The 288,358-nt window shown below is 42.0% G+C and overlaps 6 protein-coding genes across 19 annotated transcripts; 2 read left to right on the top strand and 4 right to left on the bottom strand.

The window, feature by feature from the left end:
• Positions 1 to 55,927: 55,927 nt before the first annotated feature.
• Positions 55,928 to 73,600, top strand: LOC149323328 (DNA repair protein complementing XP-A cells homolog). 5 transcript variants are annotated; one of them, XM_089488779.1, is made up of 9 exons: positions 55,928 to 56,048; positions 59,251 to 59,317; positions 61,310 to 61,433; positions 62,995 to 63,105; positions 63,633 to 63,699; positions 65,380 to 65,485; positions 67,001 to 67,166; positions 68,713 to 68,830; positions 73,370 to 73,600. In XM_089488779.1, exons 3-9 carry the CDS (start codon positions 61,332 to 61,334, stop codon positions 73,516 to 73,518), a joined length of 819 nt encoding a protein of 272 aa, XP_089344905.1. In that variant the 5' UTR covers positions 55,928 to 56,048; positions 59,251 to 59,317; positions 61,310 to 61,331; the 3' UTR covers positions 73,519 to 73,600. The 5 variants fall into 5 exon arrangements, with proteins under 5 accessions (XP_089344905.1, XP_089344902.1, XP_089344904.1 ...); XM_089488776.1 differs by lacking the exon at positions 55,928 to 56,048 and adding an exon at positions 56,097 to 56,323; XM_089488778.1 differs by lacking the exon at positions 55,928 to 56,048 and adding an exon at positions 57,500 to 57,936.
• A 3,055-nt stretch (positions 73,601 to 76,655) lies between these two features.
• On the bottom strand, positions 76,656 to 110,416 carry LOC149323327 (nuclear cap-binding protein subunit 1). Of its 2 annotated transcripts, XM_089488772.1 has the most exons (23): positions 110,058 to 110,416; positions 105,861 to 105,949; positions 104,262 to 104,362; positions 103,274 to 103,430; positions 102,457 to 102,564; positions 99,079 to 99,200; positions 97,133 to 97,202; positions 95,587 to 95,802; positions 94,618 to 94,715; positions 91,556 to 91,619; positions 90,589 to 90,699; positions 90,226 to 90,290; positions 87,483 to 87,545; positions 86,949 to 87,023; positions 85,744 to 85,847; positions 84,073 to 84,195; positions 83,460 to 83,562; positions 82,569 to 82,662; positions 81,966 to 82,069; positions 80,673 to 80,787; positions 80,048 to 80,197; positions 79,465 to 79,578; positions 76,656 to 77,321 (listed from the first exon to the last, which is right to left on the bottom strand). In XM_089488772.1, exons 1-23 carry the CDS (start codon positions 110,089 to 110,091, stop codon positions 77,208 to 77,210), a joined length of 2,394 nt encoding a protein of 797 aa, XP_089344898.1. In that variant the 5' UTR covers positions 110,092 to 110,416; the 3' UTR covers positions 76,656 to 77,207. The 2 variants fall into 2 exon arrangements, with proteins under 2 accessions (XP_089344898.1, XP_089344899.1); XM_089488773.1 differs by lacking the exons at positions 105,861 to 105,949; positions 110,058 to 110,416 and having other exon boundaries at positions 104,233 to 104,318.
• A 3,537-nt stretch (positions 110,417 to 113,953) lies between these two features.
• On the top strand, positions 113,954 to 143,141 carry LOC149323326 (thiosulfate sulfurtransferase/rhodanese-like domain-containing protein 2). The gene is made up of 10 exons (XM_089488765.1): positions 113,954 to 114,029; positions 120,936 to 121,144; positions 122,850 to 123,178; positions 123,336 to 123,444; positions 124,067 to 124,192; positions 130,963 to 131,068; positions 134,398 to 134,516; positions 136,388 to 136,546; positions 139,455 to 139,593; positions 140,895 to 143,141. The coding sequence occupies exons 2-10, from the start codon at positions 120,953 to 120,955 to the stop codon at positions 141,122 to 141,124; spliced, it is 1,509 nt and encodes a 502-aa protein (XP_089344891.1). The 5' UTR covers positions 113,954 to 114,029; positions 120,936 to 120,952; the 3' UTR covers positions 141,125 to 143,141.
• A 2,911-nt stretch (positions 143,142 to 146,052) lies between these two features.
• Positions 146,053 to 197,085, bottom strand: TMOD1 (tropomodulin 1). Of its 6 annotated transcripts, none has more exons than XM_089488767.1 (11): positions 196,947 to 197,085; positions 193,773 to 193,815; positions 182,131 to 182,295; positions 179,457 to 179,613; positions 170,857 to 170,976; positions 163,465 to 163,554; positions 155,561 to 155,688; positions 153,837 to 153,944; positions 151,958 to 152,101; positions 150,967 to 151,111; positions 146,053 to 146,646 (listed from the first exon to the last, which is right to left on the bottom strand). In XM_089488767.1, the coding sequence occupies exons 3-11, from the start codon at positions 182,248 to 182,250 to the stop codon at positions 146,582 to 146,584; spliced, it is 1,077 nt and encodes a 358-aa protein (XP_089344893.1). In that variant the 5' UTR covers positions 182,251 to 182,295; positions 193,773 to 193,815; positions 196,947 to 197,085; the 3' UTR covers positions 146,053 to 146,581. The 6 variants fall into 6 exon arrangements, with proteins under 6 accessions (XP_089344893.1, XP_089344894.1, XP_089344895.1 ...); XM_089488768.1 differs by lacking the exon at positions 193,773 to 193,815 and adding an exon at positions 189,035 to 189,070; XM_089488769.1 differs by lacking the exon at positions 193,773 to 193,815 and adding an exon at positions 148,045 to 148,109.
• A 5,342-nt stretch (positions 197,086 to 202,427) lies between these two features.
• On the bottom strand, positions 202,428 to 251,579 carry TDRD7 (tudor domain containing 7). Of its 4 annotated transcripts, none has more exons than XM_089488764.1 (17): positions 251,447 to 251,579; positions 239,211 to 239,423; positions 238,000 to 238,141; positions 237,248 to 237,452; positions 223,956 to 224,041; positions 223,507 to 223,724; positions 221,408 to 221,973; positions 215,007 to 215,193; positions 214,100 to 214,211; positions 212,375 to 212,577; positions 212,128 to 212,262; positions 211,201 to 211,284; positions 210,043 to 210,177; positions 209,798 to 209,908; positions 207,304 to 207,785; positions 205,110 to 205,270; positions 202,428 to 202,753 (listed from the first exon to the last, which is right to left on the bottom strand). In XM_089488764.1, the coding sequence occupies exons 2-17, from the start codon at positions 239,415 to 239,417 to the stop codon at positions 202,533 to 202,535; spliced, it is 3,255 nt and encodes a 1,084-aa protein (XP_089344890.1). In that variant the 5' UTR covers positions 239,418 to 239,423; positions 251,447 to 251,579; the 3' UTR covers positions 202,428 to 202,532. The 4 variants fall into 4 exon arrangements, with proteins under 4 accessions (XP_089344890.1, XP_089344887.1, XP_089344888.1 ...); XM_089488761.1 differs by lacking the exon at positions 251,447 to 251,579 and adding an exon at positions 247,502 to 247,651; XM_089488762.1 differs by lacking the exon at positions 251,447 to 251,579 and adding an exon at positions 247,534 to 247,651.
• An 18,815-nt stretch (positions 251,580 to 270,394) lies between these two features.
• LOC149323323 (perilipin-3-like) lies at positions 270,395 to 278,565 on the bottom strand. The gene is made up of 7 exons (XM_089539467.1): positions 278,497 to 278,565; positions 276,458 to 276,653; positions 275,483 to 275,565; positions 274,296 to 274,518; positions 272,482 to 272,687; positions 271,161 to 271,298; positions 270,395 to 270,748 (listed from the first exon to the last, which is right to left on the bottom strand). The coding sequence occupies exons 1-7, from the start codon at positions 278,557 to 278,559 to the stop codon at positions 270,395 to 270,397; spliced, it is 1,263 nt and encodes a 420-aa protein (XP_089395593.1). The 5' UTR covers positions 278,560 to 278,565.
• Positions 278,566 to 288,358: the final 9,793 nt, after the last annotated feature.

The raw sequence follows: 288,358 nt of genomic DNA, 5'->3' as shown, positions 1-288,358 counted from the left end.
TGACGTCTGAAGCCTAGGTGCTTGATTGACAGCTTGCAGACACAAATGGGAACGGGGAGCAAGTTAATCCACTTTAAAATAAAGCAGTTTAAAATAAATGGGAACGAAAACAGGGTCTAAATGAATCGAGGTAATTTGCCCCTTTTCGTAATGGAAACGATGGAAAAAATTAGAATTATTCCCAGAACATAATCCGAATCACAATCGCGTCAATATAATCCGTTTCATCTGCCAAGTGGGAACGTGTCCAGAGTTGAAAGAGCTAAAGAAGGGTGCAGTGAAAGGGCACAAGCTGATAGTGGGAATAAAAGGAAAGAGAGAATGAGCTGCATAAATGGTAGAGTTCAATATGCAAGGAAGGGGTACATTGTTAGGGCACAGGGTGAGGCGAGAGAGTATGAGGGAAGTGAGAGTGAGCAGTGTAAGCAATAGTATGCAAGAAGAGAGGGAGGGACATATAACAAAGATATGGTGAGAGAGGAAACGGTGCAAGCAGCAGAATGCAAAAATCATGGGAGGAGTGTATTGCAATGGTGCAAAAAGAGAAAGGTTACTCAAAAAGGGTACTGCCCGGGGATGGACCTGTGCAGTAGAATCCATCCCTGTGCATTTCCTAGCACAGGAATAAAAGCCAGTACACGGATCTCCTTAGACTAATGTGATTGTGGCACTTTACACGCCTGATATGATAAAGTCCTCAGTTATAGTGCTATGTGAAGGCTTTCATGGCTGGCATCCATAGTTTTTTGTGGGTTTTTCGGGCTATGTGGCCATGTTCTAGAAGAGTTTCTTCCTGACATTTCACCAGCTAGGGTTCCATTTTAACTCTTGTGATTGCATCCTATAGAACTCTGGACTTTATAGCTTGGAGAGGCACTGTAGTTCTCCACTGAGAAATCTAAGTACCCCTTCCTAAATGACAAACCCTGGGATTCCATAGGATGCCACCAAGACAGTTAAAGTGGACTTATAGCCACTTTATAAGGTGGACTATCATTGTGTAGTGTGGAAGAACTCTTTTGCAATAAATCCAATGGGATGTAATCTGATCTGCCCTTAAAAATAACTAATTTCATTTGGTCCAAGTTTTTGCTGACTGCAGCCCAGTTCATCAGATGCATGGAGTGTTGCCTCAGTTGGCAAATACTTGTACACACAGTTGATACAGGAAGATATACATTGGGCCCTTGTTATCCACTAGGATTTGGTTCCAGGACCCCCTGTGGATAACAGAATGTTTCAGGACTTTATCACACTTGAACAGTGGAATTACAGCAGGATAGTAGAATTCGTGGCTGCACCTTATCACAAGACGCTGTATCTGTCCAGCAGAAGCTCTGTGTAATCCATCAGTTGCTGGAGCACTCTTTCTCATTGACAGGCAAAACCTGTCAATGTCTCTCAATTTGCTTTGCCACTCTTGACGCACATGTGAGAAGTTCCTCTCAAACCCGTTCTGATATTTGGGCAGTCACATGGCACACGTGGCCATGATTTTGCTCCTCTCCCCTCTCCTTCTTGCTATCCCCCCCCCCCCATTCCTTTTCTTTAATTAATTAATTTAATGGATTGCCATGATTGTGCAACTATGCTAAAATTAAAAATAAAAATAAATACAGACTGAAAGGCATGCTGGGAAGGGAATAGGTGGGACTAGGGAGGCCATCGTGAGGAAGGGAGAGGATGGGAGAGAAGCAGCACTGTTGCACTTTTGAAGAGCTGTGAAATAACTACTGTCCTGTACCCGGTATGTTTGCATTTCCTAGACTAATGTGATTGTGGTGCCTTACAGGCCTGGTGTGACAAAGTCCCTGGTAAGAATCATTGGCTGGTCTAACTATGTTTTGTACCTAGGTTGGGAAAGGGTTGCCATCTTCTTCATTGCTTCAGGCAACAAAGTGGCCACCCTGGGGAAAATGTCCTTCAATTGTCAGATGTTTAGGTGACATGAGGTAAGTATATCGGTGATTTGCTGAATAATAAAAAGTCTCTAAGCTAAACATACCCAGCCCTCACAGTCAGTCCTCAAAAGGCTTGGTTTCGAGTTGTTGTTGTGTGCCTTCAAGTTGTTTTCAACTGATGGTTACCCTATGGTCAACCTATTAAGGGGTTTCCTTCCCATGATTTCTCCAGACAAGGTTTGCCATTGCCTTCTCCTGAGGCTGAGAGCGTGTGACCTGCCTTAGGTCACCACCAGTGGGTTTCATGGCCGAGCGGGGAATTGAACCCAGGTGTCCACATAGTGGTTTGAGTGTTGGACTACAACTCTGGAGATCAAGGTTTGATTCCCTGCTCTGCCATAGAAGCCCACTGGTTGACCTTGGGTGAGTCACACAATCTCAGCCCCAGAAAACTCCGTGATAGGTTCACCTTAAGGTCACCATAAGTCAAAAAATGACTTGGAGGCACGCAAACAGTTGTTTGGTCTCTGTTGCCTAATATTTATGAAAATGCAGGCAACGTTATGTGCCTTTCACAAAATTACAAAACCACTACAAGAAAAGATTTCAGGAAAAGAATGCACAACACCCCATTAATTATGAATACCCTTCATGCAACACTAGGAAAGTCTCTCCCAAGGAGCATCACCTTCCCATGGCAACGCCATTCCTCTAGCAATGCCTCTGGTATGAAGTAAGACTTGTTCCCTGTACTTAGAAGAGGAGGGATTGTGGTAACATAATCCCTTCATAATAATACTTTTCAATACTCCTTTTGCAATTAGCAATTTGTAAGGCTCTAATTTAGGAGCTGAAGTCATGGAAATAATGAATTGGAATCCATTTCATGAAATTCCATCAAATCTTGAAGATGTGTTTGAAGTTCCAACAGACAAAAAGATCTTTATGTTGGAGAAGGAAAGCCTAGTTTAGGCCTGTCTGCTCAACCTCTGGCCACCACCGCCACGCTAGTGAATATTGTCTTTGTTGTTGTTGTTGTTGTGTGTCTCAAAGTCATTTTTGAGTTGCAGCATCGCCAAGGCGAACTTATCATTGGGTTTTCTTGGCAAGTTTTTCAGAGGGGGTTTGCCATTGCCTCCCCATTTAGCAACCATGTACTGTAGTCAACAAAATAGGAGACTGGGGAAAAATGCGATCGGGGCAAATGTAGTGGGAACCACGCTTCACTGTTGAATTGATCCATCGATTCGGATCATAAACTGCTTTTTTTGCAAGTGAGAATGGGGCCCAGGATTCCTTGTTATGCCTACTATGTGGCAGTGAGGTTGGCGGGGTGGGTGGGATGCTGTTATGCTTCTATTGTTTTAATCCTTTCCGTGCTACCAGGCAGAGTTTTTCCAAGTAGTGAGAAGTCTATTGGAATCAGGGTCAAAGAGTCCAGATTGGAGGCTTTGCTTGCCTCCTGTGATAAATTTGCTGGGCACTTTAAAGAGAAGGTAACCCATATTTACTCAGAATGTGACACAACAGTTATTGCAGAGTCTGAGAACTTGTCCAGTGTTCCAGCATGTCTGTTTTCTTGGGATCAGTTTCAGATGTTGTGGTCTAATCATATGGCCAAGAGCCTTCAGTCTGTCTGTCCCATGACAAGTAAGCCTGACCATTTCCCATCTTGGCCAATGAGATATACAGAGGTGGATGGATAGGCTGGGGCATGGGGTGGTAAATGCCATTCCTAATCTAGGCTCTCTAGGGAAAGTCATTACAGTCTGAATAGTGGCAGCCTGTAATCATGTATCTACTGGACAAATGGATTCTTCAGTGGGTGGAATGGAAGGCCTCAAATAACAATGTTCTATCTCTAGACTGTAAAGTTCCTACCTGCCTATACTCCACATCCAGGCCAAGATCCTGCCCGCCATAAAATTATGCTGGAGTGATCAGATCTTGCCACTGCACAACTGATCAGCAGTGGAAAGTGCTGCCATATAAGCTGCCATTATACAACCATCAATCCAGCTCCCTACCAATGTCCAAGGGCTGCACTTGTGAAAACTCCTAAACAGTATAACTGTTTGTGAAGTGGTTTTTACATTGGTGCAATAGGGCTTGCATAATCCTGACTAGGGACTTTTATCACATGGAGGCAAATTGGTTAAATCCCACGCAGAAGCACTGGCATCAATGAGAAATAACGCAACCTTAATCCGAACGCAAAGTCGGCAAAACACTCTTGCGGAAGTTCCTGAAAGTAAAAAGGAATGGGTTTGGATTAATGTCGTGTTATTTCTCATTGACACAAATGTCATCTGAAAAACTACCCATTTTTGTGGGTTATTTCTCATTTCTGTTCGGGTTAACCTGAATTGGGGATTTTTCATTTTACATCAAGTTTCTGCACGTGATCCATCCCATGTGATAAACTCCATCAGGTAGACAGAATCCTTATTACAAGATTTCTTCAGAGGAGGTTTATTACAGTCATAGGCCAGCACAAACTATATCAGGGGAGGTTTCAGTTCACCCTCGCTTAAAGAGGGCCTGGACTCAGAGGTGTATGAAAAGAACAACTACTAATATCATATTTTTGGCCAAGGTGCTTGAGTACACTATCATGCCTTTGTGAGATGCTTTTCCATTTCAAAAGGTGGTGTTTTGATCTCCCCCTGGCCAAGGAAATTGTCAAGGAAATGCCAATTTATTAAAAAAGTAGTGGGGTTAATTGGTGGGTTGTGGAGCAGAATTTGAAGAGCATTGCACAACTGAGCCCTTTGCTTTGCAGCTGGCAGAAGAATGTTTCATCTTTGAATTTATGATTTTGCAAGAAAGGGGGGGAAAACCTTTCTTATCCCATTATCCATTGTTTCACCCAATGGGAATTTTGTCACATATATACACACATATATATATATACACACATACACACTCTCTGGATGCCTTGCCTTCTGAAGAATGGAGGAAGTGAATTGTTGTTGATGACTCAGTTTATGACCTTCCCCAGCACAAGTTTAGAAACGCCATCCTTGCCCAATAAGCAGCTCGCACCAGGTTGTGGTGGGGTTATGTCAATTTTTCTCTTTTCAAAACCTGGCTCTTGTCAGTTAGATTTCTTCCATTGGAGGGGGGGAACCAAGACTGTAGCCACCACAAACAGGACTATGGGGAGAGGGGCTGTATGAAAATTCGGCCTCTTCCATGGAATTTTCCTTCATTCCCAAATTTCTAGCTTGCATAAAGTGTTGTTGTTGTGCGCCTTCAAATTGTTTTTGACTTATGGCGACCCTAAGGCAGCCCTCTCATGGGGTTTTCTTGACAATATTTATCCAGATAGGGAAATCCTCTGGGTGATCTGGGAAAGTCACATGCTCTCAGCCTCAGAGGAAGGTGACAGCAAACTTCATCTGAAGAAATCTTGTCCCCGTAAAATAAAAATAAAAAATCCTAGGATAGGGTCACCATATGTCACAGTCGACTTGAAGGCACATAACAACAAATTCAGGATTTTATGGTGTTCTTGTTATTGTGTGGTACTGTTGCCAGGTTTTCAAAACAGTAAAGAGCGAGAGTTGAAATTAATGACATGCAGGGTTAACTATTTGGAAAGAGCTATTCACAAGTTTGTGTTCTGCCTAAATACCAAATGAAAGTATTGATTTCAGTTAACTGAGGCATGTGCTTCTCTGTAAAACTAATACATTGTCCACAGTCATAAATGATATAATGCACACATTTTCTGTCTTTATAAAGGTTGCACATCCCCAAATGTGGGATCTTTGGCATCTTGTTCAGTCTACAGTTGTCCCTCCATATTTCGCTAGGATTAGGGGCACAAGACCCCCGTGAATATGGGAAAATCGCAAATAACAAAAACACTGTTTTTACCTGAGAGGACACATCTCTAGGAACCTCTGGGTCCTCCAGTGCAACTCTGTGGTCAATGTCCAACATACACTGACCGTAAAATTGCACTGGAGCAGCTACAAAGGCCTAGTAGAGAATTCTCTCTAGGAATCTCTAGGTCTTTCAGTGCAAATTTTAGTTAAAGTTGACCACAGAGTTGCATCCGTGAATAATCAAATCCGCAAATATCAAAGTCGCAAATATGGAGGGATGACTGTATATAAAAAGAAAAGCTTTCCAACCCTCAAATGGTCATCTTGTGCATAGGACTAAATTGTTATTCATGGAACTATAAGATCACAATATTGGTTTTGGACAAACGTCTGTATTTGGGGAGCTGGCTCATTTTAAAACATTCATGCTCACATGGTGTTTCAGATAACTAAGTTCTGGTTTCAAAGTTTGCTGGATGGATTTATAATTTTGTTGTTGTTGTTGTTGTTGTTGTTGCTGTGTGCCTTCAAGGCATTTCTGACTTATAGTGACCCCAAAGTGAACCTATCATGGGGTTTTCTTAGCAAGATTTCTTCAGAGGAGGTTTGCCATTGCCTTCCCCTGAGGCTGAGAGAGTGGGACTTGCCCAATTATGATGAAAAAATAAAGTGATCATTTAAACCGATAGCTGCATTTTCTCTCTCTCTCCCTACATACCTTTTGCTAACAAGGTGACAGTATTTTGAGCTTTATAAAATAGCATTAGTTTCTGCTCAAAGAAAACAAAAGATCACAAAGATAATGGAACAATCAATTAAAGGGAAATGTTTTAGATTCCATTTGAATACCAGTCTTTAAACATTGTGTCTACAAATGGTAAGCACCACCTAATAATACATGAAGTATGTACACATGTTGTAGTTCTTTTTAATATGTTACGTGAAAATGTCTTACAAAGGAAAATCTTTGAATTTTTGAATTGTGGTGAATTCTTTAGAACAGCACACTTAAGACTTTACCACATGGAGAAAATCAGGGGAAAGGGGGAAGTGGAGATTTGCCCGTGAAAATTGTGCAGTCGCAGTGAAGATTTTCACACAACGTTGCTTTTAAGAAGACTTATCCCAGCAATAAACACCTAATAACCAGCAGCAAATCATTCACAGGATTTCCCCATGAATGATTTGTTGCTGATTATTACCTGTTTATTCCTGGGATAAGTCTTTTTTAATTGGGATGGATGTGAAAATCTTCACTGCGATTGGGCGATTTTCAAGGGCTAATGTCTGTTTAAACCTACGCTTCTCTCCCCCCCCGCCCATTTGAGAAAGTCCTTAAGTTATTGACATAATCTGTCCATTTGTAAAGATGTAGTAACTAGAAAGAAACCAGTGTGGTGTAGTGGTTTGTGTGTTGGACAAATGTCCTCTGAATGAATTTGGATGAAGAAAACAACAACAACATATGACAGGGCTGCTGTACGTCAAAGTTGGCTGGAAATAACTATAAGAAAACAAGAAGTAACTATAAAAGAAATGTTTCTTTATACCATATTAATCCAGTTTCAGAAAATAACTCATTCTACACCTGAATGAGTTAGCGAAGTTATGTGCACGTGTGCATGGAGAAAAGGGCAGAATCAATTTCTACTACCACTACATATAGTGATGGCCATCAACTTGGACATCTTTAAAAGGGGATTTGCTAAATTAATGGAAAGTACTGTTGGCATGGTGTAGTGGTTTGAGCATTGGACTGTGACTCTGGAGACCAGGGTTCGAATCCTTGCTTAACCATGGAAACTCACTGGGTGACCTTGGGCAAGTCACAGTCTCTCAGCCTCAGAAGAAGGCGAAGGCACCCCCCCCACCCTGAACAAATTCTGCCAAGAAAACCCTGTGATGGGGGTTCGCCTTACAGTTGCCATAAATCAGAAATGACTTGAAAGCACACAACAACTGTCATCATTTCTTACTAGTTACGGTGGCTGTATATTATTGGGGCATCACAGTGGTGCAAGCTATTGCTATTTGTAGGCTTCCCATAGGTATCTCATTGCCCTCTATGGAAAGAGGTTGCTTGATCATTCAGATATTTGGCTTTATCTAGGCAGGACTTGTAAAGCTAAGCATTTTCCTGGGCCCTGAAGACTGAGGTCGTTATCACACGGGGGAAATTGGGGGAAATTGGAAGATCAATACAGTGTGATCCCGGATACAATCGTGCAGATTCATGTTATTGCGTGAGAGGTTATCACACGTAATTAAAGTCAATACTAGGTCAGTTTCAACCCAGTCCAGGGTCAACCGAGAGATGTGTAAATTCGGGGAAATACAGAATTTACAAATCCTGTTCCATTCCAAAGTTGCATACAATTCAAATTTGACAGGTATGGAACGCATGTCTCGGTCACCCTTGGATTGCCTTCGAATCAGACTGCTACTATCCCAAGTTCCTTTGCTGGCTGCAATTTTTCCTCCCTCCCTCCCTCCGGTTGTGGGGGGCTTTTCTCTCCTCTTGGAGTTCTGGATCTGTTTTGGGGATGAAGCAGCCCTCTCTCCCCACAGAGACACACACACACTGCCTCCCTCCTCCTCTCAGCCCTTTACAGCTCTTTCCCTTTGCAAACTCATCCTCTCCAACTGGAGGGAAGGGATTGGCCAGAGCTCGCTCTTTCTCTCTCGCAACCTTGTCAAAGGGTTTTTTTGGCAGGTTTATTCAGATGGGGTTTGGCATTGCCATTTTCTGAGGAGGCTGAGAGAGTGTGACTTGCACCAGGTCACCCAGTGGAATTCGATCCCTGCTTTCTAGAGTCATAGTCCAATACTCAAACCAAGTACAAGGTTGCTTTCAACTGGTTTTGAATTGGTGAATTGCCTAAAAAACGTGAAATAAGCTTTAATGAATGCACAAATAAAGTGAATTGCATAAATAACATGACATAAAGGATAATGAATGCACAAATAACATGAATTGTATAAATAACGTGAAATAAAGGGTAATGAATGAACAAATAACGTGAAACAAGGCAAAACCACGGGAACCATAGGCAAGCCCCGGGGGAATTGTAAAAAGGTCATGATCCGATTCTGTCCTCACTGCGCATGTGCAGGGATGCTAATTCGAATTCTAGACTACGAAGGGTATGTACTCATATGATAATTTCTTTTGCATTCGTGCTACTTTGGCTTTGAGATGGGCGCTGTGTTCTTCTGTGCGTTTGATAACCATCTGTGTAATAGCGTTTATTTTCGAATTGGCCCTACTTTCTTTTCTTTCGAAATTGAGAGACATTCCTCCCATGTGATAACGTCCTGAGAAAAGAACCACTGCCACAACAGATTGGCTACTTTTCTCACCTAAACAGACTGGCGGAAGATTGAGAGAATTACTGGTTATGGATACCCTACTTCTTGCAGGATAAGGGGGCCAGCTGAGTGTACCCTATCATAAGGCTTCCAAAATGCTGGAATTGGTATTGTATGCTCTTCTTTTCCATGTGGCATCCGTGCTCTCCCAGCTACCATTCCCCATCTGGAAACAGACTTTCCTGGATCTGAATTTTCTGCCGATTTCTGTCTCCCAAGAATGAGTGAGGCTTCTGGCTAGATAGTTGTTGTTAGTACTCTAGTGGCTACCTTTCAAAAGATTCTTTCAAACATATGTATGAATCATTCAATTCCCTGTAATGCAGCTTAAGCCTGGGATGCTTTTCCCCTCCTGCCCAGCCTTGGACAGGTTACTACTGAGCGTTCACATGAATTATTTCCTTCTTCCAACCCACCCAGTGTAATTGAAAGAGTGAGAAAGAAAGGGGGAGGGGGAGAGAGAGCATTTTTTGGCTGTTAAGGCTTTTGTAAATATTTTTTTAGCGCTTGCATACAGGCAGCCCTTGGTGTGTTGTAAACGCATTGGAGGATTAGCCCTAAGAGGGTCAGAACATCTCCAGCATTGCTGGAAGATGTGTGGTGATTATGTGTAAAAATGGATCAACTCCTGAGAACTGTTTGCTCTGAATGAGTCACATATCATCTCTTTGACATCAGTGAACAATGGAAGGAAATGTAGAAAATGGAGCCACCCACGGAGTAATGGCTTGTCTGGTTGTGTACAGGATCTCAAATAAGTGTCATGTAATTCAAATAACATTGGTTCTTGGGATTTTTTTTTTGCATTTTGTGTTGCCCATGCTTGAGAGGCAGAGACCACATGCTGGTGTCACATTTGTGCTGAGAACACATGTCAACGGTATTTTATTATGACAGCAGCACTGGGTCGGTATGCTACTGAGCTCACCAGTAATGGCCAACTAATGGCTTAGGAGCCAAGTCTAGCACTTGAGGCACCTTATTCTAGTCCAGTAGTTTCCAAACTTTGGTCCTACAGGTGTTTTGGACTTCAACTTCCAGAAGCCCCAGCGAGCTTGGCCAACAGTCAGGAATTCTGGAAGCCGAAGTCCAAAATATCTGGAGAACCAAAATCTGGGAACCACTGTTCTAGCTTCCGGTAGTCCTAACAAATGCTGATCAAAGTATGATGAAAAATGGATCCACGGTTTCAATAATGAAGAAAATAAGACCATCCACCCCATTTTTAAAGTTCTCTAACCCAAGACACATAAGCAGAGTAAATACTAACACCAAGGAATGGAAGAAAGTAGAATGAAATCTCCTGGTACAGCCTTTCTCTGTCTGGTGTCCTTCAGATGTTTTGGACTAAACATGACCAGGGTAAGGGATGGCATGACTTGTATTTTAATACATGTTGACAACATGTTGAGGAAGGCAGGACCAGTAGCTCTTTTGGGTGATTTGCATTAGCTCAACAAGGAATTATCACCAAGTGTTAAGCGTTAAGTGTGACAGCAAGCAATTTTAACAACAAATTGCTGAAATAAACACACAGGTTCACACTGGGAGGACTTAGCCTTGAGCCCAGAGGCTTAGGTTTCTACAGTGGGCCGGAGAGCTTTTGCAACTGCACCAGCTGTGCCCATTCCTAGAGATGGTGAGACCTGCCTTATGTTCCTTTCACGCTACACAATTGTAGTGCTATAATCCCATTTTAACTGCTGTGGTTCCATTCTGTGGAATCCTAGGTTTTGCAGTTTAGGAAGGGGTACTTAGAATTTTCAGCCAAAGAGTTCTAGTCCCCGAAAATATCCTTAAAATGGCCTTTATAGAGTATGGAGGACATTTCCACTACATTTGGAGGTGCCCTGAGACCTGAGGGGTAAAAAAAAAGTTGTTAATTTTTTCCAAATAATATTGCCTGAAAATGGGGTGTGGAGGGGGTTTCCACCACAGTTGCCCCCCTTCAGGCCAATGTAGGCCCAGGAGAGGCTTTTTGAAACAGAAATAGGAAGGGACATTAGCTTACTTTCTATTGTTAAAAAAGGCTTCCCTCTTAGGAGCCCTGGTGGCGCAGTGGTTAAATGCCTGTACTGCAGCCATTCACTCAAAACCACAAGGTTGCGAGTTCAAGACCAGCAAAAGGGCCCAAGCTCGACTCAGGCTTGCATCCTTCCGAGGAGGTCGCTAAAATCAGTACCCAGACTGTTGGGGGCAAATTAGCTTACTTGCTAATTAGCTTACTTGCTGTTCACCGCTATGATCTTTGGAATAGCGGTATATAAATAAAACAAATTATTATTATTATTATTATTATTAGGCCTAAAATGGGAAGGCCCAAATATATGGTAAAAATGTGTGTGCACACATGCCTTCAAGTTGCCTGTTGACTTATGGCGACCCCATGAATTTTGTCAGATTTTCTTAGGCAAAGTGGTTTTGTCACTTCCTTCCTCTGAAATATGGCCTACAGCATATAACCATCTATAATCGATCCACCTGGGAGAGGTGGGAAAATACAATTATTATTATTATTATTATTATTATTATTATTATTATTATACCCTCAGAAGACATCTGGGAAGTGGCATCATTGGGGGGTGTGTGCAGAGGGAATAGAGAGCACAGGGTGACACCCGTGAATGGGGTGTCACGACCTGGTGGAGCAGTATACCTGGAGAGACTGGCACAGCTACTGGGCGGGTGAGACAGGGTGCTTTCCTACTTGCCCAGCAGCCACACAGGACCCTAAATGGGACCTCTGAAGGCTGCAATACTGCCCCCTCAGTAGTGGCGGCTGCTGGGATGTGTGCAGCTACTCTGGACCCTGAAGATCTTTCAAGGGGGCTGAAGCAATCTGGACTGGCAGGCAACCAGTGGAGGGAAAGCAAGGCAGTTTGCACCCACACACATACTGGGTGACACCAACCTCAGAGACGCACTGCTTCTGGGGGCAAAAAGTAAATTGGGAGGGCAGCAGGAGATACGATGGGGCTATGCCCATTCGCTTCCGAGCGCAATACAAGGTGTTGGTTATTACCTATAAAGCCCTACATGGCTTGGGCCCGAGTTACTTGAGGGACCGCATCTCCCCATATAATCCGCCCCGCACACTCAGAACAACCGGGAAGAACCTGTTGGAGGTTCCATCTTCCAAATATGTCTCCACATCCCAGACGGCTTTTTCAGTGGCAGCCCCACGGATTTGGAACAGTTTCCCTGAGGAGCTCCGTCTCATGCCCCCCCTAGAAACATTTAAAAAGAGGCTTAAAACCTTTCTTTTTTGCCAAGCCTTCCCCACCCCCCGAGGAATGAAGTTGAGCGCTCTTGATGCCATCGATTCTCTGCCTTACCCTATGAATGATTGTATTTGTATAATTGTATTACTTGGTTTTATCTATTTTTATGAGATGTTTTTAATAGTTTATAGTCTGTAAACCGTTTTGATCTAGGGAAAAACGGTATACAAATAAAATTTATTATTATTATATTATTATTATTATTATTATTATGGCTCTCCAAGATCTCCAGCGGGGGCCTTCCACAGTTGCCTGCCCCTGATATATATAAAGATGGTTCAGATGAAGATGATGATCATTATTATAGAAATAGCTGAAAGGTAACCAGGAGTGGCCTATTAATGGAAAGAACCATGGACCCATCTTATTTCTGGTACTGAAAACAAAGTGCTAGGCATAGGCTCAGACTGTGATTGGGGACACCCTGTTCTTTATTCAGAAGTCAATGTGTTTCTTTTGCAGCATCCTATGGCTGGTATATCTTCAGATTATAGCAAAAATAAATAAATAAATAAATAAATAAAACAAAAACCCAAAGTAGATCCAGCACAGGGCTAAAGTCTGCCTGCCTCCCTGCTGCTTTAAAGCATCTGAAAGCATTAAATGGGAGACCATTTACATTTTCTGGCTACCTTCCTTTTCTTTATTGTTATTTCTTCTCATCCCCACCTGTCCCTCAAAGCCCTTAACTGTAACAACACTGCTATGGTCTGCCACACTCAGGTGCCTTAACTTAAGTGTTGTCAGCAATAATGGTTCCTTACCAAGCCAGTCATTACTCCCCTTCAGGCATCTCTGAATGGCGGGGCTGCATCTTGTGCAGCCCTTAGGTAGCTATGGGACTTCCCTGTGTGCCTGCTCTGAACACTTCAGGATAAAAAAGAATGTCAATAGTTACAGGATTCTTGAGTGGTGACACAGTTTGAGTTCCAGTTTTGTCAGCCGAGAGCTTAGTATGTGGGAGTGTACAGCACTTAGCCTGGCCTTTCTCTTAACCTGTTCATCCCAAAGTTTACATTGGCTGCCCTCAGGACATCTTTGCTTTACTGAGATATTCAAAATGAACATATGTGAAGATCCAGAAACAGCTGCTTACAGAATCTGTTCTCTCACAAGGAGAGAGTTGTGACATCTTTGAGACTTTTTAAATAATCTATTAAAATATTTTTGGTATTCATATTGCAATACCAAGGCAGAATACAAATCTGTAATTTTTAAAAAGTCCCATTATAATAAACAATAAAAAATTATACAACATAATCAAAAGTGAGAAAAGTAGGAAAGACATGAAACAGATAACTCTGTTACTCAAAGAACAGGTGGGGGGACTGGGGGTTCCCCATCAATTGTCACATCATTTCAAATGTTGGGAAAATTAGCTTTTGCAAGAGGCTAGGGGAACCTTTGGACCATGTGCATTGGTTTATACCAGTACTAACTGACTACAGATCTTGGGTGAATTAAGATGGTTTTATTTAGAAAAATGCAGAGTGCACTCACACACACAAGATAGCAATTCACACAGACATTATATATAGAGCTAACGGAAATAGAAATATGGAATGGAGACAGCAGAGTGTTTAGAGGGTTGCAGTGGGATTATAATTACTTGTCTGATGAGAAGACCTTGGAAAGCTGGAGTGGCTTAGACTGGAATGTCAGAGAGCAACACAGAACATACACAGAGTATATACACAGAGAGTGTATGCCAGCTGTGTGCTCGGAGGTTAGGTTTTGGAACCATATTTATACCTGAAAAGTAGGCCCAATCAATGGGCTATCTAGTGAGGTAGCAAAGGCTGAATTCTTGTTCCAGGAATTGACAATGGGGTTTCAGGCTGGATGATGGTGTTAATTTGAACAAAACCAGTGTAACAAAACCAGTGATTGAATCAGGATATCCCCAAGATGGATGGACAGGGAAGTTTGGTTGGGGACACAACATGGGGTAGGTAGAGAGATTGCTTTACTGCTTTGCATGTGAAGAGATCCTTCGTCTGGAGTTTCAAGAGGAAAGGCAGATTACTTGGGGGAAGGAAGGAACACTTTAGAGTTGATTGCTTTGTTTACCTGGATGTCCACATGCCTCAAGAATACTTTTCTCTTTCCCTGGGAATCATACCTAATGTTCCTGATGTTGACATTGATCTGTCAAAAACATGCTATCTCCGGATATGAGATATGAAAATATGATGATCCCAAAATACAGATGGGGTATGCAGGGGTGCTTAACAACTGGCATCAACCAGCTTTATAAGCCAGTTTAGTGTTCCTGAGCAAAAAAGTTTTGAACCGATGCCAAAATAAATGTAATAATGGTGCCAAACTCCATGAGAAGTGGGAGAGCCACAACAGAAAAGGTGTTACTCTTTTGTCATATATGGCACCAACAATGGTTGGAAAACTCTGCTCTTTCCCTGGTGATATTAAAGTATATGTTTTAATTAAATATTTACACTTGTTCACACTGAGCATGAAGGAGCAATCCAACAAAACTGGAAAGCATGTTTCCCCTAAACATGCTCTTTAACAGAGAGAAACAGAGGCTGACATCTTGTTAGTATCATATGCAGATGTGTACCTATGGCTGCATGCGTCGATGCAGAGGTTGGCATTCTCTTCCCCCCTATACATGAACCAAAGCTCCCCAGATCTGCCAAGCATTCCTGCAATCTCCTCACAGCCATTCTGTGTCTGATACAGAACAGGAGGGATTGCAGAAGTGTCTGACTATACTGCTTTAGCTAGACACAAAATGGTTGCTTTGAGACCTCTGGAGGAAACCCAGTGGATCTTAGCAGATGGTGTCATCATTTTGTGTTTGGTTAGTGGGATATAGCCAGATTTTCTCCAGTCTCCTTCCACTCTCCACCATGCATGGAATGGCCATGGGGAGGATGCTACACGGCTCTACAATAGAGGCATTTGTATGTATTTAACACCTTCATAATCAATTTCAGTAATCTGAGGAAGCAGACTTGCCATTCTTCCTTCTGTTTCTTTTTTTTTCTTTTCAACAGATGCCTTCAACATTTCATTGCTTGAGTGCCCTCAATTAGAGCTAAACTAGATGTGCAGGTGACTTGCAGGTTATTAAAAAACACAAATGGCATCTCAGAAAGGGAGGTGTATGCGATTATCACATTCACACACCATAAGCATGGAGGGGGGAAATTACTTGTTTTCTGCCCTCCTTTGGTCCAGAGGAAAAACCCTTCTTTGAAGCTGGGAGGAAATCCCCCAAGGCTGCCAAACCTCAAGGCAAAGCACCTCTCCTGTGCTGTCCATACATGTCTGCCTGTGACTCTCACAGCTTGAGTTTATCTCAGGTACGTTCACTTGAGTATGTCTAAACAAGTACTGGTGGGGAAATAAATGGTGCTGAGTTCCTTGGAGAAACAAATTGTGGTCTTCAGCCATTTTGAAGTTGGGTGATGATTCATGCTTCTTTCTGCAGAGTTCCTCAAAAGCCTAGCTCAGTGATGGCGAACCTATGGTACGCGTGCCAGAGGTGGCACTCAGAGCCCTCTCTGTGGGCACATGTGCCATCGCCCCAGCACAGAGTTTGCCAGAGTTTGTTACTAGAAAGCCAGAGGGACATGGCACTTTGCAATTAATAAGTGGGTTTTGGGTTGCAGTTTGGGCACTCGGCTTCTAAAAGGTTCACCATCGCTGGCCTAGCTGATCAATAGGAAAAGGGAAAGAGGAAAGGAGAAGAATTGGACCTCAAGAGGTGACATTTACCTTGTGTGCCAGTCCAGAGTATTCACTTGAAGACATGCTGAACACTAGGTGTTAGGGGAAAGCTGTGCTTCAGTTCTAGTTCTTTGAAAAGGGATATTGAGAAGCTGGAGTGTGTCCAGAGAAGGACAACCAAAATGGTGAAAGGTCTGGAAACCATGAAGCCCCATGAGAAGCCATTTAGGGAGCTGGTTTAGTTTGGAGAAGAGTAGGTTATGAGGTGATATGAAACCCCTGTTTAAATGTTTGAAGGGATGTCATACTGAAGACAGATCAAGCTTGTTTTTTGCTGCTCCAGAAACTAGGACATGGAACAATGAATGCAAAATACAGGAAAAGAGATTCCACCAAAACATTAGAAGGAACTTCCATTCTGACAATAAGAGCTGTTCAACAGTGGAATACACTCCATCAGAGTGTGGTGGAGTCTCCTTCTTTGGAGGCTTTTCAACAGAGGCTAGGTGGCCATCTTTTGGGAGTGCTTTGTGTATTCCTGCATGGCAGAATGGGGTTGGGGTAGATGGCCCCTGGGGGTCTCTTCCAACTCTATGATTCTATGTCACAAAGACAGTGTGCATAATAAAGGATCCATTCACATTGTACAGTTATAGTATTACAGTTCCACTTTAATTGCAAAGACATCTTATAGAATCTTAGCATTTGTAGTTTGATGATGCACTAGAGCTCTCTAGTTGAGAAATTTTAAATACGTCTTAAACTGTACTTCCTAAGATTTCACAGGATGGAGCCTTGGCCATTGAAACAGAATCATAATGCTATGACTATGTAATATTAATGGGCCCCAAATTTCCGTCAGTTCCAAATTTATGTGAAGTCAAAACATTGCTACTCAAAATATATAAGAACTTTCTTTCCCTGCGACAACCTTAGCTAATGTGATATTACGGTGGCCAAATGCAAAAAAAGACAGAGGTGTTGTGCCATTATTAGTGTTTAGAGGCAGGAAGAAGGGAGTAGCAGATACAGCAGCACAACTATTAAAAGGTTCAGGAACTTTGGAGATTATCGCACTGTGTTCTGAGAACGTTCCTATCATCACGTGATGAGAACGTTCCTGGAACAGATATTACTGCATTAGTAAACTAGAACGTGATCAGAACGTGATCAGAACTGCATTTTACCGCACAGCGATTCCTGAAACCGTTCCGAGAACATATTCCACCAAGGCCGCCTCCGTCTCCTGATTGGCTGAAAGAATGACAGGCAGGGAGGCAGGGAAGCAGGCAGGCGAGCGACTGCAGTGAGGGAAGGGGTGTGTGTGAGAGAGAGAGGGGGGAAAGGAGGAGGGAGGGAAGGGAGGGAAGAAGGAGGGATCGGGAGGAAGGCAGGGAGAAAGAGAAATGGGGAGAGATGAGCCTTGCAAGTTACATCCCAAACCTCCTTTGCAAGGCTGGGAAGAAGGAGGAGCTCCATGCAGGTCTCTTCAAGCCGAAGGAAAGCAAGTTGCCAGGGAGGGGACTGGGCCAAGGGCAGAGCCCCGGCAGCCATAGCAGCTCTTTAAACCGGTTAGAAAAGAAGAGTCCTCTGCTGTCATCCCAATTCCCCATTTTGGCTGCTTGTCAGCCTTTTGCCTCCTGTGTGTGTGCGCATGTAATGTGTGCCTTCATAGAATCATAGAGTTGGAAGAGACCACAAGGGCCATCCAGTCCAACCCCATTCTGCCATGCAGGAAATCACAATCAAAGCATCCCCAACAGATGGCCATCCAGCCTCTGCTTAAAGACCTCCAAGGAAGGAGACTCCACCACACTCTGAGGAAAGAGTGTGTTCCACTGTCGAACAGCCCTTACTCTCAGGAAGTTCCTCCTAATATTGAAGTGGGATCTCTTTTCCTGGAGCTTGCATCCATTGCTCCGGGTCCTAGTCTCTGGAGCAGCAGAAAACAAGCTTGCTCCCTCATCAATGTGACATCCCCTCAAATATTTAAACAGGGCTATCATAGCACCTCTTAATCTTCTCTTCTCCAGGCTAAACATCCCCAGCTCCTTAAGTCGTTCCTTGTAGGGCATGGTTTCCAGACCTTTCACCATTTTAGTCGCCCTCCTTTGGACACGCTCCTTTTTGAATTGTGGTGCCCAGAACTGGACACAATATTCCAGGTGGGGCCTGTGAGCTTCCCTCCCCGCTTTAATTCTTGTCTGGCTCTTTGCTATGGAATTCTGGGAGTTGTTTGCTTGCTTTTGTGTGTTGCTCCAAACAGAGGAGCTTTTGTGGGTTCCTTCCTGGAGGGAAGGAGGAGAAGGTCCTGGGCATCCCTGCCATCCTTGCCTCCTGCAGGCTGCCAGCACAGGAGCCCCGCTGGACATGACACTAGAGGCCCCCGCAGAAGCAGCCAGACCCTCTCCCTCTTGCTCTCTGCTCTGGCCCCCCTGTTTCCCTCTCTCTTTCTCTCTCTTTCCCTTCTTTCCTCTTCTCTCACTTGTCCCAACTTTCCTCCCTTCCCTCCCTCCTTCTTTCCCCCCTCACACACACACACCTTCCCTCACTGCAGTCGCTCGCCTGCCTGCCTCCCTCCCTGCCTGTCATTCTTTCAGCCAATCAGGAGACGGAGGAATGAGAGAACGGATTTGAGAACGGATAAGAATATCGCACACACTTCTGTTGGAACGTTCTCATCACGTTTCAGCTCTCTGGGAACACATTCAAATCTGTACCCTCCTGGAACACATTTGGAACACATTTAAACGTTCTGAGAACCCGATTGGAACACATACGTGTGGTATACTCAAATGCGTTCCGTTCTCATCACGTGATGAGAACGGTCTCAGAACGCAGTGCGATAATCTCCTTTGTCTTCTTCTGCATCTGGCCACCCAATGTAAATTCATGCAAGTCCTTAGTTATACAGAAATTGCCATTAAAAGGTGTCAGATGTTGAAGAGCTTTGTGTTTTATTATGCTACAGTTTTAGTCAGAAGAGTGTTAAATAAGTTATCACCATTATCTGACCAATGTAAAGTGGTAGGAAAAATAAGGTAGGAAAAAGTAGGTTACATACATCGTAGTATGCAAGGAAGGCATCTTCTCCTGAGTAAGGAGAGGGCAAGACAGAGATAATGGTGGCTCCTTCTCTCAGGGACAACAGGCAAGGTGTGCTCATGGGTAAACAGGAAATGGACATGCATTACTAGAAGGTCTCAGCATGCGAAGTTGCTATATCCCAACACAATTTGAAGTTAAGTGAAATCCTGATCCAAACACATACTAGTCTTATTTGCCATCATTTGAGGGCTGTTCACTGCTTTACTGGCAGTTCTACAGTACCTTTCTTTTCCTGGGGCCTTATTGCCCAAGAAAACAAAGTGGAAACGGAGCAGGAGAGTAGCACCTTTTCTGTGCCTTACCAAATGATGGAGTAGTGCTTAAGTTCTCTTCCTGCATGAGATGGTTGCAAAAGTCCATTTTTTGTTGAACTGATTCTTCCATCTAGGGAAAAAAAGTGCTTTTACAACTGTCTCCCACAGGAGAAGAAATGCAGCACTGCAACACTATGCAGTAAGGCATGAAGAAAAAACGTTACTCTCTGCCCCATTTCTGCTTTGTTTTCTCTTGCAACAAGGCTCTTGTTTAAGCTTGGCCTTCTTGGCTATGTGATCCCAGTCAATATAGGATCATATGGGCGTTTATCAGATGGGTCTTTGCAGCTTAGATCCGGGGCTTTTGCAGATCGGGCGATTCGCATTCATGTGATAATGAGAATGTATTTTCATACCTGGTTGCTGTTCCGTTGCCCTTCCGAACTGACGGGGAATCGAATCGAAGGAAGTCACGTGATGTGGATTCAGGCAAAACGGAGTGAATGCAAATTATATTTCGACACCAGTGCATACCATGGGGGATTCAACGATTCGAATCCTTGCGCATACCCAGTGGGGCTCTGAAGGCATCCTGAACCTTTGCACTTCCGGGGTGAAGAAGGGAGCCTGGCTCCACTTTCACGGGAATGACAGCTTCCCCTTTCTTCCTCCCTTCTATTTCCCCATCCCTGGCAGCCAAATTCAAAGCGTCCTCCGTGTCAGAGCCCCCCATTCATTTCATCCACCTCTACATCTATCCTCTTGTCCAGGGGTCAGCAACCTCCGGCCCGCGGGCCGGATGCAGCCCACGGAGGCCTTTCGGCTGGCCCCTGCCTGCCACTGCCACCGCCGATTGCGGCTTTTCCCGGCTCCCAGGCGGCGCCATTTTGTTTTTCAAAATGGCGGTGAAGTCTCCCGCGACCTTCCCCACCATTTTGAAAAACAAAATGATGGCAGCCTAGAGGCAAAGTCTCGCGTGACCACAAGAAAGGTTGCGCGAGACTTCGTCGCCATTGGCGGCAGTCTCTGGGAGGCCCGCTGCAGCCGCCTGAGCCCTCGAACAGTGCTCCGACGGCGGCAGTGGGCCTCTGGGAGGCCCGATGCCGTTGCCGGGGCCCTCCGAGAGGGCTCTGGCGGCAGCAGCGACCCTCTAGCCCGATGCCGTTGCCGGAGCCCTCTTGGAGGGCCCCAGCGATGGCAAAAGGGCCGGCAAAGAGGAGGAGGCCTCCAGCGCTGGCAGCCCCCGCCGGCTTTTTTGCCGGCCTCCGACGGGGCCTGGGGCCGGCAAAGAGGAGGAGGCCTGGCCCCTGGGGGGTGGAAGCTCCACCCCCAGCATGAGGCTCCACCCCCAAAGGGTGGAAGCTCCACCCCCGGCATGCAGCCCCACCCCCAGAGGGTGGAAGCTCCACCCCCCAGCTTCGCCCCCCCCCCCAGTTGTCTGAGGGACAGCAACCCGGCCCCCGGCTCAAAAAGGTTGCCTACCCCTGCTCTTGTCATTCTCCTCATCTATTTCAGCTACATATATCTACATCCATCCTCTTGTCATTCTCCTCATCTATTCCATCTACATCTCTCCTTCCTTTTGTAGCAGTTGCCTTCTCTTAGGTTGCATCCACACTGGGGAGATAATCCAGTTTAACTCCAGTTTAACTATCCTGGCTCAGTGCTGTGGAATTCTGGGAGTTCCATCTCTCCCTCCAGCCTTATGTTTCATTTCATTCACATCTATAATCTGGATTTAAATCCCTTTCCTCTGCATCTGCATTAGTAAATAATCTATTTCAAAAACATTAATATACATCCTTATAGAGATCTTGTTGCACCTCGGAGACTAAATACATCTGAGGAAGAAGACTTTAGGAAAGCTCATGCTGCCAACTTCTTTCTTTCAAATAATAATAATAATAATAATAATAATAGAATTCAAAGACATATTTTGGAGCACCTAGATGCATCTGAGGAAGTGTTGCAAGAGGCAGCAGTGGAGGACGACCAGGGTTTGACCCCTTGCTTGGGTGTAAAAAAGCCCCACTGGGCAAGTCACACTCTCTCAGCCTCAGAGGATGGCAAAATCAAACCCTCTCTGACTAGGGTTGCCATAAATCCGGAAATGACTTGAGCGCAGACTAGAGGTGTGAAGGCCCATGAAAAGAACTAGGATAAAGACCATTTTTGGCTCTGGTTTTCCTGAATCATGATAAAATAAAATATTCCATAATTGATTTTCTACCTTTTTCAAACCCCCCCCCCCCCCATTTACAATTTCCCCCAGATTTTTGCCCTACAGTTGACACACAACGCATGCACACATCACTACCACCAACAACAAAGAAGCTGTGTGTGTATTGTGTGTGTGTGTGAGAGAGAGAGAGAGAGAGAGGGATGGAGAGAGAGCGCTCGCTGGCCAGGCTGCTCTGCAGAAGGTGCAGCGGGGAAGGATAGGGAAGGAGAGAGAGAGCTCCAATGGAGCGATGATCGCTCCCAGACCCTGTTGCCCTGAAAGAGAAAAGGGCCACCGGAAGCAAATGAGGCAAAATTCCACCAGGGCATCATGGGAGATTTGCAACCTGGGGGTCTTGCAATGGTGTTCAGGAGCACAAGCAAATTGGGATTCCACACCAGACCAATTCGCAGTGAGTTTGAACCGAGCCCCAATGCGAATCACGTCAATCCACTTATTTAGCGAACTCGCCAAAATTCGCCAAAATGAGGAGCCAGTAAGGATTCAGTTTGGAAGTCCCACGGAAACCCCACGGAAGGGGCTCACATTTAAAGCAACCAGGTATGAAAATACATTCTCGTTATCACGTGAATGTGAATCGCCCGATCCACAGACGCTCCGGATCTGAGCTGCAAAGACCCCATCTGATAAACGCCATAGTCTTTTTGGTGACCAGAGCTCTCCTTGGAAGATCCTTGCCTTTGGTTTGGATTTAGCTTTGATTTCCCAGAATTTTTGGTAGAGGTGTCTTGTTCTTCCCCTTTTGTTGTTGACTTCATTGTGCTTTTTTGTCTGTCATCAATCGTTTCTTCCTTTTTGGAAACTGTTAGTGTCTTCTTGCATTGATCCTTAATTATGTTCTTGACTTTTGTCCATAGTTCTTCTGGTTCCTGGTCAATTATACTTGATTGTGCAGATCTGTTTTTTACATTGTCAGTTAATTCAACTGAGATGTTGTTCAGGTCATATTTTGATATAATGCTGGTTTTTGCTTTCTTCTTCCATTTAACTCGGATTTTCGTCATAAGCAATTCATGGTCTGTGTAACAATCAGCATCTGGTCTGGTTTTGGCAATGAGACTAAAGTTCCCCCACCTTTTGCTTCCAGCTACGTAGTCTGTCTGGTTTTTGTAGTGGCCATCTTGTGATGTCCACATGTATAGTCTCCTATCTGGTTGTATGAAGCAGGTATTTGCAATTAATAGTTTATTGGCCTCACAAAATTCTATCAGATGCTAGCGTCGCCACAAGTCAGAAATGACTTGAAGGCACATAACATCAACAACAATAAAGGGAGAGATAGGGATCATCTTGTTGCCCAACCTCTTATTGCCTCTCCTCCAATTTGCAAGCACATGCATACACATGCACTACTGGAAATCCAACTTAAAATATGTAGAAGAGATGTAGAAGAAAAGGCTGGCAGACTAGAAAGTATGTGTTCATGTGCCTCCAAGTCACCTGTTGACATATGGCAACCCCATGAATTTCACTGCATTCTTAGGCAAGGAGTACTCAGAGGTGTTTTTATCAGTTCTTTCCTTTGAAATACAGCCTACAGTACCTGGTATTCATTAGAAGTCTCCCATCCAAACACTAAGAAAATACAGTATCAGAGTTTATTTATTTATTTATTTTTAAACCCCTCTTGGTAAAAACAAAGTGGAAGGGGAACTGAAATGTAGTGGAATTATAAGTGCATTGTCCGAATCTCAGGAACAAAAGTGGTAACTACAGAAGTAAAACCATGATTACTCTAGGTAAACATTAGGATCACTTTGTTTGTTTGTTTGTTTTTTATTACTTTTATTAATTAAAATATATTCAAACAAACACATCACAAAATTTGACATCACGTATTTACATCAATACACAGAGACACAGTTACTAAGGCCCTATACAGACAGCCAAAATAAAGCTGCTTCGAGTCACTTTGGAGGTATTATGGCCTGTTACAGACTGCCAAAATAAAGCTGCTTTGGGTCTCTTTGGAGGTATGCTATTTAAATGATGCATGGGTCCTAAGAGTCCGGAGGTCGCGCCAAAGCCACACTCCATTCCTAAGCACTGGAGGGCAGCTTTGGTGCAGCTTCCGGATTCTTAGGATGCATGCATCATTTAAACAGCATACCTCCAAAGAGACCCGAAGCAGCTTTATTTTGGCAGTCTGTAACAGGCCACGGTGTTTCAATGATGCATGCGTCCTAAGAGTCTCGAAGCTACACCAAAGCTGCACTCCAGTCCTTTGGACTGGAGCGTGTCTTTGGTGCGGCTTATGGACTCTTAGGATGCATGTATCATTTAAACAGCATACCTCCAAAGTGACTCGAAGCAGCTTTATTTTGGCTGTCTGTAACAGGCCATTAACATCCATTAAACACGTACACCTACATTACAGACACATTAAACCACCTAAATCACAATTACTAAAAAAAAAAGACACTTCCCATCCTTTAAACTGTATATCTCTGTTTTTTTACTGTACTTTCTAATATTAAACAAAGCAAAAGTACCTTACAGTTTGCCGGTAATTCCACAGATCACCACTTTTTCTTGTTTATGGAATTAATATTTCCACTCAATTCTGCTTACATTTCCGTTAGTGAAACTCAATACACATTACTATTTACTATTATTATCTCCTATATAGATCATTATATTTGTATCTCCTTTAAAACCGCTATCATTGCTGACAAATTGCTTTCTCTAACCCAAACATCATATATTGTCTTTCATATAACCACAAGATTATTTCCTTCTTCTGTAACTTCCAATTCAATCACTACTCATATTCTGTAACCTTCCTGCTTACTCAGTAAGTCTCAAGTTTTCTTCTTGATTCCTTCTAGATAATTCAGAACTTGTGCCCAGTCACTCTCCCATTTGTCTATTGAGGCCATGTCATATTGAGTTTATCTATTGAGGCCATGTCATATAATTTTAGATACCAGTCTGATATATTTAAGCTTTGTAATTCTTCCAATTTTCCACTATAGTCATTCTAGCCACCGTAATCATATAAAAAAATTCTTTCTCACATTTCCATTCGCATTCTGTTTCTTTGTCCATTATTCCTAATAACAAAAGGGTTGGGTCAAATTTTAGTTTTATAGATAGAATCCCCTCAATTTCTTTATGAATTTGGCTCCAAAATTTTTTAACCATCCACAATCCCACCACATGTGTTTAAAAGTTCCTATGGATTTTTTACAGTTCCAGCACAATGTCTTACTATTTTTATAGATTTTACTCAGTTTTTCCGGAATGAGATACCAACAATATTGGATCTTATAATAGTTTTCCTTGACATCCGAACTCAAGGTATATTTTAATCTTGTCTTCCAATTTTTTCCCCATTCACTTAGAAATATAGGTTTGCCTAAATCCAGCGCCCAGTTTATCATAAATTGTTTGATTGTTTCATCTTCCAATTCTAATTGTAATAAAAGTTTATAAATTTTGGAAATGGTATGGTCTGATTCTTTACTTAATAGTTTCCCAAATTGTGACTCCTCCTTTTCTATCTGATATAGGCCTGTTACAGACTGCCAAAATAAAGCTGCTTCGGGTCTCTTTGGAGGTATGCTATTTAAATGATGCATGGGTCCTAAGAGTCTGGAGGTCGCGCCAAAGCCACACTCCATTCCTAAGCACTGGAGTGCAGCTTTGGTGCAGCTTCCGGATTCTTAGGATGCATGCATCATTTAAACAGCATACCTCCAAAGAGACCCGAAGCAGCTTTATTTTGGCAGTCTGTAACAGGCCACGGTGTTTCAATGATGCATGCGTCCTAAGAGTCTCGAAGCTACACCAAAGCTGCATTCCAGTCCTTTGGACTGGAGCGTGTCTTTGGTGCGGCTTATGGACTCTTAGGATGCATGTATCATTTAAACAGCATACCTCCAAAGTGACTCGAAGCAGCTTTATTTTGGCTGTCTGTAACAAGCCATTAACATCCATTAAACACGTACACCTACATTACAGACACATTAAACCACCTAAATCACAATTACTAAAAAAAAAAGACACTTCCCATCCTTTAAACTGTATATCTCTGTTTTTTTACTGTACTTTCTAATATTAAACAAAGCAAAAGTACCTTACAGTTTGCCGGTAATTCCACAGATCACCACTTTTTCTTGTTTATGGAATTAATATTTCCACTCAATTCTGCTTACATTTCCGTTAGTGAAACTCAATACACATTACTATTTACTATTATTATCTCCTATATAGATCATTATATTTGTATCTCCTTTAAAACCGCTATCATTGCTGACAAATTGCTTTCTCTAACCCAAACATCATATATTGTCTTTCATATAACCACAAGATTATTTCCTTCTTCTGTAACTTCCAATTCAATCACTACTCATATTCTGTAACCTTCCTGCTTACTCAGTAAGTCTCAAGTTTTCTTCTTGATTCCTTCTAGATAATTCAGAACTTGTGCCCAGTCACTCTCCCATTTGTCTATTGAGGCCATGTCATATTGAGTTTATCTATTGAGGCCATGTCATATAATTTTAGATACCAGTCTGATATATTTAAGCTTTGTAATTCTTCCAATTTTCCACTATAGTCATTCTAGCCACCGTAATCATATAAAAAAATTCTTTCTCACATTTCCATTCGCATCCTGTTTCTTTGTCCATTATTCCTAATAACAAAAGGGTTGGGTCAAATTTTAGTTTTATAGATAGAATCCCCTCAATTTCTTTATGAATTTGGCTCCAAAATTTTTTAACCATCCACAATCCCACCACATGTGTTTAAAAGTTCCTATGGATTTTTTACAGTTCCAGCACAATGTCTTACTATTTTTATAGATTTTACTCAGTTTTTCCGGAGTGAGATACCAACAATATTGGATCTTATAATAGTTTTCCTTGACATCCGAACTCAAGGTATATTTTAATCTTGTCTTCCAATTTTTCCCCCATTCACTTAGAAATATAGGTTTGCCTAAATCCAGCGCCCAGTTTATCATAAATTGTTTGATTGTTTCATCTTCCAATTCTAATTGTAATAAAAGTTTATAAATTTTGGAAATGGTATGGTCTGATTCTTTACTTAATAGTTTCCCAAATTGTGACTCCTCCTTTTCTATCTGATATAGGCCTGTTACAGACTGCCAAAATAAAGCTGCTTCGGGTCTCTTTGGAGGTATGCTATTTAAATGATGCATGGGTCCTAAGAATTCAGAAGCTGCACCAAAGCTGCACCAAAGCTGCACTCTGGTGCTTAGGAATGGAGTGTGGCTTTGGCGCAACCTCTGGACTCTTAGGACCCATGCATCATTTAAATAGCATACCTCCAAAGAGACCCAAAGCAGCCTTATTTTGGCAGTCTGTAACAGGCCATAGTTTCATGTCCATTTTAAATCTTTCTGTAATTTGTCTATATAAATACCAATTGCAATTATGGCCTTCATCTACCAATTCTTCCATTGTTTTTAATTTGGTGAGCCCACTCTGTTTTATCAATAAATCATTATATAAGATCCATTAGGATCATTTTCTATTGGTGCAAATATTTCTCTTTCCATTGCTTGATCTCCTTTGAATCTATGTCTTGAAAACAATAGCTGCGTCTACTTGTTGGCTGCCATCTTGCTTCTGACACAGTAGAAATATATAGGCAACTATAGATGCATTTAATTCCAGAGAAAGTATTGGGTTAATTCAAACTGACCTTGGGAATGGGAATGAACAGTAGTCATTTTGGAGCGCCCAGGAAATACTTGAAAATGAGGAAAATGTTTTATGGACATCAGTGAAACAAGACTGGTTGCACGAAACCTGGGGCGTCCGGAGACTCATTTTTCCCACGGGGGAATTCATCCAGACTGGCCAAACTATAGCAAGAAATGTTGCTAAAACATTAGTGAAATCAGTTTCTAAAATGATGTATGAGACTGGATCAGGGGGAAGGGGGAAGGGAAAGAAAGTTGGGATATGAAGTCGAAGGCTTTCACGGCCGACATCCTTGTTATTTTTTTTTTGTGGGTTTTTCGGGCTATGTGGCCATGTTCTAGAAGAGTTTCTTCCTGACGTTTCGCCAGCATCTGTGGCTGGCATCTTCAGAATTATGCCATCCACAGATGCTGGTGAAACATCAGGAAGAAACTCTTCTAGAACATGGCCACATAGCCTGAAAAACCCACAAAAAACTAAAGTTGGGATATTTCAGGAAAGAGGCTGGATGTGAACTCATCATGATATGAAAAGAATTGGGAAGTGTCAAAACTTCCTGAGATTTTCTTTTTACCCAGCTGGAGGCACTCAAATTGCTTGCTAGATACATGTCTCATTCATGATTGCTTCTTTGCAAGACATTTGTTGCAAGTAAGTTGCTGACTCTATACTGTGCACTATAATTCAAAGTGGTGGTCCCAGTTCCAGTTCCAGAGCTATTGGCTGTTGGTCCCTAGTGAGTTTCCTGGAAATAAAGAAATACGTAGTTACAATCACTGGGCATATGGGGGGGGGAGGGATCCTGCTGGTCTGGCCCTGCACACCAGACAGCTTAAAGAGCAATGTCTGCAAATCCCTTGTCCTTTGCAGTTGTTCTGCCAGTCTCTGTGTGTGCATCTTATTGGTTACATTTTGTTGTTAACTGCCCTTGAGTCAACCCTGACTCATGGTGACCTTATCGATGAAACATCTCCAAGCCCCCCTGTCCTCTGCTCAGGTCCTGCAAAGTCATACCTGTAACCTCCTTGACTGAGCCTATCCAGTTTGTGTGCAGTCTTCCTCTATTTCTACTTCCCTCCACTCTTCCTAGATTATTTTCTTTTCTGGTGAGTCATGCCTTCTCATTATGTGACCAAAGTATAACAGTCTCTGTGTGATCATCTTGGCTTCCAAGGAGGTTTCAGTCTTGATCTGTTCAAAGACCTATTGCTTTCTCTTTTTAGTCATCCACTGTATCCTCAGCACTCTTCTCCATTGCCATGTCTCAAATGAGTTGAATCTCTTCCTATCTGCTTTCTTCACTGTCCAGCTTGCACATCCATACATGGTGATGGAGAATACCATGAGAATACCATGGCTTGGATGAATTTAACTTTAGTGATCAGTTCATTTTTACACTTTAGGATTTTTTCTAGTTCTTTCATGGCTGCCTTTCCGATTTCTAGTCTTCTATTTTTTGGCTGCAGTCTTCATTTTGATCGACGTTTGATCCAAGGTATGGGAACTCTTTTACTATTTTGATTTCTTCATTGTGTAGGCCATAAAAAAAAAAAAAATCACCATCGCCACCACCCCACATTGAAAAATGAGAAGCAAAGAGAAAATTAATACACCAGAGTGGACCAGATATACTTAAATGGCAGTCTAATTGATATAATAAAAGAAAAGTCAGGTGCTGTGGCAGACAGTTGAAGAATCCTGTTGTTCAGAGGTTAGGCAACCTCTTTCCATCTCATACCAACATGGCTGTAAGTCATAAGAGGAAGTCGCAGGCACCACCCAAGAGTCTTGCCAATACAAGTACTCAACGCTAGAAACAAATGCATGGGAAATCCTCAAGTCAAATTCTAGGCTGGTTCATCTATTACTGAACTTGGCTGAGACATGCCTGATGTGTGACACATGATAAAGAAACCCAAGTGTTCCATTCATTCTTAAACCTCCATCCCAGAGGACGAAAATGAATCCTGTCATGTACAGAAACTCAGTGGTGAAATCTGCTCCATTGTATCCACCAGAGTCAGAAAAGTTCATGCATTGTTGATCAGATGAAAGGTATATGTAGCACACAGGAAATGCCCAGACAATTCTTAGCAAACACAACTCGGTCCATCCGAAAAAGGGAGCTTTAATGCCTTCCATTATCTCTGGACAAAGAGAATCATGGAGAGTGATGGGAACTATCAGACTGCTACGGCCAAACTCTCCAGCTCTCTCTGTAGCTTGGGTGTTCCTTTCCATAAGACTGTCACAAAGCACTTCAGGTGAGTAATCCTCTAAAATACCCGTGGCAGACACCCAGCCAAAGAAGCACCCTCCTTCCCATCACTTTGAATGAGTTGGATCGGTTTCAAGGCCTTTTGCTTAATCCCTTAGGTGCTTCACAGTCTCCAGTCCCTGCCTGTTGCCAGAGGCGTCTGAATGGGGTGTGATTCTGCAACCCACCCACAGGTCCACCTTGCCTTGGCTCATGGAGAAATCCTGTGGCCACTGTGAGGGCAAGCAGAGTTCAGCACAGAACAGCAGGTAAGAGATGTCTGGGTATTAAAAGTGACTTTTCTGTAAAATGAAAGTCAGTGCTCCTCCAACAAGTGGAGCAAATGTTGTTGTAGTTCTTGTGCTTTCAGTATTAAAGAAAATCTCCAAGAACTACAGCAACAAATACCACAAAGTTCACCTTATCTGGAGAAAGTCCTGATTTGCATGATAGAGTGCTATAGTGCAAAAGTGGTACCCTTGGTATCCACTGAGGTTTGGTTCCAGGACCCCCTTGGATTCCAAAATCCTTGGATGCTCAAGTCCCATTATATACAATGGCATACTGAAATAGTGTCCCTTACATAAAATAGCAAAATCAAGATTTGATTTCTGGAATTTATATTTTTTAGGAATAGTTTCAAGCTGTGAATAGTTGAATCTGTGGATAGAAAATCCATGGATAAGGAGGTCTCACGGTATTTCTGTTGTCCCCCCTCTATTTTTTGGTAATTCCTGGCACCAGCTGCAATATTTAGCCCCATCCTCATGGGTTTATTTGCAAGACATCATTTCTCTTGAAAGTTTTCATTATGTGGCTTTTAAAAAATAATAATAATACTATGCTGTGTCAGTGCACTTTTGTACTGCATGATCACACTAAAAAAAAATTTTTTTTAATTGGATAGGAGAAAATTTGCCGTTCCATCCATAAGAACATCTAATTGAACTATGCTCTTGTTTTAAAAAACCTTTAGAGGAACCCTAGCTCCGATCTAAGAAATTGCTCGAAACAGCCCCAGAAGTAATGGAGCAAGCAGACCTGGAGGCGACAACTAACAAAATCCAAGTGCTGTATTGCAAGAACTCACATTTCTTTAGACTAGTCTAGAAGAGCTCTCAATCTAGAGTTACTTGGTGGTTTTAATCCAGTAGTGATGCATTGCCGCTATTGTTTCAGTTCTCATTTGTTTAAAAATTATGCAGCATTGTGTTGATTTTATTACTACACCCAAGGTCCTCAGTCATAGGGAGCATCTACACTGTAGAAATAATGAAGTCTGTCACCTGAATATTGGGATTTATAGTTTCAGAAGGTCTTTAGCCTTCTCTGCCAAACAGTGCTGGTGCCTCACAAAACTACAAATCCCAAGATTATCCCAAGATTATGTAAAATGAAGCCATGGCACTTAAAGTGGTGTCAAACTACATTATTTTTACAGTATAGGGGCACCCAAAGGTCTGGCTGGTTATTTCAAATTGACAAATCCACTTCAGCCTTCCTAACTGCTGTAGATCCCAAACATTTTCACCATTCCTTTGCCTCATTCCTTTTCATTTTGCCTTCCTCTGGGCTTTTTCTTGTTCTTTTGTTTCTTTCTGGAAAGCTGCCTACTCTTCCAGTCTTCCAAAACTTTCCTCTGCATCTACCTGAGATCATAGTTTGTTATAGGCCAGGGATTTTTGGTTGGCCAAAAATACAGAAAAACATAGAAAATTATAATAACACCCATTCAATAGCACGAACACCAAAAAGCTGTTACAGGCCAGGAATTTTTGGATGCCTAGTTTTATGGCCTGAGAATGAGCCAATAAAGTTCAACAGAATACAGAATGTAACCTATTTTAATCTATAGTATATAGTATATAAAATATAATACAGGAAACCAGACATATTAGAATCTGTGTGTGTCTCAGTGGGAACAGACATGGCCGAAAATAAACTACAGTGGACCCTTGTTATACGCTGGGGTTTGGTTCCAAGATCACCCGTGGATAACAAAATCAGTGTATGCTCAAGTCCCATTCAATATAATGACATAGCAAAATGGTGTCCCTTATTAAAAAATGGAAAATGTAGCTTTGATAATGGAAAGGGGATGGAAACATCAGTATGCCATACTTTCATCGCTAGGAGAGCAGACTTCTGTCCCTTGAAGCAGCAGCTGCCCAATAAAACAAGAATATCCTATTTTCTATCTTATATGATGTCTTCTACTTTTTTCATGTAAAAAACCTACTTTTGTATGTCTAGTATCCAACTTAAATAAAAAGAACAAATCACAAAAAAATCACAAAACAAGAATTGGGGGACATTTATGATTGTCGTCATGATCACTTTACTTTAAATAAACTATACTTTAAATAAACTATACTATACTTTAAATAAACAGCATTACATACATGTATTGCGGATGTGTAACTCTAGATTATACATCTGTAACGGCGATACTAAATTCCAGCCCAAGTGTTTAGGGACTTTAACATCACAGTTTATATCATCTCCTTTAAATCAATAACAAACAACCTACCATCTTTTCTTAGCCACTCACTTGCATAGCTGGACATGTGAAAAACCTCTGTCACCCCAGTCAGTTACACAATCTTGACCGTTGTTTAGGTACTATTCATTCCCTTGGGCTTTTATTTTGCAGTGACACAAATCTGTTCTGATTCCGTTCTGACTTTGAATGCTGTGTAAGCTATCTGAATAGCATGAATTAGTCCTAACAAATGCAAAGTAAGGACTGTGGATTTTAACAGACTAAAACTGTATTTAGTGTAAACACAGATATAAAGAATACAGCTAAGTATCTGCACTCAGCAAAGCTCATGGCACTAAGATGCCATTTTTTAAATAAACAGTGTTACATACACAGTGCTTGTCTAAGAGTCTAGCTACACAAGGAATTTAACTGCATCAAAAAGTTGGCTTTGCCTACAGGGAATACTGTAGGCTACTTGGAAGGCATATTAGAGCTAGTGGTTATTTTTGCTTATTTTTGATCTGTGCACACCATGTATATACATGTGTCTGTCTCTCTGTCTGTCTGTCTGTCTGTCTTCAAATCTATCAATTTATGGCCACCCCAATGGATTTCATAGGGTTTTCCTAGGTGAGCAGTGCTTAGCAGTGGGCAGCTATTGCCTCCCTCTGAAATGCAGTCTCCAGCACCCAGTATATCTTGGCAGTCCTCCATCCAAGTACAGTGAGCCCTTGGTATCCACTGGGGTTTGTTCCAGGACCTCCCATGGATACCAAAATCTGTGGATATTCAAGGATACCAAAATCTGTGGATATTCAAGTCCCATTATATATCATGGCAAAATGGTGTCCCTTATATAAAATGGCAAAATCAAGGTTTGCATTTTGGAATTTTAAAAAATATTGTCCAGCCGTGGATGCTTGAATCTGTGGATAAAAAATCAGTTGATATGGAGGGCTGACTGTATATAATGGGCCCTTGGAATTCGCTGGGGTTTGGTTCCAGGACCCCTGTGGATACTAGGTTCCATGGACTCAGAAATCCCATTATATACAATGGGGTATATAAAAATGACAAAATCAAGGTTTGCCTTTTGGAATTTATTTTTTAAAATATATTTCCAAGACATGGATGGTTCAATCCATGGATATAGAATCTGTGAATATCAAAGGCCAGCTATACAAACAAGCCCAATTCTACTTGGCTTCCCAAACCAGCTGTCCTAATTTAGCAGGGACAGTCACAATTAGTCCTCTGTCATCCCACTTTTTCAGTTGCTTTTAAAATGTCCCAGTTTTTCTCTCTCCCTCCCACTTTTCCATGTTGTCCTCAGTTCACTTCAATCGCTGCAAACTGAACTCAAGATGCAAAAGTAGTATGTGCACAATAGACTCAGCTGTGCAAGAGGGAAAGGCAAATCTTGCCTTTTTGGTAACTTCAGTCTGCTGTCACACTGCAGAATTAATGCAGTTTGACACCGCTTTTACTGTCATGGCTCCATCCTATGGAATCCTGGGAGATGTAGTTTGTTGTGGCACCAGAGCTCTCTGGCAGAGAAGGCTGAATGTCTCACAAAACTACAAATCCCAGAATTTCATGGCATTGAACCATAGCAGTTAAAACATTGTCAAACTGCATTAATTCTGCAATGTAGATGCAGCCCCAGTGAAAAGCCACTTGCTGCAGCCTCTCCAAGCTTGCGTGATATTCCACATTGGGAACTTTTGTCATTCTGACCACACTCTGATGTTGCTTGGCTATACATGCCTTAGTTTTCATCTGTAAAATGTTGGAGGTCCCATGGAAGGCTAATTCAGCATCCAGTCTTTGCTTTCCTTTGCTATATAATGTTACATGAGTTGGCTGCACTTTTTGATAGTCTACTCTTTTTCTAACATCCCTGTGATACATCAATAGGATTTAAATTTCAAAAGCAAGATTGTGTTCTCAAGATATCATTCCTGTGTATTATAATGACAGGAAATTGATGATGTGATTAATTTAAATGTTGAGGAGTGAGCAAGCTTGTTTTCTGCTGCTCCAGAGAACAGAACCCGGAACAATGGATGCAAGCTGCAGGAAAAGAGATTCCACCTCAACATTAGGAGGAACTTCCTGACAGTAAGGGCTGTTCGACAGTGGAACACACTCCCTCGGAGTGTAGTGGAGTCTCCGTCCTTGGAGGTCTTTAAGCAGAGACTGAATGGCCGTCTGTCGGGGATGCTTTGATTTGGATTTCCTGCATGGCAGAAAGGGGTTGGACTGGAGGGCCCTAGTGGTCTCTTACAACTCTACGATTCTATGATTCTATGATTTTTAAAATGACTAATATATATAAAGATATCATTCCTTTAACTAATGGGGTGGGGTGGTGGTGGAATGAAAACTGAGCCATTGCACTTAATTTTGGACTACGTTGATTACAGAGTTGGGCTGGGATATTCTGCAAACTGAAATTACATTCCAGGGATTAAAAAATAAAACCAGTCTGATCAAATGCATGCAACAGAAGGCAGCGTTCCAAACCAATGCACTTATTTGGAGTCAGTCAGACTTCACTGAGTACACAAAAACGTGTATCTTACATTTCAACAGCTGAAACTAGCAGGTTAGAGAAAAATGTAGGTGCAGCCCTTTCCTCCCAACAGTTCTCTCTAATTAAATCCCCCCGCCAAATCTCACAGACAAGTCTAACTAATCTCTCTTAAACCAGTCAGTACCTGCATTTTTGAAGAACTTTGGATCCGGTGAGTTGCCATTTTCACACTTCTCTGCGTGTGTAAAATTAAACTTGTTCATGGATTCAAGGACCATAGTTTATTAAATAGTCTCATCGCTTAATCCACAAAGCAGTGAAACCCGCAACATGTGTAATGTGCATTTTGGTTGTTCCCATAAAGGTATCATTGTTTTGTGGATTTTGGATAATACTGTACTTTGCTATATGGCATGCCAAAACGGCTACCTCTGGATATATCATCTCTTAATGTTATGGCATGTAAAAAGAAATGCCTCTTTTTAGAAAGACAAATACAGTAGACCAAAATGGTTCATGTCCTACCTCATAGTTTTAAAAGCCATGGCTGAGATCCTGTATTGGGATACACAGCTATAAGAACAGCGATCCGTCATGATACCTACATCTTCCGATACTCTCCAAACAAACCTACCATAGATGACAGGCAACATTGTCAATAAAGGGATTTCCAAGGCTATGGGAAGCAAGCTACTTGTCTGGCTTCTTTGGTTAATGTTGTAAGCCGCTTTGATTGTCTTAACAAAAAGTGGGATAGAAATAAAAGTTTAATTTTATTATTGATTTGGTTCACTTCGAGGGGCACTTTTAGTCATTGCGCTGCTGAAAATGTGAATACATTCAGTCCTCTGTATCCATGGATTTTTCTATCCATGGATTCAAGCATCATGAAAATATTTTAAATATATATTTAATAGGATAAAAGAATTTTGGGAGGAAACAATTCAAAAAATATTGAAAATACAATTTCAAAAAAACAAAAACCAGAGCTCTACCTGTTGAATATGACATCAATTTTAAAAAAGGGAGATGAGAAAAAAATACTGACAAGTTATACTATATATGATAACAACAGCAAGGTTAATAATAGCAAGAAAATGGAAGTCAGATGAACCACTAAATATAGATGATTGGTTCCAAAAACTAGATAAAACAAGAGAAATTGACAGATATAATTAATATGAGGGTAATAAACAAAGTTGAATAAGAATGTCTCCCAATAGTTAAATATTGGGAGAAAATAGGGGAATGGATAGATATTTAATTCAATAAGAGGAGAAAGAACGAAAATAAAGAAATGTATGGAAAATAATAAAGGGAAAGAGAAGAAACAAATGGAAAATTAAAGTCAATTAAATAAGATTGAAGATAAACAAACAAAAAATTGTTGTGAAATCAGATCTTAGAAGAGTAGTGGGGAAAGGGAATGTATTATATTGAGAGAAAAAATAGAGAAAATAGGGAGGGAATAAGAAGAGATTAGTAACGAACAAGAGGAGAATATAGAGAATATAGCATGAGGACAAAAACATGGGAAACAGAAGGACAAAGAAGAACCATATAGAAGACAGAGAAGTTTGGAAGTACAAAGAAAGAAGAAAAAGAAGCAATTATAAAAATGTAAGAAATTCTTTAATGTATTTTTAAATAAAAATTGTTTAATAAAGATATATACCAAAAAAAAAAGAAGAAAATATTGTAAATATATATAAATTCTAAAAAGCAAACCTTGATCTTGCCATTTTATATAAGGGACACCATTTTACTACACCACTATATTTCATGGGACTTGAGCATCCACGGATTTTGGTATCCACGGGGGTCCAGGAACCAAATCCCAGTGGATACCAAGGGCCCACTGTATGTAAAATTACATAATAGTGATAATGTTACAGTTTTAAAACATTGTAATTGTGGAACAGGATGCCAACACGTATCAACAAAATATTTTAAAACCTATTTTTAAAACAAATCATTATTGTTTACCTGGTATTTCTTTTTTAGTGTTCAAAGCAAACAGTTTGCTTTGGCATGGACAATTTCAGTTGAGGTTACAGTTTTAAAACATTGTAAAAATTGTGGAACAGGATGCCAGCACATATCAATAAGATATTTTTTTAAAAGCTTCATTAATACTAATCATTATTGTTTACTTGGTGTTTTTTTTTTTAGTGTTCAAAATAAACCATTTGCATTAGCAGGGGTAGCTGTGTTAACCTCAAATTCCATATTGCAGTAGTATATTCATATTAGACCAATCAAATACAGTGCTACCTCGGGTTACGAAATTAATTCGTTCCGCGGCGCCGTTCGTAACCCGATACATTTCGCAACCCGAAAAGGCTTTCCGTTAGCGCTGGAAAGCCGCTAGCCGCGCTTCGCATTTAAATTTCGCGCCGAAATGAATTTCGTAACCCGAAAAATCTTTCGTTACCCGGAACAGTTTTTTCCAATCTAACTTTTTCGTAACCCAGAAATTTCGTAACGCGATCAATTCGTATCCCGGGGTACCACTGTACATATCAACTGTATATATGTGCTTACTGTAATGCTTAAAATAATTCTTTAAGGCAGATCAATACTATTATCATCCTGTTACTGCTGATCAAGGCTTTTGGCTGAGAGGGAATGATTTGCCTAAAGCCACTTAGTGGATTCATAGCACAGATTAAATTCAAGGGACTAATTCATAGTTCACTCTCATGCAAATCAAACCTAGGTGTGCTTACTAAGAAGCAAATTCTGTTAAGTACAAAGAATCTCTCTTCAGAGTAACTATGCAGAGGATTGCAGTTTTATATTGCAGTACTGAACATACTTATCTGGAGTAAGGATCAAATTCGAGGTTAAAGAGAGGGAGCATTCCTTATGATTAACCTGTTTCTATTCCCACAGTGGAATTTTGTCAGAGATACATGCTTCAGAAATCAGACTTGCAAATTCACCTCATCTTTACTTTCCAATGACTGATTCGAAAACAAAGCATGGTAAATGCAAGACACATCAATGGGGAAAATCACATCCTTTGACAAACAGATGTCTTTCATCACTTAGCAGGGATTGGTGCTGCTGGTGCTGTCAGATGCATCGGCACCATACAATCAGCACAAGACTTTCGGCTCGAAATCCATGGCTCCACTCAGCAAAATGAGGAGGAGAAGGCCAAAATATGCCAGGGCTGGCTTGCCACATTATGAAATAAGTGAAATAATACATATTATCATTTAAGGAGAAATAAAATTATCTATTCCAGAGTTAAAATTATGTACTTCCCCAATGGGTGAGGTCAGAGTACGAAAGATGTATGTATTATGGAGTTCATTGGCACAAGATGCAAAGCCTATTACATCTTTGTTAATCACATATATTGCTTTCAAAACAGAAATAAATCCATGGAGGATCAATTTATCAAATGGCTGTTAGTCATGAAAGCTTAATGGAACCTCCATATTCAGAGATAGTATACCTCCAAATAAAAGCACGAAAGGGCTGTTGCCCTTCCTTCCTTGCCTGTAATAGGCACAACGGGGGGGGGAAAAGAATGCCTGGATTAGTTGCAGCTTTCAAGAAATGTTGACTGCACAACAAAAAGAAACCTACTTTTGCTAGTAGAGCATGTAATTTCAGGTGCCCTTCTGTTTCCTGCTTAACTTCTTGGGTGGTTTAACATTGGTCTCTAGAGTAGTTGTCATTCATAGGCCTGTTACAGACTGCCAAAATAAAGCTGCTTCGGGTCTCTTTGGAGGTATACTGTTTAAATGATGCATGCATCCTAAGAATCCGGAAGCTGCACCAAAGCTGCACTCCAGTGCTTAGGAATGGACTGTGGCTTTGGTGTGACCTCTGGACTCTTAGGACCCATGCATCATTTAAATAGCATACCTCCAAAGAGACCTGAAGCAGCTTTATTTTGGCAGTCTGTAACAGGCCATAATGTCCCTGGACTGTAAAGAGATGTCCTTTGCAGGTTAAACTGTGTCTTGATTTTACAACTGAAAAATACACATTGTGTTTACATATCAAGGTTGCATCTTGGTTCATATTAGCAGTTCATAAAATAATACTGATAATGTTAATGATAATTCAGTTATTTCTTACCTTTTTCATAATAGAGGTTGAATATCCCTTATCTGAAATGCTTGGGAATAGAAGTGATCCATATTTTGGATGTTTAATTTTTTTTGAATGCCTGCGTTTGCATATACATAATAAGAGACTGAGGATTTGTGAAATGGCAAGAGTTCTGCAATGTATTCCTGCCATTTCAAAGATCGCCATGTCTCTCTCCAGCCTTGTATATATGGTATGGGTATGTATTATGCTACTTAAGTTGTAGCTCAAAAACTTTTGGATTTTGGAGTACGTCAGATTTTGGAATTCTGGTTAAGATATACTCAACTTGTATTGGGAATTGGGGGCCTCATTCACACTGGCGGCATTGCTTTGGAACCAACTGGTCAAATTCAGGGGGCTCCCTCCCGAATCTCTCCAGAAGCAAGTGCTGACTACCAATCAGGGGCATTTTAACACGAATGCCCTCTTGGAGAATTCGGGTTTAAGGTGAAGGTGCCTGGCTGTCAATCAAAGTTAGTTCCGTGATGGTCATAGGTGATGTTTCCAGCACTGATAGGGGCATCAGAAGTGTGTTTTCCACCCCTCCTTTTTTTTAAAGGACCAGGCACCACTTGTCAAATTTAAAAATCTCTGGTGTGTATGTGTGTGTGTTGTGGACATTTGGGTCAGTGTTGTAGGTTATGATCTGCCCTTGGCCCCATTTTCAACCCCAAAATGAAAGCTAGTGCCATCTCTGTAGCCTGTATCCCACTCCCTTGGCACCCCAGAATGCCTCATACACAGGTAACAACAACAACAACAACAACAACAACAACAACAACAACAACAACAATAACATTAATTCCTCACCTCAGAATGCCAGAAAAGGATGCTTTTTTTTTTTTTTGGCTTTCCCTAGGCTACCCCTGAATTCCTTAGAGACAGTAGCAAAAGCTGTATCAATTTGCCAATTTGCCTAATTGGAAAGAGAAGCATTACATTCAAATTGCAACATCCATTCGCATTGCAGCAGTCATTCCAAAGGAAAAAGTAGGCTTCCCCTGAATTCCTTAGAGACAGTAGCAAAAGCTGTATCAGTTTGCCAAGTTGCAACATTACATTCGAATTGTAACATTCATTCGCATTGCAGCAGTCATTCCAAAGGAAAAAATATGCGCATAGACAGAGAAAAATAATTTAAAAAAATAAAATCCTAAGGAAAAAGGTATCTGCTGGACAGCAGAGGCTTCCCTTGCTGTAGCGCCCTGACCTGCCCTGAATTGACCCCGTCAGTCACCCCCTTTTTGCCTCCTGTCACCCTTTGCATCCAGATCCCCCTTTTTCCTTGGGCTCTTTCCTCCTCCCCCTCCCCTCGGATGAGGGGAGGGAATGCTCTGACCTCTGCCCGCCCTCTGACCTTAATCCCTCCCTGAATTTGCCCCTTTGCTAATTATTTCGTCTCAAAGATTACCACTATTCGCTCTGAGATTGTCCCTCCCAATTCTTCTTCTGCTCATAATCTTCTTTCGCCCTCACCTAAATTTTTTTCTGTGTTTCCTCCTGCTTCTTTGGATGAACTCTCTACACTTCTGTACTCTCGCAAATCTGCAACCTGTTCTCTTGATCCAATTCCTACTCGTCTTCTAATCTCTATCGCTCCCTCTTTTCTGCCCTCGCTTCTCCATATCTTCAATCTCTCTCTCTCTACAGGCTCCTTCCCGTCGAACTTCAAACATGCTCTCATTTCCCCAATTCTGAAATGACCCCTCCTCTTTGTCTAGCTATCGTCCGATTTCTCTTCTTCCCTTTCTTTCTAAAGTTTTGGAACGGGTTGTTTATTCTCGCTGTCTTGAGTTTCTTGAAGCCAACTCAATCCTTGATCCCTTTCAGTCTGGTTTCCGCCCAAGGCATTCTACAGAGACAGCTCTCACTAACATCTCCAATGACCTTTTACAGGCCAAGGCTAATGGCCTTTACTCTGTTCTCATCCTTCTCAATTTGTCTGCAGCCTTTGACACTGTTGATCACTGTCTCCTAGTTGACATACTCTCTGACTTTGGGTTCTCAGACTCTGTTCTCGACTGGTTTAGATCTTATTTGTCTGGCAGATCTTTTGCAGTGGTTGCAGGTGGTCAGACTTCTTCTCCTGTTCCCTTATCTGTTGGAGTTCCCCAGGGCTCTGTTCTGGGTCCCCTTCTGTTTTCTCTCTACACACTCTCCTTAGGTAAACTCATTAGCTCTTTTGGTTTTTCCTACCATCTGTATGCCAATGACACCCAGTTTTATCTTTCCACCCCTGACCTTTCTCCAAGGCTTGAACAGCAAGTTTCGTCTTGTCTTGCAGCTGTCTCGCAGTGGATACGCCATCGGCGTTTGAAGCTCAACATGTCCACGACGGAGCTTCTTGTCTTTCCTCCTAAGCCCACCCTTCAACACTCCTTTTCTGTCTCTGTGGACAACATTTCTATTCAACCAGTCCAGCAAGCCCACAGTCTTGGTTTTATCTTTGATTCTTCTGTCGTGTATCCCTCAGATCCAGACCACAGCCAAGGCTTGTAGATTCTTTTTGTACAATATTGCCAAAATCCGACCATATCTCTCCGCCTCTACTGTCAAGATCCTGGTCCATGCCCTAGTGATCTCACGACTTGATTACTGTAACGTCCTCCTGGCTGGGCTTCCTCTTTCTCACCTCCATCCTTTAATCTCTGTTCAGCGTTCAGCTGCACGCATTATCACTTCCACCCACTGCTCTGACCACATCTCTCATGTGTTGGCATCCCTTCACTGGCTCCCCCTCCCTTTCCGCATTCAGTATAAGCTCCTGCTGTCGATGTTTAAAGCCCTCCATGGACTGGCCCCTCCTTACTTATCAGACCTTCTTTCTCCTCACCTTCCCACCAGGGCCCTCCGTTCTGGTAGTCAAGGCCTGCTGTCCCAGCCCAGGATTTCCTCTGCCCCATCTCGGATTCGCCCCTTTTCACTCGCTGCCCCTCACTCCTGGAACCTTCTTCCCCCACAAGCAAGAGCCATCTCTTCTTTAACCAGCTTCAAAACGGAGCTGAAGACCATCCTGTTCAGGGCAGCGTTCCCTGGCATTGCATAATTGTCACTTGCTATTTGATGTTCTTTTGTCATGTGTTTTATTGAATAATTTCCTGTATTGCTATGTATTTTATATGTATTATCCTACTAGAGAGGCCTCTTCCCCACCACCACTGTGTCGTGTCTTTTTAGATTGTAAGCCTGAGGGCAGGGAACCGTCCAATTAAAAAGATTGTATGTACAGCGCTGTGTAAATTTACAGCGCTTTATAAATAAAGGTTAATAATAATAATAATAATTTGTACCTAGTCTGGAAACTCCAACTAGTTCAGAATATGGCAACTAGATTAATTACGGGTATGTCTAGGAGTGATCAGATTACACTGATTTTAAAAGCACCTCACTGGCTGCCAATTAGTTTCTGGGCAAAGTACAAAGTTTTGGTTATTACCTTTAAAGGCCTACATGGTTTGGGTCCAGATTACCTACAGAATTGCCTTCTCCCATACAATCTGCCCTGTACACTTAGGTCCTCTGGGAAATGTTTGCTCCAACCAGACAGGTCTAGACTGGCAACAGTTTCCCAAAGGACTTTTTCTTCTGCTGTCCCCAGATTGTGGAACGACCTGCCAGAGGAGATACGGAAGCTGAAAACTAACTGCATTTAAAACAGCATTAAAGACATATCTCTTCCAGCAGGCCTATCCAGTTAATTTTAAATCATGACTTTTTAATCTGTATATGAACTCTTATGACTTAATTGTTTGTATTTTAACTGTGGGTTTATGTGTTTTTGATTGTGTTTTGTATTTTAACATGATGTACCCCGCCTTGAACCTAGAGAAGAGGTGGGAAAGGAAGAACGTTTTTTGTTGTTGTTACTATTGGACCAAAATATGGCAGAAGTGGGCCCCATGGTCCCTTGAGGACTGGGAGGGTCCTGTTAGAAACTCCTTTCATAATTCCCATCTCCTATTGCAATTTTATGGCAATTTAGAGGCCAAACTTTGAGCACTGTGTTAAATGAAGGCTTTTCATCATGCCCCAAATAAAAAGAAGACATTTTAAAAAATCTACCTATGTGAATGTATAACACAGCTGTGGGAATGGTACAGTTATTTGCCACCTCATGGCTACAGGGCTGGATGATAATTATAACTAGACAGATTAATTTTACAGGGTTCCTATACAAATTACTGAAATAACATGCAGGAAGCACCTGGAGCACTTGCATTGCATTGGATAGGTACAATTAATATTACACATTATTACTATTTTTGATGCATTATATGCCACTCATTACCTAATCATTTCTAGTGAATGGCATCAGTGAGCAGACAATATTTACTTAGTCCCTGTAGAAATGGTTTACATTAAACATCTTGTCTTCTGTAAAGGATCTAATGAGAACAACTGGGATATCTTCTTCTGTCATTAGCAGTCAATTTAGAAACATCATGTCTTCTAATCTGGCTTTAGTAAAATCCTGAAGAATCTCTGCATCCATTTGCTTAATAAGCTAAAGCTCCAGTCAAACTAAATGGACAAGCACAAACTTACAACCCTGCACCCCTCTTTTGAGTTCCTAGCACACCTCATTCTTTTCTTTTAAAAATGGTGTTTGTTCAAAATCTGGACCTTCAAAGGTGGGCCAGAGAGGCACTATCAAAATTATGTCCAAAAAGAAAAAAAGAAAAAGTGTATGTCTTGTTTTCCTGGCCTTTCCATTAAGGCAGTGCTTTATTTTTTATTTTTTGGACTTTTCACTTAATCTGCAGCAAAGACCCACAAATGCTTTGCAACACGCTGAGAGGTTAATGTCAAGCAGTGATTCCCAAATTGTGGGGTGGGACGCATTCTGGGAGTTGCGGTGGGAACAGCTGAGATGTCTTTCCATGCAACTTAAGCTGCTATCTTGGAAGCATCAACTAGAATGAAGAAGCCCCCTGCAGTATTTTGACCCCATCTCACTTTCATAAAATATGGGCAGTGGCATCATCCTAATAGCCAGAGTAAGAGCACACAAAGGCGTTCCTGATGCTATTCATGCTAAAACTGACAGGCACAGAAGATCTGAAAGCTAAGATCTATACCCCGAATGACAGACCTGAAGGAAGGTGTAAGGCATGGGGTGGGGTATAGGATGGATAGTAACTGGGCTATTATGGTGCTGGTGGACCTTGCCTCACCATTTTCCTGGAATCTGGTTGCAAAAATAAAAGTACCTCCGGTTGCTCAAAGAACAGGTGGAGGGACAAGAATGTGGGGGTCCCCACCAACTGTCAACAACACTTCAAATGTTGGGGAAATTAGCTTTGGAAGAGACCTGAGTAACCTTTGGACCATTTGTACAAGTGTATACCAGTACTGAGGAGGCCTCCAGGTTTTGGGTGAATTAAGAAGGTTTTATTTAGAAGAATGCAAAGTGCATTCACATAAACACATGATAGTAATTCAAACAGATACAGACACAGAGCTAACCTAAATGGAATTATGAAAAGGGGATAGCTGTGTTTTAGGGGTTTGCAGTGAGGTTATATTTAACCATCCAAAGAGAAGACCTTGAAAAGCTGGCTGAGGATGACACAGAACATACACAGAGTATGGGTGTGTATGTAGGCTGGGCTGTGTGCCATCTGTGTGACCAGAGGTTAGATTTTGAAACCATATTTATATCTTAAAACTAGCCGCAAGCAATCTGCTATCCAACCTGGTAATAAAGGCTGTACGACTTGTCCCAGGAATCAACAATGAGATTCTGGAGTGGTTGATGGCTTTAATTTTAGTGCAACAAAACCAATGACTGGATTGGGATAGCCCTGAGAGAGATGGATGGGAAGGTTTGGCTGGGGACACAATAGGGGTTAGGCAGAGAGGTTGGCTTACTGTTTTGGGTGCAAAGAGATCCTTTGTCTCAGGTTCTGAGAGGAAATGCAGAATACCTGGGGAAAAGAAGGAACACCTTACAGTTGATGGTTTTGTTTACCTGGATGTTCACAGGCCTTGGAGAAAACTTTCCTTTTTTCCTGGAAATCTGACCTACTGTTTCTGAAAGCTCATCCATCTCTCAAAAACATGCTATCTCCAGATATGAAATATGAAAATATGAGAACCCCAAAATACAGTGTGGGGCATGCAGGAACGCTTAACATTTCCCGTCTTTTAATGTAAGGGTGCTTACTGAGGTTTTTACTGTATCATCACACTGGACTTTATCACACGTGAGGAATTTCTCTTAATTTCAAATGAAAAGAAAGTAGGGCTAGAACGCATTCATGTGAATTCACTGGTTTAGCAAATGTACGTGAATGCGAATTGCATTCGAACTGGCTTCCCATTGCCCGAAAATAGCATGCCATTGCCCAAATTTGCGAGTGGTAGTCTATCACGCAATAACGTGAAACCCCATGATTGTGCTCGGACTGACTTCCCATTGCCTGAATTTGCATGTAGTGGGTTATCATGCAATAACATTAAACCCCATGATTGCGTTCAGATTGCCATTGGATTATATTCTGATAAACTCCACAGGCTCATTCAGTAGGTCTTGACTTCATTCTTTTCCATTTGCAGGTCCCTGATCACTTCCAATTTTTTATTCATGCTTTTTTTTCTTTATCAGAGAAAATACAGGAAGGAGAAGGAGATGGAACAACAACACAATAGTTTTCAATTGTGAGCAGACTGGAAAGATCCAAAGAGCAGATTGAGTTTCTGACTTTTATCTGAGGGGAAACATAGTCCACTGGAAAGGTCTTCTTATCGAAAGGGAGGGAAACATTGCTTAAAATTTGTTATTTTTCATAAATATATGTGGCTGTGTAATATCAGCCAACAACACAAATCTCTACCCTCAAGGAACTTTCATTTTACATTTCAGCAGAAGACACGAAAGAAAGAAAGAAAGAAAGAAAGAAAGAAAGAAAGAAAGCGAAAGGAACAGAATGAGAAAGATAACAAAGAAGTGAAAGTGAGGAGGTATGGAAGAAGTAAGTACAGTAAATGATGAGCAAATGAATGAGAGAGAAGAAATATAGCCTGTCAAGTTATTAATCACTTCACTAAAAACAGTTAATCATGATTTTTTTTGGCGTTTGTTTTCCATGATGGCTGGATTGATTAGTTTGTTCCCCAAAGAAGATGTACTGCAACTAAACGGGTACAGTGTGCTGAACAATCATGTCATCATTGACCTGGTCTTTAAAAGTCAGGTAATTACATTTTTTCTGGTTGTGTACACACATCTTTTGCAATGAATGGTGCTGAAATGATGGCAGCCTCCAAGGGGACCACCCAGAGTCAAGAGAAGGAATGCTTTCACACAGCTGACAGCCACTGGGCTGGCGTTTTTTTTCCATGTTCTTTTCAATCTGTCAGTCATAACACAATAGATTCCTGTATTGGTGGCAGAGTTCAGTTTTCTGCTTAATCATGCTGATGACAAAAAAAAAAACCCATACATCAAAATCAGGGGAGGAGCATTTTTCCAAGGAGTACATGAATGGGATGAGATTAGCTGGTTACTAATTTGTTCTCTGAAGCTAGCCCACAGCTGTACCTTTCAGAATAACAAGCAAAGGCCAAACTTCAGCAAATGAACAAACCACTGGTGAAAGTTGTGCACTTGACAGTGTTGATGTATCAGAATGGCCAGAAGATATAAACAGGATTGCTAGCTCTGACACTTTTCTCAGCCTATTTCCATGTCTTTTAGGCACAGTTCCTGCACTGAATTGTTCCTTGCAAAGCCTGAGAGGTTGCTTCATAGAATCATAGTCTCTTCCAACTCTACAATTCTATATGGACAAAGTGCAAAAGCAGTTTGCATTTACTTGATTTAGCAAAAGCAGGTCCTAAACACACTGCAGAAATAATCCAGTTTGAGACTGCTTTAACTGCCCTGGTTCGTTGCTAGGGAATCCTGTTTATTGTGGTGCCAGAGCTCTCAGACAGAGAAGGCTAAATGTCTCATAAAACTATAATTCCCAGAATTCCCTAGCACTGAGCCAGGAGAGTTAAAGCGGTCTCAGACTAAATAATTTGTGGAGTGTGTTTTGGACCTAAGTTAACTCAGCAGGAGACAGAAGAGAGAGGGAGAAATTGTATTCTTCCCAGTAGGCTCAGGCAAAAGCAAACTGCTGCAGCCTCTCCTAGCATTTGTATTATTTCTCATTAATAATGTTTGCCACATATGGTCCACTTTTCATTTGTGAAACCTTGGAGGTTATCTAACTTTTAAGAGTAATTATTTGCAGCTATAGTTTCAAGCCATTTCAGCATAAGCTGCCTCTTCAAGTAGGTGATCTTTCTGCTCCAGGATTTAGCTTTGTCCTCCTTTGCAGTTATGCCTGCTAGCCACCCTGTTTCTTCTGCTCTCTCTCCCCATGAGAATGAGGTTGTGATCTGGGGTGCCTTTCCCATGAATTTCTAGGCTCTGGAAAAGTGTAACCCTCTTCCACCAAAGGCTGGGTCCTGGCCATGTGCTGGTACACATGTGCTAGGCCCAGGGTGAACAGTTGTCATATATGAAAAGGAGGACAATCGTCACAAAATGGAGGACATTCGTGAAAAAAGCAGAACATTATCAAATAAAAGCAAAAATACTCCTAGAAATTTAAATTAATAGAATCATAGACTCATGGATGACACTACAAGGGCCATCCAGTCCAACCCCCTCCCATGCAGGAATACACCATCAAAGCACCCCTGACAAATGGCCATCCAGCTTCTGTTTAAAAACAGAGAAGGAGACTCCGCTACATTCTGAGGAAGGAGTGTGTTCCTGTTACCAAGTTTGGTTCTAATAAAATTTTGGGTACATGCGGTCTGTGCTATGACCCCTGACTGACCTCTGAAAGGACCCAAAAGCGAGGAGACCACGTAGGCAACTCGCCTTGCAAAGGCAGAGTCCCTAGGGAAAAAATGGAATTGGAAAATTTCCTCTGGAAGTTTGGGAGTCGCCAAACCAGAATCAGCCCTGCTTACCCAAGTAAGACAGTAGACTTGGCCTCACACCTGATGAGCCAGTGATCAGCTTAAACAAACAAAAAAACAAACAAGCTTCATTTATATACTGCTTCATACCGCCTAAGCAGTGTCTTAGTGGTTTACAACTGTAAGCTAATTTGCCCCCAACAAACTGGTTACTCATTTTAGTGACCTCGTAAGGATGCAAGCCTGAGTCAAGCTTGAGCCCTTTTTCTGGTCTTGAACTCGCAACCTTGTGGTTTTGAGTGGCTGCAGTACAGGCATTTAACCAATGCGCCACCAGGGCTCCTAAACGACTCAGTAATCAAGTCGGATGCCCCTCCGAATTGTGTCCAGACCTAAATTCATTGTGCAACACATTACTTGCTCTTGACTTAACAAAGCCCAAGCAATCAAAATCTTTGTCTAGCAAGTCTCCCTAGCCTCCAGCTACGTTTCGCCCTATAAAAACCCTGGGTTTTTGGATCCTCCTTGTGCTATCACCAGGTTGAAAGCTGGTCCACGCCAGTTTGAACTCTGATCTTAGCTCCTGCAGCCCTCTTCCCCCGTGATCCGTGGATGTGATCCACTATCCATCCAAGCTTCATCAGACTTCCTGGAGAAGACTTCTAAGGTAGTATTCCCTAGTGGTGCCTCTCTTTCTCAAACCTCTCTCCCGAACTCACCCATCCCCTGCTGTAGCATTGAATATATGTGTGTTTTGCTGTGTGGTTTTCCCTGTGCTTTAATAAATGTACCCTTTTAATTGGACCTAGTTGGTATCAGCGTCTCTTTCTCTTGGGGCTTGCTGGCGACCTCTGGTATACACTGTTGGGACCTGATTCCGGCACGTGGTGTTGTTAGGGCCACCTCTCAGCTATATTTGAGCTAATTAAAATTCCCCTAAGCGAGAGACTTCCTAACATTCCACTGTCGAACAGCCCTTATTGTCAGGAAGTTCCTCCTAATGTTGAGGTGGAATCTCTTCTCCTGTAGCTTGCATCCATTGTTCCGCATCCTGTTCTTTGGAGCAGTAGAAAACAAGCTTGCTCCAGCCTCAGCATAACACCACTTCAAATACTTAAACAAGGCTGTCATATTGCCTCTTAACCATCTCTTCTCCAGGCTAAACACACCCAGCTCCTTCTCTCCTCATAGGGCTTCATAGTTTGCAGACCCTTCACCATTTTGGTTGCCTTCCTCTGGAAACACTCCAACTTGACAATTACCTTCTTGAATTGTGGTGCCCAGAACTAGACATAAGCTCTGACTAAAGCAGAACAGAGTGGCACTATTACTTCCCACGATAAGACACTATACTGTACTTCTATTGATCCAGCCTAGAATCACGTTGGCTTTTTTAGCTGCCGCATCACACTGTTGACTCATGTTCAACTTGTGGTCCACTACTCCTACTAGGACTCCTAGATGCCTTTCACATGTAGACTTGTTAAACCAAGTATCCCCCATCCTATATCTATGTATTTCATTTTTTCTGCCTAAGTGTAGTACCTTACATTTCTCCCTGTTGAAATTCATTTTGTTAGTTCTGGCCCAGCTTTCTAATCTACTAAGGTCATTTTGAATTTTGATCCTCTCCTCTAAAGTATTATGCTTCTTAGCCATGCTCACAATGGAGGGCATTTTGGAATTCATCCTGGACAGAAGGCCAAAATGGAGGACATGTCCTGGAAAAGGAGGACATCTGGTCACCCTGGCTAAGCCATGGAGGAGGAAGTTTTTAAACAGTTAAAGCATGGAATGCATCTGTTTCAGTATATGTGTGGCATTTTGTTAACATGCCCAAAGATTTCTGATACATACGGAGCTTGAAAGGTGATCTTTGGCAGCAGTAAGACATTCTGACTCATAGGTGAAATCATAGGTTTCACCTGTTGGTAAGAAAGTGTGGGGAACGCTTTGGTGGCAAAAATAGCAAAAAGAATATGTGAATGAAAGCGAGAGAAAGAATTCCAGGTTTTACCTGAATCAACCCCGTCACTTTCTTGTCTGGAGATGTTTGTGTACCTAATAAAAAAAAAAGATCACAGTCAGTTACAGTAATAATGACAAACCACACAAGGGTTATTTTGAAAAATCACATCCTTCATTTTCCCTCAGTCTTCTTGAGATAACTACAAAAAATAACAAACATGCATTAAGATTGCCTGCTGGGGGAAAGTGGCAAATTTTGTCCTTATATATTTGCACTTCAGCTCTACTCACCTATCTTGAGCTTTTGGCGGGTTACAGACCACCGAAAAGTGGCGGTCTGCTGCCACCGCCGGTTGCAGTGTCCGGGAACCGCAGCAGCCAAACGGCGCAGTTCCCGGACGCTGCAAAGAAGGAGCGCGATTCCTGCGCCCTGGAAGAGACGCCGCAAGTGCCGAAGTGCGCACTCGCGGCGTCATTTCTGGGGTGCGAGATGCAGATGCAGCACGTCCGCTACGTCAAGATGGCGGCGGCCGTGTGGAACGGCCGCCGCCATTTCGTACGGACTCAGTCCGTACTAGGGTTAGGGGCATCTGGAAGAGACGCCCCTTTCTAACCCTAGTACATGCTGAGCACGTACTTTCCTGCCCGTTTGTAACAGGTCTTTGATTTCTCGGGTAGCAGCTTTCAGCACTTTATGTGCAAACTTACTTTTCAGCCTATCAGCCAAGTTCACAGACAATAGTAGGGAAGTGTTAAATGAAGCAGAAAGACAGCTTAAACTATATATAAAACTATATTGGTGTCAATAGAGTTTCAAATTTGTTTCGCAGTTTACATTGTATAGAGTTAAAAGAGGGATTTCTTTCTGGGAGGGTTGTAAGGTCTCTGTGTGCTTGCTGAAGTCTTCAGAAATTGCTGGAGGTCTTTCAAGTGAGGAGACAAATTCCAGGTGAAAGAAATATATATAGGTTTCAATATTGGACTGGGACTCTGGAGACCAGAGTTCAATTCCCACCTCGTCTATGAAATCCATTGGGTGGCCTTAGGCAAGTCACAAACTCTCAGCCTCAGGGGAAGGCAATAGCAAACTTTCTCTGAATAAATCTTGCCAAGATAACCCGATGATACAGTCACCTTAGGGTCACCATAAGTCAGAAGAGATTTGAAGGCACACATCATCAAGAATATGTGTGCATGTATATATATGTGTGTATATATATTCTTGATATGTGCCTTCAAGTATATGGTGACTTTATAGTTTGGGCATTCATATAGTTTGGACGTCATAGTATGGTCCCCCTCTCAGCTGGCACCAGTCTGCTGCTGCATTGCAGAATTAATGCAGTTTGACGCCGTGTTAACAGTCATGGCTCCATGCTATGGAATCCTAGGATTTGTAGTTTGTTGTGGCCCCAGAGCTCTTTGATGGAGAATATTTCACAAAACCGCAGACCCAAGAATTCTATAGCATGGAGCCATGGCAATTAAAGTGCTGTCAAACCACATCAATTCTGCATTGTAGATGCAGCCCAAGGCTCCCTGGCTCAAACTAAAATTGTTGTAACTTATATGTTGTACTTGCACACTACTGAGAAACCAAAAGGTCAGAAGTAAGAGGAGGGGAATAGGGAAAGAACCTATTGTGCCACTAAGGGAGAGGGAGAGGACTACCAGCATTGTGATTCCTAAGTCCTTCTTGTGGGGTGGGGGCAGTTAAAAGGTAAGTAACCTTTAAGATGTGAAGTGGAAGGTTTTAATGGCTGGTATCCATAGTTTTTTGTGGGTTTTTCAGGCTATGTAGCCATGCTCTAGAAGAGTTTATTCCTGATGTTTCGCCAGCATCTGTGGCTGGCGTCAGTTAAAATTGGAATAGATTTTATTTTATTTAGGTATGCCATCTGTTCCTGTTGCTGCTGTTGTTGTGTGCCTTCTCATTTCCAATTTATGGCAGCCATTTCATAGGGTTTTTTGGCACATTTTGTTCAGAGGGGGTTTGCCATTGCCATCCACTGAAGTTTAGAGAGTATTACTTGCCCAGGGTCACCCAGTGGTTTTAAATGGCTAAGCCGGGATCTGAATCTTGGTTTGTCTGCATATAGAAAAAATAAATGTAGGGAGAAAGGAAAGAATAGCAAAGGACTAAAGGACCACCATATTTTGAAATACTGCTAGTGAAATAGAAGTACAGAACATCTGGCCATAGCCACTAGCTGACTTCCATCCTGTTTAACCTTCTGTTCAGGTGCTGACTGTTGATGGTCAGCCTCTTATCTTATGGTTCTTTATTTTTAAACCAGGAGGTTTTTAAATTAATAGAGTAGCTTCATACAAAGGACGGGACTATCAGCTTTACAGCAGTCACATTACCACCACAGGGAATGGTACCACAACAAACTCCAAATCCCAGAATTCTATAACATTGAGCCAGGGCAGTTCAAGTGGTGTCAATCTGGATTATTTCTGCAGTGCAGATGCAGCCACAGTGTTACTAATAATTATCACAACCTTGCAAGACAGTCAAGTATGATTATCTCCAGTACAGTCTAATCCACGTACTGTGGATTATTGGGAATGATAAACTATATATTCCCTTGAAATCCATGGGATAATCTATGATTACATTCATATGTAATCTTTGTAAATTCTATTGATTCAGTGGGTCTGCTCCAAATGAGAATAATTTAGATTTTGGTTCAGGAAATAAATGCCATTGAGGTGAATGGGGGGTAAATGACCTTTCATTCAACAACTCTGGATTTTTTTTATTATCAGTGGCCTGTTACAGACTGCCAAAATAAACCTGCTTCGGGTCTCTTTGGAGATATGCTGTTTAAATGATGCATGCACCCTAAGAATCCAGAAGCTGCACCAAAGCTGCACTCCAGTGCTTAGGAATGGAGTGTGGCTTTGGCGCAACCTCCGGACTCTTAGGACCCATGCATCATTTAAATAGCATACCTCCAAAGAGACCCGAAGCAGCTTTATTTTGGCAGTCTGTAACAGGCCACTAATACCACTCTGTTAGTACATGAATATCATGCCCGGTGTATTTAAGCAACACTGTGTGGTTACAAGGATGAATTGCACTAGTGCATTTGGTCTTTCTACTTTCTCTTCACTCTATTTGAAATTCTGCTTTTTAAGGGGGGACGGACCTATTCCCAATATCCAGATCCTCTCTTTTACACATCAAACAAGAGCAGATTAAAAACTTTTCTTACATACAATGGCCACCCAAACCCATTCATGTTTACTTTGAAACAAGTCCTGCTGAATTGAATGGGACCCAAGCCAAGGAAATATTCAGAGGATTATAGCCTACAATTCTGCAGTACTTAGCATTATGCCAGGGGAGTGACTATATATTTTATGTAAACTGATCTCCTTGTATAAAGAAGTCTAACAATCCACAATGCTTTTAGCGCACCCTGCTGTCTGTAGTAAACAGTACTACACATTTTGGTTTCTTTGCCTTTAGAGTTTATATAATGGCATTCTCATTACAAGAGAGATTGTTTGAAGATGCAAAGATCAAGATTTTATAATGAAAGAGATTGGGCACTAACCACCCCATGCCAAACAGACAGCCGTAGTAAAGGTTTCTGCTCTAACTTACTTTACTTTGTGAGAAAGAAAATCTATTTTGCTTGAGTTTTTGCATGAATATTGGACTGTGACTCTGGAGACTGGGGTTCGAATCCCCACTTGGTCATGGAAACACGCTGGGTGACCCTGGGCAAGTCATGCTCTCTCAGCCTCAGAGGATGGCAATGGCAACCCCCCCTGAAGAAACTTGCCAAGAAAATCCCATGAGGCTTGCCATAAGTCGGGAAAGGCTTGAAGATACAGCAACATCAAATGCAAGCCAATAAGAAAGGCAGTGTGGCATAGTGGTTTCAGTGTTGGACTATGACTCTGGAGACCAGGATTCAGTTCCCAGCTCAGTCATGGAAATCCATTGAGAGACCTTGGTCAAGTCACACTCTCTCAGCCTCAGGATAAGAAAATATCAAACCTCCTCTGAACAAATCTTTGCAAGAACTCCCCATTATAGGTTTGCCTTAGAATCGCCATAAGTCAGAAAAGACTTGAAGGCACACAAAAACAACAATGCAAGTCAATAGTGCAGGGAGCTTCTACGTACGATTGAACAGTGGATTTTACCTCGGTGAAGAGGTGATATGATAGCCCTGTATAAGTATTTGAAGGGGTGTCGTATTGAGGATGGAGCAAGCTTGTTTTCTGATGCTCCAGAGAATAGGACCCAGAGCAATGGATGCCTCAACATTAAGAATTTCCTGACAGTAAAAGCTGTTTGACAGTGGAACACACTCCCTTGAAGTGTGGTGGGGTCTCCTCCTTTGGAAGTCTTTAAACAGAGGCTGGATGGCCATCTGTCGGGGATGCTTTGATTGAGAGTTCCTGCATGGCAGAATGGGGTTGGATTGGATGGCTCTTGTGGTCTCTTCCAACTCTATGATTTTATGATTCTATGACCTTTTCTGCAATCTTTGTGGAGTTTTGCACAAGGAACATTTGAATGGGAATCCAAACCCCGCTTCAGATATACTTACAGTATTAAGTGGACAAACATGCATACTTACAGTATTAAGTGGACAAGCATAACTATTGTAAACTGCTATTATGTCGGCATGGCTTTGTAATTTGCAATAAAAGACTCCACTCTACGTTCACCGTATGCCGCTCTCTCATGCTGCAATCCAGGGTGACCAGACGTCCTCCTTTTCCAGGATCTGGCCTCCATTTCAACCTTCTGTTCAAGAGGAATTTCAAAATGTCTTCCATTTTGAGCAGGACTGAAGATCATGAATTTATATTTATAATACTGTTTTTAGCTTTTATTTTGTGTACAGCCTACATTTTTCTTGAATGCCCTACAGTTTATGGTGCCTTGTCCTCCTTGGATGTTAGCACAGCTGGTCACTCTGGCTGCAATGGACACTTTGCTGAGAAACATCATCTCATCTCCTGGCTGACCCACAGGTTGCTATAAGGATGCAATACCACTACAGCACATTGCAGGGTTGTTCCAAACCCCGAGTTTAATTTCAGCTTGAGCCCCAACTTGGAATATTAAGGTCCAAAAAACACTGCAGAAATAATCCAGTTTGAGATTGCCTTAACTGCCCTGGCTCAATGCTAGGGAATTCTGGGAATGGTAGTTTTGTGATACATTTAGCCTTTTCTGTCAGAGAGCTCTGGTGCCACAGAAAACTACAATTCCCAGGATTCCCTAGTACTAAACCAGAACGGTTAAAGTGATCTCAAACTGGATTATTTCTGCAGTGTGTTTTGTTCCTAAAACAGAAAACCTTCAATGAACAGGAGGGGGTGTTGTACTGTTTTATAATGTACAGTTTTTAAGGGCTTTTTATCTTTTTTAAACTGGGTAACAAGTTGTTTTAATACTGTAATAATATTATTATATTTTAATGCTCTCTTGTGTATGTTTTTAATTGTAGTGTCATTCAAATTGTAAGCTGCTCTCAGAGTCCTAATTTTGGAGGGAAAGTGGAATATTATTGCTATTATTATTATTATTATTTTACTTAAGAAAAGTAATAATAAAGTATCATGTATAATATAAAACAAAGTATTAATAATACTTTATAATTAATACTACTAATAAAGTATCAATTAATATTAAAAGTATTAGTAATTATTTTATTAATAATTAACAATAATTAATAATAATTATAATAATGTGTAATAATAATATGCATTATACTTTAATAATAATAAATCTTGAATCCTAATTTTGGAGGGAAAGTGAGATATTATTATTATATTACTTAATAATAAAGTAATAATAAACAATAATGTATAAAATATAATATTACATTAATAATTGACTATAAATAAGACTTACTAATACTTTATTAATAATTAACAATAAATAATAGTTTGTTTGAATAATTATTATAATGTATTATTAATAACAATATACAGTATGCTTCAATAATAATAATAATAACTATTATTATTATTATTATTATTTATAACAATCAGGGTAAACTACACTGCACAGCCATCTTAAGCCTCTTATCCCATTCAAAGCAATGGCCCTGGAAAGCTGGAACATGGAAATAATGGTATTTTGTTGACATTTGTATTGTCTTGGTAATGTTGGGGGATTAATTTTTGTATAAAATGTAATGTTTTCACACAAAGTGTGTGGCATAAGCTTAACAACTTTCACTTCCGCCCGGGAGCGGTGCCTTCATTGCCCACTTCCGGTATACATCCAAAGATGGCGTCTGTCCGCCATATTAAGAAAGGATCCCGTCTGTAGAACTTTGTGGTGACAGCCGCTGGGCCTCCTCGCCTCAACATGGAGGGGGCCGGCTCTGCTGCTGACGCATGCGCACACGGATTCAGGAAGACGACGCTGTAAGTAGTCCTATTCGCGGTACCTGGAGGGGCTTCATTTGTCAACCTCCCCCTTTTTTTACAAATGGAACGCGCCGGGGCCGAGCTTGAGAGCGTCGGAGGGCGGGCGAGGAGGGCCGTACCATGTGCGCGCGCGGGGGGCACAACTAAGGCTGAGCCTGGGACTGCAGTGGGGTGGTCAGCAGTCTCGGCAGTATCTGTATCCGCCCTGCATAAATATCCAGTTTGAGCCTGATTTAACTGACATGGCTCCATGCACTGGAATTCTGGGAATGGTATTTCTACTTTAGTACTATATATAGTATTCTATATATATAGTATTCTATATATATAGAATATAACTACACACACACACATATATACACTCTATTATATACTATGTACTACCATTCCCAGACATGGCTCCATGCTGTGGAATTCTGGGAATGGTAGTTCTACTATGGTACTATATATATATATATATATATATATATAGAGAGAGAGAGAGAGAGAGAGAGAGTACACCTTCTGCCCAAGAGGAATTGTAGCACTAACATTCCCAGAATTCCATAACATGGAGCCATGTCAGTTAAATCAGTCTCAGACCGGATTATTTATGCAGTGCAGATGTTAGTCTGGTAGTTAAGTCAGAAACTACTGTACTTTGAACTAAAAAGCTATTAAAAGGAGGAAGAGAGGAGAAGCAAAAAATAAATAAATGTGGCAGCACCTTTTCAGACTAACAGGTTTTTATTTTAGCATGAGCTTTTGTGGATAATATAAACCCTCTTCTTCTTCAGGTGCAAAACAGAGCCTTGAGTGTTGGGCTATATGACTCTGGAGACCAGGGTTCGAATCCTGGCTTGGGCATGTGACTTTGGATGAGTCACACTCTCTCAGCCTCAGAGGAAGGCCAAAGCAAGACGCCTCTGGACAAATCTTGCCAAGATAGTTCTGCCTTTGATGTAGTTGTGTGCCTCCAAGTAGTTTCTGACTTATGGCCAGTCTATCATGGGATTTTTCTTGGCAAGGTTTGTTCAGAGGAGGTTTGTCATTGCCATCCACTTAGGCTGAGAGACTGTGACGTGCCCAAGGTCATCCAGTGGGTTTCCATGGCTGAATGGGGATTTGAACCCTGACCTCCAAAGTCATAATCAAACCATTACACCACACTAGAGGTCTCTGATAGTGAAGGCTAAATATCCCGCAAAACTTCAAATCCCGGAATCCTTATTATGACCATCCAAAGGCAAAGTTATCATACAATTTTCTTGGCAAGATTTGTTCAGAGGAGATTTGCCATTGCCATCCCTTGAGGCTTCTCTTTGCCTCTGCCTTAGGTTTGCAATACGTTGGCAACAACTTGTAGGAACACAACAACAACAGTATACAGAATGATACTGCATCAGCGTGAAGATGTGGGTTTATATCCACAAAAGCTCATGTTAAAAGGTGATGTCACATGCCTTCTTTTTTCTCCTACTCTCCCTTATTTTTATGCTGAGTTTCCCTGGATATCATTCTAAACCAGTGTTATCCAAACTTTGCATCTCCAGATATTCTGGGTTTCAACTCCCAGAATTCCTGTTCAACCTGTCTGGGGAATCTGGGAGCTGAAGTCCAAAACACCTGGAGGACCAAAGTTTGGGAACCACTGATTAATACGTACCCTTTTGTGAAGCAGAATCCCAATGTTTGTCACTCTGTAGCCCAAACTAATTTGCCAGAGTGGTAGCAATGTTAGCCCATTGCAGCAAAAACTCTGAAGAGTTGTGATATGTCTAAAGATTAATGGGTTTATTGCGGCGCAAGTTTTTGTATACTTTATTGGATACCTGAAATATTACATTTATATATGAGAATGCTGCATATTACCTCTGTAAAAGGGAAGGCACAATGATCCAGGAAGGTTTGTGAATCAGTAACAAATAGTATACGCATTTTTGTTGCTTCCTGAGTAATAGATAACTATTTAAACACCAGTTACATTCCATTTCTGTTTTACGGTTTTTATAAGAAACCAAAGTGCAGAAAAATTCAGCCCACTCTTAAATCTGTTGTCTATGATGACTTTGAAATTAGGGGACCAAGGTTAGAGACAAGAGAAGGGACTAGGGTTAGTATAGGAGAGAAAGTATAGTTAGAGTGGTATGTGTTGAAGGTGAGAGCAAATGCTGGAAGGAAAGAGCAAGTGTTAGAAGGTAAGAGGAGGAAATAGATAAGGAAGATTGGATAGGTAGTAAATAAGAGGTAAGAAGATAGCAAGAAGAAATAACAGAGGGGATAAAGTTAGAAACTGTCAAGAATGAGAAAGTGAGATGGTAGAGGGATAGGGAGAGTAGTAGATAGGTAGGAGAAAGCTGGAGATTGGAGTAGATTCAAGAAGTTAATCAGAGTGGGGAGGACAGTATATTGAAGATGGAAGATAGAAAAGTATGGTAGATGGGGAATAAAGTAAGAATTCCCTGGATAGAAACATGAAGTGTTAATTATCAATCAGGTTTCAATAAGATAATTTAGGATTACCATATTATGTTATATTGTGATACAAAGGCACTGATTGTTTAATTGTTGTCTTGTTTGTTTAAATCTGAATGAATGTATTGGAATTTATTAATAAATAAAATTAAAAAAAAAGAAATTAGGGACTACATACAAGAACATTTGTATGGTTTCAGTAACAGGGTAAAGCACATGCTTATATTTCTCTGTCAGAAAATGTTTTCTCCTTGTTTGTTTTATGTTAAATAACAGGATATTACTTAGACAGTGTGTTCTAAATCTTACTAAAGTTGTTACATATTTTAATTATGTCATCCAAATTTTAATTCTCATTAAACCATTTATTATTAATTAAACCAACCATTTTCAAAAAAATAATATTAATATCTCCATTCTTATTTCTATTCTTTTTCAAAATATACTATTCATAATTCCACTGAAACTTAACTATTAATTTACCACTAATTAACTTATCACTATAATTAAGTGCACCCCATCCGCAGAGCCTATTATCCTCATGTTATTCTGCCTTTCAAAATTGTAACTCTTCATGTAGAAGTAAACCACTTTCCTTTTTTATTAACACCTTTTCTACAAATACGTTCCATATTGTGTTAAAATCACTCCTTTTCATTATTACTTTTTTGATCTTGATTCCTCATGTTAATTTATCATTAATCGCCATTTGCCATACTTCTTTATACCAATCTTCTATTTGCAGATCTCCCTGAATTTTCCATTTTCCTGCAAAGTCCTCTCAAGGCATATCACAAGGGAACAAAAAGAAGGTTAGTAAGAAGTCTTTGTCCATTTTTAGAAACAAAGGCCCCATACAGACAGGCCAAAATAAAGCTGCTTCGAGTCACTTTGGAGGTATGCTGTTTATATAATGCATGCGTACTAAGAGTCCAGAAGCTGCACCAAAGCCACAATCCAGTCCTAAGCACTGGAGCGCAGCTTTGGCCCAGCTTCCGGACTCTTAGTATGCATGCATCATTTAAACAGCATATCTCCAAAGTGACTCAAAGCAGCTTTATTTTGGCCTGTCTGTATGAGGCCAATGTCAATTTCTTTGAGATCTAGCTTGTATGATAGAGCAAGTATCATTTGTTGCACTGCACAGTGTAGCCTCTGGAGCTCTGAAAGAGCTTGAAACTGTCTAGAGGGACCCTCTGAGCTCAGCCATGTGCTATCCTTTTGGACAGTGCCTGACCATTTCAGCTTCTGCTATCCATGTATAGAGTTTGGGATTTTTAGGGGGTGGGGGGATTAGAACGGGGAAATAGAAATAGTAAAAGAGTTCTCATATCTGGGAATCAAACCGTTCAGAATGGGAACTGCAATCAAGAAATTAGAAGAAGCCTATGAATGGGGAGGGCAGCTATGAAAGAACTAGAAAAAAAGCCGAAATAGCAGATATCCAACTGAGCACAAAAGTGACAGTCTTGCAAGCTACTATATTCCCTATCACCATGTACAGATGTGGAAGCTGGACAGTGAAAAAGCGGATAAGAGAAAAAAATCAATTTATGGTATTTGAGATGTTGTGCTGGAGAAGAGTGCTGAGGATTCCATGGACAACTAAAAAGACAAACAAATGGGTCCTAGAGCAGATCAAGCCAGAAAGCTCCCTGGAAGCCAGGATGACAAAACTTAGGCTGTCGTACTTTGGACACACCATGAGAAGGCAAGAATAATTAAAAAGGACAATAATGCTAGGAAGGGTGGAGGGATGTGGAAAGGAAGGAAAACCACTCAGTAGTTCCCAGACTTTGGTCCTTCAGATGTTTCAGACTTCAGTTCCCAGAATTCCTGACTGTTAACAAAACTGTTTGGGGCTTCTGGAAGCTGAAGCCCAATACACCTAGAGGACAAAAGTTTGGGAATCAGTGTGGTAGATGGATGGAATCTTTTAAGGAGGTCACAGGTATGAATTTGCGGGACCTAAGCAGAGCAGTGGAGGTCAGGATGTCTTGGAGATGTCTCATCCACAGAGTCGCTGTGAGTCAAGATTGACTCAAGGGTGGTTAACAACAACAAAGAGTACCCAGAATTCCTAGTGATCATGGTGGCTGAGGGAGTCTTGTAGTCCAAAAAAGCAATACAGTGGGCCCTTGGTATCCGCTGGGGTTTAGTTCCAAGACCCACTGTGGTTTACAAAATCCATGGATGCTCAAGTCCCATTAAATACAATGACATAGCAAAATGAGTGGAGGCGCAACAGCATCCAGGCCCCACAGCTGAGGAAGAGAGAGAGAGACACGCCGGGAGGGAAGGTATAAAAATCCCCCTCCCCACCGCAAACACCAGAAGCGGAGGCGCAGCAGCAACCAGGCCCCACAGCTGAGGAAGAGAGAGAAAGAGAGCAACAACAACTCAGGCGTGGAAAAGAGGTAGAGAAGCTGCAAAGCTAATGCTAATTAGGAGACAGACTGGATGGGGGAGTGCAAACCAATAGACTCTAAATGAACTCTAATGGTCCAATCCACGCCATTAGTGAGTAGAGAACAATCTCTCAATTCTTAACGCTCTTTTATTTTAGAGGACATAGCAAAATGGTGTCCCTTATATAAAATGGCAAAATCAAGGTTTGCTAGTTGAAATTTATATATTTCAAAAATATTTCTACCGGTGGATGCTTGAATCCATGGATAAAATTCCATGAATATGGTGGACTGACTGTATTTCCAAGCTGACAGAACATCTCTAAGTCTAGCTGGAAGCCAGTCATCCCTTTAGCTGTAGCTCTGATGACCATTTGCTCCTCTTTATATTTCTAGATTTCTGGCTCTGGATTTGCTCATGGAAACAACATCTGCTCCTGAGGGGGAGAACCCCCCACTCTCTGCAGCCATGAGGGCGAAGATTGAGCGGAATCGCCAGCGGGCATTGATGCTGAGGCAGGCAAGGCTGGCTACCAGGCCCTACCCTTCTGCCGGGGAAGGTGTGCTTTCCTCTCCAGTATAGTACATGGGGCTGCCCTGAGATGACAGGATGAGGTGCAGGTAGTTTGTGACAGCTGTTGTGTGGGGACAAGTAAGGGAAGGAGTAGCTGATATGGTGACACAAATGGATTTTTCTGTACTGGGCCTGTTTATGAAAACTCCATAGCTGAAATCTGTTGTACATCCAACTTATAAATGCATTTTTGGAAGGAAAAAAAGATAAATACAGATTATTCACATGGTGAAAATAATTCCAGTAGAATCTAGGTTGAATCTTTGTTGTTCACGTGCATTTTGAATGCATCCAATTAAGTTTTTTGATGGTGGAGCTGCCAAAAAGCATGGGATAATAAATCTGTTTCCCCCCCCCCCCAAGTTTTCCTAAAATATTTGCATTGTCGGCTGTGTGAATAAGTGATGCAAATAGACCTGGGATAAAACTCTATATGTATTGAACATGTTTCAAATACATCTGCATCATCGAATCCATTTTTATTTGAGTGTTGACGTGTATGAGCAGCAGAACTCACAGAGATGCACATAGATGCCATTCCGATTAAGAAAAAATAGTGTGAACAACAAAACCGAAATATGTGATGAGATCATTTACAAAGTCTGCTAAGAAAAACAATGTATGAATAACCCCATAGATTACAGGCTCCAGTTAGATGCCGCTTGAACTGCCATGGCTCCATGCTATGGAATTCTGGGAATGGTAGTTTGTTGTGGCACCAGAGCTCTACAAACTACATTCCCAGAGCCATGGCAGTTAAAGCGGTCTCAGACCAGATTATTTCTGCAGTGTGGATGCAGCCATAGAGGAAAAGAAGACATGCATTTAAGCATGTTCCCTTTCTAACTCTCATTACTAAAGTAGCAAGTGTTGATGCCTGTTCACTTCCAACAGTAGCTTCCCAGATGATGGGATTTTTTTATTCCAATCTGACTGAGCCTTTACAGTTTTACAGCACAGCACAAATCTTTGGGGGGTTTCCAGTAGCGTCTGCATTTGTTTCCCCAGGCTGAAATAATCCTTGATGCAGAAAATCCAGATTCACTTATCAAATGTTATTCTAAGGTCTTCAGGGGGCAAAGCCTCAGCTTGTGGTATTTATCTGTCCTTCCTATTTGCTATCACTTCACAGTGAGATTGCTGACTTCTTAAAAAGAGAAAGGAGTGAGATGAAGTGAGGTAGCATATCAATCTTAGCAGGCAATTTGGGGCCCATCACACTCTCAGCATGGCCTACCTCACTGGATTTACAAAAGAAAGTGCATTGTCTTGAGCTCATTGGTGGAAAAGCAGGATATTATGTGGCCAATAAATAAATATATCTGGATTAGAAGTCCTGTTTTTGAAATGGATGCCCCTTTCACTGTTGAATTTGTGTTAACCTCTGAGCCATAGTAGACATACAATTTATTTAATATATTTTGTTAAACCGTTTGAGGTACTAAGAGTCCATCTGTTTTTCCTATGCAAGTCTGTATTTAAAATTTTGACTTTCCCCTTTTCTTAGGCAATTCTAAAGTTAAAGCTCCCCCAAAGATCATTGATACAGGGGGAGGATTTTTTCTTGAAGAGGAGGAAGAAGAAGAGCGCAGAGTGGAGAAAATCGTGCATCCCCCTGGTAAATTCTGGTGAATTTTTAAGAAATTACTGTGACTGGCTGCTTTTAATGAGTCGATGGAACTGAGTAAAAGCAGCAATCCTTTTGCATTCTTTTTTGCTGATTACCTGTTGGTAGGGCTTGCGCATTAGCTTGAGGTATCCTCTCATATCAAAATAGGTGTTTGGGATTATTTCAGCTGACACTGCTGGGCATTTTTGTGTGATACGCATGCACACACATGCACATAACACATACAGACCCCAGGTGCCAGATGTCTGGTGCCCTTCCTCACCCAACATATCACAGTCAAGACTACAGTGCAAAGGGGATTTGGATGGAGATGCTCGTTGGCATGCATTATTGTTCCTCATAGTTTGAGTTTAACATCTTCTGCCTGTATCTGTTTTTGCTTAGTGGTATAGCTTTATGTAAGGGCAACTGGAAAAAACTCTTCCAGTTAAACCTCTAGAGCTGATAGCTGTGGATGTTGTTATGTTAGGAATTTAAAAGTACATCATTGTACAGTTAATGGCCCTTCTTGTCAGCAACAGAAGAAAAGAATGCTGGATTCAGGCCTGTGGAATTGGGAGAAGCCAAGTCACCTGATAGAAGGTAGGCCACCTCTAGATAAGAGTGAAATTAATGTGTGACAGGAGAATGTCCTGAGAGCCAGCATGGTGTAGTGGTTTGAGCATTGGACTATGAATGGAGATCAGGATTCAAATCCCAGTTCGGCCATGAAATCTCATGGGGGGACCTTAGGCTGTCTCAGCCTCAGAGAAAGGCAAAGGCAGGCCCCCCTGAAGAAATCTTGCCAACAAAACCCTGTGATAGGTTTGTCTTAGGGTCACCATAATTTGGAAATGACTGGAAGGCACACAACAACAAGGGGAAGGTCCTCCATTGCTATGGTGTTACTTCCAAGGTACTTGTCATCTCTAGGGAATGGTGAGGAAGATTAAGAAGACAGGTGACCTTCATGGCTTACTTACTTGTCATTCACAGTTTTCCCCACTTTTGAGGATGGAAACTTTTCTGAAGTTCGTATTCTTTCACTATTTATATCTTCTCCCCAAATGCTGAGGGAAATAACACAAATAATACAAAGAAATACATAGTGTTTTCTTTTGTCCACTTGCTCACTTCCTCCAGTGTCGGCAGACATTCTGAAGGTCCTTCATGCTAGTTCTCATTACATAGTATCTTATGCTTTATGTTTCTTTAAAGAAAATCATGTAATTAAATATGTAAACAAACATCAGGATAACATCAACTCTGAATGAGACATTACCCTTGCATCCTAGATAATTATGTTGTCATTAATCTGATGAAATTGTCTTAGGCTTCATCAGAACTTGGGGGGGGGGAGACTTCAGTTGAGTATTAGAATATTGGCTTCCAGGAAAGCAAAACTGAATAGCTGCATCTGCACTGCAAAATGACCCAGTTTGACACCACTTTAACTGCTATGGCTCAGTGCTATAGAATTCTAGCAATTATAGAATTCTAGCAATTCCCAAGATGTTGTAACCCGCCTTGATCTCAAGGAAAGGCGGGCTATAAATAAACGATTTATTTATTATTTATAGTTTTGTGAGTTTTGTGCCCCAACAAACTATAGTACCCAGAATTCTATAGCAGTGACCTATAGCAATTAAAGTGGTGTCAAACTGGATTATTTCTGCAGTGTGGATGCAGCCCTAGATACAGAACTCTTTTGGGTATGCAGACCCCTTGTCACCCTGCTGTGAAGAATTTGCATGATACTTGACAGAAAAAAACCACAGAGACTTGCTGTTGCTATAGTTGGTACAGGTTGAGTGAATGTAACCTTGGTTCCTGAACAAATATTTCATATCTTTCAATTTGTGCAGCTTGAGACAAGATCTCTGGAGAAGTGAGAGCTGCGACATGTATATTGGACCTATGTCCTTCCTGGCTCACAAAAGCAGCCAGAGATGGATTGACTCTGTGTGTAAGGGCAGTAGTGAATGCTAAAAGAGGCAGAACCCTACCATACTGAGAACTACTAGGAGAGCGTTTTGTAGTCCGTTGGCAATGGTGAAATTATTCTTTTCGGAACTGCAAAGTAGCAGAACAGAACAGGCAGTGTTTGGCTTTGTTAGCAATACTTCTAAACACTATAACAATCAAATTTGGAATTTGGAATTTGAAATTCCTAGATTGTAAAGCTGAAGATCAGATCTTTCCCATTTCCATTTTTACCTTGTTCTTGATACATTATCTTGAATATACATATCAGCTTAAACATACTTCTCTTTGTGTTCATAGGGGCTGTATTAGAATTTGATTACCTCATTTGTGAAGAGTGTGATAAAGAATTCATGGACTCCTACCTCATGAACCACTTTGACCTAGCAACATGCGATAATTGCAGGTATAGTAAATAAAGAAGGGGGAAGCATATTAAGAACTTTCTTTAAAAATGTGTTAAATTATTTTCAACTTGATATAAAAACAAGTGCTATTTAATAAAGTTAGTTTTAGCAAGGTAGAGCCAATGTGGTGTAGTGGTTTGAACACTGAACTATGACTGGAGACCAGGGTTTAATTCCCAGCTTGGCCATGAAACCCACTGGGTGAGATCTTGGGTAAATCGCATGCTCTCAGTCTCAGGGGAAGGCAGTGGCAAACCCTTCTGAACAAATTTTGCCATGAAAACCCTGTGATAGGTTTGCCTTTGGGTCACCATATATCAGGAATGATTTGAAGGCACTCAACAACAAAAACAACAACAATGTGAAAATGAAGAAACATGTGGAATTGTCATGTTTTAGTTCAGTGATTCCCAAACTATACCCTTTAAGAGATTTTGGACTTCAGCTCCCAGAAACCTCAGCCATGTTGGCCAATAGTCTGGGATTCTGGGAGCTGAGGTCTAAACTCCCTTAAAGAGCACAGTTTGGGGACCACTGTAGCTGAACAAAAGGGGTTCAGAATGTTTTAAGTTATTTTGTACATTGTGGACATATTTTATATACTGCAAACACACAATCAAGTGTTAAAACATACCTAAGCAAGGGAAAATAATCCAAATCACCTATGTTATTATACCAGGAATAGCAATAATTCAGATGTTGTCAGGCTACCATTCCTAATCATTAGTTGTGCTGGCTGTGGCTGGTGGGACAAGAGTTTTAGCATCATCTGGATGGACATGATTCAGAACCTTGAAAAGTGATTGCGGCTACTGTCCCTATTTCAACTTACTTGAGAGCAAATCTCTTTAAACTCAGTTAAACTCAATGGGATTTATTTCTTAGCTTGAAATGCTGAACTCACTTGCAAGAGAGAGAGCATATTTGAAGTTAGTGCTACTTTTCAGTCAATACACAAATGGTCAAACATGTTGTTCCTTGTCCTCATTTCATGCAAATACTGTCTTTTGCAACAGTAGTTGTTTAGCACATACACGCAAGCAGCATTCTTCTCTGTCCAATAGGATGGGACATGACCTAGCTCAGATTGAAAATCTGATTGATTTTAGTGGGAGATTTAAGTACATGTTCAAACCATGCACTGAATTAAGTTAGACTTTAACAACACAGTCCTGTGGATGCATACTTGAAGTCATTCCTCTGTGTCCAGTCTTGTTTATGCCCAGTGTGTCCAGGATTGCAGCCAAAATCACTGACTGGATTATGTCCACTTGTGTTTCTGCTCTGATGTAATTTTTGAAAAGTGATGGCATGAAGTGCTTTCTGGCATAAATAATAATGGCATTCAGAATTTATCTATGGCTGTCAGAGATTACTCTGTGATCTTACACACACTTAACTCATGATAAAACCCCACAGGGCAAAGGATTTAGCTATTGTGGTGGAACACATATGGCTAGATACAGATCATACACAATATGTTTGTTTCATTTTGGAGTGCTATCTTGTTTCAGAGATGTGGAAGATAAACATAAACTCATAACAAGGACTGAAGCTAAGGAAGAATACCTTCTGAAAGACTGTGATTTAGATAAACGAGAACCAGTGCTCAGATTCATTTTGAAGAAGAATCCTCATAATCCACGTTGGGGTGACATGAAGCTTTATTTGAAGCTGCAGGTATTGAAGCTGGTTCATCAAATTGTTCTCCACCAAGTATGGGGAAAGTGCAGCCCATGTGCCTCACTTTTGGAGCCCTGAAGCACCCCAAAAAGCCCCTCAATGCTTGTTAAAAAAAGTTTAAAATTCCCCCACTGATTTTTGGCTGGTTTTCCAACCAAAATTGGCTAAAATAATCCCCAGATGGCTGCAAATGTGGTGGTTTATTTCTGTTCAAAAGCACTACTAATCTCCAAAACCATGGGGAGGGGGCCCTTAAAAATGCTGAAAATCAGCCAAAATGACAGTTGAAAGTAACATGACATCCCTTCTGATGTGCCTGACTTATATATAAGTATATACAGTAATACTATCTAATTCCATATTTTTTGTCAATAGTGACATAAATATTCTAAATGTAAGAGAGAACAGTTGAAGGTGTTAGCAAATAACTAATACTATCTAATTCCTTTTTTGTTTTTTGTTACTAGCATTATTTTTGCAGTGACTGAAATGTACTGTATCATCCATGCTATATACTCAATTGACAGTGTATCTTGTAGTATCACTTCTACATTCAAGGAGAAAATCCAGAAGTGCAGTCTTGCCATGGCTCAGATCCCACATGGGACGTGGAATGTCAGTCCTGCCTATGCAGTTAGATGTCTTCTCCTGACCTCCATTCTGGCAGCTATCAAACCCTGGAAGATGCCTGTTCTGGTGCTACTGCTGCTTGCCAGACAGGAAGGAGGCAATTCAGACCATCAGGGGTCCAAAACACACTGCAGAAATAATCCGGTTTTAACTGCCCTGGCTCAGTGCTAGGGAATCCTGGGAATTGTAATTTATTGTGGCACCAGAGCTCTCTGATAGAGAAGGCTAAACATCTCACAAAATTACAGTTCCTAGGATTCCATAACACTGAAACAGGGTGTTAAAGCCATCTCCAACTGGATTATTTCTGCAGTGTGTTTTGGACCAAGAAGCTAGTCTCAGCTCTGTACAGAAAAGAAATAAGGGTGTGCTCAAAGATGTAGTGCACACTCATTTCTCTTTCCCTAGGAGCTCAGAGCAGCTGCATCTTCATTGTCTGAACTGCCTCCTCCCTCCCCTTCTGTCCTTATTGATAAGCTACAGCAAACCTTTCTGACACTTAACATGCTGTCCAGGGTGGGTGCTTGGATGGAGAACAAATGGATCCTATTCAGAAAGAGACCTATATACATGTAAGCCACACTCACCATATCTATATGTTACTAACAGGGTTCTACCCTGTATCTCTAGTACAGCATTACATTTGTATAGAATGAGTGGGCAGAGGAATTGATGATGGAATCTGCCAATGATTCCTTTGTTCTATTTATTACAAGATTCCAAAAACTAGAATGGGTGGATGCAGAATCCAGTTTTCCCAGTGGGTCTTTTTAGACATTAGCCTCACAAATATCAGTCCACTGAAATTTATATCAAAGCACATTGAAGCACAAGACCACAGCAAAGAAGTCTGCATCACAAAGTGAAAGGTCAATTTTTTTAGTAACTTAAAATGTATCTCCATATTTTGCAGATTATCAAACGTTCCCTTGAAATTTGGGGAAGCGAAGAAGCATTAGAAGAAGCTAAAGAAAGCCGCCAAGACAACAGAGAGAAGATGAAACAGAAGAAGTTTGATAAAAAAGTTAAAGGTGCGTAGTAAAGCATCCTTTTTACAGTCCTCTACCTCAAATCTATCAATGGAGTTTATCACATGGGAGGAATTACTCTTAATTTCGAATGAAAAGAAAGTGGGACCAGAACGCATTCACGTGAATTTGCTAGTTTATCGGATTTATGTGAATTTGAATTGTGTTCAAACTGACTTCCCATTGCTCAAAAATAGCTTGCCATTGCCCGAAATTGCGTGTGATCACCTCTCACTCAATAACGTGAAACCCCATGATTGCGTTCAGACTGACTTCCCACTGCCAGAAATTGTGTGTGGTAGTCTATCATGCAATAACGTTAAACCCATGATTGTGTTCGGATTGCCATTGGATTATACTTCCAATTTCCCTTGTCTGATAAACTCCAATGAAAAAGCAGAGTCTAGTACTTTAGTTTCTGGCACAGTAAATTGGTACTTGGGCCCATGAACAAGTGGGTGGAGATGGTTCCATCTGTGGTACAGACTGAACATTTTTAAAAATACTAACCTGTTGATAGTTAAGATGATTTATTTTTGGGACTTGTTATGTCTGTTTTGAAATAGTATCAGTTGATGGCCATTTTGAGATGTTTCAAGTTTTTCATGTTAATTAATTTCTCATGTTAATTAATTAGGTTGACAGGTAGGTTCCTGGCCATTTTGTGCATATGTTTCTTCTGATAGCTTTTATAAAAAACAAAATGATTAGCTGAAGCTGAAAAGCAACAGTTCTTAGAATTTGTGTAGAATAGTTAGATTCATTTTTAATGTCTAGACCCCATTTGATGTGACCATATTATTCCTAGGTGGTTATTGTTGTTGTGTGCCTTCAAGTCATTCCTGACTTATGGCAACCCTAAGGAGACCCTATTGTGGGGTTATCTTGGCAAGATATGTTCAGAGATTTGTTCACCATTGCCTTTCCCCAAGGCTGAGAAAGTGTGACTTGCCAAAGGTCACTTACTGGGTTTCTATGGCAGAGCTGGGATTCAAACCCTGGTCTCCAGAGTCCTAGTCCAATACTCAAACCATTGCGCCATGCTAGCTCTCCAACGTAGCCGAAACATTATCTACATATGTTCTAAAAGCACGTTGGACTACAAGGTAGTCAAAGATTGTGGTTCTTTTTAACCCCTTCTGCTTGTTTGTACACTCTTATTAATCTAAAATATATTTAGATGTTACATTTCTTTGGAAGTGTGACTAACAGTTATAGACACAGTGAAATGCTCTTCCTCTAACATGCTTCCAGAACTTAGTGTCATGCACCTAAATTGTCTGGCATTAGATGTAGGATAGAGAACTCTAGCTTGGGCATGGAAACCCATTGGATGACCTTGGGCAACTCACACTCTCTCAGCCTTAGATGATGGCCATGGCAAATGCTTTATGTGAAGAAACTTGCCAAGAAAACTCTATGACAGGGTTGCCGTAAGTCAGAAATGACTTGAAGGTATGCAACACCAAAGAGAATAGGAAATCATCATTACAAAATTTAACACATCTGCTTCAGAGGTGACAGGAGTACAGTCATCTTTTAAAATGGTGCCATCACACATCTGAGCTGGATTTGACCTGGATAAGGGATGAGGCTTAGCTAGAATTGCCTCACATTGAGATGGTACCAAGCTCCGTTGGTGCCATTTGGGGCTTTAAAATGGCTTGAATAAAGTCATTATAGACAATGTAAAAATCTGGGAGCCTGATATAGGTATTACAGTGGCCTAAATCCACTGCAAATGGTGACTAGAGTTGTATATCTTCAAGTCATTTCTGATTTATGGTGACCTTAAGGAGAGTGCAGGTTTTCTTGGCAAAATTTGAGTGAAAGGGGTTTGCTCTTGCTTTTCTCTGAAACTGTGGCCCGTTACAGACAAGCTAGAAAGTACGCGCAGAGCGCGTACTAGGGTTAGAAAGGGGCGGAGCTTCCACACCCCCAACCCTAGTGCGCGCTCTGCACGCACAAAATGGCAGCGGCCATTCCACACGGCCGCCGCCATGAGGACGTCACGGCCGCACCGTCTCTATACGGGGCGGCGCGGACGTGACGTCCTCGCTCCGTGCCAGGGCGCTTAGTTTGCCCTTAGCGCGGAGCAGGAAGGAGCTCCATTTCGGAGCTCCTTCCTGGTTTGGTCCGCTGGGCGCAGCCTTCACACGGCTGCGCCGAGCGGACCAAAGGAGAAAGGGGCCAAGCAGCCCCTATCACCTCCTCCCCGCCACCGCGGGGTGTCCTTGGGGCTTGGAAGCCCCAGGGACACCCCTTTTCAGGCTGCAGGGAAGGGGCCTTTTGCTGCTTCCCCACAGCCCGAAAATCGGCGGATCGGGGCCTCAGCGGCTGCCGCTCTAGACACTGAGGCCCCGATACAACGGGGAAAGGGGCGGGTGCAGCCCGCCCCAAACAGGCGGTTTGTAACCCGCCTGAGAGAATATGACACCCAGCAGGTTTCCTTGGCCATGTGCAGATTCAAACCTGGACTTCCGGAGCTGTTTCCCAATGCTCAAAACACTACAACACACTGCTTTTCTTCTGGCTTTCTTGTTGTTGTTGTTAACGGCCCTCGAGTCAAGTTTAACTCATGGCAACTCTGTGGATGAGACATGTCCATATGCCCCTATCTTCAATGTCTCTGCTGAGGTCCTGCAGGCCCAGGCCTATGTCCTCCCTGATCGAATCTAACCACCTGGCATGTGGTCTTCCTTTCTTTCTACTGCCTTCCATCTTTCCTCACATCATTCTTTTCTAATGATTCATTTTTCATAATAATAATGTGGCCATGGTACAATTTAGTACAGTCTCAGTTTAGTCATTTTGCTTCCAGAGAGTTCTGGCTTGATCTGTTCTAAAACCCATTTGTTTTGTTCTTGGCCATCCATGATATTCTTAGTACTTTCCTTCATCACATCTCAAATAAGTTTATTTTCTTATTGGCTTTTTTTTTAACTGTCCAGCTCTCACATTCACAAATGGTGATGGGGAATACAATGATTGGATGATCCTCACTTTTCTGTTCATAGTTATGTCTTTACACTTTATAGTCTTGTCCAGTTCTTTCATAACTGCTCTTCCCAATCCTAGTCTTCTTCTGATTTCTTGACTGCAGTTTCCGTTCTGATCAATTTTTGAGCCAAGTTATAGGAACTCTTTGACTATTTCATTTTTCTCATTAAGGTGAATTCTGGTAGATCTTCCATGGACATTAATTTTGGTGTTTGTTTTTGTAACTCTCAGCATTGATCCAACCTTGGCACTTTCCTACTTGACCTTCTTAAGTAATGGCTCCAGGTTTTTGTTTCAGCTAGTAATATTGTGTTATCTGTGTATCTTAGGTTAACATTCCTTCCTCCAATCTTCTCTCCTCCTTCCTCTAAATTGAAGCCTGCTCTACATATACTTTCTGCATATAGTGTGCCCTTGCCTTGCGCAAGGGATTTGTTCCAGACCCCACTTCATAAGGCAAGTTCTGCGTGTGCTTGAGCCCCATTGAAACTAATGGGACTTGTGCATGCGGCGTGCCCTATTTCCTCTTTGTCACGTGGCTTTCAGCCTAAGCTGAAAGCAGTGTATAGCACGCCCACGTATGACACAGGGACTCTGTAGTTTGAACAGATAGGATAATAGTATGCAGCCTTGCCCGACCCCTTTGCCAGTTGGGAACCATTCTATTTCTTGTATTCTGTTCGGATGGCAGCCTCTTGTTTTGAATACAGGTTACGCATCTGGACAGTCAGATGTTGTGGCACTCCTATTCCTCTAAGAGAAAGCTTTTCATGATCTTTGCTGTAGTCAATAAACATTTCTTCCTCCAAACATTCCTTTTTGTAGTCAATAAAGCATATGCAATTTTCTTTTGGATTTACCTGGTGCACTCCATTATCCAACTTACATTTGCAATGTGACCCCCTAGTACCTCTTCCTTTCCTGAATCCAGCTTGTACTTCACATTCCATATACATTGCCCTTTGCTGCAGAATTCTGAACACGACTTTGCTTGCATGGGAAATTAGTGCAATGGTTCTGTAATTACCACAGTCTTTTATGTTTCCTTTCTTGTAAATAGGAATATATATTGATTGCTTCCAATCTGTTGGCCACACTTTGTTTTCCATATTTGTTGGCAGATTTTAGTTAAAATTAAGCTCGACCCTGTCTCTTTGGATTGTAGCAGTTCTCTCCTGACTAGAGTATGTCAATTGAATAAGGCTAACAATTGGATTTTGGTCAGTGTCTTCAAGTATCTTATTATGCCAAAATGTAAAAAGCAACATTCATTACAATGTGAAAATCAACAACAGGGGAGGCATCAAATACACACTGAAGCAACTGTTCCTTCTACCCCAGCAATGTATGCCTCCAAATTAAATTTTACTTTGGGTTTCTATAATTCAGTTTGAAAGTTCTACTTAACGAATAAAGGGATTGTTTCAATACAGCGTTCAAGATTTTGCCTCAATGTACATTTGTACAGCAGTAAGATCTAGCTAGGAGAATAATGTTTGGATTTTTCTGATTAACAAACATTTTTGCTTTTTTTTGTACTAGAACTACGTCGAGCAGTAAGGAGCAGCGTCTGGAAAAAAGACACAAGTATCCATCAACATGAATATGGAGCTGAAGAAAAGATAGATGATGATCTGTACAAAAAAACCTGTACCACATGTGGGCATGAGCTAACGTATGAAAAAATGTAATACTCTTGATTTTACATGAAATACACTTTTTGTAATGTTAAATTTTTGTATCCAGTAAAATAAATCGTATCAGTTTCTTCAAGACTTTTTACTCACTCCATAGTCATCATCCAGAAATACTGTACTATGTTCACTTTAGAAATTTTTTAAAGGCTATTGAATAATAATTGCTAGCAGCCTTAATGTAAGCTTCGTTGTTTCCGACTTATGGCAATCCTAAGGCAAACCTATCATGGGGTTTTATTGGCAAGATTTATTCAGAGGTTTGCCACTGCCTTCACCTGGGGCTGAGAGTATCTGACTGAGTTTGCAAGATCTGAGCTGGGGCTGTTTGTGACTGGTACTCTTGGTGGTCTCTAATTCACAGTGGCCATAAATCAAACCTCTGTGTTAGAATCATGCAGTTGGAAGAGACTACAGGGACCATCCAGTCCAACTCCGTGCCATGCAGGAACTCGCAATCAAGGCACCCCCACAGACAACCAGCTAGCCTCTGTTTAAAGACCTTCAAAAAGAACACTCCATCACCCTCGGAGGGAATGCGTTCCATTACAGAACAGCTCTTACTGTCCGGAAGTTCCTACTAATGTTCAGTTGGAACTGGAATCTCTTTTCCTGTAGCTTACATCCATAGTTCAGTGTCCTATTCTCTGGAGCAGAAGAAAACAAGCTTCCTCCATCCTCAATATGACACCGTTTCAAATACTTAGACAGGGCTATCATATCACCTTTTAGCCTTCTCTTCTCCAGACTAAACATACCCAACTCCCTAAGTTGCTCCTCCCAAGGCATGGTTTCCAGACCCTTCACCATTTTAGCTGCCATTCTTTGGACTTGCTCCAGCTTGTCAACATCCTTTTTGAATTGTGGTGCCCAGAAATAGACACAATGTTCCAGGTGAGGCCTGAACAAAGCATTATACAGTGGTACTATTACCTCCCTCAGTCTAGACACTAAACGTCTATTGATGCAGCCTAGAATCACATTGGCCTTTTTAGCGGCTGCATCACACTGTTAGCTCATGTTCAACTTGTGGTCTACTAGGACTCCCAGGTCCCTTTCACATGTAATCTTGTTATGCCAAGTATCCCCCATCCTATATCGTGTTTCTTTTTTTCAGCCTAAGTGTGGTACCTTATTATTAATATTTATTTAGTGCTGTAGATTTGCACACCTTACATTTCTCCCTGTTGAAATTCATTTTGTTAGTTCTGGCCCAGCTTTCTATCTCTTGAGGTCATTTTGAATTTTGATCCTCTCCTCGTGGGTATTAGCTCCTCCTCCTAATTTGGTGTCATCTGCAAATTTGATAAGCATGTGTTGTATGCCTTCAAGTAATTTCCAACTCACAATGAATCTATTACAGGACCACAGCCAAGGCTTGTAGATTCTTTTTGTACAATATTGCCAAAATCCGACCATATCTCTCCGCCTCTACTGCCAAGATCCTGGTCCATGCCCTAGTGATCTCACGACTTGATTACTGTAACGTCCTCCTGGCTGGGCTTCCTCTTTCTCACCTCCGTCCTTTAATCTCTGTTCAGCGTTCAGCTGCACGTATTATCACTTCCACCCACTGCTCTGACCACATCTCTCATGTGTTGGCATCCCTTCACTGGCTCCCTCTCCCTTTCCGCATTCAGTATAAGCTCCTGCTGTCGACATTTAAAGCCCTCCATGAACTGGCCCCTCCTTACTTATCAGACCTTCTTTCTCCTCACCTTCCCACCAGGGCCCTCCGTTCTGCTAGTCAAGGTATACTGTCTCAGCCCAGGATTTCCTCTGCCCCATCCCGGATTCGCCCCTTTTCACTTGCTGCCCCTCACTCCTGGAACCTTCTTCCCCCACAAGCAAGAGCCATCACTTCTTTAACCAGCTTCAAAACGGAATTGAAAACCATCCTGTTCAGAGAAGCCTTCCCAGGCATTGCATAATTGTCGCTTAATATTTGATGTTCTTTTGGTGCCTGTTTATCAAACCATTTCCTGTATTGCTATGTACTGTATATGCATTATCCTACTTGAGAGTATGTATTTTCCCTGGAAAATGATTAACCATCCATTATGAAGCCAAGCCCTCCCTCCAGTTCATCTGCCTTGGTCCAGGCCTCGGAGGTAGAGAGGAACTGCTGGACCTCTTACCCTTTTCCTCCACCACTCCCTTCTCCTTCTGTGTCATGTCTTTTTAGATTGTAAGCCCGAGGGCAGGGAACCGTCTAACTAAAAAGATTGCATGTACAGCGCTGTGTAAATTTACAGCGCTTCATAAATAAAGGTTAATAATAATAATAATAACTTTCTTGATAAAATCTGTTCAGTGGAGGTTTGCCTTCCTCTGAGGCTGATAGTGTGGCTTGTCCAAGGTCACCAGTCTCCATTCCTAGTCCATCACCCAAACCACTATACCATGCTGGCTCTTAATCAAAGCTGACTTGATAGTAAATAAGAACAGAACAAACACCTGTACAACAGTACCAGAAGCCCGAGTTCTTCCTTTAAGATAAGTCTCCATGACAAGGATAATCATTAGTGAAGTATGTCTAAAATAGATTAATAGAGAACACAAAGAAACTACTAAATCTGAGTTCCTCAGACTCCACCCTGGAGTCTGTTGGCATGAAAACAAGTATGTGGGAATTAATACTGGTGGGAAGCATGGTCTGTTATGGCTTTGGTAAAAATACCTGCAAAGGCACCTCTAAACCAGCACCGGCTCAATGTGACAACTTTTAGGAAAGGCATAGCAGTCCTGATATGTTTTCTCTCTGTGATCTGTTGAAAATGAATGCAGCAAACCATGCCATTCTAATGTTCTTGGTAAGATTAATGAGCTAAAAAAAAGCAAGAATTTGCTTCCTATCTAGTTCATTGCTTTCTACTTTTTTCCAGAAAGCTGACTCCTAGTAAGTAGAACAGGGTATACTTCAAAAGTTTTGACTACCAGCCTCTGACAAGTATGTGAATTCCTCAGTTCAATTGTTGCTATGCCTTAAAAAATCAAATCCTCAGCCCCCTTCCTCAAATTTCATTTTGAGAATACAAATGAAGCACTTTGATACCTCAAAAAGTAAGCAACTAGTATGCATTATCAATATTTCTTTTAGGACACTTTTGATCCCAATAAGCACATTAGGCACATTTAAAAAACATAGTTTGATTGTATTTCAGCCATGTTTCATACAACCATGAAAATTAATTTTGATAACAAACATATACTCTAAGCTACTCTGTAGTCCTGCCCATTTAGCGTTTCACATGTCCTATGCTTCTGTTCCTTGAGGAACTTGTTACCTCTTTGAAAGCTGCTCCACAGTCTGATCCAAAGTCAAGAGACTTTCCACATGTTATGGAAGTGTCAAGCAAAGGTAACAAATTCTATTATTCCTATTTATTTTTATACAAATGACTGGGGAGGGACAAAACAAATGCTATGATGGAGTCAACATTCAACCCTTTTCAAAATTAGAAATGCACACATTATTCCATTTCAATCATTTAGCAATCATAACTAGAGTAAGGCCCCTACTGCCAAAATGTCACCCCATTTGAGTACTGTATAGCTTATCTAAGGAAAGCACGGTAAGTTCATTTCCAAATTTAAAAGTTCTTTTTTCTCCTCCCTTGTCAAATTTCCCCCATTTTTTCATTTTAAAAAGATAAAGTCAATTAAGTCCTGTACAAAAGAGTCACTCAAGCCTGCAGTGCACAGAACTGCTGAAATACAGCCAATATGTGATGATCCAATTCTGCTGTAAACAAAAGGTTCTCCAAGGTCACCATGTACTGTTGGATGATCTGATGATGCTGCAGAGAGAAAGAAGCAAATTAGTTACTCATTTTATTGACCCTGATTTGGCATAATGCCTACATTTTGCACTAGATTGGCAGACACCCCTTTTATATGTCATCTGCAGCTGAGAAATACTAACTAGCTTCCCATGTGAGCATTGGGGATTACAAATTTAATGAGCTGTGCAGCTTTAATGATAAAGGCTACTAAAATGAAGCAACAAACAGGTTTAAAACAAACAAGCTGTGTTGTTTTAACAAATGAATCCATGAGAAACAACTGTCTGCCATAAGATGGCATACATGATGTTCTCTAAGGTAACTGTTCTTTGGTCCAAAACACACTGCAGAATCAATCCAGTTCGAGACTGCTTTAACTGCCCTGGCTCAATGCTGAAGAATCCTGGGAACTATAGTTTTGTGATACATTTAGCCTTCTCTGTCAGAGAGAGCTCTGGTACCACACTAAACTATAATTCCCAGGAATCCCTAGCACTGAGCCAGAGCAGTTAAAGTGGTCTCAAACTGGATTATTTTTGCAGTGTGTTTTGGATCTTTGAAAATGTTTCATTTAATTAATATACATATTCTAAGTAAAGGACACTCAGGCCTGTTACAGACAGCCAAAATAAAGCTGCTTCGAGTCACAGTGGAGGTATGGTGTTTCAATGATGCATGCGTCCTAAGAGTCCAGAAGCCACACCAAAGCCACGCTCCAGTCCTTAGGGCTGGAGCGTGGCTTTGGTGCAACATCTGGACTCTTAGGGCGCATGCATCATTGAAACACCATACCTCCACTGTGACTCAAGGCAGCTTTATTTTGGCTGTCTGTAACAGGCCACAGCCAGGAAAGCTACCCACCTTATCGAAAAAAATGAGGTGCAGAGAAAGTCTTACGATGATAAACTAGGAGTCTGAGGGCAGGATCATGCTGAAGAATGCAGGTTTGGTCCCAAGTCATTTAGGGTTACAACTAGTACAAGTTGAGTATCCTTTACCCAAAATGCTTGGGACCTCAGTGTTTCAGAGTTGGGATTTTTTAAATTTTTATTTTTGAATACACTGGTAGTACTGTACCTGCAAGGCTGGAGAGAGACAAGAAGATCTGTGAAATGGTGGGAGGCACTTGGGATTGATTCCCACCATTTCACAGATCCTCAGTCTCTCTCCAGCTTCAAATCTTTTTGCTGCTAGCTACCCACTTCCATGTTTGAGGCTGCAGCACTCCTGCTTTTTCATCTCCCTCATATCTCAGTCATTCACTAGTTAGTGTTGTATATGAGATGTGAGGCTGCAGAGCAGCTGATGGGCTGAAGGATAAATGAGCAGGAGAGCCACAGCCACTGCCTTGAAGGCAGAAGCGGGAGGCCAGCAGCAAGAGGATTTGAGATTTCCAAAGTAGAGATGCTCAAACTGTACTTTGAATTAAGATTAGAAACAGATCAATTGCAATGTAACTGTTTAAGCAAGTTCTGGTTTGTTACTGAATTTCTATTAACAGAACTTTCTTTGTACTTTTAAGAGACAATATCACATACAAAACATTGCTACAGTCAAGCTGAGAGGTTACTAGAGCACAGACAGCTGCGGCCAGGCTTTGTGCAAAAGGGAGCAGTTGGCAAATCAGCCTTCATTGATAAGAAAGACAGATGGAAGACAACAAGGTGATCCAAGTGAGCCATTTGTGGGTTCCTCTCCTGTAGTTGCACAAAGTGCAACTTTTATGGATTATGCAAAACAGAGTCAGTTTTTTCTAAAGTATACATATACGCAGAATTTCAGTATAGTATGACCTATTTATCCACAGGGACGGTACCAGTGGTTTCACTTATTCATGACAAAAAATATACACCGGTATATTCCCCAGACATCCTCTATAGTCAACTTCAGCTAGATATACAGAGTGCACTATTATTGGTGATTTTCGCTTCACAATAAGTCTAGGAATATATTCCCTGCAGATACGGGGATGTCTCTTAGCATCAACAATCAACTATATTTATAAATATTTTAGAGATTGTCTAGTGACAACTGCCTGTTGTGCCTGAGAACTCAAGGTAGTGCTTTGGAACATACATTGCTAGTGAATGATTAAACAGATCAGTTTGTGCAATTACTTTCTGGTGAACACATGACTTTTGACAGCTCAGCGACTCACCTGCAAGAAGATCTGCTCCAGTCTCTCTATACAGTTCTTGTACCAAGGTGTCATTACATCAATCTCTCCTGTTTCACATCGCACTAGATGCTCTGTCAGAATCATGATGAAACGCTGGGAAAGAACAAGTTGAAACAATTGGCTTAACAGCAACTTTTAAGTACAAAAAAATTAATCTCCACAAACAAGACAGACTCTATATTAACCCAGAAGAGAAAGAAGCAAAAGTTATTTCTTGTTCACGCAACTCATCATGGTTAAATACAGAACAGCACAACTGTTGAATCTAACTTTTCGTATCATATTTGCAAATGCACAGAATTCCTATTATACTATAATATAAAGGCTGTAATGCATACTCAGTCTTGGGACCTCCAGATGTTTTAGACTTCAACTCCCAGAAGCCTCAGCAAACTATGTCAATGGTCAAGGATTCTGAGAAATGAAGTGAAATCTGGACGATCCAAGGCTGAAAACCACTGCTTTAGAGTTTGGTAAGCAGATATTCATGCCTCCCTCTCAGAATTCAATCAGTCTTCTATTACCTTGTTTTCTATTAGTCCCTGAATATTTTAATTTTTACCTGGAATATTACAAGGAAGAGGTTTTTTTGTTCACTTTGAGCTGATTCAACTTTTTCTTGCAGGCGTTCTATCTGTTCTTCGAGAGGCCCATCTTCCCTGTCGATGCTTCTTCGGTCATCATCATCATCATCATCATCATCACTGTCCCTCTACATTGAAAGTTCAAATTTTGTTCAAAATTCAAAATTAGAGTCATCGGGATTCTGGAAACTAATTAGAGGCCTGAATTTACTTTCCCCCAAAAAATTAACATGTAAAACAAAAGCTGTACATCCTGCAAAGAGAACAGTCTCACAATGGACTTGTGAAATTAAATTCCAGAAGTTTGTAGCTTTAACAAAAAAAAGGAATGAGCAAATTTAATGAAGATAGCTAAATCTTAACAAACCTAAAGGGAACCTCTACATTCAAAGGAAATATATCTCTAAATACCATATGCTAAGGAACAGAAGATGGCTGTAACCACCATTATGATCTAAGAGGGATCTCCAGCTGACCAAATTGACAAACAAGATGCTGCATGTCACTTGACACAAAAGAACAATTCTTGTATTATTAATGCAAGTGAGAGATAATTTCAAGAAACATTTATTTCAATAGGCCATGAGAAAAAAATCAACTCACACGCTTGTGTTGTTTGGCTAATCTTGCTTTGGATTCTTCTAGCTCCTTTTGGATCATAACCACATGCTTGTTCATCTTACGAATAGTTGAGTGTAAGATTTCCCAGATATAAAACCTAGGAGAAAAAGAAGCAGAAGTTACTTCTTATGCACACAACATCCTTTTGTTTCAAACATCAGGCCAACAGACATTGAACATATGTATGTACTCTTGTGAAGCTGGGCATAAACTCCAACATACAGGATACTGTGGCTACGAATAAGCAATTTGCACAATTACTAGATCTCTCTTACTAGCAGGTTTAAGATGCACTTCATATGTGATGTTTTCAGATATGTTTATCCAGAAATATCATGCAGTAAACCTTTGTGCACAGCCATGAGTATACTATAGGTACATCTGACACGAGTTGCGACTGGCTGTGTCTTCTTGTCCACCACACATGCTGAGGTAAACCAAGGTTGCTCAGATGCACAAGGATATATAGGTCCTATTCCCTTTTATAAATAGAAGACACTGGATAAAAGGGATTTTAAAAACCATAACTGTAAAACAACAACAACAACACAAACAACTTTCTTCATTCAAGTTTCAAAAAGGCTAGGTAAAAGATTGCTTAGTCAGTACAAACAAGACAATGGCATAGAGCCAATGATGGCACTATGCTGGCAGGACATTTCACCCTGCCAGACTTACACTGACTCTCCGTGAAACATATTTGTTATTGTCTAATATTTCAAGCACTAAAGCAGGGATGGGCAAAGAGCTGGGGGGGGGGGACATAATGGCTCCCTGCTGGACCATGGAATTGCATCTCCCCCCCTGCTGTACCTCCCTCTCCTCTCTGGAATTATTTTTAAAATCTTCAAACACTTTGCTATACTCTAAGAGTGGGAAGCAAAGTTCCCGCCTTTATTTAAACTGGAGGTGAACTGGAGTTGATTTCTGGTTCACTTCCTTGGTGAATAAAGCCCTCTGTTAGGCCTGAAATAACAAAGGGAAGGAAAACATAGCAAAATGTTTTGAATAGGAACATTTTTTTTAATGAGGAAATGGGGGCTGCTCCCCACAACAACTCCATATTGGCCCATCTTCCCAATTTCCACACTAAATCTTATGCTATAATAAATTTGTAAATATTTAAGGTGCCTTTGAATCTTTGCTGCTTTTGCTGAAAGACTAACACAGCTCAGGAATAATCTTGCCAGCATTTTCAAACTTTTGTCAGTTACTTTCAAACTGCAAAGTTTTTCTTTAGAAAAGGGTTGGATTGGGTGATTTATATTTAATTACCTTGTGAAATCATGAGCCAGCTCTGAAGAGAAAATCCAATTTGCCACTGCAGCACAATCCACAATCTGTGTGCGAATCATCTTATCCACCAGTACAGCAATCATCTATGTTATGAAGGAAATGGCATTTCATCAAAATGAAGTGCTTGTTTGTTACGGAGATCAAGAACAGTGGAGGCAAACTGCCTATGCAAGACAAGACACAGCACCATCTCATGGCCCCACTGCTTCCTTCCTTGAACTATCTTACAGTGTTGACAGTTCAGAAGATACTATCTTCCTCCTAAATGTTATTCACTATACAACACTTTGTATTCTGAATAAAAACCAGAGGCACAATCCAGCTCCTTGCAACCCAAAATCTTTATTTTTGGAAAGTATTAAAATGAGAAAACTTTGCCTTGAAGTGTATGCTAGAAAGTGAGACACAGGTTTTTCAAGGATTTAGAGCCTTGTTTAGCAGTATATCTAAATCCCAATGGGACCTAAATATATATATGCATCAGAAGAAAACATTTTGGTTTTCTTGTCTATAGTGAATGGGTGCAGGACAGCATGTTCCTTTTGAGTGAGTGAAGAAAGAAGGAACCCTATAAATTCTCACCTGTGGATGATTCTTCCATACTTCATACATAACTCTGAGGACATGAAGCTTCCCTTCATCACTCTCTGCCAGTGTTTTGAAAACTTCACGAAATCTTATTGGAACAGAAAAACAGCAATCAAGGGCTGTTAAGATGTAAAGAAAATTGTCCTGTCTTTTTTTGGCCCAGCTGTGAGATTCAACAGCTGACTGCTAAGCAGTGTTGGACCATACTGTTGAACAGCAAGACTGGGGAGAGAGGAGCAGAATAGTGCAGTTTTCCAAGATCATTTTGTCCTCTCCATTTTTATAGAGTACAGAAGATCCCCTTTTGGAAAAGGAGGTGACAACAACTGTGTGCTTTGTCAATATTCAGAAAAAACTCACAGACAGTTTCTGCTGACAGTCAGAAAGAGGATCTGGGGACATCCATCTCCTAATCTAAAGCATCTCCTTCAAAGCTTACCAGATGACCACAGGTAAAATGAGACAACACAATAGTGCCATCATATCAATGACCCAGAGTGCTGTACTAAAGCACATTCTCCCGCTATTTTTATTTTGTTACATTTCAATTCTGCATTTCCACTAAAAATGGTATTCAATGGACTGAAGAACACTTTAATGATATCTTAAGAAGCTGCTGGTGAGCCATAAGGATGGGAAGAACCATAGGATCATAGGTCATATGAGACCCCAAGCTACCAGTTGCCTGCATGAACTGCATGTTGGAGAAAAAGAGGTTACATGGTTTTAAAAAATGGATACTAGAATTTTGTAAATTTCTTGAGATTTGTGCCTGTGTCTCAATTTCTTCCTGCTTGTTAAAAGTTAGAAAACCATTAAAATTCGTTATATGAACAGAAGCAATCTATTTTACAGAAACATAGGCAATCTCATGGCCATACTTACTTTCCCAGAGCACTGAAGGAGTGGCTCAGTGACTTTGCAGCTAAATGCAGTAGTGTCTGGACAAATACTTCTATTTTTAATGGATTGAAGGAAAACCCTTCATCTGAGGGGGGAAAAAAGCAAATTATATTTAAATGTATTTCCAGTAAAGACTTTAATTCAAGTCTGTGTAGGGTTGAGTATCTTTCTGCCTCTCTTAAAAACAATTCAGTACATGTCTACATTAACTAACCTATGACTGAATGCATCAATAGGTTTCATAATTAATTTTTCTTGACTCCAATTTTAAATTCCACGAAGAACAAATAAAAGTCATTTCCCCCAAACATCAATATGTTTGCACTATACAATACATAACTACTGATGTTAAATATCTACTGCCTGGAGATTCCCTATTATATGAACACAATCACTCCGATACGCTATTTTGATACTTGCAAGACCAAAGGGGAAAAAAACTACTGTACTGGAAATCTACAGAGGCATAGCTTAATCCTACTTTTTGCTGGATCATTTAAAGGTGCAATTCAAATCAATCAATATTGGTAGGATACAAGGAACCAGAAATGTGGAAGAAAGGACTACAATGTGCTAGGTATGAAAAGCTTTGTACCATCGTCGTCGTCCTGATTAGGATTGGGCACATCTTTCAAAATAGTGAAGATTTCATCATTGCTTGCTTTATTTTTAATGGCAATGTTTAGACACAGTGCAACATTATATCCTGGAAGAGACTCTGCAAAAAAAGGGAGAAGCAATTATCCTCACAAAAAATCATGGCTAAATTGCCCTTAAGCTCCTTTCTTTTTGAACTGCACAAAGATTTCAAAGACACCATACCAATAAAACTAATTTCCAAATCATAATCGGCCCTCCTTTCTTCCACCAATCTAGATTTTATTTTTAAAAGTTATAAGAACTCACACAGCACCTTTGCACAACTGTCAGTTTTCTGGCACAGCAGATTGCTAGATCTCCCAAATTCCTTGAACTCCGCAAAGTGTAAACACGGGCTCATGGATTCTGCAGGAAGCTGACAAAGGTAGTGGTCTTGAAAGACCTTTTACACCGATGAGTAAAATATATGTGGCCAAGAACTTTATTATTTATTAGGAGTTGCTTTTAAGTGTTTTTGGCTTTTTCAAAGAGTAACCCTAAATATAATAAAACCGAACTATTCGTAGTGTTTCATGGCTGGGTGTCACATCTGCTACAGATGGATTAAACATCTGGATTCAGAGAAGTTATCTGCTTCTTCCCTTGACAGCAATATAGTTGCATTTCAAACTGTAACGAATACAAGTATACCTCAGTTAATGAAGTCAATGTGTTCCTAGGCATTACTTTTACTGAAAATTTAGTACTAAAGGCAGAAATAACATGGAAAGAAGAGGAATAGGTTCCTACACCACAAAAAAGAAGAGTAGTTCAACATGTTTCAGCCAACTCCTTACTAAAAACGGACAACATGCACATGTGAAATTAAACAACCTGCTCAGGGAAGTGTCACATAATTAAAGGAAAACATTTTGAACCTCCTAGAGATCACTTGAAGGCTTCTTCCAAAATGCATTGAAGGATGGTTTTATTTTTCTTCTACCAGACTCCATGAGCTGGCTAAAACTAAAGACCTATTTTATTAACATGCTGGTGATACCTGGTGAGGCAGGCTTAAATGCTCTCCTCTTTTCTTTCTCAGTAAGGAATTTTGGAAGCAGCTGCTGTTTACCTTGCCTATTGTAGACAAGGATACATTCTTACAGTAAGTTGGCTAGAGTGGAATCTCTTTGGCTGCATCTGCACTACAGAAATAATCCAATTTTGACACCACTTTAACTTCCATGGCTCAATGCTATGGAATTCTAGGAATTGTAGTTTGTTATGGCACCAGAGCTGACAGAAAAGGTTAATGTCCTGCAAAAGTACAGTTCCCAGAATTCTATAGCATTGAACCATGGCATTTAAAGTGGTGTCAAATTGGATTATTGCTGCATTGTGGATACAGCCTTTCTCTGCTTAACCTATGGTTACTGTGAACACAGAGTTGCAGCCCCATACTGAAAGTCTGTGTTACTTTAGCCTTCCTTCAAGATCTTCCCAATGCTGATACTACTAAAAAATTCCATCTAGAGAGAGGATGATGAAAAAGGGTCCGGGTAGGCATAAAAACTTTGTATAACTTCATCAGAAGCTTTGTTAACTGAGGTATACCTGTATCTCAGAAAACAACTATCCTAGTTGTTGTTTTTAAAGAAAAGAAATTATTCCACAATCATATACATACTGTTACTTTCATCTCCATATTTATAAATACATGTTGGATTTGCAGGAGTAAGGACTGAAAAAGTAGCAGGGACAATATCTACAATTCGCTGATGATAGGAAAGCCTGAAAAAAAGCAAGATTTGGCAGAAAGTGGTCAAGTGATACTTTTAGCATGATATAATACTAGAAGCATAACCACATCAAGCATTTTATAAACTCCATCCCAAGCTTTGGATAAAGCACAGATTTCAAATTTAGACAACAAAATGATTGATCAACAAAAGTTAAAAATGGATAAACTTGGTCTGTATCTGTGCATCTGCCAGTATTCTACAGAATGGATGCAGAATGTGCTGCTCAGTAAAAGATTCAATGGCAGGGGGAGCATGTTCATAGTCCTAATAGTTGTAAAGATACGCTTTAAAGGTAGGGACAGCAATACCTGCTCAATCTCAAGATGTCAGATTTTCAATGGTGAAAATGCAGTTTCAGTGTCCTGCATGAACAAAGTACTACACAACAGTGTTGTTTTTTTGGGGGGGAGGGGTAAGGAGTATTGGCCAATAAATAAATAAATAAATAAATAATAAAAAGTGTATGTTTCCAAGTAGGATGGATTTTTTTCTCCTCGAAATGTGTAATGCACAGTTTAATTTTATTAGCAGAGAGTTCAGAAAGCTTTGGTATCAACTTGATTTACTGTAACGGTAGCCCCAAATTCATTGCGCTAGCTTAAAAGTATAACTTCACCCATGACTGCTTCTAAGTTCCTGAAACAGACAGCAATACTATGATATGTTAAAAGAAACACCCGAACTAAGAGGTGCATATTTTCAATTTAAAGGTGGCTATCAAAAGGGAAAGGAAATATCCCCTTTTATTAACCGCTCCTCCTTCTCCACCAGAATTCTTCTCTAACATGGGACTTTTTCTGGCAGAGCATTAGAATCCAGCAGAAGAATGTATGGAGGAGCAGCCGTCCATCTACTCTGCAGAACTAAGAAACTCTCCAGAGCCCTGTTTTCTAACTCCATGGGAAGAAAAGGGAATTCTGTTGGCACTGACATTGAAGTGGCAGTGTGATTTCAGTCAGGGCTGATTGTTTATATAGAATATTTATTTACAATCCTTATGGTCTTACAGTCCTTATGGTCAGCAAACGCATTAAGTTGGAATTACCTTTTTCTTGAATTTTATCATTTGCAATTCAGAGACTTCACTCACCTCATACATTTTTCCAATACTTCTCTTACAAACTTGGGTCTGGGCTTATCAAGATTCTCAGAAAGACAGTCTGACCTATCATTTAACAACAAAGTTATGCAACTGTTGTTACTCAGGAAAAACAAATATGGAGGCTATTTTTCTAATATGTGTTAATATGTACTACAATGCTTCCCTTGCTATCTGAGCCCGGACAACAGAATCAGAGCCAGGACAACAGAAAATTAATACGGGATTATGGTTTATAACTGTGGCATTAGAATCCCCCCCCCCCCCCCAAAAAAAAAAAACATTTTAACATGTATTTGTGGGATATCTATATTCTTAATTTCACAAGCAAGCAAGAATGTAAGTTTTGTAATGTGGCTAAGTTGCAATGTTTTCTGGGGAAATTACTTCAAAAACAATTATGTTCTTTAAAAATAAATAAATAAATAAATAAATAAAAGCAATAAAATGATGTTAAATTGAAACAAACAGTATATACAAGAGTACATATAAAATCAATTAAAGATATAGAAGAGAAATACTTACCAATCTTCCCAGCTCCAACGGAACTGAAAATTACTCAGATGGTGAGAAAACCAATTAATGAACCTTCATGGGGGAAAAAAAAGTTTCAGTAACTCCTCCTTCTCAGAATCATAATAATTCCCTGTAACACTGCAAGTAATGTGACAATCTATCTGTGGAAACAGATTCATAGCAACAGTGCTTGCAAAGTTTGAGAGAATAAACAACTTTCGCCAATTAAGAAAGACCCAGTAATGATTAGCACTTTATTTCTAGATCTCAAATTCTCACTGACATAATGATGGTACTTTTGATAATGAATTGAGGTTTGCCATTGGAGTACTAATTATGTATTTGCGTGGGTGGGAGAAGCTTCACATAATAGATCTGGAAGTGATATGTAATAAACATTACAGCATGCACAGTCAAAAATACAATGCAAAGTCTGATTGAATTATGTCAATAAGGCTCCAGGGAAGACCTATAAATATTACCATAATCCAAGTATATGCAACAGCCACAGAGGCAAAAGTAGAAGGGATTATATAAAGAGTCCAGAAAGAAACTGGACAACATAGCAACAAAAGATTTCAGGGCCTGTTACAGACTGCCAAAATAAAGCTGCTTCGGGTCTCTTTGGAGGTATGCTGTTTAAATGATGCGTGGGTCCTAAGAATCCGGAAGCTGCACCAAAGCTGCACTCTAGTCCTTAGGACTGGAGCGTGGCTTTGGTGCGACCTCTGGACTCTTAGGATGCATGCATCGTTTAAACAGCATACTTCCAAAGAGACCCGAAGCAGCTTTATTTTGGCAGTCTGTAACAGGCCCAAGTTTATCATAGCAGACTGGAAAGATGGCAACAAAGAAGAATCCAAAACAGTAGGAAGATTTGGACAAGGTAAAAGAAATGCAGGAGAGTGACTGACTGAATTTTGTGAGGATAATAATTTATTAATTTATGCAAACAGCTTCTTCATACAACCAGAGAAGAGACTGCAGACATGGATATCGCCAGATAGTAAATACAAAAACCAGACAGACTATATAATTGGGAGCACAAGTTGGAGCAGCTCTGCTCTTGTGGCAAAAACTAGACCAGGAGCTGACTGTGGTACAGATCATGAACTACTTATATCGTAAATAATAGTAAAGCTGAAGAACAAAACAAAAACAGTCATCATACCAAAATATCTTAACATTATCTCAATAATGTCTCAACAGACTTTATAGATAAAGTAAGGAATAGATTTATGCTATTAAGCATAATCAACTGATAACTAGAAGTATGGTCAGAAGCCAGGGACATAATCAAGGAAGAATGCAAGAAGACACTTCTGATAACAAAACAAAATTTTAATAAAAGAAAAAAGAAGAAAAAGTCAAAAAAGGAAAAAAAGGGAAAACACAATGGATAACAGAAGAAATGCTTCAAACAGTAAAGGAAAGAAGCAAAACAAAAGGGAAATAGGAACAAAATCAGAACCATGCATGCAACTGTTCAATGACTAATGCTCAAGGATAAAGAGGACTACTATAATAATCAATGAAGCGAAACAAAAGACAGTAACAAAAAAGTCATCTCTTCCACAGGATATGACAACTCAAAGGGAAATTCAAACAAGAGGGCACGATGCTCTATGCTAAGAGGAACATACTACAAGACCAAGTAGAAATAAAAAATGAATGACACATGGAACAAGGATGCATATGAAAATGGACCCCAAATTCTAGAAAGTGAGGTGGAAGCTGCAATAAGAGAAATTGGGAAGAATAAAGCACTAGGAATAGATGCTATTCCAACTGAACTGATGCAATTCATACAGACAGTATCAACTCCAATGTTAATGAAAATATTCCAACAAATATGGAAAACAAAAGAGTGGCCAACACACTGGAAACATTCAGTATTCATTCCCCCCCCCCCCCACACACACACGGCTTTGCTTGCATGGGCTTGCATGCTTTTGCTCAAAAGGCTGCAGCAACTATAAGATCATGGCATTAATTTCCCATGCAAGCAAAACCATGCTCAAAATTATACAGCACATACTCCAATCATATATGTAGAGAGAAATATCAAAGGTGCAAGTGGGGCTCAGGAAATGAGGATGCACTAGGGACCACATAGCAAACATACAATAGTTAATGGAACACACCAATGAATTCGAGAAGAAAATCAGCATGTGCTTTATAGACTGTAACAAAGACTTTGACAGTGTAGACCATGAAAAGCTATGAATGCTCTGGAGTGCCACTACATTTGATAGTCTTGATGAGGTCTTAGGACAAGAGGATAGTGTTAGAACAGAATATGGAGAAAGAGAATGGTTTCCAAACGACAAAGGGGTCAAGACATGGTTGTATTTTATCTCCCTACTTGTTCAACTTATATGCAAAAAATATAATACGAAGGGCAGGTTTAGACTTATAAGGAGAAGTGAAGATAGCAGGAAGGAATATCAAGATCTAAGATATGCAGATGACATCATACTAGTAGTGGCTTGAATCTGCAGAACCTAAGTAGAGCAGTGGAGCATAAGGAAGAATTGGAGATGTCTCATCCATGGGGTCACTATGGGTAAGGGTTGACTTGAGGGCAGTTAACAACAACAATGCACTTTTTGTATAATACCCACTTGTATGAATCACAGAGACTACAAAGAAGCAGCAACTTTGACAGCTAAATGTAAATTAGGTTCAAGTAAAATAAAGAAAGCTGTGGCACAAATTCCTCAAAAAACTAGGCATTACTGTATTTACTTACCTATCTATACAGGTAGTGTTCATGGTATCCAAGCGCATGTATAGCATTTCTGTTGCTTGTGCAAGCTGTAAGTTTTCACTTAAGGTTTACAATGATTTAAATATTAAATATGCTCCTTTTAGGCAAAAAGGTAAAGCAGCATCTTACTTGGGTTACTTTTGATGTGTATAATAATAGTTTCTTATTGTTACCTGATAAACTAGAGTAGCTACAGATGCAGAAGTGTGCAGTTACAACATTAACTTCAGAGATTACTCAGAGTATCTGAATCTGCAATCAACAGTTTTGTAATACATGTGGAAACACTGAACAGTACATGCATTCTTCCAAACCGGTATAAAAGTCTTTCAGAAGAAAGGATACAACTTGAGGCAAAGAGCCAGGCTGGAGTTTACAAAGTTCAATTAGAAGTGTGGTGTACATTACTTCAGTATGTGGTGGAACAGGAAGTTGAAACAGCTCAGCAAAGACTACCTGTGGAAAAGAAATGACAAGGGTATACTGAACTTTATACTGTCTTGCTTGTATTCCATTGATGTAACAGGTATTGTAATCAGAGGTTAGTAACAGGCAATGTTTAACACAGGTCCTGTCGTATAATAGTACCTATTATAGTTTTAACCCTACAAATGGCCACATCCTTTTGTGAAACAGCTACTGATAACACTTTATACGCAACCTTTCATATTACAGACAAATGCAGAGCTACTTCTTTGACTGCAGCTCTCGGAATCTCACAACCAGCCTAGCCATGCTGCCTGCTGCTGATAAAGTTCATACAAATAAGGTATACAGGCAAAAGTTTGCATCACTTTTCCAATCTTATTCCTAGAAGTCAGGATGAGACACGACACCATGCTCATGGTAACACGTCAATGAGCAAGTCACTGCTACTTGACAATAAGATTATACACACTAGGCTGAAATCAATTACATGCCAGAAGAGCAAAAATCTCACCCCACGCAAATTATGCTGGATTGCCTTCCATCTCTTACACATGATTCAGCATGGCCTTCTCTGACTTAAATCCTCCTTAAAAACACACAGTATTGCCAAGAGGGCAACTGGACAACAAAAAAGGAATAAAAAGAATAAGGCAAAATGCTAATGTAGACAACTTGTCTACATGATGGCTAAGGAGGAACACTTGCACAAGGCGGTACTAGATACCAGGATTGCAGAGATTCAAAACAAAACAAAACAAAACAAAAAAGGAGATCCTTTTATACAATGCAACTTGCACATGCATAATGACACAACTGGATCCCTGGCCAAATGATAAGAAATGAAACCATTATATAGGTACAAATTGCTAAGTAAAATACTTACCTCAACTATGTGGTAGTTCAAAGGGATTTTGTTATTTCCTGGATAGCTCAATAACTGGGCAGCACTAGAGAAAAAGACAGGCCCAGTGACTGTGGTACATGATTAGAAATTTAAATACATAAATCAAGCTGAGAATCAAGAAGAAACTTTTGCCCTACGACATATTTATATGTGTGTGTCAACTGCTTGAATGTAGGAAGCACTAAGCTGACATTTCTAAATGCAGGAGTTATACACAGTATTGTACACACTGATCTATCATAGCATTCCAAGCTTAGACATGATTCAAAGTATTTACATGTCCTTCCTGAAATTAAAAACAGCAAAAGGGGTGCAATATTTGGAAATAACTTATTAATTAACTTTCTAAATTTATTAACTTACTGAGTTTTTCTAGCAATTTCCATTAGCGCACTAGAGTCCTCAGTTAACAGTGAAGTTAAAAATAGGATTTAGTGAATTTAGTCATTAGAATTCATTAAGGTGGGTGTCTCTCCCACTGTCAGATTCAAAAAAAGAACACCTGCTGCCCCAGCAGAAGTATCAGGGTTGGAGTGTGACTTTCTTGTTAGGCAGGCTTATCTCAAGCACAGGAGGAAGGGGGAAAGAGAGGAGGCAGTGGGGGTGAGAAAAAGAAATAACTACCTGTAGCCTAGGGCACAAGAAAAGAAACCATCAAAAATTGGAAACCTTTTTTTAAAGGGGTATCTTGGAATAAAACGAAGCTGGGAAGAGTAACTCATTTGGAGATCAAAGCCCTCAAGAGGTAGATCCTTTCAGAATGTTAGAGCTTTTAGATCTGAAAAGCAGGTATCTGCAAGACACACATGGGTCTGTATGGAAGTCAAGTGTTTTGAGTCTTTCTGGGGGCAGGTGGAGGGTACATTGCAACTCTCTTCATTAAATTCTCCTCCTCCTCCTTTACTGATTGGACTAAGTGTTTTGAGTCTTTCTGGGGGCAGGTGGAGGGTACATTGCAACTCTCTTCATTAAATTCTCCTCCTCCTCCTTTACTGATTGGACTAGTTCCCTCCATACTTTTCCCTTCCCTTCCCACCCCCTTCCATTTTTTTATTTACCCCTCCATTTTTCCTTCCTCCTTTTTCTTCCCTAGACCTTTTAATTATACAATTTATGTGTAAATGTAGGTGAAGAGTATAGTAAGCTTGTTCGATACTGAAAATGCCATAAATTGAATTTTGGATTTCTGAGTGAGTGAGTTAGAGCCCCCTCTATCTCTCATTCATATATTCATCAGTTCCCCAGGTAGAAAGAAAGGAGGTTGGCAATGCTGACACACAAATAAATGATGCTTTAAACTTCTTTCTTAAACATAGGAAGAACATGGAGGAAGATTGATTATAATTATCATAGGTGTGTGTGTGAAAAATTACTATTTTCTATTTCTTCTCCTGATCTTGGAGGAAGGTCTGTTCAGTGGGGAAAGGTGGTGAAACCTGCAGCCCAATTGTTTCTTTTCACAGCAAAGCTTTTTCCTGTCAATCAGCTGAGTTGCAAATAAGAGGAGAAGAAACCATGATAAAGCCTAAGTCCGCTCTCAAACTGCTGTTTTCTGGCTGTTTTGGTGGTCCCCCCTCCTCACCTGTGCTAGAAAAGGTCCTGAAAGAGTGAGTCCTTTAGAGAACTACAACTTCAAAACTTTCTTCTCTACTTGCTTGGACAGGGAATGGTTCTGAAGACATACAGCTCATTGACCCCTTACTTCCAGAGTACAGATATATTGGGACTACACTTACTGATGTGATCCCACCTTGATCCACAGGGAGAGGTGGGAAATATAAATAAACTATTTATTATTATTATTTATTAAATTTCCATTAACTCAAAAATTGAATTCAATATATCCAACAGAACAAAGAAATTGATAGACAAGTAGAAGGGCTGCATGGTGACACAATTATTCTGTGAATTTACTGCAATGATACAATTTGTTATAGAACAGTTCTTACAGCAAACAAAGCAGCCCAATGTCACCTCTCAAGAAATACTTCTTCTCTTCCAGAGATACCCAAGTCTTGCATTTAAACACTACTGAAATGTACATACTCCATTTTTTTCAGTTAAGGTTTCCTAACTGTACCTTTGTTAAGTAGTCTACACAAAAACACAACTGATGAGCACAACTTTCCCATCACAGCCTTAACTAGTCTTTTGGAAATCTGTGGCCAAAAGGAACCTGCTTGAAGGCTTCTGTACCATTACCATTCTGTACCATTGGGAACTATGATCCCAGTTCCTGAGGTGAGGCGCCTCTCTACTGCAATTGTTTTCACCTGTAGCTGACTTTTTTACTTTGAGAAAGTATTTTACTTTGAGCCTTTCTTCATGATAAAGGCCTTGCTGGTAGGGATCTTTCACGATTGGTTTTATAACAGTTATTTTTTGCATGCAGAAGGCTTATATTTCTCAGATAGCAGAGTTTAATAATATCTGCCAACTCCAAATAGGTGATAAAACTGGAAAAAGGCCAATATCAATATAGTGGTTGTGTGGAGACACCAGAGTGCTATGATGAAATGTATTTTTATATCTGTACTGAACTGATGATAAAAAGTATATGGTACAGTCAAAAGAAACTAGATGTACAGCTGGCCCTCCTTATCCACATATTTTTTTATCGACAGATTCAAGCATCTACAGCTTGAAAATATTTTTTTAAAAAGTACAAATTCCAAATATCAACCCTTGATTTTCCATTTTATATTAGAGACACCATTTTTCCTTTCAATTACGTATATTTAATGGGACTTGAGCATCCACGGATTTTGTTATGCACAGCGGATCCTGGAACCAAACCCTAGCAGATAACAAGGACCCACTATACATGCAAGTGGAGGATTTCTTTTCATATTAGCAGATGGCTGAAGAGACCAGCTCCTTTTTAAACAGATCAATGAATTGTCTTTGGTCACTGAGGCTATTTTCATCTTATATGCACGACCCTCTTTAGATGAGGGCCAACCCCCTCAGAAACCAGATAGAAACTTAATGCCCTTTTCTTCTTCCAAGGCATGACTTACATAAAGCCAAAGACTTCTTACCATGTCATTCTCTCCTTCCAGTGTGATTTGATGATGCAGTGCAGATTTTCTTCTATTACAAACCTCTCAACAGAATGACTACCAGGCATAACAGGTCCCTAATAAAGGATTTGAGACACAATGTGTTAGCTGTTTGGCCTAGAGGCAAATTATAATGACTGACATAGTTTTTTCACATTCCTGACAATATAACTTTATCAACAATGCTAATACCATGCAATTTATTCCTTATGGAAGTCTAACATAAATCATTTGCAATATGTCAGAAATGTTTGTCCCAGAGTTTTTATGTTGTTAAAACACATATCATAATCGAAAATACTGTGCTACAAGCTCCATTCAATCAGACTTGTTTCTTTTCCTCTTTAAAATACCTTCCTGTGCCAGAAGAAAAACTAGATGAACTAAAATTAACAAGTCTTCAAAAGCATGCAAGCAAAACACACACACACACAAATAATATGCAACGGTAGGGAGATTATTGAAAGGTGAAAAGTCACCAGAGTAATGCAAATCTCTGCATGAGATTATCCTAAACAGCTATTTCAATCTTAGGCAGTTTTAAACACTCCCATCCAAACCAAAGGCCTGTTACAGACTGCCAAAATAAAGCTGCTTCGTGTCTCTTTGGAGGTATGCTATTTAAATGATGCATGGGTCCTAAGAGTCTGGAGGTCGCGCCAAAGCCACACTCCATTCCTAAGCACTGGAGTGCAACTTTGGTGCAGCTTCTGGATTCTTAGGATGCATGCATCTTTTAAACAGCATACCTCCAAAGAGACCCGAAGCAGCTTTGTTTTGGCAGTCTGTAACAGGCCAAAGTTTCAGACAAGAGATCAATACTGGAAATGCAGCAAATTATTAAGACTTTTAATAAGACATTTATTGCTGAGAGGATCACTAAGAATTCCACACAAATTTTCCCTTGGCACTTAAAAAGAGAAATCACCATTTCCACTTATCACTTACCTCGGGATCATCAGTGTAATCAAACATCCTGAAGATAACTCTTGGCATTGGATAAATGGAAGCTTCAGTGTGGGGTGGCGGAGTGAAGGGAGGCAGGTTGTGTTGCAGTGCTTCACAGAGCACGTTATCAAAAGCCAAGTATGGTCTTCTGATATGCCTTTCTTGCCAGCGATCTTTTTTGAGCTTCTGAATCTGAGCCCAAAGGCAATCCAAGTACTGAAAAATAAAAACTAGTCATTTACCTTTTCCAGATTTTTTCATACAGGAGATCCGCACCTCCCTCTCATGTCCCTTAGCTTCTAACAGACTGGTGTGCTTTAACACATGTGACCTATGTACTCCATTTTCTGATTTGCAGATGAACTCCTACCCTCCTCTGCCCTAAGTGTCTCTGCCAATTTCCTGACAAACCCTACAACTAGTTTATGATTTGAGTTTCTCACTTAACAGCTGGCAATGCCACATGGTCAATCCTATCTGCAACCCAAGGAAACAACTAGGAAGCCACTGTGCTATCTAAATAAATCATGGAGATAAAGATACTATGGCACTGTACAAACTGGTGGATACAACGTCCCCGTCATGTGCTAGGGGCTGGTCGAGGATGCACCGTCCATATTGGCCTCAACCCTAGCACGAGACGAGGGCGTAATCATGGCGGTCTCCCATCCACATGGGGGGCCGCCATGATTACATCACATGCGTGCCACGTGTGACACCCTTGTGCCACTGCAGGGCGCCTTTTCAGCGGCGCTGGAAGGAGCTCTGAAATGGAGCTCCTTTTGCCGTGGGTATTGCTGGCGCAGCACCAGCGATACAGAAGAGAAAGGGGCCAAGTGGCCCCTTTCTCTCTTTCCCTGCCGCTGTTGGGGTGTCCTTGGGGCATGAAGCCCCAAGGACACTCCTTTCCAGGCCATGGGGAAGCGGCTTTTTGCCGCTTCCCCGAGGCCTGGAAAAGCGGCGGATCAGGGCCTTTGGGGCTGCCGCTGTGGCTGCTCAGGTCCTGATCCGTTGGGGAAAGGGCCGGGTGCAGGCCGCCCCAAAGGGGCGGTCTGTATCCCACCAATGAAACTATTTTTGAGGTGGTGGTGGTGTTATAACGATGAAGATAATTTGGTTATTGAAGAATTTTAGTGACTTCTTACCTTGATAGTCAGAAAGGAAAAGAACCTGGGGGTACTTTTCACACTAAATGAACAGTAGCAATTCCAAACTCAATTTTTAAAAAATCATAGTTCCAGTGTAGTGCAGTGGTTTAAGCACTGGACTAGAACTTTGAAGACCAGGGTTCAAATTCCAGCCCAACCATGGAAACACACTGAGTGAGCTTGGGTAAGTCACACTTTCTCAGCCTCAGTGGAAGGCAATGGCAAAATTCCTTTGAATAAATCTTGCCAGGAAAATCCCATGCCATAAACTGAAGGTGACTTGAGGCGACATTTTTTTTTAATCACATGGCAGCCCTGGAAAATTAAAAATTCATACAAACTTGCTCTTCAGATGTGTGTGTGGTGGTATACATTCCAATAAACAGAACTTTATCTACCTCTTCTTGTGGATGCGGTTTATCAGCAGACCAAACTTGTAGCATGGGTGCATGTATCTTCTGACGCCGTCTGGCAAAAGAGAACACGTTGTATCAACCAGTGATTCTTCAAGCTGTGTTAGAGCTCTAAAATATCGTGTTATTTTTTTAAACACAATGATACTGTGTCAAGTTTACTCAAACACAATATTCAAAACAGTGCTATGTGTCTCCCTAAAAAAGGCATGGCTAGCAGCTAAGGTTGGCATGCACTTTAATGCAACCCAACTCCACAATCAGCATTATGGGATTTATCTGAAAGACTGCTGGAGCAGTCTGCATTTGGTCTTTGATTCTACATGAGAGATACTTCTCTTTTTAGAAAAGGTCCCCGAGTTAAAAGGGTAAGACTGCAAGACAACATTATCTTTTAATACAATGTCACCAATGAAGTCATAATAAAGCCCTAAGGCACAATCCAGTATAAAGCACTTCCATATAAGCTCAAAAAAACAGGATCTCAGCAAGAATATTTTAGTAGCATTCTTATGCAGCTCCTGTTTAATGGAACCTTTTTAATGGGAGAACTTCCTGCTGGAGTATGCCCTTAGCTTTCTTGCAGTGCAGTCATGTGGCTTACAAAACATTCAGATGACTACAACAGCCCACAGTTTTAACACCAGCTCTTTGCAAAACACAATATCCAACTGCCTAAGGAGGTGCCAAGGTCTGTTTCTTTAGATGATTTCAAAAAGAGGCTGGTGAGCTACCTGCTGAGGATGATTTAACTGTCAACCTTGGGCAAGTCACAATATCTCAGCCTCAATGGCAAACCTCTTCTGAACAAATCTTGCCAAGAAAACCCCATGACAGGCCCAGCATAAGTCAGAAACAACTTGAAGGCACACATCACATACGCTTGCACTGAGCAGGGGATGGCAAATGAAGCTTCTTCCAATTCTATGACCTGCAAATCAGAGTCAGCCCTGGGAATCCATTTCCCTCCCTTCTCTGTACCCTTATTTACCTTAACTAAAGTTATATATAATGTACACTGATGCAAACAAAGATTAATGCCCAACTAGAATCCCTCACACCTATCAATGGCGGGAGCACCTTTGAATCCAAACATCAGCTTTATTCTTTGGTTTATGAGGGATCCTGGTTAACACTAACCAGTGTTCATGAACTAACACAAAATAATAGCTAACATAAACAAGAAAATGAGGAATTCCAACCAAAAAGGTGAAAAGGAAGGCTATTTCCTGAGTTGCAAAATTACTGCTTTTCAGATAACAAGAAGCTTGCCTGACAGTTAAAGACTTGAAGTGCCTACCATATTTTCTGGCATATAAGACAACTGGGCGTATAAGACAACCCCCAACTTTTCCAGTTAAAATATAGAGTTTGGGATATACTCGCCGTATAAGACTACCCCTCTTCCAACGCAAACCAAATAAAAATTTAAAAAACATCAGATTTGATTTCAATATGGTAATTTTAATTAAAATGCTTATGACATTCCGGTTACTTAGCAGGAAAACTTGTTGTATACAAAGCCTGCTTGGATTGGTCAGCCCACCCTGCCTGCCCAGCCCTCCCTGTCTCCAAGACTATCAGAGCGGTACTGCAAACACGGCTCTTTTTTCCATACCCCGGGCGTGCCAGAAGCCTGCAGCTTGCTCCGCTCTTCAGTTACATATACAACAACTGCAGATTCTCCACTCCGGCTCAGAAGTTTCAGCACCTGCCCTATAAGATCACACCCGGCGTATGAGACGACCCCCGACTTTTGAGAAGATTTTCCTGGGTTAAAAAGTAGTCTTATACGCCAGAAAATACAGTATATTATTGTTGTATTTAATAATCAGGGAGCGATACCATTATACAACTTGAGGATACTAGAAAGTGTTTTCTCCTCTTTTAACACCTAATGAAGAAGGCTGTATTTTCTCTAGTTGTCTTACTTCAAATAGTTTTCAACACTGGACAAGATGCGGTCCATCTCAGCATCCTTCTTCTCATACAATTCCTTGCCCACCCAAGGTAAGGATGACAGGAATGCATACACATACCAGTCACACCGCACCTGTAGCAAACAAAAATGGGAACATTCCATAAAAATAAAAGGAGTTTTTCAGATTTCTTGAAAATATAAGAAAAGATGTGTCAGATGGTATGATGGTAAGAATCTAATATGAAGATCTATTTGATAAAATGCTTCAAGGACAAATTTTCAAAAATGGACAATGGTCAAATTTGCTTATTTCCATAAAATGGTGTTCAAACATTCATACAGTAGCATGTGTCCAGATTTCTACACAAAACCATTCAGGAAAGACAGTGTAATTCAGACAACTTCTCTTTAACTTGCTGATGATCCAAAACACACTTCAGAAATAATACAGCTTGAGACTGCTTTAACTGGCCTATCTCAGTGCTAGGGGAATCCTGGGAAATGTAGTTTATTGTGGCACCAGAGCGCTCTGACAGAGGTGGTTAAATGTCTCACAAAAGTACAGTTACCAAAATTCCCTAGCACTGAATCAGGACAGGCAAAGTGGTCTCAAACCATTACCAAACTGCATTAGATTCATGCCATCTAGTCTTTTTAGGACTAACAATTGGATTTAGGCCATAAGCACTTATTCTGGTACTATTCAAATTTTTCATGATTTTTCTTCTAATAGTTCTTAAGGATGAATTCTCATTTTCCAGAATCACTACAATCTCTGGGTTGGCAAATGCCCCATTTTGCTAGTCATTACCATCAACCATAATGCTTAAGATATCTGATAACCTAACATTTTATGATATTGTTTATTTCACTATACTGCCTCTTGTTTTCTTCCAGTGAGGGTGTTCCCTGAGTAGAACTTCATTTATGCGAACCCTGGAAACAAGGGAAGGCATCATTCAGTTAGCACATCTGCTTTGCAAGCAAAGGTTGCAAGTGGAACTCCTGACATCTTTAGACACAACTGTAAAAGATTTCTGTATGAAACCCTAGAAGGCTGTAGCCAGTTAATGGAGACAAGACTACATGGACAATGGTTAACCTATTCTAAAGACCAGGAATCTACCAAAGGTAAATTTTCACTCTAATTAAGTAAAGATGCTTTGATTTTAATCAGTAGTTTCTTATCCTCACCAGAGAAGAAACTGTTTAAAAAAAAAACACATTCCCACTACTGCACAACTGTATTTTTAAGGCTAATCATTCTCAGTAATAGTTACTTCAGAATTTCTATCTCATCTAGTCTGAGTACTGTATAGCAGCCCCAGTTCCATTAAATAGCATACTATGATTTCTGCTATTGTTTTTCTTCTTAAAATAAAGGGGTGAAAACAATTGTATCAAGGTCCTGCAGTCTTATGGTACAATATGAAAGGCAACTGAGAGCCTTTTCCCCTCAAACTGATCACATGTACAATATGACTGCCACTACTAATTTTTGTGTTGTTATGATTAACTGCTTTCTGTACTTCCACCGTTTTTATGGTCATTAACTGCCTTTGAGTCAACTTTGACTCATGCCAACTCGGTGGATGAGACGTCTCCAAATCCCTCAATCTCCTCAATCTCTCTGCTACGGTCCTGCAGACCCAAGTCCATGTCTTCCCTGATCAAGTCTAACCAACTGGCATGTGGTCTTCCTCTCTACTGCTTTCCACCTTTCTTCACATCACTGTCTTTTCTAATTGTTCATTTTTCCTCATGATGTGGCCAAAGTACGACAGACTCAGTTTACTCATCTTGATGTCCAGAGACAGTTCTGGCTTGATCTGTTCTAAAGCACATTTGTTGTCTTCTTGGCCATCCATGGTATTCTCATTACTCTTCTCCTGTACCATATCTCAAATGAGTTTATTTTCTTTCTATTGGCTTTTTTCACTGTCCAGCTCTAACTACCGTACATGGTGATGGGAAATACAATGGCTTGGACTATCTTCCTTTTAGTGTTTAGAGTTATGTCTTTATACTTTATGATCTTGTCTAGTTTTTCCATAGATGCTGTTCCCATTTCTAGTCTTCTGATTTCTTGCCTGCAATCTTCGTTCTGATCAGTATTGAGTCAAGGTATTTAAATTCGGACTATTTCAAATTTGGGGTGAATTCTTGCAGGTCTCCATGGTCATTAATTTTGTGTTTTTTGTTTGTTTGTTTTATTGTTCAGCATTAAACAAATCTTGGCACTTTCCTCCTTGACCTTCTTAAGTAAATGTTTGAGGTCTTTGTTTCAGCTACTAATATTATATCATCTGCACATCTTAGCCTGTTAAATGTTCCTTGCTCATATCTTCACTCCTCTTGAAACTAACCCTGCAGTACGTACAATGTTTTCTATGTACAGGTTGAATAGAAAGGATGATATGCCTGCAGCCTTGTCTGACCCCTTTGCTGACTGGGAACCATTCTGTTTCTCTGTATTCTGTACTAATGGCAGCCTGTTGTTCTGAGTACAGGACAATCAGGTGTTGTGGCACTCCCATTCCTTAGTGCAGTCGTCCCCAAACTGTGCTCTTTAAGGAATTTTGGATGTCAACTCCGAGAATTCCAGACTATTGGCCAACATGGGTGGGGCTTCTGGGAGCTGAAGTTCAAAAATCTCTTAAAGGGCAGTTTGGAGACCACTGTCTTAGTGCAAACCATAGCTTTTCATGATCTGTGGAGTCAAAGGCTTTGCTGTACTCTATAATAAAGCACATGTAGATTTTCTTATGGGATTTCCTGGTGTGCTCCATTTCCAAAGTATGTTCGCAGAATGATCCCTTGTGCTTCTTCCTTTCCTGAATTCAGCCTGCATCTCAGGGATTTCATGCTCCATATGGTAGGAGTCTTTGCTGAAAAATTTTGAGCATGACTTTGCTTGCATGGGACATTAGTGCAATGGTTCTGTAATTGCTGCAACCTTTTCTGTCTCCTGTTTTATGAATAGCCATATATACTGATCACTTCTAATGTGTGGGCCACTGCTTTGTTTTCCATTTTTGTTGGTAGATTTTAGTTAAAACAAAGCTTGATCTTGTCTCATATAGACCAAAGCATAGTTAAAATAAGTTCCCTTATTTTATATTATTCCCTTACCTTTTCAGAATATTTCAAGAGACTTTGCAAATTAAGTAGGATCATTCTAGTACCTAACACAACAATCAGTCTCCTATGTCAGCTTGCCCTATTTTAGCAGCTTCATATCCCTTATTGGAGGCAACTCAGCCCTATTAGATACGGATGCCCTGCCCTTCTGGAAACATGATAGAAAACTTTTGATTACATTGGGGCATTGCCTTTGGGGAGGAATGGGGAATAGGTACTTTGAGGCCAATTCATTTATGAAACTTACCTGAGGTATGTCTTCTTCCTGAGTCACACCAACAAAATTCTCAAACATGGCTACCATCGAAGGTGCAGCTATTACATGGCAATTCACAAGATCAGAGAGAAAACGGACCTGAGGGAAAGAGGAAATAAATCAGAGTTTAAAAGGGTAAAAAAACAACAACTAATCTCTAATCAAATCCAAGTAAGCAATGGATGCTAGTTTGGGCTCATTTCCCCATAGAACAGATAAGAAACTGCAGGATCTCTCCCCATTTCAGAGACCTACTTAGTTCAGAGTTTCTTCAGGACTATGGTTTGAGGTAAACTGGCTATTGAAGGCACTTTCCTTTAAAGCTAGTTTCTCACTTCATCCAACCCCCACCCCCCCACCCTCCCTGGACTGCATACTTGTATCTTTTTTTAAAGGTCAAGATACAATGGGCCCTCATTATTTGCTGGGGTTTGGTTCCAGGACCCTTCCCCCATGGATATCAAAATCTGTGGATGTTGAATTCCCATTAAATACAGTGGCATAGTAAAATGGTGTCCCTTCTATAAAATAGCAAAATCAAGGTTTGTTTTTTGGGAATTTATATTTTTATGAATGTTTCAAGCTGTGTATGGTTGAATCCATTGATAAAGAATCTGTTGGTACAACCGGCTTTGTACAGGTTAGAATGAAATTACAAGCAATAGGCAAATGGAAAAAGTTTGGGTAAGTGCATAAAAAGATCAGATGAGATTTAGTTTTCTACAATAAACACTCATGATAAATCATGAAGATGCACTAGAAACCAAAGGATGTCAAATAACTATAAGAAGACTGGAAAACAACTTACTAAATATACAGCCTCATTATACATGTTGACTTTCAAGCATTCTTTGAGCTGACGTATCATGGCTTCTACAAACTCTCCACCAAAATTGTAGTTGCTGGCATTCAGCAAGCCGACTAATGTTGTATAAACTGTCAGTTTTTCTGGTAACAAGCGTGCACTATTTTTTATTAGAGAAAAAAACAAGATGTTAGTACAATGGCTGAGATATGAATATTTACCCATATGCACATCATATTCAAACATTAGGTAGGATGTGCATGTACTTTCACCTCAAGTACTGTTGTATTGATAGTAAAGTGAGAATCAGCTCTACTGTAACCATGTGTTACTTCTGAAATTTCCACTGAAAATTTAAAGTAAAGTAGATATAATTATGCAACATGTAGACTATGATAATAATTTTCCATTCTGCAATTTTCTATTCCACTAACCCTAGTTAGTTTAGCTTGAGTAAAGAGACAGAGCATCTCTGCACAACAAGAAACTGGATGAAAGGAAAAGAGGGTCATAAATGAAGCAAGGTTGTGACACTTTCCAAGAACATTCATGGCTATCTCCTCATAACATGAGACTGTAAAGCATGTTTTAGTTTATCATTGCAGTGATTCCTATATGGCCATATAATCAGCAATTGCACTCTGAAAAGCATGTGTCCAAAATGCAGTGGCCTGGACCAAGAGCAGTTCTATCACACTGTTCTTCTTCGCACCCATAACCCAAATAAATAACCTCAAAAGACCAGGAAAGCTGTACACTGTGTAATTTTAATAATATCTATGTGCTCCCCCTCTACTTCTGACTATCAATCTTATGCATATTCCATATCAATCTCTGCTGCCTCAAATAGAGTGTCATTTTACTCAGTTTGCTAATTTCCACATTACATTTTTGTCCAACTTCAATATCTAACTAAAGAAAATCCTTGTTAGAATGCAGAAATGTAGGTAATACATTATCACCTGGATTAATAAATCTTTTGCATACATACACTGTACAAAGGATTCTTAGTATCTTGCTTTTATAGTTTGGTAGATCTGCCTCCAAGACTCCAGCAAGGCATTCCAAGTTACTCTCCAAAGAGGAAACGCTCTAACATACAAAAAGAAAAAAGAAATGTATAATCTTCTCATGTGACATCACCAAAATGTTTCTCAGTAAAATACAAAACCCTTTCAATATTGTGTAAAACACAAAACCCCTTCGATATAGTGTATTAGTGTAAAAGAAGATAACTGACTGTAATCCAGCAGTGCTTTCAGCCAGATGGCTCTTAGCATAGTAAATCAATAGTAAAGTGAGAATCAGCTCTATCTGTACTGAAGTGTTAATTCTCTTCAGCAATTTAATCTTTCTTTAATAGAATTCCTGTAGCTAGAGAAAAGATGGAAGAAGGTGCAAGAGAATATGTGAGGAAAGACAATGTGATCTGAGATCTCCATGAATAAATCAGCATAACTGGAGGAGAAAAGGCTCACTGGGAACCATCCCCAGGCAGTCTGGAACGTGTTTTAGGGAGAGGCTAAATTTCCTGATTACCAAGCACTGAGAAATGTACATTAAACTGAACTTCAATCATGCAGTAAGTTCCAGATTCAGACCCAAGAGATGAGCAGAAGGACACAGCATTAGGCAACTTCCTCCTCATTCCTACACAAATACTTTCCATCCTTAAATATGCACTGCAGCTATGTTAATATGATTAATGCCAGAGAACAACTTTTATTGAGGGTTCAAAACCTGAAGTCATTCACAATCTTAATCTGAGTTCCTCTATAGTAACACTAACAGTAAGTGCTGAAAGGACTGTAGCTACACTGAAAATAGGAAGCTATCAATATACTCGACTTGGAAAGTTACAGAAGTACAATCTTTAATAAAAAGAAAATAATTTGTAAGGCAGGGGCGGGCAAAGATCAAGCGGTGCAGACTTGCCCCGAAAAAGCTTTCTAAGGCCCATGAAATCATCAGAATGGATAACTGATGGACAATATAGGAAGAAATAGGCTGCTATTTTCTTTTTCAGTTCAGAAACATATTTCTGACAGTAAAGGCTGTTCGATAGTGGAACACACTCCCTCGGAGTGTAGTGGAATCTCCTCCCTTGAGGTCTTTAAGCAGAGGCTGGATGGCCACCTCTTGGAGATGCTTTGATTGAGAGTTCCTGCATGGCAGGGGGTTGGATTGGATGGCCCTTGTGGTCTCTTCCAACTCTATGATTCTATGGCCTGTTACAGACTGCCAAAATAAAGCTGCTTCAGGTCTCTTTGGAGGTATGCTCTTTAAATGATGCATGGGTCCTAAGAGTCCGGAGGTCGCACCAAAGCCACACTCCATTCCTAAGGACTGGAGTGCAGCTTTGGTGCAGCTTCTGGATTCTTAGGACCCATGCATCATTTAAATAGCATACCTCCAAAGAGACCCGAAGCAGCTTTATTTTGGCAGTCTGTAACAGGCCTATGATTCTAATATACTGGAACAAGAGTGAAAGTTTGTCCCACAGAACAGAACCCTATATTTGTTAACTCTGACAACTGCATACACACACACACACAAGAAATTTCAGTATTAAAGTGTTAGTCCATCATACCTTTTCTCCTACTCCACATATTAAAGATTCCAGACGCTCTTCAATATTTAGTGTTTCAGATGTCCTTCTTCTCTTGTGTGGCTGCCTCCCTTTTTCAATGAGATAAAGCAAATAATAAATCAGGTCACACAGTTTTTCATGTTCTCAGATAAAATCTTGAACACTAATACAGAAGCTGTTCAAGACACAGTGATAACTAAGTCGTAAAGCACCCCATTTAAAAAATGTGCACATCAAATTCCAGCAATTCATAACAGAATATCATATTGCATTGATACAATGAACCCTATGCATTCACTAGGACAACTATTTTATTCATAGCACCCTTAAGCTTCTGCAACAATTCTGAAGCTATCACTTATATATTTGTCTAGTAAAAAGACACAAGAGTAAATCCTTTGTTAAAAATTGAAAAAAACATTTCCACTATTATAGGCTACTATCGCTTAAAATACAAGAGAAAGCATAGCAAAATTGTATTGCTTATAAAAATGACATTTATTGCCACAGTAATACAAACCAGCATCATGTTACAAGATCAATTTGTAATTCCAAAACAGAGCCAAGAAAAAAAAAATTCACAGGTAAAGGGAATTACAAAGTAATGGAAGCAGATTTATGTAGCCCTTTTACTCCATTAAGATACATATGTTTGAGAATCAACACAACAATGGCACACCACACACATACACACAATATACCATGTACAATATAAAAACTGCATGGCTATATAATAATTTCTTCCTAATTTTGGAGAATAATATTGGTGCATTTTAGTCTTGCTTGTAGGGAAGGCAATCCTTCAATAGTTTGGTGAAATTCTGAGCAGTGGTTCAATAGTTATTATGTTTTCCCTGCTCTATTAAAGCCTATTGCAGCAACTGCTTGCAAACGTACCTTGTACATGCTCACCTGCATTCAGAAACTAGAATGAAGCCAATATGTCAATGTTTTCAGAGGGATTCTGTGTTGTGTAGTGTAGGTTAAGTTAGTGAATTCCACGTGTGTTGCCATTTCCTTAAGTTCTGGAATGTGACCTCATGAGGTCACTATTCGTTCATACACAGATTTTGTTACCACCAAAAACTCAGGCTCTTTTTGGTATTAAAAAGCCAGATAAAGAACCATAATATTCTTATGTCAACCACTGCTTCCAAATTTGGTATCTAAAAAAGGGAACTGCTAATCGCTCTAAAATTGCCCTACATTTGATAAACTCCTATAACTTATGTGGTCTACAGATTATTCTCCAGAAGTCTTCCCCACATTCATCTATCCACCATGCTCCCACATATAATCTTGAATATAGCAGCAGGTAACATCCCTTCTCTGGTTTGCTTCCTCCTAGCAAACCAAAGATAAGAACCCAGGGCTTGTTCTTTGCCCACTTCTGGAAGCCTAGCTGTTAATGGCTTTTCAAGCCACAGGCTAACATCCAAAACAACCTTTCAGAAAAAGTACACAAATTTATTTTTCCCCACACTTGCTGCAACTTCTCTGGGACAACCAAAATTGCATCACTTGGAATTTATGGTCTGGCAACTAGATGCTCACTGTTTATCAATGATATTGCCTTTAAACATGATTGGCCATCTTCACTACAAACTACGGTATTACAATTTCTCTCTCTCTTCATCAAAGGGATAAAGGAACTGATGACAGACACCATACATCCTGAGCAACTTCTGAAGAGGCACAGGCTGCACACCCCTCCCTTATTTATTTATATGTTTATAGAAGATTTATACTCTCAGAGCAGTTTATAGATTGTTAATTTTTCCTTGCCTGCAGGTTTACAATCTAAAAAGACATGATACAATAAACAGAAGGGAATGGCAGTGGGTAAGGGGATCAAGTCCAGCAGACACTGCCAGGTCTTCTCTCCCTCCAAGGCCAGGGTGGGAGCAGTTAAGATGGAGGGAGGGCCTCTGCCTCTGGGACTTATGAGATGTGGCAGCAATCAGGATCCTCCAACATCTGGTCAAGATGCAGCCAAGAGGTTCCTCAACCTGTGGGGACATGCCTCTACTGTTGTTTCCAACAAGTGTTTAGCTATTTAAATTTCCACTCCACACTGCTTCTGTGCATCCCTCTTGGAAAATGGCATTTGTGTGTGTGTGTGTGTGTGTGTTGGTACAGAAGGGTGAGAGCTGACCCATGCCTCTCCATTTCTGATTCCCAAAATAGACAGCACTGAGTCACTCAGGCCAGCACTTTGAGGAGTTGCATATGGTCACTACTGAACCCTGGTCAAAGATGTACATCCTGGCCCATGTTTGGTACCCCACGTCTTACTAGAAACAGATTCACAGCGAGAGGCACTGAGAGGTTGGGCACAACTGAGTGATTTTCACACAAAAGGTCCCACTCCCAAAAAGGATTGTCATTTCCACTCAAGACGAACAACCAAGGTAGGAACTCTTTGTTGTCGTTGTCAGTTGCCTTTGAGTCAACGTTGACCCATGGCGATCCCATGAATGAGAGGCCTCCAAGTCATCCTCTCCTCAACCGCACTGCTCAGCTCCTGCAGATTCGTGGTTGTATTTTTCTTGATAAGAGTCAATCGTTCTGGAATATGGGGCCTGTACAGACAGGCCAAAACAAAGCTGCTTCGGGTAAGCCGTTTAAATGTCACATGTAACTTATGAGTCGGGAAGCCGTGCCAAAGCCACACTCCAATCCTTAGGACCGAAGCGTGGTACTGGCACGGCTTATGGCCTCTTATCATTTAAACAGCATACCTCCAAAGTGACCCGAAGCAGCTTTATTTTGGCCTATCTGTATGGGCTTACGGGCTTCCTCTTTTCTTACTGCCCTCAACTTTACCAAGCATTACAGTCTTTTCTAGCGAGTCCTTTCTTCTCGTGGTGTGACCAAAATACAACAACCTCAGTTTAGTCATGTTTGCTTCTAGGGATACTCTGAAGCCTGATTTTCTCAAGGACCTATCCACTGGCCTTTTTAATGGTCCATATTACTCCCAGATCTCTTCTCCAGCAGCACATCTCAAGCGAGTTGGTTTCTCTTCCTATCCACTTTCTTCACTGTCCAACTCTTACAATGAGAAATACAATGGCCTGTTACAGACTGCCAAAATAAAGCTGCTTCGGGTCTCTTTGGAGGTATGCTGTTTAAATGATGCATGGGTCCTAAGAATCCAGAAGCTGCACCAAAGCTGCACTCCAGTGCTTAGGAATGGAGTGTGCCTTTGGCACGACCTCCGGACTCTTAGGACCCATGCATCATTTAAATAGCATACCTCCAAAGAGACCCAAAGCAGCTTTATTTTGGCAGTCTGTAACAGGCCAATGGCTTCTACAATTCTAACATTGCTGTTCAGCTATATATCTTTAGACTTGAGGATCTTGTCTGGTTCCTTTGCAGCTGCCCTTCCAAGTCCTAGCCTTCTGCTGGTTTCTTGACTGCTGTCTCTGCTCTGATTGAGTCCAAGTATGGAGCGAAGACACACATGCGAGCGCAGAAGTTAAACTTGTCAAAGGGTTGTCCTACCTTGGATCAATCCTTGACCAGAATGGAGACTGCAGCTGAGAAATCAGAATGGGAAGAGCAGCTATGCTAGAACTAGGAAAGACCTCAAAGTGTAAAGATACACAACGGAGCTCGCAAGTTAAGAGTTGTTTGAGCCACTTATTCTTCATCGCCATGTTCGGATCCAAGAGCCGGGCAGTGAAAAAGGCCAGTGGAAGTAAAGCAAAGGTATTTGCGATGTGGTTCTGGGGAAGAGTGCTGAGGATCCCATGGATGGCCACAAGGACAACGCAATGAACAGATGGAGCCAGATATCTCCTTGGAAGCCAAGACGCTGAGGTTGCGGATGAGGATGGCTGCGTCGTGAGAAGGCGAGACTGGCTGCAAAAGACAACAATGCCATGAAAGGTGGAGGGAAGCAGGGAGAGAGGGAGACTCCATCTTAGGGAGGCCATGGGCCTGGATTTAAGGATCTAAGCAGAGCTGCGGAGGTGGGCTCTCCTTCACGGGGTCTGACTTGAGGGCAGTTAACAACAACAACAACAACAACAACAGGCACCAAAGATACACAAAGGCACAGGAATTGGGGGAGGGGTGGGTCCTGCTGTCAGTGCTGTGCCTGCAGGTGGACACGTGTACGACGTGTGAATGGGGCGAGGGAGGCACGTGAAGGAGAAGCGGCCCCAAGGGAGCCTCCCTCTCACTCACCGTCGTTGTCGTCGCTGTGCCTCCTCCGCGACATGGTTCCCCTTCAGGCTCCTCGACTAAGAGGAAGAAGCGGGAGCGAGCGAGCGGGCGCGCGCGCGGAGGGAGGGGATAGAACGTTGGCGAGGTAGCAAGAACGCGCTTGCGGCGGGTAATAAGAGGGAAGGAGCGCGCGCCCAACTGCCGCTTCCCTCGCGCGCCGGGCTCCAGAACTCCTCCGGCGACGCTTCAAACCGCCCACGGCGAGAGAGACACAGACCAGACAGAGCGCGCGCTAGACGGAGCGCTGTTCTGACTGCGCATGCGCTCGCCCTCACGGCCCGCCTGACAGACTTCTTTCCATCCAGCTCTTTGCAAGGCTACTTCCGGCCGAGCCGGAGCGCTGTTGCGACTGAGCATGCGCTCGCCCTCACGGCCCGCCTGACAGACTTCTTTCCTTCAAGGCTACTTCCGGTCGAGCCGGAGCGCTATTGCGACTGCGCATGCGCTCGCCCTCACGGCCTGGCAGGCTTCTTTCCTTCCAGCTCTTTGCAAGGCTACTTCCGGCCGAGCCGGAGCGCTGTTGTGACTGCGCATGCGCTCGCCCTCACGGCCCACCTGACAGACTTCTTTCCTTCAAGCTCTTTGCAAGGCTACTTCCGGCCGAGCCGGAGCGCTGTTGCGACTGCGCATGCGCTCGCCCTCACGGCCTGGCAGGCTTCTTTCCTTCCAGCTCTTTGCAAGGCTACTTCCGGCCGAGCCGGAGCGCCGTTGTGACTGCGCATGCGCTCGCCTGCCTCTCTCGCTCTACGTCTTTCCTTCCGGCTCTCTTTGTAAGGCTACTTCCGGCCGCTCGTACATAGAACCCTCCCCCCGTTTTAGTCTCTCTGTGGAACATAGATGGGTGAAGGAGGGTGTTTAGTTGTGACTGCGCATGCGCTCGCCGGCCTGTACTGCCTCTCTCGCTATACGACTTTCCTTCCGGCTCTGTTTGCAAGGCTATTTCCGGTCGCTTGGTGCCTAGTAGACACACCAATAGTAAAGCACTTCCGGAGCAAAGCCTTGCCCTCCCCCCAAGACTATAAGGGATCCTCTACAAGTTAATGTCCTTTATTGGAAACGAAGAGAATATTTCAAAGGGGGAAAAACCCATTTTCGGCGGAAGGGGACTTTGGAGTCTCGTTTTCTGCGTCCTCAGTGGAAGAATAATCTAGTTTGAGACCGCTTTAACTGCTCTGGCTCAATGCTATGGAATTCTGGAATTTGTAGTTTCGTGAGACATTGAGCCTTCTCTGAGAGAACGCTCTGGTGCCACGGCAAACTACAAATCCCAGGAGGCCATGGCAGTTAGTCAAACTGGGTTAATTCTGCAGTGCGGATGCACCCAAAGTTACGCATCTTTGTGGCCACCTCCGTTACAATCCTCCTTAAAGAAACCCAAAATCTTACAGGCGCTGTTTGATGTATATATTCATATATATATATATATATATATGATGGCCTGACCGCAAAGGAGGACAGGACACCGCAGAATGGAGGACATTAAAGAAAAGTGCAAGACATTCCAAAATAAAAGCTCAAAACCACTCATAGAAATGTAAATTCATGCTTCTTAGTCATGCTCAAAATGGAGGAGCTTTTGGAATTCCTCCTGGAGAGAAGGTGGAAATGTAGGACATGTCCTGGAAAAGGAGGACCTCTGGGCACCCTGGTCTTGCTCTTCCCAAACTTAAAGGAACCCAGAATCGTACAGAGCTCTTTCATATATATATATATATATATAAACACGCACATACATATACACACACATACATACACACATATATATATAGGCACACATCATGTATGAACTATATAAACGAATGTGGTGAGGATCCTCTTGGTCTTTTCCTGCTCATATGTCTGTCTATGAAACCCAAAATCTTGCACCTTGATGCAGGTTGTAGGGATTTTCAAAAGGGGAAATATATATTCAAATACATATAGTCATCTACCACCAATAAAGCTTCTTTTTATAGCAGTAACTTGTGTCAGTATTCAGTACCAAACGAAGCCTTGGAGGGGCCTAGAATTACATTCAGTTCCAGGACCGAACACCAACTTCATAGTATTTTGCTGTTTAATTAATTATTTTGCTTAATTTTTCATTGACGTGAAATATCAGTGCCGGATTAATATAATGGGTCGGGATTGATTGCCCACAATACGAATTTTATAAGAAGCAAAATGGATCATTAAGAAACACACAGCGTGATTTGTGGGTGAACGTTATCCAATGCCATGATTTAACTGTTAAGCCCAAACACAAAGTCCTTAGTTTGAAGACGAATCAAACCAAAACATACAACCCACATTATTCCCCATCGCCATGAATGGATGTGAGAGCTGGACAGTGAAGAAAGTGGATAAGAAGAAAATGAACCCATTTGAGATGAGGTGCTGGAGATGAGGTTGGGGATACTGTCGACAGCCAAAATAAATGAACAAATGGGCCCTAGAATAGTTTATTTGTGTATTTTTCAGGCTATATGGCTGTGTCCTGGAAGAATTTATTCCTGATGGTTGGCCTGCATCTGTGGCTGGCATCTTCAGAGAACGGTGGCATGGAGACTATGGATGCCAGCTGTGAAAGCCTTCGACTTCACCTTGGTCCTAGAATAGATCAAGCCTGAAATGCCCCTACAAGCCAAGATTACTAAATTGGGGTTGTTGCACTTTGACACATCATAAGAAGACAAAACTAATGCTGGATGAATCTACAAGACTGAGGCAGACATGCAGAAGATAGAGGGTCTTCTTGGAGATGTCTCCTCCACAGGGTTGCCATGAGTCAATTCTAATGAATAAAGATATACAGTCAGCCCTCCATATCCATGGATTTTTTTTTTTATCCATGGAGTCAAGCATCCACAGATTAAAAATATTTTTAAAATATATATTTCAAAAGCAGACCTTGATTTTGCCATTTTATTATGTCGTTGTCTTCAATACGACTTTAGCACCCATGGATTTTGGTATCCATAAGGGGGCCTGGAACCAAAGCCCAGCTGATAATGAAGGGCCACTGTTTAACTGAAAGCTAAAGTTAGAATCATCCAAGCCATTGTATTCCCCATCGCCATGTATGGATGTGAGGGCCGGACAGTGAAGAAAGCAGTCAGGAAGAAAATCAATTCATCTGAGATTTGGTGCTGCAGAAGAGTGCTGAGGATCCCCTGGACAGCCAAAAAGACAAACAAATGGGTCCTTGAACAGAACAAGCCTGAAATCTCCCTAGAAGCCAAGATTATCAAATTGAGTCTGTTGTACAGTCGGCCCTCCTGATCCATGGATTTTTTTATCCATGGATTAAAGCATTCACGGCTTGAAAATATTTTTTAAAAAGTATAAATTCCAAATAGTAAACCTTGATTTTGCCATTTTACACAAGGGACACCATTTTGCTATGCCATTGTATTTAATGGGACTTGAGCATCCACAGATTTGGGTATCCACAGGGCGGAGTGGGGTCTTGGAAGCAAACTGCAGCGGATAACAAGGGCTCAATGTACTTTGGTCACATCTTGAGAAGGGATGACTCACTGGAAAAGACAATAATGCTAGGAAAGGCAGAAGGGAGCAGAAAGAGTGGAAGACCATAAGCCAGATGAATGGACTCAGGGAGGTGGATCTCCAAGCAGAGCAATAGAGGAGAGGGAGTCTTGGAGATGTCTCGTCCATGGGGTTGCCATGAGTCAGAGTTGACATGAGGGCAGCTAACAACAACGGAGAAATCTTGAACCTCAGCCTGGCTCTTTCCTTGGGAAAAGGCTGTGAAATTGCCAACAGTCCCTCCAGTGCAGCCTTCCCAAGGAGGAGCCTGGGCTGGAGGCTGGCAGGAGGGGGCAGAGGCATGCTTTCCCTTTGCAGGAAGAGTCAGTACATTCAGCTGCCAGCCAAGGAGGAGGAAGAGGAAGAGGAGGATCAGAGCAAGCTGGTGGGCAAAGGGAGCTCCAGGTAAAAGGCAGCAGCACCAGTAGCACTAGGACAAGGAAGGGAGGCAGACTGTGGCCAAAATCTATAGCCAAGCAGGGTGAAGGGGTCAGGGAGCAGGATCTGGAGGGGGAACTGAGCTGGCTGGGTCCTCCTTGGCTCTAAGGGCAGCCCATGGGATTAAGTGAGGGGTCAGGTGGCATCCAGGAGAAAGGGGGCCTTAGGCTTGGCTCCCAGATAGATGTCAGGACTGGAACTCAGGCCACATCCTGGAGTGAACTCCACTTCCCTTCCTCCCTTTCAGGAAGGAAGGCTTTGGAAACAGTGTATCCAAGGGGAGGATACAGTCCATGGATCCTGTTGGGCTGTGGCCACAGTGCAGAAACAATCCCATTTGGCACCACTTTCACTGCCATGGCTCCATGCTATGAAATCCTGGGATTAGTAGTTTAGTGAGGTATTTGGCCTTCCCTGTCAGAAGGGTCTGGTGTCGTCATCCCCCACCAGACTACAAGTCCCAGAATTCCAAAGCATAGAGCTATGGGTGTTAAAGCAATGTCAAACTGGAGTGTTTGCAGTTTTCGTTACCTTTGTGTCCCAAGGACGTCCCACTTCTAATTTTTATTCTCACAATGACCCTGTGAGGTAGGTGAGGCTGAGCAAAAAAGACTAGCATAAGGTTTTATAGAGAGCCGGCATGGTGTAGTGGTTTGAGTGTTGGACTATAACTTTGGAGACCAGGGTCCAATTCCCAGCTGGGCAATGAAACCCACTGGGTGACCTTGGGCAAGTCACACGCTCTCAGTTTTGACTTAGGGTCGCCATATGTCAGAAATGGCACACAACAGCCACACAACAGCCACCTACACACAAGTTTCATGGCTGAGTAGCTCAGGCCTTTGCAGTCCTTCCTAGACCAGCATTGTGAAGCCATGACACACGCTAACTCTACACAAGTCTTCTCCAACAACCGATCCAAACTATATTTACAGTAGCATAAACACATCAACAACACAATCTAAAACCTAAACACACAACTATACAATGGCTTCCTTTCCTCATCCTTCTGGTTTTAATCCTAATTTAAGTATTCTTCCCTTACATCATTAAGTCCTGAAAATGTTGTCTCCAGTTTTCTTTTCAGCTATCTTATCCTTCAAATACAATGATCTAATTATTCATGTTCTTGTTCTCTGTCTTGAAGTTTCTCCTTAAGCAGTCATCTAAAAATTTAACTGCTGGCTTACCCAATTTTCTTTCCAAAACTGTATCGCTTCCCTCCAATCTTCTTCTAGTTTGGGTATCTTTCCGTCCTTAGTCTTAATTGTTAATTTATCTAAACTTAACATTTCATGTAATTTTGACAACCTATCATCAACAGTGGGAAATAATGGTGGACATTTTGGTAATATTGCCTCATCCTGTATACAAAGCACTCATGCAGTCTTGTTGGACTCCATCTTTGAGCATCTCTTGTCATGAACTGCTTACAAGGCCCGATGAGTAGCCCAACATCATCTGGTAATTTTCAGGGTTTCAGAGCTATTTTAAAAAGGTAAAGATTCTGCTGATGGACCCTGGAGTCCAGGGGTAGGCAACCTTTTTGAGCCGGGGGCCGGGTTGCTGTCCCTCAGACAACTGGGGGGCCAAAGCCAGGGGGGAGCTTCCACCCTCTGGGGCGGAGCTTCCACCCTCCAGGAGCAGGGCTTTCTGTGCTCCCTTTCCCAACCTCCAGCTGTCTGACAGACATATAGAAGTGGGGGGGGGGATTGGGAGAGGGGGTGACAGGCGTGCCTGCTCCTCCTGCCCTTCCTTGGCCCCCAGTTGCCTCAGAGACAGCTGGGGACCACTAAGGGCCCGTGAGGGGCAGGAGCAACAGGCGCGCTGCCCCTGCTCCTTTCCTCGGGGCTTTGCCAGGCCTGAGGTGTCCTCCGAAGGACACCTCAGGTCTGCCGAAGCCCCGTGGGAAGGAGGAGGCAGCGTGTACCCGCCCTCTCCTCCTCGGCCCCTTCCTTCGGCTGAACGGGCTACAAGGGGCCCTTTCGGCCGAAGGGGAGGGAGGCCGAAGGGAAGGGCTTGGGCACCCGTCCCAGGCCATTCCCTTCGGCTGAAACCACGGAGCCCTGGTGGCGTAGTGGTTAAATGCCTGTACTGCAGCCATTCACTCAAAACCACAAGGTTGCAAGTTCAAGACCAGCAAAAGGGCCCAAGTTCGACTCAGGCTTGCATCCTTCCGAGGTCGCTAAAATGAGTACCCAGACTGTTGGGGGCAAATTAGCTTACTTGCTAATTAGCTTACTTGCTGTTCACCGCTATGATCTTTGGAATAGCGGTATATACAGTGGAACCTCGCCATAGGCGGGCGCGCCATACGTGGCCTTGAGCATATGCACTCAAGCAGCGGCGCGCGCGCGGGGCGGAAGGGGTGGCGCGTCCCATTCAGTTGGATGGGCGCATGCGCCCGTTGCGCCGCGCGTGCCCCCATTGCGCTGCCCGCGCGCCCATTGCGCCCCGCAGACCTCCGCGCCGCCGTGCACAAGCCCCATTGTTTACAATGGGGCTTGAGCATAGGCGGAAATCGCCATATGCGGCGGGATCCGGAACGGATCCCCCGCGTATGGCGAGGTTCCACTGTAAATAAAACAAATTATTATTATTATTATTATTATTATTAAAGCAGACCTTTTAGCATTAAAAGCACCGAAAATACACAGAAATGCACTTTGGAAAGTCACACTGTCTCAGCTTCATAAAGAGTGAGTGCATGTCTCAGAAACTGACTGATATCATCATCATCATCATCACCACCACCACCACTATCATTGTTAAAGCAGACCTTTTAGCATTAAAAGCACCGAAAATACACAGAAATGCACTTTGGAAAGTTACACTGTCTCACCTTCCGAAAGAGTCTTCTTCTTCTTCCTCCTCCTCCTCCTGCTCCTTCCTTCCTCCGTTCTCCTGCTCCTTCTTCCTCCTCCTTCTTCCTCCTCCTCCTTCGTCCTCCTTCCTTCCTCCCTCCTCCTCCTCCTTCTTCCTCCTCCTCTTCCTCCTTCATCCTCCTTCCTTCCTCCCTCCTCCTCCTGCTCCTTCCTTCCTCCCTCCTCCTCCTCCTTTTTCCTCCTCCCTCTTCCTCCTTCTTCCTTCCTTCCTCCCTCCTCCTCCTGCTAATTCCTTCCTCCCTCCTCCTCCTCCTTCTTCCTCCTCCTTCTTCTTCCTCCTCTTCCTCCTCCTTCCTTCTTTCCTTCCTTCCTTCCTCCCTCCTCCTCCTTCCTTCCTCCCTTCTCCTGCTCCTTCTTCCTCCTCCGTCTTCCTCCTCCTCTTCCTCCTTCCTTCCTTCCTCCCTCCCTCCTCCTCCTCCTTCTTCCTCCTCCTCTTCCTCCTTCCTTCCTCCCTCCCTCCTCCTCCTCCTTCTTCCTCCTCCTCTTCCTCCTTCCTTCCTCCCTCCCTCCTCCTCCTCCTTCTTCCTCCTCCTCTTCCTCCTTCCTCCTCCTTCCTTCCTCCCTCCTCCTGCTCCTTCCTTCCTCCCTCCTCCTCCTCCTTTTTCCTCCTCCCTCTTCTTCCTCCTTCCTTCTTTCCTTCCTTCCTCCTCCTCCTCCTTCCTCCTCCTTCTTCCTCCTCTTCTTCCTTCCTCCCTCCTCCTCCTGCTCCTCCCTCCCTCCCTCCCTCCTCCTCTTCCCCCTCGGGAAGGGCAGCCACGGGTAGGGCGGGAAGGAGGAGGAGGACCCCCGCCCTTTCATTCCCTCCCCACAGCTGTCGCAGCCATGGGAAGGGAGGGAAAGGGGAGGCCCGATGCGGCCACCGGAGCCCTCCAACAGGGCTCCTGCGAGCGCACCGGGCCTCCCGGACGCCCGATGTGGCCGGTGGAGCCCTCCAACAGGGCTCCTGCGAGCGCACCGGGCCTCCTGGACACCCGATGCGGCCGGTGGAGCCTTCCAACAGGGCTCCTGCGAGCACACTGGGCCTCCTGGAGGCCCGATGTGGCCAGAGGAGCCCTCCAACAGGGCTGCGGCGAGCACATGAGGCCTCCTGGAGGCCCGCCGCGGCTGCCAGAGCCCTGTTGGAGGGCTCCAGGGGCCGCACCGGGCCTCCTAGAGGCCCGCTGCCATTTTTTCAAAATGGCGGTGAAGTCTCATGTGACCTTTCCCGTTGTGCCCTGTGACGGGAAAGGTCACGTGAGACTTCGGCTGCCATTTCGGAAAAAATGGCACCCGGAGCGGCGAGGAAGCGGGGCGGCAATCGGCGGCAGGACTGTGCGGGGGCCGGCCGAAAGGCCTCCGTGGGCCGCATCCAGCCCGCGGGCCGGAGGTTGCCGACCCCTGCTGGAGTCCATCTGAGCTTATATCTATTCAGCTATGGAAGGGATTGCCATTTATGTTAGATTTAGGAGAATATCACACTAGAGCCAATTACACAACAATCATGCTATTGGAAGATAATGGAAGCATAGTTCTATAGTGATCTGTAGTTCCACACAGTTGCACAATTGTGCTATAACAACAAAATAAAAGCAAAACAAAAACACAGTCATGTTCCCCATACAAAAGCCGATTGTGTTGCTGTATCGTTAGTATATCATGACTGGATGTTTCACACATGCGTCATTATTGCACTACTGCGCATGTCCAAAAAATAGGGTACCATCCCAAGCAGAATAATATTTCTATATTTAAAAACATGATATATATCCAATTCAAACAAAATAGTGCCCTATATCTCAACATAAGGCAAAAATCTACTCCAAAAATGATCTTAGCAATGAGAGTGAATTGCCTGTGCCAAAGTGCAGTTGGGAAAAGCTCCTCGACAGTACTCCTCAATAGCGCAAATGCATTCTTATTAGTTTCCACACCTTTGCAATAGCATGAATGAAATAATAATAATAATAAAATTTATTTATGTTTCTCCGCCTCTCCCAGTGGATCGAAGCGGGGTTACAGACTAAGTAAAAGCACCTCAAACTTTAATTAAAGGCAGCTAAAAACAATAAAATATCCAACACCAGACAAATGCTATTGGTAAATCATTCACGGGGTTTCCCTGTTAATAAGGGAAGAGAAGAGAAAGGTTTTTGTCACCTTTTTAAAAGCCTCGAGCGAGGATAATTGGCGAATCTCTTCCAGCAGGCCATTCCAAGTTTCTGGAGGTCCTTTTCTGTCACCGCTCCAAAAACTTGGAATGACCTGCTGGAAGAGATTCGCCAATTATCCTCGCTCGAGGCTTTTAAAAAGGCGACAAAAACCTTTCTCTTCCAGCAGGCCTTCGACTGATAATGTCCAGAACCACTTGAATCCCCCTTTTATTATTTTTCTTATTTGTGATTTGTTTTTAACTTCGATGTATTGTTATGTACTTTTTAAACTTTTTTTACTGTTTAATTTTATAGTTGGGAGGGAGGGTTGGGTCGGGGTTTTGGGGGGCTTGTTGTTTTTATTGTTGTATATTATATTTTCTTTGTTGTTACCCGCCTCGATCCTCAATCAGGAAGAGGCAGGATATAAATATATATTTATTATTATTATTATTATTATTATTATTATTATTAAGGAGTTACAGCACAGTTCCAGGTTATTCATGGATGAAAGTGACACTGTGTGTAAATTTTTGCGTTATCACACTATAATGATGGCAGCATTCCTTTTTTCTCCTTTCTTATAACCCCATGTGTTAATCTCCTTAGAGCAAAACATGTTTCCACTCTTTAGCAGAAGGGAGAACAACATAAGGTCTCGATCAATGGATGTGAAATAATACCGTAGAATATATTATATGGAAAACAAAACTTAATAGTTATAATATCTGAATAATCCTTACAAAAACATGTAAGGTAGCCAATTTGATTGCCCCTTAATTTTGTTACAGTGTGTTATGTACAGTGAAGTATGTTTAAGTGTTACAGTAACCGAGTTGAAGGTCTGTTAATGTCACACTAGGTGTGAAGGCGAATATGTATTCACTATTATGAATCCATGTTATTTCCCACAATAGGATTTCCTCAGATGCGTGCCCTAGCAATTTCATTTACAAATTAAGCCTGTGTTTACTTTCTAATCACAAAATAAAACACACTAAATTCAAGCTAGAATTTAGTCTGATCAAGTAAAATCACATGTGGTTAAGGAAAATCACATGCAATGACAAGCAGACATCTTTTGCACCTCTGCAAAAAAGGGATAGTGTTGGTGAGACTGAATTTTAGAGTGCTAGTCATTCAAAATGTCTTCTATTGGAGAAGACAGAGGTTAGTATAAAAAGGAAGCTTAGGGTGCATACATCACCCACAAGATGAGCCCAACGTCTTCACCACTGACATGACACATATTCATGCAAGTTATCTGAATATGAATTCAGTCTTGCTCTCCTTTCTTCCCTGCTTCAGGTGAAGTTTCCATTTTTCCATTTTTCAGTGTGCCCAAATGTCCTAACTGCAAAGAGGGACAAGGCACCACAAAATGTAGAACGTTCAAGAAAAATGTAAGACGTTACAAAATAAAAGCTAAAAACACTCATATAAATATAAATATAAATTCAGGCTTCTTAGTCATATTCAAAATGGAGGACATTTTGAATTCCTCCTGAACAGAAGGTTGAAATGTAGGGCATGTCCTGGAAAAGGAGGACCTCTGGTCACCCTGAGTATGTCATATCATGGTTCCAATGTTACTCTGGGAAGAAATAGGTACATTTTTGGGCCAGTGATGCAGACTATGTGCCGGATTAGTGGTGTTGCTGTAAAGCAGGATTAGGGAACTGTGGTCCTTCAGATGGTTTTGGACCACAACTGCCATAATCCCTCACTGTTGTTGTAGGCAGTTGCCCATCCCTGTGCTAAAATGACATGCCTTGTTTCACCTTTCATTTCTATAGCATTTACTTTCACTGTTGGTCCTCTCTTTCCATAAATTCATATTTTGGATTCCTCTTTCCTAGGTCACAGAGAAAAACCTATGCCTGGCTGCTGTGACATAGCGATGACCTCCTCTTTGTCACTGTCCAATAGAGAAGATGCAGGAGAACTTTGCACTGTAACATTTGTGGACCGAGAACTGAAAGAACATGCTCCTTTTCCACCCAAGGGCCACCTGAAAGCTGAATTAGATGCCAGCACCAGAAAGAAATATACATCTGCAAAGAGGAAGGTAATTGATTTGTCATGCGATAACATTTACAATTAGATCTCCAGGCCTGGACTATCTTCTCTGGTCCATGGGACTCGGGGAGGAAACTCAGAGCAAGAGCACTGTCTTGATGTCAGGTGTGTGTGTGTGTGTGTGTGTGTATTTGCATGTTCCTCATTACTTATACTTGGTGTATTTTTTAATTGTAATGGTGCAGTCTGTGCAACTGTGGTTGATGCTTATTATGTCATACTTAATGGTATCCCCAGGGGTTGCCCCTTGTACCAACACCAGGACTGACCCCCTGTGACATTACAAGGGGGTTGTCATTAGATTTCTGCATTTGGCCCTCCAGTCTTGGGGCCTGGGATAGTCATGACCTGGTAGCCCTATTTGCAACTATCTATAGTCAGGCCTCTGTATCCACAGATTTTTTTTTTATCCATAAATTCAACCCTCCACAGCTTGAAAATATTCAATAAATCATATCAATAATAATATAAATTTGAAAAGCAAACCTTGTTTTTGCCATGTTATACAGGGGACACCATTTTACATTGTCATTGTATTTAACAGGACTTGAAAACAAATAAAAACCCCAGTATTTGGGATGACAGTCTCATTAACAAATGTTGTAAAGCCAGTTGAGAAACTGGACTCTCTGTCTCCATTGTAAAGCAGCAGCAGGGGATGAGCTTACAGGGAGGACAGAGAAAGGCTGTGAACAGGACTGTCCAAAAGAGTTATGAGGCTTAGGACAGATAAAATGCTGTGGGTCCATGTATATCAAGGGGTTGGGGGGAACAGGGAGATTCATGAGGAGGGTGGCCCAGTCAGGTCAGGGTCCAAGATACAGAGGACATTGAGGAATGAGGCCCTTGATTTTTCATGCCCCATGGTAAATACACTGGGCCCTTATTATCTGCTGGGGTTTGGTTCCTGGACTCCCTTATATACATTGGCAAAATCAAGGTTTGCTTTCTGGAATTTATATATTTTCCAAAAAATGTCAAGCTGTGAAAGATTGATTCAGTTGATAAAGAATTCATGGATATGGAGTGGGCTCAAACTGTGGGGTCAAACAGACAGGCCAAAATAAAGCTGTTTTGGGTCACTTTGGAGGTATGCTGTTTAAATGACACACACATCTTAAGAGGCCAGAAGCTGTGCCAAAGCTGCGCTCCAGTCCTTTGGACTGGAGCATGCCTTTGGCACGGCTTCTGGCCTCTTAGGACTCATGCAGCATTTAAACAGCATACATCCAAAGTGACCCAAAGCAACTTTATTTTGGCCTGTCTGTTTGGGCCCTTCAGCTCCATTTTCTCCTCCTGATGTGGGAATATTGAACATTCTTTGGCATTATTTTCCTCTGCTTCATCCTTTAAACCCATTTTTATATGCCCCTATGTTTTATCCTTGACTTATCCACAGGTCGTATCAATATCCATAATTTTGGCCCCAACACCTGCCCTCGACTTGTAAATGAGGTTGACTTATAGTCGAGTATATCCAGTAATAACTAAATAAAAATGTTGGCTGACTGTGGAGGGTATTTATTGGGAGCCCATATGACACCAACCCAGTAACTCCTCATCCCCACCATCCGTCCCAGTGGTGGAAACGCTTCTGTCGTTGTTGCTTTAAAATTGTGATTTTGTACATGGGAGCTGAAGCATCAGCCTACAAACCAATGTATGCCTCCAGTTGTCTTGTGTCATCCTTGCAGGCATTTGCTCTCTTTGTTAAAGCCAAGGAAGTGGTTGCTGACACTTGCTGCCCCATGTCTGCTTGCCAAGGAGTGATTTCCTGGAGATGCTGCCAACAGAACTTCAAAGACCTGACTGGCATTCACAGGCATGTCGCTGTCCACCATTCAGGTGATGTGGGGAAGCAAATGCTGGTGATCTTAAAGCCTATGGCAGGCAGCAGCAATGTCACACGCAGCTCAGTGTCTGTGGATGAAATGCCTAGGCCCAACAGGCTTCCGTATCACAACCAGGATATGTTTCAGAAGCTCCCAGATACCAGCCACATTGATGCTAATGAAATGACAAGGTAAGGTATTATTTTTTTTTAAAAAAGAACCACAACAGCCATGACCCAAGAGGGTAGCAGCACTTGCAACACTGTGAACTGCTCAAGTCAGGTATGGCCAATGGTGAAAGACATCGCTTTTCTTACGTAAGCTTCTTTCCTGTGTTGTCGACAACAGTGAGGTTGGGCAAGTTCTGCTTTACTATTGTTACTGCGAGGTGGCAGATCCTGGGGGACTCTGCGCATGGCAGAAGGCTTTATGTCAACACCTGCATCTCACTGGCAAGGTAAGCCATTTAGCACTCTGCCCAATGAACAGCTGCAACAGCTTGACTCTCTTCAAAGGACTCTGAAAAGACTGGCCAGAGCCATCCCCACCAGCAGGCTTGGGCATGTGCAGTCCCATATGTATTCAGACTTCACATGGAACCTTAAGGAGAAGTGGTTTTCTTTTCAATGAATAAGTCATTTGCTTCAGAAATGAAGTCCACAACCAATGTGTCAGTCAATAACTCTGCCAGAAACAGAGCTTGGAAAAGTTACTTTTGTGGACCCACAGTTCAAGATTCTGTAGACTTGCAGCTCAAAAAGTAACATTACCAAATTCTGACCAGAAAAATGGTAGAAGCTGCACCAGGTGTTCCCAGAAGAGTTTTTAAAAAACCCTGGGAAGAGTTTTTAAAAACAACAACCATCTTCTCCTTAAACTCCTTGAGCAATTTCCCACAGCTGTGTTTTACACAAAATTGTGTACAGTGTGCAGTTTGGCCATAAGGCCAAGATCTAACGGACAGTTTATTAAGAATAAGTTGTGCTGAAATCAGCTGGTCTTACTTTTGGGTAGCATTGTGCAGGCCACACATCTACTGAAAATTTCTGCTTTGCTTTGCTTTGTTTCTACTTTACCAGGTTCGGATAGCTTCTGAAGGAATTAATGGAACAGTTGGTGGAAGTAAGGTAGCGACTAACCTTTACATGGACGCAATGCTATCTCATCCCCTCTTTAAAGGCACTTTGGTGAGAGAAGATTTCAAGGTAAGAGTCCAACAGTAATCTGGTTTTGTTATAGTATTTAGTAACTCCCATTCTTAATCCCACAGTGTTTTTTTTTTCTGTCCCACAAATTCTTGACTAGTGAGCTTCTGCATTTCACATGGTTGCATGGCAGAGGGACAGGGAATCTTTTCTTTATCTCAGGAGCTGAATTCCAGTTGGATAAGGACACTGAGACCCACATTCCAACAGTATGTAAGGGCCAGATGTGAGTCTGAGCAATCTTGACATTTCCCCACCAAGCCTACAAAGCACAGCTCAGTTCTGTGCAGTGGTATCATATGGAGGGTGCAGGGGTTGCAAAACGCACCATGTGACACCTTAAAGGGGGGGGGGTGACACCACTGTTCCTCAGACATCTGCATTTTGGCAGAAATGGGCTGTGGCATTCACCGGTATCTCTTTAAAATGTTGAAGAGATTATGTGAATGGGGTGAGGCTCAGTGGGAGGAGAAATGAGAAGCCCCAGGTTTTTTTTTAAAAAAAAATGATTTTAAATTGTTTAAAATGTTAATTTTTTTTAAATTCTTTAAATATATCACATTTTACCAAATTTTCACATTAACCAAATGAAATTATGTATATGTAAACAGATTTATTCTGTGTGAATGATATCATAATTTAATTTTGCTTGCTGTTTACGTCACAATATTAGCATTACATGCAGTGATATATGTGGATTATGATTTATGAGTAACATTGGTGCAAAAAACATTCCTAAGGATTCGGTATGGTGTGGTATGGGAGAAGGTCAATGGGGGAATGATACCATGAGTTACTACACTGGGTGACACTAACCCTAGTGATGCCACTGGTTCTGTGCATTTTTAACGGGAGGCATAAGCCTTCAGATTTCTGAAAGCTGAATTAGATTAGCCACTGAACAAACTGAGGAAAAATGGGGTCCAAATTAATTATTGTGGTTTCCAATATATAAACATTGAGAATACTCTGGAACGTGAGGCCCAGTGATAGTCAGCAAGATGGCTGCTGCTAACTACTAGCTAACTTCAACATGCTACTCAGCAGGAAAGTAAATAGCAGTTAATAACTCATCTTCTCCTCTTTTGTGTGTGTGGTATTGTAAAGCATATATATAAATCAGCTTCTGCCTTTGGTTTTCTGAGGCTGGCTAAGAGGTCCATAATTCGATTCTCTCCAAATGATAGCAATAATATTGTTAAAAACAGTCCGGCCAGAGGGAGGAGAAGGAGAGGAGCTGCTTGGCAGCCATTTTGAGACCGTGTGCTTGAGACCGTGTGCTCGTTGCTGAAGGGGCGGAGCTTCTGTGAGTCACATCTGTGAGTCACAAGGGGGCGGAGCTAGCAGACTAGCTTTATATACCAGCTTCCAGAGCCTTCCAGAACAGTCCGGCCAGAGAGGGGAGAAGGAGAGGAGCTGCTTGGCAGCCATTTTGAGACCGTGTGCTCGTTGCTGAAGGGGCGGAGCTTCTGTGAGTCACATCTTTTTCATTTTCTTTAACTCAACAACTCTGCTCAAGTGGCATCAGGTTAGAATCAGATATTGAAACAGAACCTTCCCTTTAAGTGTAAGATAGCAGCCAGTACTTACCTTTAAAGAAGTATTCCCAGTAGATTGACTGTTATATTTATTACTAAAGACTTTGCAGTATGGACAACGAGGGATCTGCCGCAGTCACCTGCAACTCTTGTGGGATGTTTCTCTTCTTGCCTACAGAAGTGGAGAACTTCACATGCACCAAGTGCAAGTTGGTAGCACTCTTGGAGGAGAAAGTGCAGCAGCTGGAGTCCAGAGTAGCTACACTTCAGCATATTAGGGAACAAGAGGATTTCCTGGACTCAATAGAACTAACCATCTTGGATGAGTACCACGCAGAGGAAGATGCTAGGGTGGAAGAGGTCACTTGCCAAACAGAGGAGGCAGACAGCTGGAGGAATGTCACAAAGAGAAGTAAGCCAAGAAGGAATTGTTCGGGGAGCTTGCAGCTAGAAAATCGATTCGAAGCTCTTTCCCTTATCAAGGAGGATGAAGAAGAGCAGCATGGACAGACTTCAGGGACAGAGCAGGGGAGCCCGAGAGTCCCACCCGAGGGAACAGTCGCTGCTAAGCCTCGGAGGAGGCGTGTGGTCGTAGTGGGGGACTCCTTGCTGAGAGGTACAGAAGCAGTGATTTGTAGGCCTGACAAGATGTCTCGAGAGGTGTGTTGTCTTCCAGGTGCAAAGATCTGTGATGTGACAGAGAGGCTGACAAGACTGGTCAAGCCTACTGACCAATACCCCTTCCTTTTGGTCCACGTGGGAACTAATGATACTGCAAGACACAGCATTCAGAACATCAAAAGGGATTACGAGGCGCTTGGTAGGAAGCTGAAAGGAATGGATGTACAGGTTGTCATCTCGTCTCTTCTGCCAGTTGAAGGGCATGGTCCAGGAAGGAAGAGGAAAATAGCAGATGTGAACAACTGGCTTCGCAGATGGTGCCGCCGAGAAGGATTTGGATTCTTCGATCATGGGCTGCGGTTCCATGAGGAGGGACTTCTTGCAACAGACGGGTTGCATCTCACGCCAGTTGGAAGAAATGTTTTTGCCAACAGTCTCAAGAACTTGATCAGGAGAGCTTTAAACTGAGTTCCGAGGGGAAGGGAGACAATATTAAGGAAGGCGAAAGGGATGGCGAAAATAGTCAAACTGACATAGAGGAAACAAGGCAAACAGTGCAAGGACCCAGCAGTGGGAGGCAAAAAAAGTTGCACAGGCAGCAAGTAAAAGGGAACCATGGTCTGCGATGTCTCTACACTAATGCACAGAGCATGGGAAATAAGCAAGATGAACTCGAACTCCTAGTACAACAAAGCAAATATGATATAATAGGCATCACTGAAACCTGGTGGGATGAGTCTCATGATTGGAATGTGGAAATAGAGGGGTATAACCTTATTAAGAGAAATAGGCCAAACAGGAAAGGAGGAGGAATAGCACTATATGTCAGAGATATTTACACCAGTGAAGAGATCCTGGACATCAATCATGGAAGCCAGGTGGAGAGCATCTGGATAAGAATCAAAGGGGAGGGAAACAACAAGGGTGTTACGGTGGGAGTCTACTACAGACCCCCAAGTCAGACTGGGGAATTGGATGATATCTTTCTAGAACAGATGACCACACAGTCAGAAAAGAGAGATGTAGTAGTGATGGGCGACATCAACTATCCTGATATTTGCTGGAAGTCAAACTCAGCAAAATCCTCAAGGTCTAGCAAATTCCTCACTTGCCTGGAAGACAATTTCATGGTCCAAAAGGTGGAAGAGGCAACAAGGGGGTCAGCTATTTTAGATCTGATCCTAACCAACAAGGATGACTTGGTTAATGGGGTGCAAGTGGTGGGATCATTAGGTGGAAGTGACCATGTTCTCCTGGAGTTTGTAATACAGTGGAAAGGAGAAGCCAGGCAGAGTCAGACACACATCCTAGACTTTAGGAGAGCGGATTTCAGTAAACTTAGAGAAGTATTGAGGGTGATTCCATGGTCAGAAATACTAAAAGATAAAGGAGTTCAGGACGGATGGGACTTTCTCAAAAGGGAGATACTGAAGGCACAATTTCAAACAGTTCCAGTGAGAAAGAAAAACGGGAGGTGTCTCAAGAAACCAGGATGGATGACTAAGGAACTTTCAAGTGAGCTAAGTTTGAAACGGAACATGTATAAGAAATGGAAAAGGGGAAATCACGAAAAAGGAATTCAAAGAAATAGCAGGCATGTGTAGGGGTAAAGTCAGAAAAGCTAAAGCGCAGAATGAACTCAGGCTTGCTAGAGAGGTTAAGAACAATAAAAAGGGCTTTTTTGGATATGTCCGCAGCAAGAGCAAGAAGAAGGAAACGGTAGGGCCACTGCGTGGAGAAGATGGCAAAATGCTAACAGAAGACAGAGAAAAGGCTGAATTACTCAACACCTTCTTTGCCTCAGTCTTCTCAGAAAAGGCAAAGGGTGCTCAACCTGAGGATAATGGAGCAGAGGACAGAATAGGGGAATTTCAGCACAGAATAAGTAAAGAGATAGTAGAGGAACACCTTGTTAATCTAAATGAATTTAAGTCTCCGGGACCAGATGAACTCCATCCAAGGGTATTAAAAGAACTGGCAAAAGTAATATCGGAGCCATTGGCAATCATATTTGAAAACTCCTGGAGAACAGGAGAGATCCCAGCAGACTGGCGAAGGGTAAACGTTGTCCCCATCTTCAAAAAGGGGAAAAAAGAGGATCCCAACAATTATCGTCCAGTTAGTCTGATATCAGTTCTAGGAAAGATTCTGGAGCAGATCATTAAACAGAGAGTCTGTGAACATCTAGAAGGCAATGCCATAATCACAAAAAGTCAACATGGGTTTCAGAGAAACAAGTCATGCCAGACAAATCTAATCTCTTTCTTTGATAAAATTACCAGCTTGGTAGATGAAGGGAATGCTGTGGATATAGTATATCTTGATTTCAGTAAGGCCTTTGACAAAGTTTCCCATGACATTCTTGCAAACAAGCTTGTAAAATGTGGGCTAGACAAAGGAACTGTTAAATGGATCTGTAATTGGTTGACCGGCCGAACCCAAAGGGTGCTCAACAATGGCTCCTTTTTATCCTGGAGAGAAGTGACCAGTGGGGTCCCACAGGGCTCTGTCCTGGGCCCAGTGCTATTCAACATCTTTATCAATGACCTGGATGACAGGATTGGGAGCATACTTATCAAATTTGCAGATGACACCAAATTAGGGGGAATAGCTAAAGCCCAGAGGACAGGATCAAGATTCAAAATGACCTGAATAGACTAGAAAGCTGTGCCAAAGCTAACAAAATGAAATTCAACACAGAGAAATGTAAGGTATTGCACTTAGGGCAGAAAAATAAAATGCACAGATATAGGATGGGTGACACCTGGCTGAATGAAACTACGTGTGAAAGGGATCTAGGAGTCCAAGTAGACCACAAGTTGAACATGAGTGAACAGTGTGATGCGGCAGCTAAAAAGGCCAATGCTATTTTAGGCTGCATCAATAGAAGTATAGTGTCTAGATCAAGAGAAGTAATAGTGCCACTGTATTCTGCTTTGGTCAGGCCCCACCTAGAATATTGTGTCCAGTTCTGGGCGCCACAATTCAGAAAGGACATTGAGAAACTGGAGCGTGTCCAAAGGAGGGCGACAAAAATGGTGAAGGGTCTGGAAACCATGCCCTATGAGGAACGACTTAGGGAGCTGGGGATGTTTAGCCTGGAGAAAAGAAGGTTAAGAGGTGATATGATAGCCCTGTTTAAATATTTGAAAGGATGTCATATTGAGGAGGGAGCAAGCTTGTTTTCTGCTGCTCCAGAGAACAGGACCTGGAACAATGGATGCAAGCTACAGGAAAAGAGATTCCACCTGAACATTAGGAGGAACTTCCTGACAGTAAGGGCTGTTCGGCAGTGGAATGCACTTCCTCGGAAGGTGATAGAGTCTCCTTCCTTGGAGGTCTTTAAACAGAGGCTGGATGGCCATCTGTCAGGGATGCTTTGATTTGGATTTCCTGCATGGCAGGGGGTTGGACTGGATGGCCCTAGTGGTCTCTTCCAACTCTACAATTCTATGATTCTATGATTCTATGATAAATGCTATATTAATATTTGAACAGTGCTGCAGGCTTCCTTGGGCTTCATACTGGGAGAATATTAGGATATTAAATAAATAAATAAATATTGCATACATGCAAAGGTAAACTCTGTTCTAATATTTGGAGAATATCTGGAATGCATGTTCTTGCATAGAAGGATATGCTGTAATTCTTCTCTGTACATGCTGGAATTTTCAAGTTTCACTTTGTATTATCATTGGCTGTGCTGCATGTGCTTTTTGAAAGCCTTATCTGTGAAGGAACAAGTCCCAGAGTGACAGTGAATTGAGCTGCAAAGCAGAGCTCAGGTCCATACAAAAGCTTCTGGGGCTGCAAAACTCATTACAGTTCAATGCTTTCCATTCACTAAATATTCTCCTGCCTTCAGTCCCTGATCAAAGATTGCAAGCAGGATGAAACACTGCTGTGCGTTATATTTGGCTCATGGGCCAGACATTTGGATTGGACGGTGCCTGGAACGTCACTGGATACAAATAACACAACGCAATACCTGAATAATTTAAAATCCTCCATCTTTTAGTCTTCTTGCTGTCCTCAGTTGGGGGTCTGTTTGACTATTTGTAGTATTGCATATGTGGAATGTGTTTCCCCAGGGAAACTCCAAATTGGATGGCATTTCAAAACCAGATAATAACTTTAAAAACTTGTCCAATTTGCCATCGCCTTCCTGTAGCAGCTTTTAAACAATTGCTTGATGGTTTTATTTGGATCTGATAATGCCTGAATTTCTGTTGCTTCGATAAGTTTTTTTTAAGTTATGTGTGCTATTCTAGGTGGTTTTAAAGAGATCTAAATTAATTTTCTTTAAAAAAATTTTTTTTGCCCTTTTATTAAAAAAATCTTTGCCTTGTTATCAGTGGTCCAAAGGTTTTGAAAAAACAAAACCCTGCCAAACACCATTCAGGAAAATTACTTCCAAACCTGCTTGACAGAAACAAAAAAAGGATGGATATATATATATATACACACCTCAAACCATCTTCAGCTCTCTGGTGAAAAAACATTAAATCAATTTTTTGTCTCTCTCCGATTAAGAGTCTTTTTATTTGCACTTTTTTTGTTTTAATCTTTGGTAGCTTTTTCTTTTCTCCCCCTTTTCTTCACACTTCTCAGACCAGTAAAGGAGGAGCTCACTGTTTCCCAGACCTTCGAATTGGTGTCTTTGAAGAAATAGTACCCATGGGCATCAACCCGGAGAAAGTCTCTTACAAAGAAACGGGTAAGGAGAGCGATTGTTGTTGACTTTTCAATAAGAATGAGGAATGCTTTTTTTCTCCATTATGAGAGTGATCTGTTTGGGAATAGGAATACATGTTGTCAGTGATTGGAGCCAAAAAGCTAAAGTAGGCAGAGCCACACACACACATATATACATACACACAGTTTTATACACCAGTGACAAATTGCTATTGCCAAAGGTTTGAACGGCACTTACAACTCAGAAGTGGTCTTGTAAAGTTAGGCCAAGGACTGCATGTAATCCCATTGGTGTCAATTTCAAACTTCTGTTTTAAAGGAAATTAGAACTGAATGGGCAGGGACTCCACACTATAAACAAAATGGCAGATGTTTACTTATTTTATAAATAGCGCCCTTACATAAAATGGGACTTCCTACTGAGTGATCAAGAGTCGCCCTTATTTGAAGTAATGTTTTGATGCACATAATTCTTGCTAAGATGTTGTTTCCCCAAGTGACCTCCTTATGGTTGGGGGAATTTCTGTCCTGGCTGTAATGTGTTCAAGCTGTTCTGGACAGTTTTTCTTAGCTATCCTTGAGTCGACCCCGACTTGTGGCAATGTAGAACTCCCTGTGGATGAGATATCTCCAAGACCCACTCTCCTTCACTGCTCTTCTCATGTCTTGTAAATTCATGCCTGTGACCTATCTAATTGAGTCCATCCATCTAGTGTGAAGCCTTCCTCTCTTTCTTTTCTCTCTACCTCTCCTAGCATTATTGTCTTTTTCAATGATTCATGCCCTCTGATGATGTGGCCAAAGTATGACAGCCTCAAGTTGGTTTTCGTGGCTTCCAGGGAGAGTTCTACAGTGCCCATATTTAACACACACTAAGGTTAATGTAGAACAAGTGAGCATATGGAACTCTTCCATCATGGTTTTTCGAAAGGCTCCCTCTATACTCTTGCCAGGAACTGCCAGGAAAAATTTGAAACAGAACCTGTTCTTTTTTTTAATGTGCTTATTGACTTCAGTGGGGCTTTCTTCTGAGTTACTGTAGATATATATGGGTTTAGAAAGATTCACAATGGTCTAGTTTGAACTGTAGCTGAAATGAACACTAGACCCAATGCTACTACTTCATCCTTCCCTTCCTATTGTGCCACAAGTTTGATGTGAAAAGGCCCGTTTGTATAAACCTAAAAATCCCTGTTACATCTAAACCATGACTTCTTGTCCATGAACAGACTCATAAAATTTGCCGGGATGTGATCCTGGTTCGATTTCCTAGTTTGCTAATTGACATTAAATCAGAATTCTGCAGTCTGACTGTAACAAAATTTCGGACACATTCCACGATGTTGGGCACAAAGCCAACCCAAGATGGGACGAAGGGAAGGGGTCCTAGGTCTCAGAGCTCATTTGTGGTTTTTTAAACCATCATAAACCTAGAACTGTCACCTAGGCTGCATCTGCACTGCTGAAACAATATGGCTTGACACCACTTTTACTGCCATGGCCCCATGCTATAGAATTCTGGGGAATATACTGTAGTTTGTTGCAGCACCAGAGCAAAGCTCTGAATGCCATAGCATGGGGCCATGGTAGTTAAAGTGGTGTCAAACTGGATTATTTTGGCAATGCGGATACACCCTCAAACTGTGTCAGTGTTATGACAGAGCTCCAGAAGGCTCTCCCAAATGTTTTGACTGGAAAAAGAATTGCTATACAGGGACCCTGGTGACAGAGACTCCTTGCTAGTCAATTTAAACTTTGTGCACATTTTAAACAATAAGAACAAAATGCTTAAGAGATATATGGGGAGCACTATGCTTTCCTTGAGGCAAATGTCCCTGGGAGATCCCTAGGCTTCCAGCTGAAACTAGAATGAGAAGCAAGAGCATGAAAATGGATCCTGCTAAGAATAGAAATGATAACTCATTTTTCATATTACTTTGTGAATATTTTATTTATATAAATAAAATATGCCATGCCCTGACCAGTTCACAGTGGAAGAGATGGCACTTACCGTATATACTCATGTATAAGTCGACCTCATGTATAAGTCGAGGGCAGTTTTTGGATCCAAAATCATGGATTTTGATATGACCCGTGGATAAGTCGAGAGGCAAACACTGGAGGATGTTACAAAAGATCTAAAGGGGGGGGGGGGGGAACAAAGCACCACTTCCCTCCCTATATCTCACTCTCTGGACCTCTCCCAAGCATCAGTCTCGGCATGGAAAAGGGGAAACAAACCTCAGTGCGCGTGCACACACACACACACACACACACACACACACACACTCTTCCCCTTACCAAAAGCATCTCCAAGGCACATGGCTTGCGAAAAGGAAGACAGACCCCACTGTGTATCTGCTTGTCACTCCCAGGACTCCAAGGTTCAGGGCTTTCAGAAATAGAGGACAGGGCTTTCTCTCTCTCTCTGCTTTTCACCCCCAAGACTCATGGCTTTCAGAAATAGAGGACAGGGCTTTCTCTCTCTCTCTCTCTCTCTCCTTACCCCCAAGACTTCCAGGCAAAACGGGGAACAAGCCTGGGCGTACTTTCTTTGTGTTTCTTCTCTCAAGCAGCAGCTAGTTAGGTCTGGCTCCGCAGGAAGACTGAGAGCCTGGGAAACAGACACACACAGACACAGACACACAGACACAGACACACACACACACACACACACACAGACACACACACACACACACACACACACACACACACACACACACACAGGGAGAGAGGAGGAGAGGAGAGCCGGCGCCGGGGCTTCAAACAAGGAGCCGTTACAAGGCTACAGAGAAAGATGGGCACTTCTTCTTTCACAAAATTTATTAGCATTAACTCATTGACCCTTCCATAAGTCTACCCAGGATTTTGGAGTTCATTTTGGGGCATACATTTTTCGACTTATAGTCGAGTATATACGGTAAATGCCTTTTCTAGTACATTTATATCAAGTAACTAATAGACATGATGTGCTGGTGAGAGATCCCTTGAGATTGGAGGCTTTGTTGTGGGCTGTGGATTGGATTGCATCCATAAACATATGTACACTTACTCTGTCTTTACAACACACTGACTTTCAGCACCAATTTGTATTGCATATATGTGCAATAATGGGAAACTGCAGCCACTTCTAGCTCATCTGTCCACATCTACAAACTATGTGCATTTTATGCACAGTACTTTTTCACATCCAGCTGTGAAACATTACAAATACAAACATGTAAAGCCAAAAGTAGCCTCCTATTTTGAACCAGGCCTTCATAAACATGGGAGAAAAATGGGCAATTGAGTGAGAACTCAAGGGTTTCCATTTCTTTTAGGACCCTCTAAATGATTGTTATCTCTTTGTAGGCATTCATTTGACTCCAAAGGAGTTTCATGTAGAAGTGGAAAAATACCTCTCTCGGCGTAATGAAGGGCAGGCAGACACCATTTTGCTGGACTGCAGGAACTTCTATGAAAGCAAAATAGTAAGTGGTTTTGAACTGACTCTTCTAGGGATATGAAAAGATGTCAGGTGCAGATTTTCTTTTGGTACAGGAGTACACATGGCAAGTACACATGTACAGAACACATTTATTTTAATGTATAGTTATTATTATATTGTTGTTGATGTATGCTTTTAAAAATATTAAGATATTTAAAATTGTACCACACAGGTATTGTAAAGTAAAGAGTGGTGTAAAAATATGTTTCATGCATACCTACACACATTGTAGAAGTCCAAATGTCTTTTCCTTTGGAGCACATATAGTGGCTTTCAGACGTGTCTGAACTAGAACTCTATTAATTATTATTATTATTATTATTTGCATTTATATCCCAGCTTTCCTCCTGTGAGCTGAAGGTAGCTTCCTTGATTTCCCCCACAGCCAACTTTATCTTCACAATAACTCTGTGAGATAGGTTGAAAAGAAGGTGATTGGCACAAGGACACCTAGTAAGTTTCATGGCTCAATGGGAACTTGGACCTGGTTCTCCTAAGTCCAACACTCAGCTCCTCTACACTGCATAGGTACTCTGCCTTGTGGTTGTTTTGTTGTAGTTTTTGAGATTATCAAAACATTAAGTCGCAAGGCATACAATTAAAATGATGCATAGCTGCCATGCTGTTGCAGTTGCAGTTGTTTGTAGTTGTATCTCCATGAGATTTTAGAACTGCCTTCTCCAATCTGACATCCTCTTCACAATAACCATAATCCCAAGTCAGCAAAACCATTAGCTGTGTCAGCTAGGGTTGATGGGAATTGGTGTCCTACTGTTGGACCACCAGTTCGGGAAGGTTGTTCTTGAAGATGTAGGGTAATTTAAGTTTTCTAAGGCTTCAACCTTTGGTAAAGAAACAAAAATATTTAAATATCAGAAATATCAATGCCAAGCCTGTCAAGGTCTAGCTTTAAATCAGCAGAGTAACAGAAATGTGGCCTTGTCTAACTATGCTTCCCTAAGAACTGAGATTAAGTCCAAAAACAACAAAAATAGCTTGTAGTTCAAACAAAAGTTTACGAATGGCTTTATATACATATTTACATAGAAGCTATATCCTAATCTAGCTAGTGAATAGGTCAGGTAAAAGAAATCTTTGGTGCGTTACAGATGCGCTGAAGGGGCGTGCTAGGGTTAGGAAGGGGCGTATTAGGGTTGAAAAGGGGTGTCACTTCCGGATGCCCCACAACCCTAGTACGGACTGAGTCCGTACAAAATGGAGGCGCCCATCCACACAGGGGGTGCCATTTTGACGTCACAGACGCATAGCGTCCAGACGTCATGCAGTGGAAGTGACACCGCGAGTGCGTGACTAGCACCTCGCGGCGCCACTTCCGGGGCGCAGAAAGAAGCGCCATTTCAGCGCTTCTTTCTTGCTGCGTCCGGGAACCACGCGGTTTGGCCGCTGCGGTTCCCGGACGCAGCAACCGGCGGTGGCGGCGGCAGACCGTCCGTTTTGGGCGGTCTGTAACACGCCTTTATCTCACCATCTTTCCAAAGAAAGTTGAAAGAGGAAGAAGATGGAAAACCCAATAGTTCAAGAGAAAATCTTTGTGAAAGTGTGAAAGCCCCTAAAAGGGGGAGTGACCTAAATCACATGGTTAGTTTGAATGAGAGAGAGAGAGAAGTTTGCATGCAGGAAATCCCTATCTGTCTAAGGAGGGGGAAAGAGAATACAAAAATCTTCCAACCAAAGAAGACTAGTGGCTTAATTTTGGGAGACACATAGGGGTCAATTATGCAAAATAATCTTGTAGCATCTTTGAGACTAACTGAAAGAAAGAAGCTGGTAGCATGAGCTTTTGTATTCTTGAGCCTACTTCCTCAGATGCAGTGCTTCTTTCCTTTCCTTTAGGGACATTTCCAGGGTTGTTTGGCTCCAGACATCAGGAAATTCAGCTACTTTCCCATCTATGTCGATGAGAACCTTGACCTTTTTAGGGGCAAGCGAGTCCTGATGTATTGCACAGGAGGAATCCGTTGTGAGCGGGGATCAGCCTACCTCAGATCCAAGGTGAGCAGTCTCTGGGGAAAGGATAGTTGGGATACTCTAAATACTATGGAACACAACTGGAGCAGCAAAGCCTTTGTAAGGCATTCGTAACTTTGTTAGTTGGATTTACAGTTTCAAAAGTTTAAGAAGAAAATGGAACAATTAGACCACGGTGATAAACAATGGATTGCCACAAATTAGCATATATAAATTTGCATCAAATACTTGAAATGATTATTGTTCTGAAGGCATGGACAGGAGAGTGTTTATTCTAACCATTGTGCTTCACAGCCAGAGGAACTATTATCAGCACCCTGAATAATGCAATACAACTTAGATCATAGCCCAGGCAGCATATATTCTGCATGCAGTACATTCAGCGCACAGACAATGTATCCAGAAAAAATCTAGATGGACCAAACAATTGTTGGTTTTGCTGCCTAATTTTATGGAGAGTATATGCTGTAGTGGCTTGAGTGATGGATTATAACTCTGTAAACCAGGCTTTGAATCCCCGCTTATTCATAGAAACCTACTAGGTGACCTTGGGCAAGTCATCACTGAGACTGAGAAAAAGAAGTTTCTATTGTAAGCTTTCATGGCCTCCAGTCAAATTGTATCTGATGAAGTAGACTGGAGTCCATGAAACCTTGTACTAGAAATTTTTTCCAGTTAGTTTCAAAGGTGCTAAGGGATTCCTTTGTACCTTTGTATTTTATGTTTTTAAGGAAACTGTTGAGAGACGGCCACCTATATTTGTCTTCTACAGCAGCAACAACAAAATATCCTGAGACATCTGAGAGACCAACAGATATCTTGGCGTTTAAGCTATTCTGGGGAAGAGCTTACTTATCAGATATAGGAAGTGGTTACTTAAATGATTTTTTTAAAAAAAGTCTGAACTGAAAATAAAACAGGAGAAAAAGATATATTTTTTATGAAATGAGGTGCAAAAGACTAAGCGAAGCAAAGGACAGCACTAGGTGTGTCACCATGCAATGAGAAACCAAGGATGGGTCTTCTGGCTTCTTGAAGACTTAAGACATTAGCCTTAGTGGGCTGCAAGCCACTCAGTTTTATGCTTCATCAGATGCACTGAATATGGCTTCAGTAGACAGATCTCATGAGGACAGGGGGAGGCAAAATGTTAAATGGAGGAGATCCCAGCACATGACTATAAATATTTGCCTACTGGGGATACACTCTTTGCATCTGATGAAGGGAGTTGCAGTAAAACTGAATAAACCGAATAAAACTGAGTCCAGTTTGGTCTAGGTGTCTTCAGTTGCTGGTCCATATTATAAAAGCCTTTGTCCCATGGTTGTTTCCCCATGAGGCAGCAGCTTTCCTACCATGATCGGAGTGAGGGAGCAGAAGTACAGAAGTTTGACTGAGAGGGTAGAGAGATGTAACAAGAGTAGAGTTGTTGTGGAAATGCTCTGTCTGTTCCAACAGATATGTGCCCCTTCCTAGGGTACCTTTCCCCTTTCTTCATCAGCCTCTAAAAACAATAACAAAAAAACAAACAAACCCTTAGGTCCTCAAGTTTTCTCCAGGGATATTGAACATCTGCAGTTCACAAAGCAGTTTTGCTCTCTCCCCCCTGCTTTTCCTTCCTCCTAAGGAAAGAGATTGATTAGCCAACAAGCAAATAAATGTACATGTGATGCTTTTTTAAAAAATGTGCATAGCTTGGCCTTAGTGGTGGTGGAAGGGAGGAGAGAAAGACTGATAGAGGAACTAGCATTCATTCATCTGGTCTGTCTGATGCAGATTGCCAGTCCGAAGAAAGACAGGGGAATACTGGAGATGAAGAAGCTTTTATAACTTCTTGCTAAATAGTTCATCTTTTACATTTGGAAGATGTTTTTCCCCCTCTTAAATCAGAAGCAGCTGTTGAAGCCATCAGCAGACAAAACAACATAGTGCTTTTTATTTCCCATGTTATCTGCGATTTGGCAAGCCTCCCCCAGAGCTAAGGTTCTTTAAGGTTTGGAGATTAACTGTGTCCTCTCAAGATAGTTCACTAAGCTTGGAGGCAGTGGCCTTGCTTCTTCCAAGATATTATTCCTGCTGTTGTAACCTGAGCAATTTGTCTTCAATCTAGTACAGAATTGAGACTGAGATCACTCTTAAAGAAAGAAAAAGAAAGGCAGACTTTTTAGTTTTTATGTGTAGATGAAAATGCATTTGAGAACAGGCCACAAATACCTGGAAAAGACTCCTTTATTCAAGGAAAGGGAAATCTCTATTTTGCCTGGCTACTGCCTAACTCCTCCTTCATGATCTGAATGAAAGAGTCATAGCCCTTTTATCATTTGTGCAGCTTCTGTCTGAGAAACTGCTGCTCTACCACTGTTATAGTATGTGGAAGACATATTTGCACCCTGTTGAGGAAAACATGTGGCATCACTTGTTCATCACAAGTAAAATGAACTCAGGGTCAACCTCTGTCCTCACTGCTGCCTTAGCTACAAAACATTTCTACTGAGAAAAATGCTCTGTTTGTGGTGCTACATTAAATGTGTGACTGCTAATGAATACAGGATGCCAGCTCCCCAGTCTCTCTGGAACATGCAGGAGAATTTATCCATGATCTGAACAGAAAAGCCTCTGCTTCCTCATGTCTCCTGACAGCCAGTTCTGTAGAGAACAAGGAAATTCTGACATTTGTGGTGGAAACTAAAAGGAAGGAGGAATTAGGCAAATGTGTGGCATTATTGATAGAAGTCATGCATTCAGCATAATCTCTGACTTGGCCCCATTTGGGATATTATTTTCTTCTAAACTTTCAAACCCCTGTTATATCAAAATGGTTTCTGTTCCCTTCAGAAAACAAAGTGCAGGTAAATGATAGCCAAGTCAGTTGCAGACTGTTGAACTCTTTGTGCCCAGCATGTCAGATATTCTCCAGATCTCCTTGTAACAGGACATATGCAAAGGAGTGTATCATCTCAAGGGTGGCATCCACAAGTACCTGGAAGAATTTCCTGATGGGTTTTACCGGGGGAAGCTCTTTGTCTTTGATGAACGCTACACCATCCCCTCCAATGGTGATGTGATTTCAGGTGGGTAATTCCTCCTCTCCTTTCTGTACACTTGTTACCTGTATCTTCAAAGCTATTTGTTTGTAAATTGTATCTTAGGAACTACTCAGTGCTTCCTTACACATCCAGCTATTATGGCCATTTGCCTAGTGAAATCTCAGAAATCCAAGAGGGGGCTTTATAAGATTTCTTGGGAGTGGTGTGCACCTCAACCATCTCTGTGACAAAGGCAGACTACATTTTACAAAATAATCATTATCATTAAAGCTAAAGAATTTTTCTTTTTGAAAATGCATAATTTAAGATTCTCACAGAACTGGGGTTATTTTTCTTTCGAGTGCAAAATAGACACAGACACATTTTTAGCTTGATGAAATATTTTGCAATTCACTCTAATGGAAAGTACAGTCGTCCCTCCCTGTTCGTGGACTTGGTATCTGTGGTCTTGATTACTCATGGATGGCAAGCAGGGAGGGGAAAATGCTGTGTGTCTCCACAGTGCACACGCAGGAGTGCACAGCCATTGAAATCAATGAGATCCCAATACTGGCAATTTGTCTGATTCCCAGGGGTCCAGAATGTGGTATTATGGATGCACATGAGGTTGCTAGGTCTCCAAGAGTGACCCCAAATACCTCTCTGATGATCTTCATCATTCCTGTGTGTTGCTTGGCCCAAAGAGAGAAACCCCTGCTTTTTCTCCAGATTCTCCACATTAGGAGGGAATGCAGAGACAAGTGTGGGGTTTGGAAAGTCTCTTGCTTCTTTGTGACTGAGGGGAACAAATAATTGTTTGCATGGGGAAGTGAGGAGTATCTTGATTCAAACTTAAGTGTCTTTGGTGGCCTCCAAATATGTTGGACTCCAGGTTCCAGACAGTACAACCAATGAAGGTGGTTAGTTGTCCAACAATCTGGAAGCTGCTAGGTTTGGGAAGTCTGCTTGAAACTGGTGAAATAACCTTGCTCCTTCCACCTGAGTGTCTCCATAGCACAGGGGAAAGACTGGGCACAGCTCAGTCTCATAATCCTTTCTGCACGCCACCCAGGGAAAGGCAAGGTCAATGGCCATAGCAGATACAGTTGGCCCTCTATATCCACAGATTCTTCACTCACGGATTTAACTATCCATGGTTTGAAAATATTCCAAAAATACATAAATTTCCAAAAGCAAACATTGCTTTTGCCATTGCATATAAGATCCATCATACTATGCCAATGTATTTAATGGGATTTTAGCATTCATGGAGACAAATCCCAGTGAATACTAATGGCCCACTATAATAGTTGCTCATAGTAGATGTAATCTTGCTTCCCTCCTAGCTTGCCGCTACTGTGGGATGCTCTGGGACCAATATCGACTGTGCTCCACCCAGCCCTGCCACCAACTTGTTCTGACATGCCTGGAGTGCCAACTGAAAGGCTTCACAGCCTGCTGCCCACTGTGTCAGGAAAAAGGCTTTGTACTAGCTACAACTTCTTCTAGACAAGGATTCAAGGAAGAATGTGAGTGCACGGGGACACGGCAACGAATTCCAGTGGAGCGTGTTTAACAAAGAGCCCCAGAGCTAGATTCTCTCTTTATGGATATCCACTTGCCCCACACCTTGCCACAATTCCCAGATACAGTTTAGTGGAATTTGGGGCACCCAGGTCCAATAGGCAGCTTAGCCAACTTTCAATTCAGGCTGTAGTCAGAGATTTATTGCTAGGCTAACTTACTCTTAGAAGCAAATTACTGGTACTTGCAAAGCAAAAAAAATAAAATTAAAATTAAAACTCGGATGGTGCTACACAACTGGTTCCTCATGTGAGATGATCACCCCTTTCCTTGCAACTTGATGTGGCGTATGGACAGCAAGTACTACTACTGTTCTTCGGAGCAAGGGCAGGGTTGCAATGCAATAAGACAATTAATTGTCATAAAGAATTTAGGGCAGGGGGCAGAAAAATAGCACAAAAAGTACAGCTAAACTGTCACTTGTATGCACTTTGAGAAACCACACTGGGCCTTCTGTTAAATATGGACCGTGCAGCGAGTTACACACTTTGTATGGAGGCTGTGAGCTACCTGCAGGCTTCTCTGTTTTTTTCCTATCCAAAATGTGCATTCAGGGAAGGCAACAGGTCTGGCTCTGAGTATTTGTGGAGTGTCCTCTACATCTGGGAAGAGATTTGCAGCTCCTGTAAGTGTAGCATTTTCTCACTTCCCTGATCCACCAGCCTGGCTCCCAAATGCTAGGAAGTCAGCAAGAGGGGCAGCAAAAAATGTGTGCTAGGCTAGCATTGATGGGGACTGAACAGCTCTTGTACTTTGCTGTATACTAGTACTACCTATGGTAGGAAAAATATAAATAATTCTAAGTGGCCCTTAGTGTGGGTTGAAAATTGGAAACTACAGAAGGGTTCAGTGGCTTGTAGGCTGAATCCAGAGTCTGTGAAGTTTATACTAGTAGTCGAGTGATGAACTTGATCTTGGAAAATGTAGGTGCAAATACCTCCTGCTCCTCTAGACATGCCTCTCACTCTCAGTGATCCATCTTTTAAATAGAGCAATAACAGTCGCAATACTAACCTCGCTTGTAAGGCCATTGTAATAGCAAAACTAATACAAAGTGTGAAGGAAAAAGTAATTAGAATTTAAAAATTAATTAGAATTTTAAAAAATAGTTAGAATGAAAACCCTATGATTAAGTGGGTTGACAAAAAATTTGCAAGATGACCAGTGGAAAAAAAACGTAAATATACTTTAATACTAGACTTAAACCAAGTAATATTAAGTAATAATGGGCTTGGGATCAGAGGTTTGGTATCTGTTGTCAATGTCTGCTTGATAGCCATGTTTCACAGAAGGCTTTCAAGAATGGAGTCGGAAGAAAAGGGCCAAGTCACTGCTTTCTATCCCCAGAGGAGCTATCTGGCCAATCCTCTTGGTACAGATGCTATTCCCTTCTGGGGTGCAGCTGGGTGGAGAGAGTGGATGGAAGCATCACTCGGGGACTTCTTGTGCCTGGCCCTGATAGTAAACACAAGCATACAAATAAAGCAGACCCAATGATGGGAAGAAATGTAGTGATCCCATGCAGGTAAGACAGCTGGTACAGTAGTTTATTATTTTGCAGAAATACCAAGATCTTGAGGTGTAGATATACAGCTGGAGAAAAACTGGGTTTTTCTCTCCCTATTTCCCCTCTCTCCTCATACTGTTCATCGTGTGTAGTATTTCACTTCTGGAAAACACATTTGGCAGTTTTTGGGCACTGTTTCAAAACCATGCAAAACCAGATGGAGCAGAAATGACAATGTGACAATAGACGCAATAGGGAGGAAAGCTTTAACAAAGCAACTTGCAGGTGGAAAATCTTTTTTGGCTCTGCTGATCTCTAAGGCGTGCAGACAGATATCCCTTCCTCTAAACTCTTTTTGTAGACCCAGCCAGCCAGTTCAAGTACTGTATTCAATAGCCTGGCAAGGCAGCTGTCTCATTCCACTCACCCACCCCTCTATGCACTCACATTGTCTCTGGCTGCTTCCTCACTGCAGAAATAATCTGTTTTGACACTGCTTTTAACCACCACGTATCCATGCTATGGAATTCTGGGAATGGTAGTTTGTTGTGGCACCAGAGCAGAGCTCTGGTGCCATACCAAACTACAATTCCCAGAATTCCATAGCATGGATACGTGGTGGTTAAAAGCAGTGTCAAACTGGATTATTTCTGCAGTGAGGATGCACCCTCTGTCTTTATGGCAGTAGCAGCAGCTGCTGCTTTGTATTTGAGCAGAGGGTAGAAAAGGCACCCTTAATGTCTTATGTTTTTCTAAATTGAATTTCAGTTCATTTTCAAATTTAATTTCATTTCAAGTTTCATTTTCATTTTCCTTCCCCTCTGTCCTGCTAACTCCTTGCTAGCTGTACAGCACCCCACAAGAAGGATCACATAGGTAGCTAACTATGTGCCACTTCTACCCTTCCCATTGCTCATACTGAGTCAGTTCATGTTCATGTTTGATAACAATTATGTTACTGTGAAAAACAGTGAATTACAGTCCCAACCTTTACAGGCAAAAAGGTAATCCTATTCCAGCTTGTTACTGTTAAAAGTAGTCTCTTCCAAGCTATGAGCATGACTTCACAATCCAGACTTCATTCTTGCCCTTTAGGGAAAGGCAACTGGCATCTATGACCAGACAAAAATATGACTGACCTGAACTTGGTGAGGATGCGTTCAGACTATCTCAATAGTGCTAAGATGTTACATATCCTTATGTTTTGACATGTATATACAGCTGCTATTAACCACATTTCCAAATTTTTGTTTACTCATTTAGCGATGAAAGAATGTGCAAACAAGAAACAGTCAAATGTGGCAGCTTCAGGTACTAATATAGATCCCTTCTGTCCAACTCATTACCAAGTGTGTGCTTGGAAATGAAATAAGATAATAAAAGGATATATCCATTCTCACAAAGCAGCAAAGATCACCCTTGCTAATTACACTTCTGTGCTAAATTTAAGATTGTGCTTGCAATGTCCATCGACTGGAGAGGCTGCTGGATTCCCAGTGGTTGTTGACTGGGCTTTATGACTGGGCTTTGCCCTTTGCCACAAATAGGAGAAACAGATTGATGCAAAAGTGTTAAGAGCCATGCAAATCATTACAGCATTAAAAAAGAAATAGCTTCTTTTTTACTAATATATATAGATGGTAGAATCCAGATTTTTTTGCTCTAGAAATTTGATTTGTGGTGGAACAAAGTATGCATAGCCCTGGACTAGACTAGACTAAAATGTACCCATGGGAAGGTGACAGCTCAATATACAGACAAAGGTGAGGCTTTATGACTGTAAACATATAATCTATGCAACTTGATGTTGCTGAATCTTGCACCTCCTTACATCTGTATGCAAAAACTTTGATTCTTTGCTCTCTAACTGGAAGGACATTTTAAGCAGCAGCTAGCAGTCATTTCAGTGGCAGAGCAAACATTGCGTGCTTTGCTTTGCATTAGAGGATTTGATGTTGGTTTTGTATGGGGCACATCATAGTTTCACAAAGAACAGCCTGGTATTCAGATTTCTTACACGTTAAGGTTCTTATAAGTGACATTTTATTGAGGCATCATTTACAAGCAGCACAACATTAGGAGACTGGGTTCAGCACATTAGGCACTGCTGCAAAGTAATCTACAATCCTTTTAAACTGGCTGCCCAGGGTCCCATGTCATGTATGGATATTGTCCAACAACAGCACAAAAGGATTGCATCCACTGACTATAAGGCAACCTTGATAGTATCTACTGATGTCATGAAAATGGAAAGAGAACACCAACTCTTTCCTAAGATGCCTAACCTTCCCTTCCTGGCACTCTTCTGCTCTCTTTGTGGGGGAAGCTGATTCAAGAGATGTTTATTAGGACAGGCAATGTTGCATCCAAACAGATCATATCTTGCCCCAAAAAGACTCTCTTGTCTCAGGTTAGCATAGTCTTTTAAATTCATGCTGACCTTTAAGGAGGTTGGAGGCAGCACAGGTTTGAAATTTAGCCTCCAAATGGGCCAGCTAGTGAATGCACAGTGCAGTATGCAAGATGCCTTTGAGGAAGTGTATGTAGAGAAATCTTTTAGCACCTTTGAGATTAACTGAAAGAAAGAAATTGACAACACGAGTTTTTGTAGACTTAAGTCTACTTCTTCAGGTCCAACTGCATCTCAAGAAGTAGACTTAAATCTATGAAAGCTCATGCTGCTGCCAACTTTTCTTTACTTAGTCTCAAACGTACTTCAAGGTCTCTGATTCTACAGACTAAGAGGGCTGTATCTTTGAATTCTATCACTTTGATGAAGATCTAGTCCACATAAATATCCAAAGGAGGGAGCCTACAGTTCATTCTTGTCCAGATATGGACCCTGTACCCCACTCAATTCACTATGGGTAGAATGGAGTGAGACAAAGAGCTTCTGCTTAGATGGAGCTCTCAGGCACCAGACTCTGCAGCATTCTGCAAAAGAGCCATTTATTCAAGGGGACAGCCATTAGGAGTCTACCCATTTGGAAATCTGTACCAACAGTAGGGGCAATTCTTAAAAAGAGAATGGACAAATAAAGCAGTCAACCACAACAAACCCAAGAGTGTAGAAGCTAGAAACTATTTGGTGCATGTGATCAGATGATTTAAGTGAACATCTGCAAATTCATTTTTTTAAAGGTTTGAAAATGTTCACCTTCAGTGAAAAAGAAACAGCAAATATTCCATTCCTGTGGTTTCCCTTCTTCTTGTGATGATTGCTTAAGAAAAGAGTGGCCCTAACATTCCTTCTCTTGGTTGGGTGTGCAGATGCTTTTACAATGGGATTGTAATTTACAGCTGGGGATGTTGTTAGCTGACTTAAGTTCACATGTCCTTAAATCAATGGTGTACTTTGGGATGGTAGAAATGCTGTCAGACTAGAAGCTTCTTTCAAATTCTTGTCATCAAGTCAAAAATAAAGTATATTTTTAAACATTTCTGAAAATTTGCAGAATACCATTCTTCTTGTTAACTATGTCACACTACACACACAGAAATCCATACTGAAATTAGGCTGCAATCTAATTCAAGCAACCTTTATGCTATGATGTATTGTGTTATAATCCAGAACTTGCATCATATGGTTAACAGGCTCAAACTCTGGATTACTCTAAAGGGATGGGAATGTGTGGTCCTTTAGAAACTGTTGGGCTGCAATCGTCTTCATTCTTCACCATTGACTTGGCTAGGGCTGCTGGTTACTGAAACCCAACAGCATTTGAAAGGACACACATTCCCACCTATGCTCTCAAAGAGAAAAAAAGTCATTATTCACACATTGATTCTAAAGATCTTTGCCTACATCACTAGTTTTCAACCTTTTAGTGCACAATGATGTCATATGAAAAAACAGGCATCAAAAATTCACTGCACAGTTGCTCTGCCACGAGACTTTGCAATCTGGTGCCAACTCACTAACACCTTCTCCGTAGTCCACAACTACACCCCAGTCCGGCACTTGGGAAAGATGGGCCCATTCAGGTCTGCAAGCCTCCTCTTCCTCACTGAAAAAGAACAGAAAATACAGCTGAAGTAACATAGTTGCTATCTGTTTACACTCTGCAGCTGTTCCATACATATTCTAAATATTTCACAACAGCACTTATCACTCTGGACAAAAAGTAGAATAAGGCCCTGTGCAGACTGACAGTTTGGGCCAGGGTGGGGGCAGACTTGGGCCTTAATGTCTCCAGGGTAGCATCATGCTGTGCACTGCACTGCATGGTATGCAGCATCATGGCCATTTCTGGTGCTGTGTGTGTACGATGTAGTGCTGTAAAGTCATGGCTTTCATGGAAAGGAAGTCATGGAAAGGCCAGATCAGGGCCGCAGTGTGCGGTTGCCACAGCCCTAATCTGGGTGTAAAAGGGGCAGCTGGAGGCCTGCACAGCCCCTAAATTATACATGAGCTACGATAATAGATCCCTGAATTTCTCTATTTCCTAGATATTATTCAATCTCAACATTTCATACATCTTTATAAAAAGATGTGAGCAATCTTAACTCCTTCAAACAAATGCCTTTAAAACAAGGATGGACAAAATGTGGCCAAAGGACTCCACATGCCCCACAGTGCTATTTTTGTGGGCCACAGCATTCCCCAGGGGTCAATTATTTTGTTGTTCTTGAATACCTTTAAGTCATTTCTGACTCATGGGGACCCTATCATGGGATTTTATAGGAAACATTTGTTCAGAGGAAGTTTGCCACTGCCTTCCTCTGAGGCTAAGAGCATGAAACTCGCCCAAAGTCAGCCTGTGGGTTTAATGGCCGTATGGGAAACTGAATCCTGGTCTCCAGAGTCATAGTCCAACACTCAGACTACTACATCACACTAAAAAGATATACATTTTTAAATGATTTGCCCTCAAATGCTGTCTCTGGGGCATTTTGCCATGTTTTGGGGGCCCTGAACCAATAAAGACTCAGGAAAGGCCTTTTTCTGAAACTGGAAGTGAACCAGAAGAGACCTCTGCTCACTTCCTTTGTTCAAAAGGTGTCTCCAGGCCATCTTCATGTTCATGGTATTTACCCTGCCAGGTAAGTAATTCTCCTGACCTGAAATCATGGGCGACCTTTTCCCAATGTTCTAGCCCACTAATCGTCTTGCAAAGAGTTTTTAGTCACCCAAACAAATAAGCAAAGGGTTTTCAGTCACCCAAACAAATAAGCAAATGGGAAGAAAAGAGCAAGAAAAGGATGAAAAAGTTGACACAGTGGTATTTTCTTCCATTATGGAAGCTGAAGTTATTGCTAAAGAATAAAAGACTTCTGCAGCAAAGACATGAAAAGAAACTGAAAGAAATAGTCAAAACCAAGTGAGACAGCGAAAAGGGTCTGCTAGTTCAAGCCTGGAAAGAAAAGATAAGTGATCGCCAAGAGTAAGGGGGGAAAGTCTATACTTATACATCCTCCAGTTCCAAGGCTGATGTGTTATGCCAGAGGCCATCGCACCGATGAATACGAGCTGCAAATAAGAACCCAGTCAGATATATTCAGTATGGCATTGCAACCCAGGAGGTAAGCTAGTAGCAGTTTGCAGGCAAGTGACAACTGTTCCCTGTCATAAAAACTTAGCTGTGAACCTTTAGTTGGTGACAACTTTCTTCCCTGCATGGCTGGAATGTTCCAGGGTTTAACACCAGCCAGACAATAAGGGAAGGTTTGTTGCCACAACTGCTACATAATATTGATATTGTAATAGGTATTTATACTGTATATTGTTAATAAGCAGACAGTGGGCCCTTGGTATCCGCTGGGGTTTGGTTACAGAACCACTTGTGGATACCAAAATCACATAATGGTTTCTGTCCAGCCCTCTAGGAGTCTGAAGGAAACGGTTTCTCCATCAAATTAGACTCTGAAGCAATATGGATGCTCAAGTCCCATTAAATACAATAGCATAGTAAAATGTTGTCCCTTATTGAAAATGGCAAAACCAAGGTTTGCTTTTGGGAATTTATATCTTCTTTTGAATATTTTCCAGCCATGGATGGATGAATCCACGAAAAAAGAATCCATGAATACAGAGGACTGACTGTACAGTTGGCCTTCTACATTTGCAGCTTTGACTTTTGCAGATTTTGATTATTTGCAGTTTTGATTAATATGTAATCTCTAGGAATCTCTGTCCTCCAGCACAATTCTGCTGGAAACTGAACATAGAGTTGTGCTGGAGAAGAAGTTCCTAGAGAAAACACTTCTCTAGGCATTTTTAGCTACTCCAACATGATTCTATGATCAGCTTCTGGCAGATGTTGACCACAGAGTTGCAGGGGAAGACCTGGTAAATTCCTAGAGGGGTGTTCTCTTCAGTAAATAGCATAATGTTTTTTTATTTGCAATTTCCCCACATTCACGAGGGTCCTTCACCCCTAACCCCAGTGAATGTAGAGGGACTGATGTATTTTGAAAGAGTCATTCTCCACAGTCAACACCAGTGGCTGTTCAGTTTTATAATTCCTTAAGACAGCCCACCATCTGCGCTAGCAACTGTACATTTTCGATATGTATTGCATGTCCTTTGAATACAGATGCCACTAGGTTCAATCCTAAGCAATCCTCTAAAGCTGGGGTCGCAAATTTGTGGTCTACAGGGGGAGGGAGTCGATGAATGGGATTCAGGAGGACTTGAATTGGGCACACAAAAATATTTTTTTATTTAATTTTGTTCCTGTTACTTTGAATGCTGTGTTTTAAATGCACTTTCTGAGCAGGGGGTCTATAGGTTTTATCTGAGTCTCAAAGAAATCTATGATCTTCCCCCCAAAATGTGAGGAGCCACTGCTTCGAGTCTCATTTGATGGAGAAAATGTTTCCTTGAGACCCCTAGAGGGCTGAACTGAAAACATTATGTGATTCCTTGGGTACATCTACACTGTAGGGAAAAAAACAATTTAGCACCACTTTTCACTGCCATGGCTCCAGCCTACAGAATCTTGGGATTTGTAGTTTTACAAGGTATCTAGCCTTCCCTGACAAAGAGTGCTGGTGGCTCAAAAAACTACAAAATCTCAGGATTCTGTTGGATGGAACTATGACAGCTAAAGTGGTGCCAAGCTGCATTTTTCTAAAGTGTTGAGGCACCCATTGTGAACATGTTTAGCAATGTTAAAAATCAACCTCACCTTTCAGGTCCTGAAGCGGTAGCAGGGATGGGAAATGAAGATGTCAAACAAGACTTTAAAAGTTTGATATTTTAACAATTAAACTATTTGCAGCAACAATCTCTTGTGCCCTATCTATATGGACTGGATACTCTAGGGGCAGGCCAGAATATCCTGGCACCGGAGCTGGCCAATTCCCACCACCACCACCATTATCTGGCCTTCCATTCCCAGGCCAGGCTTTCTGTCTGCATGAGTGTCCCACTGAGCCACCCAATGCATCTGCTGTTACTGCAGATCATTTGCTTCTGAAGTCAACATGAGGCACACAGTGACAATCACATGTCTGGGTGCCTCGTTCTGACCTCAAGAGTGAGCGACTGGCAATAGCAATTGACATACCAGGCAGCTCAGCAAGAACAGAGGGCTCTGGATCTCCCCAGAAAATCCAGAATAACGGGCAAGTTTAAAAAATTCATTTTAAGGGTGTTGTACCCCAGCTCTGGTGCTGAATGTGCCGGACATCGGTGAGACTGTTTACGCCAATACCAAGGTTTGGGCTGTGCTTCATCTGAATAGGATGCTGACAAAATTTGGGGGGGGGGGATTTTGGTCTGTGCAGACGAAGTCTAGATTGCAACATATTCCAAAGCAGCTGGCTTCAAAGTGGTATTTTTAGTGCAGCCCGAGACAGCTGTCTAGTTATCTAGCTATCTTTTGTTCCTCATGCTTCTGCTCATGTTCCTTCCTACTACCTCTCACATATATAGTCACATATATATAATATCCACAGATTCTTTCCACAGATTCAAGCATTCATAGATTGAATATATTTTAGAAATATATAAATTCCCAAAAGCAAACCTTGATTTTGCCATTTTCTATAAGGAACACCATTTTACTATGCCATTGTATATAATGAGACTTGAGCATCTACAGATTTTGGTATCCACAGGGGGTCCTGGAATCAAATCCCAGCAGATACTCCAGTTCTCAAAATTAAGCAACCACTGAGAGATCCCTAAAATATTAGACACTTGCCCTCCCATCAACCAAATTGCAATAGATACAAGACAAATTTAACTTTGCTGTAGAAACAATATGCAAACACTTTATTTCCTGTGCAGGGAAATCCTGGGGCAGGGGATGAATTTATGACCCTCCTTCTGTGAATCCATGCTTCTCAGGATGCACACCCAGCTCGAAGAACTCACTCACCAAGATCATTGTTGTTCATCATGGCATTTGATGCACGAAGCCTGGGGCCTTGCTGCGTGAAGTGATACCCAAACTTCAAGAGAGATGTATTCTTTTCTAACATACTTGCAATCTCCATTTCTACCTTGTTACCTAGGAGCTGGCTCTTAAAAGAAATAAAAAGACAGGCAGCATATCAGTTATTTCAGGTTTTATTTCCCCATCTAGCTTCCTTGCATATTAAGATGATAAAAATCTCCACTTGCATTTGCCACTGAGAGCACATCCAGAATGATTTTAAAAAGACCAGAAAGTAACAGATTTTGTTCCTGTTCTTTCTGATTTTATTTTGGAGAACCATACCCACTTGATTTATTCTAGAATATTTTCTGTCAGTTTCCAGTATGATTGGAGACTTTTTATACCAGTTCCCCTGGTCAGTTGGTTTTAACCCAGCATAAAATTGGAAAGAAAAGGAACTATATCCAGGACATTTCACTTAGTCAGGACATACACTTGCCTCTCTGGGATGACACCAAGAAATTCTCCATCCCAGGTTTGCACTTAGAAAATCCAAGAATTCCAAGAAGAAAGACCATGAATTTATGGATCAGTCTATGAACACCCACACTGCAGCTCAAAACAACAGCAATATTAAAATAAACAACCTGCCTGAAACACCAGGTGAGGAACAAGACTGACAGCTGGGCTTAATATCTGATTTACCAATGTATACATGTCTAATTTCATTGTGAAGTTATGTTAATCGCATGGCTCAGGGTCACAGTGTGAGTTCTCCTTTTATGCTGATTCTCTTCATCTGAAGAATCTGTTTAACCCTTAACCTAAACAGTAGCATACAGCCTAGAAAATGCTTGCCCACTTTTGTCCAGTTCTTCCAATGCAACTTTTTTCAAGATGATTTGCCTCCTCTGAACATAAAACAGAATACAATTTTATATTATTTTCATTTTGTATCTGCATAAGAGAATTGGAATAAAGTTTTGGTTACCTGGTTGTCAATTTTGAGCTCAATTAGTGTTGTGTTGCACTGAAGGGCTTCTATCAAGGCGAGGATTCCTGATCCAGAAATGAAATTTGATTCCACATTTAAGGTCTTCAATACACAGTTGACTTTTAACATTTCTGCCAGTGCCTTCCATAGTCAGAGAAAGGTGGATGCAGAGAAAAGTATTATCATTATCTATCATCATCACCACCACCACCAAAAAGCTTTAATAGTGTCATAACTATGTAAGAATTGTGTTGCTGACTGATATCAGGCCAAAGAGCAATCAGACCAAAAAGCCATTTTCTTGCTACTGTAAGATTAGCCCAAATATCTGGTAACTGAAGAAATATGCCACCTGATTATGGACATTCATTCTATCTTTCACAGGTAATATAGTGCTATGAGCAGATTGAAAAGATTCCAGTACAGAAGCAATCTTGTCCCCAGAGGTATTGACTAGCCAAGACAAGCTTTCATGTTGACATTTGTTGTTGTTGTTGTTATGTGCTTCCAAGTCGTTTCCAACTGATGACAATTCCAAGGCAACCCTATCATTGGGTTTTCTTGGCACATTTCTTCAGAGGGAGTTGCCACAGCCACCCTCTGAGGCCGAGAAAGTATGACTTGCCCAAAGTCACCCAATGGGTTTCATGGCTCTGGTCTCCAGAGTTGTAGTCCAACACTCAAACTACTATACCACACTGTCTCTCCTACTGACATAGTCTCAACATTTCACAGATGAAAACTGAGACACATGTGGCCAAGCAACATCATTGGTCAAGATGGAAAAATTATTTGATGAGAAACAACACACAAGCTAGGACAGACTGCAGCAGTTTGCTTTTGCCTGAGTCTTCTGGGAGAGGCAAGATTTTGCCCCCTTCTCTCTTCTTCACTCTCTGAGTTAATTGAATGCAAACTACTTCTGCACTTTGCAGCAACTGAAGTAAGCTAAGGACAAAGGAAGAAAGGGGGAGGAGGTGAGAAAAACTGAGATATTTTAAAAGCAGCTGAAAAAGTGGGACCACAGAGGATTAATTGAGACTGTCCCTGGGGAATCAGGACAGTTAGAGGATATATACTGGGCCATTATAATTTATAATGGCACTCAAAAAATCCACATACAGACAAATTAACTTATCACACTGCTGAAAAAAAAAGCATCTTACTGCTGCAGAATTCAGGCTTCATTCGGCCTGTACCCTGGTGTTATCGTGCGGCTCCTGACTTTGAAAAATGACTGCCAAAGCGAGTTCAGAGACCAGCATTGAAGCCTCGCTGTACCAAGATGGCAGTTTGGGGGAGAAAAGCCACGTGATAACACCAGGGTACAGCCCAAATGAAGCTTGATTCGGCAGCAGCAAGACACTTTTTTCAGGGTTGATCTCCAAATATACAACCTCTCCCCATACTCAGTTTCAAATAGTTTGAGATGAAACAATTAATGTGCAAGAGAAAGATCGGATATCTGTACTCACAACAGGCCAAATTTAGCATGCTTGTTGCCAAACCCACTTCTTCACATGAGACCCATAAAAGACTGATATATTATTATTTGAATAGAGATAATTTCCCCTATTATCCACTGTTGCCCCTTGCACATTCCCCTTCTTTCTTTAGACCATAAATATGCCAATGCCCAAATTAAAAAGTTCAGTCCCAACCACTGTTACTCAGAAGCAATCATGCCTGTTTCAGTTGGACTTAACTTCTATGAAAAGTATGTCTAAACCTTCTTTTCAGTAAGGAAAAAGAGAATCCTTCATACAAGATGTGCACTTGGACAAGTACTTCATTCTAGCAAATCATCTTTAAAGGAAACAGTCCCATTAAAAGCTTCCTTGAGCAGATTAGCCAGGGTAAGCTGTCTAACACTTACATAAGCGACAGGGTCATTGCTTCTTGTTCCTACTATGCTGAACTTTTTCACATAGCTGTTGTTCTTCAGAGCCTCAGCATATGCTTTTAATGTTGGTATTGGGATGTCCTTCAAAAGAAAAACACACAGACCATCTCTATGTGTACTGGTTTGCTGGTGTGAAACTACAAATGCCAAGGAAAGCAGTTTCCAACCCTGTGTTTACCTTGAAATATTTCAACCCTTTCTCTACATGCTGTAAAGTGATCTTCGTCCGAAAGTCCCTTCCACTTAGGGTTGCCATAAGTGAAGACCTCCAAACTGGGACAAATGTAGGACAACATATCAAAATGTAGGACTTTTTTTTTTTAAAGCCCTACATTTTGATATGTAGGCCTCACCGGGGCCCGGGAGGGAGCATCTCCGCGGCTGGAGCTCGGACCGCAGAGAGCCCTCCCAGGCCTCAGCGAGGCCTTGGAGGACCCCGCAGCCGGAGCTCCAACCATGGAGCCGCCTCCAAGGCCTCGCTGGAGCCCGGGAGGGAGCGTCTCCGTGGCCGGAGCTCGGACCACGGAGAGCCCTCCCAGGCCTCAGCGAGGCCTTGGAGGACCCCGCGGCCACAAAGAAGGCGCGCGCGGGGGCAGAGGTAGCCACAGGCGGGGCAGTCCCGGTTTTGGCGCGAAACCGGCCTGGGCCGGCACCGCCAAAAGCGGGATTGCCCCACCTACAGGCAGGATATGGCATCCCTACTTCCACTGCAAGTGGCCTCTGAAATTATTTAATTTATTTAAGGGATTTATATCCTGCCTTCCTCCCAAAATGGGATTCAAAGAGGGTTATAAATCCGTTAAATAAATAAAATATTTATTTTTGAAAGGAGGGTAATGGCAGCACCAGGCAAAAATGGGTGTGGGAGTGAGGGCAAGAAGACAGAAGAGAAGCTTTTCTTCATGTTAAAATTTTGAAAGAAATTATGGTGTTTGTTTCATACTTAACAGGTTTCCTTTCTTTCTTTCATAGGATTAACTCTTATGAAAAGCTGTTTAGGACTGCAGTTATACTTTAATATTTGAATTTATGATTGAATTTTAATTGCAAACAAAAATTATTTAATTTCCTTTCTTTCAAGTAATCCCAGGGATCCAACAACATAAGTTGGGGGAAACTGACTTATTTAGAGGACTCACCACCATCTCACCGCAGTGCTGCCTGATGTGGCTGGTGGGAGAAAAGTACCTTTGAAAACAACCTTCAGGGACATTTTTACTGAATAACTGGTGAGTGGGAGAAGACTTAAACACTCTTCTGCCTTCTAAATTCTCCAGTAAAGTACTTGTTCTCCAACTACCCCAAAGTTGGGTTATTCTCAGCAAACACTGATTTGGAAACATGTATTTGCAGAGATAAAATGTAGATACTACACCAATTTTGTTTGTTTGTTTTTTAAAAAATAAAAGATTATTAGTGATAATCACTATATTATCAGGGAGATAATTTATATTATATAAATTATATAAAAAGTGATAATAAGCAGTATTATAAACAGGGAAATAATAGGCACAATTAAGTCATAAAATGTTAGGTATCCAACGGTGGTATAGACCCTTAGGTAACTTTTAGGAATCAAGTAAGCCTGAAAGTAATTGTTATGACTTTTTTGGGAAAGAAAAATGTGATTGGCTATATCAAAAAAATGCCTCTTCTTGCTATTCCATGCAAGATCATAAATCGGAAGTGATTTATACCTTAATATTATTGAGATTGACTTCCTCAAGGTCTGGATCATTGTTTTTCACTCTTTCCAATGTTTCTTCTACGTCTGTTGAATTTGGTTCATCTGGAACGGGTTTATATTGCGTAGGCTTAATTATACCTGCATGAAAGTAGGATAAATGATGTATTAGTCAAAGGCCTATAGTTCCCCTTCCTGTGAGCAGTTGCCCCGGTGGTCCAGTGAGTAAAGAGTTAGTTACTGATTCCCAGGGCTCCCGTTTGGTCTCACCCCAACAGCTTCTGGTCACTGGCAACGACATCATTTTCAGTACGTTTCATTTTGTTTGGGGAAGAATAGGAAGAAGAAACATATGGACCACAAATAGGCCTATCTTTGGTCATGTGCAGAAAATCAGTCTTTCCAGTAGCACTATTCCCAACCCAGCCTTGGTAATTCACGATTGCAACTGTGTTTCCCTAACCCAGCTTCCCCAACCTGGTTCCATTCCATGTTGGACTACATCTCCCATTACCTGCAGCCATCATAGCCATGGTGGAGGTTACAGTCTAATGCAGCTCAGAGTCACCAGGGTGGATAAGGCTGCCTTAGCTTCATACAAACCCATAAAGTGTACCCCTGTATGTACAATGCTTTTCACCTCATTTCTTAACAGCCTTATCTTGAAAGATGGTTTGTGTCACACACATTTTGACTATTTTTTTTAAAAAAATCTTAAAACGTAAGTTGGAAAAGTTTCATTTTTGGATGAACACTTCCAAATTCAGTTTGTAAACTCTGTGAATAGTAGTCCAAAAAAGTACCTTTTCCAAAATCCAAGCTTTATATTTCTCAATTTTAAAAAAAAGAAAAATGTGAATTCCAAGCTGTAGTTAGCTGCCTTCAGTTTGACTGACTGACTGACTGACTAAATAAATAAATAAATAAATAAATGATTTATTTCTAGCCCACCCCATCACGGAGACTTCAAGTCATGGTGATCTCATGAATAAGACACTTCCAAGTCACCCTATCATAAACATGTTGGGAAATTTCAGCATTCTCTTCTCCTCTCTCTTTGCTATTTAGAGCAAGTGAGGTTTAGGTAGTAAAGGCATTTCCTGCATGAGAAACTCTTCCTCTTCCAATGAGAAACCTCTTGTAATTAGCTACCCTTGAGTTAACTTTGACTCATGGTGACCTTCTGGATGAGACGTCTCCAAGTCCCCCTGTCCTCAATCTCTCTGCTCAGGTCCTGCAAGCCTAGGCCCCTGTCTTTCTTGATTAAGTCCAACCAGCTGCCATGGGGTCTTCCTCTCTTTCTACTGCCTTCCACATTTTCTAGCATCATTGTCTTTTGAAATGATTTATTTTCCGTCATGATGTGGTCAAAGTATGACAGTCTGAATATCATCTTGGCCTCCAGAGAGTTCCAGCTTGATCTGTTCTAGAACCCATTTGTTTGTCTTCTTGACTGTCCACAGTATCAATTGTATGGTCATAAAGACCCTATGCAACAAAACAACCAAACCATGTGATCCAGGTCACTTCCTTTAGGAAATTACTCACATAAAAAATTCTTCTGTCCTTGGAAGTCCCCTACACCTCTCCTTGAAAGTGAAGCTTTCTTCTTTAACCTGATCTATTCATTAGCTAGTTAGGATGTAAGCTCCCCATGCAATGTAAATGAAGCCATTAGTTAACTTTTCACTAATTGCAAGCTACTTGTCTTGGTGTTTTTATAAGTCAGTTTCAGTTCTCATTTCTCAGATTGGAGCCCTTTTTCCCCTTGTACTCTGAAAATGAAAGCGAATCTCTAACAGGTTTAGCTTTGATATTTTTGATATTTAAATATTTTGTTTACTATACAAAGGCTGAAGGCTTATGAGATTTGAATTGCCCAACACAACAGCCCTGCTCAAGTCTTGGCAACTCACAGGCTTAGCTTCCTTTATTTATTCTTCTATCCATATAGAATGTGGTCTTTCTCTTTAGAAATACCACCACAGCTTTAGATACCAGGATCTTGTCTAGTTCCTTTACAGATGCCCTTTCAAGTTGGAGTCTTCTGATTTGACTGGAGTCTCCATTTTTATTAATGACTGGGCCAAGCTATGGAAAATCTTGAAATATTTCAACAGCTTGATTCTCTACTTTAAAGTCATATAAATCATCTTCGGTCATTATTTATGTTTTCATAATGTTCAACTGTAAATCTGCCTTTGCACTTTCTTCCTTGACTTTCTTCAGGAATTGTTCCAAATCTTTGCTATTTTTTGCTAGTAGTATGGTGTCACCTGCATATTTTAAACTATTGATGTTCCTTCCTCCAGGTTTAATCCTGCTTAATTAATGTATGATATGTTCTGCATACAAGTTAAACTAGATAAAATGCAACCTTGCCTGACCCCCTTGCCAATTGGAAACCATTCCATTTCTCTATACTCTATCAGTAGCTTCCTGTCCTGAGTAGATTTAGTCCACAGAACAATCAAATATTGTAGCCCCCAGTTTTTCTTTATTTATACACAATGGCTTTGCTATAATCTATAAAGCACAGATTGATTTTCTTTTGAAATTCATGCTGTGCCCCATTAATCAATGTATATTTGCAATATGATCACCAGTGCCTCTTCCTTTCCAGAACCCAGCTTGGACATCTGGTATTTCTTGCTCCATATATGTAAAAGTCTTTGCTGTTGAGTTTTGAGTATCACTTTGCTTGCATGGGAAATTAATGCAATGGTCTTCTAGTTGCTGTAATCCTTGCTGCCCCCTTTTCTTGGGGACCGAAATGTATATTGAACGTTTCCAACTGTGGGCCATTGTTTTCCATATTTACTGACATATTTTAGTTAGAACTAGAGTGGATGCTGTCTCTGTAGCCTGTAGCTCTACTGATATGCCATCTGTTGCTGGTGATTTGTTTCTCCCAAGTGTTCTGAGTACAGCTTCCACTTCACTTTTTAAAACTGGAGGTTTGTCTTCATATGGTTCTTCTTTGAACGAATCTCTCACTCTTTAATCTCTTTTATATAGTTCTTCTATTTGTTGTTCCCAACATCTTTTTTTTCATATAGTGTGTTCCCCTGCTGTTCATAGAACATCCCCACTCTTGGTTTTAATTCTCCTTCTATTTCTCAGATCTTCTAGAAGAGATCTCTTGTTCTTCTTTTGTTGTTATCATCTATTTGTCTGCATTATTATAGTAGTTCCCATTGTCCCTGCACACAAATCGCTGAACAGTTGCCTTCAGGGTTCTGACTCTATTTCTGTTACATTTTACTTTCTATCTGTCCTTAACTGCTTGTAGAATTTCATTGAGCCCTCTCTTTCTTTTTGGCTATAGATAGTGCCTTTTTGCATTCATTCATGACAACATCCTTGACTTGAGTCTGGAGTTCTTCTGGTTCCCAGTCAATTAGGGTTAATGGTGCAAATCTATTTTTCATATTATCTTTAAATTCTACAGGGATGTTCCTCATGTTGTATTTTGGCATGATGGTTTGTTTGGTATTCTGTAGCTTTAGACTAATTTTTTTTATATTTGTATTTCATAGTCTGTGGCGCATTACAGACCACCCCTTTGGGGCGGCCTGTAGGCATGCCTTTCTCTGGTGTATCGGGGCCTCAGCTGCCAGACCGGCAGCCTCTGAGGCCCCGATCTGCCGCTTTGCAGGTTGCGGGGAAGCGGCAAAAGGCCGCTTCCTCGCAGCCTGGAAAGGGGTGTCCTTGGGGCTTCAAGGCCCAAGGACACCCCGTGGCGGTGGGGAGGAGGAGAAAGGAGCCGCTTGGCCCCTTTCTCCCTTGCATTGCTGGGCGCAGCTGTCTGAAGGCTGCGCCCAGCGACGCAAACCAGGAAGGAGCTCCGAAATGGAGCTCCTTCTTGCTCTGCGCAAAGGGTGCATTAAGCACCCTCGCGTGGAGCGATGGCGTCACGTCCGCGCCGCCTCGTTTGGAGGCGGTGCATTCGTGACACCATTGTGGTGACGGCTGTGTGGAACAGCCGCCGCCATTTTGTACGGACTCAGTCCATACTAGGGTTAGGGGGGTGCGGAAGCACTGCCCCTTCCTAACCCTAGTACGTACTGAATACATACTTTATGGCAGTCTGTAACCCGCCTGTGTCACAGTCTGCTTCTCATCTTCTTTTTGCAGACACAATTGCGCTTCTCTGTCTTCTGCTTCCAATTATGTAATCTATTTGATTTCTCTATTGGCATCAGGTGATGTGTCCACGTATACAGTTGCTTCTTGGGTTGATTGAAGAATGTGTTTGCAGTGAACAAACGATTGGCCTTGCAGTAGCTCTTCTGCTTCATTTCTTTATCCTAGTCCAAATTTTCTTATAACCTCTGATTTTGCTGTTTCCTACTTTTGCATTCCAATGGTCTGTTATTAAGAAGAAGTCCTATTTTGGTGTGTCATCAGTTTCCTCCTGGACTCTTTCAGGGTTTGTTTTTTTCTGCCTCTGTAGTTGGAGCATAAGCTTGGATTAGCTTCATATTTACCAGTTCTGAGCAAGGTCAAGGTGTAGGCAGTGCCCTGTAACTCTAAGTAGGTTTGGAAGACACTGATTGTTTAGAATAGATCTAATTATTTAGATCTCTTTCAGTCTGGCTTCCAGCTTCCTAGGGTTGAGGCAGAAATTGTCTTTGTTGCATCCTGGGTGACTTATACTAAGGAAAAAAATGGGGCTTTTAACCCCATTGTTTTGTTGTTGTTTTTGTTTTCAGACCACTGAAAACAACCTGGTATCCCTCCAAATTCTCTGTCTAGGATGGAACTTGGAGGCATGGTGTTGAATGGTTCCAGTTCCTCCTGAGAGGAAAGACCCAAATGGTTGTGCTGGAGGACTTATGTTTTACCCTTTAGCCACTTAATACAAGGTTCCTTCTTGCTTTTCAATATCTATATCAAGAAGCCAGTGAAAGTTATCCATAGGTTTAGGTTAAGGCATCACAATATGCAAGTCTATCTTTTTGTTCCTCTAATTCTGGAGCTGAATCCCTGGACAGATGCCTGGGGACAGTATTGCAATGGATGAGGGCTAAAAAGATGAAAATTAATCTGAACGAGACAGAAATAACGGAAGATGGCAGATTCAAAAATCTAGATGATGATGATTATTATTATTATTATTATTATTATTATTATTAAGCTTTATTTATATAGCACTGTAGATTTACACAGTGCTGTACATACAAACAATAAAATAAATGTTTCTATCTTAATTTGGATGGGCCCATAGTCCCTCTGAAGGGCCAGATTGCCATCCCTCCCTCTTTGATAGCAGCAGCACAAAGTGTTTGGGAAGAGGCCCAACACATCTGCAGTACTGAGCTGCCAGAGCTGTTTTCATTTAATAATCAGCCTCTGCAGATCAAGCAAACAGCAAACACTCTTCAGCTGTTGGAAGCAATGTCTGTTACTCTTTGTGGAAGGTGCCCATGTCAGCTTGGAAATTCAGCCTTTTTTTCTCTAAACCTCTAACTGGATCTCAGCAACTCTTCTGCACATCTTCCTATCTGACTTGATTTTATCAACTTTCTTAGATCCTTAAGCATTGGATTGTTAATGGCTCACATTACCTGTGCCTTCTGTCTACACAAAGTAGTTTACAACACAGGTATGCAGTCTGTAAGTGCCTTGACATCAGATCTGTCTGTGGAAGTGGAGGTGGCATCACTTATCGTGACTGCTTTTTGGTAGCCATGAAAAGCAAACCTAGCCACAGTGGTTATGTCCAGATTAGATTGTTGCAGTGCATTCTACATGGGGATCTCCTTGAAGATAGTTTTAGAAACTGTCATGGTTATAGAATGTGGTAAATGTGGGTAGTAAACCCAAGCACCCACTTCAAAGCAAACAGATAGAAAAAAACAGCTAGTAAAATATTTTCAACTATATATTAAAGTATCATACTGGAGTGTATAAAGGACATACTGTGATAAATTTCTGAAAACAACCATGAGATATCTAGCTACAGAATGTGGAAGCCAGAACATACGTGGTACCCAGGTACTCATAACATATTATATCTATTCAAAATAATTCACACTGAGCCCATACAGACACGCCAAAATAAAGCTGCTTCAGGTCACTTTGAAGGTATGCTGTTTAAATGCTGCATGCGTCCTAAGAGGCCGGAAGCTGCGCCAAAGCCACACTCCAGTCCTAAGGACTGGAGTGCAGCTTTGGCACAGCTTCTGGCCTCTTAAGATGTGTCATTTAAACAGCATATCTCTAAAGTGACCCGAAGCAGCTTTATTTTGGCCTGTGTGTATGGGACCACTGACTGCCTTTTTAGTTGTGAGGTCACCTGAAGAAGCTGGACTCTAAAGCCCCCAAACGGCTAGGCCATGTTATCTGAAAAGCTGTCTACTTCTTATATGTCTACTACTCATATAAAGGAGCCCTGGTAGACGAAGTGATTAATTGCTGGTCCTGTAGCCACCACATTTTAAGTTCAATTCTAAAGGAGGGCTCCATCCTTTTTGTAGGTCGCTAACATGAGTATCCAGCTTGTTGGGGGCAATTGTTTTACACACTGTAAACCACTTGGGGAGTGCTAGTTCACTGATGAGTGGTACAGAAATGTACTTGCTCTTGCTAGTGTTATATGGACGTTCCCAAACATTATGATTAGCATTGGAAGCCATATTCTCTGGCCCTCATCCATCACAGCAATTAAGCATTATGCTGGCAGCTATTCAGAGAGTGTGAGTGGTGAAGTGGCTGATCTAAGGGAGATCAGAGTTCAAAACCCTGACTCAGCCATGGAAATCCATTAAGTGACCCTGAGCAGGTCTCTCTCTCATCCTCAGAAGGCAACCGTGACAAAGGCAGGTTCCACACCTCCAAAAAGTATGTGCTTGGCACGTACTAGGGTTAGGAAAGGGCGTCCTTTCCAGACACCCCTAACCCTAGTACGTGCCGAGCACATACAAAATGGTGGCGCCTATTCTACATGGGCGCCACCATTTTGACGTAGCGGACGCTTAGCATCCGCATGTCTCGGCACCATTATGACGCCACAAGTGTGCCAATGGCACTTTGCGGCATCATAATGGCGCCGCAAAAAGAAGCCGCTTCTTGCGGCTTCTTTTTGCTGCGCGGAGGAGCCACGTGGTTTGTCTGCTGCGGTTCCTTCATGCAGCAAACACCGGCGCCGGCAGACCACCCTTTTGGGCGGTCTGTAAAGCGCCAAAGCCCTCTGAACAAATCTTACCAAAAAAACCCAATGACAGAGTTGCTACAGGGTTGCTATAAGTTGGAAATGACTTGAATGCACACAACTACTGGCAGCTATAAAGGATGACCCTGTCTCAATGGTGGCATCACAACTTTGGAACTTCCTTCTTAGGGAGGTATCTCTAAGTACATCATGGCTGACTTTAAAACAACACATTTATTTCAGTCTATACTTGATGCCTAAAAATCCTTACTGTTGCTACTGCCTGCATCTGTATGTTTAATTGTCATGTGTTTTGATGTTTTTCAAATTATACAAGCTGCCTTATGAGGGCAATGCAACCTGAAAGGGGAGTCTTTTAAATAATGGCAAAGAAAAAGCCACAAGCAAAATTTTGTGTAAAGATGCAATATCTCTGAGTGAGAGAGGAAAACATTTACTCGGGAATAGATCTGCTGATATGGAGTCCTTTCCTGTCAACATATATGATGTTCTTTTGCTAACCATTTCTTTAGAGAGAAGTTTGCTTTTCCATAATTAAGACTAAAGAAAGGATCATGTAAACCACTCACCAGTGAATCTTCCTGGAATTTGATAAAAATACATGGGCTTTTCAGGGCACATCAAAGAATAGTTGCTAGTGTGAACTCACTAAATGCAATATCTGTGTTCAGCAAGCACGAGTAAGATTGCACCAGTTTGCTCAAGTCTTCAGAATCTGTGAGGCTGTAAATCTTACTTACTATCCAATCCTTCTTTGTTGACTATGGTTGTGCTTCCAAGTGCTTCATAATATTGTTGATTACTCATCAGGGTATGCATGCCAAGAATAGCTACATGAGAGAGAAGATAATAAAACAAAATACGCTGAGCAAAGTTACAGATTTTCCTTTCTTGGGAAAGTAAAATTTGGCCAAGACACACAGCAGCCTAAAAAAAGGCTTGAAATAGCACAAATAAATGGTTTTGTTTGGTTTGTATTTTGAAGTCAAGGGGTTGAGGCAGAGCATAATTCAAGATGGCCCAGAATGATGGGTGAAGCTCAACACAGCTCACATGACAACATCAGATGTGAGCACATGTTTTTCCATAACCACGTGGATTGCATGAAAACAACTTTCAAGTAGCACCTTACCACATCATAGCATCCTTCTGGACCATTTCTCCATTCAGTGACCCAGTTGTCTATGTATGCTGACAAAGGTTAAAGAGAATTTTACTGCAGTTGCTTAGAAATCTGGTAAAACCAATGATGGAAGTAGTAAAATTCTTCACACCATTTGACAAGACCCATGTGAGCTACCCACAGAATTTGTAAGGCCCTGACAAAAATGTTTAAGAAGCCTCTTTACTCTCCAAATAAATGAACAGCTGGAGTTTCTTATTTGGTTTTAAATTTAGTCTACGTTCTCACACCGTCACTCTATGAAGTGCATTTAGAAGCACATAGAAACATAAATAAAGCCATATCCATCCTCAGAGGTAAATGATCTGGCATCATGCAGCAACACTGTACAAATGTAAACCTGACAGCAGTTTAGAAATGATATTTGCGCCATGACTGTAGTGTGATCTTAACTCAAATAACGTATTACCTCTGCACTTTTTAGTCAATTAGTTACGCACACATTGTAATAGGTACTGTCTTGGAAGAGGTGTTCACTCAGGTACTGTATAAGAGGCAATAGGGGGATACTTTTACTGTGTAAGAGAGTGCCTGCGAACCATTTTTTTCTATGTGCATTTAAATGGACATTAAGAGGGGTGCAATTAAGCAGAGATAGCTTTTGAACTGACTGAACTAGTTTTTTAATCAATCTTTTTTTACTTGATTGACATTATAATTCATAACATGCATCCTAGGGACTTCTAAAAAAGCATGGGTAAGCATGTGCTTTAAACATGGTAGGCCTAAGTTCTATACATGCAATTATCTACATGTGAAAATTCTTTAATGACCATTCAATTAGAGGTTCAGGCAAAAATGAGAAGCACACAAAACTTAAGACCATCTTTGCTGACACTACAATTTAATTCCTGACTTAAATTGCCCAAGAGTAGAATGAAGCCAGCATTACATGCCACCAATATGGAGTTCTCCCTAAATGGACCCATTTGAGGGCACATGGGTGGAAACAGTCTTTACGAATCATGCAGGATTGTTATCACTCATGGTTTGTTTTTATGTCTGAGAGTCAGTCATAGGACAATAAATCTAGAACCTCACATGCTCTTGGCTCTAACACAGCAAGCTACATCATACACTAGTCCTATGCTTTGTCCCTCACTGTGACACCGAATCTTGGTGTCAGGATCCATCTGTGCCTAGAGACCCAACTCTTGTTTGACAGCTTGAACCTCCCCTGTTTCAGCCCTACTTGGGAAAAGGAAACTAGCAATAACACCTACTCCAGAGAAATGTCCTTGTGAGGCCTGTAGAAGACCTGAAGTAGCAATACATATTCAGTTAGGGTCTGTTGGCTGCAGGTGACCAGATGTCCTAACTGCAAAGGAGGACATGGCACCGTGAAATGTAAGATATTCAAGGAAAGTGTAGGACATTCCAAAAAAAAGCTAAAAAGACACATATAAACGTAAATTCATGCTTCTCACTCATGCTCAAAAAGGAGGACATTGTGGAATTCCTCCTGGACAGAAAGTTAAAATGTAGCACATGTCCTGGAAAAGGAGGTTGTCTGGTTACTCTATCCATGGGGAGCCCTGGTGGCACAGTGGTTAAATGCTGGTACTGCAGCCACAAGGTTGTGAGTTTGATCCCAGGCAGAGCTCCAAGGGTGATTCAGCCTTCCATCCTTTCATAACTTGGTAAACTGAGTACCCAGCTTGTTGGGGGCAATTGGCTTACAAATTGTACAAATTGTAAACTGCTTAAAGAGTGCTGAGTTCACTAACAGGTGGTACAGTAATAGTGCCAATGTATTCTGCTTTGGCCAGGCCCCACCTGGAATATTGTGTCCAGTTCTGGGCGCCACAATTCAAAAAGGATGTTGAGAAACTGGAGCGTGTCCAAAAGAGGGCGACTAAAATGAAGAGTCTGAAAACCATGCCCTATGAGGAACAACTTAGGGATCTGGGGATGTTTAGTCTGGAGAAGAGAAGGTTAAGAGGTGATATGATAGCCCTGTTTAAATATTTGAAAGAATGTCAAGCAAGCTTGTTCTCTACTGCTCCAGAGCCTAGGACCTGGAGCAATGGATGCAAGCTACAGGAAAGGAGATTCCACCTCAACATTAGGAGGAATTTCCTGACAGTAAGGGCTGTTCAACAGTGGAACACACTCCTTCCTCGGAGTGTGGTGGAGTCTCCTTCTTTGGAGGTCTTTAAGCAGAGGCTGGACGGCCATCTGTCAGGTATGCTTTGATTGTGATTTCCTGCATAGCAGGGGGTTGAACTGGATGGCCCTCTTCCAACTCTATGATTCTAGGAATGTAAATGCTATTGTTATTGCTATGGAGACAGTTCCAAGTACAGAACCCTGCTCCTTCTGGACTGCTCACTGCCTATATGCTTGACCCACTACTATACGCTCAGCAGAATGAAGTGCAAATGAAGTGACAGACTGGAGATGGTGCAACTTTACACATGATGTGGGAAATATTCCTACTGAATATGCCCTGCAATCAGATGGAGTCACCCAGAAGTGCGTTTTATGTTGCTGGACTTTCCAAAAGTGAATTTAATGTCAACTTTTAATATTGCTTTGTATTGCCAGCAATAAGAAGCTAGTAAGAAAGAGAGAAGGCATGTGCACCTGCGCATGCATATGCCAGAGGTAGGGAGAAGAAGGACCACCTGGCTTTACTTTCCATCTTGTTTTTCTTTCGTGGGTATGCCTGAGAGCTAGCAGTTTCTAGTATAAACACCTAAATGTTCACAACCAAATATTCAGCCACGAAAAGAACCAACATGAACCTTATCTTTAAAACATTTTGCTGAAAATATACCTTTTTTTTGGGGGGGGGGGGGTGGAACTAGGCAAATTATTTCCTTTTCATTGTGATTTCATTTTCACCACCAGTGGCTCTCAAATATGCCTACCTTCAGTAATTTCCCCCCAATTCATTTTATCTTCTGAAACCCAAATATGTTCACTAAGGAATCTGTGAACCCTGCAGATCTTTACCATACAATTCTGCCTTCATTCTCAGCTTGCAGTAGATATCAGCCAGGGCTGTCAGACCTGGTTGCTGGTCCTCCCAAACAGCAAACGTACTTAAGAAGGCTCTCTTATGGCTTTAGGGCAAGCCAGGTAACAGTAGACAAGCTGTTTTTCAGAGAAGCTTGTCTCCAGTAACTGATATTTTCAGTTAACTTAGAATCTTTGATAGGTTTCCAAGGCTTTCAAAGAATACCTCTGGAAAACCATTGGAAAAATTGTATCAAGAAATAGGAATGCTGACAATTTCTGGAAAGGGAGTCACTAATTTAAATCAAGCTGAGCCTTTGCCTCTTTTTTCAAAGAATATGAAGCCTCCTCTTCCAAATAGTATCTAAGCTCTTCCCTTAATCAAAGGTTCCCATGTTCCAATATGACTCCAGGACAAGAATAAAATCCTTTCAGAATAACCACTCTCTTGAAAAGGTATGTTCAGTATGGAATACTGTCATCTAATAGGTACAGTATGCACTATTCTAAATTAAAATTGGAATACTGGTCAAATAACAGAAGTTGTACTTTTACAATGGGTTAAGTGTGTGAATTACACATTTGGTGGGCTACACTGACATTGGTTATCAGCAGAATCCATGTTCCTGGCATCCATTTAATTAAAATAAAGACAGTCTAGAGCAAAACTTATGCAGAGATGCAACCAGCAACCTCATGTGAAGGCAATTAATTCTACTCTCTCTGCATCGGAAATAACTGCAGATCCTAACCAGGTCCAGTTCAAAGAAACAGGAATACTGTCCATCCCAGTAAGTGACAAGGATATACAGAGCAGTATATCATGCAATTATATTGGAGACATCCTCCTCTATGGATGAGATGGGACCTTTTGTTTATTTCTTAATGTAAACTAGTAGTTGTTTCATGCAACCTCAGAATTAAAGCAACACTGCACAGGTGTATGTTTCTGAGAGAGGAGGGGCACACTATTCCTTCTCTTTCCGGAACCTTCTATTACTGTTTTTGATGGTGTTCAGAATTACTTTTGAGCATGCATCTCAGGATGGTATGTGAAGCATTAGACCAGGAGCATGTGCTGGCTGAACACCAGCCTACAATTTCGAGCACAAACTGAAACCCCTGCTGGATATTTAGTCATGAGCAGAGTGGCAAAGAGGACTTCAGTTTGCCAGATTACATCTGATGAGGAGCGTACATAAGTGAGTAAGGAGATTATCACACGCCTCTTTTTGCCTGATCCAGGCATGGGCTGGGCATGGACTTAAATGGATCTTATTGTACGCCTCTGTGCCCAACTTGGCCGCATCATGTACCTAATCTGGACTGCTGGCATATTTTTCGAAGAACGATACTTTCCAGTGCAATAAAATCTGTTTAAACCAGTGCCCAGCCTGTGCCTGGATCGGGCAAAAAGAGGCACGTGATAATCTCCTAAATAAGAAGTCCTGACCCCAGTTCACAATCCAGACAGCTTTTGTGAATACAAAATGATCAAGCAGCAAAACATTTTTGGGCAACAGGACAGCGCAGCAGGCCTAATGCACTTTGCATTCCTAAAACAGGACCAGGATGAGGTCACAAGTGTGGTTCTCTTACAGTGCCTCTGCGACTTCTAATGTGATGGATGATGTCATGGGAATATGGAACAGACAGCAGGCTGGAAAAAACAGACATAGTTTAAGCAGGAGGGGTAGGTTATGTGATAAGAAAAGGGAAAAAGATACAGTGAAATGGTGGTTAATGTGCAATGATGGAAGCCAAAACAATTTGCACTAGATCCTCCCTGCTTTAGGCTCATGCTAGAGACAATAGTGAAAATAGTAATCATATGTCATCCCACAGCTTCATTACTCTGAAGCAGGATGTAACAATGCTCCATGTTTATATAATATATTATATACACTACTGCTGTTGCTGCAGGAGGGAATGCAGGGTGCTGTGATCATATCATAATGCATGCAAGAAGAACTGGGTATTCTGGAAGGGGAGGGGGAGGTAGAAGTGCAGGCATCATGCAGCTATCATCATCATCATCATCTCTAATTTGGGCCTTAAATAATCTGTTGTCAGACAATAATACAGTAAACCCCATTAAGAAAAGAAAGTATGTCAATCAGGAGCAGAAGCCATGGCGAGTACGGGTCCCAGGCGGGGAAGAAAAGCCTCCCTGAGGGGAAGATTCCTTTCCCGCTTGGGCTCCGCCGCCGCCGCCACAGCAAGGACAGGGCCCAGGCGGGGAAGGAAAGCCTCCCTCAGGGGAAGATTCCTGGCCTGCTTGGGCTCTGCCGCCGCCGCTGCGGCGAGGACAAGGCCCAGTTGGGGGAAGGAAAGCCTGCCTGAGGGGAAGATTCCTTCCCCGTTTGGGCTCTGCCACGGCAAGGACGGGGCCCAGATGGGGAAGGAAAGCCTCCCCTCAGCGAGGCTCCTTTTCAAATGTAGGACACAAAAAGTGTCCTACATTTGAAAATTTTGTCCTACATTTGTCCCGGTTTGGAGGTCCTCACTTATGTCAACCCTAAGCCCACGGAGGCGGCAGGCCACTTCCGCGGGCTCCTTCTTGGCCCATGCAGCCCCAGGCCTCTCTCTCCAGAGAGAGAGGCCTGGGGCCGCAAGGGCCGTGGGGGAGCCCGCGGAGGCAGTCTGCCCAAGCCCTTCCCTTCGGCTGAAAGGGCCCCTTGGAGCCCTTTCGGCCGAAGGGAAGAGCCAAAGGGAAGGGCCTGGGACGGGTGCCCAAGGCCTTCCCTTCGCCCTCCCTCCCCTTTGGCCGAAAGGGCCCCTTGGAGCCCGTTCGGCCGAAGGAAGGGACTGAGGAGGAGAGGGCGGGCACACGCCTCCTCCTCCCCGCGGGGCTTCGGTGGAAGCTCCGCCCCCAGAGGGTGGAAGCTCCACCCCGGCATGTGGCTCTGCCCCCGGAAGGGTGGAAGCTCCACCCCCGGCACGCGGTCCCACCCCTGGAGGGTGGAAGCTCCCCCCCGGCTTCGGCCCCCCAGTTGACTGAGGGACAGCAACCTGGCCCCTGGCTCAAAAAGGTTGCCTACCCCTGGTTATAACATTGATGGTGGACCTCATTATATGATCTATTTTTTTTAAAAAAAAACCAATATTTCAATTACTGCTAAAACACTAATGTGTGCTAAGTTTTGATATGTATTATATGTTTTCTTTTTCTTAAATTGTGCTTTGTATTTTAACATGTTGTATCCAGCCTCGAGCCTTTGAGGAGAAGTGGGAAAGAAATAAAATTTATTTTTATTATTGTTATTGATGATCAAGTTGTTTCAGTCTTCTGAACAAAAAAGAGTAGTTCTATCTCCTTTATGTTTATCTTAGAAAGTTGGGCTTTTGGTAGGCTCAGAAAAGGCAGAAGAGCCAAAGGAAAAATACAGAATGACAGTAATTGGACAACAGTATCAAGTGGATAAAAAAGAGTCAGCAAAGAATGGTTTCTAGTTGGATTTCAAATAGATGGAGTCCTGTTATTATTAGCACAGCATCACTAGGGTTGGCATCACTTGATGTAGTAACTCACAGTGTCATCTGTACCACTGACCTCTTCCTATACCACACCATATAGAATCCTTAGTCATGTTTTTTGTACTAATGTAATTAACAAATTGTAATTCCCATATATCGCTGAATGCAATGACAACAGTTGTGACATAAACTAGTAAAATTGAAATTATTATTATTATTATTATTTCAAAGAAATTTTTAAAATAATATAGATTTATTTTTTTAATTATCCTTTCTCCTCACACTGAGCCTTGCCTCACTCACACCATCTCTTTAGTGTTTCAAAGGGACGCAAGTGAACTCCACAGCCCATTTCCGCTAAAAGACAGATGTTTGAGGAGCGGTGGTGTAACACCCTCTTAGGGAGTCATCTGGTGTGGCCCACACACCCTGCACCCTGGTTATTTTCATGTAAAATACTGTGTGTTACAAAAAGAAATACAAAAAATGTCCCTAGATTTTTGTATTTTACCTGCAATGTCACAGAGTTCAGCGTCTGAGGCATTTGCTAGTGCTTCCTCCAGTTCTGGTTCCAGAGTTACACTTTCCAAAACAGGATCAATTGCTTTTTGCTTGGGAACCCAGACTTTTCCTAGAAAATAAATACAGTGGTATCAGTTCATTCCTCCAGGCTGATAATCATTACAATGAGTACTAAAATTCTTTGTTGGTGATAGCAAAGCCCTGCTCATTTAGTAGGATGTATAGGATTGGAAAGAAAAACAAGTACACACCACTAGTAAAGTGAAATTTTACTTACACATAATTATACATTTTCTTTGGCACTAATTTAGCAAAAACTTAGGTGATAGCATTGTATGTAAACACTAACATCCTAAGGGCTAAATAAGATGTCATTTTAATTGTATGGTGAGCAACCACAACTGGTTGGAAAATACCAGGTTGCAGTGGAGGATTTTTCACATGGTAGACAGGGTTTAACTTTTTCCTCCCCAGCCAATTAAAAACAGTGGCAGGGAATGAAAAGTCCTCATTGATGCCAGTGGGAGATTTCTTCCCTAATGCTTACATGCCATGCTGGGGATGGTCGTGTGAGTGATTTTGATATTAGTTCCTAAGGCAAAAGACTTGAAACTCTGGTAAAAGGAAAGATATTTGTACAATTGCAGTTGCTAGGGCTGCAATATTATCCATAATTCTGGAATTACAGTGCCAGGAACCAGTTTAGTCATCTGTTGTTAACAGTGGCGTCACTTGGGTTAGCATCACCTGGTGTGATAACTCATGGTGTCACCCCCTCCATTAACCGCCGTCATACTATACCATATTGAATCTTTAGTAATATTTATGTACTAATGTTACTCATAAATCGTAATTCCTATATATAACTGAATGTAATGGCAATAATTGTGACATAAACAAGTAGCAAAATTAAAATTAAACCTTTAAATTACAGTGTCATGCAGACAGCCTAAATCAGGGGTAGGCAACCTTTTTGAGCCGGGGGCCGGGTTGCTGTCCCTCAGACAACTGGGGGGCCGAAGCCAAAAAATAAATAATTAAATAATTTTTTTAAAAAATTAAATATTTAAATAAACCAGGACAAATGTAGGACAAAATTTTCAAATGGAAGACACTTTTAAAAAAAATATGGAGGACACGCGAAAAAATTTGCTGATTTTTTAAAAAATGTTAATATAAATGCATGTTTCTGAGGCTTCTATAGACAATTGCCCCCCAAAGGCCCCGGTGGCAATCGGCAGCAGGACCAGGCTGGGGCCGGTCCCAAGGCCTTGCCGGGCCGCATCCGGCCCGCGGGCCGCAGGTTGCCTACCCCTGGCCTAAATGTATTTACATGTACATAGTTTCATGTGGTTGAAGTGAAAATTTGGTAAGATAATAATAATAATATTTTTCTATATATATATATATATATATATATATAATATTTTTCTAATAATATATTTCTATACCGCTTTTCCACATTGATCAAAGCGGTGCACAAAACAGAAGAATACAACAATACAAAACAAAATCACAATGTATACATAACGGTAAAACTATATAAAAAATTACAAATACAATTTAAAAACTATTAAACCAAATCAAAGCCAGCTGAGCTGATGATCCATGATGCAAAATACATATTGGGGGGGGGGGGAATCACATGATATCAAAGCACATGGGGAAAGGCTTGATGGAAGAAAAAGGTCTTTCTAAGTTTCTTTTTAAAGAGATCTAGAGAGGTGATGGAGCGGAGCTCATCGGGAAGGGTATTCCAAATTTTTGGGGCTGAGATAGAAAAGGCCTTTGCGAGGTCAACGCATATTTCGCAGTCGGAACCCTCAACAGATTCTTCCTGGCTGACCTGAGTGTGCAAGGCAGATTATATGGGGAGAGGCGGTCCTCCAAGTAACCTGGGCCCAAGCCATTTAGGGCTTTATAGGTAATTACCAACACCTTGTATTGCGCCCGGAAGCGAATAGGCAGCCAATGGAGATCTTGTAAGATGGGTGTTATGTGGTCAGCCCTAGAACAACCAGCGACCAATCTCGCAGCCATATTCTGCACTAATTGAAGCTTCCGGGTTTGGTATAAGGGTTGCCCCATGTAGAGCGCATTACAGAAATACAATCGAGAGGTTACCAGAGCATGTACCACGGTTTCAAGGTCCCCCCGGCCCAGGTAGGGTCGCAGCTGGCGTATCAGCCGAAGCTGATAACAGGCGCCTCTGACCGTCGCATGCACTTGAGATGTCAATTGGAGCGATGAGTCCAGGAGCACCCCCAAGCTGCGAATAGAGTCCTTCAGGGGGAGCGTGACCCCATTTAGGACAGGTGGGAAAATTTCACTACCCGGGCCCAGGGAGCTTATCACTAGTACTTCCATTTTCTCTGGATTCAGACTGAGTTTGTTTTCCCTCATCCAGCCCATTACCGACTCCAAGCAGGCATTTAGAGGAGAAATGCCATCCCTAGTCACTGCATCAGTCGGAGACACAGAGAAACATATCTGGGTGTCATTGGCATATTGATAACACCGCGCCCAATGTCTCTGGATGATCTTGCCCAGCGGTTTCATGTAAATGTTAAATAGCATGGGGGACAAAATCATTCCTTGAGGGACACCAGATGTAAGTTCCCTCTTGTCGGAGCGACAGTCCCCCAGCTTCACCATCTGGAATCTACCCGAGAGGTAGGAACGGAACCAGTGGAGCACAGTGCCCCCGATACCCAACTCCCTCAGGCGTTCCAGGATATCATGGTCGATGGTATCGAAAGCCGCTGAGATGTCCAAAAGCACTAACAGGGACACGCTTCCCCTGTCCATGCCCAGATGGAGATCATCGACTAAGGCGACCATGGCATGTGATGTTTATTAAGAAAATGTTAAAAGAATTCATTTTTAAAAACTATTTTTAAATTTAAAATTAATTTTTTAAAAAAATCTGAGGCCTTTCTCTTTCCCCTGAGCCTCCTTCTCCTGTTCCTTCTCCTCTTTCCCCTTCCTCCCCCTCCACTACCTGTTTAAGTTGTATGCCAAAAATATCATATATTAGACTCAGAGGAAGAAGGCATGAAAACTGAACATCAACAATTGAAGATATGCATGTGACAGCATACTACTAGCAGAAAATAGCAAAGACTTGGAATGATTTCTGAAGAAAATAAAGGAAGAAAGTGCAAAGGCAGGTGTACAGCTGAACATTAAGAAAACAAAAATAATGATTACAGATTATTTACATGACTTTATAGCAGAGAATGAAGATGTTGGAATAGATTTTCCATAGCTTGGCTCCATCATTAATCAGAATGCAGGCTGCAGTCAGAAGACTAGGACTTGGAAGGGCAGCTATAAAGGAACTAGACAACATCCTGACGTGTAAAGCTATGTTGTTGAATATTAGTTAGGATTGTCCATGCCATGCTAGTTTCCATTTCTATGTACGGTTGTGAAAGCTGAACAGTAAAGAAAGCTGATAGGAAGAAAATCAACTCATTTGAAATGTGGTGCTGGGGAAGAGTTCTGTGGATACTGTGAACTGCTAAAAAGATAAATGGGTTGTAGAGGAAATCTTAGACTTGAAGATTTCTCATTCATTGAGTCACCATAAGTTGAAGTCAACTTGACAGAAGTTGAGAACAAATGTTAAGCAATAGTACTAAATCCTCTGAGTGGAACAGCCTGGTGGTGGAAATGCTACAATTCTCTAAAAGTTTTTTTTTTCTTTGACAAAAAGGTGGAAGGCAGGAACCATTAGGGACCAACATCCTCCCCAGCTTGCTCATAGTTGAAGAAAGGTGTGCATTGTTTCCTTCTTTGAGGAAAATCTGTTTAGAAATCAGGGTGAAGTGAGTATTCTTGGGAAGCCTTGACTACTACTTGCAAGCTGTCATGTGCTCTAGCTTGCAATGTTTTCCAGGTTCCAGTGAAAAAATCTCTCTGTTGCTGCCACTCTGCTCCCATAGGTCAGGGCAGACGTGGAGATGGAACATGAAACTCCACCAACTCTGCCAGCTCTGAGGAAGACTCATACGCACAGCAGTTCTCTGCTTCCTCCAGGCTTCCCAGCAAGCATTTCCTGAGCCCCAAAAGAAGCATGGCAGCTCAGGATTGTCCTCCTTCAACTGACAAGCAGGCAATGGCTGATATCAAGCAACTTTTGATCTGCTTTGGAGCTCATGATGAAACGGAAAGAAGTTTGCTCTCCAATAGGGAATGCATGCCAGTCCTAATTTGCCTGTTTCCTACCTACTATCAGAGTGATTGGTAGGAATAACCCATCCAAACTGCTCCCCCCTGCAACACCATATGCAGGGTGTCCCTTCTACTATGACAATTGTCTCCTGCTCTTCCCCATAGTTTTAGCTTTCAGCTGGAGGCCTGGTCCTTTCAGCAGCATTCCTGAATCTTTCCTCGTGTTTTCTTTGGAAAACTGTCTCAAATCCTTATTTTTATAGAGTTATAAGAAAACAAACAACTGTTATGTTTACAATATTGGGCTACAACTTTGCATGGACAATATCTGCAGCCTGTAATAACACCGACTCTTAATTCCTATGTGGACTTACATACAGAGCTGATAACTAGTTCTGTACTTTTAATTCAACCCCTCCGTCTGCTGCCAGTGACATGAAGAATATTCTAACTGAATGGTTAGAAGATTTTTAAGCACTGGAGTGACTTAAAATAGTGATTGGACTGTATAGTCAGTGTTTGCTACACTGTAGCATTTACATGATTCTCTAAGATGTTTGCCAAGGGAACATGAAATCCTACATTCCCACGGTCTTAGTGAAATTTTCAAATTAAGCACACATGTATGCACACAAACAAAAATAAGGGAATTGTCAAATAGTCCAGAAATATCACTCACTACACTAGAAGAATATATGCAATATAGAGTGGTGGTGGTGTTTGGAGAAAAAGGTTTGCATTTTGAGTAATATTCCCTTTGGTCATTTTCCCCAAAGGAGGAAAGTTAGTGGAAGTTTGTTTTTTGAAGGATGTGGATCAAAATTGAAAGGGTGGAAATCTAAGCTGTGTTATAAGGAAGAAGAAAAGAGGCACCTCTTTAAACAACTAAGTAGGAGTTGCCTGCAAAAGAGATAGCACACTCATTGCTCCAGGCATGGAATGTGACACTGGACTATTTTTGTCCTTGCTGCCCATGCAATGCAGAATGAAAAGGGGGACAAAGACCATGTTGTCCCAAAAGCAGCTTGGAGGTTGAGCTTGGCTAAATTTAGGCCTCACAAAGAAGCAACTGCTTGGTGGGCTGTCCTCTGAGATGAAAGTGAGTCCTTAATGGAACAGCCCTCTCCATTTACTTTACATTTAAAAAGAAATATTTTGACTGCCTCCCAAAAGGAGAAGGCTTTACAATAGCCTAGTAAAACAGGTTATAGAACAACAGTTCACTTTCAAAAATTTCAACAACAAGTAATATATTCTAACTAATATATTCTAATTGGCCCTCCACATTTGCAGCTTTGACTTTTGTGGATTTGATTAATATGTTCTGTCTAGGAATGTCTAGGCCCTCCAGTGCAACACTGCCAGATGCTGACCACAGAATCACACTGGAGGACTTAGAGACTTCTAGAGAAAAGACTTCTCTAGCCAATTGTAGGTCCTCCAGTGCAATTCTGTGACCAGCTTCTGCTGGATGTTGACCAGACAGTAGTGTTGGAAGACCTAGAGATTCTCTCAGGTTAAAAAAAAACGTGACTTTTTGTGTGTTTTTTTTCACTTTCAAAGGGATCCCCAGTGAATGTGGAGGGCCCACCGAATATTCTAACCCACTAGCTGGAGGAATTCAAAGAGACAGCCGTGTTAGTCTGTAGAATCAGTATGTAGAGAGATCTTGCAGCACCTTTTAGACTAACTGAAAGAAAGATGCACTCGCATCATACACAGGCACACCATACGCAGCTTTCAGCTTACGTTGAAGCTGAACACCGGAAGAAGCAATGGCGCACGTGCATGTGGTACATGCATTGTGCTGTACCATGTGCATGAACCCCATGTTTTTCAATGGGGCTCGAGCACATGCGGTATTTCCCTTACGTGGGGGGGGGGGGGGTTGTGAACGGATCCCTGCATAAGGAAAGGGCCGAATGTACTTTAAGATTAAATTCATAAGCATTAATCTTTTAAACATCAAACTGGGTGTATGTCTCACTGAACTCAAGGAAGAGCCTGTCTGCGCTGGCCAGGATACTTTGGAGTCAGTTTGGACTATCCTGGCCCTGGAGCTGCCTGACCTCTCTGCATTACTCAGGCCCTCTGTTTTGATGCTGGGTGGCTGCCTGCACACATGTACTGCTGTGCTGCATGGTGCAGCTGCCACGGAAGAGAATTATTCACTCTTGAGGTAAGAATAAAGCACCCGGCACTGATTAAAATGAACTCAGCATCTTCTTTAACTCACCACAAATTTCAAGCTGAATATTAAAATGCTGGAGGGTCACCTCTGTACGGGGAGCCTAAGGCTTCCCGTTAACGGTCCACTGCTTGCTCTACAGGCTCCTTTCCCCTGTTTTCAGTCTGCGTCATTTCTGGAGCCGACTTACTTCTGTCTCCAGTGCTGGGGGTAAAAGTATGAGCCCTCCGTCGAGCCCCCTCTGATCCCTCAATATTTAGAGGGAATTTCAAGATTCCAAAGATCCCCTTGGAGTCCTGACTCCCGCCACAGATCAGAATGGCCCCCAGAGCTAGAAGGAGTCTGTTCGGCGAGGCACCATTTCCAGCCGTAAGTCAGATCCTTTTTTTTAAACAACATTTTAAGTGTGGTATATGCCAACAAATATTTTTTTTAAAAATGGCCAAGAGACTGAACATGATCAATATACATCCCCATCCACACACACACAAGACACATAAAAGACTGCAGTAACTATAGAACCATAGTATTAATTTCCCATGCAAGCAAAATAATGCTCAACATTTCACAGCACAGACGAAGATATCTTCACATATGAAGAGGTGCAAGTGGGATTTAGAAAAGGAAGAGGAACTAGGGACCACATTGCAAACAAATGGTGGATAATGGAGAGCACCAAAGAACTCCAGAAGAAAATCAGCATGTGCTTTATAGATTATAGCAAAGCCTTTGACTGCATAAATCATGAAAAGCCCTCCCTTCATCCTCCATCTTGAGGGAGAGAGAGGCAGACTAGCTCCAAGAGGCCTGCCTGGAAGAAGACAAGCCCTCCCTTCATCCACCATCTTGAGGGAGAGAGGGGCAGACTAGCTCCAAGAAGCCAAGCCCTCCCTCCAGTCCATCTGCCTTGGTCCAGGCCTTGGAGATAGAGAAGACTGCTGGATCTCATCCCCTTCCCCACCACCACTCCCTTCTCCTTTTTATGTCTTTTTAGATTGTAAGCCTGAGTGCAGGGAACCGTCTAATTAAAAAGATTGTATGTACAGCGCTGTGTAAATTTACAGCGCTTTATAAATAAAGGTTAATAATAATAAATAATAAAAGCTATGGAATGCTCTTAAAGAAATGGGAGTGTCACTACATTTGAATGTTGATAACACACTTAATGGAGGCAGAATGCCACCCACTAATCTGTCCCGCAGCCTGACACTATATACTCCATAAGCCACACTTATTTGTTAGGACACACTTTTAAAAAAAACAACAAAGTAAGGAAAAATTGGTCTTTCCTGGAAACTACACAGTAAAAAGTGAGTGTTTCTAGGTTGCTTTAAAGCCTAAAAGAAGTTCTTTCACTGTGAAATCAGTCATACCTTGTGTGTATGAGGTGCGTATGGATTTTGCTTTCTAGTATGAATCTGGTCTGGGATAGCTGTCCTGTCTCTATCAAATGTCGCATCAAAACAATAGTTTCTCTGTTGCTGCTAAGCTGGGTTGGAGGGCAAAGTAAGCACACAGGTAGAACCATGGGTCATGTACACTGACTTGCACACCAGAAAACTGAAGGTCAGGGGGTGATTCTTCTAGAGTGTGCATGTTTGTGTATGTTGGTGGGGTTAACCTGGGTGCCTCTGGAGCTCCAGAGGTCACTTCTGGCCATTTAATCTGTTAATACTGATTTTACTTGTATGCTGACCTAGATCTTGTGATAAAGGTAAGATCTGTCTTGTGAGCTGCCTTGGGTCCCTTTCTGGGAGAGAGGAAGCATAGAAATGAAATAAGTAAATAAATAAATGATTTTAAATAACTCATCAACCTACTGTGCTTCCAGGTTTTGTTGTGTTGTTTCACTCAAATAATGTTTCAGAGAATCCAGATATCAGTTTCGAACTGTAAACCACATTTTCATACACACACAGACACACATCCATTAAGAAATAAAAGGCTGCTGGTGGTTCTGATGATGATGGAAGTGATGAAGAAAAAAAGTTTATTTATATGCTGTCTTTTCCCCAAAATTGGGCCACAAATCTGCTTGCAAAGATTCAAACAAATGAAGATAAGGTCACATACAGATCTCTCAGTAAAAACTTACACAACATACGAAGGACTACATAATGCCCTTTGACAGGTATAGTTGGGAATCCTCTGTCTAGGAGACAAAAATGGCACAACAGACATCCTCCAAACTCAAGAACACTAAATATAGGAGTAGTCTCTCCTACCTCTTTTCTCGCCTGTGAAAGGAACCAGGTCTTCTCGGTCTTTGATATCAATCGCCTGCTTTTCCAAGTGAGCCAGAAGATCATCTCTTTTGAAGGGGCCAGTTGGAGTTTTCTTTGTTTGATCTCTCTGTCTCATTCCTGCAGGCAGTAAGGCATTCTAGATTTTTTAAAACAGGAAAAATACAAGCACCGTGATCGTTGTCTTTCTTCTTAAATGAGATCTAACTGAACTGCCAAAGCACAAGAGAAGTACATATAGCACAATCAAGCACATGCTTTGCAAGCTGAAGGTCCCACTGTAGTCTACATCATCTCAAGGTATATTTATTATGGGGAATCCACCCACTCTGCATTTGAAATTACGGTATTACTCAGTTTTTCATAGTCAAACTTGTTCTTTTTTAGGCCTGCCTTGTAACAACATTTCAAAACTTACTGTCTTAGTAAAATAAAATTACAGTATGCCATTGATTACCTGAAGGGAGAAGTGACCTGTGTAGGAGGCAGTTGGCTTGAGGTTAAATTCCTTTCATTTTCCTCTTCCTATGATTAAAACTGCCTTTTACACAGAATTCTTTAAATTTTTCAAAAAGGAATGTGTTATAAAAAGTACTGATGGGCACCTATATACTTGGGAAAACAACAATTTCCTCTACTTCTTCAGCATACCAATTGCCATGAAGTAAGAAAAAGTAGGAGGATGGATCTTCAAGAGGTAGTGTGGAGGAGGAAGCTTGTTCCTTCATTTCTCTTTCCTCTCCTTCAGCCCAGCAGGCAGGGACTTAGCCTACTGTCATCACAGCTGCAACCTCAGCTGTCCATCCTCTGTTCAGCTACTGCCAGGACTCTTTGTTTGTCTGACTGCCATGCATCCTATCTCTCTGGCTCTCTACTTTCAAGAGAGCCAGACACCATCCAATCCACTGAGATTTTGGGAGCTACAGTCTAACAAAGTACAGTCGGCCCTCCATATCCAGATTTTTTATCCACAGATTCAACCATCCATGGATTGAAAATATTCCATACGCAAACCTTGATTTTGCCATTTTATAAAAGGGGCACCATTTTACTACACCACTGTATTTAATGGGACTTGAGCATCCATAGATTTTGGTATCCTTGGAGGGTCCTGAAACCAAATCCAAGTGGATATCAAGGGCCCACTGTAATGTTTCCAAACACAAACCAGGATACATGCTTTATAACACGAGGGAAGTGGATGACTGAATTTCCAAAAGTCATGATGGCTGAGGGATTCTGGGCATTGTACTGCAAAGTAGTATCCTGCCCAAGCTTTGAGTTAGAGGAGTAAGTGTGGAAAAGTGCACCTAGGCAAGAGACAGTAGATGGGTTGCTGATCTATGGGCTGGGCAGAAGCAGCATGACAGCTACTGCTGTAGAGAACAGCTGTCAATAATCCCCTTTTTGCATAGTTCTCATTTTCATTTTACAAAAAGCAAGAGGAACTTACAAACATTTCCTTTCGGAAGGACACATCCCTGGATTTTGCATAGGCTGAGAACTGCCCTGGATAACAGTTGGGGAAGCGGGCATCTTTACTTAAAAGTTTCTGTCCATTTGGAGACAGAAAATAATGCTCCCTGGTGAAACTGACCATCTGGTTGAAGCAGGAAGTCAGATAAACTAGGGAGTAAAGTCTTTTCCAATCATAATAGATCTTTCATGCATGATGCTCCCCACTACCCTCCACCAATAGGGTACCCAGAGAGTGTAAAAATGGGTATCCTTAAAAGTTATTTTGTATTTTTTCTTCATTGGTGCAGTCAAATGCCAGTCCAACTTTTAAAAATGAATACAAACAAATGGCCAAATAAATCAAATGTATCCGACCAATGCTAGCAGATTTCATGCATATGCAATGGTGTAGCATAATCCAGTATGTCAGAAATCAAGTGTTGGAAGCAATTCAGACAATTACAGGAGATCATTTTTCCCAAGACTCTGCCATTGTTGGAAAGGCAGTGAGGAATGACAACAAGGCCTTGCTGAGTAACTTTTTGGCAGGAGGACAAGTGCTAATTGCTAAACACTGGAGTTGGGTTGGGAAGCAAAGCTGCCAACTTTAGATGAATTATGCAGGAAAACAGCATGGCATGCTAATGATGAACCTTTCACTAATTTTAAGTGTAGACAGATTGGGATAAGAGCTTGAGTAAAGGACATCTTTGGACTACAACTCCCAGAATCCCACAATCAGCACAGTCATGGTTGATGCAATTAAATAATTCCATCTAAGACAGAAGGAGGGAAAGGCAAGGTGTTCTGTAACAGCTCATACCCACTGGGAAACAGTTAACCATGAATCTTGATAATATTGTGCAGTGGTTATTTACTAGCCTTGAAGCCTGATATCCAGTCAAACACTTCTAGAGTCTCCTTCTTTTGAGGTTTTTAAACAGAGGCTGAATAACCAACTGTTAGGAGTGATTTGATTGTATATTCCTGCATGGCAGAATTAGGTTGGAATGGAAAGTTCTTGTGGTCCCTTTCAATTCTATGATTGTGTGATTCTAGAAGATAACAAGAACAGCACAAAGGTACAGGTTCTCACTGTGTCATTCAAAAAAGGAAGTTCCCCAAGCATTGGTTAAGATTAAGAGCCACTGAAAAGCTGTACCACACCTTTTAAAAGCTGTTTTTTAAAATCACTTACATCTGGATCTAGGTCGACTAGTTCATCCTCTAACAGCTTGATCTCTTCTTCCGTCAGTGCTCCCAGAATCTGGTCTTCATCCAAATCTCGGTACTTCTCTAGTCCTTGTCTGTATGACATCCTGCAGAACTTTTAATGCTAAAATCTCTCTTCAGAATAAATTACCTTTTTTTTAAAGAGAAGAAAAGCAGAGAAAAATTAAAATTTGCATTTCATACCTGGCTCAGTTGTCAGAACTGGATCAGTGAATAAAAAATGCCAAATACTGCACTGAAATAGATATACAAGCTTTTTTAAAACTTAAAAGTGATTCGGTACTGACAATGTTAAATATATGTCTAAGCCACAAATGGCAAATGTAAGGGGGAAAGCACTGCATGATTGAAAATTTTATAAAATACAAGTATTATTATTTGTAGTACAGTATTATTTTCGCGGTAAATAATATTCCAGAGGTTCATTTCCTCTGAATGAAACAGCACTAGAGACTTACAGTTTCTTTGTGATACCTGTTTCATTCAATCGATAATCAGAGTATTTGCTATTATTAACTCGTGACTCATGGCGACCCTGTGGATGTGACATCTTCAACCCCCCCTGCCTCCATTGCTCTGCTCATATCATGTAAATTCAGATCTCCTATTTAATTGAGTCTATCTATCTGGTGTGAGGTCTGCCCCTTTTTCTATGATCTTCCACCCTCCCTAGCATTATTATCTAATGAACTGTGCCTTCTTATGATGTGCCCAAAGTACAACAGCCTTAAATTAATCATCCTGGCTTCCAGGGAGAATTCAGGCCTGACCTGCACAAGGACTCATTTGTTTGTCTTTTTGGCTATCCAGCACTCTTCTCCAACACCACATTTCAAATGAGTTGATTTTCTTCCTGTCCACTTTCTTTATTGTCCAGCTCTCACATCTGTACATGGTGATGGGAAATACAATGGCTTGGGCAGTTCTAGCAGAGCATACTTGAAGCAAACGATTCCAGCTAATGCCAGCAAGCAAACTCTTCCCCCATTCCTTGCCATTGCCATTTTGAACTAAACACTGCTTTTGGGTTTCTCCCCACTCCTCTGAACTGGATGTCTGTCATTTTTTTCAGGCTCAGATGGACTTCTCATTCAAGAACCTGGGATTATGAACTGTGAAGAAACTGTCACCTCTTACTAGCCCTCATTTATAAACTACTGTCCTGAGCAGTTCAAAAGGGGGCTTCTCTTAGCAGGGATATTACTATTGGGGGAAATATCACAGTGGTTAAATGCCATTCTGCATCCACAACATTTAAGTTCGATCCTAGAAGAGGGTTCGAAGGTTCACTCTGCCCTCCATCCTTTCGTAGGTCAGTAAAATGAGTACTCAGCTTGTTGGGGGCAATTGGCTAACAGATTGTAAATCACTTAGGGAGTGCTAGTTCACTTATAAGCTGTATAGGAATGTACTTGCTATTGCTATTGCTGTCTGGAAGTATAGTTTGTTCCCTCAGTGCTGCTCCACCCTTGCAACATTATCGATGCACTATTTCAATTGTTTTGTTTTCTTTTTTGGGGCAATGCAGAGGGAGGGGAGGACAAGAACCAAACTGTCATTGGTAATTGCAGGTTGCTCAGAAGCCAAGTATCACAGATGCACAGGGATGATGCAGGCATACTTGGATATCATCTGATGCCTGCAAGATCAGTTGTTGGCATCCAGGAGTGAATGAGCCATTACAGATTAACACCTCAGGTAAAACTGTTCTGGAGTAAGGTGAGGAAGATAAATAAGTGGCAGGGCAACAGAAGATTCCCTCCTCTAATGGTGCTCCTGTTAAAATTACCACATATAGGTCATAAGATACTACTACCACCATTCTCAATCTTCCTTGTTTTAAATAAAGAGAAACTTGTTGTTGTATGCTTTTAAGCATTTTCTGATTTATGGCAACTGTAATACAAACCTATCACAGGAGTTTCTGGGCTAGCTTCGTTCAGAGGGAGTTTGTCTGTACCTTTCTTTTGGCTGCATCTACATTGTAGACATAAACCAATTTGACACCACTTTAACTGCCATGGAAATGCTACGTAAATCCTGGGGACTGCACTTTTGGGAGACACTTAGCTTTCCCTGTCAGAGTGCTCTGGTGCCACAGCAAACTACAGTTCTCAGAATTTCATAGCATTGAGCCATGGAAGTTAAAGTAGTGTCAAACTGGATCATTTCTGCAGTGTGCATGCAGTCTTTGAAGCTGAGAAAGTCTGACTTGCCCAAAGTCATCCAGTGGGTCTCCATGGCCGAGCAGGAATTTGAACCCAACTCTTCAAAATCCTAGTACTATGCTCAAACCACTATACTACACTGACTCTCTAAAGAGAAACTTAAGACACATCAAAATATGTCAAAATTTAAAATAAAAACAATATAACATAAAATATACCTCCCTAAGAACAACAATTGACAGGAATAACCAATGGGCATCACACTGGTTTTTTTAATTGGCCAATTATATCCTGTCAAATGCTTGAGAGAGTGTTTATGGGAAATGCCTCAGTGATGACAGCTTTTCAGCTGTGGAACATGCTGACTTCAGAAGCTGTGAAATCTTCTACCTCTGACATTTTCAGAAACAAATTATACAGATAGACCAGGGATATTTGGAGTGTAAGAATATCCTGTCTTGGGCTGAGTGGCTGGATTCAGTCCAGTCCAATATCCAATACCTATGATTCAATCATTGGACTCTTCAGCTGGCAGGACCATTTCCAGCTCAATTCCTGAAAGAGCAGAGTGCTGGGAACACTTTATATTAGCCCCCTAAAGTTTCTAGGAAACAATTCAAGGTACCATTTTTGATGGCGATCTGCTGGACCTCCAAGACAATTACGCAAATGACCCCGTTCACCTGATAAAAGCAAGCAAATATTGGGAGGCTGACAAGATTGTATCACATGTCTAACTTCACTTGCAAACTGAATATCTTGCCATTTCCTAATTTGTCTTATGCAAAATAAAAATAGTATAATTAAAAACAAAACAAAACCCAACAACACAAAAATTCGAAGAGCTAAATCCAGTTGCCGGTCCCAACAAGAACAGGCCCACCAAATCAACTGGACTTCCAAAGTGTTAATGTATTAAGTTCTTAATGATTTGATATGCCTAAGTACTGGACTAAGCACTAGATCTAGCTCTGTATGTTTTCAAGATTATGATGCATAGTAGTATTCCCAAATGGGAATGAATCCTTAAGAGGAGCCCAATTTGGTTAAGACCAAAAGTTGATCTAGGCCACAATTTTGACTCCAAAGGTGATCAGCTAGATGCCTCTAGGAAACTTACAAACAGGGTAATGGCTTTTCCTTGTCCCTAACACATGTACACATGAGATATAGTGCCTCTGTATGTTCCAGGGTAATAACCACTAACAAGCCTATTCTGCATAAATTTGTCCACTTTACTGTAAGCCACCTGAACTCTAGGCCACCAATACATTAACCTAATGCTCATTAATCTCTGAAGAAATGCCTACCTGTCTTGTTGTCTCCTTAAATATTTATTTAAAACATTTATATCCTAGTTCATGTCTTGTTTTATTATGAGGAAGTGGGATCTGATGTCTCAGATAACTGAAATCTCCATATCTATTTGAAATGTTATCTCTGAGGTTTGAAGTTGAACCCTCCTGTAAAACCCTGCTGGGATAGGCCAGAAGATGCTTGGCTCTGTGAAGTCATAATCTCATATCCTCTTACATTTCTTCCTGAAAGGATAGCATTTGCTTTGGGCCAAGGAAAGGAGAGTGTTAACTACTAATGCTAAAGTGCCATCAGGGCAGGACTTTGGGGCAGAAATGAGGGCCTTAGTCACTAAAATGAGCAGAAGGGCTACCAAAATACAGCAGAGTTTACTTAACAGATTTTGAAGTGAATGACAGATAATCCTCTAAAGAAGTAGGAGTCCCATAAGCCCATTACCGCTAGAGTATAAAAGCGTTTGACTGCATCAGTGATGCCAGGAAGGCAGCACTGTGTAGTCTCACTTATATAGGGTTAGGCAAGAGGCTCAGCTTTTTCAGAGCCCCTTATCAGAGGGCAGCTGCTCCTCACTCAATTATGGGAGTAATATCAAGAGACCTCTTCCATAAGATCTGTGAATTCAAAGGGAAATTTAAGGATGGGCATGCTCTATGATCAGAAGAGGAACACACTACATGATCAAGATAAAATAAAAAAGACAATGGAAGCAATACACAGAAGAGCTATATAAAAGAAACAAAAAATGGATGACACATGGAATGAAGAATCATATGAAGACGAACCCCACATTTTAGAAAGTGAAGTGAAAGTGGCACTCAGAGAAATCACCAGGAACAGACAACATCTCATTTGAACTGCTTCAAACCACACAAACACAATCCATTCCAGTATTAACTCAAAATGTCAACAAATATGAAAAACAAAACAGTGACCAACAAACTGGAAACGATCAATATGCAACCCAATCCACAATAAAGGAGATCCAAAATACTGCAACAAGTATAAGACCATAGCATTAATTTCCCACATAAGCAAAATTATGCTCAAAATTCTGCAAGATAGACTCCAATCATAAAGGAGAGAGAAGTCCCAGAGGTGCAAGCGAGGTTCAGGAAAGGAAAAGGCACTGGGGACCACACTGCAAACATACAATGGATAATGGAGCGCTCCAGAAGAAAATCAGCCTACATAGATCATAAAAAGCTATGGAATCCTCTTAAAGAAATGGGAGTACCACAACATTTGATAGTCCTGATGAGAAATCTGTACTTAGGGCAAGAAGTTACTGTAAGAACAGAATACAGAGAAATAGAATGGCTCCCAGTTGGCACAGGGATCAGGCAAGGCTGCATTTTATTATCCTATCTGGTCAACTTCTATGCAGAAAATATCATACGAAGAGCAGGCTTAGAATCAGTGGGAGAAAGGGTGAAGAAATGATGAAGAAACATCAGCAATCTAAAATATGCCAATGACACCATACTACTAGTAGAAAGCATCACAGACTTGGAACAATTACTAAAGAAAGTCAAAGAAGAATGTGCAAACCTAAAGAAAACTAAAACAATGACCATGGAGGATTTACACAAATTCTACCTAGATAACAAGGAAACCAAACTAGATAAAGATTTCCCATACCTTGGATCAAACACTGATCAGAACAGAGACTGTAGCCAAGAAATCAGAAGAAGATTAGGAATAGGAAGAGCAGCTAAAATGGCACCAGACAAAATCCTAAAGACCAAAGATATACAGTGAACACTAAAATCAGAATTTTCCAAGCCATTTGTGACAAGAGTTGCTAACAGACCTGGCTTTCTAGCAGCTAATCACAGTTTTGGAGGACTGTGAAGGTGAGCTGTGCAGGGCAACTGGAATGTATAAAGTCAGAGATGTGGGTTGCTTAGTTTGGTTGGTCTGGAGAGAGAGAAAGAGAGAGAGAGAGAGAGAGAGAGAGGGAGGGGATTTCAGTTAAGATCAGATAAGGATTCGACAGTAGAAATAGTTCAGTTAGGGCCTGTGCAGACAGACCATTAGGACCAGCCTGGGGGTGGAATTGGGGCATGGCGTCCACCCGATACATGCCCCAAGTCCGCCCTTATGGTGGTGTGATGCCACACATTGCACCACATGTCGTTCAGCATCATGGTGCTCCTATGGTGCTGTGTTTAGATGATGCAGTGCCAAAGTAATGCTGTAAAGCCATGGTGCAATGGTTACTGTGCCCTTTCCATGTGCATGTGGTTGCCGATCTGGCAAAGATGGAGGCAACTTAGGGGTGGTTTAGGGGCTGTGCAGACTGCCTCCCTTAGAGTTGGTCTGCACAGCCCCTTAGTTAGTCCAGAGGGGACTGTGATTCAATTAGACAGGTCCAGTTGGCATTCCTACTGAAGACGAGAGAGTAGGGTACAGAGTATGTAAAAACCAACAATTGTAGTTGCTAATGTAACCACATTAAGCTTGAAGTAACCAACACAAGATACTTTCTTTCTTAGTGTCATTTAATAAAGTTCTGTTCAATTTTTTGTACAGTAGATGTTTCTCGGTGATTTCTTTAAACTATAAACTAGTGGTTCCCTGAAAGGGCCATTCGACCCCCACAGGGGCCACGATCGACAAGTTGGGAACCACTGCTATAAACAAAGGCAAGCACGCTACCCAAACACTGAACTGGTTTGTGGGACACCTGGGACCCTGGCCCTTGTACACTTCAAAATAGTGTTAATAAGGTAAACACAAGGCAAGTGTCAGTGACAAGTGATCTTCTGTGGATAAGAGGTAAAGGTAACCAAAGGTTTGAGAAAAGGTCCCATCACACCACTGTATTCCCCATTACCATGTACAGGTGCCCGAGCTGGACAGTGAAGAAAACAGATAGGAAGAAAATTAACTCATTTGAGATGTGGTGCTGGAGGAGAGTGCTGAGGATATCATGGATGGCCAAAAAGACAAACCAATGGGTCCTAGAACAAATTAAGCCTGAGCTATCCCTGGAAACCAAGATGACAAAACTGAGGCTGTCATACTTCGGCCACATTATGAGAAGGCATCACTCATTAGAAAAGACAATGATGCTAGAGATGTTAGAGGGAAGAAGAATGAGAGGAAGACCACGTGGCGATGGCAAGATCAATCAGGGAGGTCACAGGCATGAACCTGCAAAATCTGAGCAGAGGCTGAGAACAGAGGGTCATGAAGATGTTTCATTCACAGAGTCACCATGGGTTGACATCAAGTCAAAGGTAGCTAACAACAACAACAACCACCCAAGAGAAGATTTAGATCAAAAGGAATGGGAAATGTGAGGTGCGGATGGGCAATGAAGAAACCAAGAAAGTGGAGATGTTGATTCATCACTGAAAACAGATAAGAATCAGCACTTACCTCTGAGATGTCCCAAAATCAACAGGCTAATGCTGCCTGGAAAATGGAAAAAACAAAAACAAAGTATAGTAGGCCAAAACTCCTTATATGTAAAAGTAGAATACTCCTCAGACTAAAGATGGATGGTTTCAAGTTTAAGGCAGAAGGAAAGCAATGTGCAAATTGAAAGGTTGTTTCTAAATTAGTACAATGTGCCAAAAAAGAAAGAAGAAAGAAAGTAAAACCAGAAACAAAAAACAAAAACAAAAAAACCAGCCCTTGTGTTAGAGTGTCAGACCCTAGAAATGCATTTCATAAGACTGTATATCAGTATGATTTATAGCTTACTGGACTGGAATATAAGTTAAGCAAAAAACAAGGTCAGAGCAATTATTTTTAAAAGATGAAGAATCATATAAATCATCTTCCCTGCAGCTGCTGCAAATGCTTTCCTCTTTCTTCTGGCCAAAACAAAACAAGACATGCCAAAAAAGGTTGAAGGCAGATAATAATGTTATGTCAGAGAGGCTAGTGCTTGTGGCATATATTCTTTGATTTTATTCTATGGCTCCTTCTGATAAAAGCATCTTTGCAGGATTTTAAAGCATTCCAAGAACCTGTAGAACTTAATTGTCAAAATCAACAGCAACATCAGTACAGTATATAGTACATACTACTCTTACTGATGCCTCTCTCATATCATCTTCAACACAAGATAGAAAACTCCATTCTATATGAATGCAAGCTCCTCTCTGTGTTTGTGTGTGTGTGTAGACATACATACACACCAACCAACAATGCTTTCTGCTTTAGTATGACAAAACACAAAAGCAGAACAGAACCTAGAATAGCACTAGATAGATATAGATTAGAACAGAGTTATGCAGAAAAAACAGACTTGATTCTTGGCAGCTGCTGTCTGCTCAAAAGTAGAAAGAGGTAGAGCCCCCACTCCACTAGTATTCATTTTGGGTAAGGGAGACTCAAGCTGTAGTTGATAAGATATTATTATTATTATTATTATTATTATTATTATTTTACTATATTGTATATGGATATAACTGCTGAAAGGAAAGTCAGAAGTCACCTTTTCTTTCTTTTACATTTCCTTTTAGAAGCTTGCTTTCTTTCTTTCTTTCTTTCTTTCTTTCTTTCTTTCTTTCTTTCTCCCCTTCCTCTTCCTTCCTTTCTTTTCCTTCTTTTCTTCAGTTCTGCCTCCCTCCCTTCCTATCATTCTTCCTTCCTTTTTTCCTTCCTTCCTTCCTGTCTTTCTTCCCTTCTTCTTCTTCCTCCTCCTCCCCCTCTCCTTCCCCAGGAAGGGAGACTTTTATTCTGGCAAAAGCACAAGGGAGGAGGAGGAGGAGGAGGAGGAGTGGAAGGACTTGGATGGAGAGGAAACAAAAGGGAAAGAAATCACAGGGAGGGACCCCCTCCCTCTCTCTGTCTCTCTCTCTCTCTCTCTGAACCTCCCTGCTGCCTCCCTGCGACTTCTGTCTTTCTCCCTTTCCTTCTCCATCCTCCGTGCTTTTGATGGAGGGGAAGAGGAGGGAGAGGAAGGAGCTTGAACGTTCCCAAGCCTGAAGGGGGGGGTCCAGATCCCCTGGACCCCCCCCCCCCCCCTTGGCTACGTCCCTGTCAGGTGTCACCAGGGAAGGACTTTGAGGCAGAAGGCAACTTACATGTGATTAGGCAAAAAGAATGACTTTTTCACAGCCCCTCTTTGCTTCTGGTCTGCTACCTGCCTTTCCCACAGGCCCCATACTCCTTTCCTCCTACACTGACCATCCTCCCAAGAGTAAGTGAAGAATGGTTGCATCCTCTCCAGTCCAAGAAACTCTGAGAGTCATCTTGTTCTCATTTATGGCCAGGAATATTTCATGCCCCAGTGTGCTATAGTGGTTTGAGTGTTGGACTAGGACTCTGGAGACCAGGGTTCGATTCCCAGCTCAAACATGATAACCCACTGGGTGACCCTGAGCAAGTCACAATCTCTCAGTCTCAGAGGATTGCAATGGCAATCCCTTTCAGAAGAAACATGGGAAGAAAAACCCAGGATAGTTTTGTCTTAGGGTCACAATAAATTGGAAACAATTTGAAGACACACAACAATAACATCGAACAACAACTAATATTTCCTGTAGGCAGGCCGCTGCCTTTTTATTGGTCTTGCACTGTATTGCTTTGCTAGAGAACAGATCTACCTCATTAAATACTGTGTGTCAGCATGCTTAGGAGTGCTATTTATTCCTTTAACTGTAACCTGTATAATCTCAAACAACCACGTTCTCAAACTCAGAGAAAAGCAATGGTTAACCACCCCCCTCTGTACAAATATTGCCAAGAAAACCCTGTGATGGGTTCACCATAAGTCAGAAATGACTTGAGGGCACAGAACATTACCAAAAGGAGCAAGAGCTAGCCAGATTTTCCTCTGGTCATTGGCAACCCCACTTGTCTTAATCAGGTGGAGAATTTGTGGCCTTCACTACCATCAGCCCTATGCAATATGACCATAGGCCAGGGATGGTGGAAGCTGTAGTCCAACATCATTTGAAAGGCGACAGTTTCTCTTGTTGTTGTTGTGTGCCTTCAAGTTGTATCCGACTTATGGTGACTCTAAGGAGAACCTATCATGGGCTTTTCTAGGCAAGATGTATACTCCTGCTTTAAATACAGTCAAGTACAGCTGATTCAACTGGCAACCTTTACTTTATTCCTATATAACATTATTTCTTGCAGCATGGCAACCCACCCACAAGCCATGCTTTATGAGTCACTTTCTCAGCTCATCAGGGATTATGTAAAACAGAAAGGCAAATAAAGAAAGAAGCTGGCAGAAAGAGCATTGGGTTCTCTCCCTTTTCTGAGTGAAGAATAACATTGGCTTCCATCCTATGAGCAAACCTTTTTCTCACCATGCCACCCCACTGTACTCACCCAAATCTTGTCTGCTTTTGAAAGCAAGGTCAGGTCTCATTAGTACTTTTACTAGGGATCTCTAGGTAGGGCTAGGAAAGAATCTTGCCTGAATCCCTAATCAGCCATTGCTAGCCAGAGGTGAGAGATGTCAGCCAGATGAACCCATGGCCTGACTCAGTATAAGGCAGTGCATGCATGGAAAAGAGGAAGGCAGGTGGGCATATTTAGTAGTACTGTATTAGCAAAGACAGGCTTACTGCTCAACATAAAGAAAACAAAAATAATGACCATGGAAGATCTACACAGATTCAACCTAGACAATGAGGAAATTGAAATAGTAAAAATGTTCCTGTACCAAAAAACATCAGAATGGGGACTGCAGTCAAGAAATAAGAAGACTAGGAATGGGGAGAGCAGCTATGAAAGAATGAGAAGAGATTCTAAAATGGAAAGTTATCCATCAGAGCATGGGTGTTAGAATTGTACAAGCAAACTGTACTATGTACAATTGTCAGAGCTGAATAGTGAGGAAGGTGGATAGAAGGAAAATCAATTCATTTGAAATGTGGTGCTGGAGAAGAGTGCTGAGGACACCATGGATGGCCCATAAGACAAACAAATGGGTCCTAGAACTGATCAAGCCTGAAATCTCCCTGGAAACCAAGATGATAAAATTGAGGTTGTCGTACTTTGGTCATATCATGAGAAAGAATGACTCGTTGGAAAAGACAATAATGCAGGTAAGGTGGAGGGGTATAGAAAGAGAGGAAGACCGCATGCTAGATGGATGGACTCTGTTAAGGAGGTCATGTATATAAATTTACAGGACCTAAGCAGAGCAGTGGAAAACAGGGAGTCTTGGAGAAGTTTCATCCACAGGGTCACTAGGAGTCAAGAAGGATTTGAGGGCAGTTAACAACAAAAATAACAAAAGTAGAAAGCTATTAATGAGTCAGACCGAACACACACATGGGATAAATTCCACATTCTCTGCTTTAAACGGAGTAGAGGTTAATTTCCTCCTGTTTCCCAAAAACATCGCACAGGGCGCTGGTTACACCTCCTCACCCTATGTTGTGCAGACATTTGGCATGGATATCAGCCAAGAGAAGAGTTCAGGCTGATGGAGATGTATAATTTGGTTATTGGCATGCCAACCAATACCTCATAGTTTGCAAATTATTAAAATGTGTAGCTGTGATACATAAACATTATTAGCCAGCCAGCAGGTTATCTGGATATGATTAATGTCCTGTGTTTAGATCAGTGGTTCCCAACCTTCCTAATGCCACAACCCTTTAATACAGTTCCTCATGTTGTGGTGACCCAAACCCATGAAATTATTTTCATTGCTACTTCATAACTGTAATTTAATAGGTGTTTTCCAATGGCCTTAGGCGACCCCCATGAAAGGGTCATTTGACCCCCAGAGGGGTCCTGACCCACAGGTTGGGAACCACTGGTTTAGATAAACCTACTTTACATATACATATATATATATATGCGCGTGCGCGCACACACACACACACACACACACACAGAGTATATACAGTACACCATTGTATTAATTAGACCATGACTTTGAACTTGTGGTCCTTCATATTTTGTTAGACTGGAACTTGTGTATGTCGTTGTCCAGGCCCTCCTGCAGTCTAGACCCTGGGAATTTTGCCTCCCTTTATTCCCCTCAGTCCTGGATGTTGTTGAACAGCAGCTCCCATTCTCCCTCAGCAATGGCTGGGGCTGATGGGAGTTCCACCATGTTATGATGGAGTACAGCATGTTATGTTATAAAAACCAAAAGGTTGCAACTTTGGGAATCCTGCCGGGAAAGGCTTACCTGCTCCCCAGCCTGGTGAGAACAGGGTGACCAGATATCCTCCCTGCAAAGTAGGACAAGGCACTGTGAAATGTAGGATGTTTCAGAAAAAGGCAGGATGTGATCAAATAAAATCTAGAAACACTTGTAGAAATATACATTCATCCTTCTTAGTCCTGGTCAAAATGGAGGACCTTTTGGGATTTCTCCTGTACAGAGGGTTAAAGTGTAGGACATGTCCTGGAAAGCAAGCATGACTCTTGGGCTACATGGAGCCCATACGCTGCCTCTGCCCACTCTGCTTTACAAGCATGACACATAAGATATTGTAAATGATAAATGTTAGAAGTACTAAGTAACTCCTGGTGAGAAATGTAAATTCATGCTTCTTAGTCCTGCTCCAAATGGAGGACCTTTTGGAATTCGTCCTGGACCAGAAGGCTGAGATGGAGGGCATGTCCAGAGTGACCAGATGTCCTCCCCGCAAAGGAGGACAAGGCACTGTGAAATGTAGGACGTTGCAGAAAAAGGTAGGACATGTCCAAATAATATCTAGAAACACTCGTAGAAATACACATTCATCCTTCTTAGTCCTGCTCCAAATGGGGTTCTTTTGGAATTCCTTCTGTAGACACGGTTGACGTGTAGGACATGTCCTGGAAAAGGAGGACATCTGTTCATCCTGAGTAAGCATGACTCTTGGGCTACAGGAACAAAGTACTAAGTAACTCCTGGTTAGAGGGCACTTTTTGTCTTACTAGTGGAATTCTCTTTCCAGGGAGCAAAAGGTAGGACCTGACCAAACAAAAGCAAGAAACACTCATATAAATCTAAAGTCATGCATCTTAGCCCTGCTCCAAATGGAGGACCTTTTGGGTTGCTCCTGGACCGGAAGACTGAAATGGAGGACATGCCCTGGAGTAAAGGAGGATGCCTCTGGTCTCCCCCTCCCTTCCTTTCCCAGAGGCCAGAGGAGAGGCAGCTATTTATAGGCGCTGCTGCTCCTATTGCTCTCCATTGGTCTTTTTTAGGTGGCCGCCAGGCATGTTTTTGGCCAGATATGGTTGCTTCAGCCCTCTCTGGGGCTCTGAGGCACAGTGGGGCCCCAGGTCCTCCTTTCCCAGGCATGTCCTCCATTTCCACCTTCTGGTCCTAGAGGAATGCCAAAAGGTCCTGCATTTGGGAGCAGGACTAAGAAGGGTGGCCAGAGGTCCTCCTTCCTCAGGGACATATCCTCTGTTCCAACCTTCTCTCTCCAGGAGGGATCCCAAAAGGTCCCCCATTTTGAGCAGGGCTAAGCAGCACACTCAGGGTGACCCCAGGTCCTCCTTTCCCAGGGGTACGTCCTCAGGGTGGCCACAGGTCCTCCTTTCCCAGGACACACCCTCTAGTCCAACCTTCTGGTCCTGGAGAAGTTCCAAAAAGTCCTCCATTTTTGAGCAGCACTAGTGAGAAGCGCACTCAGGGTGGCCAAAGGTCCTCCTTTCTGAGGGACACATCCTCCAATTCCAGCCTTCTCTGTCCAGGAGGAATGCCCAAAGGTCCTCCATTTGGAACAGGACTGGGAAGCACACTTAGGGTGGCCACAGGTCCTCCTTTCTCTCCAGCAACATGTCCTCCATTTCCACCTTCTGGTCCAGGAGGGATCCCAAAAGGTCCTCCATTTGGAGCAGGACTGAGAAGCACACTCAGGGTGGCCACAGGTCCTCCTTTCTCTCCAGCAACATGTCCTCCATTTCCACCTTCTGCTCCAGGAGGAATCCCAAAAGGTCCCCCATTTGGAGCAGGACTGAGAAGCACACTCAGGGTGGCCACAGGTCCTCCTTTCTCTCCAGCAACATGTCCTCCATTTCCACCTTCTGGTCCAGGAGGGATCCCAAAAGGTCCTCCATTTGGAGCAGGACTGAGAAGCACACTCAGGGTGGCCACAGGTCCTCCTTTCTCTCCAGCAACATGTCCTCCATTTCCACCTTCTGGTCCAGGAGGGATCCCAAAAGGTCCTCCATTTGGAGCAGGACTGAGAAGCACACTCAGGGTGGCCACAGGTCCTCCTTTCTCTCCAGCAACATGTCCTCCATTTCCACCTTCTGGTCCAGGAGGAATCCCAAAAGGTCCTCCATTTGGAGCAGGACTGAGAAGCACACTCAGGGTGGCCACAGGTCCTCCTTTCTCTCCAGCAACATGTCCTCCATTTCCACCTTCTGGTCCAGGAGGGATCCCAAAAGGTCCTCCATTTGGAGCAGGACTGAGAAGCACACTCAGGGTGGCCACAGGTCCTCCTTTCTCTCCAGCAACATGTCCTCCATTTCCACCTTCTGGTCCAGGAGGAATCCCAAAAGGTCCCCCATTTGGAGCAGGACTGAGAAGCACACTTAGGGTGGCCACAGGTCCTCCTTTCTCTCCAGCAACATGTCCTCCATTTCCACCTTCTGGTCCAGGAGGGATCCCAAAAGGTCCCCCATTTGGAGCAGGACTGAGAAGCACACTCAGGGTGGCCACAGGTCCTCCTTTCTCTCCAGCAACATGTCCTCCATTTCCACCTTCTGGTCCAGGAGGGATCCCAAAAGGTCCTCCATTTGGAGCAGGACTGAGAAGCACACTCAGGGTGGCCACAGGTCCTCCTTTCTCTCCAGCAACATGTCCTCCATTTCCACCTTCTGGTCCAGGAGGGATCCCAAAAGGTCCTCCATTTGGAGCAGGACTGAGAAGCACACTCAGGGTGGCCACAGGTCCTCCTTTCTCTCCAGCAACATGTCCTCCATTTCCACCTTCTGGTCCAGGAGGGATCCCAAAAGGTCCTCCATTTTTGAGCAGGGCTAAGAAGGGTGGCCAGGAGTCCTCCTTTCTCAGAGACCCATTCTCTATCCCAGCCTTCTCTGTCCAGGAGAAATCCCCAAAAAAAGTCCTCCATTTTGAGCACGACGAACAAGGATGAATGCATATTTCTACAAGTGTTTCTAGATTTTATTTGATCACATCCTACCTTTTTTCTGAAACGTCCTACATTTCCATATTTCCTTTGGGCATGAGCTCCCTTTCCCTGGAAGGTCCTCCACCTGGCGATGCCTGGTCCTCCTCGAAGGTTGTGAGGAGGAGGAAGGAGGAGGAGGAGGAGGACCTCCCTGAGGAAGGACCCCCCAACTGGGGGTCCAAACCCACCTCCCCCCACAAACAGAACACTGTAGGCTTTCCTACCTGCCTCAAGCGCCAGAGAGAGGAGAAGGAGGGAGGGAAGGAGGGAATGAGAAAAAGAAAGAGGGGAGGCAGGAAGGGAGGCTGTGGAGTTGGGCAGAGGCTGCTGCTTCTTCCCTGGCTGGGTCCTGCCTCCCTCTGGTCACTCAGGACAGGAGGACATTGAGGAGGAGCAGCAGGAGGAGCAGGAGGCCTGGGCCAGCCCTAAAGGAAGGAGGAGAGGCTTCAATGCTGGGCTGCTGCAGGAGCAAAGGGAGGGAAGAAGAAGAGCCCAGGAGGGAGTCCCTGGAGCAGGGAGGGGGACTGAGGTTGTCCCCTTCCTCCTCCTCCTCCTCACCTCCAAGGCACCACCTGATGGAGGACCCTCTCCAGAGAAAGGGAGGACTTGGCCCCTGGACCAGAAGGTTGGGATAGAGGACATGTTGCTGGAGAGAGAGGAGGACCTGGGGCCACCCTCAAAATGTGCTTCCCCCAGCCCTGCTCAAAAATGGAGGACCTTTTGGAATTCCTTCTGGACTAGGTGGTGGAAATGGAGGACATGCCCACAAAAAAGGGACAAGGTACTACTACAAAATGGAAGACTGTCAAGAAAAAATGTAGGACCTAACCGCATAAAAGCTCAAATAGAAAAGTAAACTCATGCTTCTTAGTCATGTACCCAAATGGAGGACTTTTTGGAATTCCTCCTGGATCAGGAGCTAGAAATGGTGTCCAGGGTGACCAGATGTCTTCACTGCCAAGGAGAATAAGGGATTGCAAAATGTAGGAGGACATGACCCAATAAAAACTAAAAATGCTGGTATAAACATAAATTCATGCTTCTAAATCGTGCAATCACAATTTTTTCACACGACATCAACATTAAAGTGCCATTATCCTGGGAACAGACTGGCAATAAACAGCAACAAATCATTCACAGGGAAATCCCGTGAATCATTTGTTGCAGTTTATTACCTCATTATTCCCTTGTTATTCTTGGGATAATGGCTCTTTAAGTGCACTGTGTGTGAAAATCTTTAATCGTGATTGCATGATTTTCACAAGTTAATAGTTGGTTAAACCCCCAATTTTCCCTGGGTGATAAAGTCCTTTATCACTTTTGGCTGCCTTCTACCTTTCCTAGCATTATTGTTTTTCCCCCCAATGATTCATGCCTTCTTATGATGTGTCCCAAGCATACCATGGATTTTCATGATGTGTGCAGTCAAAGGCTTTCCTATAACCTATAAAGCACAAGCTAGTTTTCTTTTGGAATTCCCTGGTATGCTCCATCAACCATATGTTTTCAATATGGTCCCTTGTGCCTCTACTTTTCCCGAATCCTGCTTGCATCTCTGGGATTTCTCTCGCTATATATGATTTGGAGGCTATGTTGCAGAATTTTAGGAGTAATTTTATTTGCATGAGAAATTAATTCTACGGTCCTATAGTTGCTGCAGTGTTTTGTGTCTCCTTTTTTGTGGATGGGGATGAATATTGAACATTTCCAGTGTTTTGGCCATGATTTTGCTTTCCATATTTGTTGACACATTTTAGTTGACATTGGAGTTGATACTGTCTGTGTGGAATATATCAGTTCAATTGGAGTATCATATGTTCCTGGTTATTTATTCTTCCCAACCTCTCTTATTGCAGCTTCCATCCCACTATGTAGAATCTGGTGTTCGTCTTCAAATGCTTCTTCGTTCCATGGGTCATTCATTTTTAAATCTCTTTTATACAGCTTTTCTGTGTATGTTCCTCTTCTTATCATAGAGCAGTGGTCCCCAAACTCTGCTCTTTAAGGGATTTTGGACTTTAGCTCCCAGAATCCCAGACTATTGGCCAACATGGCTGAGGCTCCTGGGAGCTGAAGTCCAAAATCTCTTAAAGGGCACAGTTTGGGGACCACTGTTGTTGAGCATCCAAGCCTTTGGTTTGAACTGCCCTTTGAGTTCTCTTATCTTATGGAAGAGATCTCTTCTTCTTTTTTTTTATTGTCTTCAATTTCTCTATTCAGCTTTTTTTCCTGATGGACTTACCGTTGTTAAAATACCTTGTTGGCTTTGCATGCATCTGAGGAAGTAGACTGAAGTCTATAAAATTTCATGCTTCTAATTTCTTTCTTTCCGTGAGTCTCAAAGGTGCTACAAGATCTATGCCTTGTTGGCTTGCAAAAAACACTGAGCAACACAAATCCTTAAAACTGTACTTTGCTAGCAACAAACCCTTGACTGAATCTGCATTTAAATTCGTTGCATTGGTCCACTGTGCCGAAATTAAGAAAAAAAAACTTTCAATGTTTGAAGGACATGTCCTGGAAAAGGCAGATGTCTGGGCCCCCAGCCCCAAATCTATTTGAGATCCCAGAGTTATTTATATGGAGGAGTAAAGTAGGTTTGTACTGAAGAACAAGCATAAACTCTCCCCCCAGCACCCGTTAATTAAGTCTGACAGCACCTTATCAAAAGAAACTCTTGCCCAGTTTAAAAGGTCTTGCACGTGGACTACTAACTGTGCATAGATTCATGAGCATATTTGCTCCGCCACAAGGGTCCTACAGGGCACACACAGGATTGTAGGTACTGCACCATTAAATAGGCAAACAGACGAAGAGCACATGCTTTCGGTAAAGAATATCCTTAAAATCCAAATGGAGCAATGCAATTCTTTAAAATAAAAAATATTTTTGAGAAGCTTAATGTTAAAAGACAGGAGAGTTGCTTTACCCCCTTTTCCTATTTTGATTTTTTTAATAGTTTACATAATACAAGTTCTGTAAATCTGCTGAGCATTATATTTGGGTATGAAAAGCTGCAGTGTTCCCAGTGGAAAGCTATCAAAGCGTCCAGTTTAAAAATATATAAACAAAGTTGGAGAGCATTTATTGCTCACCTGCTGCTTGGAACCAAGTCTTGGAGAAATGTGGCTCTGAAGCCAGGGAATCTCCACAGGCAAAATATGAGTGGCTGGTATAATATCATTTTATCTTATTCTAGTTTCATATGAGCTTGGCACTTAAAAGAAGATTCTTACCAGAGTGTGCAAGCAAACTGCAAGATCCATGTGGGAAAGCAAAACAAACACATTTCTAGACTCTAAAGGTCAAAGCTGTCACTCTCTGTTGTGCCTAAAAGTAACAGGTACCAATATGCTCCTGGGCCACCACTATCTCAGGAAAGAGGCATTTCCTTCTAAAAATCTTTCAAGTTGCTTTGTTTTATGCTGTATTTATAATTGTGGGGCTTTTGGTTAATTTTCCACAATGATTTTAATCAGGTTTGTTTGTTTTGTAAACTAACCTGGCAATATGACTGAAGGGTGACAAAAAATATTCACAACAAAGATAGTTCACCACATTGATTACAAAAATACTGTAAATAGGGGCTTATTTACCAGGCCAGGAAACTGTGGCATGGATCTGAATTGCTTTGCAGCCTAGGAATCTGTTGTGTTAGGATTTATACCAGGATTGGCGTGCATAGGATTGAGTTGTGTTTTCTGCCTGTTGTGTGCCTTCAAGTCATTTCTGATTTATGGTGAACATGGGGTTTTCTTGGCAAGATTTATTAAGATTGCTTTTGCCTTCCCTTGAGGTTGAGAGCATGCGACTTAGAATCATAGAGTCATAGAGTTGGAAGAAACCATGAGGGCCATCCAGTCTAACCCCCTGCTATGCACACTGAAAGCAGTAGGAAATTGAACCCTGGTCTTCAGAGTTGTAGTTCAAAACTCAAACCACTATGCCACACTGGCTCTGTGCGCTTCATGGAAAAATTGGTACCAGATTGGCAGGAATTATACCAGCCGGCCCCACTGTCACTTTTGGCTCTGCCTCATGCCTCCCAAATGTTCCCTCCCAATGGTGATGGTAAAAGCTTCAGCCATTTCATGTCTGCCCACTTGAGTGGTGGTCAGCTTACAAGAGTAGGGTGACAATCCTACAAATGCTCTTCTATATTGGTGCAGTCTCAGAAACTGTAGCATTTGTTGCAGTCAACTAAACTAGCACCTTTATTACAAAATGGCTGAATATTTTCAAAGCCCAATGCTACTACAGGGGACCTGCACATTTTCCCAACCTTAAAGAAGCCATAAAGACAAATTTATCTCTCACCCTATTTGGAGCTCTACTCCTACCCCACAGTTGATTCAAAGTGCTCTATGTCATTACCTAATAACCTAATTACGTTAATTACCCAATAAAGCATATACACATCAGGCACCTCAAAGGTAGCCATGCAGTCCTTCCAATTTATATGAGTTAGATGACTTATCAGGATTCAGCAAGGTATAGTAGCGAGCAATATATATGTGGCTCTTTTATAGCAATTGAGAAAGATGCAATTTCAGTAGTTTGGGATCAAGATATAATTCAAACCGAATTCCTTGACTTTGGCGGGTTATAGACCGCCGCTTTGAGGCGGTCTGCCGCCGCCGCCGCTTGCTCCGTGTGGGAGCCGTAGCAGCCACAACGTGCGGCTCCCGTGCGGAGCAAAAATGGAGCTCCTTCTTGCGGCGCCTCTATGACGTCGCGAGGCGCCGCTGGTGCATTCACGACGTCATAGGCGCCACGACACGTTTGGACGCTATGCGTCTGATACGTAAAGATGGCGCCGGCCGTGTGCAACGGCCGGCGCCATATTGTACGGACAGAGTCTGTATTAGACCCAGGGGCGTCTAGAAGAGACGCCCCTTTTTTAAAATGGGACGTCCTGCGGACGTCCCAAGTGCTGGTGTGTAACCAGCCTTTGTTTCTTCCCTTGTTTAACAACTCAGTGAATCAGTTTCACACATTGGAGGAGGAAGCAGAATAGGAAACTGGGTGAAAAGGGAAGTACCATGGTGTCACTGTAATCAATGCATGTTATGGTCATCTCTGACCCAGTGGATAATTCCACAATCAGGACCAAGAGTGATCAGCTCCATTTAAAAAGACCCAAATACCCTGGTGCCATCAAGCTGCATGGTGTCCACAGTCTCAGGCTGCATCTGTACTGCAGAAATAATGCTATCTGACATTGCCATGGCTCAATGCTATGGAATCCTGGGATCTGTAGTCTGTTTTGGCACCAGAGAAGCCATAGAGAAGGCTTAATATCTCGCAAAACTACAAATCCCAGAATTCCATGGCATTGAGTCAAGACAGTTAAAGCGATGTCAAACTACATTATTTCTGTAGTGTAGATGCTGTTCTAGTCTCATGTACCCAGGTAGGATATCAATGTTACAAACACAGCTTATAAAGAACAGTACTACTGGCTCATATAACTGATCAGTGTTATCTACTCTTGACAGGCTTTTCAAGGTTCCTTTCAGCACTATTCCTTTGGGCTTTTAGTGGGAAATATAATTACACAGTAGGACCATCAGGATCTAGATAAAGTTCTGAGAGCTACATCTAATCAGCATGCCGTGAACATAACCTTTAGGCAACTTGTAATCTGAGGAAGAAAGAATGTTCTAAAGTAAGTTAACAGAAATATTTATTTTTATACACAACATTCTAGTATTAAACAGTGCAAAATCAGAAGTAAACCAGGATTTTAGTCACAGCTATATTACCATTTATCATCTTATTGCTGAACTTGTGGAAATTTGAAAAACTGATTAATTTGCCTTTGAAATCTCCATACAATACTGAGTCATAATATCATGAATCCATATATCTGTGTCAGGTAGTGATGTGTCGACTAAATAGACAACAGCTTTTCGGTCCCATGGATTAGTTGCATCAATAACTGCTTGCACCTGTGCCACCAGAGGTTTCTTCTCAACGTGATTTCGGAAAACTATTGATGCCTCCTCTGACCACTGCTGACACTCTACTCCTAGGGAAAAAGAGTACAGAACCAGGTTCAGCACAACCATAAGATGTTAGGAGCCTCTAGGTATCACTGAACCAGCAAAGAATTTTAAAGCCCAGCAACTTCACTCTATGTGGTCAACTATGGCTGTGCAGGCAGATCTCTCTCCCTGAAGATCTGGGCCTCTCCTACATATAAAAGTACTTTATCATTTTACATATTCTTGTAAGTCTCAGTTCTCAAGGAAAATCAAGAAATGTATTGAGAACCTTACAAGAATGAATGAAATAGAGAATGCAAGAACCTAGCCCTTGAAGTCTTGACATGCCATAATATCCACCCTCTTCAGGTGTCTGCATTTAGTGTTCAGATCACTCCCACATGGCAATTAAAACAAGCACTTCACTGGCTATGGATGTACAGTTGCTCCTCTTAACTCGCAGATCTTTCAATGGGGTGTGGGCCAAGCGCGCACACAGACATGCATCCCATTCAAGCCTATGGGGCTTAAATATGCACCAGCCCCTGTTTTTGCAGGGGTCCAGAATGGATTCCCCATGAAAATGGGGGGCCAACTGTAATTTGATTACTGCAATAGACCAGTAAAGAAATAAGTATTTTCACCTTATAGCAACCTATATCTCCTGTTTCAGCTTTGTTTATGCTGGGCCTAAGAGCAAATCATGTGGTAATGTGTCCTGGATTTTACCATATCAAACAGAAGATTTTTTTCTTAAGGGTTTGCATGGGAAAGTTTACATGATTTTTTTAAAAAAGAAATCCCTATAGATAAGCTGAATGTTGCAGCAAGAATCTGAGACTAGGATCTGAAGATAAAATAGTGGGCAATGTTCTGCCCTTTGTTCCCAACTCTGTATACACACAAGTATGCTGACATGGTCTAGGAAGAGCTTTAGTACATGGGAGATTATTTGGAGACCATTTGTGCTGTTTGGAAGCAACAAGGACATGTAGGCGGGGTACAGACCGCACAAAAAAGAGTGGCCTGCTGGCACCTGGTTTTGGTCCGCGGAGAAGCCACCGCCTCTAGACTGTGGGGCTTCCCCGCAAAACAAAAAGAACCCGTGAAAAGCGGGTTCTTGCACCATTACGACGTTGTAGTGCGCCAATGGCGCACTCATGACGTTGTAATGGCTCCGTGGTGTGCAGATGCTATGCGTCTGGCATGTCATAATGGCGGTGCCCATCTGTACAGGGCACCGCCATTTTGACGCCCTTGTCACATGTGAGGGGTGTCTAGAAGCCCTCACACATGATGAGGGCATCCTTTTCAGCCCATCTGGACTGGGCCATACAATGCCCTAAATGGTTGAAATAATTTGGTTAGTTGCTTGTCAAATGTTATCTCAGCAGTAGATATCCAGGGAAGCTCAACTACTAACAAAAACCATTTAAAACATCTACTTTCTGATAAATATGATTTTGTTTCAGCTGCTCATATCATCCGTTTAAGTATCTGCATTTTTGTGTATTTCAATTATTTTAAATTTTATAATCCACCTTGTTATAAAATGCTTTAAATGATGATAAAAATAAATAAGATGCAGCACACACTCTTAACCCCAAAAACTTTTTAAAAATGCAACAATTACTGCCAATAGAAAGACAACAGGGAGGGGGCTAGCTTTGACTTCTCCCCTTTAAAGGAACTTCTACAACCTGGAAGTTGCCACTGAAGAGGTCTTAGATCCTCTCTGAGGATGGCAATACTAAGAGATGGGCCTCTTCTGACAATCTCAAAGCTTAGGCAGGCTCATATGTGAGAATATAATCCGAAGAAGCATCTTCCCTAATTATTACATAACGTAAATCCTCTGGTGGCAGGTTCTATGCCACCTAGCATTCAATTTCCTGTTAGAGATCAGTAGTTAGAGAGATTCCTTCATTTTTATTGTTATTGCTTTGTATTATCCTCATTGCTGTAAGCCGCCTGGATTCTCAGTGATTGGGCAGCATGTAAATAATAATAATAATAATAATAATTAGATTGCAATATTACACAAAATTACATGCAATTTAGGTACTACATAAAGATTTGGGGAGTATGTTAATGAGCATAATTACAATGGTTTCTTTCCCAAACAATAAACTCATAGTAGTAAAAGGGGCTAGCTGAATCAGCTACAAGGCACTAAAGAGGAAGAGGTAACAATGAATTCTTCATGGCCTACTGAGATACAACTTCAGCGAGGAGGAAAAAATCATTTTGAGTGTTCAAACATTATTTATAATACTTCACATTTGGTGGAGATAGTGAATTCAGAGGGTGAATTCTTTAGGTTCACTGAACCAAGCATGTTTAATTGTATGTTTCAATTATATTTGTTTGTTATTACCTCCACGTTCCTGTAGCACCTACCTGCAAGCTGGGCTGTTATGGCCTGAAAGGGCAGTTTTCTGAACATGTTTAGCAGAGGTCTTACATTCTGGATGCTGACAAGCTCATGTTTACCATAATCCAGTTCATATACTGACACCAGTCCATTTGCCAACATTCCTTTTATTAGCACTCTATGCCATCTAAGAAAGAGAGGAAGAATACAAATGACAAGTGTACAACCACAGTATGTTTAAGCTTAAGGGTGGAATCCTATTGATCCACTTTTTCCAGAGTGATGTAACCGTGGTCAAGGAAGACAGATAAAAATTTGATACTCTAAGCCAGGGGTAGGCAACCTTTTTGAGCCAGGGGCCGGGTTGCTGTCCCTCAGACAACTGAGGGGGTCGAAGTCGGGAGGTGGAGCTTCCACCATCCAGGGGTGGGGCCGCATGCCGGGGGCGGGGCCAGCGCTGGAGGTCTCCCCCTCTTTGCTGGCCCTTGCCAGGGCCCCAGGGCCCGTCAGAGGCCTGCAAAAAAGCCGGCGGGGGCTGCCAGCGCTGGAGGCCTCCCCCTCTTTGGTGGCCCCTGACGGGGCCCCAGGCCCCGTCAGAGGATGGCAAAAAAGCTGGTGGGGGCTGCCAGTGCTGGAGGCCTCCTCTGGCAAAAAAGCCAGCGGGGGCCACCAGCACAGGCCCCATCAGAGGCTGGCAAAAAAGTCCTAGAGGGCCGCCGCCACCACCGTAGCCCTGTGGCAGGGCCCTGGCCACCGCAACAGGCCTCCCAGAGGCCCGCCGCCGCCAGAGTCCTGTGGCAGGGCCCCGGCCACCGCAACAGGCCTCCCAGAGGCCCGCTGCCGCCGCTGGAGCCCTTTTGCAGGGCCCTGGCCACCGCAACGGGCCTTCCAGAGGCCCGCTGCCGCCGTCGGAGCCCTGTAGCAGGGCCCTGGCAACCGCAACGGGCCTCCTAGAGGCCACTGCCATGTTGTTTCTTAAAATGGCAGCAAAGTCTCGTGCGACTGCAGGAAAGGTCGTACGAGACTTCGCTACCATTTTGACAAACAAAATGGTGGCGCCCAGAGCGGCGAAAAGCTGCAATCGGCGGCGGCAGGAGTGCGCAGGGGCCGGCCGAAAGGCCTCAGCGGGCCACATCCGGCCCATGGGCCGGAGGTTGCTGACCCCTGCTCTAAGCAACCTCTTTCTCCAATGCTCTAGCTTTTTCACAGCTACTGTGCTGAGGTATTTTTATCCTGCCGTCATCAGTACCACTGTAGTCCATCTATTATACTAGCCCAAGTACCTGGTAATTGTTGCTGTATGCCTTTAAATCATTTCCAAGTTACTGCCACAAGTTAAATCATTTCCAAGTTACTATCATAGGGTTTTCTGGGGCCGAAAGCCCCTTGTGATTCACCCAAGGTCACCCAGTGGGTTTCCACATCCAAGTGGGGAATTCAATCCTGATCTTGAGAGTTGTAGTCCAATGCTTAAACCACTACTTCATATTAGTAATAGGACCAGTTTTGATTACTGCTGGTTGTTAAATAACAGTTGTTATGGTGCTTGCCAATGTTCAGTTCTCTAACAACTGCTCATCCCTCTTAGAACATGCTTGTCAAATAAGCATTTACCCAAAAATTCCTGTATTGACTTTCTAACTATGGCATTAGGTCACTCGATCCACTCCCTCCCCCTTCTGCAAATAAATGCATAGGAAGAAAGCTCTATCTTTCTCACTTTCCCCACTACAGATGTTCCTTTAATGTATTCAAAATTATTGGTGTGAAGATACACGAGTATTTGTGCATAGTTAACTTTTTATTTTAAAAAACAACAACAATATTTGAGATCCCAAGAAAAGACAGCATATAGAGTCGGGGGGGGGGGGGCAGGAAAGGGATATAGAGGCAAGACAAATTAGAATGAAAGACAGTATCAAAACATTCAGTTGCAGTAAACTGATATTTAACACTCAAAGTGTGAAGCTCCGTGCCCAGATACAGATACCAGATGTCAAGCACTAATGGCACACATAAGGCTTACTACAAAAATCCAGCTAATCAATGCTGGAACAAAGATCCCAACATCCCCATGATAGGATCCAGGGTAAGTTAGATGTGCCTCAGCTTTATCGGGACTCAAGGGCAACTAACACTGTCTGGAGCAGAAGCACAGAAGCATTCCTCACCCCCCACTCAAACCCAGTACAGAGCATGGCATTTATGAATGTTACTTACTTGTTTTTCACTTTAGCAGCATAGAGTTTGTTTTTTTCAACAGCATTTGGTCCCTCATCTAATGCACTATAGTACAGAAGCATTTCTTCCACTAGTACTTCTAAATTGTGCATCTCATGCCAGGGTTGCAGGACAAAGTAACCTGGATGGCAGGCCAGTGAGACAAAAACATCCATATGCTCCTGGGGCTGGGCCAATGGCAAGGGTGGTGGCATATTCAAGGCTGTTCCAATGCTGCTGGTTTCTGGAGGACGTGGAACTGAATCTGTGAAACCGCTCTTGACCCCCATGCTTGCCAGCTCTGTTAAGTCTGCATCCCCCATTCCTGAGAAGCTACTTGGTTTCACGCTCAAGAAGACATCCTTCTGATGCTTCCACAAGTCTGCATTCGTGATTTGCCTGTTTATACTGCGGTCCGGATCTGGGAAGCTCATCGGTGTAAATAAATAAATGTGTGCAATCCTATCATCCAGTTTAACAACCTTGGGGGGGATAGGTAGAGGAGAGAATATAAAATGTATCATTTTTTTAAAGAAAGCAAGTCATTCGCTGAAGAGAAAGTATACAGTATGCTCCCTGAGTCAGTCATCAGTAAAGAATACCACTTAACAGTATACAGATAGCGTCTCCTTTATCCAGAATGTAAAAATCCAAAATATTCCAAAAACCAACACTTGTTTCATAGGTGGCTGAGTTAGTTGCTTTCTTTGCTTTGCTTTCTTATGGTTCAATGTATACAAACTTTATTTTCTACACAAAATTGTTTAAAATATTGTATAAAATTACTTTCAAGCTGTGAATAAGGTGTATATGAAATATAAAGAAATTTTATGTTTACACTTGCATCAACCTCCAAGATATCTTTATATTCGGATATGCAAATACAAGTGTTCCACCCCCCCCCCCCCGAAAAAAAAACAAACCTCCAAAACATCTCTAGTCCCAAGCATTTCAGATAAGGGAGAGTCAACCCGTATTAAACAAAAAGCTTCATTTATATACCACTTAATACAAAATTAAGTGTTTAAGCGGTTTACAACTGTAAGCTAATTGCCCCCAACAATCTGGGTACTCATTTTAGCGACCTGGGAAGGATGCAAGCCTGAGTCAAGCTTGAGCCCTTTTGCTGGTATTGAATTCACAACCTTATTGTTTTGAGTGGCTGCAGTACAGGCATTCAACCACTGCGTCACCAGGGCTTAACTTGTAAAGCCAATCTGAACAAGGGCAGATAGTGTATAAACATAGACCTACATCGAAATGTGCCAGATAGAGCACACCAGTTGAATCAATGGGAATTGTGTAAATCAAAACTTCCATAAGGTCACCCATTGATTCAACGGGTACTTGAGACAGTTAGATTTATGCCTTTCTTGCCCACAACCTTTCTTGCCATTGCACCTCCTATGATTCAGCAATGCTGCTTTGGCTATGGTTTTGTTGATTTATACGATCCTGAACAGTTTGGCACTAGACCATGAGACAGATCACCTCCACTTCTGTATGATATCCTATTACAGCCCAGTCCGCTTTACTTAGGCGCGTTACAGAACACCCGTTTGGGGCGGCCTGTAACTGGCCCCTTTCCCTGCCGGATCGGGGCGTCAGCTGCCACAACGGCAGCCTCTGAGGCCCTGATCCGCCGCTTTCCAAACTGCAGGGAAGCGGCAAAAGGCAGCTTCCCCACAGCCTGGAAAGGGGTGTCCTTGGGGCTTCAAGCCCCAAGGACACCCGAGGGCGGCGGGGAGGAGAAAGGGGCCGCTTGGCCCCTTTCTGCTCTGTGTTGCTGGCGCAGCCATGTAAAGGCTGCACCCAGCGACGCAAAGGTGGAAGGAGCTCCGAAACGGAGCTCCTTCCGGGGCTGCGGAAAGGGCGCCCCAGGAGCCCTTGTGTGGCCCCAGTACGTCCCTTCCGCACCACCCCGTTTGGAGCCGGCTAGGTTGTGACGTAGCAATGGCGGCCCCTGAGTGGAACGGGCGCCACCATTTTGTATGGACCCAGTCCATACTAGGGTTAGGGGTGTCAGGAAGTGACGCTCCTTCCTAACCCTAGTAGGTCCTGGGGATGTACTTTGTGCGCGTATGTAATGCGCCTAAGGTATTTTATGATGTATCATTTAGTGGAGACCAGTCTTATGGTGGGTTAAAGGGTACTGTGGTCTCCATATTGTGAAATTGTCTGGCTTTGGAGATCTGATGGGCACCTCAATATAAGTATTCCAACAGTTAGTAATGGTATATCTCTTCATGCCAGGCTTTCTGAAGTATGAATAACCTATGGTATGCTTTATTTTTAATTTTTTACTTTCCTAGTTTTATCTTGTAAACCTGTAAATTCACCAAGAAGAGTTCTTGGAATTATGACTGTAACATTACTTCTTCCAGTGAAGCACAACTGACAGAAGGTGGCAAAACCTAATTCAGCTTTAACATGCAAGCAGTGTTTCAGCAGCACCTTGCTTGGAATGTTAATCAATCAACTTGCACAGTTTTACCTTTATGCTGCAGTCAGGACAGTTTAATACCGTATCTCTCAGCCAAAGTACAGCATCCGGTGTCCACATGCTAATATTAAGAGGAAGGTCAGCCAAGCAGCATTTTATTGCCTAAAACGAATAATCATACAACAAAATTAGATTGATGTTCAAGTTGTATTGAAATACACATGACAGCAGTAAGAAGAAATGTAAACCTCTTAAAACAATCTGGAATAACAGTAAGTGAGTAAAGATCTTCATACCTGAGGTGGGGTTGCAATGATTTCACGAAGAAATGCTGAGGGAATCTCTCTTAGCTCCACCACTTTTACAGATGCTACTGTTCCAGTGTCCATAAACTGTACATCAAGAGCCCGGGTACTATGAACACTTGTTATCTGTACACATGGAATGAAGCACAATGAATACACAAAAAAGAAAGGTGGTTTTTTTTTTTTTTTTGCTTTGTTGGCTTTTCATCCCACCTTTCCACTAAAAATAATAGTGATCAAGGTGGCTAATAACATCACTAAAGACACATTACAACACCAGTAGAAATAATAAAGCCATTATAATTAACGATCAGTGAACTTCAAAAGCATTTTAAAGGCCTGTTTACGAAGATGTATCACATCTTTCCTAAAAACAGTGAGAAGGAATTGACAAAGCTTCTACAATGTGCCCATCAAGCACTCCTGTGTGGTGATGTTGGTCGTATTCTGCAAAGGAGCTTTTCTTCAAGATCTTAACATGTGGACAGGTTTACAAGAGAAAAGGCTATCATTTAGACAGCCATGTCTCAAGCTTTAAAAGTTAAACCCAGCCCACAAAGTAACTGTCAACCAGTGCAGGTTTTCCAGCATCACAGTAATGTGATTGTGAGTGTGACACCAGGTACCAGACAGCAGATTAGCTGCCACATTTTGCTCCACCAAAAACTGGATCAGAAAAATACAGAGGTAAAACTGTGGTTTTAATGTTAGCCGGTGTGAGGTGTTAGGCTGTGACCTACTAAACGGTTACAACACAGAAGGAAAACACATTTTATTCCAGCATTTAATATATGGGTAAAGAGGTTATTTAAGTTCTATTCAGGAGGTCAAGAGTATGTTTTAGGAATGTACAAGGATAAGGGGATGCTAGCTCTGCTCCCCTCCATCATCACTTTCTGAAGAGAGCCTCTTCTGTGCATGGAGGGTCTTCACACAGACTAATCCCAATATTCTGTTTTGAATGGTAAGAAAGTGCTTTTCTTTCATGTGAACAATGTTATGATGTACGAGGGAGGCTTAGCACACTCTCTTCTGTGGTGATTTAATACTGTTTTGAATATCTAAACAGGGTTTTACAAAATGTGCAAGGAAAAATTGGTGCTTAGAATCCTTTCTGTGATACATTTTTAAATGATGCATACTTCCTACCTGCACACGTGCCCATTTTCCTTTACAATTAAGCAAACAAATCATGCCGCAGTAAGGTAATGACACTGAATAGTCCGCTGCATTCTGGAACAAAGAGATGAAATGTAATTAAGTACTCACAACCAGATGATGTGGGATAAGGAGCTTCCTATAGGCTAGACAGCCCTAGACAGCAAGCTGCTAGGTGAACCACACTTAATCTTACCTGCATTTTTAAAAAAACTTTCTATGTTTCTTCTCACACATACCACCAAGCACACCCATATACTGGTGAGTAATTCTTGTATTTCCATCTGAACCATTAACAACTCAGAACCTCCATGAAACTTCAGTCACCCGGTGGCTGGATGAAGTTTCAGGGAATGAGGGGAAGATAGAGCAGCCCTGTCACTGTCCGAGTTGGCTGAATGAGATCCACGCTCTGGCCACCATTTGTACAAACTCTGGCTGCAAACTCGGTCACACCCATCAACCTCCCTGCCTCTGCTGCTACCCTGTCATGTCAGTGCTCAACTAAGTTATGGATTTGGAATGTTTTGGATTTTAGAATTTTGAATAAGGATGACTCACCTGTATAGATAATAAAGTTTCATTTATGGCATAACACAAAGAAGGATGTTAGAAATTCAGTATGGTACTGTATTTCTTCCTATGTGAAAATTTCTTTGTGTGGCAAAAACTATGGATTAACTTCAGTGCAAGGTTCTAGACTTTGATACTGCAGGCATTCCACAGCCAATGTTTGCAACAGCAGATGTAAGTGAAGTTCACACTTTCATAAAGGCAATGACCTATAGCTGTTTTACACTTATCAGCAAGAGTAAATCATGAACAACCTTGAAACTCCTTGTTTGGGTTGTTAGCCTAATAGCTCTGAGAGTCTCTGAATCTTGTGAAATTACAAGACAATATTAAAAGCATGCTCACCTTATGGTTAAAATAATTTTCCAATTTCTGCATAACTTCAGAGAGCTTAGTCAGGCCTTTTGATGGCACCTGGCAATATAGAGTTCCATCTGAACAAACATTGGTTACTCGGACATTTGTATAGAGAGCAGCTACCTATTGAAATAAAGCAAATATCTTGGATGTTAAAAATCTCTGCAACTTAAATACACTTGACTCATCTTAATGATTGCACATTAAGTGTGATACAGGAAGATGGAAATAGTACCTGAAGTTGAAGCTCAAGAGATTTGTCACAAAGTGCCTTCAAGCAAACAGCATTAATATTAATGTCGTCCTCTCCAGAAGTGTCATATAGGATGACAAGGGGAATGTCACTCTTCTCCAGTATTTCTACAGCAAATATCTTTCCACAGGTTTGAGACTCCACCATCTTCACCAAAACTACATCATCACAGAAGGCTTCTAACCCTATAGAAAGGCAGTCAAGCAAAGTGGATAGCTAGCACTAACATCACCAAAATGGAGCTTCTTGCATCACATTTGTCTACTTGAGTCACTAATGCTTAATGCCAAATCAAAGAAGGACTGGGAAAGTTTCACTATTTTGCCAATCCAAAAACTCTCTACAATCATTTTGGTCATGCAACACAGTGCTTCTTAAGTTGTCTGATGCAGAGGACCAGCAGTTATTTCCGCCCGCCCCCCAATGTGCCAGGGATCAATAGTATATTTGTGCTTAAGGGCTACAACTGTTTCTTCCTTTTCTGGATACTCTCAAAGGATTGGCAACTAGTGGACTGGCACTAGTCCACTGACCACTGCTTTTGAGTACAGAGCCAGCATGGCATAGTGATTTGAGTGTTGGAGGGTTCAATTCCCAGCTCAATCATGAAACCCATTGGGTGACCTTGGGCAAGTCACATGCTCTCAGCCTCAGGGGAAGGCAATGACAAACTTCCTCTGAATAAATCTTGCCAAGAAAATCCCATGAAAGGTTTGCCTTCGGATCGCCATAAGTCAGAAATGACTTGAAGGCACACAACATACACTATTTAGTGTGCACTATTATTGCCATCTCTCCACTTAAGTCAGAGGAACAAACATTAAGGAAGCTCAGAACCCTTATTACTGTGAAGCTATGCTTATGTAAGCAAGAGAAATGTCTATGCCACAGAAACCAGATAAGATGTCCAGTGGTTCAACTTGAGCTTCAGTATCCTTTTAAGTGAGGCAGGGAACGAAGTGTGACCTATGGACTGCATACAACCCCCCCACCCCCAACAATGGCACCCCAGTGCTAAACATTCAATAAAAAGTTAGCTACAGGTTTTAAAGAATGGCAGTTTTGTGCTACATATGGGGTTTGTTTTGGGGAGGGGGAGGCACAAGCCTGAACCCACCAACTTTGACTAACTGAAGCAACCATCCATAAATGGTTGTTCTAAATAAGTTACTTCAGAGCTAGTTCATCTGAGAGTAGATTCACAAATGTTGCTTCACACCATCATACCCCAGCATCCAAACTATGCATGTACATAACATCTCTCCTGTTTCAATAACATAGACCCACACAGTGCCTGACAGATAAAACAATCTCTCTTAAAACACCAAGAATATATTCAAACTCCATCAGCTAATGACTGTGGATCTATGACTGTGGTTCTATTAATTTTCTGTGGCTCTTGTGCAAAATGGAAAACATACTGTTGTTTTCTATCTTGTCTGTTTGAAAATTTCTGTACTTTTTAATATTCGACACTGAAAAAGATGTTACGGTTTCTAGGTGAGACTATTTTTTTTTACAAAACAAGGAGCCTGTCACACAAATAACCTATTACTAAAAAAGAAGAAATTGCAAAGCATTGCTCGACAGGGTATTGAAAAATCTCACCTTGCAGCCCTTAGAATAAGACACAACCTTTCCTCCCCCTCCTACTCTGATGCTATATAGTGTTTGCACCTGTTGGTGATAAAAAGATGCATCTCTTACCTGCTAATCTACACTTTGAAGCCTGGAATGCTAGTGAACAGAAATGCTTGGCAAGCTTGTACACTCTAGTATTTTCTATGATTTCGTTAAAACCATAGTCAACGTAGCATACCTGATAGCATAACAAAAACAAAACAGAACAAAAAACAGAAAAATTACAGTTAGTTCTTATCCAATGGTCTTAATATTGATGTTAACATATATGATTCCTTTTCACTTTATAGCATCTGATATCTTCAAGACAAGTTGGACATTAGCTGTGACAACGACCCCAACCAATACAGGATGTCTTCGCTGGGCATAATAGGACTTCTACCCCAGCATAATTGCAAGACATGTTGCAGAATGCTGCTTAAACCATAGTTTGCTGTAACTAGCTGGTTTTTCAGGCTCACTTTGTTTCCTTCAACAATCAGCCATTCACAGAGTGAAAAGGGCAAACACAACGGGTTTTAGTTTTGTACTTATGAACCCTGGTGGTGCAGTGGTTAAATGCCTGTACTGCAGCCACTAACTCACAAACCATAAGGGTGTGAGTTCAGTCCCACCCAAGGGGGCTTAAGCTCGACTCAGGCTTGTATCCTTCCAAGGTCGCTAAAATGAGTATCCAGTTTGTTGAGACAATTAGCTTACACTTTGTAAACTGCTTAGGAGTGCTTAAGTGCACTGATAAGTGGTATAGAAATGTACTTCCTATTGCTATTGCTAGATCCTCCACTTGCTTCAACTCAGAAACTGCACTTCTGTTTTCTATGACTGAATTCAGTCTCTTAGACCACCATTCTCCATTTCATTTAGCAATTTTATCCCACTTTTCCACTTCCAAAATAATAAACCTGATCAAATAATAAAATAAAAGAATAAAATCCATCAGAACATTGGATTAACAGAAATCAATTTTACTTGCCTTTATTCTACTGCCTTCTATTGAAACAATCTGTGCCCGCAGCCAAGCATCTTCTTCTGCTGGCACAGCAACAACCTGACCAACTTCAGGTGACTGTATCTGTGAAGTGGAGGAGTTCTGACTGTACCAACGCTTCATCTCTTCTTCCATTAACTCCTGGGCAGCAGAATAGCCTTTGCCCACATATCTATAGGATTTTAGGTGGACAGAAAATTAGCATAAATTGACAACAAAAAAGGAAGAATTGGGCAGAAGTATTACCATTCTCAAGCCAGTATCTAATCCATTACTTTAGGGAGAAAAACAATATAAATGGATTAGGATCTATGTCAGATAAATGTAGATGCAGGTAGGGAATCAAGGAGGTTGTAAACAGGCACAGTAAGATTGTGAAATATTGCTTACATGGCACAAGAGGCAGATAATTTATATGTGTTTTTGGTACATGAGTGAGTTTGCAAATGCCTTGTGTTTTGTATTACATCTAAGCTGGTGATCCAAGAATTTCTGAAGAGAAAATATATTGAATCAAACAAGCTCAATAACTGTAGCATTTACTCTTTAACTCCAAGATGTATTTTGACAGAATTTTACATATATTCTCAGTACATCAATCTGGATATCAGCCTTATGATATCCAATTTGTCTATTAATACTGCATTATGATAGCTTTCATAACGGTTTGAAGAAGTACACTACACATGCAAAGAAATCCATTGTTTTTGTCTCCATATTGCAATGACATGGAATGACTTACAATAATCACAGGACAGATTCTTATTGCACTCTGCAAATCAAATAAACATAGCAGGGATTTCAACAGAAGTGCAGAACAGAACATTTAGAGGAAAAGAGCCAAGCCAGAGAGTACAAAATTAAGTGAATTGTTGCCGCCCAAATCCCCCTTCTCCTTCTCATTCTTACACAAATACACAGCTCTGCATATGTAAACATGGAGAAATAGAGGGTCACATTGTTTTCGGATGGTCTTAGGCATGGGTTGGCAACCTGCGGCCCGCGGGCCGGATGCGGCCCGCGAGCACTGTAGGACCGGCCCCTGGCCGACCCTGCCGCCGATTGCCGCCGCCCCAGGGAGCAGGGGCAAGCGCTGGGGCCACCGGAGCACTCCTTCCCCCCGCCCCCTGGGATGGCCTCTGGCCTCCCAGGGGGCGGGGTCAAGCGCTGGGGCCGCCGGAGCGTTCCTTCCCCCCCGCCCCCTGGGATGGCCTCTGGCCTCCCAGGGGGCGGGGTCAAGCGCTGGGGAAGAAGGAGGAATGGAGGAGGAGGAGGGAGGAAGGGAAGAGGAAGGATGAAGAAGAGGAGGAAGAAGGAGGAAGGAAGGAAGGAAGGAGCAAGAGGAGGAGGGAGGGAGGGAGGGAGGATGAAGAAGAGGAGGAAGAAGGAGGAAGGAAGGAAGGAGCAGGAGTAGGAGGGAGGGAGGGAGGATGGAGAAGAGGAGGAAGAAGGAGGAAGGAAGGAGGGAAGGAGCAAGAGGAGGAGGGAGGGAGGATGAAGAAGAGGAGGAAGAAGGAGGGAAGGAGCAAGAGGAGGAGGGAGGGAGGGAGGATGAAGAAGAGGAGGAAGGAGGAGGAAGGAAGGAGAGAAGGAGCAAGAGGAGGAGGGAGGGAGGGAGGGAGAATGAAGAAGACGAAGAAGAAGGAGGAAGGAAGGAAGGAGCAGGAGGAGGAGGGAGGGAGGGAGGGAGGATGAAGAAGAGGAGGAAGAAGGAGGAAGGAAGGAGGGAAGGAGCAAGAGGAGGAGGGAGGGAGGATGAAGAAGAGGAGGAAGAAGGAGGAAGGAAGGAAGGAGCAAGAGGAGGAGGGAGGGAGGGAGGATGAAGAAGAGGAGGAAGGAGGAGGAAGGAAGGAGAGAAGGAGCAAGAGGAGGGAGGGAGGGAGGGAGGGAGGATGAAGAAGAGGAGGAAGAAGGAGGAAGGAAGGAGAGAAGGAGCAAGAGGAGGAGGGAGGGAGGGAGGAGGAAGATGAAGACATGCAGTCTTTCTGAAGGTGAGACAGTGTGACTTTCCAAAGTGGATTTCTATGTATTTTCAGTGCTTTCAATGCTGAAAGGTGTGCTTTTACAAGGAGAGTGGTAGTGATGGTGATATGTCAGTTTGTGGGACATGCAGTCTTTCTGAAGGTGAGACAGTGTGACTTTCCAAAGTGCATTTCTATGTATTTTCAGTGCTTTCAATGCTGAAAGGTGTGCTTTTACAAGGAGAGTGGTAGTGATGGTGATATGTCAGTTTGTGGGACATGCACTCTTTCTGAAAGTGAGACAGTGTGACTTTCCAAAGTGCATTTCTGTGTATTTTCAGTGCTTTCAATGCTAAAAGATCTGCTTTAACAGTGAGAGTGGTTTCGGCCTTCCCCTTCGGCTGAAAGGGCCCCTTGGAGCCCTTTCGGCTGAAAGAAGGGGCGAAGGAGGAGAGGGCAGGCACACGCCTCCTCCTCCCCGCGGGGCTTTGGCAGCCCTGAGGTGTCTTTCGGAGGACACCTCAGGCCTGGCAAAGCCCCGAGGACAGGAGCTGGGGCCGCGCGCCTGTTGCTCCTGCCTCTCACAGGCCCTTACTGCTTCTCTGAGAGGCAGCTGGGGTCCACGGAAGGGCAGGAGGAGCAGGCGCGCGCCTGTCACCCCCTCTCCCAATCCCCCCCTTCTAGCTGTCTCTCAGACAGCGGGAGGTTGGGAAAGGGAGCAGAGAAAGCCCTGCCCCCAGAGGGTGGAAGCTCCGCCCCTGGCACGCAGCCCCACCCCCAGAGGGTGGAAGCTCCACCCCCGGCACACAGTCCCGCCCCGGAGGGTGGAAGCTCCGCCTCCAGCATGCGGTCCCGCCCCCGGAGGGTGGAAGCTCCACCCCCGGCACGCGGCCCCGCCCCCGGAGGGTGGAAGCTCCCCCCCCTTCGGCCCCCCAGTTGTCTCAGGGACAGCAACCCGGCCCCCGGCTCAAAAAGGCTGCCTACCCCTGGTCTTAGGCAACCCCATGAAAGGGTCGTTCGACCCCCAAAGGGATCGTGACCCACAGGTTGAGAACTGGTGTCCTAGACTAGCATCAGACTGACATGCAAGAAGTTCCCACAATTTTATCGTATGTCTGGGTCTTTCACCACCTTTAAACTACAAGTTCTGAAAGATGAGCAGTCTACGATAACAAAATAATACAACAGCTTGACACACATTCATGTGATATATAAGAAAGTGACATGCATTCATCTGGTATATAGGGAATTATACCAAGAAAACTAAGCCCTACCAACTACTGATAAAGAGCAAACTGAAGAATGAGACTCTGTTCCATGCTCAGAATCAAACTGAGGGGGGAGACTGGTTTGGTAATTTCATGGCTAGCACCCTTGGTACCTAAAGAACTAAGAATGAGCTTACTAGATGTTCATCAGCTGGTGAAACCATAGTGATGATTCAAGTGTGAAGCAAATGGTATATTGCTCTGAGAAAAAGATGAGAATGGCCCAGGAACGATCTAAAACAAAGGCCTGTGCAGCGACAAAGGTAGACAAATTAGTATCCCCCAGATGTGTCAGACTACAACCCTGTAATTCCATTGTACTAGTCATGTGTTGGGGCTGGTGGGAATGAAAGACATCAGGTTGTTGCTGTAAGAGGAAAAGACTGAAAGTTCACTTGTGACTGCTGAATGGCTACATGCAGCCATTTTGCTATGACAGCCCCCTTTCTGATCAAGGGGGATAAAAGGCAACAACTTGTTGTAATTTTATTCCGGGAGAGAGAGTATGGGTTGGGGGGGATTTGGGTTTATCATTATTGTTGTTGTAATATTTTGTATTGTATTAACCTCTGTTGTTACCTGCCTCGATCCCCAAAAAGGAAGAGGCGGGATATAAATAAATACATTATTATTATTACTATCCTTGACTATTATACCAAGAAAACAAAGCCCATGTAAACAAAGAATAAAGCTTACATGTATTTTAAGTGGAAGAAAAGCAATAGCATAAAATGCTTGCATCTGAAGCAATATTACTGCAGTTAGAATTTTCTGAAAAGTTGGAGAAAGTACACCCTTCAACAGGCTATACAAAATATTATATTTCTACAACAAATCACCTTGATTTTATCAAGAGACGTTCAAGCTCTGTAGCTGAAGTATACTGAAGTAGTACCTCTTTTAACTGTATGGCTTTCTCTGAGGCAATATAAATGGATGTCTAAAGAATAACATCCACACATATAACATCATTCTTTGGGACAGCGAGAAAAGGTTTACAGCAATCGCATGAACTGATGTCCCAGTGTGCACCACACACAGCCACTCAGTTTCCCAAACTTGCCACTTTAAGCAGCAAAACCTGAACAGCAGTTTTTGTTCACTTGCATACTTCGTGGAATTGCAGGATCCTCAGAGGATGCAAAGATGTAGCCATGTTAGTTGGGAAAAATCAGTCTGCAAAGGGATCTTATAGCACATTTGAGAACAAATGAAAGAAAGAAGCTGGTAGCATGATTTTTCGTAGACATACTCTTCAGATCTGAGGTAGTAGGCTCAATTCTATGAAAGCTCATGCTACTGGCTTCCTTCTATCAGTTAGTTCAAAGGTGCTACAGTCAGCCCTTCATATCCACTGATTTTTTTGATCTACGGATTCAAGCCTCCACAGTTTGAAAATATTTTTAAAATATATAAATCCCAAGAGTCAAACTCTGATTTTGCCATTTTATATAAGGAACACCATTGTACTATGCCACTGTATGTAATGGGACTTGAATATCCATGGATTTTGGTATCCACAGAGGTACTGAAACCAAACCCCAGTGGATACCAATGACCTGCAGTACAAGTTCTTTTTGAGTACTGAGGATCCTCACAGTTTTTGTGGCATTTTAGTACCAGAAGTGTAATACTTCCTAATTATGCAATATTCCACTTGTATTAAAGTAAGAATGAACACTTGATTCAACTCTGCTGTTCAATACAGCAAGAACAAAACTTGAATGAGCTTGGGGGAAGAACCAGCAGTCCTCTGCCCCTACTTGCATATTGCCATACGTAGGGAGTAATGAACACCTGGTACTAAGACTCATAACTGAAGAGCAGATGTTATGGCTAATAGTATGAGACCAGACATAACTCATTCAAAGTTTACTTAAGCCATGAGCTCACGACCTTGACAAGCCACTTTCACCCTCTCAACCACAGCTGCCATAATACAATACAATATGAGGACAAATACTTGATCTACTGTAAAGGGTTTTAGCAATGATTTATTTTTATGAGCGCTTCAGCATTTCCAGTCTTTCCTAAACTCTGTAAGATATTTGAATATACTGGAGAGGAAAGTCTGGCACCATACAATGGTGTGGAGGACCATAATAAAACAAATTGAATTGTTTTGATTCAAACAGCAGGGAGAGAGAATTAAGTATTTTGTAGTGGAACAGAAGGCCTTGAGCATAACGGAAAAATCCTTCTTCACAGTTTTCTAAACCAGAGTTCAGAATTAGTTGGCGCTCTACATATTAATAAAGTACAAGTCTCAGAAGCCCTAGCAAACAACACCAATATTAGGGAATGCTAGCACTGGAAGTCCAACAACATGGGGAAAGCTTCATGATTTGCACTTCTGTTCAAAACTATGATTTGGAGGATCTTCTGAATGTGAACACTATCTCTTGACTGTAAGATAAATCCTCTTTCAGTGATCACTAACACAGCAATTCAGGCTAGTCTAATGGAAGCACAATTCCACCTCTTCACTGGCCTTATTCAATCCCTGAATCAAAGATTCCTCTGTGCACTTATTACATTACAACTGTTGTGATGGTACTATGGGATGTGAGAGACTTCATAAGCAATGTTTAAAACTACAGCAAAGATACTTAAGTGGCAATTGATAACCCTACAGTGTATATTAACCAAGTGTGTGCATACTTGAGATCACTGAAGGACATCATTACCTTACTGGATGGATCAGGCCAAGCTGTACCAAATCCAGCATTCTCTATGACAATCAAAATGGGAAGGTGGGGTTAATTACAGCAGGAAAAAACAAACACATTTGAAACAAGGAGTATTTTAAACAGTGTCACCTGGTACAGGGGGCAGGGCTTTGGGGGCAGGGCCAAAAGGGTATGCCATCACCTCCCTGCCCGACGTGGCTTTATATGAGTAAAGCCACGCCAGGAAGGAGGAAGGAGTGCCCAAGGTCTCTCTTTACCTGCCTGGTGTGGCTTTACACATGAGTAAAGCCATGCCGGGCATGGAGGAAGGGGTAGCCTTCCTCTCCCTCCCTGCCCTTTGCTGAGGTATGGGAGGGGCTGCTCAGTCAGGTGTCACCCCTCTTCTGGGGTGCGACTTGCACCCCAAGCATGATGCCACTGACTCTAACTGTTACAGAAAGGTTACAATCCTGTAGTTATTATTTTACCTGACAACAACTTCATTTGTAGAGTTCAGTTCCACTACCAACACAGAAGGTGAGGTCTCTTCTGGGATAATTAAAGGAGGTACTGTTATATTCTCTGAACACTCTTCTTGGGATTCTTGAAGCACCTCAGTGGATTGCTGCTCAGCTGGTCTCTGCAAATCTTCAGGTATTTTGCCAGTAACATTAAGATTCTCATCGACTTCCTGCTTTGACTTTGCATAAAGGATGGCCTTATTTGGGTTTCCGGATGTGTAGTCTATTGTACATATATCCGAGAGCAAGTCCAGGTTGCTCAGAAGATCTTGAGGCAATGCTGTTTTGTACATATTTTCATATGTCTTTGGGAGAGCACTGGCCCAAAGACCATTGGGATATTTTAACAAAATGGATGCAACTTGTTGTTTTAAGTCCCCATCGAGTACAGTTGCTTTGGTCTCTGTAGTCTGCCTTAATAATGGCAGCTGAGGTCTTCCTTCTTGGCTGGTAACATCCCTTCCTGAATGAGATGCTTTGCCAGCAGGGTAGAGAATTACATCAGAGCAACCACCAGAAGATACCTTTTCTGCCTTTGAGAAGAGAGGAGGTGTTATAAAAACAGCCAAATAACTGAACCAAAGCACGTCAAACAAACTGGTGATGGGTTCCAGAAGCTTTTCGAATCAGTTCATTTAGTTCTAAAACACCTACTATCAACCAGTTTATCATAACCTTTCTCACCACTTCAAGTTGCACAAATTCACTCATTCCTACACTCAGCCACACTTCATAGTAGAAAACTTATATTTATTTATCCCATTCTTTTTGGGGTTTTGTTTTTTGTTTAGAAAAACAATGTTTCCCAATTTAATAAAGCATTTTAGAAGTCCAAAAAGATAAGGCAGACTTGTTGTGAAAGCAGACTGTGCTGATACATCTGGACAAAACAGCATTATTTTATGAGATGGCCAGTAACCAGCCATACTTTTTTAAATTTAAAGAAATAATTATTTGTAAGAATATTGAGTATGAAACACAATGAAAAATAGTGAAAATTACAAAACAAGATCATTCCCAGTGAATGGGTGGCATATAAATAAATCCTATCATCATCATCATCATCATCATCATCATCCACATGGGCTCAGTGGATAATCACAGTAAATACTGGATGACTTCTTGAGGACTGTAGTGCCCATTATGACTCAGTCATTTTTGGGCCTAAAAGAAAGCCCAAAACAATAATTCTATGAAAACTCACTTAACTGTTAAATGAGTTTTCATGCCTGATACTTATGATTCATTTGAAAGCTGGAATGGACAAAATGGAGCTCAAGATTTTAGCTTACATTTGTAGATTTTGCAATAGACCAGCAAGAGTTCTTGACTTCCAATTGTCTAATAATAACAACAGCTAAAAAGTCCTGCCTCTCAATCAATTAGTGTTGAGAAAGACTACCTGGGTGAAACCAGGTGTGGGTTTGGGAGCAAGAGTCAAACCACTCCACAGATGGTCATCCAGCCTGTTTCAAAACCTCTGAAGGAGGAGACTCCACCACTCTCTAAGGAAGTGTCTTCTCCTGTCGAACAGCTCTTACTGTCAAGAAGTCTTTCCTAATGTTTAGGTGGAATCTCTCTTCCTATAATTTGCATCCATTGCTCTGGTCCTAGTCTCTGGAAGTGTCGCAAACAAGCTTGCTCCATCCTCAATATGACATCCCTTCAAGTATTTAAACAGGGCTATTGTATCACCTCTTAACCTTCTCTTCTCCAGGCTAAACCTACCAAACTCCCCAAGTCTCCTCTTCATATAGCATGGTTTCCAGACCCTTCACCATTTTGTTCATTCACCTCTGGACACTCTCCAGCTTCTCTATATACACTAATACATTAAATTCATCCCCAGAATAGAGTGATACTATTACTATTATCTCCTTCAATCTAGAAGTTATACTTCTATTGAAGTATTTAATACATGTTTGCATTAATTCCAATTATTATGTAAACCAGTTTTTCTAAGATTTCTACTATAATGTAAAAAATTAGATGTAACTAAAATATGGTTTTAAAAAAACTTAGGTTTTTAAAAATATTATTAATACTCTGATTAATTTGATACCTACCACACAAATGTGAGGCCAGCATTCCAACTGTGGCAGCAAGGCTGCATTCAAGTCTTCATCATACATCTCTTTGTACAAGTGCGGTATTTTTGACAGCAATATTCCATTGCTGAAACGATTTATGATCTCTTTAATTCTTTTCTGAATGTCATTTATATCGATGTTTGGAGGAGGAAGAGGGATTGGTTGCATTAACGGCCTTGTCTTTTTTACATTTTCTGAAAAATTAAGCACACATTCTTGAAGGCAGTATTTGTCTTTTTTAAAGGAAATTTGACATATCTTGCTAAATTTCAAAACTTGGACACATCCTGCAGGTACCCTGTCCTTGTATCTAAATAATAAATATGTGAAAGATTGTGCTACAGTACCAGTGGTAGAAATAGATTCACAACAGGGTAGCAGAAAACACAGAAGCCAATCCATACATTTTTGGGCTAATAACATACCATTCAAGTCTAAAGGCAAGTTTCTTGAAAGATGATCTTGAAGTTCTTTCTGAAACCTTGGTGGAAGCACTAATCTTCTCTCAGGCCTAAAAAACAGGAAATCAAAGCACATGCTTATTGTTTGATTTCTGTATCTAAATATCAAAAAATAGGCTCAGTGTAAAACAGATGCTCTGTCTATAGCTTTATCTTCTTTCTGTACAAATCACATTTATGAGCAGTCGTAGAATCAAAGATTCACAGAATTTTAGAACTGGAAGAGACCACAAGGGCCATCAAGTCCAACCCCTTGCCATGCACGAACTCACAATCAAAGCATCCCCAAACGATGGCCATCCACCCTCTGTTAAAAGTCCTCCAAGGAAGAGAAGAGAGTGTGGTCCACTGTCGAACAGCCCTGTCATGAAGCTCCTCCTCATGTTGAGATGGAATCTCTTTTCCTGTAGCTTGTATTCATTGCTCTGGGTCCTAGTCTCTGGAGCAGCAGAAAACAAGCTTGCTCCCTCCTCAATGTGACAACCCTTCAAGTATTTAAACCGGGCTATCATATCATCTCTTAACCTTCTCTTCTCCAGACTAAACATACCCAGCTCTGTAAGTCTTTCCTTATAAGGCATGGTTTCCAGGCCTTCACCATTTTAGATGCCCTCCTTTGGACGCGCTCCAGTTTCTCAACATCCTTTCTGAATTGTGGTGCCCAGAACTAGACACAGTATTCTAGGTGAGGCCTGACCAAGGAAGAATAAAGTAGCACTATTACTTCTCTTGATCTAAACACTATACTTCTATTGATGCAGTCTAGAATTGCATTGGCCTTTTTAGCTGACACATCACACGGTTGACTCATGTTCAACTTATGGTCTACTAGGACTCCTAGATCCCTTTCACATGTAGTCTTGTTAAGCCAGGTGTCTCCCATCCTATATCTATACATTTCATTTTTCTGCCCTAAGTGCAGTACCTTACATTTCTCTGTGTTGAAATTCATTTTGGCCCAGCTTTCTAATCTATTCAGGTCATTTTGAATTTTGATCTTGTCCTCTGGGGTATTAGCTAGTCCTCCTAATTTGGTGTCATCTGCAAATTTGATAACCATGCCCCAAATTCTGTCTTCCAAGTCATTGATAAAGATGTTGAATAGCACTGGGCCCAGGACAGAACCCTGTGGGACCCCATTGGTCACTTCTCCCCAGGATGAAAAGGAGCCATTGTTGAGCACCCTTTGGGTTTGGCCAGTCAAACAATTAAATCCATTTAACAGTTGCCTTGTCTAACCCACATTTTACTAGCTTGTTTGCAAGAATGTCATGGGGAACCTTGTAAAAGGCCTTACTGAAATCAAGGTATGCCATATCCACAGCATTCCCTTCTTTTACCAAGCTGGTAATTTTATGAAAATAATAATAAAAAAATAAAATAAAAGAGATCAGATTTGTCTGGCATGACTTGTTTCTCAGAAACCCATGTTGATTTTTTGTGATTATGGCTTTCCCTTCTAAATGTTCACAGACTCTGTTTAATTATCTGCTTCAGAATCTTTCCTGGAATGGATGTCAGACTAAATGGACGATAATTGTTAGGACCCTCTTTCCCCCTTTTTGAAGATGGGGACAACGTTTGCCCTCCTCCAGTCTGCTGGGGCTTGTTTTCCAGGAGTTCTCAAAGATTATTGCCAATGGCTCTGAGATTACATTTGCCAGCACTTTTACTATCCTTGGATGTAGTTCATCTGATCCAGGAGATTTAATTTCATTTTGATTAACAAGGTATTCATGTACTACCTCTTTACTTATTCTGTGCTGGATTTGCCTTTTGTGTCCTCTGCTCCATTTTAATCAGGTTGAGCACCCTGTTCCTTTTGTGAGAAGACTGAAGCAAAGAAGGTGTTGAGTTAATTCTGCCTTTTCTGGGTCCCCTGTTAGCATTTCACCATTTTCTCAACATAAAGGCCCTACCATTTCCTTCTTATTCCTTTTGCTGTGAACATATCCAAAAAAGCCATTTTTTTGTTCTTAACTTCTCTGACAAGCCTGAGTTCATTTTGCATTTTAGCTTTTCTGACTTTACCCCTACACATGCTCGCTATTTGTTTGAATTCCTCTTTGGTGATGTCCCCATTTTTCCATTTCTTATACATGTCCCGTTTAAAACTTAGCTCAGTTGAAAGTTCTTTAGTCATCCATCCTGGTTTCCTGAGACATCTCCCATTTTTCTTCCTCACTGGAACTGTTTGAAATTGTGCCTTCAGTATCTCCCTTTTTAGAAACTCCCATCCGTCCTGAACTCCCTTCTCTTTTAGTATTCCTGACCACAGGATCACCCGCAGTATTCCCCTAAGTTTTCTGAAGTCAGCTTTCCGAAAGTCTAGAATGCCATGTCTGACTATGCCTGGCTTCCCCTTTCCACTGTATAACAAATTATCATCATCCCTGATAAGGGAGATGGCCTCAAATCAGTTCTGTAGCTGCAAGCTCCCAGAACGATCCCTGATGTTCCTAGTTCTGTGTGTGTGAAGTGTCCTCCTCCCCAGGAATTTCCTTCGTATGTTCCCCAACTAGGACAATCTGTTCTGTTCTGTCCAAGAAAACTTCTTGCTTCCTAATATGCAGAAGTGTAGATACTCAGGCCTCCAGCTGCTAGACCTTCTCTTCCAACAGGACTACCAACTTGCAGGTGAAGTTCCCCACATCCATGGACAAGAAAACATACATCCCACAACTGTTGCAAGTGACTCAAAAGCCTTAAGGAGGCCCTGAAACAGGACTGTGAGCCTCCCTCTCAAAAACTACCTATTAAACTCCCAGGTAAAAGCCCCCTGTTGGCCTGGCTTGTTCCTTAGACTTTGTAACTGAACTCAACAGACTGGGTTTACTGCTATATAGAGATCCAGGATTCACTTCCTCTGAGTACAACCCCTTCAGAAGCCCCTTAAAGAAATAAAAGTAAAGGAGAAGCCTGGAAACAAAGCACTCTCTGTTCTAAGCTTCCCTTAGAAGCTTAGAAATTTTACGCACTATTAGGTGCACACCTCTGGCAGGAGTTATAATGGCTAGGCTGCTAGCCCCTCCTCAGTGACTCACAGAAGCAATACAGGAAAACATGCTCAAAGGTTTTGGGGAAAAGAAAAACCTCACCCAGTCAAAATGGCTGCCAAGGCACCTCTTCCCCTCTTCCCCCTGACAAGGATAAAGGCTAGGCTGCTAGGGCCTCCTCAGTGACTCACAGAAGTGCCACCCTCTTAGGAAAAGACACTCAACAAGGTTTGAGGGCAAAAATCTCACCCAGTCAAGATGGCTGTCAAGAAACCTCTCTCCCTCTTCTCCCTGGCAAGGATTGAGCCTGCAAGCCTCTGGCGGGAGTTATAAAGGCTAGGCTGCTGGGCCCTTCCCAGTGATTCACAGAAGCCCCACCCTCTCAGGAAAGCACAACAAGGTTTGGAGAAAAATCTCACCCAGTCAAAATGGCTACCAGAACAACTCTCTCCTTCTTTCCCCTGGCAAGTCATCTCATTATTCAAGAAAAAAACTGTTTTCTTCTACACAAAGTTGGACAGCAGTCCTCATGAACTGGAAACTAGACCTGAGAACAAACTCCTTCCTCAGCAAAATCCAGATGTGCTAAAACATTTTAAATATACTTTTTAAAATCACACATGAGAACAACCCCTTTAGAACAGAAATTTAAAGCAACAGAATATTGGATTTAACAAGTCTGTACTTTCTCTACATAGCTTCCCTGAAGCTTATCTTTTTAGATTTGTTGTCGTTAGTTGCCCTTTGGTTAACGGACTCATGGTAACCCTGTGGATGATACATCTTCAAGAATCCCTATCCTCCACTATCTTGCCCAGATCCTGCAAGCCCTTGCCCATAACTCCCTCATCTAGTCTGTCCATCTGGTCTACCTTTCCTAGCATTGTTGATTTTTCTAGTGATCTGTGCGTTCCCATGATGTGGCCAAAGTACGATAGTCTCAACTTGATCATCTTAGCTTCCAAGGAGAACCCTGGTTTGATCTGTTCAAGGACCTATTTGTTTGTCTTCTTGGCTGTCCACGGTATCCTAAGTACTTTTTGAGTCTTCTCCAACACCACATTTTGAATGAGTTGATTTTCTTTCTGTCTGCTTCCTTCAATGTCCAGCTCTCACATCCATACATGGTAATTGGGAATACAGTGGAACCTTGTCATACACGGGGGATCCGTTCCGGATCCCGCCGCGTATGGCGATTTCCGCCTATGCTCGAGCCCCATTGTAAACAATGGGGTTCGTGCGCGGGGCGCAACGGGCGCGCGTGCGGCGCAACGGGCACACACGCCCATTCAACTGAATGGGACGCGCCGCCCCTTCCGCCCCGCGGCTTCAGCGCGTATGCTCAAGGCCGCGTATGGCGCGCCCGCCTATGGCGAGGTTCCACTGTACAATGGCTTGGAGGATTCTGACTTTAGTGCTCAGTTGTATGTCTTTGCTCTTCAGTATCTTTTCCAGTTCTTTCATAGCTGCCCTTCCCATTCCTAGTCTTCTTCTTGTTTCTTGACTGCAGTCTCCATTCTGGTGAATGTTTGATCCTAGATATGGGAATTCTTTAACTATTTTCATTTCTTTGTTGCATAGATTGAATCTGTGTTATTTCTTATGTGGTCATTATTTTTGTTTTCTTTATGTTCATCATAAGACTCACCTTTGTACTTTCATCTTTGACTTTCAGATTTAGTTTTCCTGAAAGATTTATAGCTGAAACAGTGGTTCTATCACTCACTAATTTAAACTGGATAATTAAGCTCACACTTAAGCCTCTCCCAGTAAAGGAAGATCTAAATGCTGGGCTTTGACCAACATTATTTATTTGGTGGGAGTTCCATCCCATTCCAAAATTCGTACGAAACTACAATCAACATTGTAAATCCACTGAGTGAAAATCAGTTTGCCTTTTAAACAAAATATGAATCACCACTAGATGGTCCTATTTTAAATAACTAGGAATTTATTACTGTATTATGACATACCAAGACATGTCATTAAATATGCAGAGCCTGGAAGTAATTACAATAAATGCTTGTACCTACCATATATACTCAACTATATGTCGAGAAATGTATGCCCCAAAATTGCCTCTAAAATTCTGGGTAGACGTATATAAGGGTCAATATATCAGTAGTGCTTAGAAAGGTCCTAAAGCAAGCAGGTCTGATGCCCCCATCTCCATTGAACACCAATTTCTTCCCTCTCTAGTCTGTTTTGCTTCCTATAAAAAAAAAATCCCCATTTAAAAACACTGGCTTCTCTCTCTGCTCCATTTTGCAAACCCTGGCTTCCTATGGAAAAACCTCTCCATTTAAATCCACTTCTCTCTTGTTCCATTTACAAGCTCTGGCTTCCTATGGAAAAATCTCCCCATTTAAACCCACTTGCTTCTCTCTCTGCTCACTTTTGGAAGACTTTGCTTTCTATAGAAAAACCTCTCCATTTAAAACCACTTGCTTCTGTCTCCAGTCCATTTTGCAAGACCTGGCTTCCTATGGAAACAACCCTCCATTTAAATCCACTTGTTTCCTTTCTCAATCCAATGTTAAAATCAGTTGGGAGAGGTCTGGAGAAGGAGGGACGGAAGTGGTATTTCCCCCTTTCTATCCTTCCTTATAGTGCCCTACATTTTACTCTCGACATCCACGGGTTATATCAAAATCCAGGATTTTGACCCTGAAACCTTCCCTCGACTTATACATGAGGCCAACTTGTACATGAGTATATACGGTAGCTCCTTTTCCAATAACAAAGGTAGAATTATGTTTGTAACTGAACAAATTATATTATCATCCCTTTTGTAATGTAAGGGCAAATTTTAGTTACTTGTATGGATTTAGGATGTTCTCAGGCTTTTAGCAGTTGATTTATTTTCTTGTTGGGTATAATGTCAATTTTTGCTAACATGGAAAACAGTGCTTACAAACAGGCATTTTTGTGTTGATTCTCCCTCAACCAATTCCATACTTATATGATTTAATTTTCCTCCTATGAATGTGGAACTAGAACAGGAAAATGTGCCTATAAATAAAATAATGTTTTGTATTGATGCATAGATTATCATCATTATTGCTACTTTACATGCAAAAGTATGGATTTTGATGTTCACAGAATTTGCTGCCCATACTTGTGTCTGAAAAAGCCAGCCTCAGCCTCCTCCTCATTTACTTCCAAGCAGTTAAACTAGATTTTTGAGGTGGTGGTACTGTGCTGTTTTTTCACTGGTTTTCCAACAGTGGATACACACAAGAATGTTGTTTTGGAAATGCTTTCTTGCTCTCTGTTTGCAATAAAATGCTTTTGCATAAAATGCAAGGGCTACAAAAAACGTCATTCTTCTTAGCATTCTATGATGAATTATTTGAGCACCTGGTTCTTCTAAGGTAGGGCAGAGATGCATTACAAAAGTACCACGGTAAGTGCAATGTTTTGATTTTAAACTTTTTCCCGCGTGTTTTTATTGGGGAGGGATTATGAGAGAAGGTCAGAGCACACTGGTATGCTATTCGCTTAATAATACATTTTTTTAAATTAAGAAATAATAAAATAAATAATAATAAAATTTTTATTAGTATGCCGCCCTTCCATCAGATCAGGGCGGTTCACAACAGTTAAAACACAATAAACATACACTTTAAAATCATACATCATAACAACCTTACAAAAACATAAAAACAAAAGGCCCCAGGTTAGCCAATCCCGTTGTCAGTGCGGCGGGGGGAGGCCTATAGGACCTCATTCGGGGAATGCAGTCCTGAACAGGAAGGTCTTAAGATCCCGTCTGAATTGGGCCAGGGACGTAGCTGAGCGGAGCTCTGTGGGCAGCGTGTTCCAAAGGGCCGGGGCGGCGATGGAAAAAGTCCTCCTGGTGGTAGAGACAAGCCTCGCCCCGGGAACCCTAAGTAGTTGCTGCCCAGATGTTCTGAGGGTGCGGGACGGAATATATGGGGAGAGGCGGTCCTTCAGGTATCCTGGGCCCAAGCCATTTAGGGCTTTATAGGTCAACACCAACACCTTATATTGCGCCCGGAAGCGAATGGGCAGCCAATGGAGATCTTTTAATACCGGTGTTATATGGCTGGCCCTGGACGTACCAGTGACTAGCCTGGCTGCCATGTTCTGCACCATTTGAAGCTTCCGGGTTTGGTATAAGGGTTGCCCCATGTAGAGTACATTGCAGAAATCCAGTCTCGAGGTTACCAGGGCGTGTACTACAGTTTCAAGGTCCCTCTGGGCCAGGTATGGGCGCAGCTGGCGAATAAGCCGAAGCTGATGACAGGTGCTCTTGACCGTCACATTCACCTGAGCAGTCAGGTGAAGGGACGAGTCAAGGAGCACCCCCAGACTGCGCACGGAGTCCTTCACAGGGAGCGTGACCCCGTTCAGGACAGGTGGAACCACCGCCATTCCTGGACCAGGGGAACCTATCACGAGTACCTCCGTTTTCTCTGGATTCAGCTTGAGTCGGTTTTCCCTCATCCAGCCCATTACTGACTCCAGACAGGCCACGAGAGGAGAGACGCCATCCTCAGTCACTGCATCAGTCGGAGACATAGAGAAGATTATTTGGGTGTCATCAGCGTACTGATAACCCCGCGCCCCATGTCTCCGGATGATCTCTCCCAGCGGTTTCATGTAAACGTTAAATAGCATGGGAGACAGAATGGCTCCTTGAGGGACCCCAGTTTTAAGGGCCCTCTCACCGGAGCACACGTCTCCCAGCTGCACCATCTGAGACCTCCCGGAGAGGTAGGACCGGAACCACTGAAGCGCAGTGCCCCCGATTCCCACCTCTGCCAGGCGCCCCAGAAGGATACCATGGTCTATGGTATCGAAAGCCGCTGAGATGTCCAGAAAAAAAAACCAATTTTATTACAGGAAAAACAATTGACCTCTCAGTATTTCTTTCATACTATTTCTTTCTTTCTGTTTTGTACCACCAACCGGTAGCTCTGGGATTTTGTGTTTTTATAAAGTACTATAAAAAAACTTCTTTTGGTTATTGTTTAGAAACTGGAAATCAAAGAATAACTTTAAAATTGTAACTATTTTAATTTATTTATTTCATTTGTATGCAGCCTTTCCCCCAAAGTAGGACCCAAGGCAGCTCCCAGACTATCTGTCTATTTGATGGGTTGGAAAAACCTGGAACTGTAATTTACCTGATTATTTCTGAACAATAACTAGGGATTCTCCAGAACTTTTCATTAAGATAGACATTTTAAAAAAGCAGCAGAAAGGAGAGGGGAAAGCAGTCCCAAAGCCATGAAATCTGCATTTAATCACAGTCTGAAGAAGGAGTACAAGTCAAGATAGTCAATTAAGGTAGCAATCCTAAATACATTTACTTGACAGTAAATCTTATTGAACACAGTAGGTCTTTTTACTGGTCTGAACTGTTAATTAGATTAGGCTCTACTAGGTGCTATTTGGGTATCAGTTTATACTTAGTATGGCCAGGATGAAGACATAATAACCAATCCCCCATTTTTTTAAAATATAAAATTCAGCTGTTACCTTGATAAACCCAGAGACAGATCTGAGTAATTGATAGATTTTATATTTTCAAAAAGAGGATCATCTTGGCCAACCAAGGAGCTACTTGATATCCAAATAGCACTGCACAGAGTCTAATCCAGTTAAGACATCACGAGTTCAATACTATCAGCTCACCTCCACACTATTCCTCTTGTTCAATTCCCCCTCCAATATCCAGCATGCTGAAGTTCTGGAGAAACTAAAATCTTGCTCACTATTTTGATTGATCATAATCAAAGACCTGCCTGATTGTGGATTTTGGATGTTTTAGAAACAGGTCAACACTACCGTCTCTGTTTTCTCTCCATTCTCGATGAGGGTTTGTTCACATCAAAACTACATTTAAATTGCAGCTATAACGGAATGTTTGGTAATAGGCCTTTTCTAATGTCAAATATAACCCCTTCCTCCTCCTGGCACCTCTTACTCCAAGATATTCACCAGTGACTCGTTCCAGGTGAGTTAGAGAAGAAAAGGAGGTAAGCTGCACTTGCTACCTTTTCATAGCTGCCTTTGTGATGCACTATGCTGAAACATGCAGTGGGAATACCTGATAGTGTAGCATGCACCAGTCTGTACCATGTAGCATGATAAACTAGCATATTCTAAAGTTTATTTAGATAAAAGATTCTCTGTAGACAGAACACCTAAAAAACATTAAGAAAGCTGGGATAAAGCTGTATTGCTCAAACACAAACTTTCAACTTACTAGGACTTCTTGAGAGACAGTATATTCCATACCTGCAATCTCTACAGCAGCAGAGCTCACTGACCTTGTGAGCTGATGAACTGGCAACTAAACATAATCACAAAGGACCCAGGGCAGGGGTGCAGTGAGGGGAGGTGTCCTGGCCAGCTCTCCATCCCCCTGCCCCCTGAACATACTATTTGAGGGGAGGGGGATATCCAGCATATTGATCCTAAACACTCCTTCCAGGGATGTAGCCAGGATTTTAGGAAGGGGGGGGGGGGGTCCAGACTAAGTGCCACCATTATAATGGGGCTTGGGCGTGGTGGCGCAGCAGCACGCACCATTCATTTTTCGAATGGAAGGGGGGGTGGACCCCAAGAACCCCCCTTGGCTACGTCCCTGCTCCTTCCTCAGCCCACTCCAAAAGCAAAGTGACAAAAGAATAGCAGCTGTACATCCTTGGATGGGTTGGAAGGATCTGAAAACATTCCTTTGACACTCTGCACATGTGCCTATCCCTAAACTAGGGAACCGGGGCCCAGTAACATCTCCCTAAAGTTATAAATCATGACAGTAGTCACTAATGTAATCCTCCATTCCGCCTGCTTTTAATGACATTCACAATGAATCTTTGAGGTGTATCTTCTGTGCAACAAGTCCTTATTCTCAATAAAGGCATGTTACCTAAACAGGGTTTTGGTTTTTTTAGCCTTTAAAAGGTATTTTCCAGGACAATGCTAATATATTATTGTCTGTAAATGCTGCTTTTCCTGTGTGGTTTGCTTGGTAAATATGTTTTACAAACCATAACAGCACAATGCGAGATTACCAAGGCAATCTGTACTAGTCTGATAAATCCAGTCACAATGCTAGAACAGCAAGGACATTATCTGCATCATTATTTGATGATCCAGAACAGCAATGAACAATACATGGAGAAGTGATGGCACAGCAGCTAAGCTTGCCAAGTTGGATTTTAGTCAAAGGATAACTGGGGGTAGGCTGGGGGTGTACCATAATACTAGATCAGCAGAATACCAGCATCAATCTCAACAGTTTTCATTTTAAGGTTTGTATTCAAATACACAGAAGTTACTAAACTGAATGTGTCAATACAATTTTGGCCAATTTTAAAAACAAGGTATTGCCATGTCTGCTTATCCTCTGCTTTGTAAAGATTTTTTTTGCCAGTTGATACAAACCCATCTAAAACACTGGAGTCCTAAACACAACAGGAGATCAATTAGCAGCGCTATGTATGGACAACAACAACAAATGTATGATCCGCTATGGCTGGCAAAATTAACAGCATGGGTAAGCATTTTCTGCACTTAATACAATTGATGGGATTGCAATACAGAATATGAAAGGATGAACATTCTGCTATGTTTCCAGCCATGCATGGTGCCATCTGTGGGTGTCACCCTCAAACAGCTTTGCTCAGCTCTAGATGTTTTTACCGGGCCTGCACACTGCAGAACCCATATATGAATCACAGAGATGACAAAGACCTCCATTTTAAAATGTTATCCTTCTGCCATTATTAAATTCAGGGATCAGTATACCAACAAGGAAAAAATGGAATGAAGTAAAAAAAACTATTTTTCTAGAATGAAGAGTGATACAAAACACATCCTCAGAGAATGGCAAGGTCAAACCCTGTCTAAAGAAACTTTCTGGGGAAACCCTGTGATAGGATAGATTATAATGTGTTTGTGTGTTGTGTGACTTCGAGTTATTTCCAACCTATGATGACCCTAAGGAGAACCTATCTTTGGGTTTTCTTGGCAAGATTCGTTCTGAGGAGCTTTGCCATTGCCTTCCCCTGAGACTGAGTGTGACTGAGAGAGATTAACCAGTAGGTTTCAGGGCCGAGTGGGATTTGAACCCTGGTTTTCTGAGTTGCAGTCCAACACTCGAACCACTATGCCACACTGGCTCCCAGGGTCGCCATAAGTAAAAAACGATTGGAAGGCACATAATAACAAACTGTGCAGAAGTCAGCACTTTTTCTAGGAAACATTTTCAAGAAAAAAAATTCATACAATGTAATTAAAAGCAAAACATTTGATGACATTATTACGTTGTTCACTATACAGAATACCCCTATTTAGGTCCGAGTGAGATCATACTCAATGGAAGTTCCTTGTGAATAAGCATGCATAAGAGCAGACTGCATGTGAAAGAAAACTCCAAAGAAAAATAATAATCCTCTCCTCACACTAATAAAGGATTGGAACTATAGTATAACTGAGACTTGTTTTTCTAATCAAGGACTGAAAATTTCACATATTCTGCATCCCAACTTAAATCTTCCAGGACAACAGAGGAGTGAAGCTTTGAATAAATTAAGGAACAGTTTCTTAAATCTTTCCCATATTTGCTTCTTGATTTTACATGCAAACATATATCATTTTGCTTGATGTAAACATCTTAAGGATGAGGAATCAGAAGGTATATTATAAGAAAGGAGAGTCTAACTAACCCTTAGGAAGAACTTCCTGACAGTAAAAACTGTTCAATAGGATAATACATGCCTTGAGGGGTAGTGGACTCTCATGTTTGGGAGGTTTTTAAGCAGAGGTTGAATAATCACCTGGTTAGCTTTGGACATGGGAACCCTCAACTGACAGAGTAGTTCACCAGATGACTTTATGACACATTCCAACTCTACAATTCTGTGAATTATCACCATATTGAAGGAACAACAGGTTTGATTAATTCGCAGTTTGACCTTAGAAATGTTGGTTTACAATACAGACTAGGAAAAGGTAAGACACAGGTAGAGATGTGAAGGCTTGGAAAACTGAAAAATGGATTATGGGATATTTTCCTTTAGAATGATGAATAAAACACTTAGGATAAAATCTTCTTCTGTTTACTTCTCCCAGATTTCTTCTAAAAACTATATACCATATAGACTTTGGGAACTATAAATCATCTCAGAGCATTCCAATTCCTGGCTATCTTTTCTATGTTATTTTTAAAGGAATTAATCTTTTATATCTGTTTGGCAGTAAGGAGGACTAAAGGAGACAAAACAGATTTCTCTGCTTTATTATTATTGATGGTTTATTCTGCTTTTATTGATATTTTTCGTGCTTCTCATAAAGTGGCAAAACCAAAGATGTTCCCTGTTGTTCATACTGAAAACCCTATAGTTCTATTTGAACAAAACAAAATAAAATTTGCTGAAGGTAATTCACTTGTACACTCATCCCTCCACATTTGCAGCTTTGACTTACGTGAATTTGATTATTCACAGATTTATGTTCTCTCTAGGAACATCTAGGTCCTCCATTGCAACTCTTTAACCAAAAGTCGGACCAAAAGAAGGATCTAGAGATTCCTAGAGAGAACACTCCACTAGGCATTTATAGCTCCTCCAGTGCAATTCTATGGTCAACGTCTGGCAGATGTTGACCATAGTGTTGCACTGGAAGACCTAGAAATTCCTATAAAGGTGTTTTCTCAGGTAAAAACATAGTGTTTTTCCACATTTGGGGGGTCCTGTGCCCCTAACCCTAGCGAATGTGGAGGGATGAATGTACTTTTAACATATCAAACATGATAATTGTATCCCAAACCAAGTTATACGTAATGTAAAATTATTTTATGTTCCTTAAGTAACAAAGTTACTTTCAATCTACAAGTGGAGCTAATGTTTCAACTCCTGAAGTTGCCCTGCCCTTGTCTAGACAACATATATGCAAGCACCACACTATTATTGATAAGGCCTTCAAATCTTATCTCTTTGACTTTTACCACAGTATAGGCACAATGTGTTTAAAACAGACTGCTATAGTAATTAGTTATCCATTGCTTTGCAGGCAAGTATTCTGTTTAAAGTATAACAACAAAACCAACTATTCAGAAGAAAAAAATGGGGGAAATGCGTCTGTCTTTCAAATAGTTCAGCAGCAATTTTACCTGTTGATAAAGTTTGTATTTAAGAGATTTTCCCTTTGGACCTAGACAACTCTAGAGTGTCATATTAGCCACAGTATGGCTAGCAAGTTTTCTAATGAGACAATGCTCACCTGTTCACAGTCATGTGTCCTTGTATTACGAATTCCTTTGGTGCAGCCATCCCATATTCGGGAGACAGAGGATATGGTGCAGTGCTCATACCAGGCCGAACACCTACATAGCTTCCTTTATTTCTCAGCATTGGTAACAGAGGTCTCCTGCCATCCTCTGCCACATTCACGAATCCTGGTTGTCTTAATGTGCCTTTTGGCTTGCCTATGACACAACAGAATGAAATATGAAATGCTAAGTTGCATTTTCAGTTTATATGTGGTTTTGAAGCAACTTAAGAGAAGTCCTGAACTTTACCAATATTTGCCATTTGTCTGTGGAGTTGCAGCCTTAGATATTTATATATGATAATTCTTGGGGTGAAATTTATATCTGTGCAAAAAAATCAGCATTTTAAACAATACATACCTTCAATCAGGATTAGTGAGAACAGGCTAATTTACAGGTTTTTTAGTCTTAATGAAATGTATAGAGTACAGTTAATCGAGGACCATATGCATGGTATTATCTTAGTATATTTTGTCTGGAAGAATTCTCTGTCCCTTCTTTTTTTGGACATTACCATTTTTACACGAAATTGCAAGGCACATAAAAATAGCCAGACTGCCCTGCAATATAAATGACCCAAAAGGATAAACAGCCCATTTGAAGTCAGCAGAATCACTACAATAGAGAAACTCTGCCAGTGCTTCGTGCAAAGTTGATTAATTCAGCATGTACCAGTTCAGTATTTTGTAGCTGATAAACTTACCTACTGAGGCAAGTGGAGCAGTTTGCTTCAGCCTCATCCTACAGTTCACTTCCCGGCTTGATTTCCTTTTGGAGGTTCTCTGGCAGGCTACTAGTTGAGCAATCCCTGCAGTCTCTTCGCAAACAACAGCACAGCAAATCACCTGCTCAAAACGAAAAGTTAGAAATTTTCTATTTACCAACTGCTTTATATGGTCACAGTCATGGGGAACACGTGTTAAACGAATCAGCCTCTTTGCATTAGGACTGGAATATGCTGAACTATGTATGCAAGTTAATGCACTCATGCATTAAGTGAGGAATCTGAACTAATTGTGCAGCTGGCCCAACATAAGCACTGAAGGCACAGGGAATAGTACAAGGTGAACCTTTTTGCCACGACACTTGAAGACACTGTTCTTAAACATGAGTCTCAGTGCTAAAGTCTACTTATTTTAAAAATGATTAAAACATTCAGATCCTTCTCTACATTTTAGGTTCTCAGAGCATCATAAAGGATCATTGAAAAAGTTTAGAACAATTTAAAAGACTAAAATCAATTTAAACAGAATATAAAACAATTTAACAGGATTAAAATTAATTTAAAAAGTCAGAACAGTTTAAAACCATGTGCCTGCAACACCATGTTTTTACTTGCCACCAAAATGAGGCTAGCATTGGTGCCATGCTAACTGAACCTCCAAAAGAAGGATATTCTGCCATGAACTGAGACTGGAAGCATAGTGGCAGCCAATACTTCACTTTACTTTACTTTGTAAAGTAAAACCTTACAAATGGGTGGGTGGGTGAATCTAGATTACACTCACTACATGCAAGGAAAAATAAAGGTCTAGCATGCAGCTGAAAGTTAATATAACATGCACACATTCTCCACACCTCAACATAAGCTGGATCAATGCCATTAAAACATAAACACCACAATCTTTAAAATCCAAGGAAAGCAAGAAAAATGGAAGGATGTTTGTGTTGTAGCTTGGATCCAAATATTTGATGAAGATGAAAACTACAAGACATTAAAAGCCACACACAAACAGCTCAAGATCACTGTAACAGGACAGCTTTCTCCAAATAACTCACTGCTAGGCACAAGGGCCTTGAGACAAGTATGTCTTATATTAAAAGAGCCAAACCCTTGCGTCCAAGTGGATTTCAAAGTTCTATAGAAGTTTACGGCCAGCACACACTCAGAACAAACCTGACTGGATTTCTTACCTCACCACTTTTACCAGCTTCAAACCTAACAAATCCAGGAATACTTTTCAGATATTCTTCCAGACTAGAATGCCCCAGCTGCTTAAAAGGAATCACATCACCCGTGAAAGATTTATATTCCCCTTGCAAACGATAAAATGGCACTCCGTTTTTATGTGACTGGAGAATAGAGCGGAGTATTTTGGCTACTCGATCGGCTTCCTGCATTTTCACCTGTTAAAAGAAAATATTTGAGTTTTAAGCTAGAAGTCAGAATTATTTCTCCTTTTCGGACCTGTTCCATTAACGTGCAAGAAATATCATTTTTGAGACTAAATAACCAGTACAAAGAAGGACAAGTCAGCAATGTCACAGTGCCAAGCAGTCTAGTCCAAGACAAAAAGCTGTTTGGGTAGCTAACTGAACAAGCAATCTGCATTATATAAGCAAAAGGCCTTGCCAGCCATTCCAAAGAAGGGTCCTGAGATGGTACAGAGTAGTGCTGAATAAAACACAGACGCCTGAGTTCAAATCCTCACTTGTGCATGACATTCATAATGTCTTAATCTAGCCTAATCTAGTGAGAGGACAATATACAAACTTCATCTCTACATCATCTTGAGCTTCTGAAAGCAAATCTGAAAAGTTTGTTTTAAAACATACTGTACTTACGTAGCTAAGACTCTCAAGGTCTCCTTCAAAGTAATTGGTTACCACTATAGTTGTAATTTTTAAAGTACAGCAACTCATTATTTTCTCATTATTCCCAACTGCTTTCAATAGTTACTTCTTAGCTACCTTTCTAAAACATCTGGATGCCAACCTGTGAGGGAAAATGCACTAAGGTAATGAGGCCACACACACTGTAATATAAAAGTAAGTAAAAGCTGTTACACTACTAAATGAGTAACATAATCCCCTGTTTAATAAGAACAGACTGTACTATGCCTTAGTTATTAGAAGAAAGAATTATTACTTGCTATTTATGAGTAGTTATTTCTAAGTTCTGCTTGAAGGACTGACAGCATACCAATATTACAGAAGAAGCCATAAAAGCAGGAGCTCTGCAAAACCTTATTGGAATTCAACTTAGACTGGGGAGAAGTGGTAATTTTGAGGTTACTCCTTGTCCTACTCTGGAGTAAGATATTTTTTTCTTAATATAACTCCTAATCCTGTAAAACATCTCTTACTTCTTTACTCCTTACTCCAACTCCTACCCCTACTCCCCAGCCCTAGGAAAAAGTCCTGGTTGCTTTGCAAGGCTGGTTACACCTTATTCCTACTCCTGTAGAAACCTCTTACTCCTTTACTTCTACTCCCCAGCCCTGCTAAGAACTCTCCTAAATGCTAAATCTGATGAAGAAAAAAAACCACACATCTACAAAAGTAACTTAACTAGGTTTAGTGCAAGTATCCTTTTTCTCAGAAAGTACCCTTACAGGATAACCAATACAAACAGAATTTACTTTATGAAAGAAAACAGTAAAACAGCCTTTATTCCCAGAAATTAAACTTGTTGACTGGAAGAACCTTCTACCCAGTCATTGTCAGTCTCCCTGTGCCTCCAAGTCAGCCTTTTCATATTAATTAGTAGAATTAGTAGAATTAATTAGTAGAACATAGTAGAATGTGAGGCATGGCTGATTTGTCCTTTTTGAATGAATTTCTGCAGTAATGAGTCCAAAAACCCTCTCCACAACTGTTACCACCTACCACTGTGAACACAAAAAGTTATTAGTTATTGCCTCATTTCAGAAGCAAAGAATGGTCTGGCCTAGTTAGTAAATGAAGGGGGGAAACCCACCAGGGATTACTAGGGATCTTTCGGTCAGGGCAGGAAAGTCTCCTACTTAAAACTCAGGAGAGCTGATGCCATTCAAGAGTCGCTGCCCAGACAGCTCAGTGGTCTAGCTCTGAATAAGACAGTTTGCTATATTCTTAATACATCTCTCTGGATGCATGCTTATTAAGGAACTCTCTAGCAGTGTCCACAAAACCAAAGGTGTATAATAGAACAGAAAGGGTATAGCAAAATAAAGCATTAAATAAATGAATAAGCCTTGGTGGGCCAGGATATCCACTGGCAGAGAGAGAACTGTCTACTACATGTTGCATCTCTGTACAAGCCAATTCTCTGGGCTAGTGTCAAGGTTTGCTGTTAAGCAAGATCTTCTCTCAGTAATAACCAGTATTTCTCATAACAATTTATTAAAGAAAAGAAGCCACAGAATAACAGACAACTAAATGACTTTAGAATATTGTCAGCTCTGAGGCACATTGAGGTACATACATTTTTATACAGTCCAACTCGGTGGGGGGACAACCACATCATCACAACCATTGGTCAGTTCACGCCAAAATTTCCCACTCAACCAACTTTCCCACCAGTTTCCCCATCACTTTTGTGCTATAATTCCCAAATATTGCATTCTTTCACATAGATTGCTTTCTCTGTTCTCACCTCCCCAAGACAGACTCCAGATGTCTACAACCATAAACAGTTTCCTCTTCTCACTGCGACAGCATTGTACCTGCTGCCTCACACGTAATTTCAGTTTCCCAAGACCTTGCCCTACCCTGGAATAACTAACATATTACCTTAACACAGAGCATTCTTTTAATCAAACTCTAACATATTCTCACATTGATCTACAGTAACCATTGTCATCATATACATTTCTAGCATCGATCGAGTCATCTTTTCTGATATACAGCAAACAGGCATCCAAACCATCCAGGATTTAAAAGCCAAACCCAGTTAATCCATCAGAACAAACAGCATCTTTAATATAGTTAATTCTCCAAACACATTCCATATCCATTGAATATCCATTAGGCATCCTAATGGGCAAACATCATAATAACCAATAAACCATGGCAAATACAACAACAGTTTAACATTTGAGCATTCATGAAAGACATAACCCCAACCACAGTCCTTCTTCAATATATGTATTCCCCATTACATTCCCAGAATTCTCTAACTCTGGCTCATGGCATGAACTACAGCAGAATGGGACCTGCAACCTCAATAACACTAACCACATTTAACTAACTTTCATATTCATGGCAGGAGACCTCTAAGGGCACCTGATAGGTAAGCTCTTCTAAAGGCAGGTCATTTAATTTCAATTTACAGTTGGCTCGCCATATCCACATATTCTTTATCCATAGATTCAAGCATCCACACATTGAAAATATTCCAAAAAATATAAATTCTAAAAAGCAAACCTTGATTTTGTCATTTTATATAAGGAACACCATTTTACTAACCCACTGTACAGAACAGGACTTGAGCATCCACAGATTTTGGCATCCTCAGGAGGTCCTGGAATCAAAGCAGATACCAAGGACCCACAATTTTTGGAAGGGGTTATGATTAAAGAGTGTCTCAGTCATCAGAGATCCAGTAAACTGTAGCAGTTAAATTACAGTACTCCCTGTAAGGATATCTGCAGCAGACGATCCATCAAATCCATATGTTTGCCAGTACACTACAGACGGGGAGAGGCATGTGGGTGGTTCCCACTGATCCTAATGGGACAAAATAACATCTGGATAATATCAAGCAGTTTTTCTAGGCATGTCAGGGAACTTTGCATCTTCTTAATCCACAGGATTTGCAACAACACACCCTGATCCTGCCACCCAAGGCCACCAGAAGCAGAATAAACATTTGATGGACCTTCCTCCCTAGGACTCTCTTGTAGCATGTGTGTTGTGCTGCTAGTGGACTTTCCACTAAATGACCAGCCTCCAAAGGCCTCTCAGCCACCAGGTTACAATAACTCTTCCTTAATTTCATAGATGTCTTCCTAAATCTTCCTATCTAACTAGTCTGTTTGTGGCTCCTTTTTGTGCCCTGCAAAGGCCAGATTGGGGCCGCAGCATGCAGATCTGTCTGTAAAAGGGTGTCTGCATGCTGCCCTTTTGGGGCTGTCTGTGCAGCCCCTAAGACCTCAATTCTGATGATTGGAAGGTTGGAAAGTTGGCAGTTCGAGGCCCGAGTGCCGCATGATGGGGTGAGCTCCCATCACTAGTCCCAGCTTCTGCCAACCTAGCAGTTCAAAAGAATGCAAATGCATGTAGATAGATAGGTACCACTTAAGTGGGAAGGTGCAGTTCTGCTGGCCACATGAACACCAGAGCAGTCCTTAGACAATGCTGCCTCTTCAGCTTAGAAACAGAGATGAGCAACACCCCCTACAGTTGGTTATGACTGGACATTCATGTCAAGGGCTACCTTTACCTTTATATAGAATACCACAATCTACCTATTAATACAAATTTTTCTACATTTAAATACTAGTATTTCCAGATATTTTCAACAAGGGTTTAATATTTAACTATTAGTTATGATAGGGTTCTACTGTTGTGCCACCACTGCACAATGAAACGATAAAGAGATTATTTGGTGGCATTCATGTAGGTGATGCTTTACCAAAGAAATTAGAAAACTATGTCTGCTCCAAGCCGCCTATAGAAGAAAAAAGGACAGCAGGGTAAACAGGACAAGAATGTGCAAATGTTAGTTACATGTACTTGGTGTGACAAATTAATATACGGCACCTTTACAACAGTAGCAATAATTTCTACATAAGGCAATTCTGTGCAAAAAATTACCAAGCCCTTAACTGCTCTGAATATGATAAACTTTCAATTCAAATATTCGAACAGCTCCCTTATTTGCTTGTGAGTGTAAGAAGACTATATCATAAAAAGCAAACAGGAAGCACACCCTTCTGAGTCATGACAGTTAACATGCTCCAGGAGAAAATTCTACATCTTCTACTAAATTCTGCTTTATGCAGGGGACACCAATTTTAATGCTATCCACATTCAGTTCTCTCTATCATTATGGATGTAAGCACTCAAGTGTACAACATCTATAGAATACAAGAGAAATATAGCTACTTGTATAGCACAAAATAGAGTATATAACCATTTTATGATCATCTCAGAAATCTGCAGGATAGATGAACACAAATATCTGAAAGGAAAGGTACAGGTTGAGACAGCCACCCTATGTTTTGTTTGTGAGTTTATGTGCCTGCAAGTTGCCTGTCAATTTATGGCAACTCCATGAATCTCAGAAGGTTTTCTTTGACAAGGAATACTCAAAAGGTGGTTTGGCCAGATCCTTCCTCAGAAATATAGCCTAAATCACCTGGTACTCATTGGCGGTCTCCCATTTTACACACACACACACACACCCGGCAAAACTGCTTTGTTATCCCAAATAAGATGTAATATATAAAGCTTAATCATTGTTGTTGTTGTGGGCCTTCAAGTAGTTTGTGACTTATGACAACCCTAAAATGAAGATATCATGGAGTTTTCTTGGCAAGATTTGTTCAGAGATTTGCCGTTGCCTTCCCTTGAGGCTGAGAGAGTGAGACTCACCCAAGGTCACCCAGTGGGTTTCATTGCAGTGATGTATTTGAACCCTGGTCTTCAGTGTCCTAGTACAACGCTCAAGCCACTACACCATGCTGGACCCTAATCAGTACACTACAAAAAGAGATCATTCTTGCTGCACCTGGATTTTTAAGGAATAGCACAATATAGGCATTAAACTTACAGGATGTTAGAAGGCAACGTTTTTCTGCATTAGCCCATGGTATTGCAGATATAACAAGTTCTCCTTTTAACCTTCTAAAATGAGCGGGAATTGAACAGCTACACTGAAGAAATAATCCAGTTTGACACCACTTTAACTGCCATGGTTCAATGCTGTGGAGTTCTAGGAATGGTTGTTTTGTGAGATATTTAACCTTCTCTGTCAAGGAGCTCTGCTGCTGCAACAAACTGCAAATCCCAGGAGCCCACAGCATGGAGTCATGGCAGTTAAAATGGTGTCACACTGCATTATTTCTGCAGTTTAGATGAGGCCCAAGAACAGTGGCAGGATGAAAGGAGGTGGATTTAGAGTGTTATCCTTGGATCCTAGGAAATACGGTGTTTTGAAGGGAAGCGGTGGAGAAGATGGAGTCATGGCATTTAAAGCAGTGTCAAACTTCATTAATTCTGCAGTGTGGACACTGTCAGAGAGCTCTGGTGGCACACAGATGACAAATCCCAGAATTACATAGGATGACGCGATGTCAGTTAAAGTGATTTGAGCGTTGGGACTATAAAATGCATCCAGGCTGCAGAAATAATGCAGTTTGACACTGGTTTAACTGCAATGGCTCAATCCTTTGGAATCCTACGATTTGTAACTTGTTGTGGCACCAGACAGGCTTTCTGACAGAAAAGGTGGAATGACTCACAAAACCACAAATCCCAGTATTCTACAGCATTGAGCCATGGCAGTTAAAGTGGTGTCAAACTGGATTGTTTCTTCAGTGCAAATGCAGACCCAATCTGTTTTCCTTTCATGAGAACTGATGCTATTTGCAGTGTTGGGAGGAAAAGGAGATGATGATGATGGCAGCTGAAGCAATGTCAAACTGGATTGTTTCTGCAGTGGAGATGCAGCCTGTGACTCTAAAAGGCTGGGGCTGGAATCCCGGCTTGGGCATGGAGACCCCACTGGAGTGACCTTGGGTGAGTCACACTTTCAGAGCCTCACATGATAGCCATGTCAACCCCCCCCCCCTAAAAAAACTGGAAAGAAAACCCCATCATCAGGTCTCCTTAGCATCACCAGAAGTCGGAAATGACTTTAAGGCATGCAACAACAACAGCGTGGAGCAGTGGTTTGGGCGTTGGACCAGGATCCTGGGAGACCAGGGTTTAAATCCCACCTCAGCCATGGAAACCCACTTGGTGACCCTGGGTGAGTCACACTCTCTCAGCCTCATGGGATGGCAAGGGCAAACACCCTCTGATGAAAATGGCCAAGAAAACCCCACAATGGGGTAGTCACATAGGTCAGAAAGGAATTGAAGGCACACATCTACTTAACGACAACAATCCTTTACAGCTTCCCCTTGGATTCAATGGGGCAGAGTGTGTCCCCATACATATATATATATATATATGCACCCACATATATATAAATATATATGCGAACATACACACACACGGACACACATAAACCCATCCACTACCCCCACACACATATGTACACACACATCCACACACACAGATATACATGCTTATACGCACACACCAATCCACATACATATGCACACACATATATTTACACACAGAGATCTATATATACACCCATCCACATCCATACACACATATCCACCTACCCACATATATAAATATATACACACACACATATGCACCCATACATATACCCACCCACTGACACACTCACATATACCCTCACTCCCCTACACACAAATACACCCCCACATATATACAGCATACTCTCTCACACATATACATACATACAATCTATATATGCACACACATGCATACATTCTATATACACACACCTATACCCACACATCTATCTGCACACAAATACAACATGCATATACATACACACACAAACACATATATACAGTATAGCCCTCTTTTGTGTGTGTGTATACTCTCACCTATATAACTACACCAACCCATACCTACATACACAAATATGACACGCATATACAGCCACACAAATACACACACACAATCTATATACATCTATACACTTACACCCATCCACATATATCTACACACACAAAGATAGAATACTACAATATGCATATATTTATATACCCCCCACATATATGTATATATGTGTGTGTGTATATATATATATATAAAATCTCACACACATACATATAAACTATATACACACACCTACACTCCCCCACATATCTATACACACCTACCCACCCATATATATATACACACACACATACTTACGCATACATAGACAAATACACACATATATACCTCCCAGATATCTATATGTATATATAGATATAAACTCTCACCTATACACCTACACCCTCACACCTATATCTATAAAAAATTCAACACATACATATCTATACTGAAATACACATATATAGCCACACACGTTTGTATGTGTGTGTGTCTATATATATATAGTTTCATACACACCTACATTCAAACTATATACACACGCCTATACACCTACACTCCCCCAGATAGATCTATACAAAAAAAATTCGACACATACATATCTACACACAAATACACACATATACCCCATGCGTGTATATCTACATACATAATTTCATACACACCTACATGGAAACTGTAGACACACACCTATATACATACACTCCCCCACATATCTATACACACCTATATATATATAGAGAGAGAAACACACACACACATATACCCCCTATATGTGCATGTGGGTACATATATATATATATTTACACACATACATATACATATATATATCTGTATATACACCCACGCATCAGCTCTGCGGCATCCAGGAAGGGTCCCAACGAGCAGAGCCCCAGCAGGCAGAACAACTCCTGGAGACGTCAGCAAAAACGTCCTTCTCTGTCGCCCGCCTGGAGCGGTCTGCCTTCAACTGGGCTACGGGTCCAACTGCGACGAAGGCCACGCCCCCTCAGGCCTCGCCCCCCGCTCACGCGCTTGACAATCCGATCCCGCCCCCCGTAGGCCACGCCCCCCGCTCACGCGCTTGAGAATCCGATCCCGCCCCCCGTAGGCCTCGCCCCCCGCTTACGCGCTTGAGAATCCGATCCCGCCCCCCGTAGGCCACGCCCCCCGCTCACGCGCTTGACAATCCGATCCCGCCTCGCCCTCCTGCAACAACTCCGAAGGGAGAGCCGATAAGAGGCCGCGCATGCTCAGTAGCCTCGAGGCCTTCCAACCGCCCGTTGCGTTCTCTGTGTGTATTGACAGTATAAAGAGGATTCAGGCTTCTTAGTGGAGGGAAGAGGATTCTAATTACACCTCCTTCCTCCTCCCCAACACAAACAACAACAAGCCCAACACAAACAACAAGAAGCCCTGCTTCTCTTGGGAATTTGAGCCTGTATATCTATCATGCCTTGGCCAAGTAGTCACACTCTCTCAGCCTCAGAACACATCTTGCCAAGAAAAGAAATCTTCATAAGTTGGCCTTATGGTAGACCCACATAAGTGAGAAACTACTTAAAGGCACACAACAACAAACTGAATATACCATTAAGAGGGGCAGTGTGGTGCAGTGGTTTGACCACCGCTCTAGAGACCAGGGTTCAAATCTCATTTCAGTCATAAAAACCCCACTCTCTCAGCCTCAGAAGGTGGCAAGGGCCAATGAACAAACCTTGCCACAAAAACCCTGTTCCTGAGAGTATCTTAGGCCTGTTACAGACTGCCAAAATAAAGCTGCTTTGAGTCTCTTTGGAGATATGCTGTTTAAATGATGCATGCATCCTAAGAATCTGGAAGCTGCACTCCAGTGCTTAGGAATGGAGTGTGGCTTTGGCGCGACCTCCAGACTCTTAGGACCCATGCATCATTTAAATAGCATACCTCCAAAGAGACCCCAAGCAGCTTTATTTTGGCAGTCTGTAACAGGCCTTAGGGTCTCCATAAGCAGGGGACAACCTGAAGGCACACAACAACAAGCAAGCCACACTTTCTCAGCCTCCTGGTGGCAATGGCAAATCGCCTCTGAAGAAACTTGCCAAAGTCCCCCCCCCCCCCCAGGTTGCCATAATTGTCCACTTTTACCAGGGACAAAATGTGGAACAAATTCGAGACCAAACTGTAGGACAACTGCAGGGCAAAACTCAGCCCAAAATGTAGGACATTGAAGAAAAATGGTGGACCTTAAATGTCCTACATTTTGGGCTGAGTTTTGTCCTGCAGTTGTCCTACAGTTTGGTCTCGATTTTGTCCTACATCTTGTCCCTGGTAAAAGTGGCGTTGTGGTTTGAGCGCTGGACTACAACCCTGGAGACCAGGGTTCGAATCTTGGCTTGGCCATGGAAACCCACTGGGTGACCTTGTGCAAGCCACACTCTCTCAGCCTCAGAGGATGGCAAAGGCTGAACAAATCTCGCCAAGAAAACCCATGATAGGTTCACCTTAGGGTCACCATGGAACTCAGAAATGACTTGAAGGCACACAACAACAACAACATCAACAACAACAACAACAAACTGTTTGCCTTATTAAGAGAGGCAGGGTGACGTAGTGGTTTGACTACCACTCTGGGAGACTAGGGTTCAAATCTCTGCTCAGACATAGAGACCCACTGGGTGAACTTGGGCAAGTCACACTCAGCCTCAGTGGATGGCAATGGCAAACCTCCTCTGAACAAACCTTGCTAAGAAAACCTCACAATGATAGGTTGGCCTTAGGGTCGCCATAAGTTGGAAATGACTTGAAGACACACAACAGCAGCAGCAACAACAACAACAAACTGTATGTCCTATTAAGAGAGAAACAGCATGGTTTGATGGTTGGCAATTAACAATACAGCAAATAAAACAGCTGTGACAATTTGAGACTATATAGGCCCCATACAGACAGGCCAAACTAAAGCTGCTTCGAGTCACTTTGGAGGTATGCTGTTTAAAGGATGCATGTGTTCTAAGAGTCCAGAAGTTGCACCAAAGCTGCACTCCAGTCCTTAGTACTGGATTGTGGATTTGGTGCGGTTTCCAGACTCTTAGTACCCATAGCCTGTTACAGCCAGCCAAAATAAAGCTGCCTTGAGTCACAGTGGAGGTATGGTATTTGAATGATGCATGCGTCCTAAGAGTCCAGAAGCCACACCAAAGCCACGCTCCAGTCCTTAGGGCTGGAGCGTGGCTTTGGTGCGACTTCTGGACTCTTAAGACGCATGCATCATTCAAATACCATACCTCCACTGTGACTCAAAGCAGCATTATTTTGGCCTGTCTGTATGGGGCCATAGTGTATAGTGGTTTGCATGTTGGACTATGACTCGGGGGCCCAGGGTTCAAATCCCCCCTTGATCATGGAATCCCACTGGGTGACCTTAGGCAAGTCACACTCTCTCGGCCTCAGAGGAAGGCAAAGGAAAACCTCCTCTGAATATTTATTTATTTAATTTGCATTCTGCCTTTTGTACGTTCACAGATAATTTAAAAAAAACCTCAATGAAATTCAAAGCCATTAAAATCATCTACAACAATATAAGTTCACATTAAAAATATACAAAAGTTGAAAGCCTAACTAAAAACCCACCTGTTCCATAAAAACCACCCTGATATCGATTATATATCAGGGTGGTTTTTATGGCTGCTTAAATAAAATATATAATTCAAAATGAATAGACCCCAGGCTCTGAACAAACCTTGCCAAGAAAAGCCCGTGAAAAGCCCGTTTGGTCTCGTTGTGGCGGTGCGCCTCTAAGTCACTTTTGACTTATGGTGACTCTAAGGTGAATGTGCTCTTGTCTTCCTCTGAGACTGAGAGGCTGTGACTTGCCAAAGGTCCAAAACAGACTGCAGGAATAATCCAGTTTGAGACTGCTTTAACTGCCCTGGCTCAGTGCTAAGGATTTCTGGGAACTGTAGTTCTGTGAGACATTGAGCATTTCCTATCAGGGAGCTCTGGTGCCACAATAAACTACAGTTCCCAAGATTCCCTAACACTGAGCCAGGGTAGTTAAAGCAGTCTCAAACTGGATTATTTCTGCAGTGTGTTTTGGACCAAAGGGGGTTTCCATGGCCCAGTGGAAATTTGAACCCTGATCTCCAGAGCCGTAGTCCAAGGTTCAAACCACTACACCATGCTGGCTCTCAGGTTTGGCTTTGGGTGCACCCGCTTAATTTGGGCCAACTGTTTGACTCCAGTAAAAACTACAGAAAATAATTCAGAGCAATAGTCATCTGACACCTTGAACACTAAAATATGTATTTGAGTGTTAAACTATGACTCTGGAGACCAGGGTTCATTTCCCAGCTCAGCAATGAAACCCACTGGGTGACCCTAGGGAAGTCACACTGTCTCAGCCTCAGGGAAAGGCAATGGCAAACCTCTTCTGAACAAATCCAGCCAAGACAACCCCACGATAGGATTGCCATAAGTCAGAAATGACTTGAAGGCAAACAGCTGCAGGATGGTGCAGTGGTCTGAGCATTGGGCTACAACCCTGGAGACTAGGGTTCAAATCCTTGCTCAGCCATGGAAATCCACTGGGTGACCTTAGGCAAGTCACACTCTCTCAGCCTGAGAGGATGGTAATTGCAAACTGTCTCTGAAGGAACTTGTGAAGAAAATCCCATGATAATTTTGCCTTAGGGTCACCATGAGTCAGAAACTACTTGAAACAACAACAAGAACAACAAAGTCTTCTGACATCTTGAAGACTAAAATATGTATAGGCATACCTCAGTTAACAATGCCTCCGACTCCTTTTTACAAGCTGCTCCTCTTTCTAGCAGGAAGGTTTTTTTAGCAGCACTGGCATTGGAAAGATGGTGGAGAAACACTGACTTTCAGTATCAGGGTCCACCAGCACATCTGCAAGAAAGAAAGCAATAAAATGTGAAGTGGAAGGCTTTCATGGCCTGCATCCATAGTTTTTTGTGGGTGTTTTGGGCTATGTGGCCATGTTCTAGAAGAGTTTCTTCCTGACATTTCGCCAGCATCTGTGGCTGGCATCTTCAGAGAATGCTTGCCTGGAAAAAGTTGGGTGTGTGTGTGTATATATATATATATATATATATATATACATACATACATACATACTGTGTGAGCCTGGGAATGCAGGAGTGATTTGCATGTGCATTGTTCTGTGTTGATGGCTGGCCTCAGGCTGGGAGGCGGAGGCTAATGCAAAAGAGGATTAGTGTCTGCTAATTAGTGATCATTATCGGCTGGGAAAGCCCCTGACTCTGAGTGGTTTCCCATTTGCCTTTGCTGAGTCCTTATTTTGCTATTCCTCAGGACTGGTAGCCAAATTTTGTTCACTTTAAGGGTTTCTTCTTTGCAGTTGAAATTATCCAGACGTTTGTGGACTTCAATGGCTTCCCACTGACAACAGGCCCAGGAAAACCCAGAGAAGTGAAGACAAGCAGCCACCAAAGGGGAAGGTATTTTTACCATACATCAAAGGAGTCACAGACAGAATAGGCAAAGTGGTGAGGAAGCACAACTTGCAAATGGTTTACAAACCGACGAAGACAATCCAGCAAATGCTTCGCTCAGCCAAGGACCAGAGAGATCCTCTCACAGCTGCAGGAGTTTACCGCATACTATGCAGCTGTGGACATGTCTACATAGAGACCACCAAACGCACTGTGCAAACAAGAATCAAGGAACACGAGAGAGACTGCAGACTGGGCCAGCCAGAAAAATCAGAAGAACATGCCACAAACCATCCTGGGCATAAAATACTGTTTGAGAACACTGAAGTTCTGGACCAGGCCAACCACTACCATTTCAGGATGCACAGTCGCCAGCTCACACAGTATATATACACCCAACTTTTTCCAGGCAAGCATTCTCTGAAGATGCCAGCCACAGATGCTGGCGAAACGTTAGGAAGAAACTCTTTTAGAACATGGCCACATAGCTAAAAAAACCCACAAAAAACTAAGGCAATAAAAGCTGAGGTGGAAAGCAGAGGAATTTCCTCTAAGGCTGCATCCACACTGCAGAAATAATCCAGTCTGACACCATTTTAAATGCCATGACTCAATGTTATGGAATCCTGAGATCTGTATTTTGTTGTGGCACCAGAGCTCTCTGAAGGAGGCTAAATGACTTGCAGAACTACAGTTCCCAGAAATCCATTGCATTGTTCCATGACAGTTAAAATGGTGTCAAACTGGATTATTTCTGCAGTGTGTCTTGCATATACAAGGCAAACTTGGTCCAGTTATTGCATCTGACATATGCATAGTGTTGTTGTTGCTGCTGCTGCATGCCTTCAAGTAGTTTCTGAATAATGTTGCTTCAGAAATTATGAGCCACAGGTACATTTCAGTGAACCCAAATAGTTAGCTACTCTTGTTCTTTTGTGCCTTAACAACAACAACATAGCATTAGTTTTGTGTGTTTTGGATAAAAAGTTTGCTGATCCATGTCGAACTCCTCTTCTTTTTTGTGGTGCAGGGAACTATCCCTATTTTTTCCATATTATTTTTGTCTCTTGATACTAAATTTTCTATTAAAGAAGTAATGCCTAGGAACACCCAAGTCTATTTTGTTGACTGAGGTACAGCTGTTTCATAGCATGACCTATTATCTTACCCACTGCAGCTATTGTGCACAGAAGCCGCTGCTATAAACAGCATTCTATAAATGTTTTTAAAGGTACTGCAGGAGTACTGCAAGTACTTCACAAGTTGAGCATCAGTCAGCAGTGTGATGCGGCAGCTGAAAAAGCCAATGCAATTCTAGGCTGCATCAACAGAGGTATAGTGCCTAGAGATCAAGGGAAGTAATAGTGCCATTCTATTCTGCTTTGGTCAGGCCTCACCCAGAATACTGTGTCCAGTTCTGGGCATCACAATTAAAAACGGCTGTTGAGAAGCTGAAGTGCACAATATTTCACAGAACTAAAATTCCCAGAATTCCATAGTATTGAACCTTGGCAGTTAAAGTGGTCTCAAACTGGAGTATTTCTGCAGTTGAGATGCAGCCTAGGGTAATTGTTTACATTGCAGCACAGTGGTCTTGATCCTCCCATAGAACCGGCAGTCAGGAAGCAGAGGGAACCATACAGCAGAACTATCTGTGGACAGTGGCATAGACAGGGGGCATTGCAGACTGACCACATCAGGCTGCTGGAGCTGGCACTGGGCCAGGTACAGGATGCATGGTTGTCCCTCTTTCCAGATTTAGTACAATGGATCCTTGGTATCTACTGGGGTAGGTTCTACTGGGGTGGGACCCCACCATGCAAGATGACCACAAAGGAAGACAAGGCACCATAATATGTACGACTTTCAAGAAAAATGTAGGACATGACAAAAATAAAAGCTAAAAACACTAATAAAAATATCAATTCATGCTTCTTAGACATGTTCAAACCTTTCATGGGGTTTTCCTGGCAAATTTCCTCAGAGGGGTGACACTATTTTTGCCACTTTCAAATATTTAGAAAATAGAGAGTTGCTTTCTAACATCGAAACTACAGTAGTAACTTTGGAGGGTAAGTGTAACTTTTAAGAGTAACTCCCCAGGTTCTGTTTTTCCCCAGGGAGACTAGATGTCATAATTGCAAGGAAGGACAAGGCACAGTAAAATGTAGGATGTACAAGGAAAAAGGAGGATGTGATCAAATAAAACCGAAAAGCACTCATATAAATATAAATTCATGCTTGTTAGTCCTGCTCCAAATGGATGACATTTTGGAAATTCTCCTGGTCAAAAGGTTAAAATGGAGGAGACATCCTGGAAAAGAAGGGCGTTTGGTCAACCTGCTTTTTGCACACTCCTAGATGTACTGTAGGCAAAGAGCATTTCAGCTTTATTCTCAAGCAGACTAGAGAAATTCCTCTTCCTTCTCTGTGTGTGAAAAGAAAAGAAAAAGTGTATAGATGTCCTTCACTGATACCTAATGCATATCTGGCAGAAAGTGTGTGGAAAGGGCCCACATAACTGACATTCACCATGGCTCAGTTCAAAATACAGTCAGCCATCCATATCCATGGACTTAAGCATCCACTGCTTCAAAGTATTTTAAAAGTATATACAGTAAATTCCGAGAAGCAACCCTTGATTTTGAGGTGGTTGTGGTGGTCCTGGAAACAAATCACAGAGGATATCAAGGACCCACAGTATCTCCTTGTTTAAAATAAGCAGCTGGTCAGGAGGTCTGTATATGTCACTGCTCAGGATTGTCAGACATCCATTAATTTATAGGACACCTCCTATTTACTGTCTCTAGAATTTAACGTTGTGTGCCTTCAAGTCGCTTCTGACATATGGCAACCCTAAGGCAAACCTCTCATAGGGTTTTCTTGGCAAATTTCTTCAGAAGGAGTTTGCCATCGCCATCCTCTGAGTGTGAGTTGCCCAAGGTCACCCAATGGATTTACATAGCTGAACCAGGATCCAGAGTCATAGTCCAAAGCTCAAATCACTCAAACTACTGTCCCTCAGACAGGGTGACCAGACATCCTCCTTCTTCAGGACATGCCCTTTATTTCAGCCTTCTGTCCAGGAGGAATTCCAAAATGTCCTCCATTTAAACTTGTCTAAGAAGCATGAATTTCTATTTATATGAGTGTTTTTAGCTTTGATTTGGGCACATCCTACATTGTCCTGGAATATCCTACATTTTGCAGTGCCTTGTCCTAATTTGTGGTTAGGAGGACATCTGGTCACCTCAGCGTTTCATAGTGTCATAGAATATAAAAGAAGCTTTTGATTTCGGACACGACAGAGAGCCAAAGCGTTCATAATTTGTCCAATGTTGATTTGGCAAACTTTGAGCAAAGTTCATGTTATTTTTTTCCTGACATTCCCCAGCTGTTCAAACCATTTACTTTGCTTTGGAGGAGAAACTCAGAAATGGTTTAGTTTTGCTGTATCTTACCTTGGGCAGCAAGTTTCTTCTTGCTAAATTTGCAAGAGTTTCTCAGCTGATGGCAAGAACTGAGCACTGTTCTGCAAAGAGAAAAAGCAAAGTAAACTCCAGGAACTGAATGTGAAAGAGGGAAAAATATCCTTGTAAAGTGAGACCTCTAGTGGTATGTAGATGTGCCTCATCTGCTTTGCTGGGTAAGTCCTATGTTTCCCCACCTTTTCTCAGATGAAAATAGGGAAATGCTGGCATAATTCCCTCTACTATGGTGGCTGTGAACTTCCTTTTATAACCAAAACTGCACCAGCCATGCACAGGAGGGAAATATTAGCAGGCATAGTGGTTTGAATGTTAGACTTCAACTACAGAGACCAAGGTTTGAATTCCATGGCTAGAATATATGTCTGGGCCATGTAAACCCACTGGGTGATCTTGGGCAAAGCACAGTCTCTCAGCCTCAGACATAGCAAAAAACCCTTTCAAGAAACTTCCCAAGAAAACCCGATGATAGGTTTTCTGACTTAGGTTTGACATAAGTCAGAAATTACTTCAAGGCACACAACAGTGGGAAGGGAAACTCCTGTGAGTGAAAGAAAAGCAAAATACACACACACATTTAGTGGCCATGGAATACAGTGGGACCCTGGTATTTGCTGGGGTTTGGTTCCAAGACCCCCGTGGAAAAATCCATACATGCTCAAGTCCCATTAAATACAATGGCATAGTCAAATGATGTCCCTTTTATAAAATGGCAAAAATCAAGGTTTGCTTTTTGGAATATTCAAGCTGTGGACGCTTGAATCTGTGGATTAAAAAAAACATATTTATGGATGACTGTACTTTTTCTCTCAGCACTGAACTGTAGCCTGTGGCACAGAAATTAAGGAGCAGAGCACTCATTCAGGCCATATGCCTTAATGCTGATTTGAAACATTTATTTATTGGCACTCATGTCAGGATCTTTGATGCAATGTAGAGCAGGTAGAAACAGTAAACACACAAGCAAAAAACGCTAATGCAACCCATAGGCCTAAATTCTGTTGTTAGGTCTGACTAGGGTAGATGTATTAAATCAGTGGGATTTACCTGCATGTTGACTCATCATTCAACAATTTATTGAACAGGTCTACTACCCAATCTGGGATTAACCAAGAACATGTTACCTGCAAATAGTTAAAACTGCCAGATAGCTACCACTGGTTTTAAGGACTGGGTCATGCAAAAACTAAATTAGCTGCCCATCAGAAGGATGCTCTCTGTCCATGAGAAGATGAAGGGCAAATGGCATGGAGGATATGGCCAGGCAGCCATAGTACAGAAGGTTGGTAAGAAGGTGGCTACACTGAACCACTGGCTATCATCCAGCTGGAATTCAGTAAACAGAAGGGCCCCACCCTATGCTTAAAGCATATCCTTCCTATACAAATGCACATGTGCATAAAGGGATATGTCAGAAAAATCAAACATACTTCAAGGTCCACCTGCTGTTCTTTATGAATGTGAGAGGTACATTTTTTCCAGGCTATACTAGATGTTAGAAGGTCAATTTACTTTGTCTTTCAGAATATTTTAAAAGAGTATGCTGTGCCCATGAAAAACGTCACAAAAGGAAACAGCTCCATAAATGTCAAATTCAGTAGATTAGCTATAGGATTACTACTCTGTTTACTGGTATTGCTTTCATGACTTTAATAGCAACCTTATACATCGAAACAAAGAAAGTAAAAGAACAGGTTCTGTGCTGCTAGAATACAGCTTTGAGCGTCCTTGAAGTACCTGGAGAAGTTACTTGTAGAGCTACAGCTGCTACAATCTCTGATCAAACTTTGGGTTATTAACAAACTCTGCTTTAAATGTACAGTGGGCCCTTGGTATCCTCTAGGGTTTGATTCCAGGACCTCCCAGGGATACCAAAATCCGTGGATGCTTAAGTCCCATTACATACAGTGGTGCAGGGAAAATGCAATTTCATATATAAAGAGGCAAAATCAAGGCTTGCTTTTTGGAATTTACATTTTTATGAATATTTTTCAAGCCATAGATGGCTAAATCCATGGATAAAGAATCAGTGGATATGGAGGGCAACTTGTACTGCAAAGGGAGAGTATTCAGTTTATACAATTAGCATAATCCACTGGTAAATCTGTCTTTAAGATCCTAGTCCAGGCTGCAGGTGGAAGGGCCACGGATCTCCATACATTCTTCAGAGGCTGATGTGGGATAGGTAAGAAATGCTATTAGAAAGTGAGGCCAGAAGATCACCCGCAATGCAGGATATAGGCATGTCTCAATGCTAAGCAAATATAAAACAGATCAATTTCAAAGCTTCAGAAAAGGTTGGGTGTGTCCTCCTGCCAACTGTTATTTAATTGACAAAGCATGATTAAATAAAAATGATTTTTTTCTCTGTTGAGAAAGCCAGTCTTAAACTTTATTCAGTCCAAGTCTGATAATAATTAGAACAGCATATAAATTCTTATTCAGCAGCTGTAAACCATAGAATCATTAAACTGAAAGAGACCAAGAGGGCCAACTAGTCCAGCTCCCTGCCATACAAGCACATACAACTAAAGCATTCCTGAGAAATGGCCATGCATTCATTGTTTAAAGACCTCCAAAGAAAGAGAGTCCACCCAAGCTCTTCCATAGTTCCTTGTATCCCCCCATCCCTGACAATGCAACATAGGACTCATTCAGACTGGTTATTTGTGCAAATTTATATTACACCATTTAGTTTTGCTTATTTATTCTTCTTTATGAGCCAATACAACACAGAGGTTTGAGTGTTGAAGCATGACTCTGGGTACCAGGGGTCGATTCCCAGTTTGGGCATGAAACCTGTTGGGTGACCTTGGGCAAGTCACATCAAAATGTCACTTTTACAATTCGCCATTTTAGCGTTATAAATCTATATTTTTTAACAACAACAACAACAACAACAATAATATCAGCCTCTAGCTGTGCACCTTACCACAAAAGCAGTAGGTTCCTGTTGTGGGAAAGATCAACCTTCATCCAAAGCCTAACCAGTTTAGGGAAAGCTTCTACTGATTCCCTTCCTCTACTTTTGAAGCATCAACCCAAATTGAAATTGAGCAATGTGTGTATCGGTGAATGGATGATTTTTCAGAGTGCAAGAATCTATTGGTTTGACTGCTAAGGCTCTAGTGTGTGTGTGTGTACATAAATACACACACACACGAGCCTTAGCAGTAAAACTAATAGATAGGCTTCATCCCATGCATTTGATGAAATGGACTCTCTCTGTATATATATCTCATTAAGAGGAAATGTGGGGAACAGCAAAAATAGAAAAGATGGCCATCTGTCAGGGATGCTTTGATTGTGAGTTCCTACATGGCTGGGGGTTGGACTGGATGACGCTTGTGGACTCTTCCAACTCTATGATTCTATTACTTCTATGACACCCGGGTAAGACCCAGTGCCGGAATGCCTTATCATTTGGGCGCTTGGCCCTGAAAATGTTTGCTATCACTTGTAAAGACTATTTGGATGGATTTTAAAATTTTTATTTTCCTTCTTTCTCCTGGCTCTGTTCCTCCACTCCTATTTTTGTTTTGTTTTTGTTTTCTTTTTCTCTTCTCTATTTCCCCCCCATCTGTTTCTATTTTCTTCGTGTTTTTGTTTGTGACAGTCTGTATATCAGTAGTGTCACTGGGGGAGGTGTGGGGGGTGAGGACTGCACTGGGTGACACCCACGGAAGGGGTGACACCCAGTCAGCCCCCTGACATCATCCCCCATGTTCCGTCCCCCGCACACACATTCCATCACACCACGCACTGCTCCATGCCCTGCCACCTGTGCAGCTCCATGTCCCGTGCACACTCTGTCCCCATTTGCAGCCCTGTCCTTTTCCTGAAGAGGAAAAGCATGGGACTGCACATGGAGATGGAGCGTGCACGGGATGTGAAGCAGGGTGCATGGGGGGCATAGAAGAGAGCACAGGGTGATGGAGTACATGCAGGGGACGGACACCCCATCCTATCCTTTTCTGACATGGGGAGAGGGAGTGTATGCCATTTCCAGCATGGGGAGTGGAAGCCCCACCACTGGAAACCCACCGGAAGCCCTGCCCTGGAAGCCCCTAGAGATCTCCCCCTCCTGGAAGCTCTGCCCCTGCTAGCCCCACCCCATCACCTGTCCCAGGTGAAACCGGGTGCAAGAACACCACTGCTGTATATACATGTTGGCTTTTTAACTTTTGAAAATTATTAATAAATATTATTTGCTTTTTTAAGAAATTAATTATAGTACAGATCCTGTGTTTAGCTGAAATGCTAATACTTTACTAAATTAAGCATAATTCCTTTCTCTTCAGATATTTTTTTCTTATCCTTTTTTCATTGTGAGTGTGTATAATAGCGTGTGTGGCAGCAATAGCATGTACAGTATTTGCATTGTGCACATCAACTATTAGTATGGGAGTTTCTCTGGCAGGCAAGCTAGGGGACTACTCAAATATCATGTCAGTTGTCAAAATCTTTTCATTGTACCTTAATGGCCTCCATTGATATATGACTCCAGTCTTTATATAACTCACCTAAAAGAAATGTCAATCCCAGAGTTTTCAGTTTGTGAAGGTTCCTAGGGGTTATTCAGACACTGTTTTTGTTAGCACCACTATCTGAATAACCTTACTCACGCATTCCGTTTTGTTGTTCACACTGTTGTATAAACCAAAACCACATTTATGTGCATCTTTGCATGTTCTGTTGCCCACATGTGTCAGCACTGCAAATAAAGACGGAGTCGATGATGTATTCAAAACACAGTCAAGGCATGCAGAGTTTTATCCCAGTTTATCTGAGGTGTGTTCACATTGGTTCTTCACACAGATGACAATGGAAATTTTTAGGAAAACTCTGGGGAAAACCCAAGATTGATTATCCGGGGTTAAATGGTGTTTTTAGCAGTCCTCCCCGGAAACTTAATTGGATGCATTTGAAATGCATGTGAACAACAAAAATTCAGCCCACATTCTACTGGGATTATTTTGACTGTTTGAAAAACCCCCTAAACATCTTCACTATTCCAAAGCTTCAAAGACTGTTTACTAAAATGTTTGCAAATTGTCTTTCTTGGAGGAAGGCTGGGATAATATTGAATAAATGAACATTTTGCCATGGCATCAGCTTATGAACCAGTTTTTATTCATTTTGTTAAAAGGAAAGGGAAAAAGTCCTATCAGTTCAGGTTGCTCACTGGAATAATTTTGAAATAATGAGGAAATTGAAATAGTTATAGAGTTCCTGTACTTTGGATCAAACACTAATCAAAATGGAGACTGCAATCAAGAAATCAGAAGAAGACTAGGAATGGGAAGGGCAGCTATGAAAGAACTAGACAAGATCCTAAAGTGCAAAGATATTCAACTGAACACTAAAGTTAGACTCGTCCAAGCCACTGTATTCCCCATCACTATGTACGGATGTGAAAGCTGGACAATGAAGAAAGCAGACAAGAGGAAAATCAATTCATTTGAAATGTGATGCTGGAGAAGAGTGCTGAGGATACCATGAATAGCCAAAAAGACAAACAAGTTACGAACATACTTTACTATAAGATGACCTCATGTATAAGTCGAGGGCAAGCTTTGGGGTCAAAGTAATGGATTTTGCTATGACCCGTGGATATGTCGAGGGTAAAACTTAAGGATACAGTATATAGCAAATGATCTAAAGCAGTGATGGCAAACCTTTTTAGGTTCGTGTGCCAGGGGGCAGGGCTTCTGCCCCCTGGAATGGGGCTGCATGCTGGGGTGGGGCTTCTAGCCCAGGGGGTGTGGCTTCCACCCTCCATGGGCGGAGCTTCCACCCTCTGGGCGGGGCTCTTCTGTCTTTTTCCCGGCCCCCAGCTGTCTCTCAGAGTCTCCATCCTTAAAAGTCTTTAAACAGAGGCTGGATGGCCATTTGTTGGGGATGCTTTGATTTAGATTTCCCGCATGGCAGGGGATTGGACTGGATGGCCTCTTCCAACTCTATGATTCTATGATTAATATAGGGAGGGATATAAATATTTTAGTAAACAAATTAATTAGTAAATACATAAATAAGGCTGCATCCGCACTGCAGAAATAATACAGTTTGACACTGCTTTAACTACCATTGGCTCAGTGCTATGGAATCTTTGTGTTTGTAGTTTTGTGAGACATTTAGCCTTGTCTGTCAGATAGTTATGGTACCACAACAAATTATAATTCCAAGAATTCCATAGCATTGAGTTATTGTTATTGTTGACTGTCTCCAAGTTGATCCTGACTCATAGCAACCCTATGGATGTGATATATCCAAGACTCCCTATCCTCCGCTGTTCTGCTTAGGTCCTGTTAATTCATACCAGGAAATTGGGAATATTATGGCTTGGTATGTAGTCTTCTTTTTCTGCATCCCTCCCCCTTCCCTAGCATTATTGTCTTTTCCAGTGAGTCATACCTTCTCATGACACGGTCAAAGTACACTTGGCCCTCCTTATCCATGGATTTTTTATCCACGGATTCAAGCATCAAGAACTTGAAAATATTTTAAAAATTAAAAATAAATTCCAAATAGCAAACCTTGATTTTCTATTTTATGTAAGAGGCACCATTTTGCTATGCCATTGTATTTAATGGGACTTGAGTATCCATGGATTTTGTTATCTATGGGGCATCCTGGAACCAAACCCCAGCGGATAACAAGGACCCACTGTACAACAACCTCAACTTTATCATCTTGGCTTCCAGGGAGATTACAGGCTTGATTTGTTCTAGGACTCATTTGTTTGTCTTTTTGGCTGTCAATAGTATTCTCAGCACCACATCTCAAATGAATTGATTTTCCTCTTATCTGCTTTCCTCACTGTGCATCTCTCACATCCATACCTGGTGATGGGGAATACAATGGCTTGTACAATTCCAACTTCTGTACTCAGTTGTATACAGTGGGCCCTTAGTATCTGCTGGGGTTTGGTTCCAGGATCCCCCATGGCTTCCAAAACCCGTGGATGCTCAAGTCCCATTAAATACAATGGCCCATACAGAAAATACAAAAAATAAAGTTTGCTTTGATTATATATATATATATATATATATCCCATGCATAGTTGAATCCATGGATTAAGAATCTGTGGATACAGAGGGCCAACTTTATCTTTACATGTTGGGATCTTTTCTTCTTCTTTTATAGATGCCCTCTCCATTCTTAATCTTTTTCTGATCTCCTGACGGCAGGAGTATGATCCAAGGTATGCGAACCCTTCTACTATTTCAATTTCCTTAATGTTTAGGTTATGGCAGTTAAAGTGGTATCAAATCAGATTATTTATGCAGTGCAGATGCAGTGATAGGGCTCTTTCACACTCTACATATATAGTGCTATGATTCCACTTCAACTATCATGGCTGCATCCTATGGAATCCTGGGGTTTGTTCTTTGGTGAGCCAATAGAGGAGCTCTTTGGCTGAGAATTTTAAATGGACCTTCCTAAATTCCCAATCCCTAGATTGCATAGGATGCATAGCTAAATACCATGAAGGCAATAGATCCCATCTTATCTTGGAAGCTATACTGAGTTGAGCTTGCTTTGGATTCAGATAGCGGACCACCCAGGCAGGGTGACCAAATATCATAACTACAAAGGAGAACAAGACACTGTCAAACATATGACATTCTAGAAAAATTTGAACATCACCAAATAAAAGCTGAAAACAATAATATAAATGCATATGTTTTAGTCATACTCATAATGGAGGACATTTTGAAATTCCTCCTGGATGGTTGAAATGTAAAAAGATGGTTGAAATGGAAAAAGAATAGGTATAGTCACTCTGCACCAAAGTGACATTGCAGAGGAAGGCATTGTAAAGCCAGAGGTGATTTTCCATTTGAAATTCATGGGGTCACCATAAGTTGACAGAGGACTCAAAGGCATGCACTTACATGCATACTTGTTGTTGTGTATTCAAGTCATTTTCAACTTATGGTGACCCTATGAAGATCCTATCATGGGTTTTCTTGGCAAGATTTGTTCAGAGGAGGTTTGTCATTGCTTTTCCTTGAGCTGTGAGTGTGATTTGCCCAAGATCACCCAGTAGTTTTCATGGTGGACTGAGAATTGGACCTTGATCTCCAGAATCATAATCCAACACTCAAACCATTACACCATGCTATCTCATAGATGCACATAGATTGCTATAATTGTGTAGTGTGAAAGGTCAATATAATCTATAGTAAGTTGTTGTGTGCCTTCAAGTAATTTTTGACCACTCAGGTGAACCTGTCCTCTTTTCTTGGCAACATTTGTTGGGAAGAGGTTGACCTCTGCTTTCCTCTGAGGCTGAGAGAATGTGACTTGCTCAAGATCACCAAATGGATTTCCATGTCTGGGTGGGGAGTTTAACCCAGGCCTCCACAGCTGTAGTCTAACAGTCAAACCCTTACACTACACTGGGAAAGACATGCCCACAAATCCTATTATAGCTGTATAGATCTTGGAAGCTAAGCTTAGTACAGGGTCAGCCCTGCTTAGTACTTGGATGGGAGATCACCAAGGAATACCAGGCTGTATTTCAGAAGGAAATGGCAAAACCATCTGAGTATTTCTTACTAAAAAAAAAACACCCTAGGAAATTCATGGGGTCACCATAGGTCAATAGGCACATAAACACACACAAACCACTCACCATTCAAAACCCACATATTTTTTATAAACAGCTTCATTAGAAACAGTTGTCTCCCCACACTAAATTGTGTATGTTTTGTGTGTTCAAGTCATTTCTGGCTTATGTTAAGCACTTGCAAATTTCCTTGCCAAAGGGGCACAGACCCTCCCATCTAGGAAGATTTATTTTCATTTTAGCCTTCTTTTTTAAGGAAAACAAAAACTAATTGTGTTCTTTGTATCTGTGAAATATGCTCCTGGCTAGAGAGATATTGTTGCTTGACAGCTCCCAAATCCATCTTGAGCCAGCTAACCTTTGTAAAGAGGTTAAAAAGAAGAACCCAGCCTCTTGGATGTGTTTATTCCAGAAGGGTCCTAATGATCTCTGTTCCTTCACCTCACCCACACTCCTCCTTCAGGAATGTTCTCACTTGAGAAAATTCCAGATTGCACATGGAAATAAACCATAACAAGTGGTAAAATTTGTCATAATATATATATTTTCTTCTTGTTAAGATGATGGCCCTCCAGATGTTGTTGTACTGCAACTATCAGCATTTGCCACCATTGTTTTCTGGATCGCTTGGACTTGCAGTTCAACAGCATCTGGAGAACCGCATGATTCCCACTCTTGTTCTCATTTGTGCATCAGGAAACTGAATCTTTTCCTATCTTTGTGATTCAACTTTTCTTTCCATACATTTTTTCTCTGTTTAACGCCTGAGAGCTGAAGGGTTTAAAAGAAAAGATTTTAAAGAGGGTGCTGTTGTTGCTGTAGACATTTGAGTCATTTCTGACTTATGGCAACCCTCTCAGGGGTTTTTCTAGACAAGTTTCTTCAGAGAGGGCTTGCCATTGCCATCCTCTGAGGCTGAGAGAGTGTGACTTGCCAAAGGTCACCCAGTGGGGTTCCATGGCTGTGCCAGGATTCGAATCTTGATCTCCAGAGTCACAGTCCAATACTTAAACCATTAATTCACCACACTGGCTCTATTTTTTTTAATTATGCTTTTTATCATTTTTAATTGTATGTTCTAAATTCTTTTAAAATATTGTTAGATGTTTAATTATGTTTTAATGTTGATCTTTTGTGTATTTGAAACAATTTTGTATTTTAATTTGTAAAGTGCCTTGAGTCCTGGTGTTTTAAATAAAGTTAATAACAATTTCACTTCCTTTGCAGGTTGTTCCAGGTTCTCTGCACCTCCAGTTCCCATCAAGTTATTTCCCCCCCCTTTCCAAAGTCTCTGGCATTTGCTGTCCACACGTCCCTTCAAAACACCACATTACCTTTTCCATTCAAATCATCCTAGGATCCTGTGGACCGTTACACGCGGGCCTTAAAGTACAGATTGGGTCCGTACTAGGGTGAGGAAGGGGTGTCCCTTCCAGACACACCTAACCCTAATATGGACCCAGTCTGTACAAAATGGCGGCGCCCTATGTAGATGGCGCCGCCATTACGGCATCACGAGCACGCCGCCTCTATATGGGGCAGCGTGGACGTGATGTCGTCACACCGCGCCAGGGTGCATAGTGAAGCCCTTTCCCCAGCCGCAGGAGCTCCGAAACGGAGCTCCTTTTGCCATTTGCGTCGCTGGGCGCAGCCAGCAACGCAGAGGAGAAAGGGGCCCCCTTTCTCCTCCTCCCTGCCATCGCCGGGTGTCCTTGGGGCTTGAAGCCCCAAGGACACCCCCTTCCAGGCCACGGGGAAGCAGCCTTTTGCCGCTTCCCCGCAGCCTGAAAAGCGGCGGATCGGGGCCTCGGAGGCTGCCGTTCTGGCAGCTGAGGCCCCGATACACCAGGGAAAGGGGCAGGTACAGGCCGCCCCAAACGGGCGGTCTGTAACCCACCAAAGATACTACTCTAAATCCTCCTTTCCTTCCATCCTGTCCATGTTCTTGGTCATCATTTGCACTGCAGAAATAATGCAGTTTGACACCGCTTTAACTCTCATGGTTCCATGCTGGAGGGCTCCTTGTTATCCACACAAGACTCTTTTCTATAGACTTTCCTATATCGAGTCACAGATCTTTAAATCCTTGCTGTCCTTTCATCTTTTCAAATCTCAGATGTACAATTTCAATTCATTTCCATGTAATAAAAATGTTTGTGAAGACCTGTCTGTGTGTCTTCCTTCCTCAGATTTGTGGCATTAACCTGCCTTTGCAAACCACTATGGGTTCAGTGCCAAAAGATCTGTCACACATGCTTCATTTGCATGTATGGAAGGCGCCTACAGCCATGCAATTACAGCAGATTTCATAACATCCTCTCCTTTTACTAGGCTGAAAGTCAGGTATAACAACTAGTTCTTGTACCAATGCCAGATCTGTAGGCTGGCAGTGTCAGAAGACCTGAACATGCCCCAGATACCAGGAATGTATGGGCACTGGTACTTGTTCTGGGCATGTTCTAGAATTGTCTTTGCCTTTGACAAAAGAACCCATTAACCTGATGCATTTAGATATTCACCCAGGCAGATAAAAGCTTTTCATTTGCAGAAACAAACCAGAAAGTTTGTTTCTGGTTGCAAAGGTGGTGTGGTTAAGCATTGGACTACAACTCTGGAGCAATTCTCATGGCATTTTTCAAATCCTATCCATTGTAACAGGGACTCCAGTCATTTCAGAAATGTTGTTGTGTGTCTTCAAGTTGTTCCAACTTATGGAGACCTAAGGCAAAGCTATCACAAGTTTACCTTGGGAAGATTTGTTCAGAGGGGGTTCCTCTGAGAGAATTCCTCTGAGAATTCACAAAATACATGTTACAAGCTTTTAAAGCTCCACTGACTTCTTCATCAAAGATGTTAAAAATCATACATGAGGGGGGGAAATTATGACAATGCAAGTCCCAAGCCTCCATTTTGTCAAAACGTGGCTGTCCTCAGTTCAGGTAGTCCTGGAGGGAAATTCATGCAGGCAGGCAGCCTCCTCCTTCTGGCCATGTGGGTACTCCATGTACCATGTAGGCACTTCAATTTCTGGAATACCTGCATGGCAAGGAAACTAAAAAGTTATTGCAGACTAGCTGTTAGCCATAATTGAATCCAAACATCATTGCTTTAGTGGCCTTGCAGTCTACTTTTTAAGAAGTGTTTGAACACAATCCTCCTTCAGAAGAATCATTTAACAATTTTCACTACTGAACTTGGCATTTCGCTCTAGCAGCTTTTACGAATTAGGATGGACAGAGGTCTAGTGAGCTAAAGGATAGCTTCACCATATTAATTTGTCCACATCCCTCAGTTTTTAGTGCTGCTGTGTGGTTAGGTTTTCTATTTTAATAATTATTTCTAGGGTTTCTCTTTGCTTATACCATTTCCATTTAGTTTCAGTATTGTTTTAGATGCGTTATTGGTGAAACTGAATTTTGGTGTAAACCATTCTGGTGTTTTTTTTTGCATCCCTGTGAAACTCTTTCTTGCAACAGACTGCTGCAGATTACTAGTTAATAAAGAACTATGGGAGACTTTCTACAAAAAACCCCGAGGCAATCAGGTAATTTCAGTTTAGAAAATAACATAGGCACCATAGATGTTTACACGAGTGTAAAACTATGTGAAGAGTGCTATACTAGCATGTGGGTCACTCAATGCAGTACCTTCAAGAAAAGCAAGAGAAAAGTTTGCCTTGATTTGGGCAGCAAAGCACAACCCACAGCCAAGAAAAAAAATATGTAGGCAAGCAGAAGCAAACACAAATTGGGGTTTCATCAGGACAGTGGCTCTATTCAGTGCCTTTATCCTTAGGAAAGCAGGCATGGGTTTTTAATGAACCACCAAATGGGCAGGACTATTTATTAGGGGTTTGACCATACACTTCTACTATCAGAGCCACATCCCATTCATCCCACTCTTTTCTCCAGCTCCAACCCTGGACAAGTGGTTTTCAGCTTCTTTCTTGGTACTTCCAATAATGGATGCTCCACAAAATTTGGCATTTATTTAGAAAAGCTGTGTAAACACATGGCTCAAACTACAGCCATTCTCAAAAACCCATTAGTGGCACAAGGAATGAATATGCTTCCTGATTCTCTGCTGTTTTTAAACTCTTTCCATGTATAAAATTTCAAGCATCAGGATGGTTTCACACTGTCTTAAGAGTGTAACAAGATTATGAAACAAGATGAAATAAAAAGGAAATTAAACAGAAGGGCAAATTATGTAGTACAGTGGATCCTTGTTATACGCTGGGGTTTGGTTCCAAGATCCCCGTGTATAACAAAATCCGTGTATGCTCAAGTCCCATTAAGTATAATGACATAGCAAAATGGTGTCCCTAATAAAAAATGGAACATCAAGGTAAATTTATACTTTTTGGAACATTTTCAAACTGTGTATGCTTAAATCCGTGTATAAAAAATCCGTGTATAAGAAGGTCCGACTGTAGTTGGCAAGGTATGTGTTTATGTGTCAGTGTAAATCTATTGCCATGACCTATTAATCTGTACAGACCTATTTGGGACCAGGGCTTCAAGTAGGGATTCACAAATATCGGAAGCTGCAAAATATGACAATTATAGGGGGGGAGGGGGGAGTCCACAAAAGTACCAAACAGTTTTTAAAGCCGCAGTTAAACAGGGAGGAACTCATAAGAGTAAAATGTGCTATATGGTTAAAGTTTGCTACTATTTTCTGACTTATGACAGAACCTAATTGCAGGGGTTTTTTTTGTTCAGAGGGGGTTTGACTTTGGCTTCCTGAGGCTGAGTGTTTCCAAGGTCACCCAGGGGATCTACATGCCCAAGCTGTGATTTGAACCCTGGTCTCCAGAGATACAGTCCAACACTTAAAACCATGTGCCATGCTGGCTCCTTGGTTGATACAGCACCATAGAAATCAAATTCTGACTCTTGTCCACAAGGTATTTGGATTTCAATTCCCAGAATTCCTCCATTGTTAAACTGGATGGGACTTTGGGGTGTTGAGATCCAGAACACCTGGAGGACCAGTATGAGAACTGCCGATAGAAATAACATAACTCAATAAAATCCCAGGTTTTTATAGACAAATGCAAAGAGTTATGCCCCAAGGGCTCACTTCAAAGCCTGAAATAATGATGGGATGGTGGCTCTCCTGCTGAGAGATACACTCCTTCCATTTTACCAGGGGCCAGCTGGTGAAGCCAATGAAGAAATAAGCTCAGAGTTGCAGTCCAACATAGTCTGGAGGGCCACACTTTTCCACCTCTGTCATAAAGCAGAGAATAAAGTAAACAGCTATACAGCCAGAGTAGATTTTTTTTCCAACTTCAAGTGATCTCAGGAGCCCTCTTCATGTTCTTCATAATGATCATGTGGTTGTGTAATAAGGTTCCTGTCGGTATTTTAAAAGACCCAGCATGATGTAGCAGTTAGATGATTGGACTAGGACTTTGGAGACCAGTCTGAATTCCCTGCTCAGCCATGGAAAACTAGTGGGTGACCTTGGGCAAGTCACATTCTCTCAGCCTCAGATAAAGGCAATGGCAAATCCCCCTCCTTGAAACAAGTCTTGCCAAGAAATACGGTGATTTGAAAGGCAGTAGTTATTTTCACATAAAGGAATAACAGTTTCTTGCTGATGTTTCATGTCCTATGCCAAAGATGCAATATTCAGTATTATGTCAACAAGAATTATCAATATGGGCAGATACTATGTAAATCCCAAGTCTACAGCAACTCATCCTTCAGAGACCACCTGTGTGCAGGAAGTATAATAATGACCACAACACAATTTTCCACTGCAAATTTTATTCATTTATAAAAAAACTTCAGCTACATTAAATATTCCATCTGTACCTCTTCTGTTTCTATACAAAAAGCCTAGATTTCCATAGGTGGGAACCTGGATTCTGACAGTCAAGCCTCTTGATAGATTGCTAAGATGCACAATTCTGCCTGATACAATGATCAGAGGGATAAACCCATCCTAAATGTTCTTTCATCACACTATCCAGTTTTTGGGTTTTTAAAGACCCAATTTGGAACCTTCTCCCATTCTATAGGAAGACCAGCACCACCAAGTCTGACCCTTTCTAAGTCGGTAACTGGCTCTCTTCTTTCCATTAGCAATGAATATTCAGATCTTAGGCCTTTTATAGACAATACTTATGAGAGGTAGACAATTACCTAGGGCCCCTGAATAGAAGACAAAACTCTTTCAGGCAACCACCTTTGCACTCTCCTCTGGATCAGTTACCTCTTGTGAATGAACTCCAGCAGAGGAGAGAGGCCCAACCACCCCTGTGTGAGGAGGTTTCCTTGACTCATACTCCATGGCTTGCTGGGCCCTGGCCCTCCTCTCTGAGCTCCAATGCCGGAGAGGAATAGGAACACCTTGGAAGCTTTGGGCCCTGGTGAGGGCAGCCTGCAGCTCTTCCGCGTTGCTTTGAGCTTGCTGGATTTTTTCTTTGACATCAACAGGGAGGTCCTCCATGTCAGCCAGGACCTGCAAGCAGTTAGCATACATCTGCTGGGCAACGGTTTGGGATACTTTCAGAGCCTGGGATGCCATCTGTTATAGAAAAGAGGCTTATTAGGGCCATGCGGCCATCACATACCAACTTGAGACATTGACTTGAATGAGTCCAATGACATTTGCAAAAACAATACACACCAAGATGTCCACCAGCACAAGCCCATTTGTTCATGTATTGGTCAGTGATGCCAATTATTTAGCCTCACACACCTCAGTAGAGGTTCTTTTTTAAAGTCATACTCTCTCAGCCACAGGGGATGGCAATAGCAAACCCAGATGCTGAAGAAATTTGCCAAGAAAGCCCCATGGTAGACTCAGCTCATGGTCGCCATATGGCAGAAATGACTTGAATGTAGACAACAACAACAACCACTCCTTAGCCCACATGGCCATGCTGACCAGAGTATTCTGGAAGTCACTTCCACTCCTTGCATTGGTGCCAACATACCTCCTCCTCACCGAACTGACTGAACTCAATGAACTGGCTCCGCTTTGGCCATCCTCTGACATATTCTTGAAACATCTGTCGCAGCTTCTCCTGGCCTTGTTGAAATTTATACTCCCATGTTCGCAAGGTAAATTTCATCTGGAAGAGTTTTGGAAACAGTGCCATATAATACAAACACAATCCTTACAGATACTGCCATTCTTGGCTCTGAAGCTACACCGCCTGCTCATTTAGTATTGGCTGTTACCCTTCTTTCAACAGTTTCCTAGAAGATACTCTACTTAATTCAGCAACAAACAAAGCATTCTTAATGATTTCCTCCAACAATTGTGCCACCCTCCAAGGTCCCACCAGACCTAGCCAAAAAATGACAGTAGTGAAGTTACTGGGAGCTGCAGTCCAAAAACATTTAGAAGGTTGTACAATTATCACCCCTGTTTTTAGGGATGACAACTGCTCTGCCTGCAAGACTAGTCTCAATGAACAGGACTGAAATATTAGGCAAAGTAGGAGCAGGGAGCCTTTGGCTTTCCAGATGTTTCACTGCAACTTTCCCTGTCCAGAAAGGTTAATGGTAAGGGACTGTGGGAGCTATAATCAAAAATATCTGGAGGGCAACACAATCCCCCATCCCTAAGTCAGCTGGAAGAATTGTACTTTTCCTCTCAGCACTGAATTGCAGCCTGTGATATGTAGAATTAAGGAGCAGAGCATTAATCCAGGCCATATGCCTTATTACTGATTTGAAACATCTATTGCCACTCACCCTGTCAAGGCCGCTGAGGCAACAGAGAGCAGGTAGAAACAGTATATAGTAAATAACAAGCAAAAGATGTTAATACAACCCACAGGCCTAAATTCTGTTGTTCTGACTAGAGTAGAACTATTAAATCAATGGGATTTTACATGTTGACTCAACATTCTGGGATTAGCCAAGAGCATTTCAGATGCAAATAGTTAACCGCCACAATAACTACCTCTGGTTTTAAGGACTGAAAGTCATGCACAAACTAACTCAGCTGCCCATCAGAAGCTCAAAAGCAATGGAGATAGCTTGCTTTATCTTGGAAACAGCACAGCTGGGGGAACTGAGAAATTCCTGTCATCTGTACCTGACCTAGTCTTGTGTTGTATGATGAAGACCAAGGAATTGCCCATCATTTACATGTGCACAATATGCTACTCTGTAATTACATTTTATGTAGTGCTTCAAGAGGAAGGACCCTGGTTTTTTCCAAACAAAGCATCTGCAGAACCCTTCTGCAACATCCACACACAGATCTTGGAACAAACAATCCAAAGAGGTCTTTCCAGTTCTTACCATGTACATGTATTGCTCAAACTGGAACAGGGTCATATCGATAGTTCGTTGGACTTGTTGGATCTTTTCTAGGGTACTGTAGTAGGCTCTCCTACGAATCTTGGCTGAGAGTGAGCTCAGACGCATGTAGTAGCTCAGATCATTCCTTAGTATTGGCATAGGAATCTCATCAAAGTCTTCCAGTACTACAGATTTTGCCAGGTCCACTACAGAAAAGAAAACTGGGTCAGAAGGATGACAGCATAGCCACAGCAGTTTAACGGAAGTCAATGGCTGCTGCTATTATTATTATTATTATTATTATTATTATTATTATTATTATTATGCACCATTCATGTACATGGCACTTTACAAACAGCTAAAGAATAAATCTTTATTCAATAATAAAAATACTATAATGCAATATTAAAACACAAACTCTTTATCAAGTAATCTGAGAACATTGCCATCATAAACAATGGGGGAAAACAGGGTGAATTACTGAGATTATTATTTGGATTAGTCGGATTTTAACATGTAGTTTTTAATCTTATACTGTTTAATCTTGTTTTAAGGGGGGCATTAGGTATATATGGATGTGTTTTAACTTGTTGTACGCTACCTTGATTGCTTGGCAAAAAGCGGTATAGAAATAAAATTTTTATTTATTTTATTAGATCATTTTATATGGCTAATCACACTTCATTTCTTCCTCAAAAGGAAGAGTCCTGTGAGTTCATTATGACTATAGTGAGATGCCCCAAAATATCAGTCCATGTAGCTGTTTCTTCCTCCTTTATTCTCTACCTGCTGTCAAATTTTAGGTAAAAAGGCATCTTGGGGCAGGTATTTCTGCTGGTAAGCACTATGTCCATTGAAGCTATTGTACAGAGAAGACAGTGAATGTTTTGCTGTTGTCTGCCTTCAATTTGTTTCTGACTCATGGCGACCCTATCATGGGGTTTTCTTGGCAGGATTTGTTCAAAGGTGGTTTGCCATTGCCTTCCCTGAAGCCGAGAGAGTGTGACTTGCCACCCAGTGGGTTTCATGGCCAAGCTGGGAATTAAGCCCTGGACTCCAGAGTCCTAGTCCAACACTCAAACCATAGTGAATGTTTTACTGAGTAAATGATATTGGTCCAGTTAGCTCAGTATTGTTTCTACCAACTAGTAATGATGTGCCAGGATTTCTCCACCCTGGTACAGATACCAGGGATTGAACATGGGACCTTTTATAGACAAACAGTCAAGACAGAGTTCTGGAGATTTTGGCAGGTTAGAGAGCACTACCTCCAACACTTGATTACCAAAGGGGAAAGCACTTAGGGGAAGGCAACCTTTTTGGCCTCAGGACCACATTCACCAGAAATGCTTCTACCCCCCCCCCTCCACACACACACTCCTGTATCATTTAAAGGATGGGAAGTTTAAACCTTCCCTCCTTGAGCACTGAGAATTCAGGGACAGGGTCATGAAAGGTGAAAGAGAGAAGAACACTTGCAACCTCATAGCAACTCAGTCCAGTCCTGCTGTTTTTGGAGAACAGCTATCTCAGTAGCATCAGAATTGCTGGAGGGGGGGGGGAGGATTATCTTACAAGCATCTCCCAATTCTCCATCCAGCAATCCTAGCTGATCAGGAGGGAATAGGTGGAGTCACCAGTTTCATAAGATGCATTGGGAATGGCCACCAAAGGCTGTATGGTAGCAACAATTTGCCACCTGACTCACTGAATATTTCTAGCACACATTAGTAGAACAGGTGCAGATACCAACATTGTTTCAATCCCCATCTTTTTAAGTTACATATCTGAGATAACCCAGAGACTGTCCTTACTTAGCTCTATATCTGTTATTGGGAGATATTCATCTACCCATTCATCTGAATGGTCTAACAATCTGCCAACACGGTAAATCATCATCTGCGCAACATCAGACTCCATCACATTATCCATGCCAATCTTCATAGCAGACTTAGCCATCTCCTGGGCAGCCTCTGTGACTCTTGTATAAACAGGTGTCAAGGACTCTGTGAGAAGGCCTCTAGCACCAGATACAACCTGAAAAGAAGACCAAGGGGAAGGAGATGGGATCACTGCATCAAGATCAAAAAGCAAAAAGTAATAATAAAACCAAAGGTTCAGTGCAGTCTCTACCAAGAAGTTTCAAAAGATCTCCAGACCTTTGAAGGCTCAATGGGCTCTAGTTCCCAAACACTTTGAAATTAAACAGAAGGGATGTTTACATTTCCCTAGCATTTACCTGTGTAGCACTGCTAGATGAGGATCAGTAAGGGAGAGAAAGTAAGCAAATGGTTAATATAATTGCACAACACCCCAAAACCAACTCATGTATTCCTGAACTTTTTGTCAAACTTAGGGCATCAGCTTAGCAGTGCAGTCATGCCAGAAGACAGCAGCAGCTGCACCTCAAGCCCAAATAGAGCTGCACCTCAAGCCCAAATACAGAGCCGTCATGAGATCTTCTGTCCCATCAATTTTGCATTTTCTACACCAGGGTGGGAGGACCTGTGGCCTTCCAGATGTTGTTGGATCAGGGCCAACATTTGTCTAAAGCAACGCAGCAAATGTAACCTCTCGCACCAAAGCTGTGATGTATAGTTTTGGCAAGTGAAGTAGAAAATCCCACATATACCTCTCTCCATCTGTGGCAGTAAAAACATTAACAATAAAAAAAAATCTAAGTAACTAAAACATTTTCTGACCTTTCAATACATCCTAGATCTGCTGCTTCACTCTGCCTAACCACAGGGCTGACCTTACATTGAAACCATGGAAATCCCTGAAATCATTGCTAAGAGTGTGGTCTAGTAACATCTGGTTCCCCATATGCCTCCCATCTACCAGAGGTTAACAAAGCACAGCCCTCTAGATATTGCTGGACTGCAACTCCCATCAGCCCAAGCCAGCATGACTAATGGAGAAAGACTGGCAATGGAGGTCCAACATCCTCTGGAGGGCTAGCCTTTGGCAGTGTAACACTGAGTAAAGGTTGAGCCACTACCTGGTCCACCGTCTGATGTACAACTGGGAATGTCTCCTGTAGCACGTCAAGAGACTTGCAGGCAAGGGTGTCCACTGCAGTAACTGTAAAAGCAAAAGAGTAGTTCAGGTTCTTGTTAGCTTCTTCAGCTGTTTGAATGCAGGGGTTTAGAGTCTGACTTATTTGCATTTGAGCCAGACTTTACTTACTAAGACACAGGGGCTGACTGGCAAGAAATGTCAGTGTCGGGATGGACTCCCCACCACCCACCCCAACTCTATCTCCAAAGTGGCGTCATCCAATCTGCCCGACCAGATGGCAGGTGGCATCTGATGTTTCTGCGGTGCAGCGTTTACACATGCTGTGCTGAAGAAATGTAGAAAGGTCATGGCAGTTTTTTCCTGCTCCAAAAAGGAGTGGCATTTTGCCACTTTTTGGGGGGCTGGAAAAATGCCAGATTGGGGCTGTGGCATGCAGTTATCGCAGCCCTGATCTGGCAGTGTTGGCTATGCTGATTGTGGTTTGTGGAAGTTGTAGTCCAACACAACTGGAAGACACGAAGTTGGGTAAGAGATTTGATGGCAGGAAGGAATACTTCCTTTTAGCATCATTTGAAAGGGAAATCATCCATGTCTGGCAATGGCTGCCAATGTGAAGAATGATGCTCTTCCATCCTTTGCCCAGAACTCAGCCATGAAGAGGATACAGTATCTCTAGCCTTGATCTGACAAACCTTCCAGCCACTCATGAGTCAAATTCCTAGGCTTGCCTTCCTGGTGTTAAGAAACTTTGCATACTTAGTCAGCCTTTCTGAAACCATGGGCCTTCAGCCATGGTTGGCCTACAATTCCCACTGCTGCTGATCATTTGTGGATGATGGGGAGTGTAGTCTCAATATCTGCTGAGAGTCACAGATGGGATTTCCCCCCAACATAAAACAGAAGGACAAGTTTAATGCACACATTTGGGTCTACTGGCCCATAGTTATTTACTTACTTTGATGTTCAAATTTATCCAGAAAGGGCTGTGCACTGCTTGCCGCTGTAGATGCAATAGCCTTCACTCCCACCTCAGCCCTATCACAGACTGCTTGGATAGCTGGATGGGACTCCTTGGCAGAAGTGTAAGTTGCAGACACCTTCTCATAGGCAGAGCTGACCAAGGGCAGTTCAGCTACCCTTTTAATGACACACTAGGAAGAGACGTCATATAGAGTCACATTTGTAGCACCCTCACAGAGGCTCCCTCTTGTATCTAAAGATCTCTGTCTGAATTCAAAACAGCATCAAAGACCAGTCTCTTCCAGCAGGCTTAGCCAGATAATTTTTAAATGGTGAATTTTAAATGTGGATTGTTTTAGTATGTGTGTATCTTGTCCTTTTAAATTGCATGCATGTCCAAATTTAAATTGATGTGTATTTTAGCTGATGTGGTGTGTCTGTTGATTGTTGTTCCTCACCTCGATCCATGGGGAGAGACAGGTAAGAAATATCATCATCATCATCATCATCATCATCATCATCATCATCATCATCATCTAATTTGGCAGGGATGAAGCCTACTTGGCCTTTGATGCAGTGATTTTAGAGCAATGGTTCCCAAACTTTGGTCTTCCAGATGCTTTGGACTTTAGCTCCCAGAATTCCTGACCATTGATCAAACAGGTGGTGGTGGTGGTTTCTGGGAGCTGGAGTCCAAAACACCTGGTGGACCAAAGTATGGGAACCACTGTTTTAGTGTCGGACCAGCATTTGAGAGCTGCAGCTTCTTGTCCCTACTGAACTATGACACTCACTGGGTGACCTCAGCAGTCATGCCTTCTCAGCCTAACTTATCTCACAGGGTTATTGTGAGGAGAGAGGGAAAAGATCAACATGTACAATCTCTTGGGCTGACAGAAAAAAAGATGGGGATATACGTATTGTTATGCAAATAAAACTGTTCTCCCCACCATCAGAAAAGAATTTGATTATCCACATATTTATGGAACAAAAAACTGGAAAGCACATATTCATAGTGGAGGAATGAAAGGAGATAGAAGTCCCACATGTTATGTGATGGTCCAAAAACATTTATTTCTTTAAAAGCCCACTGCCTTTCAGCCTTTATCACCTTCAGGGACTATTATCAGAAATTTCTGGAGTCGCAGTTTGCACTCTCAAAGTGGACCATCTGAGTGTTAGAAGAAAGCGGGGGGGGGGGGGGGGTCCCACTTTGGTTGAGAGTGCAGACTGCAGCTCCAGAAATTTCTGATAATAGCCCCTGAAAGCAGCCAATTGGTAAAAAAGGCTGAAACGCACGGTGGGCTTTTAAAGAAATAAATGCCTTTGGACCATCACATTCTTCCACTATCCTTTCATTCTGCCACTATCAGCATATTTATGCCAAAAGGCTTCCCATTATCTGTTATCAGTTCTTTTGTCTCAGCTCTCATCTCAAAAAAACAGATAGGGCAAGTCCCATACACTAAAGGTCTAATAATGGTTCTCCTATCCCCAAAATGAAGCCTGGGCTGCTTGTAAAGAAGAGAAACATCAAAAGGTCCAAGAACAGTATGCCATGTTAGCTTTTAGAAAGAACTAGTCACTATTCAGGTTACTCAACAGCTTGTTACTGAGATCCAGACAGGTAACTCACTGAGTTACTTGTTGATGGGGTTAGTAACACAGGACTTCCATGAAGGTGGAAAAAGAGAAAATACCCCCGCACACTTAACTCTCAACTCTTTCTCTGGCAGCATCAGTGCATCTTCTCTCTCCCCCGCCCCCTAAAGCAGTGATTCCCAAACTTTGGTTTTCCAGGTTTAGGACTTCAGCTTCCAGAAGCCACAGCCATCTTGGCCAATGGTCAGAAATACCAGGAGCTGAAGTCCAAAATATCTGGAGTACAAAGTTTGGGAACCACCACTCTAGAGTCTCTCTTTCCATGTCATTCAGGGGCAGGTAAAAAAGAGGAAGGCCAAAAAGGCAGGCTGGCTTTACATAAAAAGAAAGAAATTCCAGTTCATCCAAACCTGTACACCATTGAAAACCTACCAGACGCTCATCTTTGAGGCTTTTCGGGCTAGCGGCCTTTGCTGTTTCTTCAGCAGAAGACATGGTGAGGATGAGCAGGGGAGATACTGCAGAAATGCAATATTGATATCATAAAAAGGAGGGGGGGGGGGAGAAAAGAAAGAAAAAGTAATGTGGCAGCACTTTTATGATGAACTGGTTTTTATTTTTGCCTGCTTGGGGGTTGCATGATCAGTCACTACTGGCACACAGTGGTGTAGGGGTTTGAGCATTGGATGAGGAATGGTAGGAGACAGTGCAAGCCAATGTGGTGTGGTGGTTTAAGTGTTGGATTCTAGAGAACAGGACTTGAGACCAGGGTTCGAATCTTGGCATGGCTATGTAAACCCACTGGGTGACCTTGGGATATTCATACTCTCTCAGCCTCAGAGGATGGTCATGGCAAGCCCCCTCTGAAGAAACATGCCAAGAAAACCCCATGACACTACAGGTTTGCCTAAGGGTCACCATAAATCAGGAATGACTTGAAGGCACACAACAACAGGAGGCAGCAGTGGCTTTTACATCATCCTTCCTTGAAAGCAGGAGCAGGCAACTGGTTTGGCCTGGTTTCAAAAGTCCTAAGCAAGGAGAACTATTGATCCCTGCCCCCCCCCCCCCAGCCACCTCCTGGTATGGAAGAGAAGGGTGTTTTGGGCTCTTGCCTCACACATTCCTAGCACAGCAGATTAGACCCTTCCTCCAGGCAATGAAACCCTTCCCAGAAAGATTTCTTCCTGCCTCCTGACTTTGGAAAACAAAAAAGACAATGGTTTTCCTAATCACCATTTGTGTTGAAGAGGGTGGGGGTGAGGAAGGCATTGTGGTGCAGTCAGGTATTTTGAGGCCCAACTAGAGTGGGCTCATTGAATCAACAGGATTTACATTAATGGTTGACCTAAGAAATCATTATTTGTTCAATGGGTATACTTTAACTGGGACTGGCAACTGGATTTAAACCAGAGGTGTGTTCTGTTGTGTGTGCCTCAGTTTCCAATTTATGAAGACCCTAAGGCGAACCTATGGAGTTTTCTTAGCAATATTTGCTCAGAGCTTTGCCACTGACTTCCCCTGAAGCTGAGAGTGTGTGACTTGCCCAAGGTCACCCAGTGGGTTTCATGACCAAACAGGGAATCTCTTTCTATTGGCAGTTAAAATCAAGCATTTGCAAGACTTGAGCAGGGCAGTTGAAGCTGGGGGCCACAATAGCATGTCTTTCTGGCCCATTTGTAGGACTCCTAAAAATAAGCCACACATATCCCTTAGGCAGTTTTTATGCTGGAACCCCAAGAGGAGCCTTCAGAAAGGTAGGGCAAGTCCACCCAAGAGAATACCAGGTTTTGTGCAAAATGGCTGCAGGAGCAGCAGGGGACACTGCTAAGAATCTACCCAGAAAGGGCCCCATATCCCAAGAGGGCCATGTCTTTATTTAATATCAATCTCCTATAGCCTTTCAAGAAATGCATAAATAGAAATGCCCTTCAGACCAGCATGTGGTCTTTATTTGTTTTATCTCATATTTTTTGCATTGCAGGAGCCAGCATGGCATAGTGGCTGGAGTGTTGGGCTACAACTCTGGAGATCAGGGTTCAATTCCTGCTCAGCCATGAAACTACCTGGGTGGCCTTGGGCAAGTCACACTCTCTCAGCCTCAGGGGAAGGCAATGGCCAACCTCCTCTGAACAAACCTCACCAAGGGTAGTTAACAACAACTGCAAAGCTGGCTCTGTCATGGGCCTTCCCTTGAGGCTGAGAGTGTGTGACTTGCCCAAAGTCACCAAGATGTTGTTGACTAGAAGGCACACAATCAAAGGACTCTTGGTTCATTCATTTAGTATGAATATTTCAAACATCTATCTCCTGCCTCTCAAGCCAAAAGGCTTCCCATGGCAAGAGAAGCACATTAAACACACAAATAATTTAAAACAGACTAAAATGACTTTTGAAAACCACACACAGAACAACTGGAGCAGCCATCTCTCCTTGTATAGGCTAAAGGCCATGTGAGACAAGAAAGATGGAGGCAAATCCCAAATCTCTTGGGACTAGAGAGTGCCACAGCTGGAGGGAATCTGGTTACTGGGAAGTCTAGGAATGTAACAAAGCAAGAGCACATTTATTCTAGTTACCTCCTGACCCCAGCAGAGTAAGAACTAGGTCAGAGCTTAGGGACATTTTGCTCAGTAGCTTGCTTCCAACTATGGCTAGGCAAGCATAGCTTGCAAACCCATACCCCCAAACCTCCCTTCCTTCCATCTTTTGCAGCATCTGGAGTTCAGAGATAGACTGTGAATACAGAGGCTTAGCCCAGTTCCCCCCACACTTAAACAGGTTTCATTAGATACTGGGGGAGAAATTCCAGAACTTCAAATGCATGCAACATTTTTTTTTAATTTTTGCATTTTGGTTGATTAAAGGTATCACTGTTTTGTGGATTGGAAAAAAAAAAGAGATACATTCCAAGCAAAACACCATTTCCAAATGCAACACTTACTTAAAACTATCCCTACTTACCACAATGCAAATCTGGTTTCCCCAAAAGCCCCCTGCTGTACAAAAGCCACCAAACCCACCCTGGGCTTATATGCTATTGGTGATGTCATGAAGGGGCGGGCCAGCCTTGATCGATGGCCCAGAGAAGCAATCAGAAGTTTTCTACAATTCTCAATGGGATTTGGGTTGCAAAGGGTTAGACTAACTGAAGAAAGTAGCCTGAGCTGTCCTAGACTTGAGCCTGCTTCCTCAGATGCATGTTGGGGTTATAAGTAAGTAAGTAAATATTCAGTCAATCAATCAATCTTTATTTTTGTCAATGGACGTTGCAAAAGTAAATCTTTATAGATAGCCTACTTCCTCAGATGCATGTTGGGGTTATAAATAAATAAGCAGGTAAATAAATAAATAAATACTTATATATAGCCTACTTCTGCAGATGCATGTTGGGTTTATAAATAAACAAGCAAGTAAATCAATCAATCAATCAATCAATATTTATATATAGACTACTTCTCCAGATGCATGTTGGGTTTATAAATAAACAAGCAAGTAAATCAATCAATCAATCAATCAATCAATATTTATATATAGACTATTTATCCAGATGCATGTTGGGTTTATAAATAAACAAGCAAGTAAATCAATCAATCAATCAATCAATATTTATATATAGACTACTTCTCCAGATGCATGTTGGGGTTATAAATAAACAAGCAAATAAATAAATATTTATATATAGCCCACCTCCTCAGGTGCATGTCAGGGTTATAAATAAATAAGCAAGTAAATAAACAAATAAATAAATACTTATATATAGCCTACTTCTTCAGATGCATGTTGGGATTATAAATAAATAAGCAGATAAATAAATAAATATTTGTATATATAGCCTACTTCCTCAGATGCATGTTGGGGTTATAAATAAATAAGCAGGTAAATAAATAAATAAATATTTATACATAGCCTACTTCCTCAGATGCATGTTGGGATTATAAATACAGAAATATAAATGTAGCCTACTTCTTCAGATGCATTTTAGGGCATGGTTTAGGTGCGGTTGGTAACACCCTCTGAAAGCATTTCTATGGCTGCAGTGTGCCAGCATTTCTCAAGAGTAGAGCCTGCTTCTGTATAAACTGGTATGGGATGATGCTGTTGAGAAGCATCAGAATTCAGAAAAGTTATTCTTTTGTATTATGACTCCCAGAATCTCCCAGCTAGCATGGCTAGTGATCACGGCTGCCTGGGGCATTCTGGGGATTGTTGTCCAAAACGAATGTTTCTAAGCTCTGGGAAGTATGTGGCTCATGGCTTTTACTTTGTGCTTCCGCTTTTCCTGCCTTTCATGATGAAAACCTAAGTACAGGACAGATCCTACAAGGACAGTGAGATTCATACTGGTGGCGGTTGCCTTGAAACCCACACCAGAACTGGTTGATCCATTTATGGATCGAGGGTAGCATCATGGGTATGGTTGTGTTGCTTTTTATTTACACACTCAAACCAGTGTCAGAATTACACCTCCTTCCATATGTTGTTGTTGGGTCATGGCGACCCTGTCAATGAGAATTCTCCAAACCTGCCTATCCTCCACTGCTCTGCTTAGTTCCTGCAGATTCATAGCTGTGACTTCCCTAATAGAGACAATTAGGGTGTGCGGTCTTCCTCGCTTTCTATGTCCCTCAACCTTTCCTGGCATCATTGTCTTTTCTAATGAGCCATGATGTGGCCCTAGTACGACAGGCTCAGTTTAATTATCTTTGCTTCCAAAGAGAGTTCAGGTTTGATCTGTTTTAGGACCCATTTGCTTGTCCTTTTGGCTGTCCAAGGCATCCTAAGTACTCTTCTCCAGCACCACATCTCAAATGCACTGATTTTCTTCTTATCCACTTTATTTACTGTTCAGCTCTTGCATCCATACATGGTGATGGGGAATATAATGGCTTGGTCGACAATTCCCAACAGCCCCAGTCAAGATAGCTGATGCTGAATAATGCTGGGGACTGTAGTCCACACACACACATATCTAAATCAATATGGAAGGCCACAGTTGCTCAACCCTCATTTATCTCCTGCCTTGACTGGTATAACCCAGCAGTGACAGATCATCCACAACTTTGCTTTTGTGTTCTCTGAGCCATCTAGCGAACATAGGTCACAAGGCAGCCATTATCAGTATAGTAGAATCATAGAGCTGGAAGAGACCTCAAGGACCATACAATCCAATGCCCTGCCATGCGGGAACTCACAATCAAAGCACCTCTGGCAGAAATAATTCCTAAACAGTATAGAAAATAACAAAAGATTTGCACACTTGCAACCCTCCCCATTACGTATGTGTAAACAGCCCACAAGAAGGGTACATGACAGCTCTAAAATACTGATGTTCCTGCAGCTTTAAAGATTGTGCTGAAGATGGGATTTTGGCAAATGTAGATGCATGACAAGCTTCACCTGCTAAAACCTCCACTTCTACAGAAGCATGCCCTCTTTTGTACTTCGTTTATCAGGTGACTCCTACCAGGTGCACTGGGAAGAAACAGAGAGGTAAGCCACAGAGCACAGCAACAACCACTTCTTTAATATCCCCCCCCCCCCCCCAACATGGATACTCTCTGGCCTTAAGAACAACATGGCAGGTAGTAATCCAACAGATGTAGCTTTTCCATATAGGAATAGAGAAAGCTCCATCTACAGATTCCCCCCCCCTTTTTTTTTTCCCAGGTTGCTTTTAAGACATAGAAGCTCTCTGGGTAAAATTGAACAAAAAGATGAAAACTTTATAATGTAGTTACCTATGAACCACATTTCCTTATGGAAGCACTTTTTGAGAAGAAACAGCAGGCAAGACTGGCTGTGCCATTAGACAGAATGGGTGAACTACTCTGGACAGAACATTTTAGAAAATAATATTAGATGATGAGGAGGAGGAGGTCAAGTCCCCCAACATCTAGGTTATAGACATAAAACCCTCTTAGCATTATAGGGAGGCACATAAATTTGATTTTAATTACATTGTTACTGTAGGAAATGGGTGTCCCTTATTCTTGCTCATTATAGCACTCCTGTGTCCTCAATCTATTTGCAAAAGGGAGATTGTGAACTCTAAAGACAGACCAAGGACCTGACTTTTGGCTTATACTATTGTGAAGGAGCCAGTGTGGTGGAGTGGTTCGATGATGATGATGGCCCCATACAGACAGGCCAAAATAAAGCTGCCTCGGGACACTTTGAAGGTATGCTGTTTAAATGCTGCATGCGTCCTAAGAATCCAGAAGCCACACCAAAGCCACGATCTAGTCCTAAGGACTGGAGCACAGCTTTGGCACAGCTTCCGGACTCTTAGGACGCATGCAACATTTAAACAGCATACCTTCAAAGTGTTCCGAAGCAGCTTTATTTTGGCAGTCTGTATGGGGCCGATGATTTATATCCTGCCTTCTTCCCAGTACTTGGGTTTGAGTGCTGGACTCTGACTCTGGAAATCTCAGCCATGTAAACCCTCTGGGTGACTTTGGGCAAGTCATACTCTCTCAACCACAGAGGATGGCAATTGCTAACCCCCTCAAGAAACTTGCAAAAAAAACAACAACCCATGATGGCCTTAGGATCAGCATAAATCAGAAACCACTTGAAGGCACATAACAACAAACAACAACTGTGAATCTTGAGGTGTGACTGATACAGCCCTCCAGATGTTGTTAGACTGATACCCTCAGCATCTGTCATCATTGGTTCTAAGCTAAAAAAAATCTGAAGGGTTACAGCTGCTCACTGTTCCCTGCCTTGTGCCCTTCTTAGAGCCTCTACATGAAGGCTGCCTTTGGAAAGGGTTCAGAGACTGTAGCTGATCCAGAAAGTAGCAACCAGGCTGCTAAGCAAAAGCCTTGACCGTTTTACTAGCTGTCACACTTCATCCCACCTCAGTTAAAAGTGATCTGGGGCTGGCTTAAGGACCTTCTCATCTATGAAGCCGCAACTGTGCTCTGTTTAGCACCTGGAAGCCTAATGGTTGTTATTTCCCATCTGATCTACAGTGGTTGGAAACATGCATTAAATATGTATGTGTACGTACTGTTCTTTCAGTCATTTCCTGACTTATGGCAATCCTAAGGTGAACCTATAATTGGGTTTTCTTGGCAAGATTTGCTATTGCCTTCCCCTGAGACTGAGAACATGTGACTTGTCCAAGATCACCCAGTGGGTTTCATGGTCAAGCTGGGAATTGAGCCCTGGTCTCCAGAGTTTTAATCCAACACCTAAACCACTACACTTTGGCGGGATACAGACGGGCAAAAAGGGGTGTATTCATGACGTCATGAAGGTAGAGCCTTCAGACAGCCCTTACCTGAATGCCGCCATGAACACGCCCCCCGCACGCCCCAAGCGGGAAGAAGCGGCATTAAAAAGGTGCTGCTTTTTTCCGCTTCTTTTCTGTTTGATGCGCAGCTGCGCAGCTCCATCTGTAAGCTGCTGCACCGGTACGCCAGAATTGCTACGCCGCTAATTTAAGTTGCCCATTTAAAAGCTCCGTGTCTGCTGCGTCGCATAATGAGTCGGGGTCCTGGAACATGCACAGTTTTCAGTCAGGCTTTAATTGCAGCGTCAGCTGCCATGCAGGTGTGGAAGCTGCAGCACAGCTGCAGCGCATTTTAAGACTCGTAACCCTAACCCTAACCCTAACCCTAGAGCAACATGTACGCATGCGCTGCTTGGAAAGTTTGGACTTTAAAGTGAACCCCTACACACATTCCTGTGCCATTTTCACCTAACAATAAAAAACGCTAAAACTTTAAATATTTACATATGTACAAGGGAGGTGATGGGGGATGGCAGGGGGACAGCGGTGGCAGTGGAGACAGCTGTAGCTGTGCATTGCAGATTCAGCAGGAGCGCGGGGACCAAAGGAGAGGAGGCATCTATGATGCTGGTGACACTGGCAAAGTGCAAGCGGACAAGGATGCCAACACCAGCTGATCACCAGCTGGCAGGAGACCACCACTGTTCTTGGGCAGAGCGGGGGAAAAAGTTTTAAAGGGGCTTGGGCACTTTAAATGTGCCCATAGGCTTTCTGCCGCAGCTGCACATCCGCCAGCCGGCAAAAGAAAAAAAAAGCCCCGTTTTTGGCCGCCCGTGAGGAAGCTGCCTCTCTCTTTGCAGCGTCCTCCGAGGCGGTGGTTTGGAAACTGCGGGTCAGAAACGGCCCCAGGTGAGGCGTCTTCACTGCCCCCCATGTGGAAGCCCCATCACCTGAGCCACGCCCCCGGGGCAGGCGGTCTGGAGGCTCCGTATTCAGCAGAATACACCTCCAAGACGTCTTCCCCTGCCCGTCTGTATCCCGCCAGTGTTTCTCAATGTGTGTGTGTATTGTCAAAATTGTGGAAGGCACATGGCTTCACCAGGCTTCTCCTACATCTTTAAAATTTGTGCAGAAGAAGGAATGTCAGCAAGTATGAATTGTATAATAAGCTACACTTGCTGAAATTCATTTTGCTGCATAACAATTAAAGGTGCAAAACACCTCTTATCATCCCTTTCATCTCTGCAGCACAGTCCTTAGAGAGATTCACCTGTTTACCTCCTTCCAGGCATTTCAACAAACAAAAAAAAAAAAAATGAAGGAGGCATTTGGAGTTGTAATTTGATTTCTTATTTTTACAGATTTGTTTGGATATTTGGGTTGGGAATTGTGCTGTTGTTGCACTGTGACCCCCAGCAGTCCCAATCGGCACAGGCTAAATCTGCACTGCAGAATTAATTCAGTTTGGCAATGCTTTAACTGCCATAGCTCAATGCTATGTAATTCTGGGATTTGTAGTTTTGTGAGATATGTACCCTTCTCTGCCAGAGAGCCCAGGTGCCACAACAAACCACAAACCCCAGGATTCCATAGGATGGAGCCATGACAGTTAAAGTGGTATCAGACTGCATTATTTCTGCAGTGCAGACTCAGCCATAGTCAGTGATAAGCAATGCTAAGTGTTGTGGTCTGACAACAGTTAAAAAACCCACACAATTGGCCCCCTTTCATGGGGGTCGCCTAATGAAGTAGCAACAAAAATAATTTAATGGGTTTGGGTCACCGCAGCATGAGGAACTGAATTAAAGGGTCGCGGCATTAGGAAGGTTGGGAACCACTGTTCTAGAGGCTGCTGTCTGTTGGGTGCATTGGTTTTTTGACTGGGACGTGAAGGGCATACCATTAAAAAAAACAAAACAGATGAAATATGAATATATTAGTTACACTGACTTTAATATATTTCCAAGTGCAATCCAAAATTGTGGTTTTAATCTGTAAAAAGCAGGGTATTTCAAAACCAGAAATATTATTGAGGTTACTGAATGAAGTTCTGCTAGGTTCTGCTAGGGTTGCCAGATTTTAAAGCCTGGCCCTGATTGCCTAATTTTCAGATAAGGGTACAAATATTTCTGTTTTTAACTTTTGTATGATTTTTATCAGTTTTATCATGTTTTAATGTGGCAATTTGAAATTGGTCTTAAAATGTTTTGTAAACATTTTAAATCTGTTGTGCTGGATGAGTCTCCCACCCTGGGAAAAAGGCAGCATATAAATAAAGTAAATAAATATATATATTTTGTGGCTCTGTGCAAATCTCCTGCATAGTTAATAGAGCAACAACTTGCTAAATTTTGCAAGGCTTAATTTATTGGATTGCTGCTATTTAAAAAGACCTTCCAGGGGTCTATGTTGCACTTACTTAGCTTCCTCCCCTGCCCCTATTACTGTGGCACCAGGGCTCACCCTCCATTCTGCTAAATTAAATGTTACTTATCCCATCTCCTCAAATAGGCGAGAAAAAATAATCCCCTCATTTCAGTCTGGAAGTAGCCCCTTAGGTAAGGTTTCTGTTTTAATTTCCAGACATTAAATATGCTCTTTCTCTGTATGTGTACAATTTTGAATGACAACTCTGAGCAACTGTGGTTACTACTTAATGAGTAATGTTTAATGCCATCCCTAGATCTTGGATTTTGGCCCACAAGCCTTGGGAAAATCCTGAACTGGCCTGTATCCAGGTCTGCCTTCTTCAAAGTTTTGGTGAGAGATATCAGAGACCAGGCCTTTGTGATAATGGCAGTTAACCAAAGAATGCCCTCTCCAAACATATTCATATGATGCCCATTTGTTATGTTTTAGGTGCCCAGTGAAATATGTCCTATTTCTGACAATCATGTAAATAATATAGGACGGCAATAGGAAACCCCCTCTGAGCAAATCTTGCCAAGAAAACCCCAAGAAAAAAATGATACACAAAGTTTTGGGGCATGGCTACTCTATCAGAGATTCTTACTTTTCACCTTCATAGTGTTCTCTGTCAATACTGAC

This window comes from Sceloporus occidentalis, unplaced genomic scaffold, assembly GCF_023333645.1.
Source record: "Sceloporus occidentalis isolate IW3139 unplaced genomic scaffold, rSceOcc1.0.p SCAF_1, whole genome shotgun sequence".
In the NCBI taxonomy this organism is placed as follows: domain Eukaryota; kingdom Metazoa; phylum Chordata; class Lepidosauria; order Squamata; family Phrynosomatidae; genus Sceloporus; species Sceloporus occidentalis.
The sequence above is the reverse complement of the archived record's forward strand: the minus strand, read 5'-3'. Positions and strand labels throughout refer to the sequence as shown.

What these genes read in the sequence shown, in the direction of transcription:
- LOC149323323 (XM_089539467.1), bottom strand. Translation starts at nt 278,559, where the DNA reads ATGTCTTCTGCTGAAGAAACAGCAAAGGCCGCTAGCCCGAAAAGCCTC. An exon ending in GCCTCAAAGATGAGCGTCTG is followed by an intron (nt 276,654 to 278,496) that starts GTAGGTTTTCAA and finishes GTCTCTTCCTAG; the next exon opens with TGTGTCATTAAAAGGGTAGC. An exon ending in GTCAGTTCGGTGAGGAGGAG is followed by an intron (nt 270,749 to 271,160) that starts GTATGTTGGCAC and finishes TTTCTATAACAG; the next exon opens with ATGGCATCCCAGGCTCTGAA.
- LOC149323326 (XM_089488765.1), top strand. Translation starts at nt 120,953, where the DNA reads ATGCCTGGCTGCTGTGACATAGCGATGACCTCCTCTTTGTCACTGTCC. An exon ending in ATACATCTGCAAAGAGGAAG is followed by an intron (nt 121,145 to 122,849) that starts GTAATTGATTTG and finishes TCATCCTTGCAG; the next exon opens with GCATTTGCTCTCTTTGTTAA. An exon ending in ACTTCTATGAAAGCAAAATA is followed by an intron (nt 134,517 to 136,387) that starts GTAAGTGGTTTT and finishes CCTTTCCTTTAG; the next exon opens with GGACATTTCCAGGGTTGTTT.
- TMOD1 (XM_089488767.1), bottom strand. Translation starts at nt 182,250, where the DNA reads ATGTCATACAGACAAGGACTAGAGAAGTACCGAGATTTGGATGAAGAC. An exon ending in TAGTCGACCTAGATCCAGAT is followed by an intron (nt 179,614 to 182,130) that starts GTAAGTGATTTT and finishes TAAAAAATCTAG; the next exon opens with AATGCCTTACTGCCTGCAGG. An exon ending in TTTCACAGGCGAGAAAAGAG is followed by an intron (nt 170,977 to 179,456) that starts GTAGGAGAGACT and finishes TTTATTTTCTAG; the next exon opens with GAAAAGTCTGGGTTCCCAAG.
- LOC149323328 (XM_089488776.1), top strand. Translation starts at nt 56,302, where the DNA reads ATGCACTGGAATTCTGGGAATG. An exon ending in GCACTGGAATTCTGGGAATG is followed by an intron (nt 56,324 to 59,250) that starts GTATTTCTACTT and finishes TTCTATTTGCAG; the next exon opens with ATCTCCCTGAATTTTCCATT. An exon ending in AGCTTTATTTGAAGCTGCAG is followed by an intron (nt 67,167 to 68,712) that starts GTATTGAAGCTG and finishes CATATTTTGCAG; the next exon opens with ATTATCAAACGTTCCCTTGA.
- LOC149323327 (XM_089488772.1), bottom strand. Translation starts at nt 110,091, where the DNA reads ATGTCGCGGAGGAGGCACAGCGACGACAACGACG. An exon ending in AGTGTTGAAAACTATTTGAA is followed by an intron (nt 97,203 to 99,078) that starts GTAAGACAACTA and finishes CTCTTTTGCCAG; the next exon opens with ACGGCGTCAGAAGATACATG. An exon ending in GTATTGGAAAAATGTATGAG is followed by an intron (nt 85,848 to 86,948) that starts GTGAGTGAAGTC and finishes GCTTTTTTTCAG; the next exon opens with GCTTTCCTATCATCAGCGAA.
- TDRD7 (XM_089488760.1), bottom strand. Translation starts at nt 239,939, where the DNA reads ATGAGTTGCTGTACTTTAAAAATTACAACTATAGTGGTAACCAATTAC. An exon ending in TGCTCCACTTGCCTCAGTAG is followed by an intron (nt 237,453 to 237,999) that starts GTAAGTTTATCA and finishes GTTGTGTCATAG; the next exon opens with GCAAGCCAAAAGGCACATTA. An exon ending in CTCTTGAGCTTCAACTTCAG is followed by an intron (nt 212,263 to 212,374) that starts GTACTATTTCCA and finishes TTATTTCAATAG; the next exon opens with GTAGCTGCTCTCTATACAAA.